General features: G+C 58.8%; 14 protein-coding genes across 31 annotated transcripts in view; 9 read left to right on the forward strand and 5 right to left on the reverse strand.

The window, feature by feature from the left end:
• Positions 1–5,688, forward strand: part of SUGP1 (SURP and G-patch domain containing 1) — a 31,985-nt gene extending 26,297 nt beyond the window's left edge. For all 3 annotated transcript variants that reach the window (XM_071578387.1, XM_071578389.1, XM_071578388.1), the window contains exons 13-14: positions 696–825; positions 4,804–5,688. In XM_071578387.1, coding sequence (XP_071434488.1) covers positions 696–825; positions 4,804–4,830 — 157 coding nt within the window. In that variant the 3' untranslated portion in view covers positions 4,831–5,688. The remainder of the gene's footprint in view (positions 1–695; positions 826–4,803) is intronic.
• A 3,443-nt stretch (positions 5,689–9,131) lies between these two features.
• On the forward strand, positions 9,132–16,226 carry TM6SF2 (transmembrane 6 superfamily member 2). Its single transcript, XM_071577954.1, has 10 exons — positions 9,132–9,388; positions 11,600–11,706; positions 11,828–11,925; positions 12,711–12,814; positions 13,641–13,723; positions 14,218–14,342; positions 14,422–14,523; positions 14,618–14,710; positions 15,516–15,635; positions 15,900–16,226. The coding sequence occupies exons 1-10, from the start codon at positions 9,297–9,299 to the stop codon at positions 16,128–16,130; spliced, it is 1,155 nt and encodes a 384-aa protein (XP_071434055.1). The 5' UTR covers positions 9,132–9,296; the 3' UTR covers positions 16,131–16,226.
• Positions 16,227–18,367: 2,141 nt separating this feature from the next.
• HAPLN4 (hyaluronan and proteoglycan link protein 4) lies at positions 18,368–30,198 on the forward strand. The gene is made up of 5 exons (XM_071578059.1): positions 18,368–18,630; positions 20,635–20,752; positions 22,066–22,428; positions 25,012–25,314; positions 29,231–30,198. Exons 2-5 carry the CDS (start codon positions 20,635–20,637, stop codon positions 29,554–29,556), a joined length of 1,110 nt encoding a protein of 369 aa, XP_071434160.1. The 5' UTR covers positions 18,368–18,630; the 3' UTR covers positions 29,557–30,198.
• A 3,121-nt stretch (positions 30,199–33,319) lies between these two features.
• NCAN (neurocan) lies at positions 33,320–54,878 on the reverse strand. Its single transcript, XM_071578004.1, has 16 exons — positions 54,615–54,878; positions 47,270–47,349; positions 45,825–46,226; positions 44,822–44,996; positions 44,038–44,165; positions 42,512–42,805; positions 41,354–42,226; positions 40,809–41,269; positions 39,208–40,564; positions 38,840–38,956; positions 38,094–38,207; positions 37,690–37,848; positions 37,524–37,606; positions 37,307–37,451; positions 33,846–34,028; positions 33,320–33,711 (listed from the first exon to the last, which is right to left on the reverse strand). Exons 2-16 carry the CDS (start codon positions 47,340–47,342, stop codon positions 33,449–33,451), a joined length of 4,827 nt encoding a protein of 1,608 aa, XP_071434105.1. The 5' UTR covers positions 47,343–47,349; positions 54,615–54,878; the 3' UTR covers positions 33,320–33,448.
• Positions 54,879–63,158: 8,280 nt separating this feature from the next.
• On the forward strand, positions 63,159–67,055 carry NR2C2AP (nuclear receptor 2C2 associated protein). 4 transcript variants are annotated; one of them, XM_071578158.1, is made up of 6 exons: positions 63,159–63,193; positions 64,064–64,110; positions 64,226–64,316; positions 64,432–64,537; positions 64,804–64,871; positions 65,031–67,054. In XM_071578158.1, the coding sequence occupies exons 2-6, from the start codon at positions 64,070–64,072 to the stop codon at positions 65,145–65,147; spliced, it is 423 nt and encodes a 140-aa protein (XP_071434259.1). In that variant the 5' UTR covers positions 63,159–63,193; positions 64,064–64,069; the 3' UTR covers positions 65,148–67,054. The 4 variants fall into 4 exon arrangements, with proteins under 4 accessions (XP_071434259.1, XP_071434260.1, XP_071434258.1 ...); XM_071578159.1 differs by lacking the exon at positions 63,159–63,193 and adding an exon at positions 63,200–63,223; XM_071578157.1 differs by lacking the exon at positions 63,159–63,193 and adding an exon at positions 63,303–63,870 and having other exon boundaries at positions 64,739–64,871; positions 65,033–65,123.
• Positions 66,046–74,702, reverse strand: RFXANK (regulatory factor X associated ankyrin containing protein). Of its 2 annotated transcripts, none has more exons than XM_071578154.1 (10): positions 74,611–74,702; positions 73,282–73,499; positions 73,009–73,077; positions 71,723–71,803; positions 71,172–71,237; positions 70,832–70,932; positions 69,285–69,410; positions 66,865–66,931; positions 66,658–66,738; positions 66,046–66,355 (listed from the first exon to the last, which is right to left on the reverse strand). In XM_071578154.1, the coding sequence occupies exons 2-10, from the start codon at positions 73,295–73,297 to the stop codon at positions 66,297–66,299; spliced, it is 666 nt and encodes a 221-aa protein (XP_071434255.1). In that variant the 5' UTR covers positions 73,298–73,499; positions 74,611–74,702; the 3' UTR covers positions 66,046–66,296. The 2 variants fall into 2 exon arrangements, with proteins under 2 accessions (XP_071434255.1, XP_071434256.1); XM_071578155.1 differs by lacking the exon at positions 74,611–74,702 and adding an exon at positions 74,471–74,544.
• Positions 74,703–75,134: 432 nt separating this feature from the next.
• BORCS8 (BLOC-1 related complex subunit 8) lies at positions 75,135–82,845 on the forward strand. Its single transcript, XM_071578283.1, has 5 exons — positions 75,135–75,209; positions 75,815–75,927; positions 81,061–81,125; positions 81,458–81,565; positions 82,342–82,845. Exons 1-5 carry the CDS (start codon positions 75,173–75,175, stop codon positions 82,382–82,384), a joined length of 366 nt encoding a protein of 121 aa, XP_071434384.1. The 5' UTR covers positions 75,135–75,172; the 3' UTR covers positions 82,385–82,845.
• A 1,231-nt stretch (positions 82,846–84,076) lies between these two features.
• TMEM221 (transmembrane protein 221) lies at positions 84,077–93,338 on the reverse strand. Its single transcript, XM_071578063.1, has 3 exons — positions 92,782–93,338; positions 86,936–87,021; positions 84,077–85,519 (listed from the first exon to the last, which is right to left on the reverse strand). The coding sequence occupies exons 1-3, from the start codon at positions 93,063–93,065 to the stop codon at positions 85,053–85,055; spliced, it is 837 nt and encodes a 278-aa protein (XP_071434164.1). The 5' UTR covers positions 93,066–93,338; the 3' UTR covers positions 84,077–85,052.
• An 11,941-nt stretch (positions 93,339–105,279) lies between these two features.
• MEF2B (myocyte enhancer factor 2B) lies at positions 105,280–114,230 on the forward strand. The gene is given in 8 exon segments (XM_071578197.1): positions 105,280–105,333; positions 106,703–106,946; positions 109,165–109,322; positions 110,127–110,289; positions 112,006–112,151; positions 112,319–112,430; positions 112,522–112,612; positions 113,745–114,230. Coding segments are annotated over 8 exon segments (1,257 nt in total). The 3' UTR covers positions 114,034–114,230.
• Positions 114,231–169,364: 55,134 nt separating this feature from the next.
• On the forward strand, positions 169,365–182,289 carry TMEM161A (transmembrane protein 161A). 2 transcript variants are annotated; one of them, XM_071578272.1, is made up of 12 exons: positions 169,365–169,425; positions 170,766–170,869; positions 170,952–171,032; positions 171,139–171,236; positions 173,790–173,946; positions 176,242–176,393; positions 177,618–177,678; positions 177,793–177,936; positions 178,543–178,656; positions 179,499–179,673; positions 179,747–179,843; positions 181,208–182,289. In XM_071578272.1, exons 1-12 carry the CDS (start codon positions 169,423–169,425, stop codon positions 181,453–181,455), a joined length of 1,434 nt encoding a protein of 477 aa, XP_071434373.1. In that variant the 5' UTR covers positions 169,365–169,422; the 3' UTR covers positions 181,456–182,289. The 2 variants fall into 2 exon arrangements, with proteins under 2 accessions (XP_071434373.1, XP_071434374.1); XM_071578273.1 differs by lacking the exons at positions 169,365–169,425; positions 170,766–170,869; positions 170,952–171,032; positions 171,139–171,236; positions 173,790–173,946 and adding an exon at positions 173,961–174,775 and having other exon boundaries at positions 176,285–176,393.
• A 2,690-nt stretch (positions 182,290–184,979) lies between these two features.
• Positions 184,980–219,029, reverse strand: SLC25A42 (solute carrier family 25 member 42). 2 transcript variants are annotated; one of them, XM_071578274.1, is made up of 8 exons: positions 218,970–219,029; positions 205,824–205,947; positions 204,588–204,699; positions 201,709–201,734; positions 198,557–198,723; positions 196,139–196,255; positions 192,922–193,073; positions 184,980–190,989 (listed from the first exon to the last, which is right to left on the reverse strand). In XM_071578274.1, exons 2-8 carry the CDS (start codon positions 205,905–205,907, stop codon positions 190,664–190,666), a joined length of 984 nt encoding a protein of 327 aa, XP_071434375.1. In that variant the 5' UTR covers positions 205,908–205,947; positions 218,970–219,029; the 3' UTR covers positions 184,980–190,663. The 2 variants fall into 2 exon arrangements, with proteins under 2 accessions (XP_071434375.1, XP_071434376.1); XM_071578275.1 differs by lacking the exon at positions 218,970–219,029 and adding an exon at positions 207,484–207,993.
• A 2,491-nt stretch (positions 219,030–221,520) lies between these two features.
• Positions 221,521–237,540, reverse strand: ARMC6 (armadillo repeat containing 6). Of its 4 annotated transcripts, none has more exons than XM_071578025.1 (8): positions 236,154–237,540; positions 234,934–235,073; positions 233,399–233,481; positions 229,877–230,447; positions 227,045–227,190; positions 225,842–225,973; positions 224,327–224,464; positions 221,521–222,824 (listed from the first exon to the last, which is right to left on the reverse strand). In XM_071578025.1, exons 1-8 carry the CDS (start codon positions 236,381–236,383, stop codon positions 222,612–222,614), a joined length of 1,653 nt encoding a protein of 550 aa, XP_071434126.1. In that variant the 5' UTR covers positions 236,384–237,540; the 3' UTR covers positions 221,521–222,611. The 4 variants fall into 4 exon arrangements, with proteins under 4 accessions (XP_071434126.1, XP_071434128.1, XP_071434127.1 ...); XM_071578027.1 differs by having other exon boundaries at positions 234,934–235,078; positions 236,154–236,238; XM_071578026.1 differs by lacking the exon at positions 236,154–237,540 and adding an exon at positions 235,891–235,989 and having other exon boundaries at positions 234,934–235,078.
• Positions 237,541–237,790: 250 nt separating this feature from the next.
• SUGP2 (SURP and G-patch domain containing 2) lies at positions 237,791–261,769 on the forward strand. 4 transcript variants are annotated; one of them, XM_071578064.1, is made up of 10 exons: positions 237,791–237,965; positions 239,002–240,747; positions 243,530–243,647; positions 245,196–245,677; positions 245,835–245,946; positions 247,394–247,899; positions 251,764–251,828; positions 253,541–253,677; positions 257,875–257,995; positions 261,382–261,769. In XM_071578064.1, exons 1-9 carry the CDS (start codon positions 237,866–237,868, stop codon positions 257,993–257,995), a joined length of 3,387 nt encoding a protein of 1,128 aa, XP_071434165.1. In that variant the 5' UTR covers positions 237,791–237,865; the 3' UTR covers positions 261,382–261,769. The 4 variants fall into 4 exon arrangements, with proteins under 4 accessions (XP_071434165.1, XP_071434168.1, XP_071434167.1 ...); XM_071578067.1 differs by having other exon boundaries at positions 247,394–247,665; XM_071578066.1 differs by lacking the exon at positions 261,382–261,769 and adding an exon at positions 258,171–259,121.
• Positions 261,770–267,806: 6,037 nt separating this feature from the next.
• Positions 267,807–275,491, forward strand: part of HOMER3 (homer scaffold protein 3) — a 31,244-nt gene continuing 23,559 nt past the window's right edge. For 3 of the 4 annotated variants that reach the window (XR_011699759.1, XM_071578106.1, XM_071578109.1), the window contains exon 1: positions 267,807–269,215. The gene's annotated coding sequence lies outside the window, so the exon portion shown is untranslated. The other variant, XM_071578107.1, reaches the window with a different exon arrangement.

The following is a 275,491-nucleotide window of genomic DNA, read 5'->3' on the forward strand; positions in this document are numbered from 1 at the left end:
GTTATTGGTTCAGAGGGGCCAAAGGTGGGCAAATCCAGGTTCAAATTCCCAAGGAAGGAGAACGTGGGCCTGGAGCATCTCTGGTGCTTTTGGAGCTGATGAGAAGGAAAGGGAATTGATCCCAGTCAGGAGGGAAGCCAAGTGTGTGGTTCAACCATTCCAGTCCCTGCAGGGAGGGAGGTGTTGCTGTTCCCAAACCCAATCCTGGTGCCATTCCCAAACCCAATCCTGGTGCCATTCCCAAACCCAATCCTGGTGCCATTCCCAAACCCAATCCTGGTGCCATTCCTGCTCTTCCCAAACCCAATCCTGGTGCCATTCCTGCCATTCCCAAACCCAATCCTGGTGCCATTCCTGCTCTTCCCAAACCCAATCCTGGTGCCATTCCTGCCATTCCCAAACCCAATCCTGGTGCCATTCCTGCTCTTCCCAAACCCAATCCCTGCTCTTCCCAAACCCAATCCTGGTACCCTTCCTGCCATTCCCAAACCCAATCCTAGTGCCATTCCTGCCATTCCCAAACCCAACCCTGGTGCCCTTCCTGCTCCCTTGTGCCAGCCACAAGCCTTGCTGATCCGGGAAGCTGATCCAGGGAGTTGCAGGTCCCTGTCTGTGACTCCAGCAGGTTATTCCTGGTGGCAGGAGCTGTGCCACCCCTGTGCCACCCCTGTGCCACCCTGTCCCTGTCCCCCCAGGGGCATCACGGCCGTGGATGGCGCCGGCTTTGGCATCGACCGCCCCGCAGAGCTCAGCAAGGAGGACGACGAGTACGAGGCTTTCCGCAAGAGGATGATGTTGGCGTATCGGTTCCGCCCCAACCCGCTGGTGAGGGCACGGGAGAGGGGCTGGGGCTGCCCGGGGGGGCAGGAGAGGGGCTGGGGCTGCCCGGGGGGGGCAGGAGAGGGGCTGGGATAGCCCAGGGGGGGCAGGAGAGGGGCTTGGGCTGCCCAGGGGGGCAGGAGAGGGGCTGGGCTGCCCAGGGGGGCAGGAGAGGGGCTGGGATAGCCCAGGGGGGGCAGGAGAGGGGGCTGGGATAGCCCAGGGGGGGCAGGAGAGGGGCTGGGGCTGCCCAGGGGGGGCAGGAGAGGGGCTGGGGCTGCCGGGGGGGCAGGAGAGGGGCTGGGATAGCCCGGGGGGGCAGGAATGAGGCTGGAATAGCCCAGGGGGTCAGGAGTGGGCTGGGATGGCAGAAATGGGGCCGGGATAGCCCAGGGGGGACAGGAATGAGGTTGGGATAGCCCAGAGGGGAGCTGGGACCATCCAGGGGCACAGGAATGGGGCTGGGGTAACCCAGGGGGGCAGGAGAGGGGCTGGGGTAGCCGCATGGGGGGCAGGAGAGGGGCTGGATAACCCAGGGAGGGCAGGAATGGGGCTGGGATAGCCCAGGGGGGGGCAGGAGTGGGGCTGGGAGGGCAGGAATGGGGCTGGGATATCCCAGGGGGGACAGGAGAGGGGCTGGGAGGGCAGGAGAGGGGCTGGGATAGCCCTGGGGGGGCAGGAGAGGGGCTGGGAGGGCAGGAATGGGGCTGGGGCTGCCCAGGGGGGACAGGAGAGGGGCTGGGATAAGCCAGGGGAGGCAGGAATGGGGCTGGGATAACCCAGGGGGGCAGGAGAGGGGCTGGGATAGCCCTGGTGGGGCAGGAATGGGGCTGGGATGGCAGGAATGGGGCTGGGAGGGCAGGAATGGGGCTGGGATAACCCAGGGCGGGGCAGAGCCAGATCCACTGAGCCCCCAAACTCCAAATTTCCTGCTTTTCACCCTCCAGATGCCCCAGAATTGCTGTTGTTTAACCCTAAAACTGACCCTTTGCACTCCCCAAAATCCTCATTTTCCCAAAAAAATCCTCATTCCCCCCCCAAAATCCTCATTTCCCCCCCCCCCAAAAACCTCATTTCCCCAAAAAACCCCTCATTCCACCCCCAAAATCCTCATTTCCCCCAAAAAACCCTCATTCCCCCCAAAATCCTCATTTCCCCCAAAATCCACATTTCCCCCCCCCAACACCTCATTCCCCCCCCCCAAATCCCATTACCCCCCCCAAAATCCTCATTTCCCCCCCAAATCCTCATTCCCCCCCAAATCCCATTTTCCCCAAAAAATCCTCATTCCCCCCCCCAAAATCCACATTTTCCCCAAAAAATCCTCATTTCCCCCCCCAAAACCTCATTCCCCCCAATCCTCAAATTCCCCCCCCCAAACCTCCACATTTCCCCCCAAAATCCCCTCATTCCCCCCCCAAAATCCACATTTTCCCCCCCAAAACCACATTTCCCCCCCCAAAAACCACATTTCCCCCCCCAAAAATCCTCATTCCCCCCCCAAAATCCACAATTCCCCCCCCCCAAAATCCTCCATTTCCCCCCCAAAATCCTCATTTCCCCCCCAAAATCCCTCATTTTCCCCCCCAAAATCCTCATTTTCCCCAAAAATCCTAATTTTCCCCAAAAAATCCTCATTCCCCCCCCCAAAATTCTCATTCCCCCCCAAAATCCTCATTCCCACCCCAAATCCTCATTCCCCCCCACAATCCTCATTTCCCCCCCCCAAAATCCTCATTTCCCCCCCAAAATCCTCATTTCCCCCCCCAAAATCCTCATTTCCCCCCCCAAAATCCTCATTTCCCCCCCAAAATCCTCATTTCCCCCCCCCAAAATCCTCATTTCCCCCCCCCAAAATTCTCATTTCCCCCCCAAAATCCTCATTTCCCCCCCAAAATCCTCATTTTCCCCCCAAAATCCTCATTTCCCCCCCCAAAATCCTCATTTCCCCCCAAAATCCTCATTTCCCCCCCCAAAATCCTCATTTCCCCCCCCAAAATCCTCATTTCCCTCCCCCAAAATCCTCATTTCCCCCCCCAAAATCCTCATTTTCCCCCCAAAATCCTCATTTTCCCCCCAAAAATCCTCATTTCCCCCCCCAAAATTCTCATTTTCCCCCCAAATCCTCATTTCCCCCCCCAAAATCCTCATTCCCCCCCAACTCCTCATTTTCCCCCCCAAATCCTCATTTTCCCCCCCAAATCCTCATTTTCCCCCCAAATCCTCATTTTCCCCCCCCAAAATCCTCATTTTCCCCAAAAAATCCTCATTTTCCCCCCCCCAAAATCCTCATTTTCCACCCAAATCCTCATTTCCCCCCCCCCAAAATCCTCATTTCCACCCCAAATCCTCATTTCCCCCCCAAAATCCTCATTTTCCCCCCCAAAATCCTCATTTCCCCCCCAAAATCCTCATTTCCCCCCCCAAATCCTCATTTCCCCCAAAATCCACATTTCCCCCCCCCCAAAATCCTCATTTCCCCCCCCAAATCCTCATTTCCCCCCAAAATCCTCATTTCCCCCCCCAAAATCCTCATTTCCCCCCCCCCAAAATCCTCATTTTCCCCCCCCAAAATCCTCATTTCCCCCCAAAATCCTCATTTCCCACCCAAAATCCTCATTTTCCCCCCAAAATCCTCATTTTCCCCCAAAATCCTCATTTCCCCCCCCAAAATCCTCATTTTCCCCCCAAAATCCTCATTTTCCCCCCCCCAAAATCCTACATTTTCCCCCCAAAATCCTCATTTTCCCCCCAAAAATCCTCATTTCCCCCCCCAAAATCCTCATTTTCCCAAAAAAATCCTCATTTCCCCCCCAAAAATCCTCATTTCCCCCCCCAAAATACTCATTTCCCCCCCAAAATCCTCATTTCCCCCCCCCAAAATCTCATTTTCCTCCCCCAAAATCCTCATTTTCCCCAAAAAAATCCTCATTTTCCCCAAAAAAATCCTCATTTCCCCCCCAAAAATCCTCATTTCCCCCAAAATCCTCATTTCCCCCCCAAAATCCTCATTTTCAAATCCTCATTTTCCCCAAAAAAATCCTCATTTCCCCCCCCCCAAAATCCTCATTTTCCACCCAAAATCCTCATTTCCCCCCCCAAAATCCTCATTTCCCTCCCCCCAAAATCCTCATTTCCCCCCCCAAAATCCTCATTTTCCCCCCAAATCCTCATTTTCCCAAAAAAATCCTCATTTCCCCCCAAAATCCTCATTTTCCCCCCAAATCCTCATTTTCCCAAAAAATCCTCATTTCCCCCCAAAATCCTCATTTCCCCCCCCCCAAAATCCTCATTTCCCCCCCAAAATCCTCATTTTCCCCAAAAAATCCTCATTTCTCCCCCAAAATCCTCATTTCCCTCCCCCAAAATCCTCATTTCCCCCCAAATCCTCATTTCCCCCCCAAAATCCTCATTTTCCTCAAAAAATCCTCATTTTCCCCAAAAAATCCTCATTTCCCCCCCCCAAAATCCTCATTCTCCCCAAATCCTCATTTCCCCCCAAAAATCCTCATTTTTCTCCCCCAAATCCTCATTTCACCCCAAAAAATATCCCTCTTTTTCTCCCCCAAAATCCTCATTTTCCCCCCCCAAAATCCTCATTTTTCCCCAATAAAATCCTCATTTTCCCCCCCAAAATCCTCATTTTCCCCAATAAAATCCTCATTTCCCCCCCCCAAAATCCTCATTTCCCCCAAAATCCTCATTTCCCCCCAAAATCCTCATTTCCCACCCCCCAAAATCCTCATTTTCCACCCCCCAAAATCCTCATTTTTCCCCCAAAAATCCTCATTTTCCCCCCAAATTCAGACCCACCCACCCAAAAAATTCCACTTTTTTTCCCATCCAAACCCCCCAGCTGCCAAATTTCGGGGACAAACCCTCAGAATATCCATTTCTGTGCCTTTTTCAACCAGCTCAGCTCAGCTGGAGGGTGAAACCCCCCCAAAATTGTGATGGTTTTTTTTCTCTCCTTCTTCCCCACAGAACAACCCACGGAGACCTTATTACTGAGGAGGGGCCACTTTGGGGAGACAATTGTGCTTTTTTTTTTGACTGTGAAACCTTCTGGAACTGCTTTTCTCAGTCTCTTCTTCCCCTGATTTTGTGCCATTCCCTCCTTGAGGTCACCCCCAAAGAAATCTCTCCATGCCCCTGCTGGGTGATTTTTTTGGGGAAGGAAATGTGGGGGGGAAAAAAAACAACACCAAAAAAAAAAAAAAAAAAAACCCCACAGGAACAATCCAGGGATTCCCATCCACATTCCCACCTCTTAAAAAAAAAAAAATGTGGATTTTATTGAGATAAAACAGCAAATCTTTCCTTTTCCACACTCAAAACTTTGTGCTGCTCTGGTTGGGTTGTTTTGTTTTTTTTTTTTTGTTTTTTTTTTTTCTTTATTTTATGTTTAAATTCCAAATCCAAGGGACTGTCTCCAAAACCCAAGAGGTGGTGCCAGAGCTCTGACCTCCAGCTGACATTGCAGTGCCTGTTTTTTTTTCCCACTGAATTCCAGGATTTCAGAGCTTCAGGCTGAGTTTATCCAACTCCAAAGGTGCCAACCTTTGGGATTTCTCAGCACTACAATCACCCCCCTGGCACAAACCACAGACTTGCCAACCCCCCTTCCAGTTCTCTGGGGGAGGATAAAAAAAAAATAACCAAATTTTCAACCACAATTTTTGCCATTTTGGGTCGTGTTGTCATCAAAAAAAATAACAGGAAAAAAAAATCCAAATAACCAAATTTTCAACCACAATTTTTGCCATTTTGGGTCGTGTCGTCATCAAAAAAAAATAACAGAAAAAAAAAAATCCAAATTCTATTAATTTCCTTCAGTCTGTAAATAAAATACAACTTGTTTGTTCCTTATTTTTTTAAGCATTGAAGTTTTGGGAAGAGGATTGGGGGGTTTTTTCTGAGGTTGGGAGGTTGTTCTGGAGCTGTTTATTCCAAGAATTTCAGGAGGTTTCTCAGCACTACAATCACCCCCCTGGCACAAACCACAGACTTGCCAATCCCCTTCCAGTTCTCTGGGGGAGGATAAAAAAAAACCAAAAAAAAACCAAATTTTCAACCACAATTTTTGCCATTTTTGGGTCGTGTCGTCATCAAAAAAAATAACAGAAAAAAAAAATCCAAATAACCAAATTTTCAACCACAATTTTTGCCATTTTGGGTCGTGTCGTCATCAAAAAAAAAATAACAGAAAAAAAAATCCAAATTCTATTAATTTCCTTCAGTCTGTAAATAAAATACAACTTGTTTGTTCCTTATTTTTTTAAGCATTGAAGTTTTGGGAAGAGGATTGGGGGGGTTTTTTTCCTGAGGTTGGGAGGTTGTTCTGGAGCTGTTTATTCCAAGAATTTCAGGAGGTTGATTTGATTCCTTTTCTCATCATTTAATGTGACATTCCCTTGGTTAAATTCCCTTAAAGGCATCAAATGAAGGACTTGACTCTCCAGAAAAACATTCCAAAGGGTCAATCCAGGAGGGATTTATCCTGAAAAAAAATCCAACCCCTTTCCAGTGTTTCCCCAGGCCATGGAATGCCAATTCCTGGTGGGAATTCCAGGCTGGTTTGATCCCAAACCCACCCCTGTGTGTTCCCCTGATGTCCTGTTGGCAAAAGGGCTTTTATTCCTTTATTTCCTTGGGGTTCCTGAGCCCTTCCCTCAATCCCAGCCCAGTGAAAGTCACTGCAACAAAACACCTGAAAATTACCCTTTTTGACCCTTTTTTTCCCCACTCTCTCAGGATATTTTGACCCTTTTTTTTTCCACTCTCACAGATTATTTTGACCCTTTTTTTTCCCACTCTCACAGGATATTTTTACCCATTTTTCCCACCCTCAGAGATTATTTTGACCCTTTTTTCCCCACTTTCAGATGGTATTTTAACCCTTTTTTTCCCACTCTCACAGGGTGTTTTGACCCTTTTTCCCCCACCCTCACAGGATATTTTTACCCTTTTTTTCCCACTCTCACATCATATTTTAACCCTTTTTCCCCACTCTGACAGGATAATTTGACCCTTTTTTTCCCACTCTCACAGGATATTTTGCTGCTTTTTTTCCACTCTCACAGATTATTTTGACCCTTTTTTCCCCACTCTCACATCATATTTTAACCCTTTTTTTCCCACTCTCTCAGGGTATTTTGACCCTTTTATTCCCACTCTCACATCATATTTTGACCCTTTTTTCCCACTCTCAACAGGATATTTTAACCCTTTTTTCCCCACTCTCAACAGGATTTTTGACCCTTTTTTCCCCACTCTCACAGGATATTTTCACCCTTTTTTCCCCACTCTCACATCATATTTTGACCCTTTTTTCCCCACTCTCACATCATATTTTTACCCATTTTTCCCCACTCTCACAGGGTATTTTGACCCTTTTTCCCCCACCCTCACAGGATATTTTTACCCATTTTTCCCCACTCTCACATCATATTTTGACCCTTTTTTTCCCACTCTCACGGGATATTTTGCTGCTTTTTTTGTGCCTTTTCCTCTCTGATTTGCTCCTTTCTCAGCCTGGTCCCCTCCCCAAGCCTCCAGTCTGTTCCCTGATGGATTTTTCCCTGGCATTCCCAGCCGGCTCTGGGTGTCCCAGTCCCTCCCCAGCGGAACTGGGAGCAAAGTGCAGGCTCAGCCTGGCACTGGTGCCAGAGGGCACCGCAGTGACACGATGGTGACACTTTTGCGAGGCAGGGGAAGGTTGAGTGGCTGCCCCGGGGCTCTGATAAGTGACCTGGAAGTTTTTCCAGCCTTTTCCCAGCTCGGGGTTGCTTTGGCAGAGCCTGCCCGGGGGTAAATGCGGGTGATTGAGGCGAGGGGGAGGCGAGGGCAGCGCTGTGCCCACAGCGGGGTGCCCGGAGCTGGTCAAGCCTCGCCTTTCATCCCCTTCGCTCCTTCTCTCCCCTCCTCTCGCACATCTGAGGAGGTGCCTCCTCTTGGCTCCTTCTAAGATTTCCAGGATGAATTGGAGAAGTGAAAAAAAAAAAAAGAAAACCTCCAGTCTTTTGAGTTTTCAAAGCCCTTTTGGAGTGGTTTGATCCTTCCTGGCAGCGCTTGAGTGTGGGCACTGACAGCGACCCTCACACACGTGCCCAGCTGGGCATGTCCCCCCTTAGGGGCCCCTCTCCTCCTCCCAGGACCCCCTGCCCTTCCCAGACCCCTGTACTCCCTTCTAGATTCCCTGTCCTTCCTCCAGGATTCCTGTCCTTCCCCCTGAGCCGTCCTGTCCTTCCCCAGACCCCTGTGCTCCCCTCCAGACTCCCTGTCCTTCCCCTTTGATCCCTGTCCTCCTCTCAGGACCCCCTGCCCTTCCCCCTGGATCCCTGTCCTGCCCCCTGAGCCCCCCTGTCCTTCCCCAGACCCCTGTGCTCCCCTCCAGACTCCTTGTCCTTCCCCAGGACCCCCCGTCCTTCCCTCCAGACCTTTGTCCTTCCCTCCAGACCTTTGTCCTTCCCTCCAGAACCCCTGTCCTTCCCTCCAGACCTTTGTCCTTCCCTCCAGACCTTTGTCCTTCCCTCCAGAACCCCTGTCCTTCCCTCCACATCCCTGTCCCTTCCTCCAGCCCCCTGTCCTTCCCCAGGACCCCCTGTCCTTCCTCAGACTTCTGTGCTCCCCTCCAGAACCCCTGCCCTTCCCCCTGGATCCCTGTCCTGCCCCCTGAGCCCTCCTGTCCTTCCCCAGACCCCTGTGCTCCCCTCCAGACTCCCTGTCCTTCCCCTTTGATCCCTGTCCTCCTCTCAGGTCCCCCTGTCCTTCCCCCTGAGCCCCCCTGTCCTTCCCCAGACCCCTGTGCTCCCCTCCATACTCCTTGTCCTTCCCCAGGACCCCCCGTCCTTCCCTCCACATCCCTGTCCCTCCCTCCAGCCCCCTGTCCTTCCCCCTGGATTCCTGTTGTTCCCCACAACCCCTGTCCTTCCTCCCCACCCCTGTCCCTCCCTCACGGACCCCTTGTCCCTCCCCACCCCTGTCCCTCACTCCCGGTCCCCCCGTCCCTCCCCTCCAGTCCCTCCTGTCCCTCCCTCCCCACCCCTGTCCCTCCCTTCCTCCCCACCCCCGTCCCTCCCTCCCGGTCCCCCCTGTCCCTCCCTCCCCGTCCCCCCGTCCCTCCCCATCCCTGTCCCTCCCTTCCTCTCCACCCCGTCCCTCCCTCCCGGTCCCCTCTGTCCCTCCCTCCTGTTCCCCCGTCCCTCCCTCCCGATCCCCCCGTCCCTCCCTCCTGTTCCCCCCGTCCCTCCCTCCGGTCCCCCCGTCCCTCCCTCCCGGTCTCCCCTGTCCCTCCCCATTCCTGTCCCTCCCTCCCGGTCTCCCCCGTCCCTCCCCACCCCTGTCCCTCCCTCCGGTCCCCCCGTCCCCTCGGGGCGGCTCTGGCACTTTAAGGGCGCTGCCCGCTCCGCTCTCTCCTCTCTCGGGGCAAAGTCCTCTCTGCGGGGCCGGTGTCGGGGCCGGTGTCGGGGCCGGGGATGCCGCTCCCGGCGGGGTTGGCCGCCCTGGCCGCCCCCCTGCTCGCCATCCCCGTGGCCTTCGGCTTCACCGCGGCCCCCGCCCTGGCAGAGTGAGTGGGCACCGCGAGGGACCCCCGAGGGCCGGGGTTGGGGTGATGGGACCGGCCCGGGAGAGGTGGAAGAGTCCCAGGACAAGGCACCATCCAAGGCTGGTGGGAATCACCCACCCGGGACAGCTGTCCCTTCCCCAGGGTCCCATCCGGACCTGGAGTACGGGGGGGGGGCAGCAACCGGGACAGGGCTGGGTCTGTCCCGGATCGGAGGGTCCATCCCGGGACAGGGGCTGGGTCTGTCCCGGATCGGAGGGTCCATCCCGGGACAGGGGCTGGGTCTGTCCCGGATTGGGGGGTCCATCTCGGGACAGGGGGCTCATTCCGGAGGGTCCATCCCAGGACAAGCTGTTGGGTCTGTCCCGGATTGGGAGATCCATCCCAGGAGAAGCTGCTGGATCGGAGGGTCCATCCCGGGACAGGGGCTGGGTCTGTCCCGGATTGGGGGGTCCATCCCAGGACAAGGGGCTCAATCCAGGGAGTCCATCCCAGGACAGGGGCTGGGTCTGTCCCGGATCGGGGGGTCCCTCCCCGGACAGGGGGCTGGGTCTGTGTCAGATCGGGGGGGTCCATCCCAGAACAAGCTCCTGGATCGGGGGGTCCATCCCAGGACAAGCTCCTGGGCTGGGGGGTCCATCCCAGGACAAGCTCCTGGATCGGGGGGTCCATCCCAGGACAAGCTCCTGGGCTGGGGGGTCCATCCCAGGACAAGCTCCTGGGCTGGGGGGTCCATCCCCGGACAAGCTGCTGGGTCTGTCCTGGATTTTGGGGTGTCCCTCCCAGGACAAACTGCTGGATCTGTCCGGGATTGGGGGGTCCCTCCCAGGACAGGGGGCTCAATCCCGGTGCATTTTCCCGATGGGAATGCGGCTCCAGGTGGGAGTTTCCCGGCGTGTTCCGTGGCTGCTTCAATGACTTTCAAATCCCGAGCCGGGTGGTCGGACACAGCTTGGAGCAGAACGGGGGTCCTCACCCCCCCAAATTCCCTGGAATTCGGGAGATCCCGGCTCTGGAGACCCCTCCACACCCCCCTGCCCCTCCCCGAGTGTCGCCCCTGCCCCCTTGGCCGCTGACGTGGCCGATGTCACCCCCCGCACCCTCCTCGTCATCGCCGCTGTCACAACAGCTGATAAACCAGCCCCGCTTTCGGTTTGCCTGCCCAGCGACACCTCGGGGGGTCTGAAACCTCCTAAATCCCGGGAATTTGGGAATGAGCCCCACCACTCCTCACCCACTGCGTTCCTTTTCCTGGTTATTTTTCCCTGATTTCCAGTCCCATCCCCCCGACCCACCAGCTCAGGGTTTTCCCCTTGTGTTCCTTCATCCCCTTCTCCCTTTTCCCTTCTCACCTTCACTTTCCTTTCCCCATTCCTTATATATTTATTTTTGGAGCTAATTCCTGGTTTTCCTTTACCATCAGGAAGGGCTTTTAACCAAACTCCTCATCACCTGCCGGAGCTCTCCCTGTTTCCATTCCCACCTTTTCCATCCCCTCCTGCCTCCCAAACCTCCAGGATCCCTCTGTAGGAATCTTACAACTGGAGGAGCCCCTTGTTGTGTCACTCCATGACATTTAAACTCTGAACTAATCATTCCGTGGGAGTAATTAGGTGTAGGAATTAATTATACAATAATGCACTGGGCGGTGATTTGATTGTTTGGGATTTTCTTTTTTTTTTTTTTTTCCCCAAGAGCATCTGGGCTGGTTTGGATGTTTCAGGCAGGTTTGGATGGTTTTTTTGGGGGGAAACTCTCTGTTCTGCTCAGATCTGACACCCTCCTTGGCCACTGTCCCTATTCCTGGCCCTTGGGAGAGCAATTCCAGCTGCTCAGGATGGTTTTCCCTACGACTCCTTCCTTCTCCCAGGACATTTTCCGGTGTCTCTCTCCTCGGTTTTGCTTTGTAACTGGTTTTCCTGATCTCTTGGAGAGGGGGCACCGTGCAGGGGCAGCTCCCTGCCCTGGCACGGGGGTCTTGGCAAGGCAGCCCCTTCCCCACCCTGTTGGAATGTCACATCCCACCCTTCCTCCAGGATTTACTCCCAGAAAAGCAGCTTTTCCTGCTTTTCCCAGGGCAGCACCCGGGACCCCACTCTGAGTGCAGGGGCTGATCCTGATCCTAAAAATCAGGGGGGCAAGGAGTGTTCCATGGGGAGATGGGGCTCCACCCCTGGCTGTGGCTGGTGCTGGAGCCCCCCCACTGCCCCCCAGTAACCCCCTGGTGCTGGTGCTGACCGTGCTCCTGGTGCTCATTGGCCTCTTCTCCATCATCATCTTCACCAGCAGAGTGAGCCACTTCCAGGACCCCCTTTTCTGTGGTGAGTCCCCCCCAGGTGTGGGGCTGGATGGTGTGTTGGGGCAGGGAGTGGGGAGTTGGGATTTGGGATGTGGGGGGAGCTGGGGGGTCCTCCCTTGCAGAGCTGTCTGGTTGTCCCACAGTGTTCGTGGTGTTCTCCTTCATCTCCATCATCGACCTCATCATCGCGCTGGAGGAGGATGGATTCATTTCTGGCTTCATGGAGGTCTATGTTAGAGAGGTACCATCCACCCATCCCATCCCAGCCCAGCCCAGCCCAGCCCAGCCCACCCATCCCATCCCATCCCATCCCATCCCACCCATCCACCCCATCTCACGCCTTCCCATCCCATCCAACCCCAGCCCAGCCCAGCCCACCTATCCCATCCCATCCCATCCCAACCCACCCATCCCATCCCATCCCATCCCATCCCAACCCACCCATCCCATCCCATCCCATCCCAACCCACCCATCCCATCCCATCCCATCCCATCCCATCCCATCCCACCCCATCCCACCCATCCACCCCATCTCACGCCTTCCCATCCCATCCCACCCCAGCCCAGTTCAGCCCAGCCCAGCCCAGTACACCCACCCCATCCCACCCCAGCCCTCCCCATCCCACCCCTCCCCATCCCATCCCATTCCATCCCATCCCATCCCACCCCATCCCACCCCTCCCCATCCCATCCCATTCCATCCCATCTCATCCCACCCCATCCCACCCCACCCCATCCCATCCCACCCCATCCCATCCCATCCCACCCCATCCCATCCCATCCCATCCCATCCCATCCCATCCCATCCCATCCCATCCCATCCCACCCCACCCCATCCCATCCCACCCCATCCCATCCCATCCCATCCCATCCCATCCCACCCCATCCCACCCCACCCCATCCCATCCCACCCCACCCCATCCCACCCCACCCCATTCCCATCCCATGCCCATGGGGTGCCCTGGGGAGGGGCTGGGAGGGCACTGCCCCCTCCCTGTGTGATGCCCCTGTGACACCCTCGGGCAGGGCGAGCCCTTCCTGCGCACATCCCATGGGATCATGGTCTGCTACTGGGATGGCATCGTCCACTACGGGCTCTACCTCACCATGGTGGCGGCCATCGGCCAGAGGTGAGAGGGAGCTGTGGGTCAGAGGAGCTCAGAGGGGTTGGAGGATCCAACATTCCATGAGAAGGGAGCTCTGAGCCTGATGGAGCTTCCAGAGATGCTCAGAGGGGTTGGAGGATCCCAAATTCCTTGAGGAGGGAGCTCTGAACCTGATGGAGCTGCCAGAGATGCTCAGAGGGGTTGGAGGATCCCAAAGTCCATGAGGATGGAGCTCTGAGTCTGGCGGAGCTGCCAGAGGAGCTCAGATGGAGTTGGAGGTTCCCAAATTCCATGAAGAGGGAGCTCTGAGCCTGGTGGAGCTGCCAGAGGAGCTCATGGGGGTTGGAGGTTTCCAAATTCCATAAGGTGAGAGCTCCAAGCCTGGTGAAGGTGCCAGAGGAGCTCATGGGGGTTGGAACATCCCAAATTCCATGAGGAGGGAGCTCTGAGTCTGGCAGAGCTGCCAGAGGAGCTCATGGGGGCTGGAGAATCCCAAATTCCATGAGGAGGGAGTTCTCAGCCTGGCAGAGCTGCCAGAGGAGCTCATGGGGGTTGGAGGTTTCCAAATTCCATAAGGTGAGAGCTCCAAGCCTGGTGAAGGTGCCAGAGGAGCTCAGAGGGCTTGGAGAATCCCAAATTCCTTGAGGGTGCTCTGAGCCTGATGGAGCTTCCAAAGCTGCTCAGAGGGACTGGAAGTTCCCAAATTCCATGAAGAGGGAGCTCTGAGCCTGGTGGAACTCCCAGAGTACCTCTGAGTCTGGCAAAGCTGCCAGAGGAGCTCAGAGGACTTGGAGCATCCCAAATTCCTTGAGGAGGGACCTCTGGGCCCCCTGACCCGCTGTCTCTGCAGAAAGAACTACAGGAACCTGGGGCTGTTCTGGCTGGGCTCGCTGCTGATGAGCATCGTGGTCTTCCTCCTGGGGAACATGATCGGTACGGGGCGGGGAGGGGACTCTGTGCCCACCCTCCCTCCCGTGGGGCGGGGAGGGGACCCTGTGCCCACCCTCCCTCCCGTGGGGCGGGGAGGGGACTCCGTGCCCACCCTCCCTCCCGTGGGGCGGGGAGGGGACTCTGTGCCCACCCTCCCTCCCATGGGGCGGGGAGGGGACTCCGTGCCCACCCTCCCTCCCGTGGGGCGGGGAGGGGACCCTGTGCCCACCCTCCCTCCCGTGGGGCGGGGAGGGGACTCCGTGCCCACCCTCCATCCCGTGGGGCGGGGAGGGGACCCTGTGCCCACCCTCCCTCCCGTGGGGCGGGGAGGGGACTCCGTGCCCACCTTCCCTCCCGTGGGGCGGGGAGGGGACCCTGTGCCCACCCTCCCTCCCGTGGGGCGGGGAGGGGGCTCCGTGCCCACCCTCCCTCCCATGGGGCGGCAGAGGGAGGTGCCAGTGTGTGCTCCGTGCCCACCCCGTGCCCTCCTCTCCCAGGCAAACACAGCTCCGAGCTGAGCCCCTCCTTCCTCCTCAACCTGCCCTACCTCCTCCTCCTCGCCTGGGCCGGGCTCAGGCTCTTCCAGCAGCCCAAGGAGCGGCCGTGCCTCAGCCCCGAGAAGGTGAGTTGGGGGCTCCAACCCCCCCTGATGCCCCTCCCAGGGGTGGCAGAGCCAACCTTTGGGTGTTTCCCTCTGGCAGGTGGCAGAGGAGCAGCACAAACCTCTGTACCAGCGACCCCAGGACGTGGCTCTGGTGCTGGGGCTGCTCCTCATGGCCACCTTCACCTTCTTCAGGGGCATGGTGAGTGTTGGGGGGGTCCTGGAAGGGCTGGGGGGGTCCAGGGGAAGGTGGATCTGCCCCATACCCACCTGCCCTTTGCTGTCCACGTGCCCAGGTGGTTTTGGACTGTCCTGCTGACTCGTGCTTTGAGTACATCTACCAGCACGAGCCCTACCTGCGGGACCCCGTGGCCTACCCCAAGGTGCAGGTGAGAGGGGTGGGGTGGGACAACAGCCCCGGGTTAAGAAACACTCAAACCTGATCGAATAGAACCAAATTCTGCCTTTTATCCAGTGCTGGGAACACGAGGGGTGACCCCACCAAGAGGCTTTGGTGGCTCCAGGTTCATATCCTGAGTTACAGCTGAAACCCCTCCCCAAAGTCAGGCAGATATTTGGGGTGACTGAACAGCTCCAAAGGGCTGCTCTGAGCTCTTCTCTTTCTTATCTCTGTATTTCCTTTTAACTAAACAATGTCACACCCTCAGGCCTCGAATCTAAAGAGGTTTTTGGTTTATTTCTCACAGTTCAGCCTGGAATCCAAACAGGGTTTTTTTGGTTTATTTCTTTCAACTCAGCCTCGAATCTAAAGAGGTTTTTGGTTTATTTCTCACAGCTCAGCCTGGAATCCAAACAGGGTTTTTGGTTTATTTCTCACAGCTCAGCCTCGAATCCAAACAGAGTTTTTGGTTTATTTCTCACAGCTCAGCCTCGAACCCAAACAGGTTTTTGGTTTATTTCTCCAAGTCCCTCCTGCAGCTCCAGGGTTAAATTCCTCCCTGGCTGAAGCTCTGCCTGGTTCAGAGAACTGACAGACTTTGCTACAAGCTGAAATCAGAAATTAATACAAAATATAAAGTCAGCCCAGGCCTGATTAAAAATTAGTAAAGATCATTATGATTTTATGGAGAAGGGATAAAATCCTTTCTCTTGAGGGGTCCCTGGATCAGCCCTTTCCCCCTCCCCCGGTGCCACCAGTGCCAGGGTGACCCTCTTTGTGCCCCCCTCACACAGATGCTGATCTACATGTTCTACATCCTCCCCTTCTTCATCCTCTGCATCTACGGGCTGGTCCTGCCCGGCTGTTCGTGGCTGCCCGACTGGAGCCTGGTGTTTGCCGGTGCCATGGCACAGGTGAGGCTGTGCTGGCACCCCGGGGGGCACGGCTGGCACCCCCGGGCTGGGGCTGAGCTTGGGGGAGCAGCTCCACCCCCTGATGTGGAGCAGCTCCAGGGCCGCTGCCGGGTAATTGCTTTGGCCTCGGTGGATTTGGAGCGAGCTGAGGATTCGCTGGCCAGAAATAGGCTGGAGCAGGGCTATAGATAGGACATGCTGGTGCCACCACACCCCCTGGGGTGCCCTCCCCGGTGCCCACCCCATCCTTGTGTCCCCCCCCAGGCTCAGTTCTGCCACCTGGGCTCGTCGCTGCACGCCAGGACCCCCTTCCCGTACCAGACCCCCGACGATGTGCTGTGGAGTTTCCTGCTCTCCAACCTCCTGTACGCGCTGGGGCCGCAGCTGTTGGTGCTGCGCTGCCTGCACGGCCCGGCCTTCTTCCTGCCCGCCCCTCCCGCCTCCTCCCTGCCCGCCCCTCCTGCCGGCCTGTCCCGGGGCAAGAAACACCAGTGACGTGGCCTGCCCGGCCGGGGGGGACAGCTGGGCCTGTCCTGGGGGTGCTGTCACTGTCCTGGGGGTGCTGCCCCTGTCCTGGGGGGGCTGACACTGACCTGGGGGTGCTGACACTGTCCTGGGGATGCTGCCCCTGTCCTGGGGGGGCTGACACTGTCCTGGGGGTGCTGTCACTGTCCTGGAGGTGCTGTCACTGACCTGGGGGTGCTGTCACTGTCCTGGAGGTGCTGTCACTGACCTGGGGCTGCTGTCACTGTCCTGGGGCTGCTGTCCCCGTCCTGGGGGTGCTGTCACTGTCCTGGGGATGCTGACACTGTCCTGGGGGTGCTGTCACTGCCCTGGGGGCTGTCACTGTCCTTGGGGTGCTGTCACTGACCTGGGGATGCTTTCCCCATCCTGGGAGTGCTGTCACTGTCCTGGAGGTGCTGTCACTGTCCTGGGGATGCTGTCACTGTCCTTGGGGTGCTGGCCCTGTCTTTGGGGTGCTGTCACTGTCCTGGGGGTGCTGTCACTGACCTGGGGATGCTTTCCCCATCCTGGGGGTGCTGTCACTGTCCTGGAGGTGCTGTCACTGTCCTGGGGATGCTGTCACTGTCCTTGGGGTGCTGGCCCTGTCTTTGGGGTGCTGTCACTGTCCTTGGGGTGCTGTCACTGTCCTGGAAGTGCTGTCCTCTCCCTGGGGATGCTGTCACTGTCCTGGGACTTCTGTCCCCACCTTGAGGGTGCTGTCCCCACCCCGGGGATGCTGTCCCCATCCTGGGGCTGCTGTCCCCATCCTGGGGCTGCTGTCCCCGTCCTGGGGGTGCTGTCACTGTCCTGGGGGTGCTGTCCCTTTCCTGGGGATGCTGTCACCACCGTAGGGATTCTGTCACTGTCCTGGGGGGCTGTCCCCATCCTGGGGATGCTGTCCCCATCCTGGGGGTGCTGTCCCCATCCTGGGGGGTCTGACACTGTCCTGGGGGCTGCTGTCCCCATCCTGGGGGTACTGTCCCCATCCTGGGGGTGCTGTCCCCATCCTGGGGGGGCTTTCCCCATCCTGGGGGTGCTGTCCCCATCCTGGGGGGTCTGACACTGTCCTGGGGGCTGCTGTCCCCATCCTGGGCGTGCTGTCCCCTCATGGGGGTGCTGTCCCTTCCCGGGTGGCTCCTGCCCGGTGCCCCTCGCTCTGCCCCAACAGCCACAGAGCAGTGGGCCCCTTCTGCCAGAGGTGTCACCAAGGGTGCCCTGGTCCCCTGCTGTCCCCAGACCCTGTGGGGACCTCAGGGTGCTGCACAGGGACGCGGCTGCAGCCACAGCCCTGCCCGTGCCCGGCCCGGGGGGTTTCACTGCTGGGGGTGTCCCCTCCCGGCGGGTCCCGGGGGTGCCCCTGGCCCAGCCTGGCCACGCTGGGAGGACTCAGGAGTGGGGGCAGTGCCAGGAAAAGGCTGTTTACAAAATAAACCAGCGAAGGTTCGTTCCGGAGCCCGTGGCTTTGCTGTGCCCAGCGAAATGCCCCCGTGCCAGCGGTGGGACCACCGCGAGGGACCCCCCTGGCATCTCCAGGAATGAGGAGCCCCCCGGCTGCACCCCCGCGGCCCTTTGGGGGGTCCCTGCGTGTGCCAGGGTGCCCACGGGTGGGCAGGGGTGTGAGAGTGTGGGGATGGACAGGAGTGGTGTGGTGGGCACACGGGGGGGGGGGAGTGGGCACACGGGGGAGGGGTGGGCACACGGGTGGGTGTGGTGGGCCCACGGGTGGGGAGTGGGCACACGGGGGGGGGGTGGGCACACGGGTGGGTGTGGTGGGCCCACGGGTGGGGAGTGGGCACACGGGTGGGTGTGGTGGGCACACGGGTGGGTGGGCGCACCTCAGCTGGGGGATGGGCACACGGGTGGGTGTGGTGGGCCCACGGGTGGGGAGTGGGCACACGGGTGGGTGTGGTGGGCCCACGGGTGGGGAGTGGGCACACGGGTGGGTGTGATGGGCACACGGGTGGGTGGGCACACCTCAGTAGGGGGTGGGCACACGGGTGAGTGTGATGGGCACACGGGTGGGTGTGATGGGCACACAGGTGGGGAGTGGGCACACGGGTGGGTGGGCGCACCTCAGCTCGGGGGTGGGCACACGGGTGGGAGGAGAGGGGCGCACAAGGGTTTGGGAGGGTGGGCGCACGCTCAGGTGGGTGCCCACAGGAGGCAGGCGGGTGGGTGGGCACACGCTGCCCTTGCGGGGTGCCCAGTGCGAGGATTTCCCCGACAAAACTCCTCATCCCCCGCGTGTCTCGCAGCCCGGGCCGGGGGTCCCGGAGCACCGGAGGGGTCCCGGGGGGGGCCGGGCGGGCCGGTGACCTTGGGCGAGCCGCCGGTCCTGCGCAGGGCCGGGCCGAGCTCCCGGTGCCGCCCCCTGCGCGGAGCCGCCCCGGCCGTACCGGCGGCACCGGCGATCCCGGAGGCACCGGAGGCACCCGCGGCACCGTCGCTGTCCTGCGGGGGGGCCCGTCCCGCCGCCCGCACCGGGGACACGGTGAGTGAGTGCGGGGCTGCGGCGGCTCCGCAGGCGCGGGGCGGGCGCGGGGGGCGCCGGGACGGGACCCCCGCTGGGGCCGGGACCGGGCGGGACGCGGCGGGCGGGGGTCGCTCCCGGCGGGGAGGCGGCGGCGGCGGCAGGGCCGGTTCTCCACGCGCTGCGCTGCCCGGGCACCGGAGTCCCGCAGCCCCGGGGCTGCCGCCGCAGTGTCCCGCACTGCAACACCGCACCGGGCCCGCGGCCGCGCACGGGGACAGCGGGGACCGCCGCAACCCTCGCCCCGACCGGGCACCGGGACCCCCGGCAGGGACTGCCCACCTCCCTCTGCCCCCGACCGGGCACCGGGACCCCCAACAGGGGCTGCCCACGTCCTCCTGGCCCCGGACCTGGCACCGGGACCCCCGGCAGGGGCTGCCCACCTCCCTCTGCCCCCGACCGGGCACCGGGACCCTCGGCAGGGGCTGCCCACCTCCCTCTGCCCCTGGATTTGGCACCGTGACCCCCGGCAGGGGCTGCCCACCTCCCTCTGCCCCTGGATTTGGCACCGTGACCCCCGGCAGGGGCTGTCCCGTTCTCACTACCCCCGGACTTGGCACTGGAACCCCCGGGAGTCTGCCCCGTTCCTTGTGCCCTCGGAGCCAACCCTGGAAGTCTCGTGGGGCATTTTCCGGCTCCCCCTGCCCCGACCGGGCACTGGGACTACCGAGGGTCGCTGTCCCGCTCTGCATCCCCACGGACCGGGCACCGGGGCTGTCCCACTCCCCTTTACCCCAGACTTGGCACCAGGACCACCGGGAGGGGCTGTCCCTCTCCCCGTGCCCCCAGACTTGGCACCGGGACCACTGGAAGAGGCTGCCCCACTCCCCCTGGTGCCCGCTCAGTCACCGGGACCTCCGGAGGGTCCGCTCTGCTCCCTGTGCCCCAGAGAGAGCGACGGGACCCCTGTGAGGGCTGTACCGCTTCAGATGCCCCCGGAGCGGGCACCGGGACCCCCGTGGGGCTGCCCTGCTCCCTCTTCCCCCCAGCTTGACACCGGGACCACCGGGAGGGGCTGCCCTGCTCCCCCTGCCCCACATCCAGCTCCTGGCTCCCCTTCCCACCTTCCCCTGCGCTTTGGGGGGGCTTATCCCCACAGTGAGGGGGCACAGAGTGCCAGGGTGGCAACTGGGGCACCCCCAGAACGCGGAGCTCGGGCTCGCAGCCCCCGGGGCTCAGGGGGCTCTGGCAGAGTTTCCTCGGGCAGGGGGGAGGCTCGAGGGTCGCGGGGGGCTCCAGCACACGATCCTGGGGCATGGGGGAGGCAGCCGGGGGTCCCGGGGGGCTCCAGCACACGATCCTCGGGCATGGGGGAGGCAGTCGGGGGTCCTGGGGGGCTCCAGCACATGATCCTGGGGCATGGGGGAGGCAGCTGGAGGGCTCGGTGGGCTCTGGCATACGATCCTCGGGCATGGAGGAGGCAGCCGGGGGTCCTGGGGGGCTCCAGCACACGATCCTGGGGCATGGGGGAGGCAGCCGGGGGTCCCGGGGGGCTCCAGCACACGATCCTCGGGCATGGGGGAGGCAGTCGGGGGTCCCGGGGGGCTCCGGCCGCCTCAGCCCACTCAGCTCCATCAGTTCACTTTCCAGATGTGCCGGCGCTGCCATAAATAACTCAGGAGAACCGGCGCGGCGCGTGTGCCATGAAATATTCATGCCAGCTGTAACTGAGCGGGCAAAGCCGAGTTCAGCGCCGGGGGCAGGGGGTCCCTGGGGCCCGGGGGGTCGTGGCGGGGAGGCAAAGAGCGGCCCAGCACTGCCCGTGCCCCCCTCGGCTTTGGGAGGATGAAGGGGCAGGCGGGGTGGGGGGGCAGCGGGTGGTGGCACCCCAAGGGGTGTGGATTGGGGACCAGCATCGCTGATGGGGGGTTACCCATGCTGGGGGTCGGGCAGAGAGTGGGTTCCCCTCTGCCAGTCTCCTCCCAAGGGAATTGGGGGGTGCTGAGGGGTCTGCTGTCCCCACAGATGCGCCCCCAAAGCCCCTGGGCTGCTGGTCTGGCAGTGCTGCTGCTCCTGGTGGGAATCCTCAGCTCGGAGGGGCTGGTCAGCCCCAGGGGGAGGAAGAAGGTGGTTCATGTCATGGGTGAGTGGGAAGGGGAGGGATGGGATGGAATGGAATGGAATGGGGTGGGATGGGATGGGATGGGATGGAATGGAATGGAATGGGGTGGGATGGGATGGGATGGGATGGGATGGGGTGGGGTGGGATGGGATGGGATGGGATGGGATGGGATGGGATGGGATGGGGTGGGGTGGGATGGGATGGGATGGGGTGGGATGGGATGGGATGGGGTGGGGTGGGATGGGGTGGGATGGGGTGGGGTGGGGTGGGGTGGGATGGGATGGGGTGGGGTGGGGTGGGATGGGGTGGGATGGGGTGGGATGGGGTGGGATGGGGTGGGGTGGGGTGGGATGGGATGGGATGGGGTGGGGTGGGATGGGGTGGGATGGGATGGGTTGGGGTGGGATGGGATGGGATGGGATGGGATGGCGGGAGCTGTCCTGCAGCCATCAGGCTGTTTGGTTCAATGCCCATCAAAGCATGACCTGGATCTCTGGTGCTTCCACTGTGTCCCCCCTGTCCTGAGCTGTCCCCTTGTCCTGTGAGAGCCCTCCTGGGCTTGTGCCAAACCCTTCTCGGGGTTCACAAGGCCCCCCATATCTCCGTCCTGCCTCGTCCCCACGGTGCATCCTGCCTGTGTCCCGGCACCACCTGGGGGAAGGCAGGGACAGGCTGGAGACAGGGCCAGCCCTGAGCTTGGTGTCCCTTGCAGAGGGTGACAGCAGGGCCATGGTGGTGACAGGGCCAGCCCTGAGCTCAGTGTCCCTTGCAGAGGGTGACAGTGGGGCTGTGGTGGTGACAGCGGGGCCATGGTGGTGACAGCAGGGCCATGGTGGTGACTGTTGGGTTGTGGTGGTGTGGTGACAGCAGGGCCATGTTGGTGACATGCCAGCCCTGAGCTCGGTGTCCCTTGCAGAGGGTGACAGTGGGGCCATGGTGGTGACAGCAGGGCCATGTTGGTGACATGCCAGCCCTGAGCTCGGTGTCCCTTGCAGAGGGTGACAGTCGTGGTGACAGCAGGTCCATGTTGGTGACAAGCCATCCCTGCTCTCGGTGTCCCTTGCAGAGGGTGACAGTGGTGGTGGCAGCGGGTCCATGTTGGTGACATGCCATCCCTGAGCTCGGTGTCCCTTGCAGAGGGTGGCAGCGGGTCCATGTTGGTGACATGCCATCCCTGCTCTCGGTGTCCCTTGCAGAGGGTGACAGCAGGGCCATGTAGGTGACAGCAGGGTCATGTTGGTGACATGCCATCCCTGAGCTCGGTGTCCCTTGCAGAGGGTGACAGCAGGTCCATGTTGGTGACAAGCCATCCCTGCTCTCGGTGTCCCTTGCAGAGGGCGACAGCGGCACCGTGGTGGTGCAGACCGCGCCGGGCAAGGTGGTGACACACCGCGGTGGCACCATCATCCTGCCCTGCCGATACCACTACGACGTCTCCGCTCACGACCCCGCCGAGATCCGCCTCAAGTGGACCAAAGTGACGGAGCCCATGGAGTTCGAGGACGTGTTCGTGGCGCTGGGCTCGGCCCGCCGCGCCTTCGGGCCCTACCGCGGCCGCACCGCCCTGCAGGAGGACGGGGCCGGGGACGCCTCGCTCATCATCCGCAACGTCACCCTGCAGGACTACGGGCGCTACGAGTGCGAGGTCACCAACGAGCTGGAGGACGACACCGGAGTGGTCAAGCTGGACCTGGAAGGTGCAGACCTGGAGGGTCTCCGGGGGTGGAGGGTAAAGGGGGGTGAGGAGGTGCCCCCCAGAAACGGCGGGGAGGGGAAGGTGAGGGGGGTTCGGGGCAGGAGGGCAGGAGGTTGGGGGTAAAAAGGGAAAAGGGGAATTGAAAGGGAAAGGGGGAATTGGAAAGGGAAAAGGGGAATTGGAAAGGAAAAAGGGGAATGGAAAAGGGAAAAAGGGGAATTGGAAAGGGAAAAAGGGGAATTGGAAAGGAAAAGGGGGAATGGAAAAGGGAAAAGGGGGAATTGGAAAGGGAAAGGGGGAATTGGAAAGGGAAAGGGGGAATTGGAAAGGGAAAAGGGGAATGGAAAGGGAAAGGGGGAATTGGAAAGGGAAAGGGGGAATTGGAAAGGAAGAAGTGGAATGTAAAAGGGAAAAAGGGGAATTGGAAAGGAAAAAGGGGAATGGAAAGGGAAAAGGGGGAATTGGAAAGGGAAAAGAGGGAATTGGAAAGGGAAAAAGGGGAATTGGAAAGGAAAAAGGGGAATGGAAAAGGGAAAAAGGGGAATTGGAAAGGGAAAGGGGTTATTGGAAAGGGAAAAGGGGAATTGGAAAGGAAAAAGGGGAATGGAAAGGGAAAAGGGGGAATTGGAAAGGGAAAGGGGGAATTGGAAAGGGAAAAAGGAGAATTGGAAAGGAAGAAGTGGAGTTGGAAAGGGAAAAGTGGAATTGAAAAGGGAAAAGTGAAATTGAAAAGGGAAAAATTGGAATTGAAAAGGAAAAAGGGGAATTGGAAAGGAAAATATTGGAATTAAAAAAGGAAAAAGTGGAATTAAAAAGGAAGAACTGGAATTAAAAAGGAAAAACTGGTATTAAGAAGGCAAAACTGTCCCACCAAACCCCTCCACGCTGTGACCAGAAGGATCCTCGAGGACCGCCCAGCTCCGGGAGCTGCTGCTCTGGGCACTGGGGCCACCAGTGGTGCTGCTGTGCCCTCTGAGCCCCCCAAAAAAGGGAGTTTGCCCCTTTCCCAACATCCCAGCAGGCTCAGAGCCACACTCAGCACCAGCCCCGGGGGCTTTCCAAGCCTCTCTCCATCTCCGGCCTTTACGAGCTGCCAGCCCATAAACCTGGAGCGACAATAAAAGCCAATAACGGGGACAATAAAACCGCGGCACGTGCCGGGAGAAACAACCGGTTGTGACGGGAACGAGCCGGGCTGGGGAACGACAACCACCAGGGGGGACATCGGGAGTGAGGGGAGATGTCAGTTCTGGAAGATTTATGGGGAGGAAACGGAGCTTGTGTTCTCCTGCTCAGGGATAATTTGGATGTTTCTCCTCTTGCATTCCAGAGGGAAGTTACAGCCTCCCTATGGAATGAGAGACAACTCTGGGGGGGAGACCAGAGAAGGGGAAATTGAAGTTGGAGATCAGGAAGAAATTCTTTGCAGAGAGAGTGCTCAGGGATTGGAATGGGCTGCCCAGAGAGGGGGTGGATTCCCCATCCCTGGAGGTTTTTCAGCTGAGCTTGGCCGTGGCACTGAGTGCCATGATCTGGTAAAGGGACTGGAGTTGGACCAAGGGTTGGACTTGATGATCTCGGAGGTCTCTTCCAACCCAACTGAGAAGAGCAACGAGGCTGGAGAAGGGACTGGAGGTGGCACTGAGTGTCCTCTGAAACACCTCCAGGGACAGAGAATCCACCAGGTCTTGATCCAGCCCCACTGGGATCACCAGCCCAGGGCACTGAGTGCCAGAGTGATCCCAGTGGGGTTGGATCAAAGGTTGGACTTGATGAGCTCAGAGGTCTCTTCCAAGCCAAGTGAGAAGAGAAGAGCAACGAGGCTGGAGAAGGGACTGGAGCACAAGTGCTGTGGGGAGAGGCTGAGGGAGCTGGGGGTGTTCAGCCTGGAGAAGAGGAGGCTCAGAGGTGACCTCAGCACTGTCTGGAACTGCCTGAAGGGAAGTTCTGGCCAGCTGGGGGTTGGTCTCTTCTCCCAGGCACTCAGCAATAGGACAAGGGGGGCTCAAGCTCTGCCAGGGGAAATTGAAGTTGGAGATCAGGTAGAAATTCTTTGCAGAGAGAGTGCTCAGGGATTGGAATGGGCTGCCCAGAGAGGGGGTGGATTCCCCATCCCTGGAGGTTTTTCAGCTGAGCTTGGCCGTGGCACTGAGTGCCATGATCTGGTAAAGGGACTGGAGTTGGACCAAGGGTTGGACTTGATGATCTCAGAGGGCTTTTCCACCCCAATCCATTCTGTGATTCTGTGGATGTGGCACTGAGTGAGAATCCACCATGTCTTGATCCAACCCCACTGGGATCACCAGCCCAGGGCACGGAGTGCCCTGGGCTGGTGATCCCAGTAGGGTTGGACCAAGGGTTGGACTTGCTGATCTCAGAGGGCTTTTCCAACCCAATCCATTCCAGGATTCTGTGATTTACTGGCAGTACAAGGCACATGGAATGGGAGCTGCAGTTTCTCTGTTAAGTCTTTAAAGCTGAAATCCTCTTTCACCCTCTTTGTTGGGTGCAGCTTCAAACCAAGGCAGGGCAGTCCCCTCCCCACCCTCTCCTTCCTCCCGCCCCTCCTCTCCCTCCCCTCCAGGCGTCATCTTCCCCTACCACCCTCGCCTGGGTCGCTACACCCTGAACTTCCACGAGGCTCAGCAGGCGTGCCTGGAGCAGGATGGCATCCTGGCATCGCACGACCAGCTGCACCAGGCGTGGCTGGAGGGCATGGACTGGTGCAACGCGGGCTGGCTGGAGGACGGCTCGGTGCAGTACCCGATCTCCCGGCCGAGGGAGGAGTGTGGCCGCAAGGACACGCCCGTGGGCGTGCGGAATTACGGCTTCAGGCACAAGGAGAGCGAGCACTACGATGCCTTCTGCTTCACCTCCAACCTCAACGGTAACAAAAGGGAGGGCAAACTGAGGCGCTGGGGGGGCAGGGGAGGGAGTGGGGCCGGTCACTGACCCCCAGGGGTTGGGCTCAGCTTTGTTCAACATCTTTATAGATGGTTTAGATGAGGGGATTGAGTCCATTATTAGTAAATTTGCCGATGACACCAAGTTGGGAGGGGGTGTCGACCTGCTGGATGGCAGGAGGGCTCTGCAGGGGGACTTGGATAGTCTGGAGAGATTTGGAAAAGGACCTGGACAGGTTGGAGGGCAGGAGGATTCTGCAGAGGGTTCTGGATAGTCTGGAGGGATCTGGAGAAGGACCTGGAGAGGGTGGAGGGATCTGGAGAAGGACTTGAGCAGGCTAGAGGGCAGGAGGGCTCTGCAGAGGGATCTGGATAGTCTGGAGGGATCTGGAGAAGGACCTGGATAGTCTGGAGAGATTTGGAGAAGGATCTGGACAGGCTGGAGGGATCTGGAGAAGGACCTGGACAGGCTGGAGGGATCTGGAGAAGGACCTGGACAGGCTGGAGGGCAGGAGGCCCTACAGAGGGACCTGGATAGACTTGAGGGATGGGCTGATCCCAATGGGCTGAAGTTCAGCAAGGCCAAGTGCAGGTCCTGCCCTTTGGCCACCCCAACCCCTGCAGCGCTCCAGGCTGGGCACAGAGTGGCTGGAGAGCAGCCAGGCAGAGGGACCTGGGGGGACTGAGGGACAGGAAGCTCAACAGGAGCCACCAGTGTGCCCAGGTGGCCAAGAAGGCCAAGGGGATCCTGGCCTGGATCCAAAGTAGCGTGGCCAGCAGGCCCAGGGCAGTGACCCTTCCCCTGGACTCTGCCTTGGGGAGGCCACACCTTGAGTGTTGTGTTCAGTTCTGGGCCCCTCAGTTGAGGCAAGAGATTGAGGGGCTGGAGCGGGGCCAGAGAAGAGCAACGAGGCTGGAGAAGGGACTGGAGGTGGCACTGAGTGTCCTCTGAAACCCCTCCAGGGACAGAGAATCCACCAGGTCTTGATCCAGCCCCACTGGGATCAGCAGCCCAGGGCACGGAGTGCCAGAGTGATCCCAGTGGGGTTGGATCAAGGGTTGGACTTGATGAGCTCAGAGGTCTCTTCCAAGCCAAGCGATTCTATAATTCTATGGGGAGATGTTCCCTTGGGAATCCAGGAGGATACTCAGCCCCAGAGGGAGGATGTGGCTGCTCTTCCCTTCCCTGGATTCTTTGATGCATCAGGAAGGGTTTCAGTGCTGAGGGACCTCCAGCATCCACCTCATCACTTTTGGGGTTGGAACACGCAGTTTTAGCAAAAACTTCTCTTTTTTTAGCAAAAACTTCTCTTTTTTTAGCAAAAACTTCTCTTTTTTTAGCAAAACCCTCCCCTTTTTTAGCAATACCCCCCTTTTTGTTCCAAACTCCCAGGCAGGAGCAGCAGCAATGCCCAGGTGATGGATGATGGCAGGACCACACAAGACAAATGGGAGCCAGGAGAGCTCCTGGGATCTCTAAATCCCTCCTGGCTGGCAAAGAGGGGCTGGAGGGCTCTGCTGGTGTTTATTTAGTGCTGGCAGGTGGGATAAATAGCAGGAGACACCGGCAGGAGGAGCTGGCACTGCCCATAAACCTGCCCATAAACACAGCGGGTGCTCAGAGCCCAGCCAGGCCCTCCCCTCCTCCAGCCCCCCAAAATGTGCTGAGAGGTCCACGGGATTTGTACCACCAGACACCTCCAGCCCCCCAAAAATGTGCTGAGGGTTCCACAGGGTTTGCACCTCCTGCCTCCTCCAGTCCCCCAAAAATATATTGAAGGAACCCCAGGGTTTCCATCACTCACCTCCTCCAGCCCCCCAAAATGTATTAAGGGGTCCACAGGGTTTGTACCACAGACACCTCCAGCCCCCCAAAAACATGTTGGGGGAACCCCAGGGCTTCCATCAGTCACCTCCTCCAGCCCCCCAAAAATGTGTTGGGGGATCCACAGGGTTTGTATCACCAGACATCTCCAGCCCCCCCAAAAATGTGTTGGGGGATCCACAGAACTTTCATGATGTGTCTTCTTCAACCCCCCCAAAAAATGCATTTGGGGGAATCCACAGAACTTGTCCCACTTTTCCTCCAGCTCCCCAAAAATGCACTGAGGGGTCTCACAGGATTTTCACCTTCTGCAGCCCCCCAAAAATGTGTTGGGGGAACCCCAGGACTTCCATCACTCGTCTCCTCCAGTCCCTCCAAAAATATGTTGAGGGGTCCACAGGGTTTGCACCTCCTGCCTCCTCCAGTCCCCCAAAAACATGTTGAGGGAACCCCAGGGCTTCCATCACTCACCTCCTCCAGCCCCCCAAAAGGTGTTGAGGGGTCCACAGGGTTTGTACCACCAGACACCTCCAGCCCCCCCAAAAATGTGTTGGGGGATCCACAGAACTTTCATGATGTGTCTTCTTCAACCCCCCCCAAAAATGCATTTGGGGGAATCCACAGAACCTGCCCCACTTTTCCTCCAGCTCCCCAAAAATGCATTGGGGGGGCTCACAGGATTTGCACCTCCTGCAGCCCCCCAAAAAATGTGTTGAGGGAACTCCAGGACTTCCATCACTCGTCTCCTCCAGCCCCCAAAATACATCCTGGGGGTCCACAGGGTTTGCATCACATTTTCTCCAGCTCCCAAAAAACCCTTGTACCCCTCCCAACCATCCCATCAAACCATCCCCACTTCCACAAGGGATCCAGGGATGCTCCAGGAGGGACCACAAGTCTTGTATCCCTCACCCACATCCCACCAAACCATCCCCACAGCCACAGAGGGATCCAGGGCTGCTCCAGGAGGGGTCCAAGCCTTGTACCCCTCACCCACCAAACCATCCCCACAGCCACTGGGGGATCCAGAGCTGCTCCAGGAGGGGTCCAAGCCTTGTACCCCTCCCAAACCACACCCACAGCCACGGGGGGATCCAGAGCTGCTCCAGGAGGGGTCCAAGCCTTGTACCCCTCACCCACCAAACCATCCCCACTTCCACAAGGGATCCAGGGCTGCTCCAGGGGGATCCACAAGCCTTGTACCCCTCCCAAATTATCCCCACAGCCTCAGGGGGATCCAGGGCTGCTCCAGGGGGATCCACAAGCCTTGTACCCCTCACCCCCATCCCACCAAACCATGTCCACTTCCACAAGGGATCCAGGGCTGCTCAAAGGGGGTTCAAGCCTTGTACCCCTCACCCACCAAACCATCCCCACAGCCACGAGGGATCCAGGGCTGCTCCAGGAGGGGTCCAAGCCTTGTACCCCTCCCAAACCATCCCCACAGCCTCGGGGGGATCCAGGGCTGCTCCAGGGGGTCCACAAGCCTTGTACCCCTCACCCCCATCCCACCAAACCATCCCCACAGCCACAGAGGGATCCAGGGCTGCTCCAGGGAGGATCCACAAGCCTTGTACCCCTCCCAAACCACCCCTACAGCCTCAGGGGGATCCAGGGCTGCTCAAAGGGGGTCCACAAGTCTTGTACCCCTCCCAAACCATCCCCACAGCCTTGGGGGGATCCAGGGCTGCTCCAGGGGGTCCACAAGCCTTGTACCCCTCCCAAACCACCCCTACAGCCACGGGGGGATCCAGAGCTGCTCCAGGAGGGGTCCAAGCCTTGTACCCCTCACCCACCAAACCACTCCCACAGTCACGAGGGGATCCAGAACTGCTCCAGGGGGTACCATAAGCCTTGTACCCCTCCCAAACCATCCCCACAGCCTCGGGGGGATCCAGGGCTGCTCCAGGGGGGGATCCACAAGCCTTGTACCCCTCCCAAACCATTCCCACAACCTCGGGGGGATCCAGGGCTGCTCCAGGGGGGGATCCACAAGCCTTGTACCCCTCCCAAACCATCCCCACAGCCTCGGGGGGATCCAGGGCTGCTCCAGCATCCTGCCACCCCTTCCACAGGCAAAGTTTACTTCCTGAAGACCTTCCGCAAGCTGAGCTACCCGGAGGCGGTTCAGGCGTGCAAGAACAACGGCGGGGCCGTGGCCAAGGTGGGGCAGCTCTACGCGGCCTGGAAGCTGCAGCTGCTGGACCGCTGCGAGGCGGGCTGGTTGGAGGACGGCAGTATCCGCTACCCCATCGTGAATCCCCGCGCCCGCTGCGGCGGCAGAGAGCCCGGCGTGCGCAACCTGGGCTTCCCCGACAAGAAATACAAGCTTTTCGGCGTTTATTGCTTCAAAAAAGCCGGTGAGGCTCCTCCGGAGAAGGGGCACCCCAACCGCGTGTGAGGGTTTGGTGGGAGGTGGGAGCACCCCCCGAAGTTTGGCCGGGGAATTGCCCTCCTTGGTGTTGGGGGTTTGTGCGGGGCTCCCCCCGGGGAGCGCGGGGAGCTGCGGGCAGCCCCTGCCTTGGACTGGAGAGGTGCCCACGCGGTGCCAAGGCAGCCGGTGGCACTTGGGGAAGCTGAGGCAGCGGGAGGGGAAGGATTTAGGAGCCCTGCCAGGAGCCACCGCAGCCGGAGCCAGGGCTGGCTCGCAGCTCGTTGCAGCTCTTGCTTCTCCACCAGCCTATTGCATGTGCTAAAGGCCCAGCAAAGCCCCCCCTCGACGTGCTCGTGCCCCCCCCGGGGTGCCCACCCTGCGCTGTGCCCGGTCACACAGCACGGAGCCCCTCCCCGCCCCCCGGGAGGTGCCACCAGTGTCACTGCACCGTCAGGTCTCTGCAGGGGACTGTCCTGCCAAGGGCTCCCCCAAACCCCACCTTGGCGCTGGGCAAGGGCTGGGGGCACTGGGCAGCTTGGGGGGCACCCGCAGCCCACTCAGCCCCTGCCGGGTGGGCGCAGGGCTGGGGCAGCTCCCTCGCTTGGCTTCGTGCGGTGCCGCAGTGGGAGGGGCTGGGTGGGCACCGGCCCCCCGTGCCCGCCCGGCCGGGCACCCCCCGAGGCTTTTGGCAGCCCTGGACAGTAGATGAAATAAAAGCTTCGGCTGCTTTTGAGAGCTGAGCCGGGCTCTGGTGTGTCCTTTGCTGGTGCCACCCCCCGGGGATGTCCCAGGGGTGCAGGGGGACCCCGAGGGGGCTCGGCTTGTGTTCCCTCCCTGTTCCCAGCACGTTCAGAGCATCTTCTTGGATTTGTTGGGACAGATCCAAGGGAGCAGCATCGGCGGAGCCACAACGGGGCATCCCCGTGGCTGGCAGAGCTCAGGAGACACCTGTGGGGGTGGCAGGACATGGGTGGGCACTCCAGGATCCTCAAGGACAGAGGAGCAACTGTGGGGGTGGCAGGACATGGGTGGGCACTCTGGGACCCTGAGGACAGAAGAGCCACCGTGGGGGTGACAGGACATGGGTGGGCAGTCCGGGATCCCCCAGGCCAAAGGGGCCACTCTGGGGGTGGCAGGACATGGGTGGGCACTCCGGGGTCTCTCAGACCAGAGGGGCCACTCTGGGGTGGCAGGACATGGGTGGGCACTCTGGGGACCCCCAGGCTAGAGAGGCCACTCTGGGGGTGGCAGGACATGGGTGGGCACTCCAGGGTCTCTCAGACCAGAGGGGCCACTCTGGAGGTGGCAGGACATGGGTGGGCACTCCGGGGTCTCTCAGACCAGAGGGGCCACTCTGGAGGTGGCAGGACATGGGTGGGCACTCCGGGGTCCCCCAGGCCAGAGGGACTCGGGGCTTCCTCCACACCCAGCCCATCCATCACCTTCAGACTGCTGGGAACAAGGAGCTGCTGGGATGTGACACCCCTGGGAGGGGACAGTGGGTGTCAGGGGCCACCAGAGGCGGTGGGTGATGGAGGGTGGGGGCACCCATGGCAGGGACCACCCCAGTAAACCCATCGGTGTCTCCACATCCTGAGGAGGAGCCGTGGCCGCACTGGGGACACACATGGCAGCCACCAGAGGGAAGATTCATGGAGAGTGGGCGGCATGTCTGGCACGGGGAGCCCTGGCAGAGGGACTGGCTTTGCCCAAAATTAATTTAGTGCCATGAAAGGAGGCAACGAGGTGGGGCAAAGGACACGGAGGGGCAAAGGACACGGAGGGGCAAAGGACATGGAGGGACAAAGGACATGGAGGGGCAAAGGACACGGCAAAGGACACGGTGGGGCAAAGGACATGGTGGGGCAAAGGACACGGAAGGGCAAAGGACACGGTGGGGCAAAGGACACGGAGGGGCAAAGGACATGGTGGGGCAAAGGACACGGTGGGGCAAAGGACACGGAAGGGCAAAGGACACGGAGGGGCAAAGGACATGGTGGGGCAAAGGACACGGAGGGGCAAAGGACAAGGCAAAGGACACGGTGGGGCAAAGGACACGGAGGGGCAAAGGACAAGGCAGGGCAAAGGACACAGCGGGGCAAAGGACACGGAGGGGCAAAGGACATGGCAAAGGACACGGAGGGGTAAAGGACACAGAGGGGCAAAGGACACGAAGGGGCAAAGGACACGGCGGGGCAAAGGACACAGAGGGGCAAAGGACAAGGCAGGGCAAAGGACATGGTGGGGCAAAGGACAAGGCAAAGGACACGGTGGGGCAAAGGACATGGTGGGGCAAAGGACACGGCGGGGCAAAGGACACGGAGGGGCAAAGGACACGGAGGGGCAAAGGACACGGCGAGGCAAAGGACACGGAGGGGCAAAGGACACGGAGGGGCAAAGGACACGGCGGGGCAAAGGACACAGGGGCTCCTTCCCGGGGGTCTCCACGGCCCCAGAAAAGTGCAGGGTCGGGGTCGCTCAACTGTTAAAAAAATTTATTAAAATGTCCAGCAGTACAGAAAGGCAGAGTCAGAAACGGGGGCTCGGGGGGTGGGTGGGGAGGGGGCTCAGGACGCGGCAGTCACATCGCAAACAGCAGAGATCAGAAAGCGCCGTACACACACACACACGCAACTCCAACGGGGGGACCCGAAACGAACGGGAAAAGGGGGAAAAACCCCCCCCACCCAACCCCAAAGAGGGGGCAAGGGGGGCAGCACAGCCCCGGGGGCACCGCGTGCCCACCCTGTGCCGGCTGCGGGGGTGCCCCGTGGGCAGGCCCGGGGTGCTGGGGCAGGAGAAGGGGGGGCTGCTAAAAAAAAATCAGTCACCCGACTCGAGAGCCGAGGCGGGTCATGGAGGGGCTGCCTGATTGAACCCCCACTTTGGGGACGGGGTCAGAGCCCAGCCGGGGGTGGGGGGGGGTTCCTGTGCAGGGCTGGGGGGGTCCCTGTGCAGGGCTGGGAGGTCCCTGTGCAGGGCTGGGGGGTCCCTATTCGGGGCTGGGGGGTCTCTGTTCGGGGCTGGGGGGGTCCCTGTGTGCGACTGAGGGGTCCCTGTGCAGGGCTGGGGGGTCCCTGTGCGGGATTGGGGATCCCTGGGCGGGACTGGGGGATCCCTGTGCGGGGCTGGGGGGTCCCTGTGAGGGGCTGGGGGGGTTTCTGTGCGGGACTGGGAGGTCCCTGTTCGGGGCTGGGGGGTCCCTGTTCGGGGCTGGGGGGTCTCTGTTCGGGACCGGGGGGGGGTCCCTGTTCAGGACTCGGGGGATCCCTGTTCGGGACTGGGGGGGTCCCTGTGCAGGGCTGGGGGATCCCTGTGCGGGACTGGGGGTCCCTGTTCGGGGCTGGGCGATCCCTGTGCGGGGCTGGGCGATCCCTGTGCGGGACTGGGGGGTCCCTGTTCGGGGCTTGGGGGGTCCCTGTTCGGGACTGGGGGGTCCCTGTATGGGACTGGGGGGTCCCTGTTCGGGACTCGGGGGGTCCCTGTTTGGGGCTGGGGGGTCCCTGCACGGGGCTGGGGGGTCCCTGTTCGGGGCTGGGGGGGTCCCTGTGCGGGACTGGGGGGTCCCTGTTCGGGGTTGGGGGGTCCCTGTGCGGGGCTGGGGGATCCCTGTGCGGGACTGGGGAATCCCTGTGCGGGACTGGGGGGTCCCTGTGCGGGGCTGGAGGATCCCTGTTCGGGGCTTGGGAGGTCCCTGTATGGGACTGGGGGGTCCCTGTGCGGGGCTGGGGGGTCCCTGCACGGGGCTGGAGGATCCCTGTTCGGGGCTGGGGGGGGCCCTGTACGGGATTGGGGGTCCCTGTGCGGGACTGGGGGGTCCACCCCGGGCCGGGGGGCTGAGCTTGGGGCATGCAGGGAGGGCTGGGGACGCACACGCAGCCGCCCCCTCCGGGTCCTATTCCCTACGGGGAGGGGCATCCTAAGGAGCTAAAGCCAAAAGGGGGTTATAAAAGAGGATGGGGGGGATCGGGAAGGGGCCTGGAAATGTCACCACATCCCGCGGTGGGGGCGGCCCTTGTGCTCCGGTCCCCGCGGCTTTAGAAGTAGTGCCCCTCCTGCATCCAGTCCAGCCGGAGGTGCTTGCGGTGTTTTCGCCGCTCCTTGCGGGGTTTGTGGTGCTGGTGCTGGTGGTGCGGGTGGTTGTGCCGGTGGTGGTGGTGCCGCCGCGCTCGGTGCGACCGCCTGGCTAAGGGGGCAAGGCAGGACACCGGGGGGGTCAGTGATGCCCCCCTGGGCACACCGATGCCCCCCTGGGCACACCGATGCCCTGAATCCCCCCATCCGGGACCCCCCAGCGCCGCCCCGGCCCCACTAACGTTTTGTGCAGAGGATTTTGGGCCGGTCCCACTTGCCGGTGCTGTGGCACTTGATGGTGGGCACGTGGCGCTGGGTGAAGCCCTCCTGGCACTGGTAGCGCACGCTGGAGTGGATGTTGTACTTCTCCTTCCTCTTCCCCACCAGGAAGGCGTTGGCCACCTCCGGGGGGGGCCCACACAGCACTGGGGAGGGGGACACAGAGCTCTGTCACGCCCCTGTTACTGGGAGGGGACAAGGGGACATCTGGCCACAGTCACTGGTTCTCCCTGTGGGCCCCCCAGTCACTGGGAGGGGACAAGGGGACATCCTGCCACTATCACAGGTTCTCTCTGTGAGTCCCCCACTGTCCGGGAGGGGACAAGGGGACATCCTGCCACTGTCACTGGTTCTCCCTGTGGGCCTCCCAGTCACCGGGAGGGGACACCCATAAGGTCCATCATCACCAGGAGGGGACAAGGGGACATCCTGCCACTGTCACAGGTTCTCTCCAAGAGCTCCCTATCAGTGGGAGGGGACAAGGGAACATCCTGCCACTGCTTCTCTCTGTGAGTCCCCCAGTCACCGGGAGGGGACAAGGGGACATCCTGCCACTGCCACCAGTTGTCTCCATGAGCCCCCCCAACTCCAGCAGGGGACAAGAGGACACTCTGCCACTGTCACAGGTTCTCTCCAGGAGCTCCCCATCACTGGGAGGGGACAAGGGGACATCCTGCCACTGTCACTGCTTCTCCCTGTGGGCCTCCCAGTCACCGGGAGGGGACACCCATGAGGTCCATCATCACTGGGAGGGGACAAGGGGACATCCTGCCACTGTCACTGCTTCTCTCTGTGAGCCTTCCAGTCACTGGGAGGGGACAAGGGGACACCCTGCCACTGTCACTGCTTCTCCCTGTCAGCCCCCCCAACCCCAGCAGGGGACAAGGGGACATCCTGCCACTGTCACTGGTTCTCTCTGTGAGCCACCCCATCACCAGGAGGTGACAAGGGGACATCCTGCCACTGTCATTGCTTCTCCCTGTCAGCTCCCCCCATCACTGGGAGGGGACACCCGTGAGCTCCACCATCACCGGGAGGGGACAAGGGGACATCCTGCCACTGCCACCAGTTGTCTCCATGAGCCCCCCCAACTCCAGCAGGGGACAAGAGGACACTCTGCCACTGTCACAGGTTCTCTCCAGGAGCTCCCCATCACTGGGAGGGGACAAGGGGACACTGCCACTGTCACTGCTTCTCCCTGTGGGCCTCCCAGTCACCGGGAGGGGACACCCATGAGGTCCATCATCACTGGGAGGGGACAAGGGGACATCCTGCCACTGTCACTGCTTCTCTCTGTGAGCCTTCCAGTCACTGGGAGGGGACAAGGGGACACCCTGCCACTGTCACTGCTTCTCCCTGTCAGCCCCCCCAACCCCAGCAGGGGACAAGGGGACATCCTGCCACCAGTGGTGATGGCTTTAGGAGAGACTCCCCCATCAGGGTGGCACTGAGGTGTCCCCAGGATTTAATTTGCTAATTAATGGCCTTATTGGGCCATCACTAACACGCAGGTTGGGGAGGAGCACACAAGTGGCAGCTGGAGGTTAATAGAACTTCCAAGATAAGGAATGGGAACTTAATGGGTTTAATGGTGGCAGATTAAACAAATTCAAGTGCTGAGGGAGGAATTGATTGGGACAAAGAAAGGGAAAAGGGAGATTTAGGGGAACTGCTGGAGTTTGTCCAGGAGAAGGGCTGGGAGAGGTTTGCTGAGGATGAGGAGGCTCCCAGAGAGAGACGGTGGGATGGGGACAGGGATGCTGGGAACAGTGGGAGGGGATGCAGCAGGATGGGAATGGTGAGCCCTGTGGGGTGGGGACAGCAGGGATTGTGGGATGGGGACACCTGGGACTGTGGGATGGGGACAGCAGAGACTGTGGGATGGGGACACCTGGGACTGTGGGATGGGGACACCAGGGACTGCGGGAGGGGGACACCTGGGACTGTGGGATGGGGACACCAGGGACTGTGGGATGGGGACACCTGGGACTGTGGGATGGGGACAGCAGGGACTGCAGAATGGGGACACCTGGGACTGCAGAAGGGGATGCCGAGGGCTGTGGGATGGAAACAGGGACACCTGGGACTGTCAGATAGGAATGGGGACACCTGGGACTGTGACACAGGGACACCTGGGACTGTGGGATAGGGACAGGGACACCTTGGGACTGTGACACAGGGACAGCCGGGGCTGTGACACAGGGACACCTTGGGACTGTGACACAGGGACACCTGGGGCTGTGACACAGGAACACCCAGGGCTGTGACACAGGGACACCTTGGGACTGTGACACAGGGACACCCGGGGCTGTGACACAGGAACACCCAGGGCTGTGACACAGGGACACCCGGGGCTGTGGGATGGGAACAGGGACACCCGGGGCTGTGACACAGGGACACCTGGGGCTGTGACATGGACACAGGGTGCTGTGACACAGGGACACCCGGGGCTGTGACACAGGGACACCTGGGGCTGTGGGATGGAAACAGGGACACCTGGGGCTGTGACACAGGAACACCCAGGGCTGTGACACAGGGACACCCGGGGCTGTGACACAGGGACACCTGGGGCTGTGGGATGTGACACAGGAACACCCGGAGCTGTGACACAGGGACACCCGGGGCTGTGGGATGGGAACAGGGACACCCGGGGCTGTGACACAGGGACACCCGGGGCTGTGACATGGACACGGGTGCTGTGACACAGGGACACCCGGGGCTGTGACACAGGAACACCCAGGGCTGTGACACAGGGACACCCGGGGCTGTGACATGGACACAGGGTGCTGTGACACAGGGACACCCGGGGCTGTGACACAGGGACACCCGGGGCTGTGACACAGGGACACCCAGGACTGTGACACAGGGACACCCGGGGCTGTGACACGTACACAGGGTGCTGTGACATGGACACAGGGTGCTGTGACACAGGGACACCTGGAGCTGTGACACAGGGACACCCGGGGCTGTGACACAGGGACACCCGGGGCTGTGACACAGGAACACCCAGGACTGTGACACAGGGACACCCGGGGCTGTGACACAGGAACACCCAGGGCTGTGACACAGGGACACCTGGGGCTGTGACATGGACACAGGGTGCTGTGACACAGGGACACCTGGGGCTGTGACACAGGAACACCCAGGGCTGTGACACAGGGACACCTGGGGCTGTGACACAGGGACACCCAGGGCTGTGGGATGTGAACAGGGACACCCGGGGCTGTGACACAGGGACACCCAGGACTGTGACACAGGGACACCCGGGGCTGTGACACAGGGACACCCAGGGCTGTGACACAGGGACACCCGGGGCTGTGACACAGGGACACCCAGGGCTGTGACACAGGGACACCCGGGGCTGTGACACGCACACAGGGTGCTGAGGGTGGGGATGCCCCGGGGCAGGACCCCTCGGTGGTACCTGTGCCTTTCTTGCAGATGTAGGGCAGGTTGTAGTTGCAGGGCACGTCGTTCCACTTGCCGATCTCGTGGGACACCAACACCACACAGTCCTCTCCCCCCGCAAAGAAGTTGTCGGGTTGGTTCTCCCTCCAGTTCTCGTATTGCTGTAGGGCATGGGATGGGTGAGACCCCCTGCCCTGCCCCCTGAGCCCCCCTGGCACCTCCGAGGGTCTCACCAAGCCGGTGTTGTCGGTCCACTGGAAATCCTGCTCCACTATCCTGTCATTGAGCCCGATCCAGGTGTTCTCGTGCCCGAAGCCTGCAGAGAGAGGCACCCACGGCTCGCACGGGCAGGGGGGCAGCACCCAGGGGTGCAGGAGGGGGTGTGACCCCCCCACCCACCGTTGATGAAGCCGTGCTCCTCCTGGGAGTGGATGCTGGTGAGGTGTCCGGAGCGGCGCCGACAGTCCCGCTCCGCGTCCTCCCAGGAGCGCCGGCGCGAGAAGTACCGATAGCAGTGCCCCTGGAACTTGTGCCAGTTGTGGTCACAGCCCTCCGTGTCTGCGGGGACATGGGCACAGTGGGCACAGCGAAGGGGAGCCCCCCCTGCCGCAGCCCAGTCCCTCAGGGAGCAGCTCCTCATCATGCAGGACTCCTGTGTCCCCTCCCAAAGGGACAGGGGCTGGGCGGTGTCCCCGTGGGGGTCTCACTGTCCCCGTGGGGGTCTCGCTGTCCTCGTGGGGGTCTCACCCACCCCGTGGTGACACACCCAGGGGTGTGTGGGCACATCGGGGGCTGTTCCCCACCTTTCTCGCAGCGGCTGCCGCCGTAGCTGGGCAGGCAGAGGCACACGAAGGAGTTCACCTCGTCGATGCAGGTGCCGCCGTTCTGGCACGGGCTGGACAGGCAGTCGTCGATGTCTGCGGGCACAGCGGGAACTGTGGGCACGGGGAGACCCTCCTGGCATCCCCACACCACCCACCCGGCCCACTGCCCCCTCCAGTGACCGAGGATGGGGGTTCTGCAGGACTTAGAACTGCAGCCCCATTCCCGTGGCCGCTGCTCTGGGCTGTGCCAGGGCAGGGTTTGGGATGATTGTGTGCCAGGGCAGGGTTTGGGGTGCTCTGCTGCCAAGGCAGGGTTTGGGATTTTCCAGTGTCAGGGTAGGGCTCGAGGTGCCCCTGTGACAGGGCAGGGTTGGGATGCCCCTCCACCAGGGCAGGGTTTGGGATGTTTGTGTGCCAGGGGAGTTCTGGGGATGCCCCTGTGCCATGGCAAGGTTTAGGATGTTTGTGTGCCAGGGCAGTGTTGGGATTTTCCAGTGCCAGGGCAGGGTTTGGGATGTCCCTGTGCCAGGGCAGGGTTTGGGATGCCCCTGTGCCAGGGCAGGGTTTGGGGTGTCCCTGTGACAGGGCAGGGCTGGGGAGGTCCCTATGCCAGGACAGGGTTTGGGGTGTCCCTGTGCCAGGGCAGGGTTTGGGATGTCCCTGTGCCAGGGCAGTGCTGGGGATGTCCCTGTGCCAGGGGTGCCCCGGGGTGCCCCAGGACTCACCGATCTCGCAGTTCTCCCCGGTGAACCCGGGGGCGCAGCTGCAGCCACAGACGGTGCCGTTGGCACGGCAGGTCCCGCCGTGCAGGCAGGGGTTGTTCTGGCAGGGGTCTGACGGGGCTGCGGGGTGGGAGGGGGGGCCCTGAGCAGGGCGGGGGGGGCACTGTGCCACCCACCCTTTCCCTGCCCCCACCCCACCCTCTCCCATCTGCTCCCAGTTGGCAGCGAGTGAACCGGTTTGGGTAAAAGGAGAGAAACCCCTCAAAACCTCCCTCTCCAACCCCACCCGGTGGGCCAGCACAAAGCTCCCACCACCCAGCCCGTGTGCCCATCAGCCCCGGGTGCCCCCAGCACGCCGACCCCGAGCTCACCGTGCCCGCTGGCGTTGCCGGTGCCCACCCAGGTGAGCAGCTCCCGCTCCTCCAGCCCCGGCTCGTCGCCGCTCCCGCTGTCAGCCTCCAGCAGCAGGGACCCCCCTGTGCCCCCCAACTCTGTGGCCGCGGAGGGCTCCAAGAGCAGCCCCACGCTCGGGGCCTCGGGTGTTTGTGCCACCCAGGGGTGGGGGGCAGTGGGTGATGGCTGAGGGCCGTGGGTGGCCGAGCCGAGGGGTGTGGGGGGCTCTTCACTCTTCGCCTCCCCGGAGGAATCCTCCTGGCTGGGGGATGTTGGGGTGTCCTCGTGTCTGGGGACCCCCGGGGGGCCCGGGGTGGGCAGGAGGAGCTGCTCCAGTGCCCCCAGCTCTGGCACAGAGTGGCTGGTGGCATGAGGGGCTGCGGGGGCAAAGCCCGTGGACCCCTCCTCAGCCACCGCCTCCAGCACCGCTGCCCCCACCGGCCGCTCCGTGCTGGCCCACGGGGTCACCTCGGTGGCCACGGGGGGAGGCGACAGCGAGGGGACATCCCAGGCCGGGGGGGACGCGGCTGCTCCGCTGCTGGGCTGGGCTGAGCCTTTCCCAACATCTCCGTAACCCTCCGGCTGCTCCCAGCTGGGCTGTGCCAGCCCCTCACTGGGGTCGGGGGTGGCCGGGTGCCCCTCGGAGGGGCCAGCTGGGTGACCCTCGGAGGTGCCAGCGGGGTGACCCTCGGACAGGCCATCTGGGTGACCCTCGGAGGTGCCAGCGGGGTGACCCTCGGACAGGCCATCTGGGTGACCCTCGCCAGGGCCAGCAGGGTGACCCTCAGAGGTGCCAGCTGGGTGACCCTTGGACAGGCCATCTGGGTGACCCTCAGAGGGGCCAACTGGGTGACCCTCGGACAGGCCATCTGGGTGACCCTCAAAGGGGCCAGCTGGGTGACCCTCAGAGGTGCCAGCTGGGTGACCCTTGGACAGGCCATCTGGGTGACCCTCAGAGGTGCCAGCTGGGTGACCCTCGGACAGGCCATCTGGGTGACCCTCGGAGGTGCCAGTGGGGTGACCCTCGGACAGGCCATCTGGGTGACCCTCAGAGGGGCCAGCTGGGTGACCCTCGGACAGGCCATCTGGGTGACCCTCGCCAGGGCCAGCAGGGTGACCCTCAGAGGTGCCAGCTGGGTGACCCTCAGAGGTGCCAGCTGGGTGACCCTCGGAGGTGCCAACTGGGTGTCCCTCGGAGGTACCAGCTGAGTCACCCTTGGACAGGCCATCTGGATGACCCTCAGAGGTGCCAACTGGGTGACCTTTGGAGATGCCATCTGGGTGACCCTCAGAGGTGCCAGCCAGGTGACCCTTGGAGGTGCCAGTTGGGTGACCCTTGGAAGGACCAGCCGGGTCACCCACAGAGGTGCCAGCTGGGTGACCCTCGGACAGGCCAGCCTGGTGACCCTTGGAGGGGCCATCTGGGTGACCCTCGGAGGTGCCAACTGGGTGACCCTCGGACAGGCCATCTGGATGACCCTCGGAGGGGCCAGCTGGGTGACCCTCGGACAGGCCAGCCGGGTGACCTTCGGGGGGGGCCAGCTGGGTGTCCCTCGGAAGGACCAGCCGGGTGACCCACGGAGGTGCCAGCTGGGTGACCCATGGAGGTGCCAACAGGCTGCAGGAGGGTCACCGCTTTCCTCTGCCTCTCCAGCGAGCCCTCGCCTGGGGCACCGCTGCTGTCACTGCTGTCACCGCGGGGCTGCGGCACCGGCTCGGGCCCCTCGGCCACCAGCGGCTCTGGAGGCAGCGGGGCCCACGCTGGGACGGAGCCGCCGCCCTCCTGGGACTGCGTGTCCCCGGAGAAGTCCTCGGTGGCATCCGCGGGTGGCCGCGGGGAGTCCCCACGGGCGCTGGGGATGTGGGGCCGAGCCCCATCCGTTGGGACGAGAGCGTCGTGGGGAGTCACAGACATTGGCAGGGATGGGGAGGGCACAGGGGATGTCCCTGGGGGGCTCTCGGCATTGCGGGGGCTCCACAATTCCCGCGGCGAATCCCTCGGGATCGGCGCCTGCGGGGCAGTGGTCGATGCCATCAGCTCTGCAAGAGATGGCACAGCCATGGGGCCCCCAAGTTGGTGCAGCCCCCGCTGGGACCCCCGGGCCGATTTTGGGTATCACTTACGGGCACCGATGTCCTCCTGAACCTCGTTGGGGGACACGTCGGGGCCCTCCCGCCGGAGGCTCGCGGTGCCAGCGCGGGGGATGCTCCACGTCTCCACCGCGTTGGCTGCAGCTCCCTTCGCCTCCAGCGCCAGGACTGGCGCCTGGGTGACCATCGTCTCTGGGTCCCCAACCACCGTGGGGTCTGTAGATGGCACCATGGGGTCCCCAGACGGCACCGCGGGGTCCCCAGATGGCACCGCGGGGTCCCGGCTCTGCTGCTGGAGTTGGAAGTAGCGCCCGTTGAGCCCAGCGTGGCTCCTCCTCGGGGTGTGGGAGCTGGTGGGTGGGGGGCTGGTGGTCTCTGCTGCCGTGCTGGGGACTGTCCCCACCCTAGGTGGTGCCAGTGATGAGCTGGTGACGTGCTCCCGGGCTGGGCTTTGGGAATGTGTCAGGAGGGTGGCGAGGGGCTCCTCAGGGTCTTCTTGTGCCAGCAGTGCTGGGCTGGCACTGGCCAGATCCTGCCAGGAGCTCTCCGGTGCCCGATCCACCACGTTGAGAGCTTCCTCCTCGTGGGGCCATGCCAGCGAGGAGGCCGTGGTGGGCTGCGGGGGTGTCCCCTCGCCCGGTGCCAGGGCACCCCCCGGGAGGTCACCACGCTGTGCTGTTGCCTCGGGGCTGGCGCTCGCCGGGCGCAGCTGCTCATCCTCCTCTTCCTCCTCCTCCTCCTGGCTCAGCGGTGGCAGGAGCTCGTGGGGGTCTCGTGGGGTGTCCCGGGTGTCCCCCGAGGTGCCAAGGTCCTCGCTGTGCTCCACCAGCACGTTGTCGCTGCCCGGCGGGTCAAGCGCGGGTGGCACCGATGGCACCGGCTCCTCCGTGTCGCTCTGCCCTGCGGCTGCGGTGACACCACGGGCGTCACGGGCATCCAGGGCATGAGTGGGGTCCCGCAGCCCCCCTCGAGTGCCAGGCACTGCATTCCCCAGCCTCACACCCAGCCAGGGTGGCACACAGCGCTGGGCTCCCTCCCGCCGTCGCTCTCCTCGTTGATCTCATTAATTCCCCAATTAAATATTCATCCATAGCAATTTTCCCGGCCACTCCCGCTGATTCCCAAGGGAATCCCAGGGCTGGTGGGGGGTCTGGGAGGGAGCTCGGTGGCATCATGGCTGGTGCCCCTTACCTTTATAGCAGTAGGCATCGAATTTGGAGGCGGCGGGAGGGAAACCGGTGCGGTTGGGGAACTGGTAGAGGGTCCTGACCCCCGGGGTGTCTCCCCCGCACTTCCTGCGGGGCACCCTGATGGGGTACCGCACGCTGCCATCTGCCAGCCAGCCCGGGTCACACTGGTCCAGCCCCTCATGCCACGCCAGGTACAGCTGCCCCGTGGTGGCCAGCGATGCCCCCCGGCTCCGGCAGTGCCTGCGGGCGCCCTGCCAGGTGAAGCGCCCTGGCACCGTGGCGTAGAACACCGTCCCTGCAAGAGAGCAGAGGCGTTGGGGACATGGGCACAGAGAGCCGTGATGGTTCCCATGGCCCTGAGCCCAGTGGTGCCTCCTGCATTGGGCACTGTGGCCATGCTGTGCCAAGGATGGCACAGAGTGCTGGCATGGCCCTGGCACCCAGCCCTGCAGCCAAACCCCAGCAGGTGAGGGAGGAATGGAGAAGTCTGAGCTGCCAGGCATGCCATGGCCATGGAGGGACATCCCTGGGCACCCAGCTGTGCTCCCAGCTATGGAGGGACATCCCTGGGCACCCAGCTCTTCTCCCAGCATTGCCACAGCTATGGTGGGACATCCCTGGGCACCCAACTGTGCCATGGTTATGGTGGGACATCCCTGGGCACCCAGCTGTGCCATGGTTATGGTGGGACATACCTGGGCACCCAGCTGTGCTCCCAGCATTGCCACAGCTATGGTGGGACATCCCTGGGCACCCAGCTGTGCCATGGTTATGGTGGGACATCCCTGGGCACCCAGCTGTGCTCCCAGCTGTGCCATGGTCACAGAGGGACGCCACTGGGCACTCAGCTGTGCTCTTGCCCATGCCATAGCCATGGAGGGACATCCCTGAACATTCAGCCGTGCTCCCAGCAGTGCCATGGCTATGGTGAGACATCCCTGGGCACCCAGCTGTGCTCTTGTCTGTGCCATGGCCATGGAGGGACATACCTGGGCACCCAGCTGTGCTCTTGTCTGTGCCATGGCCATGGAGGGACATCCCTGGGCACCCAGCTGTGCTCCCAGCTATGGGAGAACATCCCTGGGCACCCAGCTGGGCTCCCAGCCATGCCATGGCTATGGTGGGACATCCCTGGGCACCCAGCTGTGCTCCCAGCCATGCCATGGCTATGGTGGGACATCCCTGGGCATCCAGCTGTGCCATGGCTATGGTGGGACATCTCTGGGCATCCAGCTGTGCTCCCAGCCATGCCATGGCTATGGTGGGACATCTCTGGGCACCCAGTGGTGCCATGGCTCTGGTGGGACATCCCTGGGCACCCAGCTATGTCATAGCCATGGAGGGACATCCCTGGGCACCCAGCTGTGCTCGAGCTGTGCCATGGTCACAGAGGGACACCACTGGGCACTCAGCTGTGTTCTTGCCCATGCCATGGCCATGGAGGGACACCCCTGAACACTCAGCCGTGCTCTTGCCCATGCCGTGCCCCCTGAGCCCCCCTGGCCCCTCCCCACCCGCAGCCCTTGCCTCGCAGCTCGCGGCTGTAGCAATACACGTCGTACAGTTCCCCGGGCTCCCTCCGGCCGTAGCTCCGCACACCGGGCAGGCTGTTGCGGTCCCCAAAGCAGCCGGGCCGGGACTGTGTGATGGGGTACCTGTGCAGAGGGCAAGGTGAGGGGGCACCTGGGCAGAGGGGAAGGTGAGGGGGCACCTGGGCAGAGGGCAAGGGGAGGGGGTACCTGTGCAGAGGGCAAGGGGAGGGGGTACCTGTGCAGAGGGCATAGTGAGGGGGCACCTGTGCAGAGGGCAAGGGGAGGGGGTACCTGTGCAGAGGGGAAGGGGAGGGGGTACCTGTGCAGAGGGCAAGGTGAGGGGGCACCTGGGCAGAGGGCAAGGGGAGGCGGTACCTGGGCAGAGGGGAAGGGGAGGGGGCACCTGGGCAGAGGGCAAGGGGAGGGAGTACCTGTGCAGAGGGGAAGGGGAGGGGGTACCTGTGCAGAGTGGAAGGGAGGGGGTACCTGCGCAGAGGGGAAGGGGAGGGGGTACCTGTGCAGAGGGGAAGGGAAGGGGGTACCTGTGCAGAGGGGCAGTGTGAGGAGATGCCCACGCAGAGGGGCAGTGATGGGATGCCCACACGGAGGGGAAGTGTGAGGGAATGCCCACTCAGAGGGGCAGTGAAGGGATGTCCTTACAGAGGGGCAGTGTGGGGGGATGCCCACACAGAGGGGCACGGTGGGCGCTCAGCTCCTCGGGAGGGTCCCAGCGGCTCCGCGGGAGGGTCCCGCCAGCCCCGCCCGTGTCGCACACTCACCGCACGCTCTGGTCGCCCAGCCAGCCCGCGTCGCAGTTGTCGTAGCCGTCCTCGAAGGCGGCCTGGAGGTGCTGGGGGGAGGCGATAGCAGCCGAATTGTCCCGACAGGCGCGGCGGGCGGCGGCGAAGGTCAGCGCGTAGCGCTCGCCCGCGGGGCGGTAGTGGAACACAACACCTGCGAGGGAGCGGGTGCGGGAGATGGCACGGGGTGCGGGAGGAGGCACGGGCTGCAGGGAGTACACGGGGTGAACTGCTCTATGGGGAGTACGGCTCTATGGGGTGTGTGGCTCCATGGGATGCAGGGAGTACGTGGGGTGCAAGGCGTCCATGGGGTGCACAGCCCTATGGGATGCACTGCTCTATGGGGTGCACTGCTCTATGGGGTGCAGAGCCCTATGGGATGCACAGCTCTATGGGATGCAGGGTGTTCATGGGGTGCGCAGATCTATGGGGTGCAGAGCTCTATGGGGTGCAGGGTGTTTATGGGGTGCAGAGTTCTATGGGGTGCAGGGTGTCCATGGGGTGCAGAGTTCTATGGGGTGCAGGGTGTCCATGGGGTGCACAGCCCTGTGGGGTGCAGGGTGTTCATGGGGCTCACAACCCTGTGGAGTGCAGGGTGTCCATGGGGTGCAGGGTGTCCATGGGGTGCAGGGTGTCCACGGGGCTCACAGCCCTATGGGGTGCAGGGAGCACACGGGGTGCAGGGTGTACGTGGGGTTCACAGCCCTATGGGGTGCGCAGATCTATGGGATGCAGAGCCCTCTGGGGTGCAGGTTGTCCATGGGGTGCAGACCTCTATGGGGTGCAGGGTGTTCATGGGGCTCACATCCCTATGGGGTGCAGGGTGTCCATGGGGTGCAGCGTGTCCATGGGGCTCTCAGCCCTTTGGGGTTCACATCTCCCCCACCCCGCATGGCACACACGGAACGCACAACCCGCACAGCGCCCACCCCGCCCCGCCGTGCCCCACGTGCCCTCCGTGCCGTGCCAGGGCCCCGCTCACCCGTCACCTCCAGCGGCAGCAGGTCCTGCTCGTCCTCGATGCCCGCCACCACCTCGCACCGGTACAGACCCGCATCGCTGGCGCGGGCCCCGCGCAGCTCCAGCGTGGCGTTGGAGCGGTCACGGCCGTACCCGGGCAGCGACACGCGGCCCTCATAGGCTTTCACCACCTTCACCACGTTGTCCTTGGCCACCAGGATGGGCACGTCCTCCCTCTGACCGGTGGCCGAGCGTACCTTGCTCCATTTGACGCGGGGCGGGGCGGGGGGCTCGTTGGGCCCCAGCGAGGCCGGGGGGTGCAGCAGGAAGAGGCAGGGCAGTGCCACACGCTCGCCCAGCCCCACGCGCACGGGCCGGTGCTGCACCCTGCTGATGTGGATCACCTTCCCATCGGCCTGGGAGCCTGCGGGGAGAGGTGCCCGATACCAGCGGGATGGGCAGCGGGGGCTGCTGCAGGGACCTTACTCACAGCGGGGGCATCGCAGGGTGTGGGGCTACCCCTGAGCACCCCAGGGTGGGGCATGGAGAGGGGTAAAGCGCAGCCGCCCTGCCTGGTGGCTGGAGCCCGGCTTTGCCCATTAAATCGGCCCCTCGGGGCTGAAACCCCGACCCAGATGAGGTTCCTCAGCCCCCACACCCACCGCTCTGCACCCCCGGGACCCACACCGGGATACCGGCACTCCCCATCCCTGCCCCCGGAGGGGGATCCCTTGGGGCTGCCCAACCGCGGTGGCACCAGCGGAAAAGCCACCCCCATGCTGGGATAAGGCATGGCAGGACCATGACCTCCTGCTCCTCCTCCTCCTCCTCCTCCCGCACTAATCCCACCCCAGCCTGTGCAGACTCCCAGCTCCGCCGCCGCAAATCCCCCCCGTCTCGGACCCCCCCTGGCCCGGATCCCCCTGCCCACAGCGGGGTCAGGGAATGCTCCCCACGGAGCGGGGCCAGCTGGGCACCGAGGATGGCCACTAATCCCCCGCTGTACCTTCCTGCCCCCGACTCCCCACTCTCCACGGCACCCCAAACCCTCGGCTCTCTGGCAGACGCACGGGGTGGGTTCCAGGGGTGGGTTCCAGGGTGGGGGATCCCAAATCCCCCCCGCGCAGGAGGACGCGGCGATGTCCCCACATGGGGGCCGGGGGGGAACACGGGCTGGCACTGTCAGAGCCACGGCAAATCCCCGCAGGGGGCTCAGTTCGGCCGTGGGGAGGGGCCCGGGGGTGCCGCCAGCGGGATTAAGGGTTTAAGGTCTCGCCTGCGGGGGAACCCAGCGCGGGGGGGTCGCCTGAGGAGCTTCTCCCTCTCTAATCCCTCCGGCAGGGAGATGTGGGGGCTCCCAACCCGAGTCCTCCCCGGGTTATTATTCACCCGCACGATTTATTCTGGCCGTTAGTTCATTATTTACTGCTGTTTGCCCTCAGCGGTTAATTAGCCGTGGACACTTACCCAGGACGGCGATGGGGAGGAGGCAGAGCCCGAGCAGGACCCAGCAGGTGGCATCGCCCATCACATGGACCATCCTTGACCTGCAACCAGAGCAGGGGCGTGGGAGGTCGCCCCCCGCCCGCTCCCGGCTGGGTCGGCGGTGCCATCGGGCCATAAATCGCGGCGGGGGGAGCGGGATTAGCCTCATTTAGCAGGTGCCGTCAGAGGGAGTTCGTTTTCACTCTCAGAATCAGATCGGGACGGGGGACGGGATGTGCCCACCACCAGCTGGGTCGTCCCTGTGTGTCCCTGCCACCACTGCCACCCACGGGAATGTCTCTGCATGCACCCGCTGCGCTGCTGGAGGTGGGACATGTGTGCCCATGGTGGGCCAGCCTGGGGGTCCCGCAGCCCCCCAGGCTGGCAGTGGCAGCGCTGGCAGCGCTGGAGCCCCGGCGGTGCCCTGGCATTAACATGCGGCGGGTGCTGCCGGAGCACAAAGGGGCTGGAATCTCCCTCCATCTGCTCGGCTGCAGCGCCGTGAGGATCTGCTACATCATGTGGGCTCAGGGGGAAGGGGGACAGAGCACCCGCCCAGCACTGGCACAGCCATCGCCTGGTGCCCACCACCACCATCACCTGGATTCCACCACCCTCACCAGGCACAGGAACACCCATCACCCAGTTCCCACTTCCACCACCAGCACCCAGTTCCTACCATGATCACCAGGTGCCCACAACTATCACCTGGCATAGGTGAAACCATCACCAGGTGCCCACAACTATCACATGACATGGGTGAAACCATCACCAGGTGCCCATCACCACCATCACCTGGATTGCACCACCATCACAGGGCACAGAAACAACCAGCACCCAGTTCCTATCACAATCACCAGGTGCCCACAACTATCACCTGGCATGGGTGAAACCATCACCAGGTGCCCACAACTATCACCTGGCATGGGTGAAACCATCACCAGGTGCCCATCACCACCATCACCTGGATCACACCACCATCACCAGGCACAGAAACATCCACCACCAGGCATGGAAACACCCATCACCCAACTCCCACTCCCACCACCATCACCCAGTCCCTACCACGATCACCAGGTGCCCACAACTATCACATGACATGGGTGAAACCATCACCTGGTGCCCACAACTATCACCTGGTATGGGTGAAACCATCACCAGGTGCCAACCACCATCATGATCTGGCTCATACCACCATCACCAGGCACAGAAACAACCATCACTCAGCTCCAACCACCACCACCATCACCTGGTGCCCACCATCCCTCAGTTCCCACCACAACCACCACCTGGGTGCCAACACCACCATCACCCAGACCTCACCACGCCACAGCCCCACTCAGGCTTTGGTTTTGGGCACCAATCCAGGCAAGCAGAGGCAGCAGGGGCACAAGCAGCACCCTCAGACCCCAAACAGGGCCATGCAGGAGTTTGGCACCACTCAGCTATGAACTCAGACCAGACCCTGGACCTTCCAGGTGTCAGCAGATCCACCCTGGGGTTTGCTGGTCCCCTCCAGCTCCAACATCACCCCCTGTCCTTTCCCAGACAGCAATTTGGGGATCACTCAGCCTTTGTGGGGACACCAGGAGTGCTCCATCCCTCTCCCAGTTGCCCAGGGCCGAGGCTCTCCCTCATCCCATCAGTTCCCCCATCCCTGATGCTCCATTTTCCAACCCTTTATTTCTCATTCTGTCCCTTCTGTGCTTTCATGGGCCAGAAATAGAAAGAAAGAGCAAAATGATGAGAAAAAAGGAGACACCCCCCCGCCCCCCGCCCCCCGCCCCGTGTTCTGTGCTGGCAAAGGGCCTTTTAGGGGATGCAAAATCGGGTTTTATCTTATTTCTTCTGAAGAAGAAAGTGTTGGCAGCCCCTTCCCTCCCACGGCAGCTCCACGGGGCGTTCTGCCCCCGAATCCAACTGCTGAGAAAAGAGGAGGAGGTGACCTGACCCTGGGCATGGAGGGAATCCCCGTGGTGAGGAGCAGGGACTGGGCTGTGCCTTTTCCCAGTTGCGTTTTCCGGGAATTGAGCATTCCCAAAGCAGCCCCGAGGCTGCTCCGGGGCACCGACAGCGCCTCCTTCATCCCCTCTCCGAGATGCTCCAGGAGGGAAATCTCCCCATCTCGCGGCCTCGGCAGCGCCAAACTTTTCCCTGTTTTCCAACTACAGGGGGGAAAATGAACTGCTTGGCACGGTCTGGCTCGGGAGGTTCCAGTTCTGCCCATTGAAGTGCTAATTCTGACTTTCTGGAGTGTCCAGGAGCTTTCCCAGCACAAACCAACCCCCCGGGACCTGCTGGGGGCAGGATGGGGGCGGTGGGTGATGGAAGGGCACAGTGGGTGCAGGAAGGGAACATCCAGGGCACTCGGCTCCAAGGGAAAAGGGTGCCCTGGGTGGTGCTCACACACATCCCAGGGCTTCAAACTACCCTTTGGGATCTTTTCACTTTTTGAAAGACTTCTTGGTCTTTTCACCCATTTTCTTTTCCTCATCCCTCGATGCTCCCTCTGTGCAACTTCCAGGGAATTTTTTTCCCATCAAAAGGCAAACAAAGCAATTCCCCACGTGGGACAACAGCGACTGGATCTCAATCCTTGCCACCTTCCCGCGGCATCCCTGAGACTTTCCTCTTCTCCATCCTCCTCCTCCCTGGCCCATGGAGCTCCCAGCAGAGCATTCCCCATTCCCAGTGACAACTCAGGGCCACCAGGATGGCACAAGTGGCACATCCCACATCGGGATGGTGGGATGGAATGGGGAGAGACCCCGCAGAGCCGCGTTAATGTGAGGAGTTTAAATCCTCTCCCGAGCTCTCGGCTGTTTACTCAGGGCCGGTCCTCGCTGAGCAAACACGCGGAGTTTATTTAAATGTTAAACACTAAAGTTGCAGTTTGGATTTCCAATCAGCACCCAAAGGCTGCGGGGCGGGGCTGGAGGGATGGGGTGGTCCTGACCCCACTGGGGGCACCCCGGGGTGGCAGGGCCGGGGCAGTGGGTGCTGCTGGGGGGGGTCACAGGACTGTGTGGCTCCAGTTGCACCGTCACCTCCCCTGACATCGGCATGTCGGGAAGGGACGGAAGGGGAAGGGGAAGGGGAAGGGGAAGGGGAAGGGGAAGGGGAAGGGGAAGGGGAAGGGGAAGGGGAAGGGGAAGGGAAGGGAAGGGAAGGGAAGGGAAGGGAAGGGAAGGGAAGGGAAGGGAAGGGAAGGGAAGGGAAGGGAAGGGAAGGGAAGGGGAAGGGGAAGGGGAAGGGGAAGGGGAAGGGGAAGGGGAAGGGGAAAGGGAAGGGGAAGGGGAAGGGGAAGGGAAAGGGAAGGGAAAGGGAAGGGCAGCAGCAACCGCTGCCTCCTTGGGGTAACCTGACCATGAGTGGGGGGTCCCACACCAAGCACAGGACACACAGCCCCTGCCATGCCTTGGGGCCACCCAGCTGGCACCCCTGTCCCTGACACATGTGAGGGGACACATTCCCTGTGGCACCGTGGCTCTGCTCCGTGTCCCCGCCACATTCCGGCCCCCCAGCCCCGCTCCGGCCCCGCCGCTGCCGCCCCTCCCAGCCTGCCGATGTGCTGAGCCAGCAGAAAGTTTATCCCAAGGTCAGGACAAGTGACACGATGGGCTCCGCCAGTGCCGGAGCCACCACACGTGGTGTCCCCGCTCGAGGACCATCCCCTCCCACCACCCCATTGTCCTCAGACAGGCAGTGCCGTCCCAGCCCCGGCATCTCGTTAGTTATTGAGACGTTGTCCCTCCCACCTCCTCTTGATCCACTAACCCACAAACCAGCCCCGGCAGCGCCGGTGGGGCAGCCCAAGGGCTGGCACGGCCACGTCCCGATCCCCCGTGCCACCGGGATCAGCCCCGAGTGGTCCTGGATGGGTCCTGGATGCCCAACACAGGCAGGAGAGGCTCAGCACCACCACCCCGTGTGCCAAAGTGAGGAGCCACCGGGATCAGCCCTGGGTGGTCCTGGATGGGTCCTGGATGCCCAACACAGGCAGGAGAGGCTCAGCACCACCACCCCGTGTGCCAAAGCGAGGAGCAGCACCAGCCCCATCCCACTGGGGCAGGATCCAGCTGGAATCCCCCCCCTCCATGGAATGCTCGGCCATGTGGGCATCACCACCCATCCCCAGCGGTGACAGAGAGGCGAGGAGGGTGGCACGGGGATAAGGTGAGGAGGGTGGCACGGGGGTGGCCAGGCAAGGGAGGGTGGCAGTGCCAGCATGAGCACCAGGGGTTGAATTCGGCAGCGGGGGTCTCTTTCTGCAGTCAGGGCCATGTCACGGTGACGTCCTCGATGCCACGTGGTCGGGCCCCCTGGGTGACAAGGAGCTTGTCCCTGTCCCTCAGCGTCCCAGCCCAACCAGGGGAGCGGCAGACGAGAGAAATTTAAAATAACGCCGGTGCAAACCGCCCCCCGCCCCCCTCCAAAACCCGGGTGAACATTTTCACATCTGTCACTTGCTGTCACCTCATGAATAATTCATATTTCTCATGAATATGCAAAGCCGGGGTTGGTGATTAGCTTGAGCTGAAACATAGCTTAATTCCACACAGGCCGGTGGGCGCCGGGACCACCCGGACAGTTTGGGGGTCACCTCTCGCCCCAGCGCGCCCCGAGCCCTGGGTTGGGCTGGGGGTGGCTGCAAATCTCGGGGTCTCCACGGAGCAGAGGGGACATTTGGGACACTGGTGGGAACACGGGATTGGGATCGGTGGGAGGGCACAGGGGGCACTGCCCACCCAGTCAGGCAGCCTGGCTGCAGCTGGACATGGGTATCCCCCCACTCTGGGCATGCCCCATCCCTGAGGGTGCCCCCTCTTCCCCCCAGCCAGGACACAGACCCTGTGACCTCTGTCATCCCCACGGGTCACTCCAGTGCCACCAACGCGCACACTCAGCATTTCAGTGCCCACCTACCCAGCGGGTACCCCCCAAAGGGGCTGATCCTGCACCCCCGCACCCAACCCCTCCGGAGCCACCGCCTCCCCCCCGCAGCACCCACCTCCCTCCCAGCGATGCCTCCGCCGCCCCGGCGGGGAGGGGGGTCCGCCGAGTGTCCCCCCGGGGCCGCACGACCGTGGCAGGAGCCCCGGCGGCGGGGCCGGCTCCGCGTCCCCTCCTCTCTGCCCACAACAAAGGAATTCTGCAAACCTCGCTGCCGTCACATCTCACAGGCAACGTGATGCTTCCCTCTCCCCCCAGCCTGCCAGAATAAATTAGCACCTCGGGAAACTGTGATCCCGTCCAATATGGGCCCTTTGCTGGGTGCGATTTTTATTAGGCAGACAGTCTGCAGCCTTTATTTTAGATTTTTTTTCTCCTTTTCTTTTTTTTTTTATTATTCTTTTTGCCCCGCTTTCTGTCTGTCCCCAGGAAAGCTCCGTCGGAGCCCCAAGGCCAGCGCAGACCGGGCAGAGCCCTCGGCTCCATCCCCTGAGGGGGGTTTGGCCACGCATCCTGAGCGGCTCCCAACACAGCGACGGTGCCCGGCACCAAAACCAGCCAGGAGACCCCCGGGCCGGTGGGCCTGGCACAGAGCCAGGCCCCTGGCACCGTCCCCCCGGGGGTGGTGGGTTTGTCGAGCCCCTCACCGGGATCCGCAGCCACGTCCACCCATCCCGGTCCCTCCACTGGGACACGCGGGTGGGGCTCATCCTGCCCGCCGTGCTCAGCACCCAGCACTCTGCCAGCCCTGCCAGCCCCTTGGCAGCCCGGGACAGGGAACTTCCCGGCTCCCGACCTGCCAGGGAGACACTGGCAGCACCAACAGGGAATGGGGTGGCCGAGGCACACCCGGCTCTGGCACCGCAGGGGGGTGACACCCTGGTGGCACCAACTCGCCAGCACCCACTGCTCTCCTGCCACCCCTCACGCTGTCCCCCTGCCCACCGTCTCACTGCCACCTCCTGGGGGGGCTCAGGGCACGGTGTGCCCCAGCCCTGCCTGTCCCACTGTCCCCAGTGCAGGTGTCCCCAAGCCTGTCCCCATGCTGGAGTCCCCCAGCCCCTCTCAGCCTCACTCCCAGTGACCCCAGACCCCGAGAGTCCTGGTCCCCGCAGTGCCCACCTGTCCTGATGTCCCCACTGTCCCCCTGCCCTGCTGTGCCCACAACCCCAGCGGCCACACCCCCAATGTCCACCTGTCCCAGTGTCCCAAACCCCATTCCTGATCCCTGCAGTGTCCCCTCCAGCCCCACCATCCCCAACCCCAGCACCCCCATTCCTGACAGGTCCCCACCCCTCAGCGTCCCCAGCCCTCAGTCACAGCATCTCCCCCACCCCGGGGCCACCATCCCTCATCCTTGTCCACCTCGGTGTCCAGTGTCCCCCCGTCCCGAGCCCCGCGTGTCCCCCGTTCCCGCATCCCCCCGCACCCCCAGCCTGGATCCATCCCGCTGCTGCCATAGCGGTGCCGCTGTCACTGTCCCCATCCCCGGCACCGGGACCCGCGTGCCACCCCCTGCCCCTTCCTGCATCCCCCCCGAGCCCCCAGCCTGGATCCATCCCGCTCCTGCCGTGCCGGTGTCGGTGTCACCATTCCCATAACCTGCACCGGGCCCCGCATTCCTCCAGCTCCCGCATCCCCACCGAGCCCCCAGCCCGGATCCATCCCGCTCCTGCCGTGCCGCTGCCAGTGCCGGTGCCGGTGCCGGTGTCACCATCCCCATGACCCACACCAGGACCCGCATTCCTCCAGCCCCCGCATCCCCACCGCGTCCCCAGCCCGCTCCTGCTGTGCCGGTGTCGGTGCCGGTGTCGGTGTCACCGTTCCCATACCCCGCACCGGGCCCCGCGGCCCCGCCAGCCCCCGCATCGCCACCGCGGCCCCAGCCCGGATCCATCCCGCTGCCGCCGTGCCGGTGCCGGTGCCGCTGCCGGTGTCACTGTCCCTATGCCCCACACCGGGCCTCGCCCCCCGCATCCCCACCGCGCCCCCATTCCGCATCCATTCCGCTCCTGCTGTGCCGGTGCCGGTGCCGGTGTCACTGTCCCCATCCCCGTGTCCCCCGCACCCCCGGCCCGCATTCATCCCGCTCCTGCCGTACCGGTGTCGGTGCCGGTGCCGGTGCCGGTGCCGGTGTCAGTGTCACTGTCCCCATTCCCGCGTTCCCCGCACCCCCAGCCCGCATCCATCCCGCTCCTGCCGTACCGGTGCCGGTGCTGGTGTCAGTGTCACTGTCCCCATCCCCGCGTCCCCCGCACCCCCGGCCCGCATCCATCCCTCTGCCGCCGTGCCGGTGCAGGTGTCGGTGTCCCCATCCCCAGCGCCGTCCCCGCAGCGCGGGCGGTGCCGGTGCCGGTGCCGGTCCCGCACGTACCTGGTCCGCGCTCACGGCGCGCCGGGATTCATCGCCGCCGGTGGAGCCGAACACCCCGCCGGCAACCGGGGGCTTAAAAGAGGGGCTCGGAGAGGGGGGCAGCGGGCCGGGCTCCCCTCGGAGGGGGCCGAGCAGGGCCGGGCCGGGCCAATCGCGGCTGGCGGCGGGCGCGGCCCCCCCGCCGGTGCCGCCGGTGCCGCCCGCCCCGCACCTGCCCCGCAGCGGCCCCGAACCCGCGCCCGCTCCGCTCTGCCCGGCGCAGGGCGAGGGGCGGCTGCGCATGCGCTGCCCCCCCCCCCTCCCAACTGGGGCCGTCCCCCCCACCCCCCCCAAAACTGGGGCCGCCCCCTCCCCATGGAATGGGCCGCCCCTTCCCGCGGGCACCGCGCCCCGCCGGGGGGGCACGGGGTGGGCAACGGGGTGTCTGTGGTGAGAGGGGGCCTCTAAGAGGGGGGAAGGGGTAGCTGTATTGGGGGGGGTCTCTAGGATGGGAAGGGGGGTCCTTGTAATGGTGGTGGGGTCGTGAGAGAGGAGGGGGCGTCCCTCTAATAGGGTGGGGTCCCTAAGAGGGAGAGGGTGTCCTTGTGATGGGAGGGGGGTCCATAAGAGGGTGCAGGGGGGGCCCTAAGATTGGAGGGGGGTCCCTGTAATGGAATCAGGGTCCTTGAGAGAGGAGGGGGACACCCAGCAGGATTTTGGGGTGTCTCCAAGGAGGGGACCCTCTTCCAGCCCCTCTGCATCCCAAAATCCCTCCCAAGCCATGCAAGGTGCATCCAGCAGCATCTTCCAGCCCCTCAGCACCCCAAAATCCCTCCCAAAGCCATGCAAGGTGCATCCAGCAGCATCTTCCAGCCCCTCAGCACCCCAAAATCCCTCCCAAGACATGCAAGGTGCATCCAGCTGCATCTTCCAGCCCTTCTGCACCCCAAAATCCCTTCCAAGACGTGGAAGGTGCATCCAGCAGCATCTTCCAGCCCCTCAGGACCCCAAAATCCCTCCCAAAGCCATGCAAGGTGCATCCAGCAGCATCTTCCAGCCCTTCTGCACCCCAAACCCCCTCCCAAGACATGGAAGGTGCATCCAGCAGCATCTTCCAACCCCTCAGCACCCCCTTAGAACCCCCCCGGGGGTCTTCAGGGCCGCGGAGGGGCTGGAAGAGGATGAGGATGGACAAAGGCTTGAAAAAAACCCCACAGAAAACGGGTGAGATGCTCCAAAGAGCTGCACAACCAGAAACGACCCCCAAAATGGGGCAAGAAAAGCATCACTGAGCTGTTGGGGAAAGTGGAGGGCGGGAGGGTGTCACCTTCCCGCCGGTGACTGAAGAATGCCACCCTGTCTCCCACGACTTGGCACCAAATACCGTATCCCCCCTCCTCATTTTCCCCATAGGATGGATCCGTGGAAACCCGAGAGCAAAGTTCTCATTTCCGACTCCATTGTGCCAGACTTTTCGTGGCGTTTCCTGCCTTTTGTGAGCCCCCCCCTGCTCCGGCACAATCCCGGCGTTGCCGGCACACAGAGCTCCTCTGTTCCCCTTCTTTATGTGGCTGCAGCTGGCGGCCCCACGGAGGTGCCCGAGCCTGGGGGACAGCGACAGGGGTTAATGTCCCCCAGGGGCTTTGCCAAGGAGAAGTGGGGAGAGGGTCACAGAGGAGCTGCTGGAACCCTCAGGTCCTGGCTTGTTCCCTGTCCGAGTGGATCCAGCCACCCCACAGGGTGGTGATCCTGCTCTCCTGCTTTGGAAAGGGCACCCATGGGTGCCCCTTGGGTTGCTGGGAAGAGGGGCTGCACCTGCTCCCACCCATGGGTGCCCTTTGGGTTGCTGGGAGGAGGGGGCTGCACCCACTCCCACCCATGGGTGCCCTTTGGGTTGCTGGGAGGAGGGGGCTGCGCCCGCTCCCACCCATGGGTGCCCTTTGGGTTGTTGGGAGGAGGGGGCTGCACCTGCTCCCACCCATGGGTGCCCTTTGGGTTGTTGGGAGGAGGGGGCTGCGCGTGCTCCCACCCATGGGTGCCCTCTGGGTTGTTGGGAGGAGGGGGCTGCGTCCGCTCCCACCCATGGGTGCCCTCTGAGGTTGTTGGGAGGAGGGGGCTGCGCCTGCTCCCACCCATGGGTGCCCTTTGGGATTGTTGGGACGAGGGGGCTGCACCTGCTCCCACCCATGGGTGCCCTTTGGGGTTGTTGGGAGGAGGGGGCTGTGCCTGCTCCCACCCATGGGTGCCCCCTGGGGTTGTTGGGAGGAGGGGGTTGCGCCCGCTCCCACCCATGGGTGCCCTTTGGGTTGCTGGGAGGAGGGGGCTGCACTCGCTCCCACCCATGGGTGCCCCCTGGGGTTGTTGGGAGGAGGGGGCTGCACTCGCTCCCACCCATGGGTGCCCTTTGGGTTGCTGGGAGGAAGGGGCTGCACTCGCTCCCACCCATGGGTGCCCCCTGGGGTTGTTGGGAGGAGGGGGCTGCACCTGCTCCCACCCATGGGTGCCCCTTGGGTTGTTGGGAGGAGGGGGCTGCACCCGCTCCCACCCATGGGTGCCCTTTGGGTTGCTGGGAGGAGGGGGCTGCACCCGCTCCCACCCATGGGTGCCCTTTGGGTTGCTGGGAGGAGGGGGCTGCACCCGCTCCCACCCATGGGTGCCCTTTGGGTTGTTGGGAGGAGGGGGCTGCGCCCGCTCCCACCCATGGGTGCCCTTTGGGTTGTTGGGAGGAGGGGGCTGTGCCCGCTCCCACCCATGGGTGCCCTTTGGGTTGTTGGGAGGAGGGGGCTGCGCCTGCTCAGAGAGGGTGAGTGGTGGGGACGGGACCTTGGGATGGAGCTGGTTCTGAAGTTCTCACCCTGCTCATGGAAAATCCTGGACACCCTCTGGGGAGAAGATGCTCCTGGTGTCCCCCACCCACCACAGCAAGACCTGCAACCCAAATCCTTCCTCCTGCTCTTCGTCTTCCTAAACTTCACCTGGAAGTGCCACGGCACAAGCAGGGTCTGACCCCCACAAGTCACTGTGCACGGGGCAGGGATGAGATGGGTTCATCCAGGAATCCAACTGCTTCCCAGTGGGAATGTTGGGGCCCCCCTGCACCCACCTCCCACGGGCCACCCTTCTCTAACAAGCACCAGTGACTCAGCTGCTCCCACCCAGCCCAGGAAGGGGAGAGCAGAGCCAGAGTCACTCGGGGACTCAAAGCTTCCCACGGGCTCGAGGCAGATGAGGAGGGAACAGAGGGATCCTGGGCACCCACCCAGCCCCCTCTCAGGGGGCACAGAGCTCTGGCTGTGCCCTGGTAGGGGCAGCATGGTGGGTCTGCCTCTGGCCAGTTGTGTGGCAGAGGAAGGTGCCGGCAGGGAGTTCGCAGAGCTCTCCTCTGGAGTGGAGATAAATGTCACAGCAGCCACCAGCCAGAGCTGCTCAGGGATGGGCATTTCATGGACACCTCTCCCCCCTCTCCAGCAGCTGCTCCACGCCTGGGAATGCAGCCCAGGACCAGCTTCTCCACTGGCACCAGTCTGAGGTCCCAGTGTCCTCCTGGCTGGTCTCTCCAGCTGGGAGGTGACTTTGTAGAGTCTCATTGCTCCCCCCGAGCCCAGCTTGGGGCTCCAACATCCCACCATGGCCAAACCTACACCTGGTGGCATGGAGGGTTGTCCCCATGTCCCCACCCTTGCCTGGGCTGGGGTCCCTTCCACACCCCCAGCCCCAAACGCAGCGGCATCACCCCGAGACCACCAAGCTGCTCCCACGAGGCACCACCAGGTCCCTGCTGCTCCCCATGTCCCCAACCCTGCCAGGGACAGGCCTGGTGGCCCCAGGGCAGTGCTGGTTGGGGTGACCCCCCGCCTTGGTCCCAGACCCCCAGCCCCAAACCCAGTGGCATCACCCCGAGACCACCGAGCTCCTCCCACGAGGCATCACCTGCCACCACCAGGTCGCTGCTGCTCCCCATGTCCCCAACCCTGCCAGGGACAGGCCTGGTGGCCCCAGGGCAGTGCTGGTTGGGGTGACCCCTCCCCTTGGTCCCACTGCCCCAGCCCCAGCCCCGTCAGGATCCGCACGGAGGAGGGACGGAGCTTCTTGCCGGGTTTCTGGTGAAATCCTGCAGCAGTGTTGCCGTGACGACCCTCCCGCAGTTTCCATCCAGAGATGTTTTCCTTTGTTGTGACAGGGACGTGGGGAGCGGCCCCGGGCGGTTGGGGGGTGATGATGAGGGTGGGGGGCTCCTGCTGTGGAGGGCAGAGACCTCCCCCCGCCCTCGGGGAGACCCAGCGGGGCTGCAGCTCCACGGTAGGACCGGGGGGGATCCCCGCTGTCCCCACAGCTCCAGCGCTGCCCTGGCTTGGCCCCAGCCCCTCCGGGGACAGCAGAGGGACCAGGACCCGGGTGACACGAATGGGACAAGTCTCAGCCAGGCTTTGTTCCCCCCAGGAATCAATAAAGGGGTGAGATGGCCAACCCTCAGCGTGGGGACAGGCGTGGGGACACCGCGGGGTCCCGATGGGGATGGAGGGGTCGGGTCTGTGCGAGCAGGTGGTGACCCCCCTGGTGACCCCCAGGGCAAGGCCAGTTTGGGGGTGGCGGGGTCGGGATCCTCCCGAGCTGCCCAGTTTGGCGGTGCCGTGACTGGGGTGCTGAGCAACCCGGCCAGTGCCACCCCGTGGGTGCTGAGCACCGGGGCACGGGGTGCCAGGGACCCTCCTCGTGCAGACATGGGCCCCGTAGCCCCCCCAGCTCCAGCGTGGCCGTGTGCCCCCCATCCCTGGGAGGGGCACGGGGGGCACCCCGTCCCGCGCCCCACGGAGCCGCTTGTTATTCCGCTCAGGTCCGCCGGCGGCTAATGAAGCTCGTTCCAGGAGAGCTGCCACATTCATCAGGATTGCAGCTCATTAACGAGGCCTCTGCCACCGCAGCTGGGGCCAGCGCTCGGGGCACTGGCACGGGGACAGGCAGGAGAGACGGACGGACAGGGCACTCCATGGCAGGGAGAACCGGCAGCTGGGGCCTGGCCTGGCTGAGATGCTCGTCTGAAGTTGGGCAGGACCCACCCCAGCCCAGCCGTGGATCTGCTCCGGAGGGGACGGGATGAAACCCAACACCCACCCCGGGTCCACTTCCATGTGGCTGCTATTCCATCGTCCTGGCTTGTCCCAGCTTTTGGCCAAACCTGCCCCATGGCACGAGCTGGGCATGGCAGCCCAGGGGCTGCAGAATCCCCCCAGGGATGCAGAGATGCCGCCCTGCCCAGGCCCAACTTCCCTCGGAACCCACCAGCGAGATGCATTGATTTTATTTTCTGTTTCCATGGCAACTGCCTCCTTCCCTTCCCCCTTCAGCAGCCGGACCCGATCCTCACCCTCGGGCAGCACCCACCCTGCACCCACCCTGCACCTTGGGCACAGCCCCTCCCTGGGCATCCCCGCGGTGCCAACGCCACCAGCTCACCCCTGTGCCCTCCACAGTGCCAGTGGGGGACTCTGGGGGAGCAGGGTTGGCACGGGGCACGGGGGCACCCACCTCTGACTCCAGCAATAATTAGCAGCAGGGCTGGCAGGATGCTGTGCTGGCTCATTAGCCAGGGCAGTAATTGCACCCCCCCCCGGTGTGGGGATGCCGAGCAGCATCTCCCATTAGCAGAGCCAAGCTCATTAACGGCACATCCCACCCTCACACCTGCTCACACGATGTGCCACATCTCTGGCACCCCCAGCGTGGCAGGGAGGGCACCAGCACCACAACAACCCAGCCCCGAGCCTGGTGCCCTCATTCCTCGGCACTAAATGCCAGTTTGTGTTTCACACCCAGCGTTATAACCACACAATCACAATGACATCCTTTCCCCACCCCGTTCCAAGCTCACACCCCTCACTCACCCTGCCCAGCTCCTTCCCAGCGCGGAAATGCCACCACATTGTCCCTTGGCATCAATTACAAACGACATTCGGCTGTGCCAAACTCTGCCCCTCCCAGCCCACCCCCGGGGGACCCTCCCGGCCCCTCTGCCCAGCAGAGGTTTTTTTTTTTTAATAAATAATAAAAGCACATCCCGGAGAACAGGCCACGGAATTCCGCCCGAGCCGCATCCACCGGGAATCTCCAGGCTTTACACGGAAGTGGGAATCAATCGGCACGAGCAATTAATGGTGAGGGGCACAACACCCTCCTCTTCTTCGGAAGCGGCTCCCGGGGGTGCTCAGCGAGCCCCACACGCGGCACCCGCCGCACAAAAGGCACCGGCAGCGCTTCCTGCGCCGGCGGCACGAGGAGGGCACGGCTCGGTGCCAGCCCCGCGGGGGCAGCGGGCTCTGGATCCGGGCCGGCGCCTGCTTTGGCATCAGCCTTCCCATTAGCTCTTGGATAACGTGGCAAGGCCCCCCCTCGGGCTGGATGGCAGCCGGAGCCAGCGGCGATGCCAGCCTGGCACAGCCCGGCGGGCACAGCTGCACCCAGCGCGTTCCTCGACAGCCAAGGCGGTGCTGAGGCCGGAGACGGCCGGGCTGGAGCGTTCCCAGGGGCTGGAGGGGTCTGAGGGCACCGGGAGGGGGAAGTGGCTCCGGGAGGTGACGCGGGCGGCGGTGGCACAGAAGGCAGAGCTGTCCCCGCGACAGCGCAATTAGCCCAGAGGCAAATGAGGCTCCTGCGGTTTTTGACCCAATTTCTCAGGCGAAACTCGGCGGGGGAAGGAGGGGAGGAAGGAGGAGGAAGGCAGAGTCTGTCACACGTGTGCTGGTGTGTGTCACATGTGTCAGTGAGCACGCTGGGCACACACATGTGTGCTCATTGACATGTGCACACGTTGAGACACACACATATGTGCTGGCTGATGTGTGTGTGCACAGCCACTCTGACATGTGTGCACACTGACACACGTGTGTGTTCACTGACATATGTGTGAATGCTCAGGAACACACATGTGTGCTCATTGACATGTGCACACGTTGAGACACACACGTGTGCTGGCTGATGTGTGTGTGCACAGCCACTCTGACATGTGTGCACTCAGACACATGTGTGTGCTCACTGATATGTGTGCACACTGACACATGTGTGCACACTGACACGTCACATGTATGCACTCTGACACATGTGTGTGCTCACTGACATGTGTGCACGTCCAGACACACACGTGTGTGGCTGCCATGCATGTGTGCACAGCCACTCTGACATGTGTGCACACTGACACATGTATGCACTCTGACGCATGTGTGTGCTCACTGACACATGTGTGCACACTGACACATGTCACATGTATGCACTCTGACACATGTGTGTGCTCAAGGACATATGTGTGCATGCTCAGGAACACACGTGTGTGCTCACTGACATGTGTGCACGTCCAGACACACACGTGTGCTGGCTGCCATGTGTGTGTGCCCAGCCACTCTGACATGTGTGCACACTGACACATGTCACATGTATGCACACAGACACATGTGTGTGCTCACTGATGTGTGTGTGCACAGGCACACGTGTGTGCTCGTTGACATGTGTGTGCTGACTGACATGTGTGGCATGCTCAGAAACACGTGTGTGCTCACGGACATGTGTGTGCTCACTGATATGTGTGTGCTCCCCAACACACATGTGAGCTCCCTGACACATGTGCTCATTGACATGTGTGTTCCATGACTCGTGTGTGCTCCGTAACACGTGTGTGCTCCCTGACACGTGTGTGTACACTGACTTGTGTGCTGACACATGTGTGCTCCCCGACACGTGTGTGCTCCCTGATGTTGGGGTGGGCAGGGATGCAGGGATGAACAGGGATGTTGAGATGAGCAGGGATGCTGGGATGAAGAGGGATACTGGGATGAAGAGGGATACTGGGATGAACAGGCATGCAGGGATGAACAGGGATTAGGGATGAGCCGGGATGAGCCGGGCTGTGCAAGGATTCTGGGATGTGCAGGGATTCAGGGATGCAGAGGTGTACAGAGATTCCAGGATGAGAGACTCAGGGATTCCGGGATGCAGGTACACGCAGGGATGCGGGATTCAGGGATTCTGGGATGCGGGATTCAGGGATTCCGGGATGAGGGATTCAGGGATTCCGGGATGCAGGTACACGCTGGGATGCGGATTCAGGGATTCCAGGATGAGGGATTCAGGGTTTCCTGGATTCAGGGATGCGGGACTCAGGGATTCCGGGATGCAGGTACACACAGGGATGCGGGATTCAGGGATTCCGGGATTCCGATACACGCAGGGATTCAGGAATTCCGGGATGCGGGATTCAGGGATGCCTCCCGCCCTCCCTCTCCGTCTCTCCTCTGTCGGTGCCACCCGCGCTCCGCCAGTGCCACCTACAGAGCTGCTCCGGGAGGGTCCCCGCGCCCCCCGGGGTGCCCCCCGTACCGGGGTGGGGGTACCCCCGTTCCAGGGACACGCGGGGCCGGGACGGACGAGGCTTTTGCGGAGGGGGCGAACACGGTGGGGGCCGCACGGAGGGGTCCCGGGGACTGAGTGCCGCATGTCCCCACCCCGAGGGGTGCGCGGGGTGCCCGCAGCGGGGAGGGCGGAGCGGGGCGGGCACGGGGGAGGTACCGGACACCGGGATGGGGAAGCGGCTCCGCCTCTTCCTGCGGCGGGCGGTGAGTGCGGGGCGACCCGACGGGACGGGGGTGGGCGCGTCGGAGCTGCCGGGGGTCTCCAGTACTGTCCCAGGGTCCCCAAGGCTGCTTGGAGGTCCCCACTGCTGCCCGGGGGTCCCCTGTACTGTCCGAGTGTCCCCAGTGCTGCCCGGGGGTTCCCAGTACTGTCCGAGCGTCCCCATTGCTGTCTGGATGTCCTCAGTGCTGCTCGGGGGTCCCCACTACTGTCCGAGTGTCCCCATTGCTGTCTGTGTGTCCCCAGTGCTGTCTGTGTGTCCCCAGTGCTGTCTGGGTGTCCCTCGTGCTGTCCGAGGGTCCCCAACACTGCTCGGCGGGTCCCCAGGACTTCCCGGGGGTCCCCAGTGCTGCTTTGGGTGTCCCCTGTGCTGCTCAGGGCCCCCCAGTACTGTCTGAGGGTCCCCACTGTGCCTCGGGGGTCCCCAGTATGATCCAAGGGTGTTCAGTCCTGCCCAGGTGTCCCCAGTATGATCCAGGGGGTCTCCAATCCTGCCCAGGTGTCCCCAGTGCTCCTTTGGGTGTCCCCTGTGCTGCTCAGGGCCCCCCAGTACTGTCTGAGGGTCCCCACTGTGCCTCGGGGGTCTCCAGTACGATCCAGGGGATCTCCAATCCTGCCCAGCTATCCCAAATACCATCCAGGGGTCTCCAAACCTGCCCAGGTATCCCAAATACCATCCAGGGTCCTGCCCAGGTGTCCCCAGTGTTGCTCAGGGGCCCCCAGTACTGTCTGAGGGTCCCCACTGTGCCTCGGGGGTCTCCAGTACGATCCAGGGGTGTCCAGTCCTGCCCAGTTGTCCCCAACACTGCCCAGGTGTCCCCATTTGTCCCGTCCCTGTCTCCATCTCTCCGCAGGCAGCGATGCCGCTGGAGCCCCTGGTCTGTGCCGACACAACCACGCGGTGAGTGCTGGGCCCTCCTGGGTGTCCCAGACTGTCCCCTGGCCCTGGGAGGGTGTCATGTGCCAACCCTGCTGTCCCCACCGTGCCCCGGGGTTGGTGGCATCTGTCCCTGCAGGGTGAGCTCCGTGCTGAACCGGGATGGGAAGCAGTTTGGGAAGAAGCACATGTTCGACATGAGCGAGGAGACGTGTTGGAACTCCGACCAGGTGAGGGGACAGGGGGGCCAGAGTGGGGGACAGGAGCCCAGGGGTGGCACAGGAGCCCAGGGGTGGCACAGGAGCCCTGCTCTGCCCCCACTGACAGTGCCATTCCTGCCCCCAGGGCACGTACCAGTGGGTCACCCTGGATTTCCCCCGCCCAGTCAAGGTCTCGCAGCTCCACATCCAGTTCCAGGGGGGTTTCTCCAGCCGGCTGTGCACTCTGGAAGGTGAGGTGTGGTGGTGTGGGGGTCCTTCTGCCTCAGTTTACCCACACCTGAGCCCTGCAGGGCTGGGAGTGAGGCCCAGAGGGATTTATTGGCCATTCCCCAAGCCCAGGAGGGGCTGAGGCCCCGAGCAGCTCCCTGGGTGGGTAGGGAGGAGCTGGGGAATCTCTGGGTGCTGACGGGAACCTGATCCATTGGATGCAGGGAGGATTTTGGGACAGCCCCTGGAGGCTCCACAGCACCTGAACCTTCACTCTCCCAATCCACAGGCTGCAGAGCAGGTGAAGAACTGGTGAAAATATCCGAGCTGTACCCACAGGACAACAATGCCATGCAAATATCCTTTGCCACTGTGGGCTGGGTGGGTGGGTCAGAGCCCTTGGAGGCTGTGGAGGGGCAAGGGCACAGCTGGGCTTTCAACACCTGGGAACCTGCTGGGACTTTGCCCCGGGTGTGCCCCCTCACTGGCTGTTTTATTCCTTAGTGGGGCCTGCACACATTCCAGGTGGAGGAGACGGTGCTGGAAAAGCTGAAAATCACCTTTGAGAACAGCACGGACTTCTTTGGGAGGATCGTGGTGTATCACCTGGGGGTGCTGGGGGAGAGGCTGTAGGACAGTTTGGGGGCTGCCCTCACCCCTGGGGGGCTCTGAAAACCTGCCCCAGCTGCCCCCGCCCCTGGGGGCTCTGAAAACCTGCCCCCACCCCCGGGGGAGCTCTGAAAACCTGCCCCAGCTGCCCCCACCCCTGGGGGAGCTCTGAAAACCTGCCCCAGCTGCCCCCGCCCCTGGGGGGGGCTCTGAAAACCTGCCCCAGCTGCCCCCGCCCCTGGGGGGGGGCTCTGAAAACCTGCCCCCACCCCTGGGGGGCTCTGAAAACCTGCCCCAGCTGCCCCCGCCCCTGGGGGGCTCTGAAAACCTGCCCCCACCCCCGGGGGGAGCTCTGAAAACCTGCCCCAGCTGCCCCCACCCCTGGGGGGCTCTGAAAACCTGCCCCAGCTGCCCCCTGAGGTGCTGAGAGGGAACCCCCAGCCCACGGGAGGGCAGTGACAAAGGGACACCAGTGAAGGGACCCACGTGGGATCCCTCTGGTGGGACTCAGGCGTGTGACCAGATGAATAAATGGTGTCCCTGCTCCCTCCTGGCTGCTCCTTGGGAAGTGGCACCCCAGGGCTTGGCATGTGATGGTTTAATCAGGAGAGAAGTGTCCCCTCGGGCTGTCTGTCACCTTTGCTGGCCACCCCTTGGAGTGGCTCCTGCCCAGGATGGCAGTGCCAGGGCTGTGCTACATTCCCAGCTGCCAGAGTGATGATTCCTCCAGGATTTTCCTCCTTCCTACACCCACAACCCTGGCTGAGTGCAGGGAAGGCTTGGCAGGTTTATGGGAGTTTCTGGAGAAGATCCCAGGGTGTCCAGGGGGGGTTGGCCCAGTTCCCCTTGTGGTGGTTCCCCAGTAACTGGGATTGGGAACAGGAGCTGTGACAGGTCAAGGCAATGGACAGGGCTCCCCATGGCTGCTTTAGAGTTTAATTCCAAGCATGGGATGCTGGAATACACGGAGCAGCTGAGCCTGGATAGGGCAGAAATGCTGCTGCCCTGAGGAATGAGTGTCCCTGATGTGAGGCACTGCAGCTGTGCCACCCCTGGGAGGGGCCTGGATCCACGGAGGGCAGGGATTATTCCCAGATTCCTCCTTGCCTGAGCATCCTGCCAGGGCTCAGTGGTTTCAGTGTCCCAGAGCAGAGCTGGGGCTGCAGCCTCGTGTCACTCCAGCCCCTTGTTCTGGAACAGCTTCAGGATGTGGTTCTCAATAACCTGCTGGACTGAGGGAGGGAGGGAGAGAAGTGGAACCCAGGGAAGCCAAGCCTGGGAAGAGCCACTGCTGCTGTGGGAAGGATCTGGGCACTGCTTTGCTCCTCCAGGGGCCTGTCCCCACCTCCCCAGCCCAGCCCCAGCCCCAGCCCCGGCCCAGCCCTGCTTGGAAGTGGAGCCTGAGGATTTGATGTCCCTGGATTGTCCCTGCATGGCAGAGCTGTGGTGGAAGGTCAGACAAAGCCCCAGGCAGTGCTGGAAGCTGGGAATTGCCCAGAGACTGTGCAGGGAGAGGAGAGGAGGGGACACTTGCCTTTCTTGTGTCCCAGGGCCACGGCCAGATCCATGGGGGTGTAACCGGAATCCGCCTCCTCCGTCAGGTCAGCGCCGTGAGCTGCAAGTGGGGATCAGGGCAGGGGGTGGCACTGGGGGAAAGGACCCCCAAAAGGACACCCCCAGGGGTGTCACTCCCTTCCCAAGGCAGGGGAACAGCAGTTTTAGGTGCAGGGGTTCCCCTTACCCAGCAGGGCCTCCACACACTTGACGTGGTTCCCACGCACGGCGTAGAGCAGGGGGGTGCCACCGTTCTGGGGACAAGGACAGTCCTTCCTGAGCCCACACAGCTCCTGCTCCCACCACAGCAGGAGGTCCTGATCCCCTGGGATCCCCCTTCCACCCCCTGGGATCACCTTTCCACCCCCTGGGATCCCCCTTCCACTCCCTGGGATCCCCATTTCACCCTCTGAGATTCCCCCTTCCACCCCCCTGGGACCCCCCTTCCACCCCCCTGGGACCCCCCTTCCACCCCCTGGATCCCCCTTTCCACCCCCTGGGATCCCCTTTCCACCCCCTGGGATCCCCTTTCCACCCCCTGGGATCCCCTTTCCACCCCCTGGGATCCCCCTTCCACTCCCTGAGATCCCCCTTCCACCCCCTGGATCCCCTTTCCACCCCCTGGGATCCCCTTTCCACCCCCTGAGATCCCCCTTCCACCCCCTGGATCCCCTTTCCACCCCCTGGGATCCCCCTTTCCACCCCCTGGGATCCCCCTTTCCACCCCCTGGGATCCCCCTTCCACCCCCTGGGATCCCCCTTTCCACCCCCTGGGATCCCCCTTTCCACCCCCTGGGATCCCCCTTCCACTCCCTGGGATCCCCCTTTCACCCCCTGAGATCCCCCTTCCACCCCCTACCACTTCCAGGCTGGGATTCCCTTTCCACCCTTTCCCCCCTTTGGGTTGGGACCCACTGGAATGCCTCTTACACCTTCTCCCAGTTCTGGTTTGGAACCTGCTGGGATCCCACTCACCCTCTCCCAGCTCCAGGCTGGAATCCCCCTCTCACCCTCTCTCAGACCCAGTTGGGATCTCCCCTCCACCCTCTTCTAGCTCTGGGCTGGGACCCACTGGAATCCCCCTTCAAGCCTCTCCCAGTTCCAGGCTGGGACTCACTGGGATCCCCCCATCCATCCTCTCCCAGTTCCAGGGTTGGATCTCCCCTCCACCCTCTCCCAGTTCCAGGGTTGGATCTCCCCTCCACCCTCTCCCAGTTCCAGGGTTGGATCTCCCCTCCATCCTCTCCCAGTTCCAGGATTGGATCTCTCCTCCACCCTCTCCCAGTTCCAGGGTTGGATCTCCCCTCCACCCTCTCCCAGTTCCAGGCTTGGATCCCCCCTCCACCCTCTCCCAGTTCCAGGCTGGGACTCACTGGGATCCCCCCATCCACCCTCTCCCTGTTCCAGGGTTGGATCTCTCCTCCACCCTCTCCCTGTTCCAGGGTTGGATCTCTCCTCCACCCTCTCCCTGTTCCAGGGTTGGATCTCTCCTCCACCCTCTCCCAGCTCCATGCTTGGATCTCCCCTCCACCCTCTCACAGTTCCAGGGTTGCATCTCCCCTCCATCCTCTCCCAGCTCCGTGCTGGCTGTTTCCTCCCAGAGCAGTTCTGTGCAAGTTTTATTCTTTTCATGTACAACACTCTAACTTTTAAATGGTGTGATTTAAAAACAACCTTCAACTCTGCTCGCTGGTTCCTTGTGGCTGCTGCCACCACCAGCCAGGAAAACCATTTAAAATGATTATCCTGATTAATTCCTTGGAACAACCACATGAGCAAGGCTGGGAGTGCTGGGAGCCTGGGAAGCATCAGGCTGGAACGAGGGGAAATGAGCTTTGTGGAGGCCTGTGCTGTGTCCTTGGTGTCCCTGCCCTGCCCTGGTGTCTCTGTCCTGGTGTCCTTGGTGTCCCTGTGCTGGTGTCCCTGTCCTGTGCTGGTGTCCTCGATGTCCCTGTCCCGGTGTGCTCGATATCCCTGCCCTGTGCTGGTGTCCCCGCCCTGTGCTGGTGTCCCCGCCCTGTGCTGGTGTCCCCGCCCTGCGCTGGTGTCCCTCCCCTGCTCTGGTGGCCCTGGTGTCCCTGCCCTGTCCTGCCCTGGTGTCCCTGTCCTGCCCTGGTGTCCCTGCCCTGGTGTTCCCGGTGTCCCTGCCCTGCCCTGGTGTCCCCAGTGTCCCTGCCCTGGTGTCCCCAGTGTCCCTGTCCTGGTGTCCCCAGTGTCCCTGCCCTGCCCTGGTGTCCCTGGTGACCCTGCCCTGCCCTGGTGTCCCTGTCCTGCCCTGGTGTCCCTGGTGTCCCTGCCCTGGTGTCCCTGCCCTGCCCTGGTGTCCCTGCCCTGCCCTGGTGTCCTTGTCCTGCCCTGGTGTCCCCAGTGTCCCTGCCCTGTCCTGGTGTCCCCGGTGTCCCTGTGCTGCCCTGGTGTCCCTGTCCTGCCCTGGTGTCCCCAGTGTCCCTGCCCTGGTGTCCCTGCCCTGGTGTCCCTGCCCTGCCCTGGTGTCCCCAGTGTCCCTGCCCTGGTGTCCCCGGTGTCCCTGCCCCGGTGTCCCTGCCCTGCCCTGGTGTCCCTGGTGTCCCTGCCCCGGTGTCCCTGCCCTGCCCTGGTGTCACTCACCCAGTCGTAGATGTTGATGTCCACGTTCCTCTCCAGCAGCAGGGTGACAATGTCTGTGTACCCTCCCATGCTGGCCAGGGACAGGGCACTCTCTCTCTCCTTGGCCAGGGCATGGGGATCAGCTCCCTGGGAATAACACAGAGCCCTGGGATACCCTGGGGGGCTCATCCTGGAGCCACATTCCCACAGGGAACTGGGTCACACCTTCCCAGTGAACCAAAAATCCCTCCTGACCAAAATCCTTACTGGGCATATTTTAATCATCATCAAATCCCTTCTCCTGATGGATCCTGTTACTTTCTCCCATCACCAGGAAAAGTGTCCCAGGCCTGTGGGGATCCCTGCACAGCATCAACTCTCTATTTTGTGCTGATTCCCACAGAAAACCTCCCTGTCCTCCAAGCCCTCCTGGCCATCCTTAGATCCTTTCTGGATGTATCATCCCACTTGTCTGGGCTCTCTTTGTCTCTCTGCTCCTTTGCTGCAGTTTTGCTGCAGGAACAGAGCTCAGCTGGTGCTCCTGAGCTCTGAGTGCTTCCTAATCCTTGGACACACGTGGATGTGGGACTGAGCTTTGGGAAGCAGCTCCATCCAGAGTGCACGATGTGATTCCTGCTCCAGGATAACCTGATGGATGTGGTTCCTGCTCCCCCTGGCTGCAAACCCAGCACTGCAGGGACAGAGAGGAGTTCATTGACTGCCTCAACACCTCAACGAGCACATCTGCTGGCAGATCACAGGGCCCCAGCCAGAAAGGTGATCTCCAATTAGCAATAAGCAGATTTTTAATTACAAACACTTCTTGCTGGCTGGGAGCTAAAGCTCTGCGTGCTGCTGGCTGAGCTCACAGCCCACGTGGGATCTGACAGCTCTGCAAACTCCTCTTTGAAAGGGGGGGAAAGACTTGGCTGAGGAGGTACCAGAGTGGTGCTGGAGGTACCAGGATGGTTCTGGAGGTACCAGGATGATGTTGGAGGTACCAGGATAGTACTGGAGGTACCAGGATGGTTCTGGAGGTACCAGGATGATGTTGGAGGTACCAGGATAGTACTGGAGGTACCAGGATGGTTCTGGAGGTACCAGGATAGTGCTGGAGGTACCAGGATGGTTCTGGAAGTACCAGGATGGCTCTGGAGGTACCAGGATGATACTGAATGTACCAGGATGATACTGGAGGAACCAGGATGGCTCTGGAGGTACCAGGATGATACTGAATGTACCAGGATGATACTGGAGGAACCAGGATGGCTCTGGAGGTACCAGGATGATACTGGAGGTACCAGGATGATACTGGAGGTACCAGGATAATACTGGAGGTACCAGGATGGTTCTGGAGGTACCAGGATGATACTGGAGGTACCAGGATGGTTCTGGAAGTACCAGCATAGTGCTGGAGGTACCAGGATGATGTTGGAAGTACCAGGATGATACTGGAGGTACCAGGATGGTTCCAGAGGTACCAGGATGGTGCAGGACAATTTGGAAGCCCCTGGGAGTGGAGGTGGGCAGTGCCCTGTTGCCCAGGAGCTGCCTGGGGGTGGCCTTACCCACTCCAGCAGGTGACGGACAGTCTCGATCTCCCCGAAGGCCGCGGCCCAGATCAGGGGGGTGAACCCTCTCTCGTCGGGTTTGTTCACCAAGTTCTCACCTGGCACAAACAGAGGGACACACATGGCAAGGGCAAAGCCCCCTGTGCCCCCAGTGAACCCAGCAAAACCACCCTGCCTGGCTGCTTAATGCTTGGAGTTGATGAACTTGAAGGTCTTTTCCAACCTTAATGAGTCTGGGGCTGTATGAAAACCGAGCTGAGGGTGTTGAGTGTCACCAGCTGTGACCTGGCACGGCCTGGCACGGCCTGGCATGGCCTGGGGTGAGGGAGCCACGTACCTTTCCGAAGGTGCTCCTTCAGCTGCATGAGCTCCCCTTGGGCAGCAAGTTGGTGGATGGAAAGTGCTGAGGGAGGAAAAGGATTCACCCATCAGGACAAAAACCTCTCCCCATCTGCAGGTGGCCCCAGAATTCCCTCCCCTCTGCCACTCAGTGGGGTGAGCAGCAGGACACAGAGGGTGCCCCCATCTGCAGGTGGCCCCAGAATTCCCTCCCCTCTGCCACTCAGTGGGGTGAGCAGCAGGACACAGAGGGTGCCCCCATCTGCAGGTGGCCCCAGAATTCCCTCCCCTCTGCCACTCAGTGGGGTGAGCAGCAGGACACAGAGGGTGCCCCCATCTGCAGGTGGCCCCAGAATTCCCTCCCCTCTGCCACTCAGTGGGGTGAGCAGCAGGACACAGAGGGTGCCCCCATCTGCAGGTGGCCCCAGAATTCCCTCCCCTCTGCCACTCAGTGGGGTGAGCAGCAGGACACAGAGGGTGCCCCCGTGTCCTGCTGTCCCTCTGTCCCCTCCACACCCTGTGTGTGACACTCTGCCTGGTGGCACTCACTGTCCAGCGTGGCTGGGAGGGCTGAGACCTCATTGCCTCGTTGTCTGTTGGTCAAAGTGTTGGAGTGTTTCAGGGGGAAACCTGTTGGAGGGAGAGGAGAGAGGGTTTATTCTCTATTTATTTAGGTTTTATTCTCTATTTATTTAGGTTTTATTCTCTATTTATTTATTCTCCATTCATTTAAGTTTTATTTTCTATTTATTTATTCTCCATTCATTTAAGTTTTATTCTGTATTTATTCTCCATTCATTTAGGTTTTATTCTCTATTTATTCTGTACTAATTTAGGTTTTATTCTGTATTTATTTATTCTCTATTAATTTGGGGTTTATTCTCTATTTATTTATTCTCCATTTAGGTTTTATTCTGTATTTATTTATTCTCTATTTGTTTAGGTTTTATTCCCTGTATTTTTTCCCTGTGCACAGGGAGGGGTTTTATTCTCTTTTTTTTTATTCTGTGCACAGGGAGGGGTTTTATTCTCTGTATTTTTTTCCTGTTCACAGGGAGGGGTTTTATTTTCTGTATTAATTCCCTGTGCACAGGGAGGAGTTTTATTCTCTTTTTTTTTATTCTGTTCACAGGGAGGGGTTTTATTCCCTGTATTTTTTCCCTGTGCACAGGGAGGGGTTTTATTCTCTATATTTTCTCCCTCTGCACAGGGAGGGGTTTTATCCTCTTTATTTTTTTCCTGTTCACAGGGAGGGGTTTTATTCTCTATATTCTCTCCCTCTGCACAGGGAGGGGTTTTATTCTCTGCATTAATTCCCTCTCCACAAGGAGGAGCCACTTCAGGAGAGTTCAGGCCTTACCTGAAGCTCTTCCCTGGCAAAAACTGAGTCCTGAAAAAACAGGGATTAAAACAAGTAAAAAGTCTGGAGAATGAGGTTTAACCAGTGCACAGGGAGATAAACCAGCCCCAAGAGCTGCCTGAGGAGGGACAGGGAATTAAGGACCAGGAATTAAGGGCATAAATGATATGTATGTGCACTCAGGTCCATCCTTGTATTTCCCATCCTTGAGAATCTCTTGGAAATCTCAACGTGTTTTCACCCAGTGATTTGCAGGTTAATTAGGAAAGGCTGGAAAAGGGTTTCCCATCTCCAGTTCCACTGTGTGGAGCTGCAGTGACCTCTCACTGCTGGCAGGGGCATCACCAAGGGCCTGGAGCTGGGACTGGCTCTGGGAGGGCCCAGCAGCTGCCAAGGGTTGTTTTCCAGCAGGTTTTGGGAAGAGCCAGACCCAGCTGAGCTGTGTCTCCTGCTGGGAGCCCCATCCAGCACTCACCATCCAGGGCCAGGAGCTCAGGGCTGTTCTGGGGGTCCACAGAGGAGTTCCTGAGGGTCTCAGCTCCACCTGCAAACCAGGGAAGGGACCACAGAGGGGTTTGGACACGTGGGGTTGGGACAGACATGAAGGGATTGTTGGGTTTGGAGTGATGGTGCTGATGCAACTCATGAGAGTCAGCACAGGAGGGACCCCCAGAGGGCAAGGGGGCACCTTGACCCCCTAAATCCTGGATTAGAGGGGCACAGGATCCTGGATTGACCCCACACTCACCATCCCCACACTCCATGTCCTGGTCCTGTGGAGGGGATGGGACCTCTCCAGCCCCTGCTGGTTCCTCCTCCTCTGCTGTGCCCTCGTCCTGGGGCCCCCCAAGTTTGAGCCTTTTCTTTGGGGTCCCCGTGGCTCAGGGGGGGTGTTTTGGGGGGAGGGCTCGTGGAGACACCCCCCCCCCCCTCCCCACAGCTGCTCCTGCACCTCCTGGGGGGCACCTGGAAAGATGGGTTGGGAAGGGGGAAAAGAGGGGAGAAAGAGGGGAGGAAATGGGGAGGAAAAGAGTGGGGGAAATGGGGAGGAAATGGGGAAAAATGGGGGGGGAAATGGGGAGGAAAAGTGGAGGGGAAATGGGGAGGAAAGGGGGGGGAAATGGGGAGGAAAAGTGTGGGGGAAATGGGGGGAAAAAGGGGGGGGGAATGGGGAGGAAAAGTGTGGGAGAAATGGGGAGGAAATGGGGAGGAAAAGTGGAGGGAAAATGGGGAGGAAAGGGGGGGGAATGGGGAAAAAGGGGGAGAAAAGAGTGGGAAAAGAGGGGAGGGGAAAGGAGGGGGGAGGAAAGGGAGGGAGGAAAGGGAGGGAGGAAAGGAAGGGAGGAAAAGGAGGGAGGAAAAGGAGGGAGGAAAGGAAGGGGAAAAGAGGGGGGAAAAGAGGGGAGAAAAGAGAGGGATACACGGGGGGAAAACGGGGACAAAAGGAGGGGCAAAGTGGGGGGAAGAAAAGGAAAACAGGGAGGGGGAAAAGGGGGGAAAAGAGAGAGGGGAAAGGGGGCGATTCACGGGGCTGAAACTCCTGGCACCGACTGCTCATGAACCCCCAGCCTGCAGCGCGGTTTGGGGTTCCCCCCAGTCCTTCCCAGTCCCTCCCAGTCCTCCCCAGTCCCTCCAGTTTCTCCCAGTCCCTCACCGGGTCCTTCCCAGTTCCCCCCAGTCCCTCATCGGGTCCCTCCCAGTCCCCTCCAGTCTCTCCATCCCTCAGCAGTTCCCCCCAGTCCCTCACCGCGTCCCTCCCAATTACCCCCAGTCACTTCCAGTTTCCCCAGTCCCTCACTGGGTCCGTCCCAGTCCCCTCCAGTCTCTCCATCCTCACCAGTCACTCCCAGTTCCCCCAGTCCCTCACCGGGTCCCCCCAGTTCCCCCAGTCCCTCACCGGGTCCCTCCCAGTCCCTTCCAGTCTCTCCATCCCTCACCAGTTCCGCCAGTTCCTCCCAGTCACTCCCAGTTCCCCCCAGTCCCTCACCGGGTCCCTCTCAGTCCCCTCCACTCTCTCCATCCCTCACCAGTTCCGCCAGTTCCTCCCAGTCACTCCCAGTTCCCCCCAGTCCCTCACCGGGTCCCCACAGGCTCCTCTCCCGCCGCCGCCGCCACTTTCCCCGTTCCAGGGGGGGGGATCGGGGGGGCCCGGCCCGGCCCTTCCCGCCCGCCGTGACGATGGAGGCGGAAATCGTCGCCTTAAAGTCGCAGCAGTGACCGCGACAGGGCGACAGGACCCCTCTGGTCTGGGCGACACGGTGGCGACACGTTGGGGACACATCGGTGTCACGACAATCCCCCCCCCCCGCCCCGTGTCGTTCATGGTTCGTCCCAGCGGGACCCGCTCCGGGACAGCGGATGGAGCCGCAGCCGCCGGGAATGGCAATATCGGCCCCCGAAGGGGCACCGGGACCGCGAGGGGACTCACGGCCATGGCGGAGACTCAGGGGGGTCCCCACGGCCCGTGGGGCGCAACCGGTGTGGGGGAACCCGCCCTGGTTTGGGGGAACCCGCCCCGGTTTGTGGGGGGCGGAACGATGTTTCCGCGGCGCTGTTTCCGGCCGGGGCTGTTTTCCCGCTCTGAGGGGAACGGGGGGCGAGTTTGGAGGGGGCACCGGCGGAAGTGGCGGCGGGCGGTGATGGAGGAGCCCGAGATGCAGCTGAAGGTGAAGAAAGGTGGGAACGGGAAAGGAAAAGGGAACGGGAGAGGGGCCGGGACGGCTCCGGGAGGCCCAGAAGCCGCAGGGATGTGCCCGGAATGGCTCCGTGGGTGTTGTTTGTCCTGTCGCGACAGCATGCTGCGTGTCGCGACACGCCCCCCCCCGCATGTCGCGACATGGCCGCGCCGGGCCAGCAGAAGTCGCGGCAGGGCGTTGCGAGCCATGAGAGAGGGAAATAGGGCGGAGAAGTGCGGCTGCGGCAGCGCGGGGCGTGACGGGCAGTGAGGGGTAGTCGCGGTGAATGTCGCGACAGGGGCCGTGTGTCCCGACTGACCCCGGGGGGGGGGGCCCTGCGGGGACCAGCCCCTCTTCCCTCTCCCTTCTTCCCACTCCCCTCTCCCCTCTCCCCTCTTCCCACTCCCCTCTTCCCACTCCCCTCTCCCCACACCCCTCTTCCCTCTCCCCTCTTCCCTCTCCCCTCTTCCCTCTCCCCTCTTCCCTCTCCCCTCTTCCCTCTCCCCTCTTCCCTCTCCCCTCTTCCCACTCCCCCTTCCCACTCCCCTCTCCCCTCTCCCCTCTCCCCACACCTCACCCTGACCCTCTCCCTGTCCCGTCCCGCAGTCACGGACAAGTTCACAGAGAGTCTGTACGTGTTGGCCAACGAGCCGTCCGTGGCTCTGTTCCGGCTGCAGGAGCACGTGCGGCGCTCGCTGCCCGAGCTGGCCCAGCACAAGGTCAGTGCCAGCCCCGGGGGTCACCCGTCCTGAGGGAACCACCCTGGGGGTCACCCATCGCGAGGGAAACCACCCTGGGGCTCACCCATCCCGAAGGAACCACCCTGGGGGTCTCCCATCCCAAAGGAACCACCCTGGGGGTCACCCATCCCCATGGAAACCACCCTGGGGGTCACCCATCCCCATGGAAACCACCCTGGTGGTCACCCATCCTGAGGGAAACCACCCTGGGGGTCACCCATCCCAAAGGAACCACCCTGGGGGTCACCCATCCCCATGGAAACCACCCTGGGGGTCACCCATCCCGAGGGAAACCACCCTGGGGGTCACCCATCCCAAAGGAACCACCCTGGGGGTCACCCATCCCCATGGAAACCACCCTGGGGGTCACCCATCCTCATGGAAACCACCCTGGGGGGCTCACTCATCCCAAAGGACACCACCCTGGGGCTCACCCATCCCAAAGGAACCACCCTGGGGGTCACCCATCCCCATGGAAACCACCCTGGGGTCACCCATCCTGAGGGAAACCACCCTGGGGGTCACCCATCCCTGGGGAAACCACCCTGGGGGGCTCACCCATCCCAAAGGAAACCACCCTAGGGCGCTCATCCATCCTGAGGGAAACCACCCTGGGGCTCACCCATCCCAAAGGAACCACCCTGGGGGGCTCACCCATCCCCATGGAAACCACCCTGGGGGTCACCCATCCCCATGGAAACCACCCTGGGGGTCACCCATCCCCATGGAAACCACCCTGGGGGTCACCCATCCCCATGGAAACCACCCTGGGGAGCTCACCCATCCCCAGGGAACCACCCTGGGGGTCACCCATCCCGAGGGAAACCACCCTGGGGGTCACCCATCCCAAAGGAACCACCCTGGGGTCACCCATCCCCAGGGAAACCACCCTGGTGGTCACCCATCCTGAGGGAAACCACCCTGGGGGTCACCCATCCCGAGGGAAACCACCCTGGGGGTCACCCATCCCAAAGGAACCACCCTGGGGGTCACCCATCCCAAAGGAAACCACCCTGGGGGTCACCCATCCCAAAGGAAACCACCCTGGGGGTCACCCATCCTCAGGGAAACCACCCTGGGGTCACCCATCCTCAGGGAAACCACCCTGGGGTCACCCATCCTCAGGGAAACCACCCTGGGGGTCACCCATCCTCAGGGAAACCACCCTGGGGGAGGGATGAGGATTGGAGCCCTCCCCACCCTCCCAGGGAAGGATTCCTTCCCAGTATCCCATCTATCCCTGCCCTCTGCTCATGGGAAGCCATTCCCTGTGTCCTGGAAAGTCTCTCCATTGTTCCTGTAGCTCCTTCAGGTCCTGGAAGGCCACAATGAGGTCACTCCAAAGCTTCTCTTCTCCAGGCTGGACAATCCCAGCCCTCCATCCCTGACCATCCTGCTGTCCCTCCCTGTGCCATCCCCATTCCACCTCCCCTGGCGGGAGAAGGGGAAGGAGGGAGGGAATCCCACTGTGAGGATTGAAGGGGAAAAGGGAATGCTGCAGATTTACCCACACAGCTGAGGCAGAAAACTTGGGATTGCCAACCATGGTCCCATGTTCCTGCAACCCCCTGGATCTATCCAGGCTGGAGGAGAAGGGATGGAGAGCAATCCTGGTGGGAATGAAGGGATGGAGAGCAGTCCTGGGGGGAATGAAGGGATGGAGAGCAGTCCTGGGGGGAATGAAGGGATGGAGAGCAGTCCTGGTGGGAATGAAGGGATGGAGAGCAATCCTGGTGGGAATGAAGGGATGGAGAGCAATCCTGGTGGGAATGAAGGGAAGGAGAGCAATCCTGGGGAATGAAGGGATGGAGAGCAATCCTGGTGGGAGTGAAGGGATGGAGAGCAATCCTGGGGAATGAAGGGATGGAGAGCAATCCTGGGGAATGAAGGGATGGAGAGCAATCCTGGGGAATGAAGGGATGGAGAGCAATCCTGGGGAATGAAGGGATGGAGAGCAGTCCTGGTGGGAATGAAGGGATGGAGAGCAGTCCTGGTGGGAATGAAGGGATGGAGAGCAATCCTGGTGGGAATGAAGGGATGGAGAGCAATCCTGGTGGGAATGAAGGGATGGAGAGCAATCCTGGTGGGAATGAAGGGATGGAGAGCAATCCTGGGGGGAATGAAGGAATGGAGAGCAATCCTGGTGGGAATGAAGGAATGGAGAGCAATCCTGGTGGGAATGAAGGGATGGAGAGCAATCCTGGTGGGAATGAAGGGATGGAGAGCAATCCTGGTGGGAATGAAGGGATGGAGAGCAATCCTGGTGGGAATGAAGGGATGGAGAGCAATCCTGGTGGGAATGAAGGGATGGAGAGCAGTCCTGGGGGGAATGAAGGAATGGAGAGCAATCCTGGTGGGAATGAAGGAATGGAGAGCAATCCTGGTGGGAATGAAGGAATGGAGAGCAATCCTGGTGGGAATGAAGGGATGGAGAGCAATCCTGGTGGGAATGAAGGGATGGAGAGCAATCCTGGTGGGAATGAAGGGATGGAGAGCAGTCCTGGGGGGAATGAAGGAATGGAGAGCAATCCTGGGGGGAATGAAGGGATGGAGAGCAATCCTGGTGGGAATGAAGGGATGGAGAGCAATCCTGGTGGGAATGAAGGGATGGAGAGCAGTCCTGGGGGGAATGAAGGGATGGAGAGCAATCCTGGGGAATGAAGGGAAGGAGAACAATCCTGGTGGGAATGAAGGGATGGAGAACAATGCTGAGAGGAATGAGAAGGGATGGAGAGCAATCCTGGTGGGAATGAAGGGATGGAGAGCAATCCTGGGGGGAATGAAGGGATAGAGAGCAATCCTGGGGAATGAAGGGATGGAGAGCAATCCTGGGGGGAATGAAGGGATAGAGAGCAATCCTGGGGGGAATGAAGGGATGGAGAGCAATCCTTGTGGGAATGAAGGGATGGAGAGCAATCCTGGGAAATGAAGGGATGGAGAGCAATCCTGGGGAATGAAGGGATGGAGAGCAATCCTGGGGAATGAAGGGATGGAGAGCAATCCTGAGAGGAATGAGAAGGGGCCCTACACAGAGAGATTCCTGTTTCCTACAGAAAATGAGGAGGAGGAGGAGGGAAGGGAAGGGAGAACCACGGGAGGCAGAGCAGGATAATGAATTGCCTCTCCCAGCTGTGCTCCTGCTTTCCTCTGGAGCACTTCAATGCCAGCCTTGTCCTTCTCCCTGCTCTGCCAGTCAGCATTCATTAGGAATGATGCCTCTGGAATAGATTCCTGCCTCAGTCTATGCTAATGCACTGTCAGGGCCCATTTTCCCCCTTTGCTTTACAAGCCCTGCTGCCCAAATTAACCTGCATTGTGACACTGGATTATTCAATTATTTATTAAGGTTTGCCATAAGTGCAGGGAGGGGTTTGGAGATGGGGCTGAGGCACATTCCAAGGGGATTGGGTTGGACAGGGCTGGAATCTCATTCCTCAGCTGTCACTTGCTTGCTTTTAATCAGGATAGTCCCAGTTTTCAGGCAATGGGCCCTGAACAAAAGGGAACTGAGGGAATTGTTTCCATCTCTGCCCAGGGATGAGGGACAGCCCTGATGGAGTGAAGGGGTCTGGGGGTTATCCCAGGATTGTGGTGGGCTGGACCCCTGGAAAACCTTTGATTCCTTCATTCAGGGTGACCCCCTGGATCTATCCAGGTTGGGGGTGAAGGGATGGAGAGCAATCCTGGGGGGAGAGAAGGGATGGAGAGCAATCCTGGGGAATGAAGGGGTGGAGAACAATCCTGGGGAATGAAGGGATGGAGAGCAATCCTGGGGAATGAAGGGATGGAGAGCAATCCTGGGGAATGAAGGGATGGAGAGCAATCCTGGGGAATGAAGGGATGGAGAGCAATCCTGGGGGAATGAAGGGATGGAGAGCAATCCTGGGGAATGAAGGGATGGAGAGCAATCCTGGGGAATGAAGGGATGGAGAGCAATCCTGGGGAATGAAGGGATGGAGAGCAATCCTGGGGAATGAAGGGATGGAGAGCAATCCTGGGGAATGAAGGGATGGAGAGCAATCCTGGGGGAATGAAGGGATGGAGAGCAATCCTGGGGAATGAAGGGATGGAGAGCAATCCTGGGGAATGAAGGGATGGAGAGCAATCCTGGGGAATGAAGGGATGAAGGAATGGTGTGCTCCAGTCCCTTCTCCAGCCTCGTTGCTCTTCTCTTCTCACTTGGCTTGGAAGAGACCTCTGAGCTCATCAGGTCCAACCCTTGATCCAACCCCACTGGGATCACTCTGGCACTCCGTGTCCTGGGCTGGTGATCCCAGTGGGGTTGGATCAAGGCCTGGTGGATTCTGTCCCTGGAGGTGTTTCAGAGGACACTCAGTGCCACCTCCAGTCCCTTCTCCAGCCTCGTTGCTCTTCTCTGGCCCCGCTCCAGCCCCTCAATCTCTTGCCTCAACTGAGGGGCCCAGAACTGAACACAACACTCAAGGTGTGGCCTCCCCAAGGCAGAGTCCAGGGGAAGGGTCACTGCCCTGGGCCTGCTGGCCACGCTAGTTTGGATCCAGGCCAGGATCCCCTTGGCCTTCTTGGCCACCTGGGCACACTGGTGGCTCCTGTTGAGCTTCCTGTCCCTCAGTCCCCCCAGGTCCCTCTGCCTGGCTGCTCTCCAGCCACTCTGTGCCCAGCCTGGAGCGCTGCAGGGCTTGGGGTGGCCAAAGGGCAGGACCTGCACTTGGCCTTGCTGAACTTCATCCCATTGGGATCAGCCCATCCCTCCAGTCTGTCCAGGTCCCTCTGCAGAGCCCTCCTGCCCTCCAGCCTGTCCAGGTCCTTCTCCAGATCCCTCCAGCCTGTCCAGGTCCTTCTCCAGATCCCTCCAGCCTGTGCAGGTCCTTCTCCAGATCCCTTCAGCCTGTCCAGGTCCTTCTCCAGATCCCTCCAACCTGTCCAGGTCCTTCTCTAGGTCTCTCCAGCCTGTCCAGATCCTTCTCCGGATCCCTCCAGCCTGTCCAGGTCCTTCTCCAGGTCTCTCCAGCCTGTCCAGATCCCTCTGCAGAGCCCTCCTGCCCTCCAGCAGGTCGACACTCCCTCCCAACCTGGGAAGGGCTGGCAGGGCTGTGGGCAGTGCCCAGCCAACCCTTCTCTTCCCTTTTCCAGTCTGACATGCAGAGCTGGGAGGAGCAGAGCCAGGGAGCCATTTACACCGTGGAATACGCCTGCAGGTACCCCCACGGGAGGGCTGTGCTCACACCTGGAGCTGCTGGGAGACAAAAACAGGATCCATCCACCTGATGGATCCATCCCTGGAGCCTCCAGGAGGAGCAGGGAGGAGGAGCAGGGTGTGGGGGGGTGTGAAATGTCACCAGGAATTTCGGGGCTCTGAGTGTGGCAGCTCTTCCCAACCTCCCGCAGCGAATCCACCCACCGGGTGTGAAGATACTAAAACTGGGATTTGCTCTCAACAACCCCCTCTCTCAGGGATTGGAGTGGGTGACTTCAACCCTTTGGTAATGCCACCCCCTTGTCCCTCCATGCCCCTGTTTTCCTCTCCCAGTGCCATCAAGAACATGACTGACAGCACCGTGTACTTCAAGAGCATCGACAGCCTCCTCAAACACGCCATAGCCATGAAGGAACAGCTCAACAATTCCCAGGGCAAAAGGTATCCAAGGAGAAGGACATTCCAGAGCCTGCAACAGGCTTTGGGGATTTAAAAACCCAGGGCAGCTATTCCAAGCTACCCTCAGTGGTATAACTCCATCCTGCTTTCCTTCTGTTCACTGGGAAGCAAATTATCCTGTTTGCAAAAGAAGTGGAAAATCATCGATGTCCCACTTGGAAAAGGGAGGTTTGGTTGTGTCAATATGGGAGGTGGTTCTGCAGAGAGAGGGGGAGAGGCTGGTTTGGGGCTGGTTTCTGTCATGTCTGTGGCTCTTTTTTGGGGCAGAATCCTTTAGAAATAATTGGCAGCAGAAGGATGGTGCAGTTCTGTGTTTGCAGTTGAACTAAAATATCCTGTAACAGATTGTCTGACTCTGCTGTGTTTGCCCCTCCTGAGAACAGTGTTGGCACTGGAATGTGACTGGGGAGGAGGGAGAAAATTCCCAAATCCCTGACAAAACCACCCCAGCAAACAGAGCCCCTGTGTGTCCCTGCAGAGTGACCAGAACATTCCTGGTTCAGGATCCATCTTTTCCCAGTTCCTGTGGGGCAGGGGCACACTCTGGGCATCCCAGAGCATTTGTAGTGGTTTTTTTGGGGGGTGTGGATGCAGAGGTGGCTGGAACACCCCCAGGAGCTGCTGTGTGAAAGGTGTCCTTGTCCCAGCTGATCCCCTGAGAGCACCAGGAGAGTTTTATTGGAAGAAATCCCCGATTTTTCACATTTTCTGGCTGTTGGTGCCCTGCTGGATGTGACTCTCTCTCTCTGTTTTCACAGCACTGTTGCCCCACAAGCCAAGAATCCTCCAGCCAGTTCCTGATTTCCTCAAGACTGACCATCCTCTGCTGCTCTCCAACCTCAGGAAGGAGTGAAAAAAACCCCCCTGCCCAACCTGTGGAGCTGCACAGGGAGAGGCCTCTCTGTCCCCAGTGAAACAAAAGGTGCTGAAAATCCTCCCTTTGGGGAGCACTTGTGTCCCTTTCCACAGCACCTGCACAAGGAGAACAGGGTTTGGTTGTGTTTGTCCTTTCCAGTTCTTTCTCTACCTCTTGGCCACAGAAATAGCTCAGAAAAGTAAAACCAAACCAGGTCTTGCTTTGAGTGTTTTGCTTTGAGATGGTTGTGGAGAGATGTAATGGGGGCACATTCCAGCTTTATTCAGCAGGAATTCTGCAAGGAGAGGCTTTTCATGAGTGTGCCAGGGAGTTGCTCAATTTGCTTTGGATGAGAACAGTAATAAAAAGAAAGAAAAGCAAACACAACCCCCCCAGTTCTGTTTCAAACCTTCCCCTTCTGTTGCTCCCCTCGAGCTCGAGGGGTCCTGGAGCTCACACAGTGTTTGAAAGGGCACAGAGCAAAACATGCAGAACTGGAGGCTTTGAGGGGAGAAAAAGGACTGTCCTGTTCTTGAAAAACCAACAAAAAAAGGGCCTTTCAAGCAGTGGGAAGCAGAGCTGTGCTCACAGCTCAGGGGGGCACTTGAAAGAGGATGTTTGGTGTTTATCTCTCCTGGATCCAAGAAGGGTTTGCCAAGGACACAAAGCAGAGAACTGGGCTCGGGGAGGGTTTGAGGATCAGCACAGGAGGTGAGAGGGAATCTGGGAATCCCTGAAGTGCTTTCCTGGTGGTGAGTGAGAAGGAATTGGGGAAGAACCAAGTGTGCTGCTGCTGCTGCTGCTCTGGGCCTGGCAGTGTCCATGGAAACCCCTTCCTGGACCTCAACCTCAACCACCTGGTGCACCCTGAGAGGTTCCCCTGGCACTGAGCCCCTTCCCTGCTGGGAGTTGTGTGACCCTGCTGAGCAAGGTGGGCTCTACTCAGAGCTGGATGGGCTGGGGGAGGAGTAACAGGCTCTGTGCCACCTCAAACCATTCCTGTGCCACCCCAAACCCCTCTCTGCCACCCCAAACCATTCCTGTGCCACCCCAGACCTGCCCTCTGCCACCCCATCCCACTCTGTCACCTCAAACCTGCCCTGTGTCACCCCAAACCCAGTCCCTGCCATCTCCAACCATTCCTGTGCCACCCCAAACCCCTCTCTGCCACTTCAAACCTTTCCTGTGCCACCCCAAACCTGGTCTCTATCACTCCATCCCACTCTGTCACCTCAAACCTGCCCTCTGCCACCCCAAACCATTCCTGTGCCACCCCAGACCTGCCCTCTGCCACCCCAAACCTGGTCTCTGCCACCCCATCCCACTCTGTCACCTCAAACCCGCCCTGTGCCACCCCAAAACCAGTCCCTGCCACCTCAAACCATTCCTGTGTCAGCCCAAACCCCTCTCTGCCACCCCAAACCATTCCTGTGCCACCCCAGACCTGCCCTCTGCCACCTCAAACCATTCCTGTGCCTCTCCAAACCATTCCTGTGCCACCCCAGACCTGCCCTCTGCCACCTCAAACCATTCCTGTGCCACTCCAAACCATTCCTGTGCCACCCCAGACCTGCCCTCTGCCACCCCAAACTTCTCTGTGCCACCCCAAACCCCCTCTCTGCCACCCCAACCCCACCCTTTGCAGCCCCACTTGCTCCTCCATCACCTCCCTCAGTTCCCAACACCAAGGGCTGGGAAAAGCCCTGCTTGGTTGGTGCAGGGATGAGGATGAGGATGGAGGAGGAAGGAGACAAGGGAAGGGTAGGGAAGTCCAACCAGCCATCCAAACCCACTGGGATCTACTGGAGGAGAAAAGAGGCAGGAGAAGGGCAGGGAGGTCCAACCAGCCATCCAGACCCACTGGGATCTACTGGAGGAGGAAAGAGGCAGGAGAAGGGCAGGGAGGTCCAACCACCCATCCCAACCCACTGGGATCTACTGGATGAGGAAGGAGGCAGGAGAAAGGCAGGGAGGTCCAACCAGCCATCCCAACCCACTGGGATCTGCTGGAGGAGGAAAGAGACAAAGGAAGGACAGGGAGGTCCAACCAGCCATCCCAACCCATTGGGATCTGCTGGAGAAAGAACAAGGCAGGGCTTGAAGCACAAGTAGGTCCAACCAACCATCCAAACCCACTGGGGTCTGCTGGAGGAGGAAAGAGGCAGGAGAAGGGCAGGGGGGTCCAACCAGCCATCCAGACCCACTGGGATCTGCTGGGAGGAGGAAGGAGATGAAGGACAGGGATGTCCAACCAGCCATCCCAACCCACTGGGATCTGCTGGAGGAGGAAGGAGACAAGGGTAGGACAGGGATGTCCAACCAGCCATCCCAACCCACTGGGATCTGCTGGAGAAGGAAGGAGGCTCAGTCAGCTCATGGACAAGCTCCACTTGCTGCTTCTCCCCTACATGTTCCACATTCTTTGGGGGTCCTGGATGGGTCCAGGAGGGGCTGAGGGCTCGGTTTTTGCCTTTGAGCAGAGCTGGTGTTTTTCCAGCCAAAGCAGCAAACCCACGAAGCAGGAGGGAGGAGAAGCAGCTTCCTGAGCCCCACCGCGTGTCAGCCCCAACCGGAGGTGCCAATCCGGGCCGTGGTGGCTTCAGAAGGTCCCTCTCAAACCAGCGTGGAGTCCTTGGCAGATGCTGCGGGTTTTCGTGCCATCAGAGTGCCCATCTCCTGTGTGATGACATTCCAGGCTTTTCCCTGCGCCTGCAGCAGCGCGGACTCCACCGAGAGCGCCCTGTGCATGCGGGGCTGGTCCGAGCCGTGCCCGTCCCTCTGCCCGTCCCTGTCCCCGTGCCCGTCCCCGTCCCTGTCCCTGCCCCCGGAGCCCGCAGGGAAGGAGAATTTCCTGTGGATCTCGGGGCGGGGCCGCAGCGCTGCCAAATCCTTGTGGAGATCACCCGGCTGGGCAGAGGCGCTGTCGGACGGGCTGCGAGAGCTGCGTCGCGATAATCGCCATGCCTGGAGCAGGGTGTGCGTCACCGTGATGAGCAGGACGAGGATGCCCGAGGAGAGGAGACAGGCCCCGGGGAGCCCAGCCCGCAGCCCCAGCGCCAGCACCATGTAGTTGGCAAGAGCTGGAAGGGAAGGTGGGCACAGAGCACCGTGAGAAGGAGAGGTGGGCACAGACAGGTGGGCACAGAGCACCGTTAGAAGGACAGGTGGGCACAGACAAGTGGGCACAGAGTGCCGTGAGAAGGACAGGTGGGCACAGACAGGTGAGTAGAGAGCACCGTGAGAAGGACAGGTGGGCACAGACAGGTGGGCACAGAGCACCGTGAGAAGGACAGGTGGGCACAGAACACTGTGAGAAGGACAAGTGGGCACAGACAGGTGGGCACAGCACCGTGAGAAGGACAGGTGGGCACAGACAGGTGGGCACAGAGCACCGTGAGAAGGACAGGTGGGCACAGAACACTGTGAGAAGGACAAGTGGGCACAGACAGGTGGGCACAGAGCGCCGTGAGAAGGACAGGTGGGCACAGACAGGTGAGTAGAGAGCACCGTGAGAAGGACAGGTGGGCACAGACAGGTGGGCACAGAGCACCGTGAGAAGGACAGGTGGGCACAGAACACTGTGAGAAGGACAAGTGGGCACAGACAGGTGGGCACAGCACCGTGAGAAGGACAGGTGGGCACAGACAGGTGGGCACAGAGCACCGTGAGAAGGGTGGGCACAGACAGGTGGGCAGAGAGCACCATGAGAAGGACAGGTGGGCACAGACAGGTGGGCACAGAGCGCCGTGAGAAGGACAGGTGGGCACAGAGCATTGTGAGAAGGACAGGTGGGCAAGAGAACCATGAGAAGGAAAGGTGGGCACAGACAGGTGGGCAGAGAACACTGTGAGAAGGAGAGGTGGGCACAGAGCACTGTGAGAAGGAAAGGTGGGCACAGACAGGTGGGCCCAGACAGGTGGGCAGAGAACACCATGAGAAGGACTAAAGGGATGTTTTTGCAGCCATGGAAGTTGGAAAAGAGCTCCAAGATTGAGCCCACCCTGTGCCCCATCCCCACTTTGTCACCCAGCCCAGAGCTCTGAGTGCCACGGCCAGTCCTTCCTTGGGCATCTCCAGGGGTGGGCACTCCAAACTTCCCTGTGCAGTTCCAAGGCCTGAACACCCTTTCCAGGAAGAAATCCCTCCTGATATCCAACCTGACCCTCCCTGGCACAGCTTGAGGCCGTGCCCTCTCCTGTCCCTGTTCCTGGAGCAGAGCCCGACCCTCCCCAGCTCCCCCCTCCCGGCAGGGATTGCAGAGTGAGAAGGTCCCCCCTGAACCTCCTTTTCTCCAGGCTGAGCCCCCCCAGCTCCCTCAGAAGTTCTCCAGACCCCTCCCCATCTCTGCTCTCATCACTCAAGCCCTTGGTGAGCGCTGGGCACCCAGAATGGGAAGTTCCCTCTCCAGGAATGAGCTGGCCAAGCCATTTGCAACCCAAAGCCTGGGCTGAAGCAGAAACCACCCCAGGCTGTGCTGGGGGTGGACAAGCCCTTGCCTGTGAGGTAGAAGGTGATCCCACAGCAGAAGAAGCCGATGGCAACGTGCCTGACCTTCCTGTTGTCCAGCAGGAACCACTCTGCCCTGCAAAACAGGGCACAGAAACTCTGGGTGAGCTCCTGGCCCTGGGCTGAGCTCAGGAAAAACGCTGCTGTTCCACCCCTGCTGAGAAACTGAAACTCTGGGTTTGCATCAAGAGGAGGTTCTGGGTGTGCATCCCCCAAATGGCACAGCTCAGGCCTGTGTTCTTCTTCTTCCCACTCTGGAACAGAAGATTTGGAGCTCACTTGGAAGTTTAAACTTTTCCAGCCTCCAAGAGCAGGTGGGGATGAGTTAAGGATTGAGATGGAAGGCAGGAGGGCTCTGCAGAGGGACCTGGACAGGCTGGAGGGCAGGAGGGATCTGGAGAAGGACCTGGACAAGCTGGAGGGATCTGGAGAAGGATCTGGACAGGCTGGAGGGATCTGGAGAAGGACCTGGACAGGCTGGAGGGATCTGGAGAAGTACCTGGACAGGCTGGAGGGATCTGGAGAAGGATCTGGACAGGCTGGAGGGATCTGGAGAAGGACCTGGACAGGCTGGAGGGATCTGGAGAAGGATCTGGACAGGCTGGAGGGCAGGAGGGCTCTGCAGAGGGACCTGGAGAGACTGGAGAGATGGGCTGATCCCATTGGGATGAAGTTCAGCAAGGCCAAGTGCAGGTCCTGCCCTTTGGCCACCCCAAGCCCTGCAGCGCTCCAGGCTGGGCACAGAGTGGCTGGAGAGCAGCCAGGCAGAGGGACCTGGGGGGACTGAGGGACAGGAAGCTCAACAGGAGCCACCAGTGTGCCCAGGTGGCCAAGAAGGCCAAGGGGATCCTGGCCTGGATCCAAACTAGCGTGGCCAGCAGGCCCAGGGCAGTGACCCTTCCCCTGGACTCTGCCTTGGGGAGGCCACACCTTGAGTGTTGTGTTCAGTTCTGGGCCCCTCAGTTGAGGCAAGAGATTGAGGGGCTGGAGCGGGGCCAGAGAAGAGCAACGAGGCTGGAGAAGGGACTGGAGGTGGCACTGAGTGTCCTCTGAAACACCTCCAGGGACAGAGAATCCACCAGGTCTTGATCCAACCCCACTGAGATCAGCAGCCCAGGGCACGGAGTGCCAGAGTGATCCCAGTGGGGTTGGATCAAGGGTTGGACTTGATGAGCTCAGAGGTCTCTTCCAAGCCAAGTGAGAAGAGAAGAGCAACGAGGCTGGAGAAGGGACTGGAGCACAAGTGCTGTGGGGAGAGGCTGAGGGAGCTGGGGGTGTTCAGCCTGGAGAAGAGGAGGCTCAGAGGTGACCTCAGCACTGTCTGGAACTGCCTGAAGGGAAGTTCTGGCCAGCTGGGGGTTGGTCTCTTCTCCCAGGCACTCAGCAATAGGACAAGGGGGGCTCAAGCTCTGCCAGGGGAAATTGAAGTTGGAGATCAGGTAGAAATTCTTTGCAGAGAGAGTGCTCAGGGATTGGAATGGGCTGCCCAGAGAGGGGGTGGATTCCCCATCCCTGGAGGTTTTTCAGCTGAGCTTGGCCGTGGCACTGAGTGCCATGATCTGGTAAAGGGACTGGAGTTGGACCAAGGGTTGGACTTGATGATCTCAGAGGGCTTTTCCAACCCAATCCATTCTATGGTTCTATGAGTTAAGGAGAGAGAAATGCTTGGAGGTTTTTTGCAGGTGGTTCATTCCTGTTCAGAACACTCTGGAGAACAAACCAGGAACAAAACCAAGGTGGGTCGAGCCCATCACCCCCTCTAAGAAAGAACAAGTGCTGGCACTTGGATTGAGCAAGGCCAGGTTCTCTTTTCACCCTTTTGGGCTTGGATTTCTGTGCTCAGCTCACATTGCAGACCTTTTGTCTGGAAGGGACTCGGTACTTGAATTGTCCTTAAACACATGAAAAGACCAATTCTGTTCCAGCAGAGCCTTTGTCTCCCACCTGACACCAACCCCTGCCCTGGCACGTTCCACCACAGCTCTGCCTGGGCACCTTCAGAGCCAGGCTGAGCTGGAAAACCTCCATCCTCACCAGCCTTGGGGGCTGCTGTGACCAGAGGATGCCTCTGCTAATTGCAGTCATTAACAGATGAGCTGAAGGTTGGCAAACCGGTGCCAGGGTGGTGCTGGCAGGACTGTGATGCTGCCAAGCCACAAACAGTCCCTTTAAACCAAGATCCTGCTGGGGCCACCTCCAAAAATCTCAGAGAGCTGCTTGGAGAAACAGCCTGGCATGGAAGGAGCAGCTGATGGAAGGGTGGCAGCAGCACCACCGTCCCCCTGGCAGGACCACTCGTGTCACCCCACGCAGCAGCCAGGGGGGAATTCAGAAGCCAAGGGGGGGATTCAAAAGCCAAGGGGGGGATTCAGCAGTCAAGGGGAGGATTCAGAAGCCAAGGGGGGGTATTCAGTAGCCAAGGAATTAATTCAGAAGACAAGGGGTGGATTCAGAAGCCAGGGGGGGAATTCAGAAGCCAATGGGAGGATTCAGAAGCCAAGGGGGGGATTCAGAAGCCAAGGGGGGGATTCAGAAGCCAAGGGGGGGGAATTCAGGAGCCAAGGTAGGAATTCAGTAGCCAAGGGGGGAATTCAGAAGCCAAGGGGGGGATTCAGAAGTTATGAGGTGGATTCAGTAGCCAAGGGGAGGATTCAGTAGCCAAGGAATTAATTCAGAAGCCATGAGGTGGATTCAGAAGCCAAGGGGGGGATTCAGAAGCCAAGGGGGGGATTCAGCAGCCAAGGGGGGGATTCAGAAGTCAAGGAAGAAATTCAGAAGCCATGAGGTGGATTCAGTAGCCAAGGAGGTGGATTCAGAAGCCAAAGGGGATGATTCAGAAGTCAAGGGGTGAATTCAGTAGCCAAGGAATGAATTCAGAAGCCAATGGGAGAATTCAGCAGCCAAGGGGTGGATTCAGAAGCCATGAGGTGGATTCAGTAGCCAAGGGGAGGATTCAGTAGCCAAGGAATTAATTCAGAAGCCATGAGGTGGATTCAGAAGCCAAGGGGAGGATTCAGCAGCCAAGGGGTGGATTCAGAAGCCAAGGGGGGGATTCAGAAGCCAAAGGGGGGGGGATGGAATTCAGAAGCCAAGAGGGGGATTCAGCAGCCAAGGGGAGGATTCAACAGCCAAGGGGTGGATTCAACAGCCAAGGGGTGGATTCAGCAGCCAAGGGGTGGATTCAGAAGCCAAGGGGTGGATTCAGAAGCCAAGGAAGAAATTCCAAAGCCAAGAGGTGGATTCAGCAGCCGAGGGTGCCCTGCCCTGCCCTGTCCCTCTCCCCCGGTGTGGCCCCCTCCTCTCCTCTCCTCCCGGGCTCGTTGCAGCCCCCGGGCCGTGTCCCGCACTCCGGGGCCGTTTCCAGCGCCTGGAGCCGCTCCCGGGTTGCTCCGAGCGGCCGCTTTGTTTCATTAATTACCTGGGGCGGGAGGGATTAGCGGGGAGGGGAAGGACTTTGTTTGGAGCTGAGTAATGCGGGGTGACAGGTCCAACGTGGGAAAGCGCCCCGGGGCGTGCGAGGGTGCCCTTATGAAACCCAGGGGGGCAGTGCCCCGAGGGCATGGGGACCTCTGCCCACGGGCACCCCCCGTGTGCCAAAAACCTGCCCTTTTTCACCCAAACACGAGCGCAACCCTCGGGTTACAAACTGGGGGAAATGATGCACGGCCAGACTTAAGTGATGTCCTGGAAATTCCAAGGAAAAGTGACACCAAACCCGAGGTCCCAAAGCCTCAAAGCCCAGAGAAGCTCCTGCCTCTGCAGGGGCTCTGAGGCAGAGCACAGAAATACTCCTTTAAAGGCAAATCTTTTGGGAAGAGCTTTCCTGCTTTGGTTCTGTGAATCCCTGGATATATCCCTGATTTGGCTCTTCCACGTCTGGAATTCTCCCTCTCTCTCTACCTGGGACCTGGAATCTGGCTGCCTAATTAGTGCTGCTCCAGTTTAGCACTCGGGATTTTCAAAATTGGACCTCCCAGCTGCCAAACTGAGCGTTTTTCAGCCCAAATCCAGCCCAGATCGCAGGGGAATTTACGGCTCGTTTTCCAGCAGCTCCCGGAGGAAGCAAAGTTTGTTGTGGGACTTGTTGTGTTTTGGAGGAATCTTTTGCTCTCCTTTGTTAATGAAGCATCAGCTCCATTTGGAAGATGCTGAAGAGGCTCTGCTGGAATTCCTCCAGCTGGTGCTCCACGCAGAGCTGGAGGCATTGATGGGATTCTCTAATTAGGGACAAATGTAGCTGTTGAAACATTGTCATTTCTTTTAAATGGGTTTTGACTTAAGTCCGAGTGGTTCCAAATGGTCTCATGGGCAGGAGCCACAATGAGGGACCTCCACAATCCCAAATTTCCACCAAGATGCTTTTAAATCTGAGCCCTCACAAGCTGGTTTTTAATTTTAAACCAGGAGTGAGGCTGGGCTGGGCCAGCACAGGCCAAGGAACCACCAGCCCAGCCCAGCCCAGGTCAAAGGTAAGAGAGAGGAATTGCTTTGGGAATCATTTTGCCAGTGTAAATATGGCAGTAATGATTAAATCAACACGTGTCTGTGGTTAATGATGCCAGACCTGGGCTCCTTTTGGTGCTGTGAGTGCCCTGGGGTTCATGGCCAGAGACAACCCTGTGCCCCTGGCAAGGGTTGCCCAGGGGGGTTGGGATATCCCAGTGCCAGCAGCGTTGTTTGCTGCCCACAAAGCCATTTTGCAGAGCAGGGGTTTGGGTGGGCACAGAAAAGGCCAAATCTTGGGGGGCAGGAGGGGTTGGCAGGGCTGTCCATGAGCCCATGCCCAGGGCATTGGTGTGCTGGGACAGCCCTGGGGCAGCAGTGCCACCCTGCACCCCTCCAGCCCCCTCCCTCCTCTCCACACCCGGCTCACCCCCAGCATTGCACTGCCCAACATCCCTCTGAGCATCCCTGTGGCTCCTGAGCCCCCCAGTGACCCCCAAACCCTCCTGTCCTTCCAACCCCCGGTGCCCCCCAAACCCTCCTGTCCTTCCAACCCCCCCAAATCCTCCTGTTCCCCCAACCCCCCATGTCACCCAAACTCTCCCATCCTTCCACCCCCAGTGCCCCCCGAACCCTCCTGTCCTTCCAACCCCCCAAATCCTCCTGTTCCCCCAACCTTCCATGCCCCCCAAACCCTCCCATCCTTCCAGCCCCCCCCCAAATCCTTCTGTTCCCTCAATCTCTGGTGCTCCCTGAACTTTCTCATCCTTCCAACCCCCGGTGCCCCTTGAACCTTCTCATCTTTCCACCTCCCCTAAATCCTCCTGTTCCCACAACCCTCAATGTTCCCCAAACCCTCCCATCCTTCCAACCCCTGGTGCCTCCCAAACCTTCCCATCCTTCCAATCCCCCCCCTCCAAACCTCCCATCCTTCCAACCCCCAGTGCCCCCCAACCCTCCCATCCTTCCAACCCCCGGTGCCCCACTGACCTCTCATCCTTTCAACCCCTGGTGCCCCCCAACCCTCCCACCCTTCCACCCCCCAGTGCCCCCCAAACCCTCCCATCCTTCCAACCTCCAGTGCCCCCCAACCCTCCCATCCTTCCAACCCTCAGTGCCCACTGAACCCTCCTATCCTTCCAACCCCCCAAATCCTCCTGTTCTCCCAACCCTCAGTGCCCCCCAACCCTCCCATCCTTCCAACCCTCAGTGCCCCCTAAACCTTCTCATCCTTCCAACCCCTAGTGCCCCCCAACCCTCCCATCCTTCCAACCTCCAGTGCCCCCCAACCCTCCCATCCTTCCAACCTCCAGTGCCCCCCAACCCTCCCATCCTTCCAACCCCCGGTGCCACCCGAACTCTCCCGTACCGCCCATCCCTCCTCGTCTCTCACCGGTCGCGGCGGGGCTGCCCCTGGCACAGTTCGGTGCTGAAGTAGCCGTGGAGGAGGCAGAGCAGGAGGCAGCTCAGGTTGAACACCAGGCAGAGCGCGGCGAACGCGGCCGCCACCGGGACCATCACCCGGGTTGCCCAGCCCGGCACGTCCCCGGCCCCGTGCCCGCCGTTCCAGAAGGGCAGCTGGAAGAGGAGGTTGGAGGAGAGCAAGGCCATGGCAGCGGACAAGACACCGAAGAGCAGCAGCACCGTCAGGGCTCGCTGCTGGTAAGGGGCGGGCATGGCGGGACCGGCACCGGGGGGCACCGGGAACCGGGGGGCACCGGGAGGCACCACGGGGACACCAGGGGGCACCGGGAGGCACCGCGGGGACACCGGGGAGCACCGGGAGGCACCGAGGGGCACAGGGAACCGCAGGACACCGGGAGGCACCGGGGAACACCGAGGGGCACCGTGGGGCACCGGGCCGGCACACCCGACGGTGCGTGCGCTCCTCGGTGCTCCCGCTGTTGGATCCCCGGGCAACGGGAGCAGGAAAGGGAATTGCCACGGGCAGCGGGAAGCGGAACCGGGAAGGGAGAGGCCGTGCCCGCCTCCCTGCCCGCCGGGGCGGGCCGGTCCTGCCCCCGGGCCGGCCTCTCGCGGCGGGGCTGAGGCTGCCCCGGCCAGGACCCCCCGACCCCCGCGCCGGTTCCGCCCAGCGCCGCTCCCGGTGGAGCCTCCTCGGGGTTTGGGAGGGGGACGGAGGGAGCGGGACCGCGGAGGGGGCTCCGAGGAGCCCGACTGGGCTCGGATGGAGGGGCTGAGGGGCGGGAGGGTGGAGGGACAGACGGACATCGCGCAGAGCATCCTGGCGCTCTCTTCGATCTCCGCATTCCCAGCCCTGATTTTTCTGCTGCTGGAAAACCCCCGGGATTGACCCACCGACATAACCCCGTTCTCAGTGTGGAGCGAGCAAGGATGAGGGTGGCGGGAAGGGACCACCGCAGTCCCCTAATCCCTCATCCCCTTAGGAGAGGCACTTTTGGCTTCCACCTGCGGGGGGAGAATCCTCACCAGGGTCGGAGGGAGCACATGGAACGTTCTCAGTCCCGGCAGGCTGGGAAAGGACCCCCGAGGTTCTGCTCTGCCGTCAGCCCCCGGCCCTTGGGGCCCCCACGAGTTTCCCATGTCTTAAAAATATCCTGGGAAGCAGAACTGCCTTGTCCCCGCGGATCTGCCCTGCCAGCGGGTCCCCCTGGGAATGGAGGAGGATTAAAACAGGATTAATTTAGGAAAATTCACTCCACAGGTCACCTGTTACGTCGGGGAATGCCCAGAGCTTCGGGAGTGGTGGGAGAACTGAGGCAGAGCTTCTCCTCTCCAACCCACCCCCTGGCACGGGAATTTCCTCTGCTCAGGGACAAGGGGGCACAAGGGGACATCGGGGTCTGGCCTTTCCATGCCCGCCCCGGGCACCGTGCCAGCGCCAGGCCAGGGGACCGGGGGTGACACAGACTGCTGCATCCTGGTGGCATCAGTGCCTGGGCCCGTGCCAGGCCTGGCTGTGGGATGTGGACGGGCCGACCTTTCCGTCTGGTGGAGGAGCAGTGCCAGCCCCCCCGTCCCGCTGGCACCCTCAGCCCCTCCCAGGGCCGTGCGGGACGTGGGATGTTTTGGAGCCCGCCTTGTTGCCCTTGGCAGCAGCTCGGGATTGGCTCCCGGCTCGTTTCCAGCCCCGCTCGCAGTTTTGCCTGGGGATGGATGGCAGTGCCCGGGCACCGTGTCCCAAAAGTGCCCCAAGTGGTGGCAGCGTCTCCTGTTCTTCCCCACGGCTGGGACAGGGCAGGGCTCAGCCGTGTCCTACACCTGGGTGGTCTCTTGGGGTGCAGGGCAGGTCTCATCCCAGGACATCCAGCAGCTCGGGGTCCCCAAAATCCCAGGATCTGGGGGCAGGAAGGGCCTCCAGAGGGAGCTCAAAGATTTCACATCATGGGGGGGTTCCGGGCAGCCCCTTTGCCCAAAGAGGGGGCTTGGCTGCCACGGGTAGAAGTGGCTCTTACCTGTCCCAAGCCCCTGGCAAGGAGGAGGTGAATGGGACAGGGATGTCCCACACCCCAGGCAGCCAAAGGGCCACTCTGTGTGTCCCCAAACCCTGTCCCAAGCCCCTGGCAGGACCGAGGGGAACAGGACAGGGATGTCCCACACCCCAGGCAGCCAAAGGGCCACTCTGTGTGTCCCCAAGCCCTTGGCAAGACCGAGGTGAACGGGACAGGGATGTCCCACACCCCAGGCAGCCAAAGGGCCACTCTGTGTGTCCCCAAACCCTGTCCCCGGGGGCAGGGTGGGCAGCTGGATGTGCCACCCCGGCTGCTGCAATGTCGCTTTGCTGATGCCCTCGCACTTCTGCTCTCCCTCCTACCTCCTCTTCAGGATCAATTAAGCTCATGAGCAGGGCTAATTAACGGTCTGCTAATTGCACACAATAAATCAGGGGCTTTAAAAGCAGCTCTAAGTTAGTTGTTGTGTCCTTTCCGCCAGCACAGCCTGAAAGCCTCATCCGGAGTGTCCACATCTCTCCAGTGTCTCTTCCCAAACTCTGGCACTGGGAGCTGGCACTGGATGCCCAGCACGGCCAGGGTGACAGGACATGTCCCTGCTGTGGGGCTGGCATGGGAGATGGTTCCTGATGCCCTCCTTCCCACTGGCTGCCCAGGCGCTCCGCTGGCACAGTGGGAGCTTGGGAATTGCCTCGGTTCCCCCTGGCTGCTGAAAACAGGGATGTTCCCTGTGGGAATGCCGAGCTGAGCAGCTCCTGGATGGACCTTCAGCTTCCCGAGGGGCTGGAGGGGGCACGACCCCCAGCATGGCACCCACCCCGTGGCACATGGTACCCACCTCATGACACTCAACACCCACCCATGGGCACAGAGCAACCACCCCATGGCACCCACCCAGGGGCACACAGCACCCACCCCATGGCACATGGTACCCACCCCATGGCACCCACCCAGGAGCTCACAGCACCCACTCCATGGCGCCCACCCAGTGGCACACAGAATCCACCCCACAGCACCCACCCCATGGCACATGGTACCCACCCCATGGCACCCACCCAGGGGCACACAGCACCCACCCCATGGCACATGGTACCCACCCCATGGCACCCACCCAGGAGCTCACAGCACCCACTCCATGGCGCCCACCCAGGGGCACACAGAATCCACCCCACAGCACCCACCCCATGGCACATGGTACCCACCCCATGGGCACCCACCCACAGGCTCACAGGACCCACCCCATGGTACATGGCACCTGCCCCATGGGCACCCACTCAGGGGCTCACAGCACCCACCCCATGGCACCAACTCAGGGGCTCACAGCACCCACCCCATGGGCACCCACCCAGGGGCTCACAGCACCCACCCTATGGCACATGGCACCTGCCCCATGGGCACCCACCCACGAGCTCACAGGACCCACCCCATGGTACATGGCACCTGCCCCATGGGCACCCATCCAGGGGCTCACAGCACACACCCCATGGTACATGGCACCTGCCCCATGGGCACCCACCCCATGGCACCCACCTAGGGGCTCACAGCACCCACCCCATGGCACCAACTCAGGGGCTCACAGGACTCACTCCACCCCACATGGCACCCACCCCATGACACTCATCACCCACCCATGGGCACAGCGCCCATCCCACCCCACATGGCACCCACTCATGGGCACAGCGCCCATCCCACCCCACATGGCACCCACCCCATGACACTCATCACCCACCCATGGGCACAGCGCCCATCCCACCCCACATGGCACCCACCCCATGACACTCATCACCCACCCATGGGCACAGCGCCCATCCCACCCCACATGGCACCCACCCCACATGGCACCCACCCATGGGCACAGCGCCCATCCCACCCCACATGGCACCCACTCCATGACACTCAACACCAACGCCCGCCCCGACCTCCCCAAGCCCCGCCCCTTACCCCGCGCCCCGCCCCTTTCCCGTCAGGGGCGTGGCTATGCAAATCAACCCTCTCCTTTCGGCCAATGGCGAGTGCGCCCGGCGCCGCTATGCAAATATTCCCGCGGGGTGGGCGGGGTTATGCAAATGTACCGGGCGGGCCGCGGGCAGCGCGCGCCGCGGGGACACGCACCGGGACCGGGACCGGGACCGGGACCGGGACTGGGATCAGGATCAGGATCGGGATCGGGATCGGGATCAGGATCGGGACCGGGATCAGGATCGACACTGGCACCGGCACTGGCGGGGTCAGACCAGCGCCGGGACCCCGCGGCCGGAGCTGCCGAGGAGGAACAGCCGGTGTCCAGGTGCGTGTCCGCGGGCGGGAAGAGAGTCCCGGGCCTCTGCCACGCTCCGGTGCGGCCGGTACCGAGGATGGGGGGCACGGCGACAGCCACGGTCCGCCCGGTCCGTCCTCCGCTCCCTCGGGGCTCCCTGCGCGGCCGCGCATCCCCCCGGTCCGTCCTGTCGCTCCCGCGGGGCTCCTTGCGCGTCTCCCCGGTCCGTCCTGAGAGTCCCACGGGGCTTCCTGCGCGGCCGCACATCCCTCCGGTCCGTCCTGTGGGACGCACGGGACTCCCTGCGGGGCCGCGCATCCCCACGGTCCGTTCTGCGGTCGAACGGAGCTCCTTGCGCGGCCGCGCATCCGCCCGCTCCGTCCTGTCGCGCATCCCCCCTGTCCGTCCTGCGGGTCGAACGGGGCTCCTTGCGCGGCCGCGCATCCCCCGCTCCGTCCTGCGGGTCGAACGGGGCTCCCTGCGCGGCCGCGCATCCCCCCGGTCCGTCCTGCCACTCCCGCGGGGCTCCCTGCGCGGTCGCGCATCCCCCCGGTCCGTCCTGCCGCTCCTACGCGGTTCCCTGCGCGGCTGCGCATCCCCCCGGCCGCGCCGTCGGGGTCGGCCCGGGCAGGGGCCGGTGCGGCCGGAGCGGCGCCCGGCGGGCTGGTCTGGGCACGGCGGAGCCCCGTCCCCCGCCCCGCCGTCTGGGGATGGCGGGCTATAAAAAGCCTGTGGTTTGAGCCGCGCTCGGGCCGGTTATTTTTACTCGTGTCTGCGCAGGGAGGAACGCCCGCGTTTAACCCAAAAGTGCAGCCTGGACGGCCGGGCCGCCCCGCCCCGGCCCCGCCGCCGCCTCCCCCGGGCCCACCGGGGCCTTTGGGCGCTGTGGCTCGGGGGGAACCGAGGCGCGGCCCCGCCGGGCGGGTGGCTCGACGTGGAGAGAATGTGACAGTGACGGCGGTGACACCGCGGTGCGGGCTCTGCCTGATGGCACCGGCGCTTCGCTGGCGAGTCACCGATCCGCCTGGTCCCAGTTCCCGCTGCCAGGTGGGCATGGGACACGGGCACGTGGCATTCCCAGCATGTCCCATCTCGCTCCGTCACCCGCGGAGGGCGAGGTGGATCCTTTGCCGGATCCTCCCGCCCGTCCCGGCCGATCCCTGGCACATCCCCGTGCCCATCCCTGGGGTTTTAATCTTTCAGTGAGAGGAAGTTTCCCGGACCTGCCGGTTCCGGGATTTGGCAGGGAAGGAATGAACGTGGCAGCTGTGGATGAGCAGGAAGGCAGGGACGGGATGATGGGCTGTGCCCCACGGTGCCCCCACATCCCTCGGGGCATCAGGTGCTGTTTGGGAAGGGGATATGGGCAACCTGATGAGCCAGATCCTGGCCCTTTTCCATGCCCCTCTCTGCCAGCTGGACGTGGCACACGTGGGTGGCATGTGGGAAGACCTGGGGATCTCAGAAAGGGAGATTTGGGAGGTAGATGCAGGACTAGGTTTGGTTTAGGATGTCAAATATTCCCACTCACCTCCAAGCCCGGAGCACTGATGATACCCTGGAAAAGGAAAAGAGGTTTTGGGAAACTTCGGAAAACTTTGTGTTCCAAGGGGACAGGGATCCTGCTGACTCCCAGGAGAAGCATCCTGGCAGTCCTGGCATGCCAGGAGTGCCCAGAAGGATTACAGGGGGAGTTGGTGTGTTTAAGACCCTTGTATTTCCCTCCTCTTCACAAGGATTGTGAGGAGCAAACCAGGTTTGTCAGTCACAGGGTTGGGCTGCTTGGCTGCACCCAGCAGAGCCTCCAGCAGCAAAGAGCATCCTTTCCCATATTAAATTCCCAGAGAATTTCCCCAGTTGCAGCGTGGGGCAGCCCAATCCCATGGGAACAGCCCAATCCCATGGGAACAGCCCAATTCCATGGGAACAGCCAATTTCTTCCCTTGGGTGCAGCAAACACGAAGCAAAAAAGGTGCTCTGGGTCTGGAAGGGTCTGTGTGTCCATCTGTCTCCCCAAGACCAAGAGCTGCCTCATTTTTGGGGGACGTTTCAGTCCTTCCTCCTTCCACACAGTCATTTTGGAACCGAAAAGCCTCCGCCCATCGCCGCGCTGTGCCGGTGGCACCGGCCCGTGGCAGCGCCAGGCACTGGTGGCACTTTCGCTCTGTGTCACCTCGAGCAGGATGGACCTGAGGCTGGAGGGACCCTCCCCACCCCTGGGATGGGCTCTGAGGGTCCCTCCCCATCCCTGGGTTTGGGTCTGGGGTTCCCTCCCCACCCTCGGGTTTGGCTCTGAGGGTCCCTCCCCATCCCTGGGTTGGCTCTGAGGGTCCCTCCCCACCCTGGGTTTGGGTCTGAGGGTCCCTCCCCACACCCGGATTTGGCTCTGAGGGTCCCTCCCCACCCCTGGGTTTGGGTCTGGGGTTCCCTCCCCACCCCTGGGTTTGCATCTGAGGGTCCCTCCCCAGCCCTGGGTTTGGCTCTGAGGGTCCCTCCCCACACCCGGATTTGGCTCTGAGGGTCCCTCCCCACCCCCGGGTTTGGCTCTGAGGGTCCCTCCCCACCCCCGGGTTTGGCTCTGAGGGTCCCTCCCCACCCCCGGGTTGGGCTCTGGGGGTCCCTCCCCACCCCTGGGTTTGGGTCTGGGGTTCCCTCCCCACCCTCGGGTTTGGCTCTGAGGGTCCCTCCCCAGCCCTGGGTTTGGCTCTGAGGGTCCCTCCCCACCCCTGGGTTTGGGTCTGGGGTTCCCTCCCCACACCCGGGCTGGGCTCTGAGGGTCCCTCCCCACCCCCGGGTTTGGGTCTGGGGGTCCCTCCCCACCCCTGGGTTGGGCTCTGAGGGTCCCTTCCCACCCCTGGGTTGGGCTCTGAGGGTCCCTCCCCACCCCTGGGTTTGGCTCTGGAGGGTCACCTGGCAGTGCCAGGGCCTGGCTCTGTGCTGTGCCAGGGGGAGATCAGTTAATTGTGATTCCCTCAGGGATTTTGTGAGTGACAGGATGAAATGGGAAGGGGGTTAGTGGAGGTCCTGGTGGTCTCTAAACCCCCCCATGCTCACCAGTCTCTCCTTTCCTTTCCCCGACTTCCCAGCTGGCTCCTCCTGCCTCCCCACTCCCCATCCAGCCCTGCCAGCCCCGCTCTGGTTTATACTGGTCAGTTGTTTAAACAACCTATAAAAAGCAGAAGGGCCTGTCAGTCCCAGCCAAACCCCTGCTCAGCTCTGACTTTTCCCTGCCCTGGGGTCAGAATGGTGCTCACATCAGCTCTGCCATTCCCTGGGGATCAGTGACATCCAGGGCCACATCCAGGGCTGGCTGTGTCCCAGTGGTCCCAGCACATCCATGTCCAGTGGTCCTTAAACCCCAATTTAAATCCAGTCCCAGCATCATCCTTGGCCTCCTCTGAGATTTCACAGCTCCTGGCTCAGATTTTCCCCTCCCAGCCAAACCTGCTGCTTCTCCCTATAAAAGATGGGATGGAAACTCTTTCTTCTGCTTTAGTCATTGTTTTTTCTCCAACAAAACACTTTTTGGAAGCTGCCAAATGCCAGCAGCAGGTACTGGATAACCACTCTGTTCCCTTTCCCTTTCCCCTTCCCTTTCCCCTTCCCTTCCTTTGCCCTTCCCTTGGCCCTTCCCTTTCCCCTTCCCTTCCCTTCCCTTTCCTTTGCCCTTCCCTTCCCTTCCCTTTGCCCTTCCCTTCCCTTCCCTTCCCTTTGCCCTTTCCTTCCCCCTTCCCTTCCCCCTTCCCTTCCCTTCCCCCTTCCCTTCCCTTTGCCCTTCCCTTCCCTTCCCTTCCCCATTCCTTTGCCCTTCCCTTCCCTTTCCCTTCCCTTCCCTTCCCTTTCCCTTCCCTTCCCTTCCCTTCCCTTCCCTTCCCTTCCCTTCCCTTCCCTTCCCTTCCCTTCCCTTCCCTTCCCTTCCCTTCCCTTCCCTTCCCTTCCCTTCCCTTCCCTTCCCTTCCCTTCCCTTCCCTTCCCTTCCCTTCCCTTCCCTTCCCTTCCCTTCCCTTCCCTTCCCTTCCCTTCCCTTCCCTTCCCTTCCCTTCCCTTCCCTTCCCTCCTTTCCTTTCCCTTTCCTTCTTCCCTTTCTCATTCCTTTCCCATTCCCTTCCCTTCCCCCATTCCTACCCAGTCACCCCCAGCTTTCAGATTTGCAACAAAACCCCCAGAATTTGGAGAAAATAATGATTTTCCCTCCACTTTCTGTGTCCCATGGGAAGATGAATCCCTGAGGAGCTCAGAGATCCTGCCCTGAGGTTACTGAGAGAGTGCCCAGACCCCAGAGCAGCTTTTTGCCCCCAAGAACTCCGTTAATAACCCACCTGCTTTAATTTTAGGATAAATTTGATGCATTTTAGGATAAATTTAGTGCATTTTAGGATAAATTTAGTGCGTTTTAGGATAAATGTGGTGCATTTAACACTTCTAGGATCGTTCAGGGATGCAGAGGTGCCAAAGGCAGTGCTGGGAACCCCCGTGATCGTGCTGAGCATCCCACACTGTGCCAGGGCCGTGGCACATGGAAAAAACACTCCACTCTCCAGGGGTTTGCTTGGTCTCAGAGCACTAATTAGGAGCTGGGCTGGGGAGTGTGTGCACCAGTGTGATGCAAATGACTCCTAAAGGTGTAGAGGATCCGGGGTGTTAATTATAAACCTCATGCCAGCCCAGGGGCCGGGGTGCCACCCTGCTGTGGGCGCTGGCACGGGCACAGTGGGATGAGGGGCTGTGGATCCGAGCCCGGTACGTGTGAGCGAGCAGAGCCTGGGCTAAAGATAAGCTGGCGTGGGAGGGAGCAGAGTCTGACGGGATGCCAGGCAGCACCAGAGCCTCTGCCTGGCACAGGGAGTGCAGGGGGGCTCCTCTCTGGGAGGTTTTGAGAGCTCTGGGTGTGTGTAAGTGACGGTGCTGGAAGGTGGTTCATCCCCCCAGCGAGTCCCGGTCACAGCGACGGGGCCTTTGTGGGATCTGGTGGAGACAACCCGAGGAGGAGCTGGGAGGTTTCTCCAGGGCTGGCTCCCTGTTCCCTCCTGCCCAGGGCCGTGAGCTCTCCCTGCACTCAGCTCCTTCCTGGAGCTGCTCCCTCGAGGCTGTCCCTGCCGTGGGGACAAAGGTGACACCGACTCGGCGTTTCGGTTCCCAAATGACGGTGTGGGAGGAGGAAGGGTTGAAACACCCCCAAACATGAGGCAGCTCCTGCCTTTGAGGAGAGGGACACACAGACACCCCCTCCATGCCCAGGTGGACCCCTTTGCAGGCCCAGAGGGTGCCACCTCTCTGTGCCACAGGCTGGAGGTGGCAATGCCAGGCAGGGTGCCCCTCTGTGCCCATCCCCCTGCAGCCAAAAGGCCACTGATGATCCCCTTTCACAACGAAAATGCAGAGTGAGGTCCCCTCTCCCCTCCCAGGACCTGTCACGGATCCCATGGAGGTACCAGCACCCATCAGGTGACTCTGGGGGGGTCCCAAGGGGGTCTCAGGACCTCTCAGGGGCACCCAGTGACACTCTGCAGTGGCTGTGACTCTGTGTGTGTCCCCAAGACTGTCCCACCCTGTAGGAGGGACCCCATGGTGCTGGTGGCAGTGGTGGCCTGGCCACGTGTGTCCCCACGGTGGCAGGACAGCCAAGGTGATGCCCCAGGAGGAGCAGAGCCCTCCTGAGCAGCGTGGGGAGGTGGCTGATGAAACCAGCCCGGGTGTTGCACGAGGCCTCAGCCGCTTTTCCTGGTGCTGAACGTGCCGGGAGTTTGGCCCTGGTGGGTCCCCAGCCCGGGGTGGGGTGGGGGGCTGAGGCTGCTGCTTCCTCTTGACTCCCACCCCTACCTGCTGTTCTGGGCTGGGACCACCAGAGTGTTGTCTTGTGGGTGCTGGGACCATCAGGGACCCCAACAGGGTCAGCTCGTGGGTCCTGGGACCATCAGGGACCCCCACAGGGTCAACTTATGGGTGGTGGGACCATCAGGGACCCCCACAGAGTGACCTCATGGGTGCTGGGACCATCAGGGACCCTCACAGGGTCAGCTCGTGGGTACTGGGACCATCAGGGACCCCCACAGGATCAACTTATGGGTGGTGGTACCATCAGGGACCCCCACAGAGTGACCTCATGGGTGCTGGGACCATCAGGGACCCCCACAGAGTCAACTTATGGGTACTGGGACCCTCTTGAGGCCCCTATAGTCACCTCATGGGTGCTGGGACCCCATCAGAGTGACCTCATGGGTGCTGAGACCCCCTTGGAACCCCATCAGAGTGACCTTATGGATGCTGGGACCCTCTTGAGGCCCCTACAGTCACCTCATGGGCGCTGGGACCCCTGTGAGACCCTCATGGAGTCACCTCATAGGTGCTGGGACTCCCTTAGGACCCCCACAGACTCACCTCATGGGCGCTGGGACCTCTGTGAGACCCTCATGGAGTCACTCCATGGGTTTTGGGACCCCCTTGGGACCCCCCAGCACCACCCCATGGGCACTGGGGTACCCCAGCACCCAAGGGACTGGGGGGACTGTCCCTAGACAAACCCTTGGCAGCAGATGGGTGGCACATCCTTCCCTGGAGCCTCCAAAGCCACCCTGGGACGAGGCAGTGCAGGGACATGGGGGTCACAGCTGGGTGGGCACCCCCTGCCCCCAACAGCCCAAACCCAGATGCCACCCAGAGCCCCCAGGGGATCAGCCCCTCTTTCCACATCCCAAATTAAACCTCGTGGCAGGTCAGAGCTGCCCCCTCTGGGTGCCCCCTGCGAGTGCCCTTGGCCTGGCATCCTGCTGCAGATGTTGGGAAAACCTCTGCCACTCCAGCAGGGAATTGTGGGCTCTTTCCTGTGGGGCCGGGGTGGTCCGGGCACCCCTCGTGCCCCGGGGTCGTGCGTGGGCCCTGGTGGGACACAGGGTGGCAGCGGGGCCGTGGGAACGGCAGCGCCATTTCCTTCCAGAAATTAAAATTAGTTTTGATCAGCTAAATTTAGCAGCTGAGCAAGATGGCAAATGGCAACGGGCTGGAGAGGGGGGAAAGCAGGACAGGCCAGGGCACAGAAGGACTGGCACGTCCCCAACTGTGCCCCCCGGGGGGGCAGCCCTGCCATGGGGGGGCTTCTGGCACGTCTTAAGGGGTCTTGGGGTGCTGAGTGTGCCCAGCACGGAGTTCCCAGCCCTGTTGGCTTCTCAGCTTTGCTCTTGCCCCTTGGGGACAGCAGGGACAGTGCCAGGCCAGCTCTGCACCCAGATTGAGGTGGGGGGTCCCATTAGGACCATTGATGGCACCCATGGGTGCACCAGAGGCACTGGGGCATCCCAGGGGGTGGGTTTTGGTAAGAACCGGGAGTGTGTGGCACCAGGAGGGTGACACAGGGGGGGTCACAACCCCGTGCCAGGCTCTGAGAGGTGCGGGCACCCCACGGCCAGAGGGGTGTGGGGTGCCCAGAGCACCCCTGCCCTTCCCAGAGCTGCCACCACCCCACGTGGCCACAAGAGGTGGGTGGTTTCGCTTTGCTGTCTCCTCATTCAGCCACTTCCTGGCCCGCCAATGGTGGAGGTCAAATTTAGTCCGTTCGTCTGAGCTAGGAAAAAAAAAATAAATTAAAAAAAACCCCAAACCAACAAAAAAAAACCCCCGAACTTCAACCTAAACTCGGCCCTTTTGTTCGAGGGACCCTCCCCGCCCTTAAATCCGCCCTCGCCCCCGCACGGACCCGCCGGGAGTGGCATCGGACCCGCCGGGAGTGGCATCGGACCCGCCGGGAGTGGCATCGGACCCGCCGGGAGTGGCATCGGGGGCAGCGCCGGAGCGGCCGCGGGGATTTTGGGAGGGATCACAAGGATAAAGCGCCTCATCCCCAACTCCCCGGGCACGATTTGGGCATCGCACATCCTGGTTTTCCAGCCGCCACCCAAAGGTGCTCAGGCCCTAAGGGTGTAATAAAGGGATTCTTTTTTTTCCCCCTTTACCCCATCAGAATTCCCCGATTTTTTTATTCCGTTTTTCACTTTCGTGCCAACTTCGCGAAAGGGAAAAAATAAAACGACGACGTTTCCTCCGAAACTTATTTTTTTGGGGGGGTTTTTTTGGGGGTTTATTTTTCAGCAAAACTTATTTTTGGAGCTGCTGGGGCGGTTGGTGGCTCGGGACAGCCCCAGGCCCTGAGGCTCAGGCGGCTTCTCGCTCTCTCTTCCAGCCCTCGAATCCGACAAAGGAGGCGAAAATGGGCCGTAAAAAAATACAGATCAGCCGAATATTGGACCAGAGGAACCGGCAGGTAGGAAAAACCCCGGGGGGAGGGTGGGCAGGAGGGCACGAGGGGGGGCGATGCCACTCTGGTGCCACCATCTCATCAGGGTTGGATCCTCTGGAGGAACCTCAACAGGAGGGTTTGGGACCATCACTCTGCTCCCACCATCCAATGATGGGTGTTGGATCCACCAGAGGGACCCCAACAGGAGGATTTGGGGGTGTCCCAGGGGTGAGGGTGGGCAGGAGGGCACGAGGGGGGCGATGCCACTCTGGTGCCACCATCTCATCAGGGTTGGATCCTCTGGAGGAACCTCAACAGGAGGGTTTGGGACCATCACTCTGCTCCCACCACCCCATGGTGGGTGTTGGATCCTGCAGAGGGAGGATTTGGGGGTGTCCCAGGGGTGAGGGTGGGCAGGAGGGCACAAGGATGGCAATGCCACTCTGGTGCCACCATCCCAAGGGGGTTGGATCCACCAGAGGGATCCCAACAGGAGGTTTGGGGCTGTCACTCTGCTCCCACCATCCAATGATGGGTGTTGGATCCACCAGAGGGACCCCAACAGGAGGATTTGGGGGTGTCCCAGGGGTGAGGGTGGGCAGGAGGGCACGAGGGGGGCAATGCCACTCTGGTGCCACCATCTCATCAAGGTTGGATCCTCTGGAGGGACCCTAACAGAAGGTTTTGGGACCATCGCTCTGCTCCCACCATCCAGTGATGGATGTTGGATTCTGTAGAGGGAGGATTTGGGGGTGTCCCAGGGGTGAGGTCAGATGGGAGGCCACGAGAAAAGCAAAGCCACTCTGCTGCCACCATCCCATGGGTGTTGGATCCTCCAGAGGGTCCTCAACAGGAGGTTTTGGGACCATCACTCTGCTCCTACCATCTCACAGGTGTTGGATCCTCCAGAGGGAGGATTTGGGGGTGTCCCAAGAGTGAGGGTGAGTGGGAGGCCATGAGGGAGGCAAAGCCACTCTGCTCCCACCATCCCATGGATATTGAATCCCCCAACAGGAGTTTTGGGACCATCACTCTGCTCCCACCACCCCATGGGTGTTGAATCCCCCAACAGGAGGTTTTGGGACCATCACTCTGCTCCCACCACCCCATGGTGGGTGCTGGATCCCCCAGAGTGACCCCAACAGGAGGTTTTGGGACCATCACTCTGCTCCCACCACCCCATGGGTGTTGAATCCCCCAACAGGAGTTTTGGGACCATCACTCTGCTCCCACCACCCCATGGTGGGTGTTGGATCTCCCAGAGCCCAAGAGGAGGGTTTGGGACTATCACTCTGCTCCCACCACCCCATGGTGGGTGTTGGATCCCCCAGAGTGACCCCAGCAGGAGGATTTGGGGCTGTCCCCGCGGGGTCTCACCACGGTGTCCCCTCAGGTGACCTTCACCAAGCGGAAGTTCGGGCTGATGAAGAAGGCCTACGAGCTGAGCGTCCTCTGTGACTGCGAGATCGCCCTCATCATCTTCAACAGCACCAACCGGCTCTTCCAGTTCGCCAGCACCGACATGGACAAGGTGCTGCTCAAGTACACCGAGTACAGCGAGCCCCACGAGAGCCGCACCAACGCCGACATCCTCCAGGTGGGCACGGGGTGGGCACCGGGAGGGCACCAACGCCGACATCCTCCAGGTGGGCACCGGGGGGTGGCACCAACACCGACATCCTCCAGGTGGGCACAGGGTGGGCACGGGGGTGGGCACCAACGCATGGACAAGGTGCTGCTCAAGTACACCGAGTACAGTGAGCCCCACGAGAGCCGCACCAACGCCGACATCCTCCAGGTGGGCACGGGGTGGGCACGGGGGTGGGCACCAATGCCGACATCCTCCAGGTGGGCACAGGGTGGGCACGGGGGTGGGCACCAACGCATGGACAAGGTGCTGCTCAAGTACACCGAGTACAGCGAGCCCCACGAGAGCCGCACCAACGCCGACATCCTCCAGGTGGGCACGGGGTGGGCACTGGGGGGGCACCAACGCCGACATCCTCCAGGTGGGCACAGGGTGGGCACGGGGGTGGGCACCAACGCATGGACAAGGTGCTGCTCAAGTACACCGAGTACAGCGAGCCCCACGAGAGCTGCACCAATGCCGGAATCCTCCAGGTGGGCACAGGGTGGGCACCGGGGGGGCATTGGGGGTGGCACCAATGCCGACATCCTCCAGGTGGGTACTGGGGTGTGGCACCAACACCAACATCCTCCAGGTGGGCACAGGGTGGGCACCGGGGTGGGCACCAATGCATGGACAAGGTGCTGCTCAAGTACACCGAGTACAGTGAGCCCCACAAGAGCCGCACCAACGCCGACATCCTCCAGGTGGGCACGGGGTGGGCACCGGGGGGGCACTGGGGGTGGCACCAATGCCGACATCCTCCAGGTGGGTACTGGGGAGTGGCACCAACACCAACATCCTCCAGGTGGGCATGGGGCGGGCACCGGGGTGGGCACCAACACCGACATCCTCCAGGTGGGCACGGGGTGGGCACTGGGGGGGCACCAACGCCGACATCCTCGAGGTGGGTACTGGGGGTTGGCACCAATGCATGGACAAGGTGCTGCTCAAGTACACCGAGTACAGCGAGCCCCACGAGAGCTGCACCAACGCCGACATCCTCCAGGTGGGCACGGGGTGGGCACTGGGGGTGGCACCAACGCATGGACAAGGTGCTGCTCAAGTACACCGAGTACAGCGAGCCCCACGAGAGCCGCACCAACGCCGACATCCTCCAGGTGGGCACGGGGTGGGCACCGGGGGGGCACCAACGCCGACATCCTCCAGGTGGGCACGGGGTGGGCACCGGGGGGACACTGGGGGTGGCACCAATGCCGACACCCTCCAGGTGGGCACGGGGCGGGCACTGGGATGGGCACCAACACATGGACAGGGTGCTGCTCAAGTACACCGAGTACAGTGAACCCCACGAGAGCCGCACCAACGCCGACATCCTCCAGGTGGGCACCGGGGGGTGGCACCAACACCGACATCCTCCAGGTGGGCACAGGGTGGGCACCGGAGGGGCATCGGGGTGTGGCACCAATGCCGACATCCTCCAGGTGGGCACTGGGGGGCACTGAGGTGGGCACCGGGGGTGGCATCAACGCCGACATCCTGGGAGTGGCACTAATGCCGACATCCTCCAGGTGGGCACGTGGTGGGCACTGGGGTAGGCACCAAGGCCAACATCCTCCAGGTGAGCACAGAGAGGGCACTGGGGGGGCACCGGGGAGTGGCACCTACACCGACATCCTCCAGGTGGGCACGGGGTGGGCACTGGGGGTGCACCGGGAGGTGGCACCAACGCCAACATCCTCCAGGTGGGTACTGAGGGGGCACCGGGGTAGACATGGGGGAGTGGCACCAGGGGGTGGGCACAGGGGGATGGCACCAATGCCAACATCCTCGAGTTGGGCACGGGGTGGGCTCTGGGGTGTGGCACCAACACCGACATCCTCGAAGTGGGCACCTGGGGGGACACTGGGGGTGGCACCAATGCTGACATCCTCGAGGTGGGCACAAGGTGGGCACTAGGGGGTGGCAACAATGCCGACATCCTCGTGGTGGGCACCGAGGTGGGCACCTGGGTGGGCATCATGGGGTGGGGACACTGGGGTGGAGATACTGGGGTGGCACCAACACTGACATCCTCAAGGTGGGCACCTGGGTGGGCACCATGAGTTGGGCACCACGGGGTGGGGGCACTGGGGTGGGGACGCTGTGGTGGGGATACTGGGATGGGGATACCGGGATGGGCACCCTGGGGTGGGGACCCTGGGTAGGCACCATGGGGTGGGCACGCTGGGATGGACATTCTGGGGTGGGCACCAGACCCTGCTGACCATCCCACTGACCACCCCGCTCATCGCAGACGCTGAAGCGGAAGGGGCTGGGACTGGAGAGCCACGAGCTGGAGCTGGAGGAGGGACCAGAGCCAGGGGACAAGGGGACAAGGCTGAGCGAGGGCATGGACCTGTCGGTGGCACGGCCCAGGTTCTATGTGAGTCACTGGTGGCACACGGAGCAGGGGGTGGGGGGCACCAGGAGACCCCACCCCTTCCTTCCTTGGCTTTGATCTCGGCCCTGCAGAGCCCTGAGGGCCACCAAGGGTCCCCATCCCCTCCTTCAGCCTTGGCTTGGCCCTGCAGAGCCCTGAGGGCCACCAAAGGTCCCTGTCCCCTCCTTCAGCCTTGGCTTGGCCCTGCAGAGCCCTCAGGGCCACCAAGGGTCCCCATCCCCTCCTTTGGCCCCAGCTTTGCCCTGCAGAGCCCTGAGGGTCCCCAAGGGTCCCCATCCCCTCCTTCAGCCTTGGCTTTGCCCTGCAGAGCCCTGAGGGTCCCCAAAAGCCCCTGTCCCCTCCTTGTCCTTGATCTCTGCTTTGCCTCAAAGGTCCCCTTCCCTCCCTGTCCCTTCCCTGTCCCTGACTCTGCTCCCCCTGCAGAGCCCTGAGGGTCCCCAAGGTCCCTGAGGGTCCCCAAGGTCTCTGAGGGTCCCCAAGGTCCCCTGAGGGTCTCCATCCCTCCCTGTCCCTGACTCTGCTCCCCCTGCAGAGGATCCCCAAGGTCTCTGAGGGTCCCCAAGGTCCCCGAGGGTCCCCATCCCTCCCTGTCCCTGACTGCTGTCCCTGCAGAGCCCCAAATGTCCCCAAAGTTCCCTGAGGGTCCCCAAGGTCCCCTGAGGGTCCCCATCTCTTCCTGTCCCTGACTCTGCTCCCCCTTCAGAGGGTCTGCAAGGTCCCTGAGGGTCTCCAAGGTCCCCTGGGGGTCCCCATCCCTCCCTGTCCCTGACTCTGCTCCCCCTGCAGAGCCCGGTGACGCTGCCCGAGGGCACCTATGGCAGCTCCTCCCCAGCCACAGACACGTCCGTGGGCAGTGCCAGCAGCTCCCCCCAGAGCCAGGGCCGCCCCCCTGCCTTCAAGCCAGGAGCTCCAAGGCCTCCAGGACGGTCCCCAGGGCCACTGCCCCCAGGTAGGCTCAGAGCCAGCAGGGGAGAAGGTCCCTGCTGAGGGTGCCACATTCCCACCATGGGCACCCTGTACTTGCCATGGGCACCCCATCCCTACCATGGCCACCCCATCTCTGCCATGGGCACCCCATCCCTACCATGGCCACCCCATCCCTGCCATGGGTACTCCATCTACACCACAGGCATTTCAACCCCACCATGGGCACCTCACCTCATCCCTGCCATGCCCCCATGCCCATCACGAGCACCCCATCTCCACCATGGGTACCCAGTGCCCGCCATGGGACCCCATCCTCACCATGGGCACCTCATCCCCACCATGGGCCACCCATCCCTAGCATGGGCATCCCATCCACACCACAGGCATCCCATCCCCACCATGGGCACCGCATTCCCACCACAGGCACCCCATCCCCACCAGAGGCACCCCATCCCCACCATGGGCACCTCATCCCCACCACGAGCACCTCATGCCTGCCATGCTCCCATGCCCATCACAAGCACCCCAACCCCACCATGGTCCTTCATCCCTGCCATGGGCACCCCATCCCCACCATGGGCATCCCATTCCCACCATGGGCACCCCATCCTCACTATGGACACCCCATCCCCACCATGGACATCCCATCCCCAGTGTGGGCACCCCATCCCTGCCATGGGCACCCCATACCCACCATGGGACCTTCATCCCCACCATGAGTCCTCCATCCCTTCCATGGGCCCCCATGCCCACCACAAGCACCCCATCCCCACCATCACCCCCATCCCTGCCATGCCCCCATGCCCACCACAAGCACCCCATCCCCACCATCACCCCCATCCCTGCCATGCCCCCATGCCCACCACGAGCACCCCAACCCCGGTGACCCCCTGGGGGTTTTCCCTGCCAAGGCAGCGCATGCAAAGCTGCCCTGGCAGCCTCTCTGGGGGTTTACCCGGAGCGGGGCCGGGCCACTGCGTGGGCAGGGGGAGCTGCTGCAGCTGTGGCAGCACCGGCCCGGCCCAGTGCCAGCTGCTTCCTGCCCCCTGCCAGCACCTGGCACCCAACTGCCCCCTCAGCCTGCACCCACTGCCCCCTGCCCGCACCCACTGCCCCCTGCCAGCACCCACTGCCCCTTGTGAGCATCCACTGCCCCCTGCCAGCACCCACTGCCCCTTGTGAGCATCCATTGCCCCCTGCCATCACCCACTGTCCCCTGCCAGCACCTACTGCCCCCTGCCAGCACCCACTGCCCCTTGTGAGCATCCATTGCCCCCTGTCATCACCCACTGTCCCGCTGCCCGCCCCCACTGCCCTCTGCCCACACCCACTGCCCTCATCAGCACCCACTGCCCCCTGTCCACACCCACTCCCCCCTGCCAGCACCCACTGCCCCCTGCCCCCCTGTCCACACCCTCTGCCAGCACCCAGCACCCAACTGCCCCCTCAGCTTGCACCCACTGCCCTCTGCCAGCACCCACTGCCCCTTGCCTACACCCAGCATTCAGCTGGCATCCACAACACTGTGCTGGCACCCATGGCACTGTGCTGGCATCCACAACACTGTGCTGGCACCCATGGCACTGTACTGGCATCCACAACACTGTGCAAGCACACATGGCTGCCCACAGCTGCACAGGGCAATGATGACACCAGTGCCACCCCGGTGCCAGCCATAGGCACCCCGCACATCCCTCGAAGCCACCCCCTGCATCCTCCTGTCCCTGTGTGCCCACAGGTCTTGGCTACCCCCTGTTCCCTGCTGGCACCCTGAGCCGTGCCCTGGCCACCAAGACACCCCCACCGTTGTTCCTGGCACCCGAGGGCCGGCGTGGCGATGCCCAGGGCAGCCTGGCGAGCGGCCGGGGTGGTGCCAGCACCGCGGTGAGTCCCTGTGCCCATAGTGCCACCCCCTCCCCAAACCCTGTTCCTCCCATCCATGCCCACCTCGGCAGTGCTGGGGGCACAGGGAGGGGCTGGCGCTGCACCCTGTGCCCCCCGGGGATCTGGCACAGCACAAAGCCCGATGGGGTCACCCCCTGTGCCCACAGCGCCCGCTGTACCCAGCGCTGCAGACCCTGAGCCCCATCCTCAGCCCGGGCAGCTCCAGCATCCCGAGCCACGGCCTGGGCACCTTCCCCTTCCTCAGCCCAGCCCAGGCAGGTGAGTGCTGGTCCCTCAGCCCTGGCACAGCATCGCCCGCCCTGTGCCCCATCCTCGGGGTCCTGCTCACTCTTGCCCTCCTGCCTGGCAGATTTTGGGGCTGGCGAGGTCCCACCACCCCCGGGGTACCTGCAGCCCGGCCCTGTGGCGTGGCAGCACCCCCGGGACCTGGCAGCGCTGGGGTAAGCATGGAGGGGGCATGGGGTGGGCAACGGGGGGGCGTGGGGTGGGCAATGGGGGGGCATGGGGTGGGCAATGGGGGGGGCATGGGAGATCTGTGCACTCATGGGTGCCACCTCCCTACTTTGGGGACCGCCTCCCAGCCACAGGTGCCACCTCCCAACACTGGGTGCCACCTCCCAGCCTTGGGTGCCACCCCCTAACATTGGGGAGCACCTCCCAGACACAGGTGCCACCCCCCAACATTGGATGCCACCTCCCAGGCACGGGTGCCACCTCCCATCCATTGGTGCTACCTCCCAATGTTGAGACCACCTCCCAGGCTTGGGTGCCACCCCCCAGCCTTGGGTTCCACCCCCCAACACTGAGTTCCACCTCCCAGTCATGGGTGCCACCTCCCAGTGTTGGGGACCACCTCCCAGCCATGGATGCCACCTCCCAACACTGGGCGCCACCTCCCAGCCATGGATGCCACCCACCCAACCATGGGTGCCACCTCCCAGTGTTGGGGACCACCTCCCAGCCACAGGTGCCACCTCCCATCCATTGGTGCCACCCACCAACACTGAGTGCCACCTCCCAGCCAGAGGTACCACCTCCCAGCCATGGGTGCCACCTCCCAGTCACAGGTGCCACCCCCAACACTGGGTGCCACCTCCCAGCCATGGGTGCCACCTCCTAGTCATGGATACCACCTCCCAGTCACGGGTGCCATCCCCAACACTGGGTGCCACCTCCCAGCCACGGGTGCCACCCCCCAACACTGGGTGCCACCTCCCAGTCATGGGTGCTGCCAGCACCCATGGCACAGCTCCCTCCCCTCTGTGCTGGTGCCTGTCCAGCTTCACCCCAAAACTGAGGGGTGTGTGGTCACCCCAAACCTGCCCTGCAACTTCCCACAGTTGGCAGAGCCAGTTTCCAGGTGCCCATGTCCCCCCCAGTGCCCACCCCAGGCTCCCAGCAGCTGGATGGGCACTGCCCAGTGCCCCCCCAGGCCGGAGCCGGTGCATGACATGAGTTTGGAGGTGTCTCAGCCCCTCTAGGGATGAAAAGGAGGGTGAGCTCGGTGTTTGCCCACCCTGCATGCCCTGGCAGGGGCAGGCCCGGCCTCACCCTCATGCCCTCTCCCCGCAGGGTGGGCAGCCGGCTCGTCCCTGCTGAAGACGCTGCCCGTGGCTCATCCCCACAGCGCCAACCCATCAGCATCAAGTCGGAGCGGGTCTCACCAGGGCTGGGCTGCCCCTCGGGCACCCCTCAGCCCCCTCTGGCCAGCCTGGCACCTCTCAGCGAAACCTCCAGAGGCCCCGGAGACCTCCAGCCCCGGGACGACTATGCCAAGGGGTACCCCTACCCACTGGCGGAGGAGCAGAGGGTCCCGGTGCCCACGCGGCGGGCACAGGCCATGGACGTTTGGCAGAGATAGCGAGGCTGACGGGGGGTTTGGGGGAGCAGCCCCCCCTTTACCCCCACCCTCAGACCCTCGGGAAACCCTCCCGTGCCCTTTTCAAAGCTGTCGTGGAGACTGGCAGTGCCACAGAGCTCCTCGAGGGTCCCGGCCCCCCACCCTGGTGCCCCCCACATGCCACCAACCCCCCTGCCTGCTGCTCTGCCCCTTTGACCCCCGCAAGACCAGGATCCCACGGGCAAGGAGCGCTGTCCCTGCCCCCTGTGCGGTGCCAGGCACTGCCCATGCCCGGCCATCCCCGCCTGGCCCCGGGAATGGCTGAGAAGTGCCACGCGGTGGCAGCAGCACTGAGAGCACCAGCAGCAGCTCCAACCCTGTGCCCCCTGCCCAATCCTGTGCCCAGGGGGGGCTTCGGGGGTCCCACAGAGGGGTGGGAGGTGTGGGGAGAAGTGAGGGGGCAGCGGGGGTGGTGGGTGTTGCCCCCCACCCAGGGGCTTTTTTCTATTTATTATCTTTTCACCAATAAAGAGCTGGGGGTGTTGGCGTGTCTGGTTTGAGCTTCTTGGGGTCAGGCGGCACGACTTGGGGTGGCAGGTCCTTAATGTCCCCAAGGGGAGAAATGTCCCTTACCCCAACCCTTCGTCTCAGCTTTGCTGTCCCCCCGTGTCCCCCACGCTCAAAGCCACCTCCCCAGGGGTGACACCCCCAGGCTGGCCAGGTCTTTGGGGCCCAGCCCTGCTGCTCCCACCCCTCGGTGACCCCCAAAAGCTTCTCAAAGGGTGTCGGTGCCACAGAGTCGTGCCGGGAGTGGGCGGGAGGAGGAAAAACCCCTTCTGTGCCCTTAAGATTGGCACCGGCTGGGCAAGGAGGGGGTTGAGCAGAGGGGTGGGACCGGCCCGACTGAGCTGTGTCTCAGAGCTCAGGGCTGGGCTGGGAACGGGGGTTCTGCTGCTTTTTGGGGTGGGAGATCATCCCCTGGGGTTTTTGGGGACCGGCGGGTTCATGGCCATGCCAGGCTGCTGAGAGGTGAGCAAGGAGGGCAGGACCAGCGTCCTGCAGTGCCCATCGCCACACAGGGATGATTTTTGAGGGTGGTGAGTTCCCCCCAGCACCGTCTGGGCACCCACAGGTCGGGCTCAGGTGGGGATGGGGGTCCCTCCACACCAACACCGAGCTGGGCCCCCTTCCCGCCGCTCGGGGATTACTGAGCCGAGCCCCGAGATTAAAACCTGGGCGGGAGATTAATCCTGGGAAGAGTTTGCCCCGTTTAATAGAGCGACATAAATACCAGGCGGGATTAGGGGCTGTGCAGAGCCCAGGGCTGGATCCAGGCTCGGCCCAGGGCCCCCTCCCCACCCCGGATTGTGGGTCCCCTCCTGGGCCACCCTTGGGACTGGGAAGGGTCTTCTGCATGGAAAGAGGAGTCGAGACACCCGGGGAAAGTGTGGGGGCTGGGGTAAGAGACACTGATTGAATAGCAATGACTGCATGATTTATGGTTTGCATTATTGCCTGGCTCATTTGAATATATGCTAATAAGGCTTTTCTCCTCGTTTTGTTTGTAAGATTTAGATTTGCTATGGCAACCCGCTGGCATGGAAGGAGCGCCAGGAAATGTCAGGGCGAGGTGAGCCCCGGGGAGGGGTTGGGGGGTTGCTGGGGCGGGGGGGACTCGTCGCATCCCAACACCGGGACACGAGAACGGGCGGCGGGACCCGGAGGGCAGAGCGGGAGACCCGGAGCCACCGGAGCCACGAATCCCAGCGGCACCCTCAGGTCCAGTAACGCCCATTGCGCCAGGTCCTACCCTGGGGTTGGGAGGTGCCCTGGGGTGCCCCCAGCCCCGCTTTGTTCCCGCAGAGAGGCCCCTCTCCTACCTCCTGTCCCTGCTTACCTGCCCTGAGTCCCCCAGCGCAGGGGAGAGGGTGGGATGTCTCATTGCGCCAGACCCAAAGGTGGCACTCAGGGCCCCCCAGCTTTTTTCTTTTTTTTGGGGGGGGACAATGCTCAGGGTGACAGTGGGAAGCAACTCAGCATCCGCATTCGCTCTGTGTCCCCCACCATCCACCCGACGTGGACCTGGCCCACCGTGGAGGGATCTGGGCCACCTCCCCACCTCTGTAGCTCCGTTTCTCCTTCCCGGCTGGCCCGAGGGCTGCCGCAGTGGAGCCCAGATACCTGCAGAGCCACCGAGGGGATTGTGGTGCTCCGGGAGGGTGCTGGGCTGCAGCGCTCGGGGCTGCGGAGCCGCTGGGGCTTTGTCTCCCAGTCAGTGCCGGTCCCTCTCCCAGCGAGGGGGGCTGCGCTGTCGAGGGGCTGCCCCCCGATTTGGGCATCTCGCACTCAGGGTGTTCCTCTGCTGGGGAAAGGCGGATGGGTTGGTTTTGGGGGGGGATTTTCCCCTCCTCAGAACCGGGGGGGAGCAGCTCCTTGTCACCGCATCCCAGCGCAGGGAGGTGTGGGCTGATGGTCCGTGTCCCCCGGGGTGGTGGTGCCACCGAGGGGACACATCCCGGGTCCCTCCGCTGCCCTCACCCCCCTGCTCTGCCCCGCTGGGAGAGCACCGGGCCTGTCTCGGGCTGCGGGAACCGGGCCAGGTGAGGCCATTCGGGCCACGCGTGACGGCGGCAGGGCCGGGGACGCTCCGAACTGTCTCCGTGACCCCGGGACTGGGCACCGCTTGTCCCCGCAGCCACCCGACCGCTCCAACGGGGACCGATCTCCTGTCCCAGAGTACCCGGAGCCGTTTCACACCCTGTAACGGGGCAGGAACGAGCCCCGGGGCTGGGAACGGGCGGCCGCGGCCCCGACGGACGGAGGAGGTGTCCGGTCCCTCCTCGCCGCAGCAAAGCGGGGCCGAGCCGGGCACCGGGAGCTGCCTCCCTTTCTCCCCCCACCCCCTCCCCAGCGCATCCTCCCCCAAACACCCACTTTGTTGTTTTGCAACAGCCCTGAAATATTCATGGCGCTGCGCCGAGCGCCTCTTAATGAATTTTTGATCAAAACTCTATCAGGAAGCCAAAATATGCCACCCACGCCCCCTAAACCCGCTCAGTCGGGGGTGGGGGGCACCAGGCCCGTCGGTACCGGGAGCTGGAGGAGCCGGGCCCGCTCCAAAGGCCTTTTACCGGGGGAGGTCCCGGGACAACGCGGGTGTCTCACGGCCACTGAGGGCGGGGGTCGCACCCCACGACCGGGCACGTTTATTCAGGGCTGGCGGTGGGATTTGGGGTGTCCGATGGGCAGCTTTGGCCTCCTGCAGCCCTCAGGGCTGGGAGGGACCGGCCGAGACCCCGTGAAGCACCGGCTGGACGGGACGGGCTGAGGGCGGCGGGGGCAGCGCATCCCGGTGCCCTCCCAGCCCGACCGGGAGAAATATTCGTTAATGAGGAAATGCATAAGCGGAGCTCATTAGCGGAGAGCACGGAGCCCGCGGAGTGCCCGGGGGCTGCCTGTACCCGGAGCGGGCAAGGCTGGCGGGGCACAGGGGTGGCACCGGAGCGGTCCCGGCTCCGCGGCGGTCCCGGCGGGTCCCGATCGTTCCGGTGGCAGGAGCCGGGCTCGGCCCACCCCGGTCCCCGCTCGGAGGTTGGGGGTTCCCGGGAGGTTTCGTGTCTCTGTGTGTCCCCTCCCCCGCGAACCGAATTTGGGGCGTAAACCCCACCGGGCGCTGCGCGAAACCACCGATTTTTAGCACCCTGAAAATCCCGGTGAGGCGGAGAAGGGAGAGGGTTAGAGAGGGTGGGAATCCATTCCCGGCCAGTTCGGGGTTTGGAGGTGTTAACCCTCGGTGCAGGGGGGTGATTTTTGGTTTAATTAAATAAAAAATGGCCTATTTCTGCTTCATTTCCAAGGCATAATCCTGCACCGGCCGGGAACAGGGTGTTCGTATCCGCAGCTCCCGGAGGGGGGGAACGGCAGGAGGAGCCCCCCAAATTCCCCCATCCCTACCCCATGGGGTCCCCCGAATCCTGAGGGTCCCGTAACACCCTGGGTCGGGACAAGACGAGGGTGTTGAGGGGCCGGGCTCGTCCCTGCCACCCACTGCCCATGCAGAGCCGCATCCGCGGGGTCACCGGGATTACTATTATTATTATTATATATATTTTTTTCAAATAATACAATCCTCGTTATTTTTAGGTTCTGCTGCCAGAGCCGCCCCCGCAGCCCCCCCCTCCAGCCCGGTTCCCCCCCCCCCACCAGCTCAGGGCTAACCTATCCCGCTCCCGACGTGAGGACGTCATTCCTTACGTAGTAAAATATGGAGAAAGCAAGGAAAAAAAAAAAAAGACGCGTTTTTCCCTCCTCTCTCCCATCTCCATTTCCAAAAGGGACAAAATGGATGTTTGGGCGGAATCCTCCTCCCCTCATCACCCCGAAGCCCCGGTGGGCCGAGGCTGCCCGGTTCGTTCGGGGGGTTTTCCCGGCGTTAAAGCCGCGGGCAGACGTTCTCTGTTTAACCCCACGTAAAGGCAACGTGATCGCGGGGGGCTCCGCTTCCCACAGCCCCGCCGCTCCCGGCCGGTCCTCTCCGGGAGCCGCAGCGCTTGGATGGCCCCGGGCCCCGCGTCCTGCCCGCATCCGGGGCCGGTTCCCCCCGCCCCAGCCCCGGAGGCTGCCGGTGTCCCGGCCGCTCTCGGCTCCCGCTGTCGCTAAGTCAGTAATGGATGGAGATGTGCGGAGGGAGGTAAATAATCCCCCCCCACTCCCCTTTTTTTCGTCGCTGTTTTTCCTCCTCTCTCTCCCTGCCCCGCACTGAACTCCCCGGGCCGGGGTAGCTGCCGGGGCTGCCCGTGGTGCCCGCAGGAGGGGCAGAGCTGTGCGGGCACCACCGGCAGCCGCCTCGCTGTCCCTCCCGCTTCTCCCAACTTGGAGGAAGTCTGCGAGGGGGGACCCCGCGCTTCTTCCTCCCTCGCCTGATTTTTTTTTTCTGGGGGGGGGGGATGTGGGTGGGGTGTTATTTGCCCTCCCCCCCCATCCCGGATTAGGGTCCCGCCAACCCCGGTGTGAGTGTCGGGCTGGGGGTGAGACGGGGGTTGGGGGGACGAGGCGTGGAAAGCTGCCCTCCCTCCGGCTCCCGCAGCGCCGCGAACAATGGCCACGGGCTCCGTGGGGACAATGCCCGGCGGAGCCGAGCTGCTTGGGTTGCAGGACACGTCCACCACCGCCTCGGCCACCCCGGGCCCCGGCCCCCCGCTCTCCCGGGGCCCGCACCCCCCGCTCCCCCGGGACACGCACCCCCCGCTCCCCCGGGGCTGTGGGAAAACGCGTGGCCGGGGCTGGCGGCAAAGGAAGGGGGGCCACCAAACTTAGGGAAAAGTGTCCCCACCCCACCCCGGGGATCGATTCCGTCCCCTCCCGGTTTGGGGGACCCCACCAAGCCCAGTCGAGCGCTGCTTGTCCCTTTTCCCCATCCCGTGTCTCCCCGCAAACTCCACCCGGTTCTCCCGGCCGGGGCTCAACAGGTCGGTGCTGGGCAGTGCCCAGGAGTGCCCAGGTGCGCTCTTTGCCGCTGCCCTCACCCCGCCGCCCTTTCCCACCCCTCCAGCACTCCCCCCTCTTCCCCCGAGCCCCCCTCCCCTCATTATTCCTGTTATCCCAAGGCAGCCTCCGTGCCCAAACGCCGGCATGTGCGAGGCAAACAGAGCGCGATTGTTCCGAGCCTGGGAACGCGCGGAGGGGGCGCGGGGGCCGCCGCCCGCCGCCCCCCGCCCGGCCCCCGCTCAGACGCGATTGTGATGGAAATAGGCCTTTCCCCGCATGCTGTTGAACTTGATGTTGACTCCTTTTCTTTGGAGTTTTCACATCTCCTCGGTCACTTGTTTTGTGGGAAAATTTTCTCCCGAGCTTCGGTGTGAAATTAATTAATCGGGGCCTCTAGATGGCAATGGGACACAAAAGGGGACAGCCCGGGGAAACTCCGGCAAACTCACAAAAGCCACCCCTGGGGTTTATAGCCCCGAGGCCGGTCGGAGCGACTGCCCTGCCCTGCCCGGTGCCCGAGGTAAGGGGCTGCCGGAGAGAAGTTTCGGTGTGCAGATATTTTTTTTTGGGGGGGGAGAAGGATTTGGGGGAAAAAAAGGAGAAAAAAAGAGAGCGGGGAAAGGGAGGTTCGGGGTGTTGTGTTGTTGGGGCATCCCCTTCCATCCCTCCCAACTCTGCGTTGGTGCGAGGTTGTATCCCAGCCGTAAAAAAAAAAAAAGGAAAAAAAATTCCCCACGCAAAGACCCAAGGTTGAATTCGGCATTTCTGGTGAAAGGGAGGAAAAAAATAATTGTTTTGTTTTATTATTATTTTTCCCCTTCAAAAAAAAAAAAAAAAAAGCAACTGGGGATGTTCCTGTGCCCGGCTCTGCCCGAGCGGGCACGGCGGGGAATCCCACGCCGTTGTTTCCCGAGCTGGGAAATCTCTGCCGTGCGAGGGGAGGGGGAAACCGTTTGCTCCCAGTTTGGACTGGGAATGGTTGTTTGATTTCCAGTCCCTCTCCTCGCTCTTAGTTCCAACGTCTGTGTGTCCTCCGGCGGGATTGGCAGCGACGGGGGGATAAATGGAAAATCAGATTTCCTTTGGAAGCACTTTGCAGAGCAGGATATGATTGTTTGGAGTCAGATCAATCTTTGCAAAGCGTTCGGGGCTTTGGGGGAACATTTTTGCTCGAGAACAGGCCAAAAATACGAGCGTCAAATGGCACCGCTCTCTTTGTTGCCACAACACCTTTGGGTGACAGCGGCTGCAGAAAGGAAATAATTAAAATCTGTTCTATCTTTAGTTTTCGCCCACATCGGTATTTCCAAGTGGGCAAGAATTGGGGGGAATTTGGCTGGCGATTTGAGGACCCCTTTTCCTTGGGGTCGCCTCCCCGCCCCTGCGGTGCTGGTTGAATTGAGCTGCGAAGCGACGTGGAGGGGAACGAGTCGTTGTATTTTAAATGCAAATAATTCCCAGCGACGTTGGAATCAAACGGGGCGGGGAGGTGGGGGAGAAATTACAGGGGGGGAAAAATGAGGCGGGAAAAGAAAATGAAAAAAAAAAAAAAAGGGTGTGGGGGAATCTCGGTTGGAGAAAAAGGGGGGAAATTAAAGAGCTGAAAAATTCGCTTTCGAGGGGCACCGGGCCGGGCGGGCGAGGGGCTGCGGTGCCCGGGGAGAGGTGGGGGATGCCCGGTGTGAGGCTCCGGTGCCCACGGCACGGGGAGATGGCGGAGACAGACGGACAGATGGACAGGAACCAGGTGGGGGCTGTCCCTCCACGAGGGTCCCCTGGATGTCCCCAAGGCAGAGGCCGCGTCCCACCTCGGCCCGGAGCTCCGGGTGGGTGCCCGCACTCCCCGCGCGAAGGGCTCGCCCGTGGGGCACCCCACGCTCTGCCCGACAGTAGGACCGGCCCCGGCTGACCGGGCAGGGGCTCCAGCGCCGCCCACCCCCCGCCCCCGCCTCCGGCCTCGCCGGGAAAGTTGCTCCAAGTTGAAGCGATGGCGGCGGCTCATCCTGATGCCTCTTCTCTCTCTTTCCCTCCCCAGGTGAGCTCGGTCGAGCGGAGTCGCCGCCACCGGACAGCGGGCGAGGCGGAGGGAACCGCGGCTCTTCCCCAGCTCTTTGGCGAAGGCAGCGCCGGGATGCGGCCGGTTCTACCGGAGGGACGCCAGGCAGGTGCGGGACCCGCAGTTATAGTGGCGTTACCGGTACCGGTGGGAAGTTCCCGGGTTGGGGGGGAGCGGCACCCGGAGCATCCCTCGGTGCTGTGGCAGAGCGGGGCCGGACCCGGCCGGGCTGCCCGAGCTCCGGTTCCTCCTCGCCGAGCCCCGCTCGTTGCCTCCCGCCGAGGCGGCCGCCGGTTCCTGCGGCGAGCGCCGTGCTCGCACCGGAGCCCAACATGGCTGCTGTAGTGAAGGTATTTGATTCACACGGGGGTGTAGGCGAGGGGAAAAGGGGCGACCGGAGGCACCGGGGCAGGCCCGGCCCCCCTCAGCCGCCGGGGCGGCGGGTACAGGCGGGCGACGAGCCGGTAAGTGCCGGGAGGAACGGGACCGGGCGGGCCCCGTGGAGCCCCCGCCGCGGACACGCGAGGGGCGGTCGCCTTCCCCGTCTTGGCGATGCCAACCTTCCCCCGCGCCCCTCGGGCAAAGCGAGACGCGGGCAGCGGGCACCGGCGGGGGTGAACCGGGTGGCTGCGGCCCTTCAGGGCCCTGCGCGGCGGGCACCGGGCCCGTGGGCGGCGGGCAGAGGGACTGGTGGGGATGCTGCCACCGGCCCCTCCGGTGCCCGAAGCAGCCCCTCTGCAAGCCGGGCCCGGGTCGGAGGCGGCTCCCGGGGCAGCGACGAAGCTCCACCAGTCCCGCTCGTTCCCTCGGCCGAGCTCCGGGGCCGCGCTCGTTGTTGGGGTTTTACCCTTTGGGGGAAGGATCGCGGCCGTGCCAGCCCGGGAAGGAGCCTTGGGCAGCAGAACCCACCGGGCCGTCTTAGCGAGGCCGTGCCCGGCGGTGCCCCGGGCGGTGTGGATGGCAGCGGGACCGAGCCCGCCGGGCCTGACAGGGAGGCATTTCGGAGCCCGGTTTCGGAGGTAACGGCACCGGCTCGGCCCACGCGTGGTGCGGACCCACGGGGAGGATCGCGGGCCGCACCTACCGGGGGTGTGAGGGTGGATGATTCTTTAATCTGGCAACCGGTTGCCGCGCTGGCACCATCTTCCCGCTGGCAATGGTTTGGCGGAGCCGCCGTGCACCGGAGCGGCGGCAACGGCGGGCATGATATCGATAATAATTAATAGTCATAATAATAATAATAAATCAGTGACGGCTTGGTGAGAGAAGGACGGAGGACGCACGACCCCGCACGGCCCCGGGGCGCGGCGCGGCGGAGCTTCAGCACCACGGAGAGCGGCGGGGCGGGTGCCCGGTCCCCGGTGCCCGGTGCCGGTGGGAGGATGCTCCGCTGGCTCCTCGCGATGCTGCGGTCGCCGCTTACGGGCGAGGGGCTCCTGCCAAGGGCTCCCCAGCCCTGGGGACCCCCGGAGCGGGGCAGAAAGCTCCGCTGCTCCCGGGAAGCCGCCGGTGCTGGCGGGTTGGCATCTCTGTAGGCGCCGCTGTGCATCGCGCCTTCAAAGGCAGATATGATATATATTATATACGTTCTATATATATATATAGGTGGGTATAAATATAAAAGGGCGGGTGTGGATAGCGGGGGCCGGGACGGATCTGTGCCTCCTCCCCGAAACCCGGAGCGCTGGGAGAGGGGGCCGGGCCCTCAGCCCAGCCCGACCCGCTGCTCCCGGTGCCTGCTGGAAGAGCAGCCCGGCTGGGGGTGCCCATGACCGGGGCCGAGGTCGGTGTGTTGCCCGGGGCCGAGGTCGGTGCTGTGCCCGGGGCCGAGGTAGGTGCTGTGCCCGGGGCCGAGGTCGGTGCTGTGCCCGGGGCCGAGATCGGTGTTATGCCCGGGGCCGAGGTCCGTGCTGTGCCCGGGGCCGAGGTAGGTGCTGTGCCCGGGGCCGAGGTAGGTGCTGTGCCCGGGGCCGAGGTCGGTGTGGTGCCCGGGGCCGAGGTAGGTGCTGTTCCCGGGGCCGAGGTCGGTGTGGTGCCCGGGCCGCCTCTTGGTTTCGTTTTCCGCCGTTTCACCGGAGCGAGGTGCGATGGTGCGGCCTCGGGAGGGCAGAGGAACCAGCCGGGTCGGGGCCAGGCTGCGGGGCCGGGGGCGTGAGGGGGCTGGGGAGAGCCGGACGAGAGAGCCTGGGGGTTCCGCGGGGTGTGGGGACGCTGTGCGGGGCCGTGCGGGAGTCAGGACGGGTGTTGGCGTGAGCGTTCCCAGGTGTGCACCTGTGTGTGCCCCCGGGTGTGCGTTCCGGTGCCCGGGCAACCCTGGGGGCTGTGTGCCCACGGGGGTCGCGGCTGTGCCCACCGGTGCGCTCGCGGTGTGAGGCGGTGGGGGGTGGCAGGGACAGGCCGCTGTCCCCCGCTCGTGGTCGGGGCTGACCCGCCGGTGTCGGGAGAACGGAGCGGGGTCACTTCACCGGGCAGAGCCCTCGGGGACCGGCCCCGGGTGGCCGCACGGGGGGGACGTGGAGCCGGACCTCGGCCCCGTGTCACGGGCTCTGCCCCACCGCCCCTCCGAGCCGCGGCCCCGCTTTGTCCCGAGCCAAGGGGGTTTCTCCCCGGCCGGGAGGCACAGTCGAGGCCGGGCCTGCCTGGGGACCGCCCGGGATAGGCGGTGATTCCAGCCCCGTTTTACTCCTGAGCATCTTCAAAATTTCCCCTTTGCAAAAGGGGTCCAGCACCGACGGGAGGGACCAGCCGCTTCCCCTCCCTCCCTCCCTCCCTCCCCTGGCCGCTCCTCCTCCTCCCCGGGCACATGAGGTTTAACCCCAGCCTTCTCCACCGCCCTGCCCGAGCGGGGTTACTCCCGGGGCACCGCCGCCTCCCCGACGGGGCGGGCCGGCTGCTGCGGGAGGCTGGGGCGGGGGAGCCCGGGCCGAGCAGACGGAGCGGCCCCCGGGGACGGCGGCGGCCGTGGCGAATGGCGCTGCCCCCTCGGGGGGAGGGGGGGAATTGACCCCTGCCCCGGCCCCACGCCCCGGCTGTCCCAGCCCCGCCGCTCGGGCTTTGTCCCCGCCGGCCGCCCCGTCCCTCCTCCCGCCCTCCCCCGCCCTCCAGCCATCCCTCCGCCGACGAGTCTGCCTCAACTTTAGAGGCAGCTCCCGGAGCCGCCGGGGAGCAGGAGAGGGACTCGCACCGGCACAGGGCGGGTCCGTCCATCCATCCATCCATCCATCCATCCATCCATCCATCCATCCATCCATCCATCCATCCTCCCTCCCGGACTGAGCCTCCTCCCGTCCCTGCCGGCCTGGGAAGGATGTGGCCACCCCGAGCCGACGGCGACCGCGGGCAGCACCGGCCCCAGCGGGGCGAGCAGGTACCCCCTCCCTGGGCCTCCTCTCTGAGACCCCTTCTGGGAGTCTCCCGTCCTCTTCCCGTCCCCGGTTGGGGACCGGGGCAGCCGCTCCGCCGAGTTTCGCTCCGAGCGACCGCCGGGCTGGGGCAGCTCCCCGGGAACATCCCCCGCCTGTGCCCGGGGCCGGTGCCCGGAGCCTCCCGGTCGGGGCGCACCTTCCCTGCGGGGACGGGGCCATCCCGGGGAGGGTCGGGGAGGAGATTCAGGGCCCGGACTCTCGGGATAAGCGGGATCCCTGCCGGGTTCGCAGGGCCCGGCGGCCGGGAGAGGATGTGGGAGGAAGGGGAGGAAGAGGAGGACAGAGCGTGGCCGCGGTGGAGACCCCCGGGAGGGCCCTTTCGGCTGGACCCGTCCCCTTCCAACCACTCTCATGACTCAGCAGTTCCATACCAGTAATTCCCAGTAATTATAAAGTGGGAATGGGCGCCCGGGTGGCTCTGGGGGTGACTTTGGAGCCTGAAGGCGGCAGGTCCCTGGGCCGCAGATAACGGGGGTGGCTCTTGGGGGAATATCCTACCCAGTGATGCCCCCCCGGACCACGGGGGGCTGCGCGGGGCTGAGTCCACTTTAGGATGCCCTTTTTGGGGGCACAACATCCAGTCAGGACTCTCGGGGTGGGCACCGAGGGGCACCAGGGTTCTGTGCTGCATCCCGAGGCTCCGGACGCAATTCCCGTTCTCGCATCAAAACATTTGGGGTTTATTGGCAGCGAGGGGGCACAGAGAGTGACCACCCGAGGGGGCAAACACCCTGGCATGGCCGAGGCCGGTTCTGCCGAGACCTGGGTGGGTTTTTCTCTTTGGTTATCTAGCTGTATGAGTGTATGTGATATCATAAAGCTAGAGAACCGAATGTAAAAACCCTCTCGTTATTCTCCGGGAGCAGAGCCCTGCCCTCCTGGCACCAGGTGGGCTCGGTGCCCACCGAGCTGCCCGAGCCACTGGCCCCGGTGCCCTCATCCGGAATCCAAACACAGCCATGGGGTGGAAATTCAGCGGGATTTTATCTTTAATCATTTTCATCAAAGCCCGGAGCTGTCACCTCAATTTTCCTTCCAACCTGGGTTTCCTCAGGCAACCCAAACCCCAGCACCTTTATTTTAATAATCTTTTCTTTCTTTTTTTGGTTTTTTCCCCCCCCTTCCCGCCCTGGTTTTAATTTCCACGTTGCTAATTAAGCTCCCTCACACCAGAGATAAATGAAACGGGGCCAGCTCGGAACGAACCCCCCAAGAAATCCTGTTTATAACCAAGTAGAAGGAAAGTTGCTTAAATATATTACCTCATGCAAATGGTAATTTAGCCCAGACCAGTTGCCGAGGCCGATTTATCTACTGGGGGAGAGGAATAAATCACGGCCATTCCTCGGTTATTCTGTGCCTGCAGAGACATTTCGCAGCTTTGTTCTGGCCAGAGAGGGATTTGGGAGCTTTGCCATGAAGGTGTTCCAGTCTCAGCCTCTCCCAGGGCCCTCCTGGACCCTCCTTTGCTGCCTGTGGGGTGGGGTGTTGCATCCCATTCCCTCCTTTCCTCCTGCTTCCCTCTGGATGCCAGGCAGGAGTGAGGGATGAGAGGCCCTGGAGCGTTGGATGCAGCCCCGTGGTTGATGCTGGAAGAGGGGAAAGGTTGGAAGTGGTGACCTCAAAGGTTGATCCATCCCCAGATATTCCTGGGAAGCTCAGGGGATATTCCTGGGAAATTTCCTGGGAAGCTCAGGGAATATTCCTGGGAATATTCCTGGGAATATTCCTGGGAAATTTCCTGAGAATCTCAAGGAATATTCCTGGGAAATTTCCTGGAAAACTCAGGGAAGGTGTTTTCAGGTGGTGTTTTGGAGGGCACCAGAATGGGCAGCCAGGAAAGGCCCTCCATGCCCACGGGGCTCTTGGGCTTTGGGAAGTGGGGAAGCTCCACAGATGGATCCAGGCACCCACATTGTTAATCCATTGGAGAATCAGGATCAGTGGGATGCAGACCTGGCAGGAGTGAGGGATGAGAGGCCCTGGAGCGTTGGATGCAGCCCCGTGGTTGATGCTGAAAGAGGGGAAAGGCTGGAAGTGGTGACCCCAAAGGTTCCTGGGAAGCTCAGGGAATATTCCTGGGAAATTTCCTGGAAAACTCAGGGAAGGTGTTTTCAGGTGGTGTTATGGAAGGCACCAGAATGGGCAGCCAGGAAAGGCCCTCCATGCCCACGGGGCTCTTGGGCATTGGGAAGTGGGGAAGCTCCACAGATGGATCCAGGCACCCACGTTGTGAATCCATTGGAGAATCAGGATCAGTGGGATGCAGACCTGGCATGAGGGCACCAAGAGCAGGGTGGTGGCACAGGGGCACCTCCATTTCCCCCTCACTGTTGGGTCTTTGGTGCATCAATCCCTGGCTGGGTTGGTGCTGAGAAACGAGCAGAGGAAATGCTCAGAAAATTAAAATATCAGTGCCCTGATCCCTCACTCCATCCACCTTTCCCTGCCCTGCACATCCTGGTTTCTACACAGGGTCACACCTCCTCTTCCACCAGAGGTGCCACTTCCTCCCTCTCCCCCTTGGCAGGTCTTGCTTTGTTCAGGCAGGAGAGGAGCAGATTCCTTGTTCTGGATCCCTGAGATCCCTGGGGCTGATCCTGCACTTCCAGCTGGCACAGACACCCAGTTCGGGCCTTTTTCTGGGCAGGGAGGACAAGGACTCTCTATATGGAGTGGGACAAAGCAGGGACACCCCAAACCATGGTGTGGGATGAGGAGGAGATGGTCCCATGGAGACATCCTGCCTGGGAATTTTGGGAGCAGCAGTGTGGGTGTTGTGGCTGTGGTGACACCGAGCTGGTGACACCTTTGCTGTAGCACCACACGGAGCTGCCGAGGCATCCAGAGACACCAGGTTGTCTCCTTGCTGGGCACACTGGTCCAGGGGGAAGTGTGCCCTGTGTTGATGCCACCCTGTGCTTTGCCTGCAGGGCTGGATGGGAAAATCTTCTCTACCTTCCTCAGCTCTTCACCCTGAACTCCTCCAAGGGCTGACAAGATGCTGTCAGAGTGGATTTTCCATGCTAGACCCACTTATATCCCTTCAGCCACCTCAGGCTCTCCAAGATTTTCACCAGCCCTGAATCCTGTAGCTTTGTGAGGGAGTTTGGGCAGGATTTGGGCAAAGGTTTCCAAAGCCCTGGTGGGGGAAGTGTTTCAGCACAACGAGGCTGTGTGGGGACAGCTGGGACCATCCAAGTGCCAGTTGTGCCACAGCAGGAGGGATGCCCAGCACCCAGCACAGGGAGCTGATGCTGGGCACCAATCCTGCCCTCCCCTCTCACAGTCCCAGGCTGGAGCACACCCCAAAAACCCACCACCACACCCCCCAAATATCCCGTGTGGAATCAGCAGGGAAGCGGCTCTGCCGCGCTCCAGAAACCTTCTCCTCCCTCCTGACTACTTGTAAACCATTTAGCAGGAATTTCTTAAAATAGGTTCCACTTTAAGGACTTATCTTCTGAATACCATTAATTTTCTGGGGGTTCGTTAAAAGCAAACTTGGTATCATAGCAACGGAATCTATTCCAGGGAAGCAGCCAATGGCACTGCACAGTGTGTGCAACCGAAGGCGAGAGAAAGGAACCTTTCAGGTTTATTCTCGGGCTTGTGCCTTTGCAAGCGAAGTTTTAATTTTCAGTGTTTTATTCCCTGGCAGAATATTTGATAATTTCTCCCGACAAATCTGCAGGGAGAGGGAGGGGGGGGGGAGAAAGCACCGAGCCGGCAAATATCGGGGAAAGCGCCTCCGTTTGGAGGAGGAGGTGGAGGAGGTGGCGGAGGGATGCGAGGGGAGCTCGGGATGGATCGTGTTTGGTCACTGCCATCCCCGGTGTCACCTTTGGGAGAGCTGCTGAGCACGGGCGGGATGCGGGACCGCCCGGAGGGTTTGGGAACAGCCGCTAAAGAGAGCGCTAATCCCCGTCTCATTTCCCCGTCCTGGCGAAAGGAAGAGTCATTATGTCCCTTTTAATCCCATCTCGCTCCTCTTTTCCATCAGGCCCTAAACTGCAATCTCGTTCCCCGGGGGGATGTTCTGCTGGGGATAATCCCTGGGACAGCTACGAAGGGAATAGAGAGCTCAGGGTCAGTGTGGCTGTTGGGATGGATCTCGATGTTGGCTCTTGATGTTGGCTCTTGATGTTGGTTCTCAGTGTTGGATCTCAATGTTGGATCTCGATGTTGGATCTCGATGTTGGATCTCAGTGTTGGATCTCAATGTTGGATCTCGATGTTGGATCTCGATGTTGGATCTCAGTGTTGGATCTCAATGTTGGATCTCGATGTTGGATCTCGATGTTGGATCTCAGTGTTGGATCTCCATGTTGGTTCTCAATGTTGGATCTCAATGTTGGGTCTCGATGTTGGATCTCAGTGTTGGATCTCGATGTTGGATCTCAATGTTGGATCTCGATGTTGGATCTCAGTGTTGGATCTCAATGTTGGATCTCAATGTTGGGTCTCGATGTTGGGTCTCGATGTTGGATCTCAGTGTTGGATCTCGATGTTGGATCTCGATGTTTTGGGGGAGGAGGAGGAGGTGGCGGAGGGATGTGAGGGGAGCTCGGGATGGATCGTGTTTGGTCACTGCCATCCCCGGTGTCACCTTTGGGAGAGCTGCTGAGCACGGGCGGGATGCGGGACCGCCCGGAGGGCTTGGGAACAGCCGCTAAAGAGAGCGCTAATCCCCGTCTCATTTCCCCGTCCTGGCGAAAGGAAGAGTCATTATGTCCCTTTTAATCCCATCTCGCTCCTCTTTTCCATCAGGTCCTAAACTGCAATCTCGTTCCCCGGGGGGATGTTCTGTTGGGGATAATCCCTGGGGCAGCTACGAAGGGAATAGAGAGCTCAGGGTCAGTGTGGCTGTTGGGATGGAACTCGATGTTGGCTCTTGATGTTGGTTCTCAATGTTGGTTCTCAATGTTGGATCTCGATGTTGGCTCTTGATGTTGGTTCTCAATGTTGGATCTCCATGTCGGTTCTCAGTGTTGGATCTCAATGTTGGGTCTCAATGTTGGATCTTGATGTTGGATCTCAATGTTGGATCTCAATATTGGGTCTCGATGTTGGATCTCGATGTTGGATCTCAATATTGGGTCTCGATGTTGGATCTCAGTGTTGGATCTCGATGTTGGGTCTCGATGTTGGTTCTCAATGTTGGGTCTCAATGTTGGATCTTGATGTTGGGTCTCGATGTTGGATCTCAGTGTTGGATCTCCATGTTGGTTCTCAATGTTGGATCTCAATGTTGGATCTCAGTGTTGGATCTCAGTGTTGGATCTCGATGTTGGATCTCGATGTTGGTTCTCAGTGTTGGATCTCGATATTGGATCTGGATTTTGGATCTCAATGTTGGATGTCGATGTTGGATGTCGATGTTGGATCTCAGTGTTGGATCTCAGTGTTGGATCTCAGTGTTGGATCTCGATGTTGGATCTCAATATTGGATCTGGATTTTGGATCTTGATGTTGGTTCTCAGTGTTGGATGTTGATGTTGGATCTTGATGTTGGTTCTCAGTGTTGGATGTCGATGTTGGATCTTGATGTTGAATCTCAATGTTGGATCTTGATGTTTGTTCTCAGGGTTGGATGTCAATGTTGGATCTCAATGTTGGATCTCAATGTTGGATCTCAATGTTGGGTCTCAAAGTTGGGTCTCGATGTTGGATCTCGATGTTGGATTTCAGTGTTGGATCTCGATGTTGGATCTTGATGTTGAATCTCAGTGTTGGGTCTCAGTGTTGGGTCTCAATGTTTGATCTCGATGTTGGATCTTGATGTTGGATCCGGCCTTGGTGATGGGACAAAAGGAGCCCTTTGTGTTCTGGATGGTGGGAGGGATGGAAGGAGCTGAAGGGAGGCCAAGATTTGGGGTGCCAAGAGCACTTTTGTCCCACAACCCCCAATCTTGTGGGGGGAACCATCACCTTGTCTGCCAGAGCCCTAAAAATAACACTGTGCAGTGTCCAGGTTTTAATTGGGAATGGGAGGCAGGAATTGGCTCCAGAGCCATCCAAAAGTTGTGGTGCCTGATCTTGGCCTTCAACCCCAAACATCCCCATCCCTCTTGGAGAGGGATTCCCCCTCCCCAGCCCTGACATTTCTCCTTTCTCCCACCACAAGCTGATGATTTTCCAGCTTGATAGAGACGAGGGGGGGCTAAAAAACCTGATCATTTACTACAGAAAGTATCACTTAAATAGACACAAAGGGTAAAAACCCCAGACAAAAACATCTCCACAGGATGGAGAGAACAGGAATGAGAAACAGTGATGGCTTTAACTTCAGGCCATTTCCAAATCACCACTGCACAGGCCCCAGTAAATACCAATTCCTTCCCATCAGGTTTGTGTCACAGCACCAGCCAAGCTCCCGTTTCTTTACCCCGAGCTGGGGGGGATGGCCCTGCTGCATCTTCAGCTGCTCATTTTTATAGATATCAGGATGAAAGCTCCAACCTGGATAAATCAGGAGGTGGAGGGAGTGGTGGGAGAGCTCTCAGCTCTTTGGCAGTGCTGGAGGGATTTTGTGGCACCTGCACCCACCTGGGGTGGGTGAGGAGACTCCACATGCCCAGGACATGGGGGTCTGTGCCCAGGATATCGGGGTCTGTGCCCAGGATATCAGGGTCTATTCCCAACCCTCCAGCCCCACAGAGATGCTGAAGCTTTGCTTTCTCTCTCTCTCTTTTTTTTTTTTCTTTTTATGGAGAAATTATTATTTACAGTTTAATATCTTCATGTTTCTATGGGAACTCCGTGGCTGTGCCGGGTGGAGAAGCCAAAACCAGCTGGGGAAATGGGAATACTGGAAAGCAAGGCGAGCAGGGTGGAGGCTTGGGCTGGTGTGTGGGGGGTGGGTGCTGGGTGTGGGGGCACCCCACACGTGTCAGGGGTGCTCAGGGTGCTCAGGGTGTGGCCTTGGTGGCAGCACTTTGTTACTCCTGCCAAAGCCAAACCCTTTTCCCAGGCTCAGCAAGCTGCTTGTCAGCACCCATTCTGCTTCCCCATGCCAGGAATCCTCTGGGCACAGGGAAAACCCTCAGGAATTGGTGGATCTTTGGCTCAAAAGGGTTGGCAGAGCCCCCTCAGCACAGTCATGTGTGGGTGCCACCCACCCGTGGGGTGGGCTGTAGTCTGGAATGTGGGTCACACACACACACACACACACGTGTGCACAGCACATACATGTGTGGGCTTCAAAGAGCTCAGGCTCATCCTCACTGATTCCAACCCCATCCTGGCCGATCCCAACCTCATCCTTAGGGATTCCAACCTCATCCTTACTGATTCCAACCCCATCCTCACTGATTCCAACCCCATCCTGGCCGATCCCAACCTCATCCTTAGGGATTCCAACATCATCCTTACTGATTCCAACCCCATCCTCACTGATTCCAACCCCATCCTGGCCGATCCCAACCTCATCCTTAGGGATTCCAACATCATCCTTACTGATTCTAACCCCATCCTTACTGATCTCAACCCCATCCTCACCCATCCCAACACTATCCATGCCCATTCCAACCCCATCCTTGCCCATCCCACCCCCATCCTCACCCATCCCACCCCCCCATCCTCACCCATCCCACCCTGATCCTCACCCATCCCACCCCCATCCATGCCCATCCCATCCCCATCCTCACTGATCCCAACCCCATCCTCGCCCATCCCAACCCCATCCTTACTGATCCCACCCCCATCCTCGACCCGTCCCACCCCCACCCTCACCCATCCCACCCTGATCCTTGCCCATCCCACCCCCATCCATGCCCATCCCACCCTCATCCTCACCCATCCCACCCCACTGGTGGCTGGTACATTCCAGCAGGCAGGGCACGTGTGTTGGGCACTGGGGGCACCCCCGCCTGGCACCAGCGCTGGTGCTCATGCGGAAATCGCGCGGTGGCGGCTCGGCCTCGTCCCTCTAATCGCCGCTGACAGCCCCTCGCTCGCGGCCACATCCCCGCGCCGGGCGCCGAGCAAGGACGGAAGGTGTGCCATGTCCCCGCTTTTGTCAGAAAGGATCCATCAGAGCAGCGGGGAAAGGTCAGCGGGGAAAGCACGAGCGAGCCCCGAGGACGCCCCTGCCCCTCTGTCTGTCCCTCCATCCGTCCCGCTGTCCCCGGGAAATAAAAATCCACCGCTGCCTCCCGGGCTCGGAGTCTTCGGGGGTGGCGTTTTCAACCTCCCTGCGCCGCCACCAGAAATGTATTTATTTATTTGTCATGGAAAGCGCCATCCCGGAGCTGCCCCCGGGGCTGGGCAGCGGCAGGAGAGGGGGGGAAGGTGCTGCCACCTCCGAGGAGCCACCCCCCTGTCCCCGCAGCGCCCTGGGAGGCTGAGCCCAGACTTTCTCTGCCCTAATTCCCTGGGAAACCAGGCGAGGGCTGATCCTTGCGCGGCTGTTTATTGTTTGCCAGAAATCTTGGAGCTCTGCGGAGCTTGGAGGGGATTTTTGGGCAAGGCACAGTTAGGGAGAATCAAATTGTGATGTGCCCAAATTCCCCCTTCCCTGGGAATGCCATCCCTGAGCGTGCCAGGCAGGGATTTAACGTGGAATTTTATCCTCCTGAAGCATTAAATGCTGGTTGGGAACCCTGGGCACGGCTGGGGTGGGGATGTAGCGATGGCGCGTTCGGGGTTGTGGAGGTGGGCACGGCTGGGGTGGGGATGCAGCGATGGCGTGTTCGGGGTTGTGGAGGTGGGCACGGCTGGGGTGGGGATGCAGCGATGGCGTGTTCGGGGTTGTGGAGGTGGGCACAGTGATGGCGTGTTCGGGGTTGTGGAGGTGGGCACGGCTGGGGTGGGGATGCAGCGATGGCGTGTTCGGGGTTGTGGAGGTGGGCACGGCTGGGGTGGGGATGCAGCGATGGCGTGTTCGGGGTTGTGGAGGTGGGCACGGCTGGGGTGGGGATGCAGCGATGGCGTGGTCGGGGTTGTGGAGGTGGGCACGGCTGGGGTGGGGATGCAGCGATGGCGTGTTCGGGGTTGTGGAGGTGGGCACAGTGATGGCGTGTTCGGGGTTGTGGAGGTGGGCACGGCTGGGGTGGGGATGCAGCGATGGCGTGTTCGGGGTTGTGGAGGTGGGCACGGCTGGGGTGGGGATGCAGCGATGGCGTGTTTGGGGTTGTGGAGGTGGGCACGGCCACCAGCCACGTGCCACCTCCGCTCTGGCATCACAAAACACCCACAGCCGGGGGCACTTTTTACCTCATTTCTATTTGCCCTCAGTTCTTACTCCCAAAATCGAAGCATTGAGATGTATCAGAGGGGAACGGTGGGCACAAGGGGGGCACTAACACCGGGCTGGCTGCAAAGCCTGCCCTGAATTTCTCCTTCCAGAACCCGCTTTGAGGGGTTAAAACCCCGTGCCAGCCGCGATGTGCAAACCCGGGAGGGCCCCACGCGCGCTCCCACGCGCGTCCCCGCGGCTCGCCCACGCTCGTGCACGCGCAGCCAGGGCCGGGCTCGCTCCCTGGGCCGGCTGCTCCGGGAGAGACGGGGGCGCGAGTGGCATTTCAATGCAATCCGGGCGCGAACAATGAGGTGTGTTTTTAAGGGACTGTGAAAGGGGAGGGTTTTTTGTTTTGTTTTGTTTTTTTTTTTTTTCCTTGCTGAAGGCCTGAAAAGGCGGGCGAGGAGGGGGGGAGGAGGGAGCCGGGCAGCCCCTCCATTAGCTCAGTGCAGCAGCGAGAACAGCTGTGAAAAGAGCCCAGGCCTTTTTCCCACGCCCAGAGGAGCGGAGCGAGGGAAGGAGCCCTCCCAGCGAGGTCAGATCCCATCACTAATATATACACAGGCTGTGCCCTCATTCACGTCACCCCGGCGCAGGTTTGTTTAAGGCACACACACACACTGACACTAATTTCTCCTCGCCCCTCGCTCCCCCAGCCGGCCCCATTATGGTCCTCGCTGCATTAAACCCTCCCCGTGTCCCCCCCTCCTCCTCCTCGACGGCTGGCGGCACCCAGGGGGAGTGGGGAGCGGGTTTTATTTTTTTTTATCCCCCCTCCCAACACCTGACCGACAAGGTCAAGACGAGCCACGGCGGCGGCGGCGGCGGCGGCGGCGGCGGCTGCGATGGGGTTGTGTCCGGCAGCTGCCACGCCGGGAGGGCTCCAGGAATGCGCCGCCAGCGCCGGGGCTCGCAGATGGGACCTGGCGGGGCTCAGACAGCCGGGACTCAGCTGGTGGGGGCACAGGGGGCACGCCGAGCCGGGGGGGTGGGTGAAACAATGCGACTCGAATGAAGGAGAGGGTGTGTAAAAGTGGGAGAGGGGAGGAAGGAAGGAAGGAAGGAAGGGGAAAATGGGTGGGAAGGGGGATTGGTGCCATTGGGCATCTCAGTTTGGGGTGCTGGTGCCCTCCTTGCCCTAAGCTGGGGCTCCCAACCTTCCCTGCATCCTGGGCTTGGTGCCACCCACACTGAAGGTCCATGTGGAGGGGTTTTGGAGGGGTGGGTGCCAAGGAACCCAAGACTCAGCTGGTGGGGGCACAGGGGGCACACTGAGCTGGGGGGGTGGGTGAAATGCCACTCCTTGATTGAAGGAGAGGGTGTGTAAAAGTAGGAGAGGGGAGGAAGGAAGGAAGGAAGGGGAAAATGGGTGGGAAGGGGGATTGGTGCCATTGGGCATCTCAGTTTGGGGTGCTGGTGCCCTCCTTGCCCTGAGCTGGGGCTCCCAACCTTCCCTGCATCCTGGGCTTGGTGCCATCCACACTGAAGGTCCATGTGGGGGGATTTTGGGAGGGGTGGGTGCCAAGGAACCCAAGACTCAGCTGGTGGGGGCACGCTGAGTTGGGGGTGTGGGTGAAATGCCACTCCTTGATTGAAGGAGAGGGTGTGTAAAAGTAGGAGAGGGAAGGAAGGAAGGGGAAAATGTGTGGGGAGGGGGATTGATGCCCTTGGGCATCTCATTTTAGGGTGTTGGTGCCCTCCTTGCCCTCAGCTGCGGCTCCCAACCCCTTCCCTGCATCCTGGGCTTGGTGCCATCCACACTGAAGGTCCATGTGGGGGGATTTTGGGAGAGGTGGGCACTCCAGACCCACCTGCAGAGGGTGATGCCAAGGGGATGCCCCCACATCTCCCTTGGGTGCCACCCAGCAGGGAAAGCCCAAGGAAATCCAACCTCAACCAGCAGATCCACAACTCCCCTCCTCCTTTTGGGAAAATGGGGATAAATATCCCTCATGTCCCTGCTGAGCCAAATCCCTGCTGGAAAACCAGCCTGGAGAGCGTGGGCCACCCATGGGCAGTGCCCACAGCAGCTGCCAGGCTCAGCCTGGCACAGGGGAAAGTTCTTTTGCCGAATGTTTTGGACAGCTTGGCTGTCACGTGGTGCCACTCGGAGCAGGGAGAGCCTCAGGACATCCCTGGGCCGTGGCTGGTTGATGCCAGCAGAGGGGTTGGCAGGACTCTGCCAGCCCTGCCCTCGCTGCCACCCGCCCCACCCCAAGCACCCCCGCACTGGGGGGGTCTGGGGGTCGTTGCTGCTGGGGGGGGGCAGAGTTAGGGGTGCTTGGCAGCCCCCCCAGAGGGGGGTGGGGGCTGCTCCCCTCCTGGCCCTCCCATTCCAGGGTGCATCCCATGCCCACCTGCTGCCAGCCCAGCCTGGCACCTGCTGCGGGACGGGCAGCAAATAAATCAGCTCTTGTTTATTCTGGTGCCAGGGCTGGGGGTGGGAGTTGGTTTGAAAATGCTCTGCCTTAAATTACAGCCTAATTAATCAATGCCCACTTAGCGAGGAGGGCGAGTGGGGTGGGCAAAGAATTCAAGTTGGTCTCGGGCTGCAGGAAGGGTGGGGGAGAGACTGGCAGCAGGGTCTGCCCTGGGACATGTGTGGGCATGGCTGGGGTAAGTGTGGGCATGGCTGGGATGAGTGTGGGCATGGCTGGGGTAAGTGTGGGCATGGCTGGGATGAGTGTGGGCATGGCTGGGGTAAGTGTGGGCATGGCTGGGACATGTGTGGTTATGGCTGGGATGAGTGTGGGCATGGCTGGGACATGTGTGGGCATGGCTGGGATGAGTGTGGGCATGGCTGGGACACACGTGGGCATGGCTGGGATGAGTGTGGGCATGGCTGGGACACACGTGGGCATGGCTGGGGTAAGTGTGGGCATGGCTGGGACACACGTGGGCATGGCTGGGGTAAGTGTGGGCATGGCTGGGACACACGTGGGCATGGCTGGGGTAAGTGTGGGCATGGCTGGGACATGCATAGGCATGGCTGGGATGAGTGTGGGCATGGCTGGGACACACGTGTGGGCATGGCTGGGGTAAGTGTGGGCATGGCTGGGATGAGTGTGGGCATGGCTGGGACATGTGTGGGCATGGCTGGAATAACTGAGGGCATGGCTGGGAGAGGTGTGGGCATGGCTGGGACACACGTGGGCATGGCTGGGGTAAGTGTGGGCATGGCTGGGAGAGGTGTGGGCATGGCTGGGACATGCATAGGCATGGCTGGGATGAGTGTGGGCATGGAGGGGACACGTGTGGGCATGGCTGGGGTAAGTGCGGGCATGGCTGGGACAGGTGGGCATGGAGGGGGGCATGTGTGGGAATGGAGGGGCAAGAGTGGCGGGGACAGGTATTGGCATGGCTGGGACACGTGTGGGCATGGCTGTGCCAGGCTGGCATGTGCATGGATGTGCCTGGCTAGGGCATGTGTGTCCATGGTTAGGACGCACATGGCACAGCTGTGTGTGGCCAGAAGTTGTGCGTGCATGGCTGGACATGTGTGTGCTTGGCTGGGTCATGTGTGTGCATGGCTGGAACATGTGTGTGCATGGCTGTGCATGGCTCGGACATGTGTGTGCCCCACTCACGGCTCTCCGTGCCCGCCCTGCTCCACTCACGGCTCTCCATGCCTGTCCTGACCCACTCACAGCTCTCCATGCCCATCCTGTACCACTCACGGTTCTCCATGCCCACCCTGCCCCACTCACAGCTCTCCGTGCCCCTCCTGGCCCCACTCACAGCTCTCCATGCCCATCCTGTACCACTCACGGTTCTCCATGCCCACCCTGCCCCACTCACAGCTCTCCGTGCCCCTCCTGGCCCCACTCACGGCTCTCCATGCCCACCCTGCCCCACTCATGGCTCTCTGTGCCCACCCTGCCCCACTCACGGCACTCTGTACCCACCCTGCCCCACTCATGGCTCTCTGTGCCCGCCCTGCCCCACTCATGGCTCTCCATGCCCCTCCTGCCCCACTCACAGCTCTCCGTGCCCCTCCTGACCCCACTCACAGCTCTCTGTGCCCCTCCTGGCCCCACTCATGGCTCTCCGTGCCTGCCCTGCCCCACTCACGGCTCTCCATGCCCCTCCTGCCCCCCTCATGGCACTCTGTGCCCCTCCTGCCCCACTCACAGCTATCCAAACCCACCCTGCCCCACTCACAGCTCTCCATGCCCACCCTGCCCCACTCATGGCTCTCTGTGCCTGTCCTGCCCCACTCACAGCTCTCCGTGCCCCTCCTGGCCCCACTCATGGCTCTCCATGCCCACCCTGCCCCACTCACGGCTCTCCGTGCCCACCCTGCCCTCCCTTCACCCCTCTGCTCACACCTTGCCCTTGGCTAAACCCCTGGCATTTGTCTGGGTCACCTTCCAGGGCCACTGCTGAGCAAATGCAGCCCAGCAAGGGCTCCTCCTGGGCACGTCCAGGGCTGGGGAAGTCCAACCTTCCATGTGCCCCTCACCTTTTTGGGGGCTGCCCTTCCTCTCCTGCCACAGGCCCCCCTCCTCATCCTCCCCCATCATCACCCACCACCGGGGCACCCACAGCCCCCCCATCCTCATCCTCCCCCCTCAGCACCCACAGCCCCCCCACCCTCATCCTCCACCTTCAGTGCCCACCACAGGGGCACCCACAGCCCCCCCATCTTCATCCTCCCTGCACACCACCCACCACCGGGACATCAACAGCCCCCCCATCCTCATCCTCCACCTTCAGTGCCCATCACCTGGGCACCAAGAGCCCCCCCATCCTCATCCTCCACCTTCAGCACCCACAGCCCCCCCACCCTCATCGTCCCCCTCATCACCCACCACTGGGGCACACACAGCCCCCCATCCTCATCCTCCACCTTCAGTGCCCATCACCTGGGCACCAACAGCCCTCCCATCCTCATTCCCCCCCCCCTCATCACCCACCACTGGGGCACCCACAGCCCACCCATCCTCATCCTCCCACCTCGGCACCCACAGCCCCCCATCCTCATCCTCCACCTTCAGTGCCCATCACCTGGGCACGAACAGCCCTCCCATCCTCATTCCCCCCCCCCCCCATCACCCACCACCGGGGCACCCACAGCCCGATCCCCCCTGGGCGATGCCCGAGGACCCTCTTTGCCATCCCCACCCCCCTCCTCGTGCGTCGGATCCTCTTTCCTCCCTCCTCCCCCTCCCTCCTCTTCCTCCCCAAGCCAACCCTGACACTTGATGGCAGCGCATTCAAAATGCATGTGCTCCCCTTTCCGAGCGCCCCCCGCTCCTTTTGAACTAAAAGGATTTTCTCAGAGGCGAAGTTCAAATGTGCGCCCGTTATTTATTTATCACCCCGCGATGTATTATTCATTTATTTAAAAATGTATGGCAGCTGCGAGCCCCGGGTTTAATCACCCCACGGCCGGCCGGCGAGGGGCCAGGTGGGGCCGGGGCCCCGAGTCCCGCCGCTAACCTGGCGCTGTGGGCTGGCACCAACCCCGTCGGGTTCATGCCTGATTTACCACCAACCCAACCAAAACCAACCCCCTCCTTGGGGATGCCCAGGACCTGCTGTGCCCCAAATGCCGCCTGGGGGGTGTGCGGGGTTTGTAGTTATCGTCCTTCCCCTCGTGAGGTTGGGGACAGGGATGTGTCACTCTGGCATCTCTGGTGTCCTTTACTCACGGGGTTGGGGACAGGGATGTGTCACTCTGGCATCTCTGGTGTCCTTTACTCACGGGGTTGGGGACAGGGATGTGCCCTGGCCTCTCTACTGTCCTTTCCCTCCCGGGGTTGGGGACAGGGATGTGTCACCCCGGCTCTTCTGGTGTCCTTTACTCACGGGATTGGGGACAGGGATGTGCCCCCCCGGTCCTTCTGGTGTCCTTTCCCTCCCGGGGTTGGGGACAGGGATGTGTCACTCTGACCCCTCTGGTGTCCTTCCCTGCGCGGGATTGGGGACAGGAATGTGGCCCCCTGGCCCTTCTGGTGTCCTTTCCCTCCCGGGGTTGGGGACAGGGATGTGCCCTGGCCCCTCTGCTGGTTTTCATGGTTGGGGACAGGGATGTGTCACTCTGACCCCTCTGGTGTCCTTTCCCTCCCGGGGTTGGGGACAGGGATGTGCCCTGGCCCCCCTGTTGTCCTTTCCTCATGGGGCTGGGGACAAGGATCCCCTGTTGCCCTTTCTGCACGGGGTTGGGGACAGGGATGTGTCACTCTGGCATCTCTGGTGTCCTTTACTCATGGGATTGGGGACAGGGATGTGCCCCCCCGGCCCTTCTGGTGTCCTTTACTCACGGGACTGGGGACAGGGATGTGTCACTCTGACCCCTCTGGTGTCCTTTACTCACGGGGTTGGGGACAGGGCTGTGCCCCCCTGGCCCCTGGGGTGTCCTTTCCCATGCTGGTTTTCAGGGTTGGGGACAGGGATGTGTCCCCCTGACCCCTCTGGTGTCCTTCCCCGCGCGGGGTTTGGGACAGGGATGTGCCCTGGCCCCTCTGCTGGTTTCCATGGTTGGGGACAGGGATGTGCCACCCTGGCCCCTCTGGTGTCCTTTCCCTCCCGGGGTTTGGGACAGGGATGTGCCCTGGCCCCTCTGGTGTCCTTTCACTCCCAGGGTTGGGGACAGGAATGTGCCCACCTGGCCTCCCTGTTGTCCTTTCCCTCCTGGGGTTGGGTACAGGGATGTGCCCTGGCACCTCTGCTGGTTTTCATGGTTGGGGACAGGGATGTGTCACTCTGACCCCTCTGGTGTCCTTTCCGCACGGGGTTGGGGACAGGGATCTGTCACCCTGGCCCTTCTGGTGTCCTTCCCCACGGGCAGTTGGGGGTCACCCTGACCCCCCTGGTGCCCTTTACACACGGGATTGGGGACAGAGAAGTGTCACCCTGGTCCCCTGTTGTCCTTTCACTCCCAGGGCTGGGTACAGGGATGTGCCCTGGCCCTGCTGGTGTCCTTTTCCCATGGGGTTGGCGACAGGGATGTGTCACCCTGGGCCACCGTTGTGCTTTCCCTCCCGGGGTTGGGGACAGGGATGTGCCCCCCTGGCCCCCTGGTGTCCTTTCCCTCCCGGTGTTGGGGACAGGGATGTGCCCTGATCCCTCTGCTGGTTTTCATGGTTGAGGACAGGGATGTGTCACTCTGACCCCTCTGTTGTCCTTTCCCTCCTGGGGTTGGGGACAGGGATCTGTCACCCTGGCCCTTCTGTTGTCCTTTCCCTTCCGGGGTTGGGGACAGGGATGTGCCCCCCGGCCCTTCTGGTGTCCTTTACTCACGGGATTGGGGACAGGGATGTGCCCTGGCCTTTCTGGTGTCCTTTCCCTCCCGGGGTTGGGGACGGGGTTGTGCCCTGGTCCCTCTGCTGGTTTCCATGGTTGGGGACAGGGATGTGCCCCCCTGGCCCCTCTGGTGTCCTTTCCCTCCCGGGGTTGGGGACAGGGATGTGCCCCGGCCCTTCTGGTGTCCTTCCCCACAGGGGACTGGGGACAGGGATGTGTCCCCCTGGCCCCCCTGTTGTCATTTCCCTCCCGGGGTTGAGGACAGGGATGTGTCACCCTGGCCCCCCTGGTGTCCCTTCCACACGGGATTGCGGAAGGAGATGTGCCCTGGCCCCTCTGCTGGTTTCCATGGTTGGGGACAGGGATGTGCCCCCCTGGCCCCTCTGGTGTCCTTTCCCTCCTGAGGTTGGGGACAGGGATGCGCCCTGGCCCCCCTGTTGTCCTTTCCACGCGGGGTTGGGGACAGGGATGTGTCCCCCTGGCCCCCCTGTTGTCATTTCCCTCCCAGGGTTGGGGACAGGGATGTGTCACCCTGGCCCCCCTGTTGTCCTTTCCCTCCCGGGGTTGGGGACAGGGATGTGCCCTGGCCCCCCTGTTGTCCTTTCCCTCCCAGGGTTGGGGACAGGGATGTGTCACCCTGGCCCCCCTGTTGTCCTTCCCACGCGGGATTGGGGACAGGGATGTGTCACTCTGGCCCCTCTGGTGTCTTTCCCCGTTCTGGTTTTCGTGGTTGGGGACAGGGATGTGTCGCCCTGCCTGGCCGCGGGGGTGGCCCTGCCTGGCCCCTCTGCTGTGCCCAGCAGGCAGGTCCCTTCCTGTGCCCAATCCCAGGGCTGCGCAGGGAGGCTGGATGGGACTGGCATTGGGATGGCAGGAGGAAAATAAGGCAGAAAAAGGAGAAAGCTGGTCGTGCTTTGCTTTGCCCGGCACAATGGGGAGGAGGGGACACAGCCAGCCCTCCTGGCACCTCCGTGTCCCTACAGGGGCTGAGGGGACATATCCAGCCCTCCTGGCACCTCAGGAGAGGAGGGGACACAGCCAGCCCTCCTGGCAACGTGTCCCTGCAGGGAAGGAGGGGACACATCCAGCCCTCCTGGCATCTCCATGCCCCTCTAGGGAAGGAGGGGACACATCCAGCCCTCCTGGCATCTCCATGCCCCTCTAGGGAAGGAGGGGACACATCCAGCCCTCCTGGCATCTCCATGCCCCTCTAGGGAAGGAGGAGACACACCCAGCCCTCCTGGCATCGTGTCCCTGTAGGGCAGGAGGAGACACAGCCAGCCCTCCTGGCATCTCAGGAGAGGAGGGGGCACAGCCAGCCCTCGTGGCATCTCCATGTCCCTCTAGGGAAGGAGGAGACACACCCAGCCCTCCTGGCATCGTGTCCCGGCAGGGCTCAGCACGGGGATGAAGGTCCCAGTGCCCTCGCGGGAGGAGCACGAAGGGTTAAAGCTGCTCAACGCCCCCTCAGGCCCCTCCAGGAGCCCCCTCCCTGTTCCTGGCCGGGACAGTCGCTAATTGAGACAGCTCCAGCCGCTGCCTCCTCCTCTCCCCCCGGGGCTGAGCTGCCTCTTCCCAGGGGGAGCACATTGTCTGCTCCGCCGGGTTGATGTAATCCCTCAGCCCGAACAATACCTGCCCACCCCGCTCCGCCTGAAAGGGTATTAGTTGCCCAATGAGATAATTACTCCGCAGGCCACCCTAATCATCCCCTCGCTCCAGCCGCTCTGCCCGCCCCGCTCAGCCCCGGAGGCACCCGCGATGTGGGGCTGGGGTGCTCCGGGGGATACCCGCGATGTGGGGCTGGGGTGCCCCAGGGAATACCCACGGTGTGGGTTTGGGATGCCCCGAGAGGCACCCGCGATGTGGGGCTGGGGATGTCCCAGGGAATACCCGCGATGTGGGGCTGGGGTGCCCCAGGGAATACCCGCGATGTGGGGCTGGGTTGCCCCAGGGGATACCCGCGATGTGGGGCTGGGGTGCCCAGGCAATACCCGCGATGTGGGGCTGGGGATGTCCCAGGGGATACCCGCGATGTGGGGCTGGGATGCCCAGGGGGCACCCACGATGTGGGGTTGGGGTGCCCAGGGGTACCGGCGATGTGGGATTGGGGTGCCCCGGGGATACCCACGATGTGGGGTTGGGGTGCCCAAGGGACACCTGCGATGTGGGGCTGGGGTGTCCCAGGGGATACCCGCGATGTGGGGCTGGGATGCCCAGGGGGCACCCGCGATGTGGGGTTGGGGTGCCCCAGGGGATACCCGCGATGTGGGGCTGGGATGCCCAGGGGGCACCCACGATGTGGGGTTGGGGTGCCCAGGGGTACTGGCGATGTGGGATTGGGGTGCCCCGGGGATACCCGCGATGTGGGGTTGGGGTGCCCAAGGGACACCTGCGATGTGGGGCTGGGGTGCCCCAGGGGATACCCGGGATGTGGGGCTGGGATGCCCAGGGAGCAGCCGCGATGTGGGGCTGGGGTGCCCAGGGGATACCCGTGATATGGGGCTGGGGATGTCCCACAGGGCACCTGCGATGTGGGGCTGGGGTGCCCAGATAACACCCGCAATGTGGGTCTGGGGTGCCCAGGGGGAGATGCTGCTGGAGATGCCCGTCCTATGTGGGCACAAAAAAACAGCAGAAAAATACTGTGGGGAAGAGGGATGTGCTGCTGTCACCTCATGGTTGTTGTCACCTCAAAATGCCACCCGGCGGGAGTCCCAGGATGTGGATGGAGTCTGAGTGTTGATGGATCACTGAGGGGATGGACCCGTTCCCTGTGAGATGAGATTTGGGTTTTTCCTCAAGTCGCAACCCCACCTTGGCACCTCAGGAAGGGTCTGGGCTGGCAGATGCCCCCTGAGCACCTGGCAGTGAGCACAGACCCATCAGCACATCGAGAATCTGATTATCACCAGGATGGTCACCAGGATGGTCACTGAGATGGTCACCGGGATGGTCACCAGGATGATCACCGGGATGGTCACCGGGATGGTCACCAGGATGATCACCGGGATGGTCACTGAGATGGTCACCATGATGGTCACTGGGATGGTCACCAGGATGATCACTGAGATGGTCACCAGGATGGTCACCAGGATGGTCACTGTGATGATCACTGGAATGGTCACCACGATGGTCACTGGGATGGTCACCAGGATGGTCACTGTGATGATCATTGGAATGGTCACCAGGATGGTCACCAGGATGGTCACTGTGATGATCATTGGAATGGTCAGCACGATGGTCACTGGGATGGTCACTGCCATGGGATGAGGTTTGCCCAGGGATGGGGTTTGAGCCACAGGTCCTGCAGCCCCACAACCCTCAGGCTGCACCACTCCAAGTTCCCAGCAAGGACCACACGAGCCCATTTCTGTGGGAGCACCACCGGGAATGCCACCGGGAATGCCACTGGGAGCGCCACTGGGAGTGCCACTGAGAGTGGCACCGGTAGCGCCACCTGGAGTGGCACTGGGAGTGACATTGGGAGCAGCACTGGGAATGCCACCGGGAGTGGCACCGGGAATGCCATCAGGAATGCCACCGGGAGCGCCACATGGAGTGCCATCAGGAATGACATCACTGGGAGCGGCACCGGGAGTGGCACTGGGAGCGACACCGGGAATACCACCAGGAGCGGCACCGCGAGCTCCACCAGGAGCTCCACCAGGAATGCCATCAGGAATGCCACCGAGAGTGCCACTGGGAGCGTCACAGGGAATGCCACCACCAGGAGCGGCACCGGGAATGCCATCAGCAATGCCACCGGGAGCTCCACTGACAGTGGCACCGGGAATGCCACCGGGAATGGCACCGGGAGCGGCCCCGGGAGCGTCACCGGGAGTGGCACTGGGAATGGCACCGGGAATGGCAGCGGGAGCGGCACCGGGAATGCCACGGGGAATGGCACCGGGAATGGCCCCTGGAGCGGCCCCGGGAGTGGCACCGGGAATGGCCCCGGGAATGGCACCGGGAATGGCACCGGGAATGCCCCCGGGAGCGGCCCCGGGAATGCCACCGGGAATGGCACCGGGAATGGCCCCTGGAGTGGCCCCGGGAGTGGCACCGGGAATGGCCCCGGGAATGGCACCGGGAATGCCCCCGGGAGCGGCGGGGCCGTGCAAGGCCGGTGCTGTCGCTGCCGCCGCCGCCGCTCCCGGCCCTGCCCTGGCCGGTCCCCCCTCCCAGACAAGCCCCGGCTCTTCCTGCGCCGCCGAGTCCTTGTCCAGCCGAGCACACAAAGCGGCTCCTTTATCCGAGCGGGCCGGAGGGGAGGGGCGGGGGCGGCGGCCACACAATGCCACACAATGCCACTCAATGCCACCCTATTGTGTCTGGGCACGAAGGGCCGGCACCCCCCGGGCAGCCCCTCAATGGCCCCTTTGTGTCTGAGCCCCTCGTCCCCTCGGGGGTCCCCTCCGGTGTCCCCTCGGGGGGGTGTCCCCACCCTCCCCGTCTGGGGCAGCGCCGTCCACCCACTCCAATTCTGGGATCTTTGGGGTTCTCCCCACGGGGCACCCTTGGCATCATCACCTTGGCATCCCACCCCAACCTCGGGATTTTTGGGGTTCTCCCCTTGGCACTTCGACCCACCCCAATTCCAGGATTTTTGGGGTTCTCCCCATGGGACACCCTTGGCATCATCACCTGGGCATCCCACCCCAATTCTGGGATTTTGGGGTTCTCCCCTTGGCACCATCGACCCACCCCAATTCCAGGATTTTTGGGGTTCTCCCCTTGGCACTTGGACCCACCCCAATTCCAGGATTTTTGGGGTTCCCCCCATGGGGCACCCTTGGCATCATCACCTTGGCATCCCACCCCAACCTCGGGATTTTTGGGGTTCTCCCCTTGGCACTTCGACCCACCCCAACCTCGGGATTTTTGGGGTTCCCCCCTTGGCACTTCGACCCACTCCAATTCTGGGATCTTTGGGGTTCTCCCAATGGGACACCCTTGGCATCATCACCTGAGCATCCCACCCCAATTCTGGGATTTTGGGGTTCTCCCCATGGGGCACCATCGACCCACCCCAATTCCAGGATTTTTGGGGTTCTCCCCTTGGCACTTGGACCCACCCCAATTCCAGGATTTTTGGGGTTCCCCCCATGGGGCACCCTTGGCATCATCACCTGGGCATCCCACCCCAATTCCAGGATTTTTGGGATTCCCCCCTTGGCACTTCGACCCACCCCAACCTGAGGATTTTTGGGGTTCTCCCCTTGGAACTTCGACCCACCCCAATTCCAGGATTTTGGGGTTCTCCCCTTGGCATCATCGACCCACCCCAATTCTGGGATTTTTGTGGTTCCCCCCTTGGCACTTCGATCCACCCCAACCTCAGGATTTTTGGGGTTCTCCCCATAGGACACACTTGGCATCATCGACCCACCCCAATTCCAGGATCTTTGGGGTTCTCCCCATGGGACAATCTTGGCATCATCACCTTGGCATCCCACCCCAATTCTGGGATTTTTGGGGTTCTCCCCTTGGCACTTCAACCTACCCCAATTCCAGGATTTTTGGGGTTCCCCCCTTGGCACTTCGACCCACCTCAACCTGGGGATTTTTGGGGGTCTCCCCTTGGCACTTCGACCCACCTCAACCTGGGGATTTTTGGGGGTCTCCCCTTGGCACCATCAACCCACCCCAACCTCAGGATTTTTGGGGTTCTCCCCATGGGACACCCTTGGCATTGTTGATCCACCCCAATTCCAGGATTTTGGGGTTCTCCCCTTGGCACTTCGACCCACCCCAATTCCAGGATTTTTGGGGTTCTCCCCTTGGCACTTCGACCCACCCCAATTCCAGGATTTTTGGGGTTCTCCCCTTGGCACCATCAACCCACCCCAACCTGGGGATTTTTGGGGTTCTTCCCATGGGACACCCTTGGGAGTGTCGAGGGATGTTGGAGGGGAGGAGTTTCGGGGGGCAAAGCTGGTGGGTGCCCCCCCAAACTCTGGGTGTTGGGTCAGCAAGGGTTGAAGTTGGCACCTCCACCAGATGTGGGTTTGGGTGATAAAAAAGCTGATTTGGGGCAGACCAAGGTGTGCCCTGCCCAGCAGTGGGTGCTGGAGGATGTGGGGCATCACCAAGGGCACATCTGGAGGGGGTTTGCCCCCCAACAAAGAGGGGTCTCCCTGCCCACCAGCTCCTGGGAAGGTTTGGCTCCTCTCCTGTCAGTGCCAACCCCACCATGAAAGGGGATTTGGGGTGTGGTCTGGGGAGATCCATGGGGTGGTGGAGCTGCTCAGCTCCCTCTGGATCCCAGGGAAAAGGTCAAACAGGACCCTGACCCCAAACTGGGACCTGTGAGTGGGGTGGTTTGGAGACATCTCTGGGTTTGGAGGTGATGGATGGGCTTGGAGGTGATAGGTGGAGTTTGGGGGTGGTCAGAGGGGGCTTAAGGGTGATCAGTGAGGGTTGGGAGGTGATCAGTGAGAGTTTGGAGGTGATCAGTGAGGGTTTGGAGGTGGTCAGAGTGGGGTTGAGGTGACCCATGAGGGTTTGAGGTGATCAGAGCAGGTTTGGAGGTGATCCATGAGTGTTTGGGGGTGGTCAGAGTGGGTTTGAAGTGATTCATGATGGTTTGAGGTGATCCATGGGGATTTGGAGGTGATCCATGAGGGCTGGGAGGTGATCAGAGTGGGTTTGGAGGTGATCCATGAAGATTGGCAGGTGATCCATGAGGGTTTGGGGGTGTCCAGAGTGGGTTTGAGGTGATCCATGAGGACTGCGAGGTGATCCATGAGGGTTTGGAGGTGATCCATGAGGGTTGGAGGTGATCCATGAGGGTTTGAGGTGATCCATGAGGTTTGGGAGATTATCCATGAGGGTTGGGAGGTGATCAGTGAGGGTTGAGAGGTGATCAGTGTGGTTTGGAGATGATCCATGAGGGTTGGGAGGTGATCAGAGCAGGTTTGGAGGTGATCCATGAGGGTTTGGGGGTGGTCAGAGTGGGTTTGAGGTGATCCATGAGGGTTTGAGGTGATCCATGGGGATTTGGAGGTGATCCATGAGGGTTTGGGATGTGATCAGGGAGGATCTGGAGGTGATCAGAGTGAGTTTGAGGTGATCCATGAGCCATGCCCACATGTGTCCCAGCCATGCCCACATGTGTGTCCCCTCCATGCCCACACCTGTCCCAGCCATGCCCACATGTGTGTCCCAGCCATGCCCACACCTCTCCCAGCCATGCCCATGTGTGTCCCAGCTGTGCCCACACCTGTCCCAGCCATGCCCACGTGTGTCCCAGCCATGCCCACACATGTCCCAGCCATGCCCACACTCATCCCAGCCATGCCCTCACTTATCCCAGCCATGCCCACACTCATCCCAGCCATGCCCACACTTACCCCAGCCATGCCCACGTGTGTCCCAGCTGTGCCCACACTTACCCCAGCCATGCCCATGTGCCCCAGCCATGCCCACACTTACCCCAGCCATGCCCACATGTGTCCCAGCTGTGCCCACACTTACCCCAGCCATGCCCATGTGCCCCAGCTGTGCCCACACCTGTCCCAGCCATGCCCACGTGTGTCCCAGCCATGCCCACACTTACCCCAACCATGCCCACACTTACCCCAGCCATGCCCACGTGTGTCCCAGCCATGCCCACACTTACCCCAGCCATGCCCACACTTACCCCAGCCATGCCCACACTCATCCCAGCCATGCCCACACTTACCCCAGCCATGCCCACGTGTGTCCCAGCTGTGCCCACACTTACCCCAGCCATGCCCATGTGCCCCAGCCATGCCCACACTTACCCCAGCCATGCCCACATGTGTCCCAGCTGTGCCCACACTTACCCCAGCCATGCCCATGTGCCCCAGCTGTGCCCACACCTGTCCCAGCCATGCCCACGTGTGTCCCAGCCATGCCCACACTTACCCCAACCATGCCCACACTTACCCCAGCCATGCCCACGTGTGTCCCAGCCATGCCCACACTTACCCCAGCCATGCCCACACTTACCCCAGCCATGCCCACACTCATCCCAGCCATGCCCACACTTACCCCAGCCATGCCCACACGTGTCCCAGCCATGCCCACACTCATCCCAGCCATGCCCACACTTACCCCAGCCATGCCCACACTCATCCCAGCCATGCCCACACTTACCCCAGCCATGCCCACACTTACCCCAGCCATGCCCACACTCATCCCAGCCATGCCCACACTTACCCCAGCCATGCCCACGTGTGTCCCAGCTGTGCCCACACTTACCCCAGCCATGCCCACACGTGTCCCAGGGCAGACCCTGCTGCCAGTCTCTCCCCCACCCTTCCTGCAGCCTGAGACCAACTTGAATTCTTTGCCCACCCCACTCGCCCTCCTCGCTAAGTGGGCATTGATTAATTAGGCTGTAATTTAAGGCAGAGCATTTTCAAACCAACTCCCACCCCCAGCCCTGGCACCAGAATAAACAAGAGCTGATTTATTTGCTGCCCGTCCCGCAGCAGGTGCCAGGCTGGGCTGGCAGCAGGTGGGCATGGGATGCACCCTGGAATGGGAGGGCCAGGAGGGGAGCAGCCCCCACCCCCCTCTGGGGGGGCTGCCAAGCACCCCTAACTCTGCCCCCCCCCAGCAGCAACGACCCCCAGACCCCCCCAGTGCGGGGGTGCTTGGGGTGGGGCGGGTGGCAGCGAGGGCAGGGCTGGCAGAGTCCTGCCAACCCCTCTGCTGTCACCAACCAGCCACGGCCCAGGGATGTCCTGAGGCCCTCCCTGCTCCGAGTGGCACCACGTGACAGCCAAGCTGTCCAAAACATTCGGCAAAAGAACTTTCCCCTGTGCCAGGCTGAGCCTGGCAGCTGCTGTGGGCACTGCCCATGGGCGGCCCACGCTCTCCAGGCTGGTTTTCCAGCAGGGATTTGGCTCAGCAGGGACATGAGGGATATTTATCCCCATTTTCCCAAAAGCTGGAGGGGAGTTGTGGATCTGCTGGTTGAGGTTGGATTTCCTTGGGCTTTCCCTGCTGGGTGGCACCCAAGGGAGATGTGGGGGCATCCCCTTGGCATCACCCTCTGCAAGTGGGTCTGGAGCGCCCACCCCTCCCAAAATCCCCCCACATGGACCTTCAATATGGGTGGCACCGAGTCCAGGATGCAGGGAAGGGGTTGGGAGCCCCAGCTGAGGGCAAGGAGGGCACCAACACCCCAAACTGAGATGCCCAATGGCACCAATCCCCCTTCCCACACATTTTATCTTCATTCCTTCTCCCTCCCACTGTTAAACACCCTCCCCTTTTCCAAGGAATGTTGACACTGGGATGGGGCCGGTTGGTGCCCAGTGGTGCCCTCAGCAGATGCTGAGTGGTGTGGGCAGCACCATCCTCCTCTTCTTCATCCTCCTCCTCCTCTTCTTCATCCTCCTCCTCTTTATCCTCGTCTTTGTTTTCTTCCTCTTCATCCTCCTCCTCCTCCTCCTCCTCTTCATCCCCTTCCTCCTCCTCTTCATCCTCTTTCTCCTCCTCCTCCTCTTCATCCTCCTCCTTCTCTTCATCCTCCTCCTGCTTCTCCTCCTTCTCTTCCTCTTCCACCTCCTCTTCATCCTCCTCCTTCTCTTCCTTCTCCTCCTCCTCCTTCTCTTCCTTCTCCTCCTCCTCCTCCTCCTCTTCGTCCTCCTCCTCCTCCTGCTCCTCTTCATCCTCCTCCTCCTCCTCATACTGCTCCTCTTCATCCTCCTCCTCCTTCTCCTCCTCATCTTCATCCTCCTCCTCCTCCTCCTCCTCCTCTTCATCCTCCTCTTCCTCCTCCTCCTCCTCCTCCTCCTCTTCCTTCTCCTCCTCCTCCTCCTCCTCCTCTTCATCCTCCTCCTCTTCATCTTCCTCCTGCTCTTCATCCTCCTCCTCCTCCTGCTCTTCATCCCCCCACTCCTCCTCCTCCTCCTCCCTAAGCCGCCTGGCAGCCCCCAAACGGTGCCGCCATGAGACACCATCTGCAGGGCTGGTCCCACGCCCGCCGTGGCCTTTTTATGCAAAGGAGAATTAATTAGATTTGAATATGGTAATTAAGCCGCCCAACCCCCCCTGGTTCTCGGGGCTTTCTCCTCCCCCCTCTCTCCCCCCTTAACCCTTTCCCTTCTGCTTTGTGCATCCCAATGAAGGGCTGGGCACTGCCAGGCTCACCCTCTTTGCCGTGCCCAGTCCGTGTGTGCCCATTTGTGCCCCCCAAACACACCCAGGTGCCCACAGGGGACTCAGGGTGACCACCCAAAAGAGAAGAGAAGGGTTGTGAAGCCTCTCTGGTGCTCCCATTGAAGGGCTGGGCACTGCCAGGCTCACCCTTTTTGCCATGCCCAGTTTGTGTGTGCCCGTTTGTGCCCCCCAAACACACCCAGGTGCCCACAGGGGGCTCAGGGCGACCACCCAAAAGAGAAGAGAAGGGTCTGGGCAGACCAAGAAATCCACCCAAAATTCATTCCCTAAAAATCCGTGGGATTTGAAGCCTCTCTGGTCCTCCCATTTAAGGGCTGGGCACTGCCAGGCTCACCCTCTTTGCCATGCCGAGTTTGTGTGTGCCCATTTGTGCCCCCCAAACACACCCAGGTGCCCACAGGGGGTTCAGGGTGACCACCCAAAGGGAGAAGGGTTTGGGCACACCAAGGAATCCATCCAAAATTCATTCCCTAAAAATCCGTGGGATTTGAAGCCTCTCTGGTCCTCCCATTCCCAATATTGGCCTTTTTGGCCCATATTTTCATCCTCCTCCTCTTCATCCTCCTCCTCCTCCTCTTCATCCTCCTCCTCCTCCTCCTCTTCATCCTCCTCCTCCTCGTCTTCATCATCCTTCTCCTCCTCCTCCTCTTCATCCTCTTCCTTTTCCTCCTCCTCCTCCTCCTCTATATTTATATATATTATATATTTATATATATATTTATATATTATATTATTGATATAATATATATTATTATATTTATATATAATACATATTTATATATATTATATATTCATATATTATATTCTAGACCTAATAGGTATTACATATATTAATTTATATATATATTTATATATTATAGATATAATATGTATTATATATATTATATATATTTATATATTGTATATTTATATATTATATTATATATAATATATATGATTATATATAATATATATTTATATATATTATATATTTATATATTATAATATAGAGATAATATATATTATTAAATGTAATTTATATATATATTATACGTTATATATTATTGCATATATTATTATTATATATATATTATATATAATTATTATATATATTATTATATATATTATATATAATATTATATATTAGATATTATTATATTATATTATATATTATCTATTATCTATTATTTATATTTATATATTGATATATTATTTTATTGATATATAATGTATATTTATATATCTTTTATACTTATATATTGTATGTAATATATTATTATATGTTATATATATATTATATTATTATATATTATATATTCATATATAATATATATTTATCTATTATTTATATTTATATATTGATATATTATTTTATTGATATATATAGTGTATATTTATATATATTTTATATTTATATATTATATGTAATATATTATTATATATATTTATATATTATATTTATATATTATATCTATATATTATATCTATTTATCTGCTGGTGGGAAGAGGCTCCCAGGGTTTAATCCCAGCTGGAATTCCAGCATCTGACAGGGATGGGCCCCCTGCTCTCCACCAGCTCTGACCTACATGGTGGGCACTGGGCACAGAGACTGGCAGGGACCTCCCCCTTGGCACCAGTTTGGGGGAAATAAGGCAGAAATTGGGGTTTCTCTTCCAGCTCCTGCCGTGGGTGTTCGAGCCCTGAGCGAGGGAGAAATGATGGTCTGGGATGAATTCCAGGGATCTCCCTCATCCCAGGGCAGGTCCTGCCTCTGCCCAGAGGGGCAGGAGGTAAAGCTGGCACCTCCTGGGGTGGACTTGGCACCTCCTGGGGTGGACGTGGCACCTCCTGGGGTGGACGTGGCACCTCCTGGGGTGGACGTGGCACCTTCTGGGGTGGATGTGGCATCTCCTGGGCTGGATGTGGCACCTTCTGGGCTGGATGTGGTGCCTCCTGGACGGGATGTGGCATCTCCTGGGGTTGGATGTGGCCTCTCCTGGGCTGGATGTGGCACCTCCTGGGCTGGATGGGGAATCCCCTGGGCTGGAAGTGGCATCTTCTGGGCTGGATGTGGCACCTTCTAAGCTGGATGTGGCACCTCCTGGGCTGAAGTGGCACCTCCTGGGATGGATGGGGAATCCCCTGGGCTGGATGTGGCACCTTCTGGGCTGGATGTGGCACCTCCTGGGCTGGATGTGGCACCTGCTGGGCTGGATGTGGCAGCTCAGCCTGGAACAGGAGCAGGGGGATCACCTGTGGGACATCGTTGTCCCCTCCTGGGGTGGCAAAGAAAGGGAGGAAATACCCCAGAGAGAGGAAAATGGAGCAAGGTGGGCACAGGAGCAAGGTGGGCACAGGAGGGAAATCTGCAGAGCAGGAAGGAAAACGGAGCAGAGACAGAGAGGAGGAATCACAAAACCCACGGAGAGTGGAAGAAGGAGGAGATAAAGGGGGGGCTGAAGGACCAAGACACAAATCAGTGCGAGGTGAGAAAGCAGGAGATGGGCAGAGATGGGCAGAGCAGCTGGTGGTACCCCTGGCACGGCGCTCCGGCTCCACCTCATGCCAAGGCTCAGCCTGGGTGAGTCTGAACACGGGGGGGGGGGATCCCAACAGCGCTGGGGAGACCCATCTGAGCCCCCCAATTAGCCCCGGGAGCAGGTGGGCAGCACCCATGGGGGCGGGTGGCTGCCAAGGGCAGGGCTGGCAATGGCCCTTCCCGGCGGGATTTGCTTCCTCTTCCCGTTTTTTTTTCCCCCCTCCCTCTCGTGGATTCCCCGCGGCAACGACAGAACCAGCGAGGATGTTTCTTTTGTCTCCTCTTAATCCACTCCGACCTCCTCCCTTCCATTCACAGTTTCTTTCCCCTCTCTGCGATTGGGAAGGAAAAGGGAGAAATATTTTATTTTCTCGCTGGGTTTTAATTAAAAAATAAATCAGCGTCTGGGAAGCTCTGGCTGGTCCCGAGGTGATCCCAGAGGTTCCACCTCCCCGAGATCCCCACGACACCCACCTCAACTCGAGCTCGTTATTCCTCTGAGCCCTCCACAGCATTTCTAGGGGAAAAAAAAATTAAAATAAATATAAATGATGTGCTGGTGAAAGCTCAAGATTGGGGGAGAGAGGGGGGAAAAGGGGGAGGGCACAGAGGGCTTAAAGATGACAGTGGGAATTAGCAGAGTCTGAGCTGTTGTTTGTGCTGCCCATTAACATCGGGCTCTTTATCTGGCACCGGCTCCTCGTGGCATCTCCCCATCCATCTGGATCCTTGGCAGGCTGTCTGGCTGTCTAATTAGCAATTAGCGCGGCAACCCCCCCCCCGAAAGGCGGGCTGGGCACACCTGGGCTGTCCTGCCCCTCACACCCAGCCTGGATGGGCACTGGGGTGCCAAGAGCCAGCCCTGCCCTTCCCAAAAACACAGGGATGGTCCTGCAGGGTCAATCCCGGTCCTGACCTTCCCAAAAACCACAGAGATGGTCCTGTAGGGTCAATCGTGGTCCTGACCTTCCCAAAAAAACCCAGGGATGGTCCTGTAGGGTCAGTCCTGGTCCTGCCCTTCCCAAAAAACACAGAGATGGTCCTGAAAGGTCAATCGTGGTCCTGCCCTTCCCAAAAAAAACCCAGGGATGGTCCTGAAAGGACAATCCTGTTCCTGCCATTCCCAAAGAAACACAGAGATGGTCCTGCAGGGTCAATCCTGGTCCTGACCTTCCCAAAAAACCCCAGGGATGGTCCTGAAGGGTCAATCCTGGTCCTGACCTTCCCAAAAAACCCCAGGGATGGTCCTGTGGGGTCAATCCTGGTCCTGCTTTTCTCAAAGAAACACAGGGATGCTCCTGCAGGGTCAATCCTGGTTCTGCCCTTCCCAAAAAAACACAGGGATGGTCCTGCAGATCCAACCCCACTACTGTAAACACAGGAACGGACCTCCAGGGCCAGTCCTGGTCCTGCTTTTCCCAAAGAAACACAGGGATGGTCCTGAAGGGTCAATCCTGGTCCTGCCCTTTCCCAAAAAAACACAGGGATGGTCCTGTAGGATCAGTCCTGGTCTACCCTTCCCAAAAAAACACAGGGATGGTCCTGCAGATCCAACCCCACTCCTGTAAACACAGGAACGGACCTGCAGGGCCAGTCCTGGTCCTGCTTTTCCCAAAGAAACACAGGGATGGTCCTGAAGGGTCAATCCTGGTCCTGCCCTTCCCAGAAAACCCCAGGGATGGTCCTGTAGGATCAGTCCTGGTCCTGCCCTTCCCAAAAAAACACAGGGATGGTCCTGTAGGATCAGTCCTGGTCCTGCCCTTCCCAAAAAAACCCAGGGATGGTCCTGAAGGGTCAATCCTGGTCCTGGTTTTCCCAAAGAAACACAGGGATGCTCCTGCAGGGTCAATCCTGGTCCTGCCTTTCCCAAAAACACAGGGATGGTGCTGCAGAGTCAGTTCTGGTCCTGCCCTTCCCAAAAACCCCCAGGGATGGTCCTGCAGGACCAACCCCACTCCTGTAAACACAGAGATGGTCCTGCAGGGTGAGTTCTGATCCTGCCGTTCCCCAAAAACCCCAGGGATGGTCCTGCAGGGTCAGTCCTGGTCCTGCCCTTCCCAAAAAACACAGGAATGGTCCTGTAGATCCAACCTTGCTCCTGCCCTTCCCAAAAAACACAGGGATGCTCCTGCAGGGTCAATCCTGGTCCTGCCCTTCCCAAAAACCCCCAGGGATGGTCCTGTAGGGTCAATCCTGGTCCTGCCCTTCCCAAAAACCCCCAGGGATGGTCCTGCAGGGTCAATCGTGGTCCTGCCCTTCCCAAAAAACACAGGGATGGTCCTGAAGGGTCAACCCCATCCCTGCCCTTCCCAAAAAACCCCAGGGATGGTCCTGCAGGGCCAATCCCAATCCTGTAAACACAGGGATGGTCCTGCAGGGCCAACCCCATCCCTGCCCTTTCCCAAAAACACAGGCATGGTCCTGAAGGGTCAATCCTAGTCCTGCCCTTCCCAGAAAACACAGGGATGGTCCTGCAGGGCCAACCCAACTCCTGCTTCTCCCCAAAAACCCCAGGGATGCTCCCGCAGGGCCTTGGGATATGACACACCCCATGGCAATGAGGGAAAGCCGGGATGGAGCCGGGAGGGGCTGCATGGCAAGGGCTGCCCTTGGCACGTCACCAACCCCCCATACCACATCACCAACCCCCCATGCCACGCCACAAGCCCCCCATGCCACGCCACATGCCCCCCATGCCACGTCACCAACCCCTCCATGCCACGTCACCAACCCCCCCATGCCACGTCACCAACCCCCCCATACCACACCACCAACCCCCCCATGCCACACCACCAACCCCCCATGCCACGCCAACAACCCCCCATGCCACCAACCCCCCATGCCAGCCACCAACTCCCCCATGCCATGCCACCAACCCCCCCGTGCCACATCTCCAACCCCCCCATGCCACGCCACCAACCCCCCATGCCATGCTACATGCCCCCATGCCATGCCACCAACCCCCCCATGCCACACCACCAACCCCCCATGCCACACCACCAACCCCCCATGTCACCAACCCCCCATGCCACCAACCCCCCATGCCACCAACCCCCCATGCCACACCACCAACCCCTCCATGCCACACCACCAACCCCCCATGCCACCAACCCCCCATGCCACCAACCCCCCCCCATGCCACACCACCAACCCCCCATGCCACCAACCCCCCCATGCCACGCCACCAACGCCCCCATGGCACACCACATGTCCCCCATGCCACCAACCCCCCATGCCACACCACATGCCCACCCCACGGGCGCGCCCCCCACCTCTCCCCACTCAGAGTTGCCCCCCCCGCCCCCCCCCGGGGTGGGCACCGCCGTGCCAGGGGCGGCTCTTTGTGCCCGCCGGGCGCGCCGGGGGCGGGGGGGGGGGTTTCCTTTGTTCCCGGTCCCCCCTCCCCGCCTGCCCACGGGCCCCGAGGAGCAAATCAGAGGCGTTTGCATATTCCGAGCAGGTGGGGGCCCAGATGCCAGAGATGCAGCAGACAAAATTAGCCCCCATAATCATAATCAAGAGTGCCGAGGCTCGGGGGGAGGGGGGGGAGGGAGGGGAGGGAAGAGGGGGGAGGGAGGGAGGGAGGGAGGGGGAGAGGGAAAGGGGGAGAGGAAGGGCTGGCAGACAAGGCTGGTAATTACGGAGCCCAAGCCCAGCATGTGCACAGCGGGTTTTTCCAACAATTATGCCGAGCTCAGCAAGCTGGAGGTGCTGCTCCTTCCACTCACCCTCTGTCACCCATTGGCAGCTTCGTCCTGGGGGCTGTGCCAGTGCCAGTGCCAGTGCCAGTGCCAGCCCCTTCCCGAGTGACTTTGGGACTGGGAGGGACCCCATTGCCCTTCCTGGTGGGTCCAGTCCCTTTCCAAAATGGTTTGTGGTTTGGGGGTTGTTGCTGCTCCTCAACCACCTTTTCCCACCTGGATTAAACCCGCAGTGCCACCCTCTGTCACCCACAGGCAGCTCTGTCCTGGGGGCTGTGCCAGTGCCAGTGCCAGTGCCAGTGCCAGCCCCTTCCCGAGTGACTTTGGGACTGGGAGGGACCCCATTGCCCTTCCTGGTGGGTTCAGTCCCTTTCCAAGATGGTTTGTGGTTTGGGGGTTGTTGTTGCTGCTCCTCAACCACCTTTTCCCACCTGGATTAAACCCGCAGTGCCACCCTGTGTCACCAACCGGCAGCACCGTCCTGGGGGACTGTGCCAGTGCCAGTTCCAGTGCCAGCCCCTCCCGAGCGACTCTGGGGACAGGAGTGACCACATTGCCCTTCCTGGTGGGTTCAGTCCCTTTCCAAGCTGGTTTGTGGCTTGGGGGTTGTTGCTGCTCCTCAACCACCTTCCCAGGGTGGTTAAACCCACATTTCCCACCTGAAATAAACCCACAGTGCCACCCTGTGTCACCAACCGGCAGCACCGTCCTGGGGGCTGTGCCAGTGCCAGTGCCAGCCCTTCCCGAGCGCCTTTGGGAGCGGGAGTGACCCCATTGCCCTTCCTGGTGGGTTCAGTCCCTTTCCAAGCTGGTTTGTGGTTTGGGTTGGTCATTGTTGCCCCCCAACCACCTTCCCGGGGTGGTTAAACCCACATTTCCCACCTGGATTAAACCCACAGTGCCACCCTCCACAGTGCCACCCTCCTCTGTGCCACCCTCCTCCCGCTCCACCAGCATCACCCACTTTTCCCACCTGGAGTAAACCCACAGTGCCACCCTCTGTCACCCACAGGCAGCTCCTTCCGGGGGGCTGTGCCAGTGCCAATGCCAGGGCCAGCCCCTTCCCGAGCGACCCTGGGGGCAGGAGTGACCCCATTGCCCTTCCTGGTGGGTCCAGTCCCTTTCCAAGCTGGTTTGTGGGTTGTTGCTGCTCCTCAACCACCTTTTCCCACCTGGATTAAACCTGCAGTGCCACCCTCTGTCAACCACAGGTAGCTTCGTCCCGGGAGCTGTGCCAGTGCCAGTGCCAGTGCCAGCCCCTCCCAAGCGACTCTGGGGACAGGAGTGACCCCATTGCCCTTCCCGGTGGGTTCAGTCCCTTTCCAAACTGGTTTGTGGCTTGGGGGTTGTTGCTGCCCCTCAACCACCTTCCCGGGGTGGTTAAACCCACATTTCCCACCTGGATTAAACCCACAGTGCCACCCTCCTCAGTGCCACCCTCCTCAGTGCCACCCTCCTCCCGCTCCACCAGCATCACCCACTTTTCCCACCTGGATTAAACCCACAGTGCCACCCTGTGTCACCAACCGGCAGCACCGTCCCGGGGGCTGTGCCAGTGCCAGTGCCAGTGCCAGGGCCAGCCCTGCCCGAGCGACTTTGGGACCAGGAGTGACCCCATTGCCCTTCCCGGTGGGTCCAGCCCCTTTCCAAGCTGGTTTGTGGCTTGGGGGTTGTTGTTTTTGCCCCTCAACCGCCTTTTCCCACCTGGATTAAACCCACAGTGCCACCCTGTGTCACCAACCGGCAGCACCGTCCTGGGGGCTGTGCCAGTGCCATCCTCGGGAGATGGAGTGGCCTCATCCCATCGCCCTTCCCGGTGGGTCCAGCCCCTTTCCAAGCTGGTTTGTGTCTTGGGGGTTGCTGTTGTTGCTCCTCAACCGCCTTCCCCGAGTGGTTAAATCCAAATTTCCCACCTGGATTAAACCCACAGTGCCACCCTCTGTCACCCACCAGCAGCTCCTCCCGGGGGGCAGTGCCAGTGCCAGTGCCAGTGCCAGCCCCTCCCGGGAGCCTTTGGGAGCGGGAGTGACCCCATTGCCCTTCCTGGTGGTTTCAGTCCTGCAATGGGGACAGAGGTGGGAGATGTCCCCTGGTGGAGCAGATGGAAGAGATCCGTGCCCACAAAGTTTATAAAGCTCCCTGTGCCCACCATGGTGGGTGAAGGGGGAGGTTGGAGGGCAAACGGGGTTTGTGCCCACCCTGAGGTGGGTTTGTGACTTCTGGGATGGGTTTTAAACTCTGGAGGTCTTGGCGCTCCCAGAGGAATCTCAGGGTTGTGCCAACGTGGTCTGTGCCCACCCCAGTTCACCCAACACGCTGTGCCCCCCATGCCCCCCATGCCCTCCACTGAGGTGCCACCGGAGCAGCTGCCGCAGGGACCGGGCAGGTCAAGGGCAGAGGTGGCCCCTGCCTGAATTATTCCCTGGGCATTCCTGGGTATCCCTGGGTATCCCTGGGCATTCCTGGATATTCTGAGGCATCCCTGGGCATCCCTGGGTATTCTGGGCATTCCTGGGTATCCTTGGGCATCCCTGGGCATTCCTGGGTATCCTTGGATGTCCCTGGACATTCCTGGGCATTCCTGGATATTCTGAGGCATCCCTGGGCATCCCTGGGTATTCTGGGCATTCCTGGGAATCCCTGGGTATTCTGGGCATTCCTGAGTATACCTGGGCATCCCTGGGCATTCCTGGGTATCCTTGGATGTCCCTGGACATTCCTGGGCATTCCTGGATATCCCTGGTCATTCCTTGGCATCCCTGGATATCCCTGGGCATTCCTGGGTATCCTTGGATATCCCTGGACATTCCTGGGCATTCCTGGATATTCTGAGGCATCCCTGGGCATCCCTGGGTATTCTGGGCATTCCTGGAAATCCCTGGATAACCCTGGGAATTCCTGGGAATCCCAGGGTATACCTGGGCATTTCTGGGTATCCCTGGGTATCCCTGGGCATTCCTGGGCATTCCTGGGCATTCCTGGGTAACCCTGGGCATTCCTGGGCATTCCTGGGTATCTCTGGGCATCCCTGGGCATCCTGGGAATGGGGGGGTTCCTGCCCTGAGCCCCCCAGAGCTGAACCCCAAAGGGATCCCATCCAACAGGAGGAGCCACTTTTGTGGGATTTCTGGAATGCCTCACCCACCAGGATGGCTCCAGAATCCCAAAAAAACCACTGGGAGGCTGGAGATGGCACACCAGGATGCCCCCCAAGTGCCAAGGAATGAGGGATTTGGGCTCAGGGAAATTTGGGAAGGGCAGAAGCAGCTCCAGGGATAGTTCAGGAGACTGGAATTGGGAGAGGGTTTGGGCACGGGGAGATGTGGAGAACATCCCACCATGATGTCCATCCATGCCCACCCATGTCCACCCTCAGGACAGTGGCCTTGGCTGACTGACCACCCACCTGGGGCATCAGGACCCCCTGGAAGCACCAACAGCACCAAGGACAGGAGTGAAGAGGTGCCACCACATGCCCCGGGCATGGCATGAGGACCAACCTGTCCCCAGGAGATCCAGCACCAAGCACAGCACCTGGTGAGGAGCTTTGGGAGCAGCCAATGGGATTGGGGTGGGAGGTGGGCACCCCCTGGGTGCCACAGCAGTGCCCCCTGAGCACCCACCGCTCCCTTCCATGGGGTGTGCAGGACACAACACCTGGGCAGGCCCTGGCACAGGTGCCCAGAGAAGCTGTGGCTGCTCCATCCCTGGAATGGAGCTTGGGGTGACCTGGGACAGTGGGAGGTGTCCCTGCCCAGGGCAGGGGTGGCACTGGGTGGGCGTGGAGGTCCTTCCAACCCAACCCAGTCTGGGATTCTCTGACTTCATGAACATGGTGAGAGGATGGTCAAGATGGGACCAACCTAAAGGGGCTCCAGGAGAGCTGGAGAAGGACTTGGGACAAAGGTGTCCCAATGTGTCCCAGAGTGTCCCAGGGTGTCCCAATGTGTCCCAGAGTGTCCCAGGGTGTCCCAGAGTGTCCCAAGGTGTCCCAGGGTGTCCCAAGGTGTCCCAGAGTGTCCCAGAGTGTACCAGGGTGTCCCAGGGTGTCCCATTGTGTCCCAGGGTGTCCCAAGGTGTCCCAGAGTGTCCCAAGGTGTCCCAGTGTGTCCCAATGTGTCCCAGGGTGTCCCAGGGTGTCCCAGAGTGTCCCAAGGTGTCCCAAGATGTCCCAAGGTGTCCCATTGTGTCCAAAGGTGTCCCAGGGTGTCCCAGAATGTCCCAAGGTGTCCCAAGATGTCCCAAACTGTCCCAGAGCGTTCCAAGGTGTCCCAGAGTGTCCCAAGGTGTCCCAGGTGTCCCAGTGTGTCCCAGAGTGTCCCAAGGTGTCCCAGTGTGTCCCAAGGTGTCCCAGAGTGTCCCAGTTTGTCCCAGGGTGTCCCATTGTGTCCCAGGGTGTCCCAAGGTGTCCCAGTATGTCCCAAGGTGTCCCAAGGTGTCCCAGATTGTCCCAAGGTGTCCCAGATTGTTCCAAGGTATCCCAGAGTGTCCCAAGGTGTCCCAGAGTGTCCCAAGATGTCCCAGAGTGTCCCAGAGTGTCCCAGGATGTCCCAGAGTGTCCCAGGGTGTCCCAAGGTGTCCCAAGGTGTCCCAGAGTGTCCCAGGGTGTCCCAGGGTGTCCCATTGTGTCCCAGGGTGTCCCAAGGTGTCCCAGTATGTCCCAAGGTGTCCCAAGGTGTCCCAGATTGTCCCAAGGTGTCCCAGATTGTTCCAAGGTATCCCAGAGTGTCCCAGGGTGTCCCAGAGTGTTCCAAGGTGTCCCAGAGTGTCCCAAGGTGTCCCAGAGTGTCCCAGTTTGTCCCAAGGTGTCCCAGAGTGTCCCAGAGTGTCCCAGGGTGTCCCAAGGTGTCCCAGTGTGTCCCAAGGTGTCCCAGAGTGTCCCAGTTTGTCCCAGAGTGTCCCAAGATGTCCCAGAGTGTCCCAGGGTGTCCCAGAGTGTCCCAAGATGTCCCAGAGTGTCCCAGAGTGTCCCAGAGTGTCCCAGAGTGTCCCAGGATGTCCCAAGGTGTCCCATTGTGTCCAAAGGTGTCCCAGAGTGTCCCAGTTTGTCCCAGAGTGTCCCAGAGTGTCCCAGGGTGTCCCAAGGTGTCCCAGTGTGTCCCAGGGTGTCCCAGAGTGTCCCAGTTTGTCCCAGGGTGTCCCATTGTGTCCCAGGGTGTCCCAAGGTGTCCCAGTATGTCCCAAGGTGTCCCAAGGTGTCCCAGATTGTCCCAAGGTGTCCCAGATTGTTCCAAGGTATCCCAGAGTGTCCCAGGGTGTCCCAGAGTGTCCCAAGGTGTCCCAGAGTGTCCCAAGATGTCCCAGAGTGTCCCAGAGTGTCCCAGGATGTCCCAGAGTGTCCCAGGGTGTCCCAAGGTGTCCCAAGGTGTCCCAGAGTGTCCCAGGGTGTCCCAGGGTGTCCCATTGTGTCCCAGGGTGTCCCAAGGTGTCCCAGTATGTCCCAAGGTGTCCCAAGGTGTCCCAGATTGTCCCAAGGTGTCCCAGATTGTTCCAAGGTATCCCAGAGTGTCCCAGGGTGTCCCAGAGTGTCCCAAGGTGTCCCAGAGTGTCCCAAGATGTCCCAGAGTGTCCCAGAGTGTCCCAGGGTGTCCCAGAGTGTCCCAGGGTGTCCCAAGGTGTCCCAAGGTGTCCCAGAGTGTCCCAGTTTGTCCCAAGGTGTCCCAGAGTGTCCCAGAGTGTCCCAGGGTGTCCCAAGGTGTCCCAGTGTGTCCCAAGGTGTCCCAGAGTGTCCCAGTTTGTCCCAGAGTGTCCCAAGATGTCCCAGAGTGTCCCAGGGTGTCCCAGAGTGTCCCAAGATGTCCCAGAGTGTCCCAGAGTGTCCCAGAGTGTCCCAAGGTGTCCCAAGGTGTCCCAGAGTGTCCCAGAGTGTCCCAGAGTGTCCCAGGGTGTCCCAGGGTGTCCCAAGGTGTCCCAGAGTGTCCCAAGATGTCCCAGAGTGTCCCAGGGTGTCCCAGGGTGTCCCAAGGTGTCCCAGAGTGTCCCAGAGTGTCCCAGAGTGTCCCAGGGTGTCCCATGATGTCCCAGAATGTCCCAGGATGTCCCAGAGTGTCCCAGGGTGTTCCATTGTGTCCCAGGGTGTCCCAGGGTGTCCCAGAGTGTCCCAGAGTGTCCCAGAGTGTCCCAAGGTGTCCCAAGGTGTCCCAGAGTGTCCCAGGATGTCCCAGAGTGTCCCAGAGTGTCCCAGGGTGTCCCAGGGTGTCCCAAGGTGTCCCAGGGTGTCCCAGGGTGTCCCATTGTGTCCCAGAGTGTCCCAGAGTGTCCCAGAGTGTCCCAGGGTGTCCCAGATTGTTCCAAGGTGTCCCAGAGTGTCCCAAGGTGTCACCAGCCCCTTAACTACACACTGAGCCCAAATTCCTGCCATTCCCTTTGCCAAACCCCAACTGAAATGCCCCAGAATTGCACAGAGGGATTGGGATAAAAGGAATTATTTGGGAAGTGAGTTGGGATGTTGGTGACAAAGTCACCCCTCGCCTGTCCCTGGGTCTCACTGGGCTGGGCTGGGCTCACACCAGTTTCTCCCATTAACAGGTGGCAGGACCAGGAGGTCCAGGAGACCAGGAGAAGCTGGAGAAAAGCCAAGCCTTGGGTTGGAGCGTGGGCAGGACCCACAAAAGCTCTTCCCATGCCCAGGGTAAGGGCTGGTTCCCTCCCCAAAACCAGCCCCAAAGCCAGGCATGGGCAGGAGGTGCCCTCCCACCTCAGTGCCAGGTGGGGACAGCGAGGTGGCATCTCAGGAAGCTGGAAGGACGTGGAGCTGCTGCCACCCAGCCTGGGCATCAAGAGTTCAAGGCCTGTGGTCACTGAGGGCATGGAAAACAACCCCAGAGCATTAAAGGTGTTGAAAGTCCTCAGTGGTGGCCCAGCCTGGTGTCTGAGCAGGAGGTGGTCCCTTTGTCCTCCAGTGGTGGCAGAAGGTGGTCCCTTTGTCCTTCAGTGGTGGCCCAGCCTGGGGTCTGAGCAGAAGGTGGTCCCTTTGTCTTCCAGTGGTGGCCCAAGGTGGTCTCTTCGTCCTCCAGTGGTGGCCCAACCTGGTGTCTGAGCAGGAAATGGTCCCTTTGTCCTCCAGTGGTGGCAGAAGGTGGTCCCTTTGTCCTCCAGTGGTGGCAGAAGTTGGTCCCTTTGTCCTCCAGTGGTGGCCCAGCCTGGTGTCTGAGCAGGAAATGGTCCCTTTGTCCTCCAGTGGTGGCCCAGCCTGGTGTCTGAGCAGGAGGTGGTCCCTTTGTCCTCTAGTGGTGGCAGAAGGCGGTCCCTTTGTCCTCCAGTGGTGGCCCAACCTGGTGTCTGAGCAGAAGGTGGTCCCTTTGTCCTCCAGTGGTGGCCCAACCTGGTGTCTGAGCAGAAGGTGGTCCCTTTGTCTTCCAGTGGTGGCCCAAGGTGGTCTCTTCGTCCTCCAGTGGTGGCCCAGACTGGGGTCTGAGCAGGAAATGGTCCCTTTGTCCTCTAGTGGTGGCAGAAGGTGGTCCCTTTGTCCTCCAGGATCCCCCATGTCCAGGGGGGATTCTCCTTCTCCACAGGTGGAGCTTCCCTGTCCCAACCCTCTCCCTCCCCACGGTGGGAGGTGAGGGGTGACCTGAGGGTGTCCAGCCCCTGAGGGGACAATGTGCTGTCCCTTTGGGGCTGGGGCAGGTGGCAGCAGCCCAGTCCTGTGGGGCACCGTGGGGACATGTGCCACCTCAGCCTTGCCCCATCCCAGCCCTGGGCACTGGGTGTGACCCCACCCTGCCATCCACGGGGGTCCTGGTGGGCACAGGGGACAATGTCCTGTCCCTTTGGGGCTGGGGACCGGTGGCAGCAGCCCAGCCCTGCGGGGCACTGCAGGGACATGTGCCACCTCTGCCCCATTTCCATCCCTGGGCACTGGGTGTGACCCCACCCTGCCATCCAGAGGGGTCCTGATGGGCACAGGGGACAATGTGCTGTCCCTTTGGGGATGGGGACCGGTGGCAGCAGCAACCCAGCCCTGTGGGGCACTTTGGGGACATGTGCCACCTCAGCCTTGCCCCATCCCATCCCTGGGCACTGGGTGTGACCCCACCCTGCCATCCACGGGGGTCCTGATGGGCACAGGGGACAATGTCCTGTCCCTTTGGGGCTGGAGGGTGGCAGCAGCAACCCAGCCCTGTGGGGACATGTGCCACCTCTGCCCCATTTCCATCCCTGGGCACTGGGTGTGACCCCACCCTGCCATCCCTGGGGCTCCTGATGGGCACAGGGGACAATGTCCTGCCACTTTGGGGTTGGGGTACCCTGGGCCGGGACACTGTGGGGACATGTGCCACCTCAGCCTTGCCATCCCATCCCTGGGCATTGGGTGTGACCCCACCCTGCCATCCACGGGGATCCTGATGGGCACAGGGGACACTGTCCTGCCACTTTGGGGCTGGGGACAGGTGGCAGCAGCCCAGCCCTGTGGGGCACTGTGGGGACATGTGCCACCTCTGCCCCATTGCCATCCCTGGGCACTGGGTGTGACCCCCACCTTGCCATCCACGGGGGTCCTGGTGGGCACAGGGGACAATGTCCTGTCCCTTTGGGGCTGGGGACAGGTGGCAGCAGCCCAGCCCTGTGGGGCACTGCAGGGACATGTGCCACCTCTGCCCCATTACCATCCCTGGGCACTGGGTGTGACCCCACCCTGCCATCCCTGGGGCTCCTGATGGGCACAGGGGACAATGTCCTGCCACTTTGGGGTTGGGGTACCCTGGGTCAGGACACTGTGGGGACATGTGCCACCTCAGCCTTGCCCCATCCCATCCCTGGGCACTGGGTGTGACCCCACCCTGCCATCCCCGGGGCTCCTGATGGGCACAGGTTGGGCACACAGAGACCTGAGGGGCACAAACACCCACCCAGCACCACCAGCTCCCACCTCACCCATTTCTCCAGCCCCAGCTGGTGCTGTTGGTGCCACCACTCACTCCGTGCCCACAAACTCAAATCCCGAGATGAAAGCAGAGGTTGAAGCTCTGCCCCTCCAGCAGCAGATGGGCACGGTGCCCAGGATCAATTCCAGGGGCCGGGACACCCTTCCCCAGGGATGGCTGTGCCATCCTGGTGCCTGTGGGCACCACGGAGCTGGCACAGCACCTTCAGGGATGCTTCAGGGGGGCTCCTCTGGGTGCCATTCACGGGGCTCCTTATGGGCACAGGTTGGGCACACAGGGACCTGAGGTGGGCCCTGCCCTGGGTTCCAGTCCCTGCCCTGGGTGCCAGTCCCTGCCCTGGGTGCCAGTCCCTGCCCTGCCCTGGGTTCCAGTCCCTGCCCTGGGTGCCAGTCCCTGCCCTGGGTGCCAGTCCCTGCCCTGCCCTGGGTTCCAGTCCCTGCCCTGGGTGCCAGTCCCTGCCCTGGGTGCCAGTCCCTCTCTGCCTGGGTTCCAGTCCCTGCCCTGGGTGCCAGTCCTTGCCCTGCTCTGGATGCCACTCCCTGCCCTGCCCTGGGTGCCATTCCCTGCCTGGGGTGCCAGTTCCTGCCCTGCTCTGGGTGCCAGTCCCTGCCCTGCCCTGGGTGCCAATCCCTGCCCTGGGTGCCAGGCCCTGCTCTGGGTGCCAATCCCTGCCCTGTCCTGGGTGCCAGTCCCTCTCTGCCTGGGTGCCAATCCCTGCCCTGGGTGCCAGTCCCTGCCCTGCTCTGGGTGCCAATCCCTGCCCTGTCCTGGGTGCCAGTCCTTCTCTGCCTGGGTGCCAATCCCTGCCCTGGGTGCCAGGCCCTGCTCTGGGTGCCAATCCCTGCCCTGTCCTGGGTGCCAGTCCCTCTCTGCCTGGGTGCCAATCCCTGCCCTGGGTGCCAGTCCCTGCCCTGGGTGCCAGTCCCTGCCCTGCCCTGGGTGCCAATCCCTGCCCTGTCCTGGGTGCCATTCCCTCTCTGCCTGGGTGCAGCTGGTCCAGGGTGATAATGGGCAAGCGGCATCAATGCCCACCATGGTGCCACATCCCAGTGCCAGGCCCTGCATCCCAGTGGGATTTATGAGAATCCAGCTGAGCTGGGGGGGGGGGGGGGCACTGAGGGCTGTGCCAGCCCTGCCCTGCAAGGGGCACCCCCTCACCCTCTCGGGGTCTCTGCAGGTGCTGGTGGGTGCCCCCGTGCCAGGCAGGGTGCCAGGATTCCCAGAGGGTTGCCATGGAGGTGGCATCCCTGGCGACGGGATGTGTTTCCCACTAGATGTCGCTTCCGCCCGTGCCCGGGGCATCCCCGAGGGTTGGGGTGCCCACGTTTGGGGGTTGGCACATCCCGCCCCTTCGACAGGCACCCCAGGGCATCCTGGGCACGCAGCGCTCGGGGTGCCCCCCATGCTGGGCAGCCCCTCCATCACCGCGGGCATTTGTGATGCCCCAAATGCCCCCAGTTCGCCCAAAGTGACCCAATCCCTCCTGTGCCAGCCATGCCAGGTACCAGGGGAGCAGCCTTTGCTGTCTCCATGTCCTGGTGCCCCCAGAGCCCCCCAAACCATCCCCGAACCCCCTGGGCACGCAGCCCTCGGTGTGCCCCCCATGCTGGGCACGGTGGGCGATGGATGGTGGGGGGACCCCCAGCCCCGCCAGAGAGAGGAGGGCACTGTGGGGGCACCCCCTGCCCACCAGAGGAAGGAGGGCACGGTGGGGGCACCCCCGGCCCCTCCTCCCACCTCCAGGGACACAAAAGCCCCTTTGAGGGTTGATTTTACACTGGCATCCAGGGCAGGGATTGGCACCCAGGGCAGGGATTGGCACCCAGGGCAGGGCAAGGACTGAAACCCAGGCAGAAAGGGAATGGCACCCAGGCAAAGAGGGACTGGCACCCAGGGCAGGGCAGGGACTGGCACCCAGGGCAGGTCAGGGACTGACACCCAGAGCAGGGACTGGAACCCAGGGCAAGGACTGGCACCCAGGCAGAGAGGGACTGGCACCCAGGGCAGGGATTGGCACCCAGGCAGAGAGGGTCTGGCACACAGGGCAGGGAAGGGACTGGCACCCAGGGCAGAACAAGGACTGGCACCCAGGCAGAGAGGGAATGGAACCCAGGGAAGGGTCTGGCACTCAGGGCAGGGCAGGGCCTGATACCCAGGGCAGGGACTGGCACCCAGGGCAGGGACTGACACCCAGGCAGAGAGGGATTGGCACCAATGGCAAGGACTGGCACCCAGGCAGTGAGGGACTGGCACCCAGGCCAGGGCAGAGCAGGGACTGGCACCCAGGGAAGGGAGGGACTGGCAACCAGGGCAGGGGCTTGCACCCCGGACAGGGACTGGCATCCAGGGCAAGGACTGGCACCCCGGACAGGGACTGGCACTCAGGGCAGGGACTGGCACCCGGGGCAGGGACTGGCACTCAGGGCAGGGACTGGCACCCAGGGCAGGGACTGGCACCCGGGGCAGGGACTGGCACCCCGGACAGGGCAGGGTCGGGACTCGAACCTGCGGCCCTCGGAGCCGCGGGGGCCCCGCGCCAAACAGAGCCCGCCCCCTCCGCCCTCAGCGGCCTCTCCATTGGCTGATCAGCTGCCAGTCAAAGGGATGACGGCGGCGGATTGGCTGGAGCGGCGGAGGGGGCGGGGCCGGGCGGCCCTTCCTGCGGCCGCCTTTGAGCTGACCCCGCCATGGTGGGCACGGGCCGGGCAGGGCTGAGGGGGCACGGCCGGGCAGGGCTGGGCTGGGCAGGGGCTGCGAGGGCATGGCCGGGCTGGCAGGGAGGGGGCACGGGCCGGGGGGCGGCCCTGAGGGGGTCCCGGCTCGGGGGTCTCTCGGGGGTATCAGTGGTTGGGGGGTCCCTGCCCAGGGGGGGTCCATGCCCAGGTGGGCACATGAGCCAGGGGTGGGCATGGCCGGGGGGTCCCTGCCCGGGGGGGTCCCTGCCCAGGTGGGCACATGAGCCAGGGGTGGGCATGGTCGGGGGGTCCCTGCCCAGGGGTGTCCATGCCCGGGGGGTCCATGCCCAGGGGGGCCCTGCCCAGCTGGGCACATGAGCCAGGGGTTCCATGCCAGGGGGGTCCATGCCCAGGGTGTGCCAGGGGGGTTCCATGGCCAGGAGGGCCTTGCTGAGTGGGGGGTCCATGCCCACAGGGGGGGTCCCATCCTGGGGGGTTGCACATCTGGAGGGTCCCTGCCCAAAATGTGCCAACCTTTGGGGGGGGGGGTGTCTTTGCCTGGGGGGGGTTCCTGGCAGGGTCAGGGGTGCATGGCCAGGGTGGCACAGCCAGGGGGTCCCAGGGGGTGGCACACTCAGGGGGTGGCACATCCAGGGGGTCCCAGGGGATGGCACACTCAGGGGGTGGCACACTCGGGGGGGTTCCCAGGGGGTGGCACACTCAGGGGGACCACCCCACTGTACCCCTCCATCTGTGGCACCCCAGGGTGACCCCCTGGTGCCCCCCCACCTGTGGCACCCCAGGGTGACCCCCTCAGTGTCCCGCCCACCCCGGGGTGACCCCCCAGTGTCCCCCCCATCTGTGGCACCCCAGGGTGACCCTCCAGTGTCCTCCCCCCCAACTTGTGGCACCCCGGGGTGAGCCCCCAGTGTGTCCCCCCCCCCCCCATCTGTGGCACCCCAGGGTGACCCTCCAGTGTCCCCCCCCCCCCAACCTGTGGCACCCCAGGGTGACTCTCCCCTATGTCCCCCCCATGTGTGGCACCCCGGGGTGACCCCCCAGTGTCGCCCCCCCCATCTGTGGCACCCTGGGGTGACCCCCCATTGTGGCCCCCCACCTGTGGCACCCCAGGGTGACCCCGCAGTGTCCACCCCACCCCAGGGTGACCCCCCAGTGTTCCCCCCACCTGTGGCACCCCAGGGTGACCACCCCCAGTGTCCCCTCCATGTGTGGCACCCCAGGGTGACCCCCCAGTGTTGCCCCCCCCCACCGTGGCACCCCGGGGTGACCCCGCAGTGTCCCCCCCCCCACCGTGGCACCCCGGGGTGACCCTGCAGTGTCCCCCCCTGGCACAGGCGGTGCTGGGGGTACAGGTGCTGGTGACCCTGCTGGCTGCCACCCTGCTGCAGAGGATGGCACCACACTGCTCCTTCGCCCGCTGGCTGCTCTGCAACGGCAGGTACAGGCCCTGCCCCTCCCTGGGGGGGGGTTTGGGGGCACCCCTGGCACCGCTGAGACCCCCCTTGCCCCCTCCATGCCAGCCTGTACCGCTACAAACACCCCTCGGACGAGGAGCTCTGTGCCCTGGCCGGGAAGCAGCGCCCCAAGGGCAGGAGGGACAGGTGAGCAGGGGCTGGGGGTGGCATTTGGGCACGGTGGGCAGGGGCTGGTGGCAAGGAGGGCACTGTGGCACCCAGGGGACCACCCAGCCCGTGGTGTCCCCTGCAGGAGGGTGAATGGAGTGGTGGAGGACAAGCCCCTGTCGGTGCCAAGGGACATCGCCCTGCGCCTGGACACGGCGCCCATCACTGCTGTGGATGCCCTGGGTGAGTGCCCACCCACCCTGCCCTGCCCTCAGGGACCCCCTGTGGGCACCCCCGGTGTGCTCAGGGAGCCCTCTGTGCCCCCAGTGCTGAGGGGTCTCTGTGGGTGCCCCTCCGGTGCTCGGGGTCCCTGTGGGTGCCCCCATTGCTGGGGGATCACTGTGGGTGCCCCCATTGCTGGGGGGTCCCTGTGGGTGCCCCTCCAGTGCTCGGGGTCCCTGTGGGTGCCCCCATTGCTGGGGGGTCCCTGTGGGCACCCCATGCTGTGCCCCCATTGCTGGGGGTTCCCTGTGTGCCCCCCCCCAGTGCTGAGGGGTCTCTGTGCCCCCACAATGCTGAGGGGTCCCTGTGCCCCCCCAGTGCTCAGGGGTCTCTGTGCCCCCACAATGCTGAGGGGTCCCTGTGGGTGCCCCCTATTGCTGAGAGGGTTCCTGTGGGTGCCCCCAGCATGGTGAGAGGTCCCTGTGTGCCCCCCCAGCATGGTGAGAGGTCCCTGTGGGTACCCCCAGCATGGTGAGGGGTCCCTGTGTGCCCCCCCAGCATGGTGAGAGGTCCCTGTGGGTACCCCCAGCATGGTGAGGGGTCCCTGTGTGCCCCCCCAGCATGGTGAGAGGTCCCTGTGGGTACCCCCAGCATGGTGAGGGGTCCCTGTGTGCACCCCCAGCATGGTGAGGGGTCTCTGTGTCCCTCAGTGCTGAGGGGTCCCTGTGCCCCCCATTGCTGAGGGCTCCCTGTGTGCCCCCCCAGCATGGTGAGGGGTCCCTGTGGGTACCCCCAGCATGGTGAGGGGTCCCTGTGTGCCCCCCCAGCATGGTGAGGGCTCCCTGTGTGCCCCCCCAGCATGGTGAGGGGTCTCTGTGCCCCCCAGTGCTGTGCCCCCCATTGCTGAGGGGTCCCTGTGTGCCCCCCCAGCATGGTGAGGGGTCTCTGTGCCCCCCAGTGCTGAGGGGTCCCTGTGCCCCCCAGTGATGTGCCCCCCATTGCTGAGGGCTCCCTGTGTGCCCCCCCAGCATGGTGAGGGGTCCCTGTGTGCACCCCCAGCATGGTGAGGGCTCCCTGTGGGCACCCCCAGCATGGTGAGAGGTCCCTGTGGGTACCCCCAGCATGGTGAGGGGTCCCTGTGGGCACCCCCAGCATGGTGAGGGGTCCCTGTGGGCACCCCCAGCATGGTGAGGGGTCCCTGTGGGCACCCCCAGCATGGTGAGGGGTCCCTGTGGGTACCCCCAGCATGGTGAGGGCTCCCTGTGTGCCCCCCCAGCATGGTGAGGGGTCTCTGTGCCCCCCAGTGCTGAGGGGTCCCTGTGCCCCCCAGTGCTGTGCCCCCCATTGCTGAGGGCTCCCTGTGTGCCCCCCCAGCATGGTGAGGGCTCCCTGTGTGCCCCCCCAGCATGGTGAGGGGTCCCTGTGGGTACCCCCAGCATGGTGAGGGGTCCCTGTGGGCACCCCCAGCATGGTGAGAGGTCCCTGTGGGTACCCCCAGCATGGTGAGGGGTCCCTGTGTGCCCCCCCAGCATGGTGAGGGGTCCCTGTGGGCACCCCCAGCATGGTGAGGGGTCCCTGTGGGTACCCCCAGCATGGTGAGGGGTCTCTGTGCCCCCCAGTGCTGAGGGGTCCCTGTGCCCCCCAGTGCTGTGCCCCCCATTAGTGAGGGCTCCCTGTGGGCACCCCCAGCATGGTGAGGGGTTCCTGTGGGTACCCCCAGCATGGTGAGGGCTCCCTGTGTGCCCCCCCAGCATGGTGAGGGGTCCCTGTGTGCCCCCCCAGCATGGTGAGGGGTCTCTGTGCCCCCCAGTGCTGAGGGGTCCCTGTGCCCCCCAGTGCTGTGCCCCCCATTGCTGAGGGCTCCCTGTGTGCCCCCCCAGCATGGTGAGGGGTCCCTGTGTGCCCCCCCAGCATGGTGAGGGCTCCCTGTGTGCCCCCCCAGCATGGTGAGGGGTCCCTGTGGGTACCCCCAGCATGGTGAGGGGTCCCTGTGGGCACCCCCAGCATGGTGAGAGGTCCCTGTGGGTACCCCCAGCATGGTGAGGGCTCCCTGTGTGCCCCCCCAGCATGGTGAGGGGTCCCTGTGGGTACCCCCAGCATGGTGAGAGGTCCCTGTGGGTACCCCCAGCATGGTGAGGGGTCCCTGTGTGCCCCCCCAGCATGGTGAGGGGTCTCTGTGCCCCCCAGTGCTGTGCCCCCCATTGCTGAGGGGTCCCTGTGTGCCCCCCCAGCATGGTGAGGGGTCCCTGTGTGCCCCCCCAGCATGGTGAGGGGTCTCTGTGCCCCCCAGTGCTGAGGGGTCCCTGTGCCCCCCAGTGCTGTGCCCCCCATTGCTGAGGGCTCCCTGTGTGCCCCCCCAGCATGGTGAGGGGTCCCTGTGTGCCCCCCCAGCATGGTGAGGGCTCCCTGTGTGCCCCCCCAGCATGGTGAGGGGTCCCTGTGTGCCCCCCCAGCATGGTGAGGGGTCCCTGTGTGCCCCCCCAGCATGGTGAGGGCTCCCTGTGTGCCCCCCCAGCATGGTGAGGGGTCTCTGTGTGCCCCCCCAGCATGGTGAGGGGTCTCTGTGCCCCCCAGTTCTCAGGTACTTCGTGGACTACCAGTGGTTTGTGGACTTTGCCCTCTACTCCACCATCGTCTACGTCCTCACCGAGGGCTATTACAGTGTGGCCAACCCGGCCCGGGAGACCAACCTGGGGCTGCTCTGGTGCCTCCTCAGCATCTTCTTCTCAGTGTATCCTTCTCCTGGGCTCTGGGGGGCACTGCCAGCCCCCACCAGGGAGGTCCTGTGAGGGCAGGGGAGGGGACCCACCACCTGTAGGGGTGAGTTAAGGATGGTCAGAAGAGGACCAGGCAAAGCAACATCAGAAGGGCTGAACAAAGAGCTTAGAACTTTATTTCTAGTTACAGCTTCACTTTTTATCTCCTCTTGTGCCCAACAAGCCACCACACCATGGGTCAGGTCACCATGGGAACATTCTACTGGCTCAAGGTGTCCCACCTTCCCTCTCTGCTCCTCAAGGGTGACTCCAAACTGCTCCTCTTTCCACCTTGAACTGTCCAAGATCAATTCCCTCATCCATTACTGGGGGGGTCACCATTGTAGGGTTGAGTTAATGAGGGTCAGAAGAGGATCAGGCACAGAAACATCAGAAGGGTTAGAACTTTAGTTACAGCTTCACCTTTTTTCTCCTCTTGTACCCAACAAGCCATCACACCGTGGGTCAGGTCACCATGGGAACATTTTACTAGTTAAAGGTGTCCCACCTTCCACAGGTGGCTCCTGCTCCTCAAGGGTGACTCCAAACTGCTCCTCTTTCCACCTTGAACTGTTCAAGATCCATTCCCTCATCCATTACTGGGGGGTCACCATTGTAGGGTTGAGTTAATGATGGTCAGAAGAGGATCAGGCAAAGCAACATCAGAAAGGTTGAACAAAGAGCTTAGAACTTTAGTTTTGGTTCCAGCTTCACCTTTTATCTCCTCTTGTGCCCAACAAGCCACTGGTTACTCAGGTCACCATGGGAACATTCTACTGGCTCAAGGTGTCCCACCTTCTACAGGTGGCTCCTGCTCCTCCAGGGTGACTGGGGGTCCCCCAGAGGCCTTCAGGGTTTGCTTGACAGCCTCTCCTTGTCCCAGGGTTGGGGGTCCCCAATACCCCCCAGGGTTTCCTTGACAGGGTCCCCTTGTCCCAGGGTTGGGGGTCCCTCAAAGGACCTCAAGGTTGGGGGTCCGCAGAGCCCCCCAGGGTTTCCTTGCCAGCCCCCCCTCACCCCAGGGTTGGGGGTCCCCCAAACCCCCTGATTTCCTTGACAGGGGACCCCCAAAGCCCCTCAGGGTTTCCTTGACAGCCCCCCCTCTCCCTGGGATTAGGGGTCCCCCGGAGCCCCTTGACAGCCCCCCTGACCCCCAGATTGGGGGTCCCCAAAGCCCCTCAGGGTTTCCTTGACAGCCTCCTGTTGTCCCAAGGTTGGGGGTCCCTCAAAGGACCTCAGGGTTGGGGGTCTTGAGAGCCCCCCAGGGTTTCCTTGCCAGCCCCCCCTCACCCCAGGGTTGGGGGTCCCCAAAACCTCTTGCCAGCCCCCCCTCACCCCCAGATTGGGGGTCCCCCAAACCCCCTGGTTTCCTTGACAGGGGACCCCCAAAGCCCCTCAGGGTTTCTTTGACAGTCTCCCCTTGTTACAGGGTTGGGGGTCCCCAAAACCCCTTGACAGCCCCCCCCTCACCCCCAGATTGGGGGTCCCCAAAGCCCCCCAGAATTTCCTTGACAGCCCCCCCTCTCCCCGGGGCTTTGGGGTCCCCCAAAGACCTTCAGGGTTGGGGGTCCCCCAGAGCCCCCCAGATTTCCTTGGCAGCCCCCCCCTCTCCCTGGGGTTGGGGGTCCCCCAAAACCCCTTGACAGCCCCCCTGACCCCCAGATTGGGGGTCTCCCAAAACCCCTTGACAGCCCCCCCTCTCCCCAGTTTGGGGGTCCCCAGAGCCCCTCAGCGTTTCTGTGACAGCCCCCCCTTGTCCCAGGGCTGGGGATCCCCAAAACCCCTTGGCAGCCCCCCTGACCCCCAGATTGGGGGTCCCCCAAGCCCCCTTGACAGCCCCCCCTCTCCCCAGTTTGGGGGTCCCCAGAGCCCCTCAGGGTTTCTGTGACAGCCCCCCCTTGTCCCAGGGCTGGGGATCCCCAAAACCCCTTGGCAGCCCCCCCTCACCCCCAGATTGGGGTCCCCCAAACCCCCTTGACAGCCCCCCCTCTCCCCAGTTTGGGGGTCCCCAGAGCCCCTCAGGGTTTCTGTGACAGCCCCCCCTTGTCCCAGGGCTGGGGGTCCCCAAAACCCCTTGGCAGCCCCCCCTCACCCCCAGATTGGGGTCCCCCAAACCCCCTTGACAGGCCCCATCTCCCCAGTTTGGGGGTCCCCCAAGCCCCTCAGGGTTTCCTTTACAGCCTCCCCTTGTCCCAGGGTTGGGGGGTCCCTCAAAGGACCTCAGGGTTGGGGGTCCCCCCGAGCCCCCCAGGTTTCCTTGACCCCCCCAGGAAGGTGTTTCTCACCGTGCTGGGCCATTATTTCCGCTCGCAGGAGGGCGGGGAGCGCTCGGTCTGTCTCACCTTCGCCTTCCTCTTCCTCCTCCTCGCCATGGTGGTCCTGGTGGTCCGGGAGGACCTGCTGGAGTTTGGCCTCGACTCAGGTGGGGGGTGGGGCACGGGGGGAGGGGTGGGGAGGGGGCTCTGGGGGGTGCAGGCACCTCACGTGGGGGGGACACCCAGTTATGGGGGTCACACCCAGTTATGTGGGTCACACCCCACTTTATAGGGGTCACACCCCACCCATGGGTGTCCCTCCCCACCCATGGGTGTCCCTCCCCACTCAGGGGGTCCCTCCCCACCCGTGGGGGTCCCTCCCCACCCAGGGTGTCCCTGCCCACTCAGGGGTTCCCTCCTCTCTCAGGGGGTCCCTCCCCACCCATGGGGGTCCCTCCCCACCCACGGGGGTCCCTCCCCACTCAGGGGATCCCTCCCCACTCAGGGGATCCCTCCCCACTCAGGGGGTCCCTCCCCACTCAGGGGGTTCCTCCCCACTCAGGGGGTCTCTCTCCACTCAGGGGGTCCCTCCCCACTCAGGGGGTTCCTCCCCACTCAGGGGATCCCTCCCCACTCAGGGGGTCTCTCTCCACTCAGGGGGTCTCTCTCCACTCAGGGGGTCCCTCCCCACCCGTGGGGGTCCCTCCCCACTCAGGGGGTCCCTGCCCATTCAGGGGGTCCCTCCCCACCCATGGGTGTCCCTCCCCACTCAGGGGGTTCCTCCCCACTCAGGGGATCCCTGCCCACTCAGGGGGTCCCTCCTCTCTCAGGGGGTCCCTCCCCACCCATGGGTGTCCCTCCCCACTCAGGGGGTCCCTCCCCACCCGTGGGGGTCCCTCCCCACCCAGGGTGTCCCTGCCCACTCAGGGGGTCCCTCCCCACTCAGGGGGTCCCTCCCCACCCAAGGGTGTCCCTGCCCATTCAGGGGGTCCCTCCCCACCCATGGGGGTCCCTCTCCTCTCAGAGGATCTCAGCCCATTCAGGGGGTTCCTCCCCACTCAGAGGCTCCCTCCCCACCCATGGGGGTCCTTGCCCACTCAAAGGGTCCCTCCCCACCCAAGGGTGTCCCTGCCCACACAGGGGGTCCCTCCACTCTCAGAGTGTCCCTCCCCACCCATGGGGGTCCCTCCCCTCTCAGGGGGTCCCTCCCCACCCATGGGTGTCCCTCCCTGCTCAGGGGGTCCCTGCCCATTCAGGGGGTCCCTCCCCACTCATGGGTGTCCCTGCCCACCCAAGGGTGTCCCTGCCCACTCAAGGGAGTCCCTCCCCACCCATGGGTGTCCCTGCCGCTCAGGGGGTCCCTCCCCACCCATGGGGGTCCCTCCCCACAGGCCTGGCCGCCGTCACCACCAACCTGGAGCCCATCCTGAAGCCTCGGGGCTGGCAGTGGACGTGAGTTGGCACCTTGGCACAGATGGGCACGGGGGTTTTTGTGGGGGGTTTCTGGAGGTCTGGGGTGGCAACACAGCCCCCCCCTCCCCCAGCTGTCCCTTGTGCCCCCCACAGGCTGCCCCTGGCCAAACTGGCATTCAAGCTGGCACTGGTTGCCCTCTGCTCCTTCCTGGGCGCCTGCCTGACCTTCCCGGGGCTGCGCCTGGCACAGACACACCTGGATGCCCTCAGGATGGCAGCTGACAGACCCCTGGCACAGTTGGGTGACCTGGGGTGGGGAAGGGGGCAGGGGGTTGGTGGTGGGAGGGTGAGAATTGGCTGGGATGGAGGGGACGGGGCACTGGGGGCACAGGGGCCTCTGGTGGCACCTCCGCAGGGTCCTGGCGGGTCTGGTGGCACCTCCATGAGGTCCTGGGGGGTCTGGTGGCACCTCCACAATGACCTGGGGGTCTCTGGTGGCACCTGCATGAGGTCCTGGGGGGTCTATGGGGGCACCTCCACGTGGGTGGCCTGGAGGGGTCTCAGGTGGCACCTCCACAGGGTCCTGGGGGGTCTGGTGCCACCTGCACATGGTCCCAGGGGGTCTGGTGGCACCTCCACAGTGCCCTGGGGGTCTCTGGTGGCACCTTCACAGGGTCTTGGGGGGTCTCAGGTGGCACCTCCACAGTGCCCCGGGGGGTCTCAGGTGGCACCTCCACAGGGTCCTGAGGCGTTTCAGGTGGCACCTCCCCAGTGCCCTGGGGGGTCTGGTGGCACCTCCCCAGTGCCCTGGGGGTCTCAGGTGGCACCTCCACAGGGTCCTGGGGGGAAGTCTCAGGTGGCACCTCCCCAGTGCCCTGGGGGTCTCAGGTGGCACCTCCACAGGGTGCTGCTCCACGTGGGTTTCCTGGCACCGGTGCTGGTGGTGGTGATGTGGGTCAGACCCATCTCCAGGGACTTCCTGCTCCGTGCCCCCCTGGGCAAGGACACAGTGCAGATGTGAGTGGGGCACAGATGCCACCCCCCTGTGCCAACACACCCTGCCAGGAGCTCTGGTGCCCAGGATGCCCCTGAGAGCCCCCCCTGTGCCCACAGCCTGTCACACTCTGCCCCCCAGGATGCCCCTGACCCCCCCTGTGCCCCCCAAATGCCCCTGACCCCCCCTGTGCCCCCTGTGCCCACAGCCTGTCAGACTCTGCCCCCCAGGATGCCCCCTGTGCCCACAGCCTGTCGAACTCTGCTCCCCAGATGCCCAGGATGCCCCTGACCCCCCCTGTGCCCACAGCCTGTCACACTCTGCCCCCCAGGATGCCCCTGACCCCCCCCTGTGCCCACAGCCTGTCACACTCTGCCCCCCCCCAGATGCCCCTGACTCCCCTGTGCCCCCTGTGCCCACAGCCTGTCAGACTTTGCCCCCCAGATGCCCAGGATGCCCCTCACACCCCCTGTGCCCCCTGTGCCCACAGCCTGTCACACTCTGCCCCCCCCAGATGCCCCTGACCCCCCTGTGCCCCCTGTGCCCACAGCCTGTCAGACTTTGCCCCCCAGATGCCCAGGATGCCCCTCACACCCCCTGTGCCCCCTGTGCCCACAGCCTGTCACTCTCTGCCCCCCCAGATGCCCAGGATGCCCCCTATGCCCACAGCCTGTCAGACTGCCCCCCAGATGCCCCTGACCCCCCCTGTGCCCCCTGTGCCCACAGCCTGTCAGACTCTGCCCCCCCCCCAGATGCCCAGGATGCCCCTCACACCCCCTGTGCCCCCTGTGCCCACAGCCTGTCAGACTTTGCCCCCCAGATGCCCCTGACCCCCCTGTGCCCCCCGTGCCCCCTGTGCCCACAGCCTGTCAGACTCTGGCTACGACACCGCCCGGCTCTGGGCCATCGTGGGGCTGTGCCTGCTGCGCCTGCTGGGCACCCGTTGGCACCTCCAGGCCTACCTGGGGCTGGCAGAGCGCTGGGTGGAGCAGCTGAGGAGGGAGGCAGGACGGATCCCAGCCCTGGAGATCCAGCAGAAGGTTGGCATGGGGCACGGGGGGGTGGGCACGGCGCTGTGCCCCATGCCCTGAGCGGTGCCCGCTCTGCCCACAGATCACCAGGATCTTCTGCTACGTGCCCGTGGTCACCCTGCAGTACGTGGTGCCCATCGCCCTCACCCTGCACTGCACTCTGCTCCTCAAGACGCTGGGTGAGCCCCTGGAGGGTGGCATGGGGGGCACAGGGGGGCACCTGCAGGGTGTGGGGGTGCCACCGGCACCCAGGTGGTGCCCACAGACCCTCATAGGTGGCTGCAAAACCTTCACAAGGGGCACAGGAGGGGCAGCACCAACCCTGGCGTGAAGATGTGCCAGGGGGTTGGCATGGAGTTCAGGGAATGGCATGAAGATGTGCCAGGGACGTTGGGATGGAGCTCAGGGAATGCTGTGCCAGGGCTGGGATGGAGCTCAGGGAATGCTGTGCCAGGGGTGGTCAGGATGGAGCTCAGGGAATGCTGTGCCAGGGGATTGGCATGGAGCTCAGGGAATGCTGTGCCAGGGGCTGGGATGGAGCTCAGGGAATGCTGTGCCAGGGAGGTTGGCATGGGAGCTCAGGGAACAGCTGGAGTTGTGCCAGGGGGTTGGCATGGAGCTCAGGGGATGCTGTGCCAGGGGGTTGGCATGGAGCTCAGGGAATGCTGTGCCAGGGGTTGGGATGGAGCTCAGGGAATGCTGTGGCAGGGGGGGTCAGGATGGAGCTCAGGGAATGCTGTGCCAGGGGGTTGGCATGGGAGCTCAGGGAATGCTGTGCCAGGGGGATCAGGATGGAGCTCAGGGAATGCTGTGCCAGGGGTTGGGATGGAGCTCAGGGAATGCTGTGCCAGGGGGTTGGCATGGGAGCTCAGGGAATGCTGTGCCAGGGGGATCAGGATGGAGCTCAGGGAATGCTGTGCCAGGGGAGGTCAGGATGGAGCTCAGGGAATGCTGTGCCAGGGGATTGGCATGGAGCTCAGGGAATGCTGTGCCAGGGGCTGGGATGGAGCTCAGGGAATGCTGTGCCAGGGAGGTTGGCATGGGAGCTCAGGGAACAGCTGGAGTTGTGCCAGGGGGTTGGCATGGAGCTCAGGGGATGCTGTGCCAGGGGAGGTCAGGATGGAGCTCAGGGAATGCTGTGCCAGGGCCTGGCATGGAGCTCAGGGAATGCTGTGCCAGGGGGTTGGCATGGAGCTCAGGGAATGCTGTGCCAGGGCCTGGCATGGATCTCAGGGAAAGGCTCTTCCCCCAGAGGGTGGTGGGCACTGACCAGGCTCCCCAGGGCAGTGGGCACAGCTGGGGCACTGCCAGAGCTCCAGGAGTGTTTGGATGATCTGGGGCACAGGGTGGCACTGTTGGGGTGTCCTGGGCAGTGCCAGGATGGTCCTTGGGGGTCCAGCTCAGAGCATGGTGATTATTCTCTTCTGTGATGCCCACGGTTTGCAGTTGGCACAACCCCAGTGCCCACAGCTGGGCTGTGCCAGGGGGCTGAGGCTGCAGCTCAGGGACCCCCACCCACATCCCTGTGCCCTCTGTCCCACAGGGCACCACTCCTGGGGGCTGTACCCGGAGCCACCCCCCGTGCCCCCGGCGGTGCCAGCGGGCACTGCCAGCGCCGACAGCGAGGACGTGCAGGTGGTGGTGCAGCAGCTCACGGGCATCCTGGAGGGCATCTTCACCCCCCCCTTCTTCAGGGGGCTCTTCTCCTTCCTCACCTGGTGGGTGGCACTATGCCAGGTCATCACCAGCCTCTTCGGCCTCTACTTCCACCAGTACCTGGCATCGTCCTGACTGGTGCCAACTGGGCCGTGCCAGGGGGCACAGTGGGTGCCCAGCTGCTGCTGCCTTGGCTGGTTTGCCCCTTTGGCACGTGCTGGTGGACACAGGGCGGGTATTTCCTCTGCCAGCTTTGGGCAGGATGGGTGTTGTGCCCAGGTCAGGGTGGGCATCGCCTGCTCCTGCCACCCATCACCACCGTGCCTGGTGCCACCCCCTGCAGCCCCTGTGCCCGCTCCTGACCCACTGTGGGCACACCCCTGACCCACTGTGGGCACACCCCACCCCTGTGGGCAGCACCTCCTGCCAGCCCAGGTGGCCCACACTGGGCACAGGACGTGGTGGGACCTGGCACAGGGTGGCACCTCGAGGTGCCAGCGTGGGCTGTGGGGTGTGCCCTGCCTGCTGTTTGCCCCCACCAGCTGGGGGGGGTTTGTGGGGTCTCTGCTCTGCCCAGCTGGGTCAGGGCTCCTTGGCATCATCGTGGGCATCATTGTGGGCATCCTCATGGGCATCATCGTGGACATCATTGTGGGCATCCTCATGGGCATCATTGTGGGCATCCTCATGGGCATCATCGTGGACATCATTGTGGGCATCATCGTGGACATCCCCATGGGCATCATCGTGGACATCGTGGGCATCCTCATGGGCATCATCGTGGGCATCATTGTGGGCATCCTCATGGGCATCATCGTGGGCATCATTGTGGGCATCCCCATGGGCATCATCGTGGACATCGTGGGCATCCTCATGGGCATCATCGTGGGCATCATTGTGGGCATCCTCATGCCCAGCCTGGGCTGGGTTTGGAATAAAGAGGTGACTTGGAGTTGGTGCCACCCAAAAGCTGCTGCTTGGATTGTCCTGAGTGTCCCCAAAGCCCCCGAGTGTCCCCAAAGCCCTCGAGTGTCCCCAAATCCCCCCGAGTGTCCCCAAAGCCCCCCGAGTGTCCCCAAAGCCCCCGAGTGTCCCCAAAGCCCCCCTGAGTGTTCCCAAAGCCCCCCGTGACTGTCCCCAAGCCCTCCTGGGTGTCCCCAAAGCCCCCTGAGTGTCCCCAGAGCTCCCCCGGGTGTCCCCAAACCCCCCTGGCTGTCCGCAAACCCCCCCGAGTGTCCCCAAAGCCCCCGAGTGTCCCCAAAGCCCCCCTGAGTGTTCCCAAAGCCCCCCGTGACTGTCCCCAAACCCTCCTGGGTGTCCCCAAATCCCCCCGAGTGTCCCCAAATCCCCCCGAGTGTCCTCAAAGCCCCCTGAGTGTCCCCAAAGCTCCCCCGGGTGTCCCCAAACCCCCCTGGCTGTCCGCAAACCCCCCCGAGTGTCCCCAATGCCCCCTGAGTGTCCCCAAAGCCGACTGAGTGTCCCCAAATCACCCCGAGTGTCCCCAAAGCCCCCGAGTGTCCTCAAAGCCCCCCCGGATGTCCCCAAAGCCCCCCTGAGTGTTCCCAAAGCCCCCCGTGACTGTCCCCAAACCCTCCTGGGTGTCCCCAAACCCCCCCCGAGTGTCCCCAATGCCCCCTGAGTGTCCCCAAAGCCGACTGAGTGTTCCCAAAGCCCCCCCTGACTGTCCCCAAACCCTCCTGGGTGTCCCCAAAACCTCCCTGCGTGTCCCCAAAGCTCCCCTGAGTGTCCCCAAATCCCCCCGAGTGTCCCCAAAGCCGACTGGGTGTCCCCAAACCCCCCCCAGTGTCCCCAAAGCCCCCTGAGTGTCCCCAACCCCCCCTGCCCGGCTCCGGGTGGCACGTCTGGAAGCGCCCAAATGTCCCCAGACTGGCAGCGCCTGCGGGTACCCAACGTGGGGAAGGACCAGGCCATGGCTGAGGCGACAGTGCCACCTGCTGCCACCACACACCCTGTGTCCCTGGATGTCCCTGGATGTCCCTGTGTGTCCCCCTGTCCTCGTGTCCATGTCCCCCTGTCCCCGTTTCCCCGTCCTGTCCCCGTGTCCCCCCGTCCCTGTGTCTCCCTGTCCCTGTGTGTCCCCCTATCCCCGTGTCCCCGTCCCTGTGTCCCCTTGTCCCCGTGTCCCCATGTCCCTGTGCCCCGTGTCCCTGTCCCCGTCCCCATCCCTGTGTCCCCCGTCCCCATGTCCCTCTGTTACCATGTCCCAGTGTCCCCGTGTGTCCCCGTCCCTGTATGTCCCTGTCCCCCTGTCCCTGTGTCCCCTGTCCCCGTGTCCCTGTGTGTCCCCCTGTCCCTCTCCCTGTGTCCCCGTCCCCGTGTCCCTGTCCCTCTGTCCCCATGTCCCTGTCCCTCTGTGTCTCTGCCCCCATGTTCCCCCGGCCCTTGTGTCCCCATGTCCCTGTGCCTCTGTCCCGGTGTCCCTGTCCCCCTGTCCCTGTGTCCCCCTGTCCTTGTGTCCCCCTGTCCCGTGTCCCTGTCCCCGTGTCCTTGTCCCGTGTCCCTGTCCCCGTGTCCCCCTGTCCCCGTGTCTCCATCCCTGTGTCCCCATGTCCATGTGTGTGTCCCTGTCCCTGTGTGTCCCCCTGTCCCTGTCCCCATCCCCGTGTCCCTGTGTGTCCCCCTGTCCCTGTCCCCGTGTCCCCATCCCCGTGTCCCTGTCCCCGTGTCCCCATCCCTGTGTCCCTGCCCCACTGTCCCTGTATGTCCCCCTGTCCCTGTGTGTCCCCGTGTCCCCCTGCCCCTGTATGTCCCTGTGTGTCCCCATCCCTGTGTCCCCATCCCCGTGTCCCCCTGCCCCTGTATGTCCCCGTGTGTCCCCATCCCTGTGTCCCCATCCCCGTGTCCCTGTCCCCGTGTCCCCATCCCTGTGTCCCTGCCCCACTGTCCCCGTGTGTCCCCGTGTCCCTGTCCCCGTGCCCCCATCCCTGTGTCCCTGCCCCACTGTCCCCGTGTGTCCCCGTCCCCGTGCCCCCATCCCTGTGTCCCTGCCCCACTGTCCCCGTGTGTCCCCGTGTCCCTGTCCCCGTGTCCCCATCCCTGTGTCCCTGCCCCACTGTCCCTGTATGTCCGTCCCTGTGTGTCCCCGTGTCCTCCCGCCCCTGTATGTCCCTGTGTGTCCCCATCCCCGTGTCCCTGTCCCCGTGTCTCTGCCCCACTGTCCCTGTATGTCCCCATGTCCCTGTGTGTCCCCCCCTCCCTGTCCCCGTGTCCCGGTCCCCGTGTCCCCCTATCCCCCCCTCCCTGTCCCCCTGTCCCCGTGTTCCCCTGTCCCCCCCTCCCTGCCGCCCCCTCCCTGTCCCCGTGTCCCCCTGTCCCCCCCTCCCTGTCCCCGTGTCCCCCTGTCCCCCCCTCCCTGTCCCCGTGTCCCCCGATCCCCCCCTCCCTGCCGCCCCCTCCCTGTCCCCGTGTCCCCCTGTCCCCCCCTCCCTGTCCCCGTGTCCCCCTGTCCCCCCCTCCCTGTCCCCGTGTCCCCCTATCCCCCCCTCCCTGTCCCCGTGTCCCCCTGTCCCCCCCTCCCCGCCGCCCCCTCCCTGTCCCCGTGTCCCCCTAGCCCCCCCTCCCTGTCCCCCTGTCCCCCCCTCCCTGCCACCCCCTCCCTGTCCCCCCCTCCCCGCCCCCCCGAGAGGCTCGGCTTTAATTCCCATTTTTTATTAAATATACATCCTCTCTTGGCACAAATCTCCAAATATAAACATCAGATTGTAACAAAGTGTCTTCACGGCAATAAAATAGAACTCCAGAGCCGAGAAAAGCAGCCAAAATCCACCCCAAAAACTCACACACCCCTCGGGGGGGACACACAGAAGGCTTTGGACAGTTTGTGCTCAATTCTGCATAGACAGTGCTGGGAACCTGCAGAGCGTGGCATGGGGGGCATGGGGGGCATGGGGGGCATGGGGGGCATTGGGGGGGCATGGAGGGCACGGGGGGCACGGGGGGCATGGGGGGCACAGGGAGAAGGGGAGGAATCAGCCCCTACAAGGTTAAAGAAAAGGCTGTTCTGTAGCAAGGCCAAGTCCTGCTGTGGGTCAGTCCAGGTGGGCAGAGCCCAAGGTGTGCCCGCAGAGCTCTGCTGGGCACGGGAGCCCTGCCAGGTGACCTGGAATTACCTGAGAGGTTCAGGAACCTTCTCAGGTGCTCCAGAAGAAACTGAAGGGCTCAGGAACCTTCTCAGGTGCTCCAGAAGGACCTGAAAGGTCCAGGAACCTTCTCAGGAGTTCCAGAAGGACCTGCAGAGCTCAGGAACCTTCTCAGGTGCTTCAGAAGGACCTGAAAGGCCCAGGAACCTTCTCTGGTAATTTGGAATTACCTGAAAGGCTCAGGAACCTTCTCAGGAGCTCCAGAAGGACCTGCAGAGCTCAGGAACCTTCTCAGGTGCTCCAGAAGGACCTGAAAGGTCCAGGAACCTTCTCAGGTGCTCCAGAAGGACCTGAAAGGTGCAGGAACCTTCTCAGGAGCTCCAGAAGGACCTGCAGAGCTCAGGAACCTTCTCAGGTAATTTGAAATTACCTGAAAGGCTCAGGAACCTTCTCAGGAGCTCCAGAAGGACCTGCAGAGCTCAGGAACCCTGTCAGGTAATGTGGAATTCTCTGAAGGCCTCAGAAACCTTCTCAGGTGCTCCAGAAGAACCTGAAAGGTCCAGGAACCTTCTCAGGAGCTCCAGAAGGACCTGCAGAGCTCAGGAACCTTCTCAGGTGCTCCAGAAGGACCTGAAAGGTCCAGAAACCTCAGGAGCTCCAGAAGAACCTGCAGAGCTCAGAAACCCTGTCAGGTAATTTGGAATTACCTGACGGGCTCAGGAACCTTCTCAGGAGCTCCAGAAGGACCTGCAGAGCTCAAGAACCCTGTCAGGTAATCTGGAATTATCTGAAGGGCTCAGGAACCTTCTCAGGTGCCCCAGAAGCACCTGAAAGGCCCAGGAACCTTCTCAGGTAATTTGGAATACTCTGAAGGGCTCAGGAACCTTCTCAGGTGCTCCAGAAGGACCTGCAGAGCTCAAGAACCCTGTCAGGTAATCTGGAATTATCTGAAGGGCTCAGGAACCTTCTCAGGTGCTCCAGAAGGACCTGCAGGACCTGCCACATCAATTCTGCTCAAGGTTTCCTTTCATGCCTCAGCTGCTTTTGGGGTGAAGACAAGAGGGTGGAGATGGAGATGGTCCTTCCAGGTGGAAGGCAGGGAGAAGGACCTCAAGGAGTGCTGGAAGTGCTCCTGGGAAGCTCCAGAGAAGCTTCAGAGAAGCTCCTGGGAAGGTGCCAGGGAAGGTCCAGGGAAGCTCCAGGGAAGGTGCCAGGGAAGGTGCCAGGGAAGGTGCCAGGGAAGGTGCCAGGGAGGCTCCTGGGAAGCTGGAGATGTGGGAGCAACAGGAGCAAAGCACACCCAGGATTCGTGGTGTCCTCTTGGAAGATGTGAGAAACCAGGGGCAGAAATCCTCAGCTCTGGGCTTGGAGGCAGAAGTGATACCCCACCAGTGCCCAACCAGTAAGGTTGGACCCATCCCAGTAAGGCCGGACCCACCCCAGTGTGCCCAACCAGTAAGGTCTGACCCATCCCAGTGTGCCCACCCAGTAAGGTTTGACCCATCCCAGTGTGCCCAACCAGTAAGGTCTGACCCATCCCAGTGTGCCCAACCCAGTAAGGTCTGGCCCATCCCAGTGAGCCCAACCCAGTAAGGTCGGACCCATCCCAGTGTGCCCACCCCAGTAAGGTCTGGCCCATCCCAGTTTGCCCTCCCAGTAAGGTTGGACCCATCTCAGTGTGCCCAACCCAGTAAGGTTGGACCCATCCCAGTGTGCCCAACCATTAAGGTCTGACCCATCCCAGTGTGCCCAACCAGTAAGGTCTGACCCATCCCAGTGTGCCCAACCAGTAAGGTTGGACCCATCCCAGTAAGGCCGGACCCATCCCAGTGTGCCCACCCAGTAAGGTCTGACCCATCCCAGTGTGCCCACCCCAGTAAGGTCTGGCCCATCCCAGTGTGCCCACCCAGTAAGGTCTGGCCCATCCCAGTGTGCCCAACCAGTAAGGTCTGGCCCATCCCAGTGTGCCCAACCAGTAAGGTCTGACCCATCCCAGTGTGCCCAGCCAGTAAGGTTGGACCCATCCCAGTAAGGTCGGACCCATCTCAGTGTGCCCAACCAGTAAGGTTGGACCCATCCCAGTAAGGCCGGACCCATCCCAGTGTGCCCACCCAGTAAGGTCTGACCCATCCCAGTGTGCCCACCCCAGTAAGGTCTGGCCCATCCCAGTGTGCCCACCCAGTAAGGTCTGGCCCATCCCAGTGTGCCCAACCAGTAAGGTCTGGCCCATCCCAGTGTGCCCAACCAGTAAGGTCTGACCCATCCCAGTGTGCCCAGCCAGTAAGGTTGGACCCATCCCAGTAAGGTCGGACCCATCTCAGTGTGCCCAACCCAGTAAGGTCTGACCCATCCCAGTGTGCCCAACCCAGTAAGATTCGACCCATCCCAGTGTGCCCTCCCAGTAAGGTCTGGCCCATCCCAGTGTGCCCATCCCAGTAAGGTCTGGCCCATCCCAGTGTGCCCACCCCAGTGTGCCCACCCCAGTAAGGTTGGACCCATCCCAGTAAGGTCTGACCCATCCCAGTGTGCCCTCCCAGTCCAGTGCTTGATTCCCAAGGGAAATATTTGGCATCAGAAGCAAGTTCTGCTCCAAGGAAGTGCCAAGAAGAGGGAAAGGAGGAGCTGCTTCCACCAGTTGGTGCCACCAGTCTGTGAGAGCTCCAAACCCACCACCAGGGAAGGACAGAGTTTAATTTATGCCTAATTTAGATTATTATCAAGTGAAAAGGGATTTTTAATCTTGATTTGGGTGATCTGATTCTCAGGGAGGTCCCAAAGTTTGCTCTGAGCTCTCCTGCACTCCCAATTTCATAGAAAAACAGACCATAAAACCAACTCCATTTCCCCTCCCAAAAAACTGGTTTGGAAAGAGAAACACCAAAAAGGTTCTTCACCACTAATTGTTTTAAATTCCAAGTGATTGGCACTAAAAGGGCATTTCTGAAGGGTCAAGACTGTGGTGCCCACAATCCCAAGGACCAGCTTGGTCCAGGGGGATTTTAGGAAGAGAAAAGCAGGAGTGGATGAAGAGACAGAAGGGGCAGAACCTACAGAGAAGGTACCAAAAGACAAGAGGGTTGTTGAGAAGCAGCTCCCAGGTTGGGTTAGTCAGTTGACCATGGGAACATTCTACTGGCTCAAGGTGTCCCACCTTCCACAGGTGGCTCCTGCTCCTCAAGGGTGACTCCAAACTGCTCCTCTTTCCACCTTGAACTGTTCAAGATCAATTCCCTCATCCATTACTGGGGGGGTCACCATTGTAGGGGTGAGTTAAGGATGGTCAGAAGAGGACCAGGCACAGCAACAGCAGAAGGGTTAGAACTTTAGTTACAGCTTCACCTTTTATCTTCTCTTGTGCCCAACAAGCCACCACACCATGGGTCAGCTCACCATGGGAACATTCTACTGGCTCAAGGTGTCCCACCTTCCCTCTCTGCTCCTCAAGGGTGACTCCAAACTGCTCCACTTTCCACCTTGAACTGTTCAAAACCAATTCCCTCATCCATTACTGGGGGGGTCACCATGGTGAGTTAATGATGGTCAGAAGAGGACCAGGCACAGCAAGATCAGAAGGGCTGAACAAAGAGGACTCAGGGACAGCTTTTTGGGGACAGGGATTTGTTCTCAAAAGGTGCCCAGAGCAGCAACAATAACACTGAAGGATAAAAGTGCTGGAATTTTTGGGGATTGACACCCCCTTTCAACACCCCAGGCTGGGAAATCCCTGGGAAAATGGAAGGGTTTGGGCAGGATTGGAGTTGGAGTCAAGGCAGTTGGACAACACTAACAACACACAGGAGAATTTGGCTTCCAAAAAGGCTCAGAACTTCCCTCCCTTGCTCTCCACAGTCTTTGGTAATCTCAGAGGGACACAAGAAACAAGAGTTGGGTCTGCAACTCAAGCCAAAAATGGGAGAAATTATTGGAGAAGGGGCAGCACTTCCAGACACCACAAACAAGGGTTGGGTCTCCAACTCAACCCCAGAATGGGAGAAATCACTGGAGAAGGAGCAGCACTTTCAGACACCACAAACAAGGGTTGGGTCTCCAACTCAACCCCAGAATGGGAGAAATCACTGGAGAAGGAGCAGCATTTCCAGACACCACAAACCCCCAAAATGGGAGAAATCATTGAAGGGGCAGCATTTCCAGACACCAAATCCTTCAAATTGTGTCTACAACTCAACCTCAAACAAGGGTTGGGTCTCCAACTCAACCCCAAAAATGGGAGAAATTATTGGAGAAGGGGCAGCACTTCCAGACACCACAAACAAAGTGGGAGAAATCAGTGGAGAAGGGGCAGCACTTCCAGACACCACAAACAAGGGTTGTGTCTCCAACTCAACCCCAAAAGTGGGAGAGATCACTGGAGAAGGAGCAGCATTTGCAGACACCACAAACAAGGGTTGGGTCTGCAACTCAACCCAAAGGTGGGAGAAATTATTGGAGAAGGGGCAGCATTTCCAGACACCACAAACAAGGGTTGGGTCTGCAACTCAACCCCAAAAATGGGAGAAATCACTGGAGAAGGGGCAGCACTTCCAGACACCAAATGCTTCAAATTGTGTCTACAACTCAACCCAAACAAGGGTTGGGTCTCCAACTCAACCCAAAAGTGGGAGAAATTATTGGAGAAGGGGCAGCACTTCCAGACACCACAAACAAAGTGGGAGAAATCACTGGAGAAGGGGCAGCATTTGCAGCCAGGGAAACATTCAGCTTTCAGCGCAAGAGCAGTGCCCTGTCCTGCTCCATTCCTGCTCCATCCTGCTCTGGCCTGGCAGAGGAATGTGGGATTCCCTCCAGGCCAACTGGGATATTGCACTTGGCAAGGTTGGATCCATCCAACAGAAGTTCTGGAGCTCCAAAGTGCCCCCCAAGAGCAGCAACCCCTTCCCACACTCCGGGGTCCATCCCCACACCCCTCCCCAGCCCTTCCATCCTCCCCCAGAGCCCAGGGGGGAGCAGGAGCAGCACAGGTTGGTTTGGGAGGCTCCTCTCCTGGCACCAGAAGGGTGAGGGGGGCACAGGACTCGGTGGCGCAGATGGCACGAGGGAGTTTGGTTCGGGGAGGGCAGAGCTCCCTTCCCGAGGAACTGGGAGGCTCATCAAAACAGGAAAAACCAACCAAAAAAAAAACCCACCCAAACCTCCGGGAGCAAGAGGCAAACCAGAGGAGGCAGGTGAGCGGTGAGGGCACGGAGGAGGCAGGGCGGGCTCTGTGCCCTGGCAGGGCTGGGGCACTACCTGTGCCCGGCGGGGCCGCACTGCAGCTTGCGCAGCAGGATCTGCGTCAGGTCGAAGGTGGTGAAGCTGATGCCGACCGCGATGGGCCCCTTGACCCAGTTCATGCTGAGCCCTTTGTAGAGGCCCCTGACGAGTCCCTCCTCCCTGACGATGTCCCGCATGGTGAGCAGGATGGAGCTGTAGCTGTGCCCCAGCACTCCCGCCGTCTGCATCCGCCGCCGAACCACGTCCAGCGGGTACGAGGCCGACTGGCCGATGAGCCCCGCGCAGGCCCCGAAGAGCAACCGCTCTGCTGGAGAGGGCTGGGGCCTCCCGCTGTGCTCTGGGGAGAGGGAGAGACACCTCAGGGTGGGGGAGACACCTCAGGGTGGGGAGAGACACCTCAGGGTGGGGAGAGCACTTCAGGGTGGGGAGAGGGAGAGACACCTCAGGGTGGGGAGAGACACCTCAGGGTGGGGAGAGCACCTCAGGGTGGGGAGAGGGAGAGACACCTCAGGGTGGGGAGAGACACCTCAGGGTGGGGAGAGAACCTCAGGGTGGGGAGAGAACCTCAGGGTGGGGAGAGGGAGAGACACCTCAGGGTGGGGAGAGACACCTCAGGGTGGGGAGAGGGAGAGACACCTCAGGGTGGGGAGAGGGAGAGACACCTCAGGGTGGGGAGAGCACCTCAGGGTGGGGAGAGACACCTCAGGGTGGGGAGAGACACCTCAGGGTGGGGAGAGCACCTCAGGGTGGGGAGAGACACCTCAGGGTGGGGAGAGGGAGAGACACCTCAGGGTGGGGGGCAATGGGAGCTGGGGCCTCCCGCTGTGCTCTGGGGAGAGGGAGAGACACCTCAGGGTGGGGGAAGACACCTCAGGGTGGGGGGAGACACCTCAGGGTAGGGGGAGACACCTCAGGGTGGGGGGAGAGAGAGACACCTCAGGGTGGGGAGCAATGGGACCAAACAGCTCCCTGAGGTGTTCCAGTCCTTCTGCACCCCTGGATTGCAGCTTGTTGTCCCTCTCCAGCAGAGTCTGGAAGTGGGGAGGCTCCCAAGGCTCCACAACCCACCTTGTGCCACCAACCACAAACCCAACCACTGCCAAGTTGGCTCCAAGGCCGGGGCAAGGAGTTGGACCCACCCATTGGAACCCCCGGAGCTGGCCCAAAACCTCCCCCAAAACCCAAGCCCAGTATGGACTTTCTTCACCATCTCATGGGTGAAGAAACTCAGCCCAACTGCAGCTTCTTGTTCTTCTCCACGAGAGTTTGGAAGTGAGGAGGCTCCCAAGGCTCCAAGGCCGGGGCAAGGAGTTGGACCCACCCATTGGAACCCCCGGAGCTGGCCCAAAACCTCCCCCAAAACCCAAGCCCAGTATGGACTTTCTTCACCATCTCATGGGTGAAGAAGCTCAGCCCAACTGCAGCTTCTTGTTCTTCTCCAGCAGAGTCTGGAAGTGGGGAGAGGCTCCCAAGGCTCCAAGGCCAGGGCAAGGATTTGGATCAACCCAATTCAAACACCTGGAGTTGGCCCAAAACCTCCCAAAAAAAGCAAACGCAGCAGGGACTTTCTTCACCATCTCATGGATGAAGTTCAGCCCAACTGCAGCTTCTTGTCCCTCCTCAATGTGGCCGGAAGTGGGGAGGCTCCCAAGGCTCCACAACCCACCTTGTGCCACCAACCACAAACCCAACAACTGCCAAGTTGGCTCCAAGGCCGGGGCCAGGAGTTGGATCAACCCAAATCAAACACCTGGACTTGGCCCAAATTCTCCCCAAAAACCCAAGCCCAGAATGGACTTTCTTCACTGTCTCGTGGGTGAAGTTCAGCCCAACTGCAGCTTCTTGTCCCTCTGCAGCAGAGTCTGGAAGTGGGGAGGCTCCCAAGGCTCCACAACCCACCTTGTGCCACCAACCACAAACCCAACCACTGCCAAGTTGGCTCCAAGGCTGGGGCCAGGAGTTGCACCCACCCATTGGAACCCCTGGAGTTGGTCCAAAACCTCCCCCAAAACCCAAGCCCAGTATGGACTTTCTTCACCATCTCATGGGTGAAGAACCTCATCCCAACTGCAGCTTCTTGTTCTTCTCCAGCAGAGTCTGGAAGTGGGGAGGCTCCCAAGGCTCCACAACCCACCTTGTGCCACCAACCACAAACCCAACCACTGCCAAGTTAGCTCCAAGGCCGGGGCAAGGAGTTGGACCCACCCATTGGAACCCCCAGAGTTGGCCCAAAACCTCCCCCAAACCCCAAGCCCAGCATGGCCCTCACCTGCATGGACCTTCTTGAGGCTCTCATAGGTGAAGAAGCTGAGCCCAGCGTAGGGGATGACCCCCAGGATGGTGGGGGTGAAGCCCCTGTAGAGGGTCTTCAGCCCTTCCTCGCGGGAGATGCGGATGAAGACGTGGACGATGCTGCTGTACCTGGAGGGGGACACAGGAGAACCTGAACATCCAGGAGGATCCCAACAGGACCTTCTGAGGGACCAGCAATTAATTAATGGGGCTCATTAGGAACCTCTGAAGGGATTCCATTCAAGCAAGTGGAGATGCCAATCCCTGGGTCTCCCACGGACCTTCCACCAGAGGTGTTGGGTCTCTCTGGAGGCACCAAGTGCCACACCTGAACATCCAGGAGGATTCCAACAGGACCTTCTGAGGGGTCAGTAATTAATTAATGGGGCTCATTAGGCAGCTCAGGAGGGATTCCATTCAAGCAGCACATGGAGAGCCAATCCCTGGGTTCCTTCCACCAGAGTTGTTGAATCCCTCTGGAGACACCAAGTGCCACACCTGATCATCCAGGAGGATCCCAACAGGACCTTCTGAGGGATCAGTAATTAATTAATGGGGCTCATTAGGCAGCTCTGAAGGGATTCCATTCAAGCAAGTGGAGATGCCAATCCCTGGGTCTCCCATGGACCTTCCACCAGAGGTGTTGAATCCCTCTGGAGGCACCAAGTGCCACACCTGAACATCCAGGAGGATCCCAACAGGATCTTCTGAGGGGTCAGTAATTAATTAATGGGGCTCATTAGGAAGCTCAGGAGGGATTCCATTCCAGCAGCACATGAAGAGCCAATCCCTGGCTCTCCCATAGTCCTTCCACCAGAGGTGTTGGGTCTTTCTGGAAGCACCAAGTGCCACACCTGAACATCCAGGAGGATCCCAACAGGACCTTCTGAGGGACCAGCAATTAATTAATGGGGCTCATTAGGAACCTCTGAAGGGATTCCATTCCAGCAGCACATGGAGAGCCAATCCCTGGGGTCACCCATGGACCTTCCACCCCAGGTGTTGCATCTCTCTGGAGGCACCAAGTGCCACACCTGAACACCCAGGAGTATCCCCAACAGGATCTTCTGAGGGGTCAGTAATTAATTAATGGGGCTCATTAGGCAGCTCAGGAGGGATTCCATTCCAGCAGCACATGGAGAGCCAATCCCTGGGGTCACCCATGGGCCTTCCACCAGAGGTGTTGGGTCTCTCTGGAGGCACCAAGTGCCATACATGAACATCCAGGAGGATCCCAACAGGACCTTCTGAGGGGTCAGTAATTAATTAATGGAGCTCATTAGGAAGCTCAGGAGGGATTCCATTCAAGCAGCACATGGAGAGCCAATCCCTGGGTTCCTTCCACCAGAGGTGTTGAATCCCTCTGGAGACACCAAGTGCCACACCTGAACATCCAGGAGGATCCCAACAGGAACTTCTGAGGGATCAGTAATTAATTAATGGGGCTCATTAGGAAGCTCTGAAGGGATTCCATTCAAGCAAGTGGAGATGCCAATCCCTGGGTCTCCCATGGACCTTCCACCAGAGGTGTTGAATCCCTCTGGAGGCACCAAGTGCCACACCTGAACATCCAGGAGTATCCCCAACAGGACCTTCTGAGGGGTCAGTAATTAATTAATGGGGCTCATTAGGAAGCTCAGGAGGGATTCCATTCCAGCAGCACATGAAGAGCCAATCCCTGGCTCTCCCATAGTCCTTCCACCAGAGGTGTTGGGTCTTTCTGGAGGCACCAAGTGCCACACCTGAACATCCAGGAGGATCCCAACAGGACCTTCTGAGGGACCAGCAATTAATTAATGGGGCTCATTAGGAAGCTCAGGAGGGATTCCAGCAGCACATGGAGAGCCAATCCCTGGGTTCCTTCCACCAGAGGTGTTGGGTCTCTCTGGAGGCATCCAGTGGCCTCCTGAACATCCAGGAGGATCCCAACAGGACCTTCTGAGGGATCAGTAATTAATTCATGGGGCTCATTAGGCAGCTCTGAAGGGATTCCATTCAAGCAAGTGGAGATGCCAATCCCTGGGTCTCCCATGGACCTTCCACCAGAGGTGTTGGGTCTTTCTGGAGGCACCAAGAGGCCTCCTGAGGAACCAACACAGGTCCCACCAGGGAGGTCTCCCGGGATCCATCTCTGAGCAAGGAGTGACCCAGAAAATGGGAATAAAGGGATGGGAGCTTAAAAAAATGGGAATAAAGGGATGGGAGCTTAAAAAAATAATTCCAGAAAATGGAAATTAATTAATAGAAATGGGAATAAAGGGATGGGAGCTTAAAAAAAACTTCCAGAAAATGGGAATAAATTAATAAAAATGGGAATAAAGAGATATGAGCTTAAAAAATGGGAATAAAGGGATGGGAGCTTAAAAAAAGTTCCAGAAAATGGGAATAAATTAATAAAAAAGGGACTAAAGGGATCTGAGCTTAAAAAAATTTCCAGAAAATGGGGATAAATTAATAAAAAAGGGAATAAAGGGATGGGAGCTTAAAAAATTGGGAATAAAGGGATGGGAGTTTAAAAAAAGGAAAAAAGGGATCTGAGCTTAAAAAAATGGGAATAAAGGGATGTGAACTTAAAAAAAGGGAATAAAGGGATCTGAGCTTAAAAAATGGGACTATTGGGATGTGAATTTAAAAAAGAATTCCAGAAAATGGGAATAAATTAATAAAAATGGGAATAAAGGGATGGGAGCTTAAAAAAATGGGAATAAAGGGATCAGACCTTAAAAAGAAATCCAGAAAATGGGAATAAAGGGATGGGAGCTTAAAAAAAATTCCAGAAAATGGGAATAAATTAATAAAAATGGGAATAAAGGGATGTGAGTTAAAAAAATGGGAATAAAGGGATGGGAGCTTAAAAAATGGGACTATTGGGATGTGAATTTAAAAAGAAATTCCAGAAAATGGGAATAAATTAATAAAAAAGGGACTAAAGGGATCTGAGCTTAAAAAAAAATTCCAGAAAATGGGAATAAATTAATAAAAATGGGAATAAAGGGATGGGAGCTTAAAAAATTGGGAATAAAGGGATCAGACCTTAAAAAGAAATCCAGAAAATGGGAATAAAGGGATGGGAGCTTAAAAAACTTCCAGGGAATGGGACTAAGTGAATAAAACTGGGCCTAAGGGCAGGTGCCCGTGCCAGGCCCTGCGGTGCCCTGAGGGGGCTGCCCGGGCTGGCACTGGGTGGCACTTACATCTCCTTGGGCGTGACGGCCATGCGGGCACGCACCATGTCCAGCGGGTAGGTGAGCGTGGCAGCCGTGGTGCCCGCCAGGGAGCCCGCCACGAACCGCGGGAACGGTGCCAGGGCCCTGCGGGCACAGAGAGAGGGCACGGACAGCACCGGGCACGGCAGGGGGCACACGGAGAGAGGGCACGGACAGCACCGGGCACGGCAGGGGGGCACACAGAGAGAGGGCACGGACAGCACTGGGCACGGCAGGGGGCACACGGAGAGAGGGCGCGGACAGCACCGGGCACGGCAGGGGGCACACGGAGAGAGGGCACGGACAGTGCGGGGCATGGGAGGGGGGCACACGGAGAGAGGGCACGGACAGCACTGGGCACGGCAGGGGGCACACGGAGAGAGGGCACGGACAGCACGGGGCATGGGAGGGGGGCACACGGAGAGAGGGCATGGACAGCACGGGGCATGGGAGGGGGGCACACTCAGAGCCACTCACAGCAATGGGGCACAGCAGGGGGGCACACGGAGAGAGGGCACGGACAGCACCGGGCACGGCAGGGGGGCACACGGAGAGAGGGCACGGACAGCACCGGGCACGGGAGGGGGGCACACTGAGAGAGGGCACGGACAGCACCAGGCATGGGAGGGGGGCACACTGAGAGAGGGCACGGACAGCACCGGGCACGGGAGGGGGGCACACTGAGAGAGGGCACGGACAGCACGGGGCACGGAAGGGGGGCACACGGAGAGAGGGCACGGACAGCACCGGGCACGGGAGGGGGGCACACTGAGAGAGGGCACGGACAGCACGGGGCACGGAAGGGGGGCACACGGAGAGAGGGCATGGACAGCACCGGGCACGGGAGGGGGGCACACTCAGAGCCAGTCACAGCAACCGGGCACGGCAGGGGGCACACGGAGAGAGGGCACGGACAGCACCGGGCACGGCAGGGGGGCACACTCAGAGCCAGTCACAGCAACCGGGCACGGCAGGGGGGCACACGGAGAGAGGGCACGGACAGCACAGGGCACGGCAGGGGGGCACACTGAGAGAGGGCACGGACAGCATGGGGCACGGGAGGGAGGCACACTGAGAACCACTCACAGCAACCGGGCACGGGAGGGGGGCACAGTCAGAGCCACTCACAGCACATGGGCATGGAGAGGGTGTCACACTCGGAACCACACTGAGCAACTGGGCACACATGGGGTGCCATCCACAGACCACTCACAGCAACCAGGCACGGGAGAGGGACATCCACAGACCACACAGGGCGGGCACAGGGTGCCATCCACAGACCACACTCAGCGATGGGGCACGGGGAGGGTGGCACACTCAGAACCACTCACAGCACATGGACATGGAGAGGGTGCCATCCACAGAACCACTCTCAGCACATGGGCACGCACAGGGTACCATCCACAGACCACACAGGGTGGGAAATGGGTCATGGAGCACAGACTGGCACCTAACACCCCCTGGCACCCAGAGCATGGCATCTCCAGGGTGGTGACACCCAGACCATGGTACCTTTAGGATGGTGACACCCAGACCATGGCACTGAGTGCCACCCCCCGGATGGTGACACCCAGACCATGGCACCTCCAGGATGGTGACACACAGACAATGGCACTGAGTGCCACCTGCAGGGTGGTGACTCCACCACCTCCCTGGGCAGCTCAGCCCTCCCTGCCCCCTGCCCCTCCCTCAGGTGCCCTCAATCCCTCCCTCAGCTTCCCCTCCCTCAGGTGCCCCCTGCCCCTTCCTCAGGTGCCCCTGCCCCTCCCTCAGGTGCCCATGCCCCTCAGGTGCCCCCTGCCCCTCAGGTGCCCCTCCCTCAGGTGCCCCCTGCCCGCCCCTCAGGTGCCCCTCCCTCAGGTGCCCCCTGCCCCTCAGGTGCCCCTCCCTCAGGTGCCCCTCCCTCAGGTGCCCCCAGCCCCTCCCTCAGGTGCCCCCTGCCCCTCCCTCAGGTGCCCTCAACCCCTCCCTCAGGTGCCTCCTGCCCCTCAGGTGCCTCCTGCCCCTTCCTCAGGTGCCTCCTGCCCCTCCCTCAGGTGCCCCCTGCCCCTTCCTCAGGTGCCTCCTGCCCCTTCCTCAGGTGCCTCCTGCCCCTCCCTCAGGTGCCCCCTGCCCCTTCCTCAGGTGCCTCCTGCCCCTCCCTCAGGTGCCCCCTGCCCCTCAGGTGCCCTCAACCCCTCCCTCAGGTGCCTCCAGCCCCTCCCTCAGGTGCCTCCTGCCCCTCCCTCAGGTGCCCCCTGCCCCTCAGGTGCCCTCAACCCCTCCCTCAGGTGCTCCTGCCCCTCAGGTGCCCCTCCCTCAGGTGCCCCCTGCCCCTTCCTCAGGTGCCTCCTGCCCCTCCCTCAGGTGCTCCCTGCCCCTCAGGTGCCCCTCCCTCAGGTGCCCCCTGCCCCTCCCGCCTCTTACTTTCCCTGGAATCCGTAGTAGTTGCCCAGCAGCTGCTTGTACTCCTCGTGGGCACAGAACTGGATGGCAGCGTAGGGCACCACACGTACCATGGTGGCAGAGTTGCCCCTCCAGAGGCTCCAGAAGCCCTCGTTGAGGTAGGTGTGGTAGATCAACCTGTAGGCCTCCTGCAGGGCATGGGCACAGCTCAGGGAGGGCACAGAACTCCCCAAAACCCAAGGGGAAAAGGGGAGACTGGCACTGACTGGCATCGACCTCTCCCTGTTGGCATTCAGCCATTTTCAGGTCGGCAAACCTGAAAATTTCCAGGTGCCAGTTGCCATAAATGGAACTTTTTCTGCAGACCTTGAGCTGGTGCAGAAGCAAAAGAAGCTGCAGAAATAGAGCTGGTTAATAAAGTTAAAATAATTTGTATTGAGGTTGTTTAAATCAGGCAATTTTTAGGAAATATTCATTACTTATTAATTAGCTCTAATTGGGTGATGTTGGACAGTTTGCAGGGGGTGTGGGGGGGTTGAGATTGTGGGTAATTGTGGGAAAAAGGAACTCTGAATATGGTCCCTCCTGACACTTAAATATCAGAGAATCAGAGAATGGGTTGGGGTGGAAAAGTCCTCTGAGATCATCAAGTCCAACCCTTGATCCAACCCTACTGGGATCACCAGCCCAGGGCACAGAGTGCCCTGGGCTGGTGATCCCAGTAGGGTTGGATCAAGATGTGGTGGATTCTCCCTCAGTGCCACATCCACAGAATCATAGAATGGATTGGGTTGGAAAAGCCCTCTGAGATCATCAAGTCCAACCCTTGGTCCAACTCCAGGCCCTTTACCAGATCATGGCACTCAGTGCCACGGCCAAGCTCAGCTGAAAAACCTCCAGGGATGGGGAATCCACCCCCTCTCTGGGCAGCCCATTCCAATCCCTGAGCACTCTCTCTGCAAAGAATTTCTACCTGATCTCCAACTTCAATTTCCCCTGGCAGAGCTTGAGCCCCCCTTGTCCTATTGCTGAGTGCCTGGGAGAAGAGACCAACCCCCAGCTGGCCAGAACTTCCCTTCAGGCAGTTCCAGACAGTGCTGAGGTCACCTCTGAGCCTCCTCTTCTCCAGGCTCAACACCCCCAGCTCCCTCAGCCTCTCCCCACAGCACTTGTGCTCCAGTCCCTTCTCCAGCCTCGTTGCTCTTCTCTTCTCACTTGGCTTGGAAGAGACCTCTGAGCTCATCAAGTCCAAGCCTTGATCCAACCCCACTGGGATCACTCTGGCACTCCGTGCCCTGGGCTGCTGATCCCAGTGGGATTGGATCAAGACCTGGTGGATTCTCTGTCCCTGGAGGTGTTTCAGAGGACACTCAGTGCCACCTCCAGTCCCTTCTCCAGCCTCGTTGCTCTTCTCTGGCCCCGCTCCAGCCCCTCAATCTCTTGCCTCAACTGAGGGGCCCAGAACTGAACACAACACTCAAGGTGTGGCCTCCCCAAGGCAGAGTCCAGGGGAAGGGTCACTGCCCTGGGCCTGCTGGCCACGCTGGTTTGGATCCAGGCCAGGATCCCCTTGGCCTTCTTGGCCACCTGGGCACACTGGTGGCTCCTGTTGAGCTTCCTGTCCCTCAGTCCCCCCAGGTCCCTCTGCCTGGCTGCTCTCCAGCCACTCTGTGCCCAGCCTGGAGCACTGCAGGGCTTGGGGTGGCCAAAGGGCAGGACCTGCACTTGGCCTTGCTGAACTTCATCCCATTGGAATCTGCCCATCCCTCAAGTCTATCCAGGTCCCTCTGCAGAGCCCTCCTGCCCTCCAGCCTGTCCAGGTCCTTCTCCAGATCCCTCCAGCCTGTCCTGGTCCTTCTCCAGACTCATGTCACATTTGATGTCACATCTGATGTCACACTTGATGTCACATTTAATGCCACATTTCATGTCACATCTCATGTCACATTTGATGCCACATCTGGTGTCACATTTGATGTCACATTTGATGTCACATCTGATGTCACATTTACTGTCACATTTGACGTCACATTTGACGTCACATCTGATGTCACATCTGATGTCACACTTGATGTCACATCTGATGTCACATCTGATGTCACATCTGATGTCACATTTACTGTCACATTTCATGTCACACTTGATGTCACACTTGATGTCACACTTGATGTCACACTTGATGTCACATCTGATGTCACATCTGATGTCACATTTACTGTCACATTTCATGTCACATTTACTGTCACATTTCATGTCACATTTACTGTCACATTTCATGTCACATTTCATGTCACATTTCATGTCACATTTCATGTCACATTTGATGTCACACTTGATGCCACATCTGATGTCACATTTAATGCCACATTTGGTGTCACATTTGATGTCACATCTGATGTCACATTTGATGTCACACTTGATGCCACATCCGATGTCACATTTGATGTCACATCTGATGTCACATCTGATGTCACACTTGATGCCACATCCGATGTCACATTTGATGTCACATTTGATGTCACATCTGATGTCACATTTGATGTCACACTTGATGCCACATTTGATGTCACATTTAATGTCACACTTGATGCCACATTTGATGCCACATTTGATGCCACACTTGATGTCACACCTGATGTCACATCTGATGTCACACTTGATGTCACACTTGATGTCACATCTGATGTCACATCTGATGTCACATTTGATGTCACATTTGATGTCACATTTGATGTCACATTTGATGTCACATTTAATGCCACATTTCATGTCACATCCGATGTCACACTTGATGTCACATTTGATGCCACATCTGATGTCACATTTGATGTCACATTTGATGTCACATTTAATGCCACATTTGGTGTCACATCTGATGTCACATTTGATGTCACATTTCATGTCACATTTGATGTCACACTTGATGTCACATTTAATGCCACACTTGATGTCACATCTGATGTCACACCACAGGTAAAACCCGAGTATGAGCAAGGCCTGAACCCCTCAGTGTGTCCCAGTAATTTAATTAAACCCCCCCCAGGAATAAACAACATCATTCCAAATCTTCCCCTCTCTGCTTTTCCCCAAGAAACCCCAAGCAGGAGCAGTTTAAATGAAGGCAAAGAAAAGGTGAATCAGTGACACAATTCAGACCAGGGACATCAACTCACCTTGGCAGAAAATCGCTTTGAAGACACTAAAAAAGGGAAGAAAGAAAAAAAAAGGGATATTTGGAGTGGGAAGAAATTGAGATGGATCAAATATAAATAAGGATTTGAGGCATAAATGAAGATTTGGGGCATAAATATTTGAGTTATAAATAAAGATTTGGGGTATAAATAAAGATTTGAGTTATAAATATTTGAGTTATAAATAAAGATTTGGGGTATAAATAAATATTTTAGGTATCAATATTTGAGTTATAAATAAAGATTTGAGGTATAAATAAAGATTTGAGTTATAAATAAAAATTTGGGGTATAAATAAAGATTTGGGGTATAAATAAATATTGAGGTATAAATAAAGATTTGAGGCATAAATAAAGATTTGAGTTATAAAGATTTGAATTATAAATAAAGATTTGAGGTATAAATAAAGATTTGAGTTATAAATAAAGATTTGGGGTATAAATAAAGATTTTAGGTATCAATATTTGAGTTATAAATAAATATTTGGGCTATAAATAAAGATTTTAGGTATAAATATTTGAGTTATAAATAAATATTTGAGGTATAAATAAATATTTGAGTTATAAATAAAGATTTGAACTATAAATAAAGATTTGGGGTATAAATATTTGAATTCTAAATAAAGATTTGAGCTATAAATAAAGATTTGGGCTATAAGTAAAGATTTTAGGTATAAATATTTGAGTTATAAATAAAGATTTGAACTATAAATAAAGACTTGGGGTATAAATATTTGAATTCTAAATAAAGATTTGAGCTATAAATAAAGATTTGGGGTATAAATAAAGATTTGAGTTATAAATAAAGATTTAAGGCATAAATAAAGATTTGAGGTATAAATATTTGAGTTATAAATAAAGATTTGAGTTATAAATAAAGATTTGGGGTATAAATAAAGATTTGGGGTATCAATATTTGAGTTATAAATAAATATTTAAGGCATAAATAAAGATTTTGGGGTATAAATATTTGAGTTATAAATAAAGATTTGGGGTATAAATAAAGATTTGAGTTATAAATAAATAAACCACACAGGGGGTAAAAAATCAGAGCAAAAAGATGAAGGCAGGAGAAAAGAGACTCTGTATAATGAAGGTTTAATTGGGGCTTAATTGGGGCTTAATTGGGGCCTAATTGGGGCCTAATTGGGGCTTAATTGGGGCCTAATTGGGGTTTAGGTGGGGTTTAACTGGGGTTTAGTTGGGGGTTCATTGGGGGTTTCATTGGGGGTTCATTGGGGGTTCATTGGGGGTTCATTGGGGGTTCATTGGGGGTTCATTGGGGGTTCATTGGGGTTTAACTGGGGTTTAACTGGGGTTTCATTGGGGGTTCATTGGGGGTTCATTGGGGTTTAACTGGGGTTTAATTGGGGTTTCATTGGGGGTTTCATTGGGGGTTTCATTGGGGGTTTCATTGGGGGTTTCATTGGGGGTTCATTGGGGGTTTCATTGGGGGTTCATTGGGGGTTCATTGGGGTTTAATTGGGGTTTAACTGGGGTTTAACTGGGGTTTCATTGGGGGTTCATTGGGGGTTCATTGGGGTTTAATTGGGGTTTAACTGGGGTTTAATTGGGGTTTCATTGGGGTTTAATTGGGGTTTCATTGGGGTTTAATTGGGGCTTAACTCCCACAACTCAGCACAGGAGGCAGGAAAACCCTCAGTGAGTGTCCCAGCCCAGTAAAATACAGCAATAAATATAAAATTAATTAGGAATAAAATAAAAGCAGCTCATTCAGCAGAACATTTTCATGCCCAGCTTTGCCCCAGTGACTCCAGAGCTGAACTGGAAACTTCTCAAGGGGATCCAACCAGAACATGCAAGTTCATTTTTTTTCCTTTTTGCAATTCAAAACTTTGCTGAGTTTGGTTTGTTGTTTTTTTTTAATGAATAAAATCCCCTCAGTGAGTAAAAAAACCTCCTGTCCCTTTGGCAGAAGGAATTTCATGGAATTTTGGGAGCTCAGGATGGGTTGGTTTGGAAGGGACTTTAAGGACCATCTGGTTTGGACCTTCAGGTTGTTCACTCTATAAATAAAGGACAATTTTCTACACTCAGTGACCCAAAGGTGCTTTTCCCTCTTCTCAGCCAGAGGAAAATCCTTTAGGAGAGCAAGAAACTAAAAAAAAAATAAATAAAATAGAAATAAAGGAATTGCTCAAGTGGGAAGATTTTAATCCTTTTAATTGGCTGAAGGTTTGATGGACCAAAACAACCAGGTGGGTTTGGAAGTGGGACCTGCCCCAAGGACAGGGATTTAGGGGGGGGGTTTGTGCCCCCTCTGCCAACCTGAGGTGACCCAGAGGGTGGCACAGCTTGTCCTCTCTGGTGCCAGGGGCAATGCCAGCCCTGCTGTGCCCACATCAAACCAAAGCCAAGGCAAAATTAAATGCCAGCCAGGGATGAGATTCAACTGAATCCCAAATGAAGCCCAATCAGGTTAATCTGGGATGTCAACAAGCTAAAAATCCTTGGCTTTGCCAAATGTCTCCTCAATTAACAGCCTCTGGGATAATTAGTTGGGCTGCCACTGGCACAGGGGGGACCAACCAGAGCCTGGGGTGGGGTTGAATCCCAAATCCTGCCAAATTCCTCTTCTAATTAGACAGAGTTAATTCCCTGTTACCCAATTTAGGGGTGACACAAAGCCAGGGATGCAGCTCCACTTCCAGCAGCACCTTCAGCTCTGCCCAAACCAACCCACGCCTGGCACAGCCTTGAGAAAGAAACTCCATTCCCTCCCAAACCTCCTGATGTCCCTCCTGGAGCTGGAGAACAGTTGGAGGAGCAGATCAAAGGAGCTGCTTTGGGTTCTGCTGACAATAACAGGGAGGTGTCTTTGGACAAGCCAAGAGGTCTCACCTTGGAACATGATCTTTGTCCTGTCCAGGGGAGCCACTGCAGTTTTAGCAACAGCTCCAGCCAGAGCCCCAGACATCAAAGAGTTGAGCACCTTCTTCTTGTCCTGGTTCTCCTGGAACAAAGGATTGGTCAGTGGGACACAGTCCTGGGCACAAGGATTAATATTTCACTTTTTTTTTGCAGCCTGGATTGGGTTGGAAGGACCTTTAAAGCCCACCCAGTGCCAGCCCTGCCCTGGGCAGAGACACCTCCCACTGTCCCAGGTGGTCCAACCTGGCCTGGGACACTTCCAGGGATGGGGCAGCCATGGATTCTCTGGGAATTCCATCCCAGCCCTTCTGCACCCTCAAAGCCAGGAATTCCTTCCCAATATCCCCTCTGTCCATGGGAAGTCATTCCCTGTGTCCTGTCCCTCCATCCCTTGTCCCAAGTCCTTCTCTGGGATCTCCTGGAGCTCCTTTAGGTTGGTCCCATCTTCACACCATCCTCTCACCATGTTCATGGAATCAGAGAATCCCAGACTGGGTTGGGATGGAAGGACCTCCAAGCCCACCCAGTGCCAGCCCTGCCCTGGGCAGGGACACCTCCCACTGTCCCAGGTTGGTCCAGCCTGGCCTTGGACACTCCGAGGGATGGAACATCCTCTGGGAATTCCATTCCAGCCCCTCCCCACCCTCAAAGCCAGGGATTTCTTCTCAATATCCCCTCTGTCCATGGGAAGCCATTCCCTGTGTCCTGTCCCTCCATCCCTTGTCCCCAGATTCCTCTCCAGCTCTCCTGGAGTCCCTTCAGACTCTGCAAGGGGCTCTGAGGTCTCCCTGGAGCTTCTCTTCTCCAACCTGCCCTTGGGCACTCCCAGGGCTGGAGCAGCCATGGATTCTCTGGGATTCCTTTCCAGCCCCTCATCATCCTCAGAGCCAAGAATTCCTTCCCAATATTCCACTGAGAAGTCATTCCCTGTGTCCTGGTACTCCAGGCCCTGCTCCAAAGTCTCCCTCCAACATTCCTGTTGGTTCCTTCAGGCAGTGAAAGGTCACCCCAGAGTTTCTCTTCTCCAGGCTGAACAATCCCAACTCTCCCAGCAGATCCTTCTGATCCTCTTGGTGTCTCCTTTGGATTTGTCCTCCCTGTGCTGGAAACCCCAGACCTGGGTGTAGAATTCCAGCTGGGGGCTCAGAATTCCCTCTCCCCTCCTTCCCAAACTGCTTTGGATTCCCAGGAACCCGCAGCTCTCACCTCTGCTGGAAGATGATGGGCTGATGGGATTGGCTCCACATCCTTTGGGAATTCCACTGGACACTCTCTCACACCATTACCCATTACCAGTTGCACTTCCAAGTGGGTAGAAGAGTTGAGGCTCCTGAAGGGGAAAGAAAAACAAAGCACAAGGGTCAAGGTCTTTGACATGGTCTCCCAGAAGACACTCCTGGGAAAGCTGGTGGCCCATGGCTTGGACAGGTGGCCCCTCTGCTGGGTCAGGACCTGGCTGGAAGGCCCAGAGGGGGTTGGTGAACAGAGCTGTGTCCAGCTGGTCACCAGTGGTGTCCCCCAGGGGTCAGTGCTGGGGCCAGGCCTGTTCAACATCTTTAGTGATGATTGAGGTGAGGGGATTGAGTTCATCAGCAGCAAATTGGCTGATGGCACCAAGCTGGGAGGGAGGGTTGACCTGCTGGAAGGATGGAGGGACCTGGAGAGGGACCTGGAGAGGCTGGAGGGATCTGGAGAAGGATCTGGACAGGCTGGAGGGATCTGGAGAAGGATCTGGACAGGCTGGAGGGATCTGGAGAAGGATCTGGACAGGCTGGAGGGATCTGGAGAAGGACCTGGAGAGACTGGGGGGATCTGAAGAAGGACCTGGAGAGACTGGGGGGATCTGGAGAAGGACCTGGACAGGCTGGAGGGATCTGGAGAAGGATTTGGAGAGGCTGGAGGGATCTGGAGAAGGACCTGGAGAGACTGGGAGGATCTGGAGAAGGACCTGGACAGGCTGGAGGGATCTGGAGAAGGACCTGGACAGGCTGGAGGGATCTGGAGAAGGACCTGGACAGGCTGGAGGGATCTGGAGAAGGACCTGGACAGGCTGGAGGGATCTGGAGAAGGATCTGGACAGGCTGGAGGGATCTGGAGAAGAGCCTGAACAGGCTGGAGGGATCTGGAGAAGGACCTGGACAGGCTGGAGGGATCTGGAGAAGGATCTGGACAGGCTGGAGGGATCTGGAGAAGGACTTGGACAGGCTGGAGGGATCTGGAGAAGGACTTGGACAGGCTGGAGGGATCTGGAGAAGGACCTGGACGGGCTGGGGGGATCTGGAGAAGGACCTGGACAGGCTGGAGGGATCTGGAGAAGGACCTGGACGGGCTGGGGGGATCTGGAGAAGGACCTGGACGGGTTGGGGGGATCTGGAGCCCTGGGATGGTGGGATCACCGTGCCCTGGGCTGGTAATCACAGTGGGGTTGGATCAAGGGTTGGATTTGATGATCTCGGAGGTCTTTTCCAACCCAATCCATTCTAGGATTCTATGGATGTGGCACTGAGTGAGAATCCACCATATCTTGATCCAACCCCACTGTGATCACCAGCCCAGGGCACTCCGTGCCCTGGGCTGGTGATCACAGTAGGGTTGGATCAAGGGTTGGATTTCATGATCTCAGAGGTCTTTTCCATCCCAATCCATTCAGTGATTCCATAAAATAGGGAATATCCAGGTGAGAAAGCACAAAAGGGTGGAACACCCTCCCAGGGCCATCTTCAGAAGGAAATCCCTCTCCAGGCTCCCACATGAAGAGCATTCCCAGGTTTTAGTGCCATTTAATAAGTGTGGGGTGGGGATATTTTGGTGTTCTGTAAAACCTCTGTCAACATCATTCACCTTTTCCACCCCTCAAGGGACTCACCCCCAAAATATTCCCCATTTCCAGGGAGAAGGAGCAGATCCTGCCCTGTCCTCTCACAGGGAGGGTTTGGGTTGCTGAGCAAGCAGCTACTGGAGAAAAGACACGTGGAAATTGAAACCCCTGCCCTGCCAAAGGGGAAAAAATAATCCCAGGAGCAACTGGAGGTTATTTTTGGGAAGGGAGAGATCCCAGTGGCTCCCACGTGCCATGACAGGGAGTTAATTTAAAGCAGCACTTCAGGGATTTCTGGCCTCCCTCTCCTCCAAAACCTCCTCCCAAAGCCCAGAAATATTCCCCAGTTCAAGCAGAAGAGCTTTAAAGAGAAGCTTTGCCATTCTATGAATCTGTTCTATTCTATTCCATTCTATTCTATTTTATTCTATTCTATTCCATTTTATTCTATTCCATTTTATTCCATTCTATTCTATTCCATTCTATTCCATTCTATTCTATTCCATTCCATTCCATCCCATCCCATCCCACTCTATTCCATCCCATCCCATCCCACTCTATTCCATCCCATCCCATCCCATTCTATTCCATCCCATCCCATCCCATTCTATTCCATCCCATCCCATCCCACTCTATTCCATCCCATCCCATCCCATCCCATCCCATCCCATCCCATCCCATCCCATTCCATCCCATCCCATCCCATTCTATTCCATCCCATCCCATCCCATCCCATCCCACTCTATTCCATCCCATCCCATCCCATCCCATCCCATCCCATCCCATCCCATCCCATCCCATCCCATCCCATCCCACTCTATTCCATCCCATCCCATCCCATCCCATCCCATCCCATCCCATCCCATCCCATCCCACTCTATTCCATCCCATCCCATCCCATTCTATTCCATCCCATCCCATCCCATTCTATTCCATCCCATCCCATCCCACTCTATTCCATCCCATCCCATCCCATCCCATCCCACTCTATTCCATCCCATCCCATCCCATTCTATTCCATCCCATCCCATCCCATCCCATTCTATTCCATCCCATCCCACTCTATTCCATCCCATTCCATCCCATCCCATCCCATTCTATTCCATCCCATCCCATCCCATCCCATTCCATCCCATCCCATCCCATTCTATTCCATCCCATCCCATCCCATCCCATCCCATCCCATTCCATTCTATTCTATTCTATTCTATTCTATTCTATTCTATTCTATTCTATTCTATTCTATTCTATTCTATTTCATCCCATCCCATTCCATTCCATTCCATTCCATTCCATTCCATTCTATCCCATCCCATCCCATCCCATCCCATCCCATCCCATCCCATCCCATCCCATTCCATCCCATTCCATCCCATTCTCTGTTTCTATTCCCTGCTTCTCCCTCCCTGGCTCCAAGGAAGGAATGGAGGTCACAATATCAGATTTATCTGCACCCAAAATAACCCTCCCACACCCCCAGAATAGAAATGGTGTCAAAGGGCTCAGGGAGGCAAAAGGCAACTCTTTTTTTTTTTTGTTCAAGATGGTTGAGAAAGAGCTGCCTGGGAGGGAATTGCAAAGCTGATGTAAAGCCTGGAGTTATTTTGGGACAAAGATGAGATGTGTTTCCTCACAGGGTTGGTCTTTCCCCCATTCAGACACACTCCTCTTTTTTTTATTTTATTTTATTTTATTTTATTTTATTTTATTTTATTTTATTTTATTTTATTTTATTTTAATTTTATTTTACTTTATTTAATTTTATTTTATTTTACTTTATTTTTATTTTATTTTACTTTATTTTATTATACTTGATTTTATTTTATTTTACTTTCTTTTACTTTCTTTTATTTTTATTTTATTTTATTTTTATTTCATTTTATTTTTACATTATTTTATTTTATTTTATTATTTTACTTTATTTTATTTTACTTTATTTTTATTTTATTTTACTTTATTTTTATTTTATTTTACTTTATTTTACTTTATTTTATTTTATTTTAATTTAATTTTACTTTATTTTGCTTTATTTTATTTTTACTTAATTTTACTTTATTTTATTTTTATTTAATTTTACTTTATTTTATTTTTATTTAATTTTACTTTATTTTACTTTTTTTACTTTATTTTATTTTTATTTTATTTTACTTTATTTTATTTTACTTTATTTCATTTTATTTTATTTTATTTTAATTTATTTTTATTTATTTTTACTTTATTTTATTTTATTTTTTACTTTTATTTTATTTTACTTTATTTCATTTTATTTTTTTTTATTTTACTTCGTTTTACTTTATTTTTTAATTTTATTTTATTTATTTTATTTTACTTTTAATTCAGGCCCCTGAATCAGGAAATGGTTAAATCCAAAGCCAACCCAGCTGATCATTCCCACCCATCTCCCAAATCCAACCCCAAACCAGCAGCATCCAGAGCTCTCCTTCCCTTAAAGGCCTGGGCAGAAATAAGAAATTATTGGAATTATTTTAAGGAATTACTGCCTAAAACATTCCCAAAATTCCAGGATCTGGAAGAGTTTCTTTTTATTTTATCCTGTTTTTTTTTTCTCAGCTCCAAATAAATCCTTTGGTTGAGACCAAACTCCCAGGATAAAAACAACACTCAGGATAAAAACCCAAACTCTTTGCCCTGGTTTGGATTCCCTGACCTGAATTAGGAAATGGTTAAATCCAAAGCCAACCCAGCTGATCATTCCCATCCAACCCCAAACCATCAGTTGGGAAGAGTCCAGAGCTCTCCTTCCCTTAAAGGCCTGGGCAGAAATAAGAAATAATTGGAATTATTTTAAGGAATTACTGCCTAAAATACTCCCAAAATTCCAGGAGCTGGAAGAGTTTCTTTTTAATTTTTCCTGGTTTTTTTTTCCTCAGCTTCAAACAAACCCTTTGGTTGAGACCAAACTCCCAGGATAAAACCACAAACTCTTTGCCCTGGTTTGGAATCCCTGACCTGAATTAGGAAATGGTTAAATCCAAAGCCAACCCAGCTGATCATTCCCATCCATCTCCCAAATCCAACCCCAAACCATCAGCTGGGAAGAGTCCAGAACTCTCCTTCCCTTAAAGGCCTGGGCAGAAATAAGAAATAATTGGAATTATTTTAAGGAATTACTGCCTAAAATACTCCCAAAATTCCAGGATGAGTTTCATTTTTTTTCAGACTTTCCAGCTCCAAACAAACCCTTTGGTTGAGACCAAACTCAGGCCCTGCCAACAACACCCAGGATAAAAACCCAAACTCTTTGAGATGGTTTGGAATCCCTGACCTGAATCAGGAAATGGTTAAATCCAAACCCAACCCAGCTGATCATTCCCATCCATCTCCCAAATCCAACCCCAAACCAGCAGCATCCAGAGCTCTCCTTCCCTTAAAGGCCTGGGCAGAAATAATTGGAATTATTTTAAGGATTCACTGCCTAAAATACTCCCAAAATTCCAGGATGAGTTTCAATTTTTTTTCAGACTTTCCAGCTCCAAATAAACCCTTTGGTTGAGACCAAACTCCCAGGATAAAAACCCAAACTCTTTGCCCTGGTTTGGAATTCCTGACCTGAATCAGGAAATGGTTAAATCCAAAGCCAACCCAGCTGATCATTCCAAGTCCTGGAGCTGGGAAGGAGCCACAGAAAAGGGAAATCTTGGCAGGAAAAGACAAGAGGTTCATTCTTTAACTGCTGAAAGGAGCCCGTTGTGGGGACTCCTGAGCTGGGCTTTCCTCCTGCCCCAGTGGGGAGAGCTCTTATCTCTGAGCCACAAACCCCCTTTATCTGAGCGAGGCCAGGGGGGAACCCACCCAGGGGCCAGGCCCATCCTGGAGGACACGGCAGGGCAACCACCAACCCCCAGCCCGAGCCTCAAACAGCCCTCAGGGATGAGATCTCCAAAAACAGCATGAGGGAAGTGAAAAGAAAGTGTCAGAAACAGTTTGCCACCAGCAGGTCCTGCCCCAGTGTTCTGTCCAGCTCAAGCCACCAGCAGGTCCTGCCCCAATGTTCCATCCAGCTCATGGCACCTGCAGGTCCTGCCCCAGTGTTCCATCCAGCTCAAGCCACCAGCAGGTCCTGCCCCAATGTTCTAAACAGCTCAAGCCACCAGCAGGTCCTGCCTCAATGTTCTAAACAGCTCATGGCACCAGCAGGTCCTGCCTCAATGTTCTAAACAGCTCAAGCCACCAGCAGGTCCTGCCTCAATGTTCTAAACAGCTCATGGCACCAGCAGGTCCTGCCTCAATGTTCTAAACAGCTCATGGCACCAGCAGGTCCTGCCCAAATGTTCTGTCCAGCTCATGCCACCAGCAGGTCCTGCCCCAGTGTTCCATCCAGCTCATGGCACCAGCAGGTCCTGCCCCAATGTTCTAAACAGCTCATGCCACCAGCAGGTCCTGCCCAAAATGTTCTGAACAGCTCGTGCCACCAGGAGATCCTGCCCAAGGGATTATAAAGTTTTATATGAAGCTTTGCCACCAGCAGGTCCTGCCCAAATGTTCTGTCCAGCTCATGCCACCAGGAGACCCTGCCCATAATGTTCTAAACAGCTCATGGCACCTGCAGGTCCTGCCCAAATGTTCTGTCCATCTCATGCCACCAGGAGACCCTGCCCAAGGGATTATAAAGTTTTATATGAAGCTTTGCCACCAGCAGGTCCTGCCCAAAATGTTCTGAACAGCTCATGCCACCAGCAGATCCTGTCCAAGTGCTAAAAAAATCTTCTAAACAGCTCATGGCACCAGGAGACCCTGCCCAAAAGTTCCATCCAGCTCATGCCACCAGCAGGTCCTGCCCAAAATGTTGTGTCCAGCTCATGCCACCAGCAGATCCTGCCCAAGGGATAGTTAAGGGTTATAAGAAGCTTTGCCACCAGTAGATCCTGTTCAAGTGCTAAGAAAATGTTCTGTCCAGCTCATGCCACCATCAGATCCTGCCCAAAATGTTCTGTCCAGCTCATGCCACCATCAGATCCTGCCCCAATGTTCTAAACAGCTCAAGCCACCATCAGATCCTGCCCAAATGTTCCATCCAGCTCATGCCACCATCAGATCCTGCCCAAAATGTTCTGAACAGCTCATGCCACCAGCAGCTCCTGCCCAAATGTTCTGCCCAGCTCATGGCACCAGCAGGTCCTGCCCAAATGTTCTGTCCAGCTCATGGCACCAGCAGGTCCTGCCCAAGTGAAAATAAAATGTTATATCCAGTTTTCCACCAGCAGATCCTGCCCAAGGGATAATAAAATGTTATATCCAGTTTTGCCACCAGCAGATCCTGCCCAAATGTTCTATCCAGCTCATGCCACCAGCAGGTCCTCCCCAAATGTTCTGTCCAGCCCATGGCACCAGCAGGTCCTGCCCAAGTGATAATAAAGTGCTATATCCAGTTTTCCATCAGTAGATCCTGCCCAAAATGTTCTGTCCAGCTCATGCCATCCCTGGGGCAGTTCCTGCTGAAACCCAACACCAAGGATGGGCTGGGGACAGCTCTGGCCAAGAGCCACAGCCAGAGGGACTGAACAGGCATTTGGAGTTGGTGAGGAGATAAAAAATGAGTGTTGAGATCCTGAACAGTCATTTGGAGTTGCTGAGGAGAAAAAAAAACAAGTGTTGAGTATCCTCAAGAATCGTTTTGAGTTGTTGAGGAGATAAAAAAACAAGTGTGGAATATCCTGAACAATCACTGTGACTTGCTGAGGAACAGAAGAACAAGAGTTGAGTATCCTCAATAATCACTTTGACTTTCTGAGGAGATAAAACACGAGTGTGGAACATCCTGAACAATCATTTTGAGCTGTTGAGGAACAGAAGAACAAGAGTTGAGTATCCTCAATAATCATTTTGAGTTGTTGAGGAGATAAAACCCAAGTTTTGAGTATCATCAACAATCATTTTGAGCTGCTGAGGAGAAAAAAAACCAAGTTTTGAGTATCCTGAACAATCATTTTGAGCTGCTGAGGAAAAGCAAACCAGGCCTTGAAGGGAAGGAGAGCTCTGGGCTCCTCCCAGCTGCTGGTTTGGGGTTGGATGTGGGAGGTGGGTGGGACTGAGCAGAGCAGGCTCAGGGCTTGGTTTTTAACAGCTGAATCCAACTGGAAGGCAAAGATGGACCTCAAGGGGCATCTGGTTGGAGCACCCACAGCTCCAGAAGGGTGGAAAGATGTTCAGTCAATCCAGTCCTGGTGTTTCAGGCACTCAGACTGTTGTCCAAGACCTTCCCCACAGGTTGGTGGTGGGATTGTATCAACCCTCTGGTACTTTGATTACAGTCTCTGCATCCTCAGCTGCTTCTCAGCACCCCCAGAGGTCTCCTCTGCTCCTTCACACACAGTCCCTTCCTCAGCTGCTTCCCAGCACCCCCAGACATCTCCTCTGCTCCTTCCCAGCACCCCCAGAGGTCTCCTCTGCTCCTTCACACACAGTCCCTTCCTCAGCTGCTTCCCAGCACCCCCAGACATCTCCTCTGCTCCTTCCCAGCACCCCCAGAGGTCTCCTCTGCTCCTTCACACACAGTTCCTTCCTCTGCTGCTTCTCAACACCCCCAGACATCTCCTCTGCTCCTTCACACACAGTCCCTTCCTCAGCTGCTTCTCAACACCCCCAGATGTTTCCTCTGCTCCTTCCCAGCACCCCCAGATGTCTCCTCTGCTCCTTCACACACAGTCCCTTCCTCTGCTGCTTCTCAGAACCCCCAGATGTCTCCTCTGCTCCTTCACACACAGTCCCTTCCTCTGCTGCTTCTCAGAACCCCCAGATGTCTCCTCTGCTCCTTCACACACAGTCCCTTCCTCAGCTGCTTCTCAACACCCCCAGATGTCTCCTCTGCTCCTTCACACACAGTCCCTTCCTCTGCTGCTTCTCAGAACCCCCAGAGGTCTCCTCTGCTCCTTCACACACAGTCCCTTCCCAAGCCTGGAGTCACAAACCAGAGCGGGTCCAAAACACTCCAAAATCATCAGGAGGGGGAATAAAGCACAGGAGGAGCAAAACAACCTCCAGAACAGGAGAGAAGACAAAGCAAAGTGAGGGGAGGGTCCAAACCTGCTCTGAAACAGCAGCCAAAGGGAAAACACTGTAAATAAACACACACAGAGATATCTCACACACACACACCTCACACACACACACATCTCACACACACACAGACACGTCTCACACACACACAGACACGTCTCACACACACACACACGTCTCACACACACACAGACACGTCTCACACACACACAGACACAGAAACACAAAGACACACACACAGAGACAGACATCTCACACACACACACAGACACACAGAGACACACACATCTCACACACACACACACATCTCACACACAGACACGTCTCACACACACACACAGACAGACACATCTCACACACACACACACATCTCACACACAGACACGTCTCACACACACACACAGACAGACACATCTCACACACACAGACACACACACAGAGACACACACATCTCACACACACAGACACGTCTCACACACACACAGACACGTCTCACACACACACAGACACGTCTCCCACACACAGACACGTCTCCAGCACACACAGACACGTCTCCAGCACACACAGACACGTCTCACACACACACAGACACGTCTCACACACACAGACACGTCTCACACACACAGACACGTCTCCAGCACACACAGACACGTCTCACACACACAGACACGTCTCCAGCACACACAGACACGTCTCACACACACAGACACGTCTCACACACACACAGACATGTCACACACACAGACACGTCTCACACACACAGACACGTCTCCAGCACACAGACACGTCTCACACACACAGACACGTCTCACACACACAGACACGTCTCACACACACACACACACACGTCTCACACACACACACACGTCTCACACACACACAGACACGTCTCACACACACAGACACGTCTCACACACACACACACATCTCCAGCACACACACACACATCTCACACACACACACGTCTCACACAGACACGTCTCACACACAGACACATCACACACACACAGACACGTCTCACACACACACACACACACAGACACGTCTCACACACAGACACGTCTCACACACAGACACGTCTCACACACACACACACACAGACACGTCTCACACACAGACACGTCACACACACACACAGACACGTCTCACACACACACACACACACAGACACGTCTCACACACACACAGACACGTCTCACACACAGACACGTCACACACACACACAGACACGTCTCACACACACACAGACACATCTCACACACAGACACGTCTCACACACACAGACACGTCTCCAGCACACACAGACACGTCTCACACACACACAGACACGTCTCCAGCACACACAGACACGTCTCACACACACAGACACGTCTCACACACACAGACACGTCTCACACACACACAGACACGTCTCAAACACACACACAGACACGTCTCACACACACAGACATGTCACACACACAGACACGTCTCACACACACAGACACGTCTCACACACACACAGACACGTCTCACACACACAGACACGTCTCACACACACAGACACGTCTCACACACACAGACATGTCACACACACAGACACGTCTCACACACACAGACACGTCTCACACACACACAGACACGTCTCACACACACAGACACGTCTCACACACACAGACACGTCTCACACACACACACACATCTCCAGCACACACACACACACACAGACACGTCTCACACACACACGTCTCACACACACACAGACACGTCTCACACACACAGACACATCTCACACACACAGACACATCTCCAGCACACACACACACACATCTCCAGCACACACAGACACGTCTCCAGCACACACACACACATCTCACACACACACACACATCTCCAGCACACACACAGACACGTCTCCAGCACACACACACACATCTCCAGCACACACACACACATCTCCAGCACACACAGACTTGTCTCCAGCACCTCCAGGCTGTAGCAATGCCCAGGTTTAAGGTCAGCACAGCCACTGCTCGGCTGGAACAGCCAGTTCCACACTCACAGGCAGCACAGAAGGTGGGCCAGTGTTTATGAACCCTGCCCCAGCTCTTCCAGCATTTTCCTGCTGACTCTTCAGGTTACAGTTTAAACCCAGTCCTTGCATTTCCACCTTGGAAGCTCCCCCTGCTCGTGCTGAAGTGGGAGAAGCAAAAGACAAGGAGGGATCTGAGTTTAACACCCTCTGTGCCCTCTGGCACTGCCCCTCGGCACAGAAACACCAGTTTGAGTCATTGCCAGGCTCAGATCAACTTAGTAAGGCAAAGATCCTGTCTCAAACTTGGAGGAATGTTTGGCTGAGCCTGGCTCTGGGTGGGAGGCTGAGCCCGGCTTTGGGTGGGAGGCTGAGCCCGGCTTTGGGTGGGAGGCTGAGCCCGGCTTTGGGTGGGAGGCTGAGCCCGGCTTTGGGTGGGAGGCTGAGCCCGGCTTTGGGTGGGAGGCTGAGTCCGGCTTTGGGTGGGAGGCTGAGCCCGGCTTTGGGTGGGAGGCTGAGCCCGGCTTTGGGTGAGAGGCTGAGCCCGGCTTTGGGTGGGAGGCTGAGCCCGGCTTTGGGTGGGAGGCTGAGCCCGGCTTTGGGTGAGAGGCTGAGCCTGGCTTTGGGTGAGAGGCTGAGCTCGGCTTTGCGTGGGAGGCTGAGCCTGGCTGAGCCCGGCTTTGGGCAGAAGACTGAGCCTGGCTCTGGGTGGGAGGCTGAGCCTGGCTGAGCTTGGCTTTGGGTGGGAGACTGAGCCTGGCTGAGCCTGGCTTTGGGTGGGAGACTGAGCCTGGCTGAGCCTGGCTTTGGGCGGGAGACTGAGCCCGGCTCTGGGCGGGAGGTTTGGAAGGGAAGAGGAGCCTGAAAGCTCGACACAGACACCAACACTTCACACCCGAGAGCGGGGACAGGGTGGCAGGGCAGAGGGTGGGCAGCAGGACAGGGTGGCAGGGCAGAGGGTGGGCAGCAGGACAGGGTGGCAGGGCAGAGGGTGGGCAGCAGGACAGGGTGGCAGGGCTGGAGGCAGCAGGACAGGGTGGCAGGGCAGAGGGTGGGCAGAAGGACAGGGTGGCAGGGCAGAGGGTGGGCAGCAGGACAGGGTGGCAGGGCTGGAGGCAGCAGGACAGGGTGGCAGGGCAGAGGGTGGGCAGAAGGACAGGGTGGCAGGGCAGAGGGTGGGCAGCAGGACAGGGTGGCAGGGCAGAGGGTGGGCAGAAGGACAGGGTGGCAGGGCAGAGGGTAGGTGGCAGGACAGGGTGGCAGGGCTGGAGGCAGCAGGACAGGATGGCAGGGCTGGAGGCAGCAGGACAGGGTGGCAGTGCAGAGGGTGGGCAGCAGGACAGGATGGCAGGGCTGGAGGCAGAAGGACAGGGTGGCAGGGCAGAGGGTGGGCAGCAGACAGAGTGGCAGGGCTGGAGGCAGCAGGACAGGATGGCAGGGCAGAGGGTGGGCGGCAGGACAGGGTGGCAGGGCAGAGGGTGGGTGGCAGGACAGGGTGGCAGGGCAGAGGGTGGGCTGGCAAGGTGACCAGCAGGGCAAAGAGGGCTGGGAAAGCAGGGAGGGAATGCAGGGCTGGGAAGGCAGACAGGGAGGGAGAGAAGGGGAGCAAGGCAAGGCAAGGCAGGGCAGGGCAAGGCAGGGCAGGCAAGGCAGGGCAGGCAAGGCAGGGCAAGGCAGGGCAGGGCAGGGCAAGGCAGGGCAGGGCAGAGCAAGGCAGGGCAGGGCAGAGCAAGGCAGGGCAGGGCAAGGCAGGGCAGGGCAAGGCAGGGCAGGGCAAGGCAGGGCAAGGCAGGGCAGGGCAGGGCAGGGCAGGGCAAGATAAGGGAAGGCAAGGCAGGGCAAGGCAAGGCAAGGCAGGGCAGGGCAAGGCAAAGCAGGGCAGGGCAGGGCAGGGCAGGGCAGGGCAAGGCAAAGCAGGGCAGGGCAGGGCAGGGCAAGGCAAAGCAGGGCAGGGCAGGGCAGGGCAGGGCAGGGCAAGGCAAAGCAGGGCAGGGCAGGGCAAGGCAAAGCAGGGCAGGGCAGGGCAAGGCAAAGCAGGGCAGGGCAGGGCAGGGCAGGGCAAGGCAGGGCAGGGCAAGGCAGGGCAGAGCAAGGCAGGGCAGAGCAGGGCAAGGCAGGACAGGGCAGAGCAGGGCAAGGCAGGACAAGCAGCGCACCCGGCCGGGCCTCCCGCGGGGGCCGCAGCCGGGCCGGGCTCGGCTAAGGCCGCTCTCCCGCAGCGGGGCCGGCCCGGCGCGGCTCCAGTCGCTGCCCCAAGCCCCGGGCGGAGCGGAGCCGAGCGGAGCAGCCGCGGCACTGCGGGCCGGGTTGGGCTGGGCTGGGTCGGGCCGGGCCAGCGAGGGGTGACCCCGCGGGAGGCCGCGCCAATGTCACCGCTGCCTCCCGCCGCGGCGCGGGCCTGGGGCGCGAGACCCGGGCGCTGGGTGGGCGGGCAGCCCCAGGGCAGTGTCAGGTCCCCCCGGGCCGGTCGGTCGGTCCCGGTCGCGGCCCCTCCGCCCTCACTCACCGGGTCCGCTCCGCTCCGCACCCGCCTCGGCCCCGGCCCCGCCGCCAGCACGGCCCGGCCCGCTGCGCACGGGGGCGGGGCCTGCCGCGCCGCACAGCCAATCGCCGCGCAGCGGGGCGGGACCACGAGCGCCCAGTGGCTGAGCGGCCGCGGACTGACAAGGGTGATAGCCAATGGGAGGCGAGAAGGGGCGGGGATGGAGGGAGAGGGCGGGGCCAACGGGGAGAGACAGCCCGAGGACACCGGAGAGACCGGACAGGCTGGAGGGACCGGGACAGACCGGGGACAGCGGAGAGACCGGGACAGGCTGGAGGGACCGGGACAGGCTGGAGGGACCGGGACAGGCTGGAGGGACCGGGACAGCCCGGGGACATCGGAGAGACCGGGACAGGCTGGAGGGACCGGGACAGGCTGGAGGGACCGGGACAGCCCGGGGACATCGGAGAGACCGGGACAGCCTGGAGGGACCGGGACAGACCGGGGACAGCGGAGAGACCGGGACAGGCTGGAGGGACCGGGACAGCCCGGGGACATCGGAGAGACCGGGACAGCCTGGAGGGACCGGGACAGACCGGGGACAGCGGAGAGACCGGGACAGGCTGGAGGGACCGGGACAGCCCGGGGACATCGGAGAGACCGGGACAGGCTGGAGGGACCGGGACAGCCCGGGGACAGCGGAGAGACCGGGACAGGCTGGAGGGACCGGGACAGCCCGGGGACATCGGAGAGACCGGGACAGCCTGGAGGGACCGGAGAGACTGCCCGGGGATAGCAGAGAGACCGGGACAGCCTGGAGGGACCGCCCGGGTATACCGGATTCCAGGACAGCATGGAGAGACCGGAGACACTTCCTGGGGACACGGGAGAGACCGGGACAGCCTGGAGGGACCGCCCGGGGACACCGGAGAGACCGGGACAGCCTGGAGAGACTGCCCGGGGATAGCGACGAGACTGGTACACGTTGGAGAGACCGGGAGACGCTGCCCGGGGACACCGGGATAGCCTAGAGGGACCGGGAGAGACCGGGAGAGCCTGGAGGGATCAGAGAGACTGCCCAGGGACGACGGAGAGACCGAGACAGCCTGGAGAGATCGGGACAGCCTGGAGAGATAGGAGAGACTGCCCGGGGAGAGCGGAGAGACCGGAGAGACTGCCTGGGGACACCGGAATAGCCTGGAGAGACTGCCCGGGGATAGCGACGAGACTGGGACAGGTTGGAGAGACCGGGAGACGCTGCCCGGGGACACCGGGACAGCCTAGAGGGACCGGGAGAGACCGGGACAGCCTGGAGAGATCGGAGACAGCCCGGGGATAGCGGAGAGACCGGGAGACACTGCCCGGGGACACCGGGACAGCCTAGAGGGACAGGGAGAGACCGGGAGAGCCTGGAGAGATCGGAGAGACAGCCCGGGGATAGCGGAGAGACCGGGAGTGACCGGAGAGACCGCCCGGTGACACGGGAGAGACCGGGAAAGCCTGGAGAGACCACCTGGGGACTGGAGAGACTGCCCGGGGAGAGCGGCGAGACTGGGACAGGTTGGAGAGACCGGGAGACACTGCCCGGGGACACCGGGACAGCCTAGAGGGACCGGGAGAGACCGGGACAGCCTGGACAGACCGCCCGGGGACACCGAGGATCCCGCCCGGGGATCCCGCCCCGTGTCTCGCTCTCCTGCAGCCCGGCCCGGTGCCCTGCAGGGCGCGGGGAATTAAACCCGAGGCGCCGTAGAAACGAGCCCAGTTTACACCAGGACCCGGTTAACGGGGAAGGAAAGTAAACCCTGCGAGGGAGGGAACGCCCCGCTGGATCCTCCCACGGCCTCGGGGCTGCTTTTCAGCCCGCCCAGCAGGAGCCCCGGGTGTTCCCAGAGCCATCAGCCTCCCCTGAACACCCAAACTTGGGAGCTCAGGGGTCTCTTCATCATCTCTCTGTGCCCACTCTGCCCTGAAGAAAAGGGGCACGTTCACCCGAGGGTCTTGCCCAGGTCAGAGCACAAACCCCCCCAAGGGTTTTCCAACCTCTCCTCCCCCAAACACCTCAGAAGAACACACTGATCTTTGCTCTCTGCCAGCACAGACAGCTCAGGAGGTTTTACTTACAAACTCAGCCCAGAGGCATTTCCACCACCTTTCTTTCTTTTCCTGCCTCCAAAAGGCTCCAGGAAGAGCCAACCACCCTCGGACATTTGTATGTTTTATGGGGTCAACATTTCTACAGAGAGCAGCACATTAAAAACATCCACTCACACACAACAGCAGCAGTTCAGGAGGAGGGCTCAGCACCAGAGCAAGGCTGGGAACACAGCCCAGCAAAACAGAAGCCTTTAGCTGAGACTTCAGAGCCTTTCTGGGGTCTGTTTTGCCCCCTGATCCACAGTTTTCCTTAATCCATGAGGTTCTTTCCCCCACTCCAGGGCATTCCAGGATTCAGGGAAGTGCTGCCCTGCCAAGAGATGACAAAGCCTGGGCTGCCCAGGGCTTTCTGCTTCCCCACTTATCCCTCTGACCTGCATGAACCTTCCTCCTGGACATCAATGGCAACACCACAATGTTCCTCTGGGTTGTTTTATCCCAAATCCTTCCTTTGCTTTTGTTGAAAATGTTAAGTTGGCTGAAAATCCCAAACAAAGCAGCAACACAGACTATGGTCAGCAGTAAAATAACAGGAGAACAGGACAGAGCACGTTCACAAATGACAAGATTCCTCCTCATCCATCCCGTGACCAGCTGTGAGGGACAAATGGGGACCAGCAGCCACAAATTCTGATCAGAAATGAGCCCCTTTGGCTCTCACTGTGATGCCAAAGGGGTTTTTGTTCTGATTTTCACATTTTGTAGATTTTAGGAACACAGTAGTTGTGGATTTTAGAGGGTTAATATTTCTAACAGTTTAATGCCTTTCTATCACTACCCCTGTCCCAGAACAGCTCAGATTCCTTTAGTTAATTAATCTTGTTCAGACTCCTTTCCAAGGTAGAGCTGAAGGATATCAGAAGGCCCACAGAATGAAACACAAACACAGGTCAGAGTGACCCAAAAGCCAGAACTGGATGAACTCCAAAAGACCTTTGTGTGCCTGAGGAAGAAGAGTTGATGAAGACAGAGGGTCTTGACGACCCCAGACCCAATTCCAAGGGGTTGGACCAGGGGTGGGACTGGGGCTGGACTGAGAAATGTGTAAAGCAATGATTGGAAGGATCTGATTATAAAAGCCATGGAAACAAGAACTGGGGCACATGGATGTCATCCTGTATTCCTGTGGGCTGTAGGGCCTGTGTTATTAAAGGACCTTTACTTTTTATCTTACCCTGCACTAACGTGGCTCCAAGTCCTGTTCTGGGGGGAAGGGTCATTCATGGCATCACTGCACAAAGCAGAGCACGTGGGAGCAGCCCCGTTCTGCACACCAGGAGCATGGCAAGGAGGGGAGCAGATCATCTCCAGGCATTAGATGATCCAGGGAATGATCACTACACAGAGTTGCTTGGCAGGCTGGGAATGCACAAAGCCAGTCCAAAGTTCCCTGCAGCTTCCCAAGCCAGGCATTTGTTTCAGATCTTCCAGCTGGCTGTCAGTGCAGATGAATCCATTCCACTTGGTCTTTCCATTCCAGACTCCAAGTAGAGACGCCTCGGGGAGGGTTCACTGAGCCAGGCTCCCCTTCTGGCCTGTCCACAGCTCCCTGAGCTCCACCTTGCAGCCCAGATCCCTGAGGGCAGCCTTGGCCACGTCGTCGCAGTCCCTGTGGGCAGCACGAGCCTCGGTGATGAGGTTCTCAGCTCCCATCTCCAGGATGGGCCGGGACAGGTCCCTGCTGCGGGACACCAGGTTCCGGATCAGCATGCAGGCCTGTTTCTGGGGAGAGAGGGCAGGGAGGGAGGTCAGAGCCTCCTGCAGGGCAACACCAGCCCTGCAGGCTCTGCCTCCAGCTGAGGAATCCTTCCTAGGAAACCAAACTGAGATGCTGCAGACAGCAACAAGTTGTTTCCTGGGATAATAAAATCCGCGGACAAAGGTATGGAAGGTGTTTCCTGGTGGGGTTTATACAACCAGAGCTCCTGGTTTGGTCAGGACACCAGCCAGTCTCAGACATCATCCAATCTCAGACATCATCCAGTCTCAGACATCATCCAATCTCAGACATCAGCCAGTCTCAGACATCAGCCAGTCTCAGACATCAGCCAGTCTCAGACATCAGCCAGTCTCAGACATCAGCCAGTCTCAGACATCAGCCAGTCTCAGACATCATCCAATCTCAGACATCAGCCAGTCTCAAACATCAGCCAGTCTCAAACATCAGCCAGTCTCAAACATCAGCCAGTCTCAAACATCAGCCAATCTTGAACACCAACCAGTCTCAAACACCAGCCAGTCCCAAACACCAGCCAGTCCCAAACACCAGCAAATCTTAAATAGCAAATCTTAAACTCCAACCAATCTAAAACATCAGCCAGTCTCAGACATCAGCCAGTCTCAGACATCAGCCAGTCTCAGACATCAGCCAGTCTCAGACATCAGCCAGTCTCAGACATCAGCCAGTCTCAGACATCAGCCAGTCTCAGACATCAGCCAGTCTCAGACATCAGCCAGTCTCAGACATCAGCCAGTCTCAAACACCAGCAAATCTTAAACATCATCCAATCTCAATCTCAAACACCAGCCAGTCTTAAACACCAGCCAGTCTCAAACACCAGCAAATCTCAAACACCAGCAAATCTCAAACACCAGCAAATCTCAAACAACAGCAAATCTCAAACATCATCCAGTCTCAGACAATATCCAGTCTGATGCCAAAGGGGTTTTTGTTCTGATTTTCACATTTTGTAGGTTTTAGGAACACAGGAGTTGTAGATTTTTAGAGGGTTAATATTTCTAACAGTTTAATGCCTTTCTATCACTACCCCTGTCCCAGAACAGGGAGCTCAAATTCCTTTAGTTAATTAATCCTGTTCAGACTCCTTTCCAAGGTAGAGCTGAAGGATATCAGAAGGCCCACAGAATGAAACACAAACACAGGTCAGAGTGACCCAAAAGCCAGAACTGGATGAACTCCAAGAGACCTTTGTGTGCCTGAGGAAGAAGAGCTGATGAAGACAGAGGGTCTTGATGATCCCAGACCCAATTCCAGGGGTTGGACCAGAGGTGGGACTGGGGCTGGACTGAGAAATGTGTAAAGGATCTTATTATAAAAGCCATGGAAACAAGAACTGGGACACATGGATGTCATCCTGTATTCCTGTGGGCTGTAGGGCCTGTGTTATTAAAGGACCTTTACTTTTTATCTTACCCTGCACTAACGTGGCTCAGAGTCCTGTTCTGGGGGGAAGGGTCATTCACAGCATCAGTTTGGCACATACCTGGACAGCCACCTCTCTGGGATGAGCCTTCATGGCCTGCAGAGCTGCCAAGGCCCCACCACCCTCCATGATGATGCTGCAGTTCTCGGGCTTGCGAAGGGCCAACATGCACAGGGCAGCACAGCCCTGCTCACAGATCTGCAAGGCACAGGGCAGGGCACTCACCTGGCTGAAGAGACAGCTTGGAGGACAAGCAAAGTGGTCTTTGTTTCTTTGGGTGGTGGTTTTTAATGGAGTTGAGTTTTTTGAAGTTCCCTTTGGTGGGTAAACCAGGCTGAAGGTTGGACTTGGGGATCTTGGAAGGATTTTCCAGAATCACAGACTGTGTTGGAAGGGACCCACAAAGATCATCCAGCCCAATCCTCAGCACTGTACAGGCCCATCCCCAGGAGTCCCTGAGAGGATCATCCAAACACTCCTGGAGCTCTGGCAGCCTTGGGGCTGTGCCTGCTTCCCTGGGGAGCCTGTTCCAACCTTAATTCCACCCTCAGTGACTCTGCTTTACACAAAACACTGTACCCACTACCCATCTAATCCAGGAACAAGAAAAAACCCCAATACACAGTGGACAGACCTTCACATTCCCACAAACACTGGCTCTCACCAGAGGATGTTCCTTGCTCAGCTGCAAACACGCATCATGCAGCCCAAAGTGGAGCTCCCTTCCCCTTCCTATTCCCCTTTCCCATTTCCATTCCCCTTCCCCTTCCTGTTCCCCTTCCCACTCCCATTCCCCTTCCCCTTCTCATTTCCCTTCCCCTTCCCACTCCCATTCCCCTTCCCCTTCCCATCCCGTTCCCGTTCCCCTTCCCACTCCCATTCCTATTCCCGTTCCCCTTCCCCTTCCCCTTCCCATTCCCCTTCCCCTTCCTACTCCCCTTCCCATTTCCCTTCCCCTTCCCCTTCTCATTCCCCTTCCCCTTCTCATTCCCCTTCCCCTTCTCATTCCCCTTCCCCTTCTCATTCCCCTTCCCCTTCTCATTCCCCTTCCCCTTCTCATTCCCCTTCCCCTTCTCATTCCCCTTCCCCTTCTCATTCCCCTTCCCCTTCTCATTCCCCTTCCCCTTCTCATTCCCCTTCCCCTTCTCATTCCCCTTCCCCTTCTCATTCCCCTTCCCCTTCTCATTCCCCTTCTCATTCCCCTTCCCCTTCTCATTCCCCTTCCCCTTCTCATTCCCCTTCTCATTCTCATTCCCCTTCCCCCTCTCATTCTCATTCCCCTTCCCCTTCTCATTCCCCTTCCCCTTCTCATTCCCCTTCCCCTTCCCCTTCTCATTCCCCTTCCCCTTCCCCTTCTCATTTCCCTTCCCCTTCCTGTTCCCCTTCTCATTTCCCTTCCCCTTCCCTTTCCCCTTCCCCTTCTCATTTCCCTTCCCCTTCCTGTTCCCCTTCTCATTTCCCTTCCCCTTCCCCATCCCCTTCCCCTTCTCATTCCCCTCCTCATTCCCCTCCCCTTCCCATTCCCCTCCCCTTCCCCTTCCCCTCCCGTGCAGTGCCCAGCCATGCAGGTGGCACCTGAGGGTTGCCCAGGTGGTGGCTGATGGCGAGCACGATCAGGTCGGTTCCTCCGGCATCAACGATGGCGTCCTTGACGTCGTCATTCCCGGCCACGGCTCGGATGGCACTGAGCACCTGCTTCACCACGTCCTGTCCCAGCAAGAAAAACCAGTTTGAACCCAGCAGAGGGAGGCTGAGACTTCTGAAAGCAAGTCAGAACATCCCCCCAGCAAACTGCTGCAATCACCACCTACGAGGAGCAACGCCACTCTCAGCCACTGGAACTTTGGTCTGGCAGAGGTTTTCAAAAAGGTTAAAGGATCCAACATCAACCTCTGGGATTGGAACATCCAAAAATCCTCATGAATCTCTTCTAGTTAAAACCAGACACTCAGCTTTGCTGGAGCAAGCAGAGCTGCTTGGACAGAGCAATAACTACGAGCAAGGGGCTCACAATTCTCCCCTGCAAAGCACAAGTAACCTCATCATGTGGAAACAGGGAGCCGAGGTTGGGTTTCAACTCTAATTGCAGCTAAAATGTTGCACAGTTTAAGGCTCCTTCATTAAAATGAGTCCCACTCTCTGGAATGAGGAGCACATCCCACCCACACCCCCATCACCCCCATTACCCTCATCATCACCCCCATCATCACCCCCATTACCTCCATCACCCCCATTACCTCCATCACCCCCATCACCCTCATCACCCCCATCACCCTCATCACCCCCATCACCCTCATCACCCCCATCATCACCCCCATCACCCTCATCACCCCCATCATCACCCCCATCATCCCCATTACCCCCATCATCACCCCCATCATCACCCCCATCATCACCCCCATTACCTCCATCACCCCCATCACCCTCATCACCCCCATCACCCTCATCACCCCCATCATCACCCCCATCATCCCCATTACCCTCATCACCCCCATCATCACCCCCATCATCCCCATTACCCTCATCACCCTCATCATCACCCCCATCATCCCCATTACCCCCATCATCCCCATCACTCTCATCACCCTCATCACCCTCATCACCCCCATCACCCTCATCATCACCCCCATCATCACCCCCATCACCCTCATCACCCCCATCATCACCCCCATCACCCTCATCACCACCCCCATCACCCCCATCACCACCCCCATCACCCTCATCATCACCATCACCCCCATCACCCTCATCACCCCCCACAGGCTCCCCATCACTCACTGGGTGGTCAATGCAGTCAGCCAGGAGGGTCACCATGAGATTCAAGCCCCCAAGGTCCACGATCTCTTGACAGAACTCATTCCTGACAGAGAGGCGAGAGAGGGTGGCACAGAGCTCGCTGAGCACAGCTGAGTTGTCAGTGAATGCTGCAGAGGAGAGAGGGTGGAGGGAGGAACCATGAGCAGGGAACTGGGAGGGTCTGCTTTGCTTCATTAGAAAAACATGGAACAGGGGATTTCTCTTTATATATTATAATAAGAGATGACACTTTCTCTCTGTGTTTCCAGACACTTTCTGTGTTTCTAGACACTTTCTCTCTGTGTTTCTAGACAGTTTCTCTCTGTGTTTCTAGACAGTTTCTCTCTGTGTGTCTAGACAGTTTCTCTCTGTGTGTCTAGACAGTTTCTGTGTGTCTAGACAGTCTCTCTCTGTGTTTCTAGACAGTTTCCTCTCTGTGTTTCTAGACAGTTTCTCTCTGTGTTTCTAGACAGTTTCTCTCTGTGTGTCTAGACAGTTTCTCTCTGTGTGTCTAGACAGTTTCTGTGTGTCTAGACAGTCTCTCTCTGTGTTTCTAGACAGTTTCCTCTCTGTGTTTCTAGACAGTTTCTCTCTGTGTTTCTAGACAGTTTCCTCTCTGTGTTTCTAGACAGTTTCTGTTTCTAGACAGTTTCTCTCTGTGTTTCTAGACAGTTTCTCTCTGTGTTTCTAGACAGTTTCCTCTCTGTGTTTCTAGACAGTTTCTCTCTGTGTTTCTAGACAGTTTCCTCTCTGTGTTTCTAGACAGTTTCTGTTTCTAGACAGTCTCTCTCTGTGTTTCTAGACAGTCTCTCTCTGTGTTTCTAGACAGTTTCTGTGTTTCTAGACAGTTTCCTCTCTGTGTTTCTAGACAGTTTCTGTTTCTAGACAGTCTCTCTCTGTGTTTCTAGACAGTTTCTCTCTGTGTTTCTAGACAGTCTCTCTCTGTGTTTCTAGACAGTCTCTCTCTGTGTTTCTAGACAGTTTCTCTCTGTGTTTCTAGACAGTTTCTCTCTGTGTTTCTAGACACTTTCTCTCTGTGTTTCCAGACACTTTCTCTCTGTGTTTCCAGACACTTTCTCTCTGTGTTTCCAGACACTTTCTCTCTGTGTTTCTACACTCTTTCTCACTGTATTTCTACACACTTTTCTCACTGTATTTCTACACACTTTTCTCACTGTATTTCTACACACTTTTCTCACTGTATTTCTACACACTTTTCTCACTGTATTTCTACACACTTTTCTCACTGTATTTCTACACTCTTTTCTCACTGTATTTCTACACATTTTCTCACTGTATTTCTACACTCTTTTCTCACTGTATTTCTACACTCTTTTCTCACTGTATTTCTACACTCTTTTCTCACTGTATTTCTACACTCTTTTCTCACTGTATTTCTACACTCTTTCTCACTGTATTTCTACACACTTTTCTCACTGTATTTCTACACATTTTCTCACTACATTTCTACACTCTTTCTCACTATATTTCTAGACAAAGGCAGAAGATCTTTGCTTGGCAAGAAGCACCTCAGCAGGGATAACATGCCCATAAACCTGCACTGGGCTGTAAAATACTTCCTAAACACAGTGACAAAGAGCTGTGATAACGTGGCTGCTCCAGAGGTTATCACAGCACAGAGGGGGCACTTGTTTCTCTCTCCTGGGGCACATTTCCTGAAGAGAATTAAACACCATTGCAGTGGCAAATCTCTGAATCATCCCTGAGGAGCTTCGAGATGAAACAAGATGGCTTTGAGAGAAGGAATCACAAGGAACAAAGAGGGGAGCAGGTTATCTCCAGGCATTAATGATGCAGGGAATGATCACTACACAGAGTTGCTTGGCAGCCCGTGAAGGCAGAAAGCCAATAAAAACTCCCCAGGATATGCAGAGTTGGAAAGGACCTCAGGGATCAGAGTCCACCTCTGCACAGGACCATCTCCAGGACTCACACCGTGTGCCTGAGAGCATCATCCCAACACCCCTTGGGTGCTGTGCCCCCCGCTATGCCCACTGCTGTGCCCACTGCTGTGCCCAGACCCCCAGTTAGCCACAGAAGGGGCTTCATTTTACCTTTGGCAGCCTCGATGAGCACCCTCAGCCCCAGAAGATGCAGAGTTGGAAAGGACCTCAAGGATCAGAGTCCAACTCTGCACAGGACCACTCCAAGACGTGCCTGGGAGCATCATCCCAACAGCAGAATATGCAGTTGGATCAGAGTCCAACTCTCCACAGGACCATCTCCAAGAGCCAAAACAGAGTCCAACTCTCCACAGGACCATCTCCAAGAGCCAAAACAGAGTCCAACTCTCCACAGGACCATCTCCAAGAGCCAAACCACGTGCCTGAGAGTGTAATCTCAATGCCCAGAAGCCACAGAAGGGGGTCCAGTTTACCTTTGGCAGCCTCGATGAGCACCCTCAGCCCCAGAATATGCAGAGATGGAAAGGACTCTCAAGGATCAGAGTCCACCTCTCCACAGGACCATCTCCAAGAGCCAAATCAGAGTCCAACACTACACAGGACCATCTCCAAGAACCAAATCAGAGTCCACCTCTCCACAGGACCATCTCCAAGAGCCAAACCACGTGCCTGAGAGTGTCACCCCAATGCCCAGAAGCCACCGAAGGGGGTCCATTTTACCTTTGGCAGCCTCGATGAGCACCCTCAGCCCCAGAATAAGGGACCCTCAAGGATCAGAGTCCACCTCTCCATAGGACCATCTCCAAGACTCAAACCACGTGCCTGAGAGCGGCTGTGCCCCCTGCTGTGCCCACACCCCCAGTGAGCTACAGAAGGGGGTCCAGTTTACCTTTGGCAGCCTCGATGAGCACCCTCAGCCCGTCGTTCTCCAGCACGATCATCTTGGCGTGGTCGTGGGCGTGGCCGAAGGGCACGCGGATGTCGTCGTCGAAGGTCATGACTCGCAGCGCCACGGCCGCCGCCCTCACCACGTCGGCGCCGCCGCGGTGCCGCGCGATGGCCCCGGTGAGGAGGGGCAGGACCCCTCCCCGCACGAAGTCCTGCCGGTTGCGCTCGTGCTTGAGGCAGGCGCGGCGCACGCACCGAACGGCCGCCAGCGTCACCTCGGCGTCCTCGCGCCGCTCCCGCAGGCTGCGCAGCAGCAGCTCCCGCCCCGCCGCGTCCAGCAGGTCCGGCTGCCCGTCCAGCAGGGCACACAGAGCGCCCAGGGCCTGCAGCAGTAAGTGCCTGTCTCCCGATGCCAGCTGGCAGGCGGAGAACACCACGGGGTAGGCGCCGTTGTGCCCGGCCAGGGCGCGGAACGCCAGCTGCTCCCGGCACTGCGCCGTGAAATCGGTGAGAAGCTGCGGCAGCTCCGGCAGCGCTGCGGCCGCCACGGCCTTCCCGAGGGCATCCAGGGTCTGGGGAGACACCGGGGTTAGTGTGGCACACGGGGGTAGGGGTGAGGGGGTGAGTTAAGGAGGGCAGGAAGAGGATCAGGCACAGCAACAGCAGAAGGGTTAGAACTTTAGTTCCAGCTTCACCTTTTATCTCCTCTTGTGCCCACCATGCCATTGGTTACTCAGCTCACCATGGGAACATTCTACTGGCTCAAGGTGTCCCACCTTCCCTCTCTGCTCCTCAAGGGTGACTCCAAACTGCTCCTCTTTCCACCTTGAACTGTTCAAGATCAATTCCCTCATCCATTACTGGGGGGGTCACCATGGTGAGTTAATGATGGTCAGAAGAGGATCAGGCAAAGCAACATCAGAAGGGTTAGAACTTTAGTTACAGCTTCACCTTTTATCTCCTCTTGTGCCCAACATGCCATTGGTTACTCAGCTCACCATGGGAACATTCTACTGGCTCAAGGTGTCCCACCTTCCCTCTCTGCTCCTCAAGGGTGACTCCAAACTGCTCCTCTTTCCACCTTGAACTGTTCAAGATCAATTCCCTCATCCATTACTGGGGGGGTCACCATGGTGAGTTAATGATGGTCAGAAGAGGATCAGGCAAAGCAACATCAGAAGGGTTAGAACTTTAGTTACAGCTTCACCTTTTATCTCCTCTTGTGCCCAACACACCACTGGTTAGTCAGTTCACCATGGCAACTTTCTACTGGCTCAAGGTGTTCCACTTTCTACAGGTGGCTCCTGCTCCTCAAGGGTGATTCCAAACTGCTCCTCTTTCCACCTTGAACTGTTCAAGATCAATTCCCTCATCCATTACTGGGGGGGTCACCATTGTAGGGGTGAGTTAATGAGGGTCAGAAGAGGATCAGGCACAGCAACATCTGAAGGGCTGAACAAAGAGCTTAGAACTTGATTTTTGGTTACAGCTTCACCTTTTATCTTCTCTTGTACCCAACATGCCATCACACCATGGGTTAGTCCACCATGGGAACATTCTACTGCCTCAAGGTGTCCCACCTTCCCTCTCTACTCCTCAAGGGTGACTCCAAATTGCTCCTCTTTCCAAGATACACCTTGAACTGTTCAAGATCAATTCCCTCATCCATTACTGGGGGGGGTCACCATGGTGAGTTAAGGATGGTTAGAAGAGGATCAGGCACAGCAACATCAAAAGGGTTAGAACTTTATTTCTAGTTACAGCTTCACCTTTTATCTCCTCTTGTACCCAACATGCCACTGGTTAGTCAGCTCACCAAACATTCTACTGGCTCAAGGTGTCCCACCTTCCCTCTCTGCTCCTCCAGGGTGACTCCAAATTGCTTTCCTTCCAGGGCACACTCTGAACTGCTCCACATCAATCTCTTAATTACCTCAGTCATTAGGGAATCCACAAACTCACTGTCAACCCCACAGACAGGCAGGTTTGTTTACTTAATAACACTCTTCAGTTTGAAATTCAGGTGGATGGATGGAAGGAATGGTTGTGGTGAGGAGCAGCATTTTGGCTTTGGGCAAAGAACACCTGGAGGAACAGAGAGAGTTCTCTGTGCTTCTGCCACCACTGTCACACCATCACTGGGCACCAGAGTGACCAGCAGGGGGTGAACTGGGTCCAACCAGCACATTGGAGGCTGGAGAAGGGACTGGAGCACAAGTGCTGTGGGGAGAGGCTGAGAATTATAGAATCAGCTGGGTTGGAAAAGCCCTCTGAGATCCTCAAGTCCAACCCTTGGTCCAACTCCAGTCCCTTTACCAGATCATGGCACTCAGTGCCACGGCCAAGCTCAGCTGAAAAACCTCCAGGGATGGGGAATCCACCCCCTCTCTGGGCAGCCCATTCCAATCCCTGAGCACTCTCTCTGCAAAGAATTTCTACCTGATCTCCAACTTCAATTTCCCCTGGCAGAGCTTGAGCCCCCCTTGTCCTATTGCTGAGTGCCTGGGAGAAGAGACCAACCCCCAGCTGGCCAGAACTTCCCTTCAGGCAGTTCCAGACAGTGCTGAGGTCACCTCTGAGCCTCCTCTTCTCCAGGCTCAACACCCCCAGCTCCCTCAGCCTCTCCCCACAGCACTTGTGCTCCAGTCCCTTCTCCAGCCTCGTTGCTCTTCTCTTCTCACTTGGCTTGGAAGAGACCTCTGAGCTCATCAAGTCCAACCCTTGATCCAACCCCACTGGGATCACTCTGGCACTCCGTGCCCTGGGCTGGTGATCCCACTGGGGTTGGATCAAGACCTGGTGGATTCTCTGTGCCTGGAGGTGTTTCAGAGGACACTCAGTGCCACCTCCAGTCCCTTCTCCAGCCTCGTTGCTCTTCACAGTTGGGTTGGAAAAGACCTCCAAGACCAGCAAGTCCAACCCTTGATCCAACCCCACTGTGATCACCAGCCCAGGACACGGAGTGCCCTGGGCTGGTGATCACAGTGGGGTTGGATCAAGATGTGGTGGATTCTCCCTCAGTGCCACATCCATAGAATCACAGAATGGATTGGGTTGGAAAAGCCCTCTGAGATCATCAAGTCCAACCCTTGGGCCAACTCCAGTCCCTTTACCAGATCATGGCACTCAGTGCCACGGCCAAGCTCAGCTGAAAAACCTCCAGGGATGGGGAATCCACCCCCTCTCTGGGCAGCCCATTCCAAGCCCTGACCACCCTTCCCATGAGGAAATTCCTCCTGATGTCCAGTCTGACCCTCCCCGTTCCCTGAGCTCGACCCTGACCTGGCACAGCCTCATTTACACAAATATTTCCTTAAAAAGATCAAGCAGCATTTGGAATTTTTATATCATCCCTTGTTTGCAGAATAAATTCTTCAAGAGCTCCCAGAGAAATGGGAGAGAGGCAGAACTGGAAGGCACAGGCCATTATTCCTGGTCTGTGATTTATATTATTATATCATTTTTGATTTATATTATTACATAATCTCAATTCTTAGGAGGCAACAGCAATTTGTGCTCCTACCAGCAGGATTTGGTGCTTTTCCCTCTGCCCATTCTCAGAGACAGGTTGTCTCACAGCTTTCACAATGTTGCTCAAGTCCACACCTGAAAGGAGAAAGAAAACCAGGATCAATATCAGTTACAGCCTAATAAAAGCAAAAAAATTATTTATATTTATTATTTATTATTATTTATTTATTATTTATTATTATATATTATTATTTATAGCTAAAAGCTGCCAACTTAATCAGAGATGAACTTTTAAAGATCAATGCCCAGAGATGGTGAAATAAATTCTGACTATAATGGTGAAATCCATCCTGGAATAAAGTGGGGTTACAAGAAAGGAGTTTAATTGTCACCCTCCAGTTTCAGTTTCCCATTCAATTACTCCATGAAACCAGCTCAGCATTAATTAACAGCATCCCTGTCCCACCTCCCAAAGGCTCCTTTCCCTTTGATTCAGGGACCCCTCAAGAAAATGGATTTTATCCCTTCTCCATAAAATCATAATGATCTTTGCTAATTTTTAATCAGGCCTGTGCTAACTTTATATTTTATATTAATTTCTGATTTCAGCTTGTAGCAAAGTCTGTCAGTTCTCTGAACCAGGCAGAGCTTCAGCCAGGGAGGAATTTAATGCTGGAGGTGCAGGAGGGACTTGGAGAAATAAACCAAAAACCTGTTTGGGTTCGAGGCTGAGCTGTGAGAAATAAACCAAAAACCCTGTTTGGATTCGAGGCTGAGTTGAAAGAAATAAACCAAAACCTTGTTTGGATTCGAGGCTGAGCTGTAAGAAATAAACCAAAAACCTGTTTAGATTCCAGGCTGAACTGTGAGAAATAAACCAAAAAAACCCTGTTTGGATCAAAGGCTGAACTCTAAGAAATAAACCAAAACTCTGTTTGGATTCGAGGCTGAGCTGAAAGAAATAAACTAAAAACTCTTTTTGGGTTTGAGGCTGACCTGTGAGAAATAAACCAAAAACCCTGTTTGGATTTGAGGCTGAGCTGTAAGAAATAAACCAAAAACCTGTTTGGGTTCCAGGCTGAGCTGTGAGAAATAAACCAAAAACCCTGTTTGGATTAAAGGCTGAGCTGGAAGAAATAAACTAAATACCCTCTTTAGATTCGAGGCTGAGCTGTGAGAAATAAACCAAAAACTCTGTTTGGATTCAGGGCTGAGCTGTGAGAAATAAACCAAAAACTCTGGATTCGAGGCTGAGCTGTGAGAAATAAACCAAAACCCTCTTTAGATTTGAGGCCTGAAGCTGTAACATTTTTTAGTTAAAAGGGAATACAGAGATAAGAAAGAGAAGAGCTCAGAGCAGCCCTTTGGAGCTGTTCAGTCACCCCAAATATCTGCCTGACTTTGGGGAGGGGTTTCAGCTGTAACTCAGGATATGAACCTGGAGCCACCAAAGCCTCTTGGTGGGGTCACCCCCCCTTGTTCCCAGCGCTGGATAAAAGGCAAGATTTGGTTCTATTTATTGGATTTGATTCTTTCTTAATTCACCACAGTGGATGAAAACCTGTGCCCCCAGAGCACAGTGAGTACCTTGGGCCTCAAACTGCTGCACAGCTTCTCTCACAGCCTCCTCCGGGTCCATCTCGAACTCGACCATGTTCTCCTGCACGGCCTCATCGAAGGTTTCCTGCGCGATCTGCTTGGAGCCCATGGCGCTGATCCCCTCGGGCCTGGGCTGGGACACACATCGCGTTTGGGTGAGGAACCTCCCAGCGCCGGCCGGACACAAACCCAAAAACACACCCTTAAAGGCACGGCTGGGGGTTTGAAATTTATTTATTGGGGGGAAATACAGAGATGAAGAGAAACGAGGAGGCATTTTAGGAGTGGGATGGGGACGAGGAGGGAACCGTGGCCGGTCCCTCCCACACGGCTCCGGGCCCCTCATGGCCCGACCTGGGGGCACGGCCCGATCGGGGGAACGGGCACGGAACGGAAAGGGGGGAACGGAACGGAAAGGGGGGAACGGCACGGAAAGGGGGGAACGGCACGGAAAGGGGGGAACGGCACGGAAAGGGGGGAACGGCACGGAAAGGGGGGAACGGCACGGAAAGGGGGGAACGGAACGGAAAGGGGGGAACGGAACGGAAAGGGGGGAACGGAACGGAAAGGGAGCACGGCCGGACCGACCCGGGGGAACGGCCGGACCGACCCGGGGGAACGGCCCGATCGGGTCACAGCCGGACCGACCGACCCGAGGGCACGGCCCGACAGACCAGGGGGCACGGCCCGACAGGGTCACAGCCGGACCCGGGGGCACGGCCGGACCCGGGGGCACGGCCAGACCCGGGGGCACGGCCCGACCGGGTCACAGCCGGACCTGGGAGAACAGTCGGACCGACCCGGGGTAACGGCCCGACAGACCCGAGGGTACAGCCCGACCGGGTCACAGCCGGACCGACCCGGGGGAACGGCCCGACAGACCAGGGAGAACGGCCCGACAGACCCGGGGGAACGGCCCGACCCGCCGCTCCCCTCACGACCCACCTGCGCTCCCGCCGGACAAAAGGCGAGGGTGGAACGGCCCAGCTCGGCCGCCGTAGAGACCCCTCCACCCACCACTCCGCGCATGCGCGCAGGACAAAACTCGCGCCCACGCGAGCGAGAAAGAGCGCGGGGCCGCGCCGCGCACGCGCAGTACGCGCATGGCGGTGAGTGCCGCGGTCCCGCCGCCCCGGGACAGCCGGAGGAGGCCCCCGGGTCGCTCCCGCCCCGCCCGCACCGCTTACCGGCGGTACCGCATCGCTTACCGGCAGCACCGCTCCGAGCCCGCCCCGACAGGATCGCTGTGCTGGGCCCGCACCGACCGCCCAAGGGGATGAGGCGGCTCCGCACGGCGCAGGCGCGGTGGGGGGGGGCGTGGCTTGAACAGAGGGGCGAGACCAAATACGGGCAGAAATATGACGTCAGTGAAGGGGGCGTGGCCACACGGCGAGCTCAAGATTAGGGGCGGGGCCAGCAGGATGAAGGGCGGGGCCATCGGAGGGAGAATTGGGTCAATAAAGGCAAAGCGCGAGGGGCGTGGTCAATAAGGGGCGTGGCCAATAGTGTAGGGGCGTGGTCAGCGGCGGGAGGGGATTGAGGGGTCGGAGGGGTGTGGCCACTGGAAAGTAATAACAGTCAATAAGGGGGCGTGGCCATTGGAAAGAGGAGTAATTACAGTAATGAGGGGGCGTGGCCAATAGTGCAGGGGCGTGGTCAGTGGGGAGGGGATTGAGGGGTCGAAGAAGGGGCGTGGCCACTGGAAAGGAGTAATAACAATCAAGAAGGGGGCGTGGCCAATAATGAGGGGGCGTGGTCAGTGGAAGGCTGTCATAACCTGTAAGGGGGCGTGGCCAGCAGCGAGTGGGCGTGGCCAGAGGTAGGTGGTTAATGGTGAGGCGGGGCCGCCTCGCTGAGGGCGGGCCGGGCCGGCCCCGCTCCGGCTCCTCCTCCTCCTCCTCCCGGGGGCGGCGGCTCCGCTCAGGCCCCTCATCGTTCCCTCTCCGGCTCCACCTCCCTGAGGGCGGTGGCTCCGCTCGGTCCCCGCTCCGGCTCCTCCTCCCGGGGGCGATGGCTCCCCCTCACCGTTCCCTGTCCGGCTCCTCCTCCCTGAGGGCGGTGGCTCCGCTCGGTCCCCGCTCCGGCTCCTCCTCCCGGGGGCGATGGCTCCCCCTCACCGTTCCCTGTCCGGCTCCTCCTCCCTGAGGGCGGTGGCTCCGCTCGGTCCCCGCTCCGGCTCCTCCTCCCGGGGGCGATGGCTCCCCCTCACCGTTCCCTGTCCGGCTCCTCCTCCCTGAGGGCGGTGGCTCCGCTCAGGTCCCGCTCCGGCTCCACCTCCCGGGGGGCGGTGGCTCTGCTCGGTCCCCTCATCGTTCCCTCTCCGGCTCCACCTCCCTGAGGGCGGTGGCTCCGCTCAGGTCCCGCTCCGGCTCCTCATCTCGGGGGCGGTGGCTCCGCTCAGGCTCCTCATCGTTCCTTCTCCGGCTCCTCCTCCCTGAGGGCGGTGGCTCCTCTCGAGCCCCGCTCCGGCTCCTCCTCTCGGGGGCGGTGGCTCCACTCAGGCCCCTCATGGTTCCCTCTCCGGCTCCTCCTCCCGGGGGCGGTGGCTCCGCTCAGGCTCCTCATCGTTCCCTCTCCGGCTCCTCCTCCCTGAGGGCGGTGGCTCCGCTCCGTTCCCGCTCCGTCTCCTCCTCCCGGGGGCGGTGGCTCCTCTCGGCCCCACTCCGTTCCCTCTCCGGCTCCTCCTCCCTGAGGGCGGTGGCTCCTCTCGAGTCCCTCTCCGGCTCCTCCTCCCGGGGGCGGTGGCCCCGCTCCGTTCCCTGTCCGGCTCCACCACCCGGGGGCGGTGGCTCCTCTCGGGCCCCTCATCGTTCCCTCCCCGGCTCCTCCTCCGGAGTGGCGGGCGGGCCCCGCGGAGGCCGCGCCTCCCCCAGGCCCGGAGCAGGCCCGTGCCCGCCGCCCGCGGCCCCGCAGGGCTACAATGGCCTCGCGGCGCGTCCCCCGCGACACGTTCGGGGCCGCGGGGCAGGAGCGGGCCCAGCGGTACCGCCCGGAGGCCTCGGGGCAGGAGCGATTCAAAGGTGAGCGGCTGTGCCCGCCGTGCGGCGGTGCCTCCACACCCGGTCTGCTTGTACCGACGGGCAGCGGTTCGGCGTGGAGGGCGAATTCCCGGGGGGGAAAAAGGGATTGCAGACAAAGGAATTCTTGTTCAGGGTGTGGGTCTGGTTTCAGGGAGGTCTCCGGGAGCATCCCCGCAGGGTGGGATTCTACTGATGCTTAATTAGTTAATTAAATATAGCAGCGCATAGAAAGCCTTTGGGGGTCTCTATTTCCTGTTGGTTTTGAATTAAAAGCCAAAGGCAGAACGTTCATCCTCGTAAAGGGACACAAAACGTGATCTCCAAATGGTTTTATCTTCTAAATTTCATCTATAAAATGGCTATAAATCAACTTGGATCACATTCACAGGAATGTACATTGATAGGAGAGTTTCAAGATGAGATTTGTTATTTTTAAAGTCCCCTGAGCCCTGAAGAGGTGATTTCTATTAAATAATTTATTTCTATTCTTCATATGCATATTCCAGACTTCATTTTTTCAAGTATTCTTTGCTTTCTGCAATGAACTACTGGAATGAGGGAATAGGAATCTTGGGTAATTTTAAAGTCAGAAATATTGGGAATTTCTGCAGTGTTATTTTAGATAATTGTGGATGAGTTTGGAGAAAACAGAAGCTGTGGAATTCCTCCCTCAGCCTGGGAATTCTGCTCTGGGTGCCAAGGTGGGGATCAGCCACAGGTTGGACTCGATGCTTTGGGAGGTCTTTTCCAATCTCAGTGTCTCTGTGAAACAAAAAGTTGAGGCTTTTGGTGTTTCTCCATCTGAGAAACCCCATTTTGAAGCACAACATCAGCCTCTTCCTCTGCTGAGGAAAATAAAAGGGGTTTGTAGCAGAACTTGAGTTACTCAAAGTAGGTGAGAAACCAAAGAGGACCATCCTGAAGTCAGATATGTGTGTTTTCTCCAGCCACTTTGATATCTTGACTCTTTTAAGCCTCTAATTATGCTCATTAAATGGGGTGTTCTCAACATTACTGGTGTATTTTCTCCTTCCAGCCCCCTCCAGGCCCATCCCGAGGCCACGATACGACGAGGGCCGATACCCCCACGAGGAGTGGGCTGAAGACCCCCAGGAAGATTATCCAGGACCTTCCTACAGACCTGCAAGCCCCTTCCTGCACAAGGACAACTATTACCATGAGCCCTACGGCCACCCCGTGCCACGGGACCGGGAATTCAACCGGGAATACGGGCACCCACCTTCCCAAAATAGGGAATACGGGCACCCACCTTCCCAAAATAGGGAGTATGGACACCCACCTTCCCAGAACAGGGAGTATGGGCACCCACCTTCCCAGAACAGGGAGTATGGGCACCCACCTTCCCAAAATAGGGAGTATGGACACCCACCTTCCCAAAATAGGGAGTATGGGCACCCACCTTCCCAGAACAGGGAGTATGGGCACCCACCTTCCCAAAATAGGGAGTATGGACACCCACCTTCCCAGAACAGGGAGTATGGTCGCCCGGGATCGCGTGACCGGGAGTACGGACACCCAACTTCCCATGAGAGGGATTATGAGGAGCAGGATTATGGTCCTCCTGACTCTTGGGAAGCAACCAGTGGAGGACATGAACCTGATTTTAGCTCTTCAGAGATCTTGGGGGATTTCAGATCCCCAGGACTCTTGGATGAAGAGTATGTGGAAAATCAGGAGTACGATGCGGAGTTCGGGGTCCGGGACGGCGAGTTCCGAGCCCCGATGTGGAGGGGGGGCCTTGGCAGGGGGAGAGTCCTGCGGGGCAAGAGGCTGACGAGGGGTGTGGTTAAAGCTAAAGTGTTCAAAGGAGACATCAAAGCTCCCCTGAAGAAGTGGGACATGAAAAAACCACAGCCAGGCCTCGATCCAAAGCCACCGGAGCAACCCCTGGAAGGTGCTGACCGAGCCAACCAGCGGCCGGTGCCCGTCCCGAAGCTGCCTCCGAGGCCAACCCTGACAGCCCAGAGACCCATCCTGAGGCTCCCAAAACCTGCCCACGTGCTGAGGAACCTCAGCTTGGACCTTGTGGATAAATCAGACATTTTTTCCACCTTTGGCATGGAGATCATCAAGTGGGCTGGGTTCCACTCCGTCAAGACCGACGCCGAGTTCTCGCGGCTCTTCGGCGCTCTCTTCCAGCTGGAGACAGAGACCTGTGCCAAAATGTTGGCTTCCTTCAAGTGCTCCCTGAGGCCAGAGCACAGAGATTACTGTTTCTTCACCATCAAGAGCTTACAACACGCTGCCCTCAAGACCCCCAAGGTGGACAACGAGTTTTTAAACATGCTCCTGGCCAAGGGGGCCGTGAAGACCAAGAACTGCTTCTTTGAGGTCATCAAACCTTTTGATAAGTACATCATGAGGCTCCAGGACAGGCTCCTCAAAGGGGTCACCCCTCTGCTCATGGCCTGCAATGCCTACGAGCTGAGCATCAAAACCAGTGGGTTTGGGAACCCCAGAGAAATGGCCAGTGCTTTTGAGACCACGGTGTCTCTGTGTCGGAAGTCTCTGGCTCTGCTGGGACAAACCTTTGCCCTGGCATCTGTTTTCAGGCAGGAGAAGATCCTGGAAGCTGTGGGGCTTCAGGAGATGGCTCCAGCACCAACACTCTTCCCAAACTTCGATGATTCCATGCTCTTTGGAAGGGAGTACATTGACAACTTGAAGGCTTGGTTGGACAAGAGTGGGTATCCAATCCAGGTGAAAAAACCCGAAGCGGAGCCCACGGAGCAGCTTCAAACCCCCCCTGCTGACCCCCAAGGTAAAGGGGAGGGAACTGCCCTGAGGTGGAAGTTCTTGTGGCTCATTTCTGTGGTTTCAGAAGGTCAGGAATTGTTGATTGTGGGGATTCCATGCCAGTCCCCAGCAGCTGAGGCAGGGAGGGAATGCTCTGTTGGCTCCTTCCTCTGGCACCTGCTTAGACCTTAAACCTTATTCAACTTCAGATCCTTTAACATTCTGTTTTTTCCTAATTCAACTTCAGATTCTTTCACATTCAGTTTTTTCCTAATTCAACTTCAGATCCTTTCAGATTTTTTTCCTAATTGAAATTCAGATCCTTTCTGATACAGTTTTTATCTTATTGAACTTCAGGTCCTTTCAGATTCAGTTTTTTCCTAATTCAACTTCAGATCCTTTCAGATTTTTTCCTTAATGAACTTCAGATCCTTTCAGATTAATTTTTTTCCTAATTGAACTTCAGATCCTTTCAGATTCAGTTTTTTCCTTATTCAGCTTCAGATTCTTTCTCATTCATTTTTTCCTAATTGAACTTCAGATCCTTTCTGATTAATTTTTTCCTTATTCAACTTCAGATCCTTTCAGATTCAGATTTTTCCTTAATGAATTTCAGATTATTTTTTTCCTAATTGAACTTCAGATCCTTTCTGATTATTTTTTTCCTATTTCAACTTCAGATCCTTTCACATTCAGATTTTTCCTTAATGAATTTCAGATTCTTTCAGATTAATTTTTTCCTAATTGAACTTCAGATCCTTTCAGATTAATTTTTTCCTTATTGAATTTCAGATCTTTTCAGATTCATTTTTTCCTTATTGAATTTCAGATCCTTTCAGATTAATTTTTTCTTTTTTGAACTTCAGATCCTTTCAGATTCAGTTTTTTTCCTTATTGAATTTCAGATCTTTTCAGATTCATATTTTTTTCTTTCAGATTATTTTTTTCCTTCAGATCCTTTCACATTCAGTTTTTTCCTTATTGAACTTCAGATTCTTTTCAGATTATTTTTTTCCTAATTGAATTTCAGATCCTTTCAGATTAATTTTTTCCTTAATGAACTTTAGATTCTTTCACATTCAATTTTTTCCTAATTGAACTTCAGATCCTTTCAGATTAATTTTTTCCTTATTGAATTTCAGATCCTTTCAGTTTTTTCCTTATTCAACTTCAGATCCTTTCAGATTCCTTTTTTCCTTATTGAATTTCAGATCTTTTCAGATTCATTTTTTCCCTTTTTCAACTTCCCATTCTTTCTGATTCATTTTTTTTCCCAATGGAACTTCAGGTCGTTTCAGCTTCACTTTTTTTTGCCCCAAATCCTTTTGGTGCAGTAAGAAATGCCCTTTTTAAGGATGACTTCACTTGCCCAGGTTGGCCAAGGGTAAGAGCTTGTCACAATAAGCTGGTCCAGGACCTGAGTTAAAGCTCAGAGGCTTCCTGGATTTATTCCAGGTTTGGAAGGGGTGCCTGGGGAAGAATTTGGTCACTCTGCCCCTCTCCTCGACCTTGGGGAGGCCCATCTGGAGTGTTGTGGTCAATTCTGGTCCTCAGAAAGTTCCAGAAGGACATGAAGCTGCTGGAGAGGGTCCAGCAGAGGCCACAGAGGTGATTTGGGGTCTGGAGCATCTCCCTGCTGAGCAGAGACTGCAGGAGCTGGGCCTGGTTAGTCTGGAGAAGGGAAGGCTGAGAGGGGGTCCCATCAACCCATGAACATCTCCAAGGGGTGTCAGAGGACACTCCCAGACCCTTCCCAGTGGTGCCCAGGGACAGGACAAGCAGTGATGGCCATCAACTAACCCAGTGTCACCTCAACCTCAGGAAGAACTTCTTCCTATGAAGGGTGGCAGAGCCTGGAAGGGAGTGGATCTCCTTCTGGAGACATCAAACCCACCTGGATGAGTTGCTGTGTCACCTGCTCGAGGTTGGACTGGAGGATCTCCAGGGGTTCCTTGCAACCCCAGCTCTCCTGAGCTCTGCATTAAGTGCTGTTTTCTCTTGTTTCCTGTGTCACCTGCTTGAGGTTGGACTGAGGGATCTCCAGAGGTCCCTTCCAACCCCAACTCTCCTGGGGCTCTTCATTAAGTGCTGTTTCCTCTTGTTTCCTGTGTCACCTGCTTGAGGTTGGACTGGGGGATCTCCAGGTGTCCCTTCCAACCCCAGCTCTCCTGAGCTCTGCATTAAGTGCTGTTTTCTCTCACTGTTTCCTGTGTCACCTGCTCCAGGTTGGACTGGGGGATCTCCAGAGGTCCCTTCAACCCCAGCCCTTGTGGGCTCTGCATTAAATGCTGTTTTCTCTTAATGTTTCCTGTGTCACCTGCTCCAGGTTGGACTGAGGGATCTCCAGAGGTCCCTTCCAACCCCAGCTCTTGTGAGCTCTGCATTAAGTGCTGTTTTCTCCTAATATGTTTCCTGTGTCACCTGGTCCAGGTTGGACTGGAGGATCTCCAGGGGTCTCTTCCAACCCCAGCCCTTGTGGGCTCTGCATTAAGTGCTGTTTCCTCTTGTTTCCTCTGTCACCTGCTCCAGGTTGGACTGGAGGATCTCCAGAGGTTCCTTGCAACCCCAGCTCTCCTGAGCTCTGTCATTAAATGCTGTTTTCTCTTGTTTCCTGTGTCACCTGCTCCAGGTTGGACTGGGGCATCTCCAGGGGTCCCTTCCAACCCCAGCTCTCCTGAGCTCTGCCATTAAATGCTGTTTTCTATTAATATGTTGAATAATTGCAAAGGTCAAAGAATGAAGTGGATGCTCTGATGATGATGATGAGGATCAATGGCTGGATTTGATGGGTTTTTGTCTCCCCACAGCCCCCCAACGAGCTGACAGGAGAGTTGTGCAGACCATTGAGCAGCTGGTGAGCAGCATCGTGGCAGGAACTGTCTCTGCCAAGGACAGGAGTGCCCAGAAGAGCTGCCCTGAGTACTGGTGGGTGTGTTTGAACTGGGTGCTGTTGGGATGCCTCTCTCTGCTGGTGATATTTGGAATATTTCATTGAGCTCAGGGTTTCAGTGGGTGGAAGATCAAAGCCTGTTGTGTGTGGAGATGTTTCCACAGCTAATTATAATTCCTGCCATCCCTGGAAGTTGTCCTGGTGCTCCTGTGGGTCACGTTGCTTTTGATGTGACAGTGATGACTGTTTGTCACTCCAAAGGCAAAGTGATCAAAGGAATTTGCATGTAGGAGATGAACAACTCAATGGAGGTGATACAAACACCCAGGAAGGCAACAGGCTTAGGGATTTAATGTTCCAGGAATAGTGTGGGAAAGCTGAGACACTTCCAAGTGTGATGATCAATTCATGTGACAGCATCTCCTCCTGTGTGAGCTGCAGCAGAGCTGCTTAATTACTCCCCAAATGATTGATGTCAAAGCCTTCCATTATTGATTTGCTTGGCACACTTTCCTTGCTGCTTTGGAGGTGGAGTTGGCTGAGATTCCCAGGAAAACCTGCCCAGGCTCACACTGACACAGCACCTGGACAAGAAGGGTGGATTGCTGAGCTTGGGATGCTGTCACAGCTGAGCTTTGAGTTCCTTTCAGTGCTCCAGGCTGGGCACAGAGTGGCTGGAGAGGGACCAGGGGCAAAGGGACCTGGGGGGACTGAGGGACAGGAAGCTCAACAGGAGCCACCAGTGTGCCCAGGTGGCCAAGAAGGCCAAGGGGATCCTGGCCTGGATCCAAACTAGCGTGGCCAGCAGGCCCAGGGCAGTGACCCTTCCCCTGGACTCTGCCTTGGGGAGGCCACACCTTGAGTGTTGTGTTCAGTTCTGGGCCCCTCAGTTGAGGCAAGAGATTGAGGGGCTGGAGCGGGGCCAGAGAAGAGCAACGAGGCTGGAGAAGGGACTGGAGGTGGCACTGAGTGTCCTCTGAAACACCTCCAGGGACAGAGAATCCACCAGGTCTTGATCCAACCCCACTGGGATCAGCAGCCCAGGGCACGGAGTGCCAGAGTGATCCCAGTGGGGTTGGATCAAGGGTTGGACTTGATGAGCTCAGAGGTCTCTTCCAAGCCAAGTGAGAAGAGAAGAGCAACGAGGCTGGAGAAGGGAGTGGAGCACAAGTGCTGTGGGGAGAGGCTGAGGGAGCTGGGGGTGTTGAGCCTGGAGAAGAGGAGGCTCAGAGGTGACCTCAGCACTGTCTGGAACTGCCTGAAGGGAAGTTCTGGCCAGCTGGGGGTTGGTCTCTTCTCCCAGGCACTCAGCAATAGGACAAGGGGGGCTCAAGCTCTGCCAGGAGAAATTGGAGTTGGAGATCAGAAGGAAATTCTTTGCAGAGAGAGTGCTCAGGGATTGGAATGGGCTGCCCAGAGACGGGGTGGATTCCCCATCCCTGGAGGGTTTTCAGCTGAGCTTGGCCGTGGCACTGAGTGCCATGATCTGGTAAAGGGACTGGAGTTGGCCCAAGGGTTGGACTTGATGATCTCAGAGGGCTTTTCCAACCCAATCCATTCTAGGATTCTCTGCTTCTCCCCAGGTTCCTGTCTGATGAAGACAGTCTGGAGTACAAATATTACAGACTGAAGCTGGCAGAGATGCAGAGGAGGAAGGAGGAGGGTGGGGAGGGCAGGACCCCTGGAGAAGCTGCCCCAGAGTCCCTCAGGGCTCTGCTGTACGCCAGGAAAGTCGCCAGCATCAAGAGAAGGCTCTTCAAAAGGAGGAGACCTGGAGTGCTGCCCCGAGGTGGGAGCAGAGGCAGGAAGGTGAGGAGAGCAACCATAGGGACACAGACTGTGCTTTCAGCTGGGACAGTGCTGAAGCACCAAGACAAACATCTTCCAGGTCCTGCCCAGGGAAAGGTCTCCGTGTCCCAGCAAAACCCTTCCTTTGGCACCAGCCTGTCCCCACCAGGTGCCCCCAGCCCCGAGGCCTCCCTGCCAGCAGAGGACAAGGCACAGCCTGAGGATGTGGCAGAACCAGCAGAGCTTTTCCCACCGTTGGCCTCTCAGTTTCCTGATGGTAAGTGAAGGTTCAGGATTGGATTTGAGTGTGAGAAAAGAACAGAGTTGAATGTTCTGCTGGATGTTCTCAAAGTTATTTGTTGAAGTTGATGGGTCTCAACTGTCCTGCCCTGGTAGTTTTGGAGGAACCTGACAGAGCCTTTGGTTTCTTGCAGTGGATGCCAAAACCATGGAAACTGCAGAGAAACTTGCCAAGTTTGTTGCTCAGGTAGGACCAGAAATCGAGCAGTTCAGCATAGACAACAGTGCAGATAACCCAGAGCTGTGGTGAGTAACTGCAGATAACCCAGAGCTGTGGTGAGTAACTGAACCTTCTTCTGTGCCAAGGGGCTGCCCAGAAACCTCCAGAAACTCTCGGGCTGTTTGCTGAGTGTGGTTTTATCCAGTGTGTTCAGGAACAGAGGGATGGGGGGCAGTTCTGCCTCTTGTCTTCAGCAGCTCCATTCATGGTGAATATCGGAAATGGCTGAGAAAGGAAGGGAGGAAGGAAGGGAGGGAAGGAAGGAAGGAAGGAAAGGAAGGGAAGGAAGGAAGGAAGGAAGGAAGGAAGGAAGGAAGGAAGGAAGGAAGGAAGGAAGGAAGGAAGGAAGGAAGGAAGGAAGGAAGGAAGGAAGGAAGGAAGGAAGGAAGGAAGGAAGGAAGGAAGGAAGGAAGGAAGGAAGGAAGGAAGGAAGGAAGGAAGGAAGGAAGGAAGGAAGGAAGGAAGGAAGGAAGGAAGGAAGGAAGGGAGGAAGGAAGGAAGGGAGGGAAGGAAGGAAGGAAGGAAGGAAGGAAGGAAGGAAGGAAGGAAGGGAGGAAGGAAGGAAGGGAGGGAAGGAAGGAAGGAAGGAAAGGAAGGGAAGGAAGGGAGAGAAGGGAGGGAAGGAAGGGAGGGAGGGAAGGAAGGAAGGAAGGAAGGAAGGAAGGAAGGAAGGAAGGAAGGAAGGAAGGAAGGAAGGAAGGAAGGAAGGAAGGAAGGAAGGAAGGAAGGAAGGGAGGGAGGAAGGGAGGGAGGAAGGGAGGAAGGGAGGAAGGAAGGAAGGAAGGGAAGGAAGGAAGGAGGGAGGAAAGGAAAGGAAAGGAAAGGAAAGGAAAGGAAAGGAAAGGAAAGGAAAGGAAAGGAAAGGAAAGGAGAGGAAAGGAAAGGAGAGGAGAGGAAAGGAAAAGAGAAAGAAAGGAAGGAAGGAAGGAAGGAGGGAGGGAAGGAAGGAAGGAGGGAGGGAAGGTAGGGAAAGAAAGAAAAAGGAAGAAAAGAAAGAAAGAAAGGAAGGAAGAAAGAAAGGAAGGAAGAAAGAAGGAAGGAAAGAAGAAGAAGAAAGAAAGAAAGAAAGAAAGAAAGAAAGAAAGAAAGAAAGAAAGAAAGAAAGAAAGAAAGAAAGAAAGAAAGAAAGAAAGAAAGAAAGAAAGAAAGAAAGAAAGAAAAGAAAAACACTCCTCCCAAATGCTAATTTCTTTCTTTTTTATGCTAAATAATCAGATTGAATCTTGAAACACTGCTCTGCCAAAGTATTTTTAAGATGATTCCACTGAATTCTTCACAGCACAACTTGGAAAGTGCTGCTCAACATCAGAGTTGAATAGAACAATTCCTGTTTGTGGTACCTGCTCTCAGGGAACCCTGCAAAAAAATGACCACTCAGACATTACCCAGAGATTCATTTCTAATTTCTTGCTCCACACCAGGTAAAGCAAATCTCTCTCTGGTGTTATTTTCACTGTTGTTTCTTCTGCTCAGGTTCCTACAGGACCAAACCAGTTCTGCTTTCAAGTTCTACCGAATGAAGGTCTACGAGTTGTGTCCCTCCATCAACTTCAGTGCTGTGTCTGAAGCAGCTGATGCTGGAGAAGGTGCCAAGGCTGGAGAGAGGAATGTGGATGTTTCAGAGGAGGAGGAGGAGGAGGAGGAGGAAGAAGAAGAGGAAGAAGACAATGAGGAGGATGCTGAGTTTGAGGAGGACATTTCCCAGGCTGTGGCAGAGGAGGGAGACGAGGAGGACGTGGCAGCAGGTAGAGGTGTGGCAACCCCAGAGGAAGAGCTGGTTTCCAACTCAGCAGAGGGCAGCTCAGCAGGTGAAGGGCAGCTGCCCAGCCCCTCTGATGGTGCTGTACCAACTCTGTCGACACAGGCACCACCTCCTGCCCCTGGCACCCCCTTCCCTCGCAAGCGAGTCAGCAGCAAGTCCCTGAAGGTTGGCATGATCCCTGCCTCTAAGAGGATCTGCCTCATAGAGGAACCCAAAGGTGAGGGCTGCTTCAGGGGGAAGCAGTGGGCAAGTCCTGATTTTTGGGGGGGTTTTGGTGGTGGTTGTTGGCCAAGATTGTAATTTTAGGTACAAAAATAACGTTCACTTTAAATGTTAAACTGAGCCAGGAGAAGCTGAACAAGTCATGGAACAGCTTTTGTGTTCTGGTTTGTGTCCTCAAATATTCTTCCCAAAAGGTGAGTCTTATTTAAAAGATAATTAGTGGGTATCAGGACAGAACTCCTAATTTTTAGGAATTTTTTTGCTGGTGGTTTTTGACCAAAAGACTTTAATTTTTTGGTACAAAAATGAGCACAACCTTCACTTCAAATGTTCCCTAAACTGACCCAGGAGAGGCTGAACAGGTCATGGAACAGCTTTTGTGTTCTGGTTTGTGTCCTCAAATATTCTTCCCAAAAGGTGAGTCTTATTTAAAAGAGAATTAGTGGGTATCAGGACAGAATTCCTAATTTTTATGTATTTTTTTTCTGGTGGTTTTTGGCCAAAAGAATTTTCTAATTTTTTGATTCAAAAAGAAGAACATTCACTTTAAATGTTCCCTAAACTGAGCCAGGAGAAGCTGAACAGGTCATGGAACAGCTTTTGTGTTCTGGTTTGTATCCTCAAATATTCTTACCAAAAGGTGAGTCTTCCTAAAAGAGAATTAGTGGGTATCAGGACAGAATTCCTAAATTTTATATATTTTTTTCTGGTGGTTGTTGGCCAAAGGAATTCTAATTTTTTGATACAAAAATGAGCACAACCTTCACTTCAAATGTTCCCTAAACTGAGCCAGGAGAGGCTGAACAGGTCATGGAACTGCTTTTGTGTTCTGGTTTGTGTCCTCAAATATTCTTACCAAAAGGTGAGTCTTTCTAAAAGATACTTAGTGGGTATCAGGACAGAATTCCTAATTTTTAGGTATTTTTTTTCTGGTGGTTTTTGGCCAAAGGATTCTAATTCTTTGGTACAAAAAGAAGAACATTCACTTTGAATGTTCCTTAAACTGACCCAGGAGAAGCTGAACAGGTCATGGAACAGCTTTTGTGTTCTGGTTTGTGTCCTCAAATATTCTTACCAAAAGGTGAGTCTTATTTAAAAGAGAATCTGTTGCTATCAGGACAGAATTCCTAATTTTTATATAATTTTTTTTGGTGGTTGTTGGCCAAAGAATTCTAATTTTTTGATGCAAAAAGAAGAACATTCACTTTGAATGTTCATTAAACTGAGCCAGGAGAAGCTGAACAAGTCATGGAACTGCTTTTGTGTTCTGGTTTGTGTCCTCAAATATTCTTACCAAAAGGTGAGTCTTTCTAAGAGATAATTAGTGGGTATCAGGACAGAATTCCTAATTTTTAGGTATCTTTTTGTTGGTTGTTGGTCAAAAGGATCCTAATTCTTTAGTACAAAAAAGAACATTGACTTCAAATGTTCCCTAAAGTGGCACAGATGAGCTCAACATTCACTTTGAATGTTCCTTAAACTGAGCCAGGAGAGGCTGAACAAGTCATGGAACAGCTTTTGTGTTCTGGGGCAAAGTTTGTATCAAACACTCCTCAAATATTCTCTAAGTATAAACTCAGTTTCTTCTCTGTTTTCTAATTCTATTCAGCTCTTCCTTGGTGGTTGTGATTTCAGGCACTGAGTTAGAGCTGAGTTGGAGGCACCTCCTGGAGTTCTTTGGGGTGTCCTTTTGGGGCTGTGTGTGGGACAGATGTTTGTGTGGGACAGATGTTTGTGTGGGACAGATGTTTGTGTGGGACAGATGTTTGTGTGGGACAGATGTTTGTGTGTGAGACAGATGTTTGTGTGTGAGACAGATGTTTGTGTGGGACAGATGTTTGTGTGGGACAGATGTTTGTGTGTGAGACAGATATTTCTGTGTATAAAACAGCTGTTTCTGTGGGTCAAACAACTCCCTGACAGGTTGTTGTAGCCAGCTGGGGGTTGGTCTCTTCTCCCAGACAACCAACAGTAGGACAACGGGGGGCTCAAGCTCGGCCAGGGGAAATTGGAGATCAGGTAGAAATTCTTTGCAGAGAGAGTGCTCAGGGATTGGAATGGGCTGCCCAGAGAGGGGGTGGATTCTCCATCCCTGGAGGTTTTTCAGCTGAGCTTGGCCATGGCACTGAGTGCCATGATCTGGTAAAGGGACTGGAGTTGGAGCAAGGGTTGGACTTGATGATCTCAGAGGGCTTTTCCAACCCAATCCATTCTATGAGTCTGTGGATGTGGCACTGAGTGAGAATCCACCACATCTTGATCCAACCCCACTGGGATCACCAGCCCAGGGCACGGAGTGCCAGAGTGATCCCAGTGGGGTTGGATCAAGGGTTGGACTTGATGAGCTCAGAGGTCTCTTCCAAGCCAAGTGAGAAGAAAAGAGCAACGAGGCTGGAGAAGGGACTGGAGCACAAGTGCTGTGGGGAGAGGCTGAGGGAGCTGGGGGTGTTGAGCCTGGAGAAGAGGAGGCTCAGAGGTGACCTCAGCACTGTCTGGAACTGCCTGAAGGGAAGTTCTGGCCAGCTGGGGGTTGGTCTCTTCTCCCAGGCACTCAGCAATAGGACAAGGGAGGCTCAAGCTCTGCCAGGGGAAATTGAAGTTGGAGATCAGGTGGAAATTCTTTGCAGAGAGAGTGCTCAGGGATTGGAACGGGTGGATTCTCTGTCCCTGGAGGTGTTTAAGAGGAGACTGGATGTGGCACTGAGTGAGAATCCACCACGTCTTGATCCAACTCCACTGGGGTCACTCTGGCACTCCGTGCCCTGGGCTGGTGATCACAGTGGGGTTGGATCAAGGGTTGGATTTGATGATCTTGGAGGTCTTTTCCAACCCAATCCATTCTGTGATTCTGTGTCCCTCTGCACAAACATCTCTCCCCGGGCACAGACCCCTCTCCCCGGGCACAGACCCCTCTCCCCGGGCACAGACATCTCTCCCTGGGCACAGAGCCCTCTCCCTGGGCACAGACCCCTGTCCCTGGGCACAGACCCCTCTCCCTGAGCACAGACCCCTGTCCCTGGGCACAGAGCCCTCTCCCTGGGCACAGTCCCCCCAGCTCAGGTGTCTCTGCTCTCACAGACCCCTCTCCCTGGGCACAGACCCCTCTACCCCCAGCTCAGCTGTCTCTGCTCTCACAAACACCTCTCCCCGGGCACAGAGCCCTCTCCCCGGGCACAGAGCCCTCTCCCCGGGCACAGTGCCCTCTCCCTGGGCACTCTCCCCCCAGCTCAGCTGTCTCTGCTCTCACGGACCCCTCTCCCTGGGCACAGAGCCCTCTCCCTGGGCACTCTCCCCCCAGCTCAGCTGTCTCTGCTCTCACAGAGCCCTCTCCCCGGGCACAGAGCCCTCTCCCCGGGCACAGAGCCCTCTCCCTGGGCACAGAGCCCTCTCCCCGGGCACAGACCCCTCTCCCCGGGCACAGACCCCTCTCCCCGGGCACAGAGCCCTCTCCCTGGGCACAGACCCCTCTCCCCGGGCACAGAGCCCTCTCCCCGGGCACAGAGCCCTCTCCCCGGGCACAGAGCCCTCTCCCTGGGCACAGACCCCTCTCCCCGGGCACAGACCCCTCTCCCTGGGCACAGAGCCCTCTCCCTGGGCACTCTCCCCCCAGCTCAGCTGTCTCTGCTCTCACAGACCCCTCTCCCTGGGCACAGACCCCTCTCCCTGGGCACAGTGCCCTCTCCCCGGGCACAGACCCCTCTCCCTGGGCACAGTGCCCTCTCCCTGGGCACTCTCCCCCCAGCCCAGCTGTCTCTGCTCTCACAGACCCCTCTCCCTGGGCACAGACCCCTCTCCCTGGGCACAGTGCCCTCTCCCCGGGCACTCTCCCCCAGCCCAGCTGTCTCTGCTCTCCCCGCAGTGCACGAGCCTGTCAGGATCGCCTATGACAGACCCAGGGGCTGCCCAGTCACCAAGAAGAAGAAGGTAAAGAACCCAAAATGTGTCTCTGCCATCCAATCCAACTCCCCAAAGTGGTCCTGGCAAAGCCTGGACTAACCCTGAGCAGAGCTGGGACCCCTCCTGAAAACCTGCTGGGTTTAGGGTTGAAATACCTGTGTCAAAATTACACATTTTGTGATGAGAGGACTATTGAGTTAATAAAAAATAATGTAAACCAATAATATAAACCAATACTATAAACCAATACTATAAACCAATACTATAAACCAATACTATAAACCAATAATATAAACCAATAATATAAACCAATAATATAAACCAATAATATAAACCAATAATATAAACCAATAATATAATATAAACCAATAATATAAACCAATACTATAAACCAATACTATAAACCAATAATATAATATAAACCAATACTATAAACCAATAATATAAAACAATAACATAATATAAAACAATACTATAAAACAATAATATAATATAAAACAATAATATAAACCAATACTATAAACAATAATATAATATAAACCAATAATATAAACCAATAATATAAACCAATAATATAAAACACTAATATAAAACAATAATATAAAACAATAATATAATATAAAACAATAATATAAAACAATACTACAGAACAATAATATAATATAAAACAATAATATAAAACAATACTACAGAACAATAATATAATATAAAACAATAATATAAACCAATACTATAAACAATAATATAATATAAAACAATAATATAAACCAAGACTATAAAACAATAATATAATATAAACCAATAATATAAACCAATAATATAAACCAATAATATAAACCAATAATATAAAACACTAATATAAAACAATAATATAAAACAATAATAGAAAACAATAATATAAACCAATAATATAAACCAATACTATAAAACAATACTATAAAACAATAATATAAACCAATAATATAAACCAATAATATAATATAAAACAATATTATAAAACAATAATATAAAGCAATAATATAAAACAATAATATAAACCAATAGTATAAACCAATTATATAATATAAAACAATAATATAAAACAATAATATAATTTAAAACAATAATATAAAACAATAATATAAAACAATAATATAAAACAATAATATAATATAAAACAATAATATAAAACAACAATATAAACGAATGATATAAAACAATAATATAATTTAAAACAATAATATAAACCAATACTATAAAACAATACTATAAAACAATAATATAAACCAATACTATAAACCAATACTATAAACCAATACTACAAACCAGTGTGTGCTTTGCTGCCTGCAGAGCACGTTGCAGTTTTCCAGAATTGGAGGGATGTTCTTTGAGTGCTGCTGTGTTTGTAACAGGGATTTAGTCCTCAGCCCATTCAATATTTATTATTACTCAATATTATTATTCAATATTTATTAATATTTTTATTATTATTTCTATTATTAAAAATCCATAACAACTTTTTAAAAAACAAAAGTGGATTATTTGCTATCAAATAATGTAATTAAACCATTGGAGAACTGAAATAAGTGTCTTTTAACCCAGCAAATCTTTGATTTTCCTTTGAAACTCCCCAAGTGCTGCCCAAAAAAAGCCATTTCTGCCCTGCCCACCTCCCTCTCTCTCTCAGCTCCTGCTGGGGGGGCACTGGAGCCATTTCAGCCCATCCTCTCCCCACCCACCTTTGCTTTGCTGCTCCACAGAAACCCAAGGACCTGGAATTCTCCCACAAGAGGCTGACCCCTGGGAATGTGGGGTTCCAGATGCTGCAGAAGATGGGCTGGCAGGAGGGGCACGGCCTGGGCACCCGAGGGCGAGGCATCCGGGAGCCTGTGCCAGTGTACGTGGTGGGCACGCCCTGCTGGGCTTTGGGACAGGCTGGGAATGGTCCTGGGAATGCTGGAATGGTTTTAAACACACTGCCCTGGCCTCAGGATCCAGTTGGCACAAAACCTTAAGTGGCATTTGGGGATGTGCCACCCATTGTGGGTTTGGTTTCATTCTTAATTATGTGATCCGAGAGCCTGTGCCAGTGTAGGTGGTGGGCACGCCCTGCAGGGCTTTGGGACAGGCTGGGAATGGTCCTGGGAATGCTCTGGGAATGCTGGAATGGTTTTAAACACACTGCCCTGGCCTCAGCATCCAAACCCTCAGTGGCATTTGGGGATGTGCCAACCCCAGGGTGGGTTTCATTGTGTTTTCACTCTTAATTAAGTGATCCAAGAGCCTGTGCCAGTTTAGGTGGTGGGCACACCCAGTGGGGCTTTGGGAGAGGCTGGGAATGGACCTGGGAATGCTCTGGGAATGCTGGAATGGTTTTAAACACACAGCCCTGGCCTCAGCATCCTGTTGGCACAAAACCTTAAGTGGCATTTGGGGATGTGCCACCCATTGTGGGTTTGGTTTCATTCTTAATTAAGTGATCCCAGAGCCTGTGCCAGTTTGGGTGGTGGGCACGCCCTGCAGGGCTTTGGGACAGGCTGGGAGTGCTCTGGGAATGCTCTGGGAATGCTGGAATGGTTTTAAACACACAGCCCTGGCCTCAGGATCCAAACCCTCAGTGGCATTTAGGGATGTGCCAACCCCAGGGTGGGTTTGGTTGTGGTTTCACTCTTAATTAAGTGATCCGAGAGCCTGTGCCAGTTTAGGTGGTGGGCACACCCAGTGGGGCTTTGGGAGAGGCTGGGAATGGACCTGGGAATGCTCTGGGAATGCTGGAATGGTTTTAAACACACAGCCCTGCCCTCAGCATCCTGTTGGCACAAAACCTTAAGTGGCATTTGGGGATGTGCCACCCATTGTGGGTTTGGTTTCATTCTTAATTAAGTGATCCCAGAGCCTGTGCCAGTTTGGGTGGTGGGCACGCCCTGCTGGGCTTTGGGACAGGCTGGGAATGCTCTGGGAATGCTGGAATGGTTTTAAACACACTGCCCTGTCCTCAGCATCCAAACCCTCAGTGGCATTTGGGGATGTGCCAACCCCAGGGTGGGTTTGGTTGTGTTTTCATTCTTAGTTAAGTGATCCAAGAGCCTGTGCCAGTTTGGGTGGTGGGCACGCCCTGCAGGGCTTTGGGACAGGCTGGGAGTGCTCTGGGAATGCTCTGGGAATGCTGGAATGGTTTTAAACACACAGCCCTGGCCTCAGGATCCAAACCCTCAGTGGCATTTGGGGATGTGCCAACCCCAGGGTGGGTTTGGTTTCACTCTTAATTAAGTGATCCCAGAGCCTGTGCCAGTTCAGGTGGTGGGCACACCCTGCAGGGCTTTGGGACAGGCTGGGAATGCTCTGGGAATCCTGGCAGGGGGTTTATGAACACACAGCCCTGTCCTCAGGATCCAGTTGGCACAAAACCTTAAGTGGCATTTAGGGATGTGCCACCCCCAGGGTGGGTTTGGTTTCACTCTTAATTAAGTGATCCGAGAGCCTGTGCCAGTTTGGGTGGTGGGTACGCCCTGCAGGGCTTTGGGACAGGCTGGGAGTGCTCTGGGAATGCTCTGGGAATGCTGGAATGGTTTTAAACACACTGCCCTGGCCTCAGGATCCAAACCCTCAGTGGCATTTAGGGATGTGCCACCCATTGTGGGTTTGTTTTCACTCTTAATTATGGGATCCAAGAGCCTGTGCCAGTTTAGGTGGTGGGCACGCCCTGCAGGGCTTTGGGACAGGCTGGGAATGCTCTGGGAATGCTCTGGGAATGCTGGAATGGTTTTAAACACACAGCCCTGTCCTCAGCATCCAAACCCTCAGTGGCATTTGGGGATGTGCCAACCCCAGGGTGGGTTTGGTTGTGTTTTCACTCTTAGTTAAGTGATCCAAGAGCCTGTGCCAGTTTGGGTGATGGGAATGCCCTGCAGGGCTTTGGGAGAGGCTGGGAATGGTCTGGGAATGCTCTGGGAATGCTGGAATGGTTTTAAACACACTGCCCTGGCCTCAGGATCCAAACCCTCAGTGGCATTTAGGGATGTGCCAACCCCAGGGTGGGTTTGGTTTCACTCTTAATTAAGTGATCCCAGAGCCTGTGCCAGTTTGGGTGGTGGGAACAACCTGCAGGACTTTGGGAGAGGCTGGGAATGGTCTGGGAATGCTGGAATGGTTTTAAACACACTGCCCTGTCCTCAGCATCCTGTTGGCACAAAACCTTAAGTGGCATTTGGGGATGTGCCACCCATTGTGGGTTTGGTTTCACTCTTAATTAAGTGATCCCAGAGCCTGTGCCAGTTTGGGTGGTGGGCACGCCCTGCAGGGCTTTGGGACAGGCTGGGAATGCTCTGGGAATGGTCCTGGGAATGCTCTGGGAATCCTGGCAGGGGGTTTATGAACACACATCCCTGTCCTCAGGATCCAGTTGGCACAAAACCTTAAGTGGCATTTGGGGATGTGCCAACCCCAGGGTGGGTTTGGTTGTGTTTCACTCTTAATTACGTGATCCAAGAGCCTGTGCCAGTTTGGGTGATGGGAATGCCCTGCAGGGCTTTGGGACAGGCTGGGAATGCTCTGGGAATGCTGGAATGGTTTTAAACACACATCCCTGTCCTCAGCATCCAGTTGGCACAGCACTTGAGTGGCATTTGGGGATGTGCCACCCATTGTGGGTTTGGTTTCACTCTTAATTAAGTGATCCCAGAGCCTGTGCCAGTTTAGGTGGTGGGCACGCCCTGCAGGGCTTTGGGACAGTCTGGGAATGGTCCTGGAATGCTCTGGGAATGCTGGAATGGTTTTAAACACACTGCCCTGTCCTCAGCATCCTGTTGGCACAGCAGGCTCCAAAAACCTGGGTGGCATTTGGGGATGTGCCAACCCCAGGGTGGGTCTGGTTGTTTCCCTCTCAGATGGCACTCCTTGCACTGCCCAGGGAGAGTAAGGGCAGTGCCAGGAGGTGCCTGGGGGTTTGTCCTGCAAATTCTGGGCTTTAATCTTCATTTTGGCAGGTGAAGTTGGTGTATCCAGTGGGCACCAGTGCCAGGGAATGGGGGGCACCTCCCTGTGGGTGGTATCTCCTTGTGGGTAATGCCTCCTCACTCCCCACCTGAACAAGGAGCAGACTTTGCCCTTGGAATTCTGACTTTCCCCTGGAATTCTGACTTTCCCTTTGAGTTGTGATTTCTCTTTGAGTTGTGACTTTCCCTTTGTTGTGTGACTTTCCCCTTGGAATCCCGATTTTTCCCCTTGGAATCCCGATTTTTCCCCTTGGAATTCTGACTTTCCCCTTGGAATTCTGACTTTCCCCCTGGAATTCTGACTTTCCCCTTGGAATTCTGACTTTCCCCTTGAGTTGTGTCTTTCCCTTTGAGTTGTGACTTTCCCCTTGAGTTGTGACTTTCCCTTGGAATTCTGACTTTCCCACTGAATTATAACTTTCCCCTGGAATTATGAGTTTCCCCCCTGGAATTCTGACTTTCCCTTCGAGTTGTGACTTTCCCTTTGTTGTGTGACTTTCCCCTGGAATCCCGACTTTCCCCTTGGAATCCCGACTTTCCCCTTGGAATCCCAATTTTCCCCTTGGAATCCCGACTTTCCCCTTGGAATCCCGATTTTCCCCTTGGAATCCCGACTTTCCCCTTGGAATCCCGACTTTCCCCTTGGAATCCCGATTTTCCCCTTGGAATCCCGACTTTCCCCTTGGAATCCCGACTTTCCCCTTGGAATTCTGACTTTCCCCTTGGAATTCTGACTTTCCCCTTGGAATTCTGACTTTCCCTTTGAGTTGTGATTTCCCTTTGAGTTGTAACTCTCCCTTGGAATTCTGACTTTCCCTTGGAATTCTGACTTTCCCTTGGAATTCTGACTTTCCCTTCGAGCTGTGCCTTTCCCTTTGAGTTGTAACTCTCCCTTGGAATTCTGACTCTTCCTTGGAATTCTGACTCTTCCTTGGAATTCTGACTCTCCCTTGGAATTCTGACTTTCCCTTCGAGCTGTGCCTTTCCCTTCGCGCTCTGGCTCTGCCCCCGAGTGCCATCCCCGTTGGGGGCTGTTCCTCTCTGCTCCCTGTGCCCTGTGCTGTGCCAGGGCTTGTTCTAACCCTCCCTTTGCTCCCCAGGGGTGCCACCTCTGCCGGGGAGGGCTTGGGTGTTGCAGGAGAAGACAACAAAGAAGATGCATTTGATGTTTTCCGCCAGAGGATGATCCAAATGTACAGGCAGAAAAGAGCCAGTAAATAGGTAGGTGTTGATGCCAGGCCTGGCCAATCCTCCCTCCAGGGCTGGGCCATCCTCCCATCCCAAGAATTTCCTGCTCTTTTTTCCATGAGTGGCTCAGCTTGGGGTTCTTTGGAATTCCCTGGAAATTCAGCCCTGCAGGAACTGCTGTATCCCCCCCCCAAATTTTGCTTTCCAGGTGGGACATAAAAGACTGGCTGGCTCCAAAGTGCTGTGGGAAGGACCTTCAGCAGAGCATGAGGAGCACTTTGGTCTTTAGTGGTGGACTTAAAGCTCTTGTGTTGAATGTTCTCCAAGACCCAAGTCAGTCTCGTGCTGTTCAAGCATGAGGAGCACTTTGGTCTCCATTGGTGGACTTGAAGCTCTTGTGTTGGAGTGTTCTCCAAGACTCAAGTCAGTCTCGTGCTGTCCAAGCATGAGGAGAACTTTGGTCTCTAATGGTGGACTTGAAGCTCTTGTGTTGAAATGTTCTCTGACTCAAGTCAGTCTTGTGCTGTCCAAGCATGAGGAGAACTTTGGTCTCCATTGGTGGACTTGAAGCTCTTGTGTTAAAATGGTCTCCAAATCTGGAGTTGGTCTCGTGCTGTTCAAGCTGAGCATGAGGAGCACTTTGGTCTCTATTGGTGGACTTGAAGCTCTTGTGTTGAAATGTTCTCCAAGACTCGAGTCAGTCTCGTGCTGTCCAAGCTGAGCATGAGGAGAACTTTGGTCTTTAGTGGTGGACTTGAAGCTCTTGTGTTGAATGTTCTCCAAGACTCAAGTCAGTCTCGTGCTGTCCAAGCATGAGGAGAACTTTGGTCTCTATTGGTGGACTTGAAGCTCTTGTGTTGGAATGTTCTCCAAAACTGGAGTTGGTTTCATGCTGTCCAAGCATGAGGAGAACTTTGGTCTCCATTGGTGGACTTGAAGCTCTTGTGTTGAAGTGTTCTCTGACTCGAGTCAGTCTCGTGCTGTTCAAGCTGAGCATGAGGAGAACTTTGGTCTCTAATGGTGGACTTGAAGCTCTTGTGTTGAATGTTCTCCAAGACTGGAGTCAGTCTCGTGCTGTCCAAGCATGAGAAGAACTTTGGTCTCTATTGGTGGACTTGAAGCTCTTGTGTTGAAATGTTCTCCAAGACTCAAGTCAGTCTTGTGCTGTTCAAGCTGAGCATGAGGAGAACTTTGGTCTTTAGTGGTGGACTTGAAGCTCTTGTGTTGAATGTTCTCCAAGACTCAAGTCAGTCTCGTGCTGTTCAAGCATGAGGAGAACTTTGGTCTCTATTGGTGGACTTGAAGCTCTTGTGTTGGAATGTTCTCCAAAACTAGAGTCAGTCTCGTGCTGTTCAAGCATGAGGAGCACTTTGGTCTCCATTGGTGGACTTGAAGCTCTTGTGTTGAAGTGTTCTCTGACTCGAGTCAGTCTCGTGCTGTTCAAGCTGAGCATGAGGAGAACTTTGGTCTCTAATGGTGGACTTGAAGCTCTTGTGTTGAATGTTCTCCAAGACCCAAGTCAGTCTCCTGCTGTTCAAGCATGAGGAGAACTTTGGTATCCATTGGTGGACTTGAAGCTCTTGTGTTGGAATGTTCTCCAAGCTGACAACTTGGGTGTCACCTTCTGAGGAGGAACCAGCAGGTTTGGGCTCAGAGGTGCCTCTTTGTCTCTCATTCTCTTTCTCTCTCTGGCCAAATTTGCCTGATTTGTGAGGAGATTCCTCAGCAAAAGATGGAATAAGTGACATGAAAACCCCCCCATGGTTTGATTCTGGTCCTTCCTGAACCCCCCAATCTTCCCAAATTCAGCTCTTCTGGAAGGCAGGGCAGGTTTTGTGACACTCCACTTTGTGGAAGGCTCAATCTCCAATCCCCTTTCTGCACAAACCACTTTTTCTTCCCTCCCTGCACCACTTGGAAGAGTCTCCACCTCTTTATGTGTCTGGTTTGGGTGGGAATTCCCAGGATGAACATCTGAGTTCAACCCTGAGCCCTTCCTTGGAAACCTCAGCTGGGAAAAGTTTATTGTTTTTTTGCTTTGCTCTCAACAAGTGCAGTTTGAGAAGGGCTTTAGGCTTCTCTTGAGTCCAGTTTAGAGTCCTGAGCATAAAGATGGACCTTGGGAACTGCTGCTGAGCCCAGTTTAGAGTCCTGAGCATGAAGGTGGACCTTGGGAACTGCTGCTGAGCCCAGTTTAGAGTCCTGAGCATAAAGGTGGACCTTGGGAACTGCTGCTGAGCCCAGTTTAGAGTCTTGAGCATGAAGATGGACCTTGGGAACCTTTCTGGGTCCAGTTTAGAGTCCTGAGGATGAAGATGGACCTTGGGAACTGCTGCTGAGCCCAGTTTAGAGTCCTGAGCATGAAGATGGACCTTGGGAACTTCTCTTGAGTCCAGTTTAGAGTCTTGAGCATAAAGATGGATCTTGGGAACTGCTGCTGAGCCCAGTTTAGAGTCCTGAGCATAAAGGTGGACCTTGGGAACCTTCCTGAGCCCAGTTTAGAGTTCTGAGCATAAAGGTGGACCTTGAGAACTTCTCTTGAGTCCAGTTTAGAGTCTTGAGCATGAAGGTGGACCTCGAGTACCTTCCTGAGCCCAGTTTAGAGTCCTGACCATGAAGATGGACCTTGGGAACCTTCCTGAGCCCAGTTTAGAGTCTTGACCATGAAGATGGATCTTGGGAACTGCTGCTGTCCTTCCTGGGTCCAGTTTAGAGTTCTGAGCATAAAGATGAACCTTGGGAACTGCTGCTGAGTCCAGTTTAGAGTCTTGAGCATGAAGACAGACTTTGGGAACCTTCCTGGGTCCAGTTTTGAGTCCTGACCATGAAGAAGGACCTTGGGAACCTTCCTGAGCCCAGTTTAGAGTCTTGACCACGAAGATGGATCTTGGGAACTGCTGCTGTCCTTTCTGAGCCCAGTTTAGAGTCCTGACCATGAAGATGGACCTTGGGAACCTTCCTGAGCCCAGTTTAGAGTCCTGACCATAAAGATGGACCTTGGGAACCTTCCTGAGCCCAGTTTAGAGTCCTGACCATGAAGATGGACCTTGGGAACCTTCCTGAGCCCAGTTTAGAGTCCTGACCATGAAGATGGACCTTGGGAACCTTCCTGAGCCCAGTTTAGAGTCCTGACCATGAAGATGGACCTTGGGAACCCCTGAGCTGCTCCCTGGCTGTGCCACACCTGACTGTTGAACCTGCTGAGATTCCAGCCCTGTCCACCCTCTGCCCCTTCGGTCTCGTTCCCCCAAGAGCTGCCCTTCCTTTGGCCCCAGGAACCCCCCCCTTGGTACTTTCCTTGTGCCCTTCCCGAGGCACCTCTGAGCCCTTTGCCAGCCTTGGGTGACGTGAAACGTTTGTGCTGCTGCCCCTTTGCCCTGCTGGAGGTTTTGACAAGCTTCTCTCTCTGTTATTTTTAGTTCCAGGTTCTCTTCCATGAAGACTCCAAACTTCAGTGACCATTTTAAGCTTAACTCCAGTGCTGTGTCTGCTGCCTTTGGGTTGGGCTGTTGCCATTTAATCCTGTAGAGAGTTTGCTCCTTTCTGTCCTGTGCAGATGCAGCTTGTGCTGGAAAACCCATTTGGTGTAAGTAAAAAAGAAAAAAAAACAAACCACCTTGTTAGAACTGTTAATTAATTAATTAATTGATTGATTAATTAACCTTTTCATATCTGCCAGAAATGTAGAACTCAACAACCTCTGGGCTCAATGTTTGCCTTGTGAGTTTGGCCATTTGGGAGGGATATCCATCCTTTGGGCACTTCCAGTGGGGTTGTATCCCAATAAAAATGGGATTTGGGAATGTTTTTTCTGTGCTGTTCAATGTCTCTGGTGAGAAATCATTTCTTGGTTCCTTTTTCCCGTGGCTTTTGGTGCATAAAATCCATCCCCACACGCCCCAGAGTTTCCCCCTCCAGCTCCTTTGCCACCAATTACTGAGAACCAGAGAATGGATTGGGTTGGAAAAGCCCTCTGAGATCCTCAAGTCCAACCCTTGGTCCAACTCCAGTCCCTTTACCAGATCATGGCACTCAGTGCCATGGCCAAGCTCAGCTCCCCAGGGATGGGGAATCCACCCCCTCTCTGGGCAGCCCATTCCATCAATCCAACCCTTGATCCAACCCCACTCCATACCCTGGGCTGGTGATCCCAGTGGGGTTGGATCAAGATGTGGTGGATTCTCACTCAGTGCCACATCCAGTCTCCTCTTAAACACCTCCAGGGACAGAGAATCCACCCATTCCAATCCCTGAGCACTCTCTCTGTAAAGAATTTCTACCTGATCTCCAACTTCAATTTCCCCTGGCAGAGCTTGAGCCCCCCTTGTCCTATTGCTGAGTGCCTGGGAGAAGAGACCAACCCCCAGCTGGCCAGAACGTCCCTTCAGGGAGTTCCAAACAGTGCTGAGGTCACCTCTGAGCCTCCTCTTCTCCAGGCTGAACACCCCCAGCTCCCTCAGCCTCTCCCCACAGCACTTGTGCTCCAGTCCCTTCTCCAGCCTCGTTGCTCTTCTCTTCTCACTTGGCTTGGAAGAGACCTCTGAGCTCATCAAGTCCAAGCCTTGATCCAACCCCACTGGGATCACTCTGGCACTCCGTGCCCTGGGCTGCTGATCCCAGTGGGGTTGGATCAAGACCTGGTGGATTCTCTGTCCCTGGAGGTGTTTCAGAGGACACTCAGTGCCACCTCCAGTCCCTTCTCCAGCCTCGTTGCTCTTCTCTGGCCCCGCTCCAGCCCCTCAATCTCTTGCCTGAACTGAGGGGCCCAGAACTGAACACAACACTCAAGGTGTGGCCTCCCCAAGGCAGAGTCCAGGGGAAGGGTCACTGCCCTGGGCCTGCTGGCCACCCTAGTTTGGATCCAAGCCAGGATCCCCTTGGCCTTCTTGGCCACCTGGGCACACTGGTGGCTCCTGTTGAGCTTCCTGTCCCTCAGTGTCCCCAGGTCCCTCTGCCTGGCTGCTCTCCAGCCACTCTGTGCCCAGCCTGGAGCACTGCAGGGCTTGGGGTGGCCAAAGGGCAGGACCTGCACTTGGCCTTGCTGAACTTCAGCCCATTGGGATCAGCCCATCCCTCAAGTCTGTCCAGGTCCCTCTACAGAGCCCTCCTGCCCTCCAGCCTGTCCAGATCCTTCTCCAGATCCCTCCAGCCTGTCCAGATCCTTCTCCAGATCCCTCCAGCCTGTCCAGGTCCCTCTGCAGAGCCCTCCTGCCTTCCAGGAACTTCTACAATAAAGAGGAAGAGTTTGGAACTTCTTGCAAAGATCAGAGAGAGGAGCTCCAAACCCACATTGGGAACCCAGCCCTGCACTCAGAGGGTGGGAAATCACCCCCCAACCCCCCCCTGAGCTGAGCCCAGTCCTGGCTGTCCCTTGGGGAGGAGCCCCAAGCTCTGGACAGGAGGTGAGACCATTCCTTGAGTGTCCCCTCCCCAAATCCCCATCCCATTTATGTAACGCTCGCCTTGCCCAATTACAGAAATTAATCCTTCCCGAGCTAATAATACCCAGCCCTGAGCGCTTTCACCTTCAGCCCTGCTGGTTAATCTACGAATAGCAACTAATTAAGTCTCGCGGTGCCCCCCGAGGCCGCCGCTCTGCTCGATTTACACGCGCCTTAAATTACCGGCCCTGGCACTGTCGGTGCCCCCTCTGTGCCCTCTCGGCGGGCCCCTCACTCACCTCCCTTTGCCCTTTGGCTCTTTTTCCCCTTCTTCCTTTCCCCTTTTTCTCCCATTTCCCCCCTTTTTCCCCCTTTCCCCCTTTCTCATTTTTTCCCTTTTTTCCCTTTTCCCCTTTTTCCCCCTTCCCTCCTTTTCCCCCTTCCCTCCTTTTCCCCCTTCCCTCCTTTTCCCCCTTCCCTCCTTTTCCCCCTTCCCTCCTTTTCCCCCTTCCCTCCTTTTCCCCCTTCCCTCCTTTTCCCCCTTCCCTCCTTTCCCCCTTCCCCCTTTTTCTCCCTTTCCCTCTTTCTCATTTTTTCCCTTCCCCCCTTCCCCCCTTTTTTCCCCTTCCCCCTTTTTTCACTTTCTCCTTTTCCCTTCCCCCTTTTTCCTCTTTTTTCCCTTTCCCACTTCTCCCCTTTTCCCTTCCCACCCCCCTTTTTTCTCTCCCCTTTCCCCCCCTTTTTCCCTCTCCCCCCTTTTTCTCTGTCCCCCCTTTTTCCCTTTTCCCTTTTTCCCGTTTCCCCCTTTTTTCCCCTTTTCCTCTTTTTTCCCTTTCCCCCCTTTTTCCCCCTTTTTTCCCTTTTTCCTCTTTCCCCCCTTTTCCCCTTCCCTCCTTTCCCTCCCTTTTTTGTCTCTTTTTTCCCTTTCCCCCTTTTTTCCCTTCCTCCTTTTTCCCCTTTTCCCCTTTTTTAACCCTTTTCCCCTTCCCCCCTTTCCCCCGAGAACGTGGAAATGCTCCAAAGTGCCCTGCCCACCTTGGGGACACTCCCTGCCCACTGTGGGGACACTCCCTGCCCACTGTGGGGACACTCCCTGCCCACCGTGGGGACATTCCCTGCCCACCTTGGGGACACTCCCTGCCCACCTTGGGCACATTCCGTGCCCACCTTGGGGACACTCCCTGCCCATTGTGGGGACACTCCCTGCCCACCTTTGGGGACACTCCCTGCCCACCTTGGGGACACTCCCTGCCCACTGTGGGGACACTCCCTGCCCACGCTGGGGACACTCCCTGCCCACGCTGGGGACACTCCCTGCCCACCTTTGGGGACACTCCCTGCCCACTGTGGGGACACTCCCTGCCCACCTTGGGGGACATTCCCTGCCCACCGTGGGGACACTCCCTGCCCACCTTGGGGGACACTCCCTGCCCACCTTGGGGACACTCCCTGCCCACCTTTGGGGACACTCCCTGCCCACTTTGGGGACATTCCCTGCCCACCTTTGGGGACACTCCCTGCCCACTCTGAGGACACTCCCTGCCCACTATGGGGACACTCCCTGCCCACCTTGGGGACACTCCCTGCCCACCTTGGGGACATTCCCTGCCCACTCTGAGGACACTCCCTGCCCACCTTGGGGACACTCCCTGCCCACTCTGGGGACACTCCCTGCCCACCTTGGGGGACACTCCCTGCCCACCTTGGGGACACTCCCTGCCCACTTTGGGGACATTTCCTGCCTTCCCCCAGTGCAGGGGGACTGAAAACTCAGCAAACCCTCCCAAGGCTTCCTTTGGGTTTAGTTCAGCTCCTGCTGATCTAATTACCCTCATTTAATGTGTCCCATAATTAGCCGTGGAGAAGTTGGAGCCGACAGGTCACTCCATGCCCTACTTTGAGTGGGGCTTTGGGGGCACTTGGAGTCCTTTTGTCATTGCTGGGCACGTGGCAGGAGGGACCAGAAGACAAAGGGCACAAAGCCAAGGTGGCCCCTGAGCTGCTCCTTGGCTGCCAGCCCAGCCCTGCCAGGGCTGTGCCAGGCCTGGGCACCGAGCACAGCCCTCGGTGCAGTTCTGCTGGTGCCAGGAATCCCCTGTGCTGGCATCTGCTGCCCTCAGTGCCCCTGGTGTCACACTGAGTGTCCCTGATGCCACACAGAGTGTCCCTCAGTGCCCCTGATCTCACACAGTGTCCCCTCAGTGCCCCTGATGTCACAGTGTCCCTTCAGTGCCCCTGATGCCACACACAGTGTCGCTTCAGTGTCCCTGGTGTCACACAGTGTCCCCTCAGTGCCCCCAATGCCACACTTGAGTGTCCCTCAGTACCCCTGATGTCACAGTGTCACTTCAGTGCCCCTGATGTCACACTGAATGTCCCCTCAGTGCCCCTGATGTCACAGTGTCGCTTCAGTGCCCCTGATGCCACACACAGTGTCACTTCAGTGTCCCTGGTGTCACACAGTGTCCCTTCAGTGCCCCTGATGCCACACTGAGTGTCCCCTTAGTGCCCCTGATGCCACAGTGAGTGTCCCCTCAGTGCCCCTGATGTCACACTGAGTGTCCCTCAGTGCCCCTGATGCCACACTGAGTGTCTCCTCAGTGCCCCTGGTGCCACACTGAGTGTCCCCTCAGTGCCCCTGATGTCACAGTGTCCCCCCAGTGCCCCTGATGTCACAGTGTCCCCTCAGTGCCCCTGATGTCATACAGAGTGTCCCCTCAGTGCCCCTGATGTCACACTGAGTGTCCCCTTAGTGCCCCTGATGTCACACTGAGTGTCCCTTCAGTGCCCCTCGTGCCACACTGAGTGTCCCCAAGCACGGGAACAGGGGCAGTGGGGACACTGAGGACAAGGAATTGCTCCTGGCTCAGTAAAGTCCATCCCAAAACCCGTGGGAGGTGAAAGGTTGGGATCAGAGTGGGAATTTCCACTCCTGCCGTGGAATTCTGAGAGGAATGGGGCAAATCCTGGATGTTGTTGCTGTGGAATTCTGAGAGGAATGGGGCAAATCCCGGGTGCTGCTTCCCCCCTGCTTTGGGGCACTCTCCTGGTTTGGTGCCAGTTCTGGAGACATGAACCCAAATCAATGTGCAGAATTCTCTGGGACTGACAGAATCTCTCTTGGGAAGTTTCCTGTTGGTGTCCCAGAATCCCAGAATCACTTGGAAAAGCCCTCCAGGATCACTGAGCCCACCTTGTGCCCGATGCCCACCTTGTGCCCAATGCCCACCTTGTGCCCAATGCCCACCTTGTCCCCCAGCCCAATCACTTGGAAAAGCCCTCCAGGATCACTGAGCCCACCTTGTGCCCAATGCCCACCTTGTGCCCAATGCCCACCTTGTCCCCCAGCCCAGAGTGCCACATCCAGCCATTCCTTGGACACCTCCAGGGGACTCCAGCCCCCCCTGGGCAGCCAAATCCCTGTGGATGTGACGCTGGAAAGGGGCAGGGATGGGACACTCCATTCCTGTTGTCCCCACCAGGCTGTGCCAGGGGGGCACCTCTGCCCTCTTAATTAAAACCGTGTCTTATTATCCCTGGTCTGGGCTGTTCAGCCTCTGCTTCCAGCTCTGCTCAGCCAAAAGCACTCCTGGATCCCAATTCCTTTCTCCCAGAAGGTTTTGGGATTGGGATCAGGTCACACTCGTGTCCTCAGAGGAACAGATGGAGCAGTTTTATGCCTTCAGTACAAAGTGGGGTTTGTTCTCTCTCCTGGTTCTTCTCAGAGCCCTCTCCAGGGCAGGGGAGGTGTGGGCATGGGGCTGGGCAGAGGGTTCTGGGGGGCAGAGGGTTCTGGGGGACAAGGATTTAAGAGGTTGGAGGATTCCAGGGGACAAGGATTTAAGGACTTAGAGGGTTCCAGGGGGCAGAGGATTTCAGGAATTAGGGGGGTTTGAAGGCAGAGGGTTCCAGGGGGCAGAGGGTTCTGGTGGGCACAGGGGACAAGGATTTCAGAGGTTAGAGGGTTCCAGGAGGCAGAGGGTTCTGGTGGGCACAGGGGACAAGGATTTCAGGGGTTAGAGGGTTCCAGAGGGCAGAGGATTTCGGGGGTTAGAGGGTTTTGGGGGCAGAGGGTTCCAGGGGGCAGAGGGTTCTGGTGGGCACAGGGGACAAGGATTTCAGAGGTTAGAGGGTTCCAGGGGGCAGAGGGTTCTGGTGGGCACAGGGGACAAGGATTTCAGGGGTTAGAGGGTTCCAGTGGGCAGAGGATTTAAGGATTTAGAGGGTTTGGGGGGGCAGAGGGTTCATTCCTGCCCAGTGATCACAGCCAAGGGTGGCATCAACTCCTCTGGCCACATTGGCACCCCAAGAGGGGCCAATGGCCAGTGATTCCCTGCCCTTCCAAAGCCCCCCAAAGCCCCCGGACCCCCCGAGCCCCCGGACCCCCCGAGCCGCCGAGCCCGCCGCGCCCGGCAGGTGGTGCCGCCGAGCCCCGGGAATGAAGTCTTGGAGAAGGAGCGGGAACAGGAGCAGGGGCAGGAGAAGGAGCAGGAGCAGGAGAGCAGGAGGAGGAGCGGGAGAAGGAGCAGGAGAGCAGGAGCGGGAGAAGGAGCATCGGGAGCCGAGGAGCAGGGGCAGGAGAAGGAGCAGGGGCAGGGGCAGGAGAAGGAGCAGGAGAGCAGGAGAAGGGGCAAGAGAAGGAGCAGGAGAGCAGGAGCGGGAGCTGAGGAGCAGGAACAGGAGCAGGGACAGGGGTAGGAGAAGGAGCAGGAGCAGGAGAGCAGGAGAAGGAGCAGAAGGAGCTGGAGCAGAGGAGCAGAAGCAGAAGAAGAAGCAGGAGAGCAAAAGGAGAAGCAGGAGAGCAAAAGGAGAAGCAGGAGGAGCAGGAGAGCAGGAACGGGAGAGAAGCAGGAGTGGGAGCCGAGGAGCAGAAGCAGAGGCCGGGGCAGGGGCAGGGGTAGGAGAAGGAGCAGGAGCAGGAGAGCAGGAGGAGGAGCAGAAGGAGCCGGAGCAGGGGAGCAGAAGCAGGAGAAGGAGCAGGAGAGCAAAAGGAGGAGCAGGAGAGCAGGAACGGGAGCAGCAGCGGGAGCAGGGGCAGGAGGAGGAGCAGGATCGGGAGGAGCAGGAGGACGAGCAGCAGTGGGAGCAGGAGCGGGAGCAGGATCGGGCGGAGCAGCAGCGGGAGCCGAGCAGGAGGAGGAGGAGCAGGAGCGGCAGCGCCGGCAGCGGGACGGGGCAGCGGCAGCGCGGAGGGACACACGGCCAAGCAGCGGCGAGACAGAGAACAAAGAGCCGGCGCTGCCGCGGGAGGCACAGCCGGGGGAGCCTCTCCTTGTACCCAGCGCTGGGCGGGGGGCACAGCCGGGGGAGCCTCTCCTTGTACCCAGCGCTGGGCGGGGGGCACAGCCGGGGGAGCCGCTCCTTGTGCCCAGCTCTGGGCGGGGGGGCACAGCCCGTGGAGCCGCTCCTTGTACCCTGCGCTGGTCGGGGGGCGCAGCCGGGGGAGCCGCTGTGTGTGCCCAGCTCTGGGTGGGGGGCACAGCCGGGGGAGCCGCTCCTTGTGCCCAGCGCTGGTCGGGGGGGCACAGCCGGGGGAGCCGGTGTGTGTGTGCCCAGCTCTGGTCGGGAGGCACAGCCGGGGGAGCCGCTCCTTGTGCCCAGCGCTGGGCGAGCCAGAGGCACCGCCCGGTGCCGCCCGTGCCCTGCCCGAGGCCCCGCAGCGCTCCCGCAGCCGCAGCCGAGGGGACATCGCGGGGGTCCCACCCGGTGCCAGCCGGTGCCACCCGGTCCCACCCCGCAAAGGCACATCCCGCAGGAAATCTGAGGAGCATCCGGATCCGGAGAAAGGCAGAAAAGAAAGAGGAAGGGAGGAATAAAGCGCGGAGCGGAGCGAGGACGGAGCGCACGGGAGGAAGGACGAGCCGGGCATGGGGTGAGAGCGCGGAGGGGGCGGATCGTGTCGGGCTTTGGCTCCTGAGCTGCGCTTAGGAAAAGAAATCCAAGGTTTAAACAGCTTTAAAGTTGAGCTTTGCCTTTGGTTTTTACGGAGTGGAGAGTGGGGGTTGTTCTTGGAATGAACCCGCGTGGAAGGGAAAGCTCCGGGAGGGTCCGGGTGAAACCCAAACCGGGCTGGGTTTGTGAGCCCCAACTTTGCCAGGAGTTCAAAGGGATTTGGGTTGTTGGGAACATTCGGTCGTTGGGAATATTCGGTCGTTGGGAATATTCGGTTGTTGGAAGGAACATTCGGTCGTTGGGAATATTCGGTCGTTGGGAATATTCGGTTGTTGGAAGGAACATTCGGTTGTTGGGAACATTCGGTCGTTGGGAATATTCGGTTGTTGGAAACAACATTCGGTTGTTGAGGCTTTTGTGGCTCCCTGTTGGCGACTCTGTTGGAAAAGCTCCCTGGGTTGGTTTGCGATCCCTCCCTGGAGTTTCCCAGAGTGGATTCGGGCGTGGGAACAATCCGGGATTTCATTTCGGTCCTGCCTGGGAGGCTCCAACACGTCACTTTTTTTTGGGGCTCTGACATGTTGGGAGTTCTTCTCTTGGGTAAGAAAATCCCCGGCGCTGTTTGGGCTGGAGGAATCCGGGGCGAGAATTCCCTCCCGGGGGGGGGTTTGGCCGAACAAGAGCAACAAATATAAAATATAAAGTAAAGAGAATATATAAAATATATAGAAAATATGTATAAAGTCTAAAATATGGATATAAATATGAAATATAAAAATATATATAAAATAATATTTATATTATAAAATAAATAAATATAATATATAGGAAATATATATAAGGTCTAAAATATAGATAGAACTATAAAATAGATATAAATAAAATACATTAAATATATGAATAAATATATAAAATATATAGAATATAAAAATATATAACATCTAAAATATAGATAGAACTATAAAATAGATATAAATAAAATATATAAAGTATATGAATAAATATAAAAAATATTTAGAATATAAAAATATATAACATCTAAAATATAGATAGAACTATAAAATATATATAAATAAAATATATAAATAAATATATAGAATATATAGAATATAAAAATATATAACATCTAAAATATAGATAGAACTATAAAATATATATAAATAAAATATATAAATAAATATATAGAATATATAGAATATAAAAATATATAACATCTAAAATATGGATATAGCTATAAAATAGATATAAATAAAATATATAAAGTATATGAATGAATATAAAAATATTTAGAATATAAAAATATATAACATCTAAAATATGGATAGAACTATAAAATAAATATAAATAAAATATATAAATAAATATATAAAATAAATAAATATATAGAATAGATAGGGAAAAAATATATATAAATATAAAATAAACGTCCTCAGGGACTTGTTTTCCTTCTGTTAATTTTCCTCTTGGAATTTTTTCCTGCTGGATAAAAGGATTGAAGAGTCAGGCAGTGATTTAAGAGCAGGGAAGGCAGAACGAGGCGTGAGGTGGCACAGAACCCTCTGAGGTGGCACAGAACCCTCTGAGGTGGCACAGAACCCTTTGAGGTGGCACAGAACCCTCTGAGGTGGCCCAGAACCCTCTGAGGTGGCACAGAACCCCTTGAGGTGGCACAGAACCCTCTGAGGTGGCACAGAACCCTTTGAGGCGGCACAGAACCCTCTGAGGTGGCACAGAACCCTTTGAGGTGGCACAGAACCCTCTGAGGCTGGCACAGAACCCTTTGAGGTGGCACAGAACCCTTTGAGGCTGGCACAGAACCCTCTGAGGCTGGCACAGAACCCTCTGAGGTGGCACAGAACCCTCTGGGGTGGCACAGAACCCTTTGAGGCTGGCACAGAACCCTTTGAGGTGGCACAGAACCCTCTGAGGTGGCACAGAACTCTCTGAGGTGGCACAGAACCCTTTGAGGCGGCACAGAACCCTCTGAGGTGGCACAGAACCCTTTGAGGCTGGCACAGAACCCTTTGGGGTGGCACAGAACCCTCTGAGGCTGGCACAGAATCCTTTGGGGTGGCACAGAACCCTCTGAGGCTGGCAGAGCATGTGCTGATCCAGGTTAAATCACAGTGGCCCCGTTTTCCTCCACCTTTCCCTGTTCTCCTCCACCTTTCCCTCTTTTCCTCCACCTTTCCCTGTTCTCCTCCACCTTTCCCTGTTCTCCTCCACCTTTCCCTTTTCTCCTCCACCTTTCCCTGTTCTCCTCCACCTTTCCCTCTTTTCCTCCACCTTTCCCTGTTCTCCTCCACCTTTCCCTGTTCTCCTCCACCTTTCCCTGTTCTCCTCCACCTTTCCCTGTTCTCCTCCACCTTTCCCTGTTCTCCTCCACCTTTCCCTGTTCTCCTTCACCTTTCCCTGTTGGATTCCCCATGGATTCATCTGCACCCTTGGATTTAATGCCCTGACACTCCCTCCCTGGAAGGGACAGTCGGAAAAATCCCTTGATCCTGAGGGAGGTGGATTTAATTCCATCCAAAGGACAAATCCTCATCTCTCTGCCTGGGCTGAGGGTTGGGAATTGGAAATACTGCTGGGATTGTAAATTAGGAATAGAGGGGCAATTAATGGGGGCAATTGAGTTTACAGAGATCCAGGACGTGATTTCCCCACTCTCACCCACCCTGTCACTCCCTGGCCTTGTCCCAGAAGCTGCTCCTTGTGCTCCTGGAGCTTCTGAGAGCTCCAAACCAGCAGCAGATCTTGGGGGGACTTTTCCCAGGGAAGCTGAGCAGGATCTTTGGCTCCTGGAGCTTCTGAGAGCTCCAAACCAGCAGCAGATCTTCGGGGGGGCTTTTCCCAGGGAAGGTGAGTGGGATCTGTGGCTCCTGGAGCTTCTGAGAGGTCTGGGGGGGGACTTTTCCCAATGAAGCTGAGCAGGATCTGTGGCTCCTGGAGCTTCTGACAGCTCCAAACCAGCAGGAAATCTTGGGGGGACTTTTCCAGTGAAGCTGAGCAGGATTTTTGGCTCCTGGAGCTTCTGAGAGATCCAAACCAGCAGCAGATCTTGGGGGGACTTTTCCCAGGGAAGCTGAGTGGGATCTGTGGCTCCTGGAGCTTCTGACAGGTCTTGGTGGGACTTTTCCCAGTGAAGCTGAGCAGGATCTGTGGCTGGAAGTGCTGGAAGCTCCTGATGAGGAAATTGTGTTGGGATCACACAGAACATCCTGAAACGTTCTTGCCCCTCCATTTCTTTGGTTCTGGACATATTTTGTGGGGGGTGTGAAGAATTCCTGAGTTGCAGGATGGCTCTTCTGGGGTTGTTTTTGTTTAATTTGGGTTTGCTGTGTGTGTCCCAGCAGAGCTTGGTGGCAGCAGTGCCAGTTGTCCCAGCAGAGCTTGGTGGCAGCAGTGCCAGTTGTCTCAGCAGAGCTTGGTGGCAGCAGTGCCAGTTGTCCCAGCAGAGCTTGGTGGCAGCAGTGCCAGTTGTCTCAGCAGAACTTGGTGGCAGCAGTGCCAGTTGTCCCAGCAGAGCTTGGTGGCAGCAGTGCCAGTTGTCCCAGCAGAGCTTGGTGGCAGCAGTGCCAGTTGTCTCAGCAGAGCTTGGTGGCAGCAGTGACAGTTGTCTCAGCAGAGCTTGGTGGCAGCAGTGACAGTTGTCCCAGGCAGGTGACTGCACAGATTGTGTTGGGGACACTCCAAGATGCTCCTGGAGATGGAAAAAAGTCCCTCTCAGCTTCAAATGCCCTTGATGTGCCATGTCTGTGCCCATTCCCTGAGCTGATCCTGCCAGGGCTCCCGGGCCAGCTGCTCTCCATTCCCTGGAATCTCCAGGGAGCTGGAGGAGGAGGAGGAGGAGGAGGAGGAAGGGCCAGAGCAGCTCCTGCTGCTGGAGCTGCACCACCCACCTCCCCTGCCCTGTGCCAGTCTGGCCTCCCCCAGTGCCATCTGGGCACTGTGTTTTCCCCCAAGGTCATGGTGGAACAAGAGCAAAGCTGCAGCAGGGAGGACTTGGAAACTTTCCCCTTCCTGGGGGTGGCAATTCCTCCCCCCAGACTTTCACTGCCACACTTCAGTGTCCCCAGGGCTTGTGCCCAACTCCCAAACATCCTGAGAGGGAAAGGACCCATCAAAGGGCATCTCTGACCCTGCCCAGGGTGGCACAGGGTGGCACAGGGTGGCACAGGGCACGGTCTGTGGGTTCTGCGGGGGCCCAGAGGAAGGGAGAGAACTGGGGGAGGAAGAGCCGAGTTGTGGCTCTCCCGAGTCCCAACTTCCCCAATCAGCTCTGGCAGAGGCAGCAGCTCCTGCAGCTGCTGGGGGAGATAAAAGGAAGCAACGACAGCCCTGAAAGAGGAGAGGGAGGAGGGAGGGGAGGAGGGAGAGGAGGAGGGAGAGGAGGAGGAGGAGGAGGAGGAGGGAGAGGAAGGAGGAGGAGGGAGAGGAGGAGGAGGAGGAGGGAGAGGAGGAGGAGGAGGAGGAGGAGGAGGAGAGGAAGGAGGAGGAGGGAGAGAAAGAGGAGGAGGGGGAGGAGGAGGAGGAGGAGGAGAAGGAGGAGGAGGAGGAGGAGGAGGAGGAGGAGGAGGAGGAGGAGGAGGAGGAGAGGAAGGAGGAGGAGGGAGAGGAGGAGGAGGAGGAGGAGGAGGAGGAGGAGGAGGAGGAGGGAGAGGAGGAGGAAAGGCAGAGGAGGAGGAGGAGGAGGAGGAGAGGAAGGAGGAGGAGAGAGAGAAGGAGGAGGAGGGGGAGGGGGAGGAGGAGGAGGAATTGGGTTCTCAGGCCCGCTCTGTGCCCCAGTTCTGCCCTCCCTCTGCCCCAATTCTGCCCTCTCTGTGCCCCAATTCTGCCCTCTCTGTGCCCCAGTTCTGCCCTCCCTCTGCCCCAATTCTGCCCTCTCTGTGCCCCAATTCTGCCCTCTCTGTGCCCCAGTTCTGCCCTCCCTCTGCCCCAATTCTGCCCTCTCTGTGCCCCAGTTCTGCCCTCTCTGTGCCCCAATTCTGCCCTTCCTGTGCCCCAATTCTGCCCTCTCTGTGCCCCAGTTCTGCCCTCTCTGTGCCCCAAATCTGCCCTCCCTCTGCCCCAAATCTGCCCTCCCTGTGCCCCAATTCTGCCCTCTCTGTGCCCCAGTTCTGCCCTCTCTGTGCCCCAATTCTGCCCTCCCTGTGCCCCAAATTTGCCCTCCCTCTGCCCCAGTTCTGCCCTCTCTGTGCCCCAGTTCTGCCCTCTCTGTGTCCCAGTTCTCCCAGGGATTGGGAGGTTTCTCCAGGTATTGGGGGGTGTCTCCAGGGATTGGGGTTTCTCCAGGAATTGGGAGGTTTCTCCAGGAATTGGGGGGTTTCTCCAGGAATTGGGGGGTTTCTCCAGGGATTGGGGTTTCTCCAGGAATTGGGGGGTTCTCCAGGGATTGGGGGTTTCTCCAGGAATTGGGGGGTTTCTCCAGGGATTGGGGTTTCTCCAGGAATTGGGAGGTTTCTCCAGGGATTGGGGGTTTCTCCCAGGAATGGGGAGGTTTCTCCCAAGGGATTGGGGGGTTTCTCCAGGAATTGGGGGGGTTTCTCCAGGGATTGGGGGTTTCTCCAGGAACTGGGGGGTTTCTCCAGGGATTGTTTGGTTTCTCCAGGGATTGGGGGGTTTCTCCAGGGATTGGGGGTTTATTCCAGGAATGGGGAGGTTTCTCCAGGTATTGGGGGGTGTCTCCAGGAACTGGGGGGTTTCTCCAGGGATTGGGGTTTCTCCAGGAATTGGGGTTTCTCCAGAAATTGGAGGTTTCTCCAGGGATTGGGGGTTTCTCCCAGGAATGGGGAGGTTTCTCCCAAGGGATTGGGGGGTTTTAGCTGAAGGAGGCACCTCAGGCTGCCACAATGCAGAGCATTTGAAGGGATTGTCCTCAGTGTCCAAGTGCAGAGAAGCTCCTTTTCCTGACAGGGTAATGAATGTCCCTGCAAAGAGGAGCTGCAGGGAGGGGAACAGCACGTGGCCCTCCAGGCCTGGCCTTGGCTGACCCCCATCCAGGTGCTCCAAGGCAGAGGAAGTCAGTGAGGACCAAGCTCAGCCTCCTCAGCACGTTCCAGCTGCTGCCTGAGGCAGGAAAAGGCTTTGACCTGGATCTGTTCACTCTTTGTGTCCCTTGGAGTGTTTGAGGTTGGACTCACCCACTGAACCTCACCTAAAACTCGTGTCTGAGTTTGAATCCTGACCTTGTATTGTCCAGGTTTGGATCCTGCCCTGGGGTCATGTCCAGGTTGGAATCCTGACCTTGTCATGT

Source organism: Pithys albifrons, chromosome 27 (genome assembly GCF_047495875.1).
Source record: "Pithys albifrons albifrons isolate INPA30051 chromosome 27, PitAlb_v1, whole genome shotgun sequence".
In the NCBI taxonomy this organism is placed as follows: Eukaryota; Metazoa; Chordata; class Aves; order Passeriformes; family Thamnophilidae; genus Pithys; species Pithys albifrons.

Bases quoted from the DNA above. Each gene is read 5' to 3' on its own strand.
- NCAN (XM_071578004.1), bottom strand. From the start codon at position 47,342: ATGGTCCATGTGATGGGCGATGCCACCTGCTGGGTCCTGCTCGGGCTC. The intron at 44,997-45,824 runs GTGAGCGGGGCC...GCTCCCTCGCAG, and splicing joins GCTGCCGCTGGAGGTGACGG to GTGTTGTGTTCCACTACCGC. The intron at 37,607-37,689 runs GTGGGTGGGGGG...CTCTCTCTGCAG, and splicing joins GGAGCACGGCTTCATCAACG to GCTTCGGGCACGAGAACACC.
- SUGP2 (XM_071578064.1), top strand. From the start codon at position 237,866: ATGGCCTCGCGGCGCGTCCCCCGCGACACGTTCGGGGCCGCGGGGCAG. The intron at 237,966-239,001 runs GTGAGCGGCTGT...TTCTCCTTCCAG, and splicing joins GGGGCAGGAGCGATTCAAAG to CCCCCTCCAGGCCCATCCCG. The intron at 245,678-245,834 runs GTAAGTGAAGGT...GGTTTCTTGCAG, and splicing joins GGCCTCTCAGTTTCCTGATG to TGGATGCCAAAACCATGGAA.
- RFXANK (XM_071578154.1), bottom strand. The intron at 71,238-71,722 runs GTGAGTGCCACC...TTCCTCCCTCAG, and splicing joins CCTCCCAGCCACGCTGGACA to CACTTTCCATCCACCAACTT. The intron at 66,932-69,284 runs GTGAGTGACACC...CCTTGTCCCCAG, and splicing joins ACATCAACATCTACGACTGG to AACGGTGGCACCCCCCTGCT.
- TM6SF2 (XM_071577954.1), top strand. From the start codon at position 9,297: ATGCCGCTCCCGGCGGGGTTGGCCGCCCTGGCCGCCCCCCTGCTCGCC. The intron at 11,707-11,827 runs GTGAGTCCCCCC...GTTGTCCCACAG, and splicing joins CCAGGACCCCCTTTTCTGTG to TGTTCGTGGTGTTCTCCTTC. The intron at 13,724-14,217 runs GTACGGGGCGGG...CTCCTCTCCCAG, and splicing joins CCTCCTGGGGAACATGATCG to GCAAACACAGCTCCGAGCTG.
- TMEM161A (XM_071578272.1), top strand. The intron at 171,033-171,138 runs GTGAGCAGGGGC...TGTCCCCTGCAG, and splicing joins CCCAAGGGCAGGAGGGACAG to GAGGGTGAATGGAGTGGTGG. The intron at 177,937-178,542 runs GTTGGGTGACCT...GCACCTCCACAG, and splicing joins GCTGACAGACCCCTGGCACA to GGTGCTGCTCCACGTGGGTT.
- SLC25A42 (XM_071578274.1), bottom strand. From the start codon at position 205,907: ATGGGTAATGGTGTGAGAGAGTGTCCAGTGGAATTCCCAAAGGATGTG. The intron at 201,735-204,587 runs GTGAGACCTCTT...TCCCTTTTTTAG, and splicing joins GACAAAGATCATGTTCCAAG to TGTCTTCAAAGCGATTTTCT. The intron at 198,724-201,708 runs GTGAGTTGATGT...CATGCCCTGCAG, and splicing joins CAAAGCGATTTTCTGCCAAG to GAGGCCTACAGGTTGATCTA.
- NR2C2AP (XM_071578156.1), top strand. From the start codon at position 63,679: ATGATCCAGGGGGTCTCCAATCCTGCCCAGGTGTCCCCAGTGCTCCTT. The intron at 64,111-64,225 runs GTGAGTGCTGGG...CTGTCCCTGCAG, and splicing joins TGTGCCGACACAACCACGCG to GGTGAGCTCCGTGCTGAACC. The intron at 64,538-64,803 runs GTGAGGTGTGGT...CCCAATCCACAG, and splicing joins CCGGCTGTGCACTCTGGAAG to GCTGCAGAGCAGGTGAAGAA.
- HAPLN4 (XM_071578059.1), top strand. From the start codon at position 20,635: ATGCGCCCCCAAAGCCCCTGGGCTGCTGGTCTGGCAGTGCTGCTGCTC. The intron at 20,753-22,065 runs GTGAGTGGGAAG...TGTCCCTTGCAG, and splicing joins GAAGGTGGTTCATGTCATGG to AGGGCGACAGCGGCACCGTG. The intron at 25,315-29,230 runs GTAACAAAAGGG...CCCCTTCCACAG, and splicing joins CTTCACCTCCAACCTCAACG to GCAAAGTTTACTTCCTGAAG.
- BORCS8 (XM_071578283.1), top strand. From the start codon at position 75,173: ATGGAGGAGCCCGAGATGCAGCTGAAGGTGAAGAAAG. The intron at 75,210-75,814 runs GTGGGAACGGGA...CCCGTCCCGCAG, and splicing joins GCAGCTGAAGGTGAAGAAAG to TCACGGACAAGTTCACAGAG. The intron at 81,126-81,457 runs GTACCCCCACGG...TTCCTCTCCCAG, and splicing joins ACCGTGGAATACGCCTGCAG to TGCCATCAAGAACATGACTG.
- TMEM221 (XM_071578063.1), bottom strand. From the start codon at position 93,065: ATGCCCGCCCCTTACCAGCAGCGAGCCCTGACGGTGCTGCTGCTCTTC. The intron at 87,022-92,781 runs GTGAGAGACGAG...CCTGTTTTGCAG, and splicing joins GGGCAGCCCCGCCGCGACCG to GGCAGAGTGGTTCCTGCTGG. The intron at 85,520-86,935 runs GCAAGGGCTTGT...CTTCCCTTCCAG, and splicing joins GATCACCTTCTACCTCACAG to CTCTTGCCAACTACATGGTG.
- ARMC6 (XM_071578025.1), bottom strand. From the start codon at position 236,383: ATGGCCCCGCCCTTCATCCTGCTGGCCCCGCCCCTAATCTTGAGCTCG. The intron at 235,074-236,153 runs GTAAGCGATGCG...GTCCCAGCCCAG, and splicing joins GGCTCGGAGCGGTGCTGCCG to GCCCGAGGGGATCAGCGCCA. The intron at 233,482-234,933 runs GTACTCACTGTG...TTCTCCTTTCAG, and splicing joins GCAGCAGTTTGAGGCCCAAG to GTGTGGACTTGAGCAACATT.